Source organism: Haemorhous mexicanus, chromosome 12 (assembly GCF_027477595.1).
Source record: "Haemorhous mexicanus isolate bHaeMex1 chromosome 12, bHaeMex1.pri, whole genome shotgun sequence".
NCBI lineage: Eukaryota > Metazoa > Chordata > Aves > Passeriformes > Fringillidae > Haemorhous > Haemorhous mexicanus.
Genome location: NC_082352.1, coordinates 22579599 through 22858949, shown reverse-complemented (window position 1 = coordinate 22858949; position 279351 = coordinate 22579599). Strand labels below are relative to the sequence as shown.

At 46.3% G+C, this 279351-nt stretch overlaps 16 protein-coding genes, 1 long non-coding RNA gene and 1 other non-coding gene across 48 annotated transcripts; 7 read left to right on the top strand and 11 right to left on the bottom strand.

Moving 5' to 3' along the window:
- Positions 1-15390: 15390 nt before the first annotated feature.
- On the bottom strand, positions 15391-19908 carry LOC132332931 (N-alpha-acetyltransferase 20). The gene is made up of 6 exons (XM_059857672.1): positions 19751-19908; positions 19593-19617; positions 19414-19504; positions 18113-18248; positions 17027-17172; positions 15391-15717 (listed from the first exon to the last, which is right to left on the bottom strand). The coding sequence occupies exons 1-6, from the start codon at positions 19834-19836 to the stop codon at positions 15632-15634; spliced, it is 570 nt and encodes a 189-aa protein (XP_059713655.1). The 5' UTR covers positions 19837-19908; the 3' UTR covers positions 15391-15631.
- Positions 19909-22088: 2180 nt separating this feature from the next.
- LOC132332930 (uncharacterized) lies at positions 22089-25366 on the bottom strand. Of its 2 annotated transcripts, XR_009488009.1 has the most exons (4): positions 25181-25349; positions 24364-24484; positions 22439-23803; positions 22089-22262 (listed from the first exon to the last, which is right to left on the bottom strand). It is a non-coding gene; the product is annotated as an uncharacterized LOC132332930 (long non-coding RNA). The 2 variants fall into 2 exon arrangements; XR_009488008.1 differs by having other exon boundaries at positions 22439-24484; positions 25181-25366.
- A 34549-nt stretch (positions 25367-59915) lies between these two features.
- Positions 59916-80824, bottom strand: LOC132332925 (carbohydrate sulfotransferase 5-like). Of its 7 annotated transcripts, none has more exons than XM_059857660.1 (6): positions 80685-80824; positions 72008-74297; positions 63744-63868; positions 62945-63065; positions 61991-62384; positions 59916-61433 (listed from the first exon to the last, which is right to left on the bottom strand). In XM_059857660.1, the coding sequence occupies exon 2, from the start codon at positions 74267-74269 to the stop codon at positions 73088-73090; it is 1182 nt and encodes a 393-aa protein (XP_059713643.1). In that variant the 5' UTR covers positions 74270-74297; positions 80685-80824; the 3' UTR covers positions 59916-61433; positions 61991-62384; positions 62945-63065; positions 63744-63868; positions 72008-73087. The 7 variants fall into 7 exon arrangements, with proteins under 7 accessions (XP_059713643.1, XP_059713646.1, XP_059713647.1 ...); XM_059857663.1 differs by lacking the exons at positions 72008-74297; positions 80685-80824 and adding exons at positions 64487-64679; positions 65490-65660; XM_059857664.1 differs by lacking the exons at positions 72008-74297; positions 80685-80824 and adding exons at positions 64487-64580; positions 65490-65660.
- On the bottom strand, positions 80697-89274 carry TMEM231 (transmembrane protein 231). 3 transcript variants are annotated; one of them, XR_009488006.1, is made up of 8 exons: positions 89049-89274; positions 88806-88975; positions 87638-87766; positions 86132-86275; positions 85749-85830; positions 85516-85621; positions 84346-84630; positions 80697-80836 (listed from the first exon to the last, which is right to left on the bottom strand). XR_009488006.1 is itself a non-coding variant. In XM_059857667.1 (7 exons), exons 1-7 carry the CDS (start codon positions 89188-89190, stop codon positions 84441-84443), a joined length of 963 nt encoding a protein of 320 aa, XP_059713650.1. In that variant the 5' UTR covers positions 89191-89274; the 3' UTR covers positions 83696-84440. The 3 variants fall into 3 exon arrangements, 1 of the variants encoding a protein (XP_059713650.1); XR_009488007.1 differs by lacking the exon at positions 80697-80836 and adding an exon at positions 82541-82753; XM_059857667.1 differs by lacking the exon at positions 80697-80836 and having other exon boundaries at positions 83696-84630.
- A 289-nt stretch (positions 89275-89563) lies between these two features.
- Positions 89564-94304, top strand: GABARAPL2 (GABA type A receptor associated protein like 2). Of its 2 annotated transcripts, XM_059857670.1 has the most exons (5): positions 89567-89733; positions 90044-90099; positions 92022-92194; positions 93723-93816; positions 94025-94304. In XM_059857670.1, the coding sequence occupies exons 1-4, from the start codon at positions 89700-89702 to the stop codon at positions 93811-93813; spliced, it is 354 nt and encodes a 117-aa protein (XP_059713653.1). In that variant the 5' UTR covers positions 89567-89699; the 3' UTR covers positions 93814-93816; positions 94025-94304. The 2 variants fall into 2 exon arrangements, with proteins under 2 accessions (XP_059713654.1, XP_059713653.1); XM_059857671.1 differs by having other exon boundaries at positions 89564-89733; positions 93723-94304.
- Positions 94305-98192: 3888 nt separating this feature from the next.
- ADAT1 (adenosine deaminase tRNA specific 1) lies at positions 98193-118679 on the bottom strand. Of its 5 annotated transcripts, none has more exons than XM_059857653.1 (10): positions 118539-118679; positions 117902-118023; positions 117075-117143; positions 115357-115411; positions 114437-114564; positions 112266-112884; positions 109646-109791; positions 107323-107422; positions 103643-103729; positions 98193-99205 (listed from the first exon to the last, which is right to left on the bottom strand). In XM_059857653.1, exons 3-10 carry the CDS (start codon positions 117121-117123, stop codon positions 99073-99075), a joined length of 1317 nt encoding a protein of 438 aa, XP_059713636.1. In that variant the 5' UTR covers positions 117124-117143; positions 117902-118023; positions 118539-118679; the 3' UTR covers positions 98193-99072. The 5 variants fall into 5 exon arrangements, with proteins under 5 accessions (XP_059713636.1, XP_059713632.1, XP_059713633.1 ...); XM_059857649.1 differs by having other exon boundaries at positions 117902-118093; positions 118539-118671; XM_059857650.1 differs by lacking the exon at positions 103643-103729 and having other exon boundaries at positions 117902-118093; positions 118539-118671.
- A 33-nt stretch (positions 118680-118712) lies between these two features.
- Positions 118713-138867, bottom strand: KARS1 (lysyl-tRNA synthetase 1). 3 transcript variants are annotated; one of them, XM_059857646.1, is made up of 15 exons: positions 138644-138867; positions 134010-134306; positions 126156-126300; positions 125784-125949; positions 125303-125396; positions 124838-125024; positions 124459-124584; positions 123641-123760; positions 123283-123445; positions 123010-123183; positions 122189-122274; positions 121442-121527; positions 121005-121131; positions 119190-119333; positions 118713-118899 (listed from the first exon to the last, which is right to left on the bottom strand). In XM_059857646.1, exons 1-15 carry the CDS (start codon positions 138751-138753, stop codon positions 118822-118824), a joined length of 2103 nt encoding a protein of 700 aa, XP_059713629.1. In that variant the 5' UTR covers positions 138754-138867; the 3' UTR covers positions 118713-118821. The 3 variants fall into 3 exon arrangements, with proteins under 3 accessions (XP_059713629.1, XP_059713631.1, XP_059713630.1); XM_059857648.1 differs by lacking the exons at positions 134010-134306; positions 138644-138867 and adding an exon at positions 126996-127126; XM_059857647.1 differs by lacking the exons at positions 134010-134306; positions 138644-138867 and adding an exon at positions 126798-126955.
- TERF2IP (TERF2 interacting protein) lies at positions 127122-129278 on the top strand. Its single transcript, XM_059857666.1, has 3 exons — positions 127122-127614; positions 127720-127796; positions 128369-129278. Exons 1-3 carry the CDS (start codon positions 127122-127124, stop codon positions 128807-128809), a joined length of 1011 nt encoding a protein of 336 aa, XP_059713649.1. The 3' UTR covers positions 128810-129278.
- A 7019-nt stretch (positions 138868-145886) lies between the features above and the next one.
- Positions 145887-161693, bottom strand: TAT (tyrosine aminotransferase). 4 transcript variants are annotated; one of them, XM_059857657.1, is made up of 12 exons: positions 161581-161693; positions 154095-154337; positions 153811-153915; positions 152990-153057; positions 152456-152614; positions 152140-152278; positions 151570-151622; positions 151054-151206; positions 150022-150150; positions 149498-149581; positions 147837-147935; positions 145887-147114 (listed from the first exon to the last, which is right to left on the bottom strand). In XM_059857657.1, exons 2-12 carry the CDS (start codon positions 154327-154329, stop codon positions 146971-146973), a joined length of 1368 nt encoding a protein of 455 aa, XP_059713640.1. In that variant the 5' UTR covers positions 154330-154337; positions 161581-161693; the 3' UTR covers positions 145887-146970. The 4 variants fall into 4 exon arrangements, with proteins under 4 accessions (XP_059713640.1, XP_059713637.1, XP_059713638.1 ...); XM_059857654.1 differs by lacking the exon at positions 161581-161693 and adding an exon at positions 160881-161023; XM_059857655.1 differs by lacking the exon at positions 161581-161693 and adding an exon at positions 155930-156038.
- A 489-nt stretch (positions 161694-162182) lies between these two features.
- On the top strand, positions 162183-164098 carry MARVELD3 (MARVEL domain containing 3; the record flags this gene model as incomplete). The annotated part of the gene is made up of 2 exons (XM_059857669.1): positions 162183-162414; positions 162553-164098. Coding segments are annotated over 2 exons (1044 nt in total), but the record flags the coding sequence as incomplete, so codon positions are not given.
- A 754-nt stretch (positions 164099-164852) lies between these two features.
- Positions 164853-196781, bottom strand: PHLPP2 (PH domain and leucine rich repeat protein phosphatase 2). Of its 3 annotated transcripts, none has more exons than XM_059857642.1 (20): positions 196602-196781; positions 196160-196404; positions 193462-193569; positions 191270-191403; positions 187199-187389; positions 186654-186779; positions 185433-185587; positions 181292-181438; positions 179580-179810; positions 178636-178838; positions 178071-178131; positions 177463-177558; positions 176015-176170; positions 175156-175356; positions 174482-174644; positions 173092-173222; positions 172597-172707; positions 171948-172136; positions 171586-171817; positions 164853-170289 (listed from the first exon to the last, which is right to left on the bottom strand). In XM_059857642.1, the coding sequence occupies exons 1-20, from the start codon at positions 196743-196745 to the stop codon at positions 169150-169152; spliced, it is 4164 nt and encodes a 1387-aa protein (XP_059713625.1). In that variant the 5' UTR covers positions 196746-196781; the 3' UTR covers positions 164853-169149. The 3 variants fall into 3 exon arrangements, with proteins under 3 accessions (XP_059713625.1, XP_059713626.1, XP_059713628.1); XM_059857643.1 differs by having other exon boundaries at positions 173092-173174; XM_059857645.1 differs by lacking the exon at positions 193462-193569.
- Positions 196782-200333: 3552 nt separating this feature from the next.
- Positions 200334-235638, bottom strand: AP1G1 (adaptor related protein complex 1 subunit gamma 1). Of its 3 annotated transcripts, none has more exons than XM_059857627.1 (23): positions 235480-235638; positions 226501-226704; positions 222161-222285; positions 219906-220047; positions 218565-218661; positions 217661-217737; positions 215364-215459; positions 214821-214901; positions 214478-214576; positions 214011-214066; positions 213480-213593; positions 210266-210406; positions 209904-209958; positions 208710-208832; positions 208309-208398; positions 207678-207805; positions 207003-207107; positions 206371-206512; positions 205677-205803; positions 205147-205242; positions 204748-204908; positions 203666-203764; positions 200334-201575 (listed from the first exon to the last, which is right to left on the bottom strand). In XM_059857627.1, exons 2-23 carry the CDS (start codon positions 226699-226701, stop codon positions 201474-201476), a joined length of 2457 nt encoding a protein of 818 aa, XP_059713610.1. In that variant the 5' UTR covers positions 226702-226704; positions 235480-235638; the 3' UTR covers positions 200334-201473. The 3 variants fall into 3 exon arrangements, with proteins under 3 accessions (XP_059713610.1, XP_059713611.1, XP_059713613.1); XM_059857628.1 differs by lacking the exon at positions 235480-235638 and adding an exon at positions 235076-235241; XM_059857630.1 differs by lacking the exon at positions 235480-235638 and adding an exon at positions 234241-234335.
- Positions 211978-212064, bottom strand: LOC132333071 (small nucleolar RNA SNORD71). Its single transcript, XR_009488057.1, has one exon. It is a non-coding gene; the product is annotated as a small nucleolar RNA SNORD71 (small nucleolar RNA).
- Positions 235639-236460: 822 nt separating the features above from the next.
- ATXN1L (ataxin 1 like) lies at positions 236461-243362 on the top strand. The gene is made up of 2 exons (XM_059857631.1): positions 236461-236538; positions 236781-243362. The coding sequence occupies exon 2, from the start codon at positions 236891-236893 to the stop codon at positions 238955-238957; it is 2067 nt and encodes a 688-aa protein (XP_059713614.1). The 5' UTR covers positions 236461-236538; positions 236781-236890; the 3' UTR covers positions 238958-243362.
- A 1846-nt stretch (positions 243363-245208) lies between these two features.
- Positions 245209-257605, bottom strand: ZNF821 (zinc finger protein 821). Of its 2 annotated transcripts, XM_059857632.1 has the most exons (9): positions 257432-257605; positions 257099-257250; positions 255948-256039; positions 249270-249380; positions 249048-249173; positions 248472-248614; positions 247852-247956; positions 246813-246979; positions 245209-246131 (listed from the first exon to the last, which is right to left on the bottom strand). In XM_059857632.1, the coding sequence occupies exons 3-9, from the start codon at positions 255985-255987 to the stop codon at positions 245477-245479; spliced, it is 1347 nt and encodes a 448-aa protein (XP_059713615.1). In that variant the 5' UTR covers positions 255988-256039; positions 257099-257250; positions 257432-257605; the 3' UTR covers positions 245209-245476. The 2 variants fall into 2 exon arrangements, with proteins under 2 accessions (XP_059713615.1, XP_059713616.1); XM_059857633.1 differs by lacking the exon at positions 249270-249380 and having other exon boundaries at positions 257432-257604.
- Positions 257606-257760: 155 nt separating this feature from the next.
- Positions 257761-264843, top strand: IST1 (IST1 factor associated with ESCRT-III). Of its 3 annotated transcripts, none has more exons than XM_059857639.1 (10): positions 257761-257908; positions 258865-258964; positions 259565-259745; positions 259968-260055; positions 260326-260409; positions 260796-260906; positions 261208-261414; positions 262491-262583; positions 263726-263771; positions 263933-264843. In XM_059857639.1, exons 2-10 carry the CDS (start codon positions 258877-258879, stop codon positions 264130-264132), a joined length of 1098 nt encoding a protein of 365 aa, XP_059713622.1. In that variant the 5' UTR covers positions 257761-257908; positions 258865-258876; the 3' UTR covers positions 264133-264843. The 3 variants fall into 3 exon arrangements, with proteins under 3 accessions (XP_059713622.1, XP_059713624.1, XP_059713623.1); XM_059857640.1 differs by lacking the exon at positions 257761-257908 and adding an exon at positions 258135-258275; XM_059857641.1 differs by lacking the exons at positions 257761-257908; positions 259565-259745 and adding an exon at positions 258047-258275.
- Positions 264844-264883: 40 nt separating this feature from the next.
- On the top strand, positions 264884-268563 carry DHODH (dihydroorotate dehydrogenase (quinone)). Of its 4 annotated transcripts, none has more exons than XM_059857637.1 (9): positions 264921-264956; positions 265202-265399; positions 265653-265852; positions 266073-266155; positions 266680-266867; positions 267331-267444; positions 267746-267899; positions 267974-268133; positions 268252-268563. In XM_059857637.1, the coding sequence occupies exons 1-9, from the start codon at positions 264939-264941 to the stop codon at positions 268304-268306; spliced, it is 1170 nt and encodes a 389-aa protein (XP_059713620.1). In that variant the 5' UTR covers positions 264921-264938; the 3' UTR covers positions 268307-268563. The 4 variants fall into 4 exon arrangements, with proteins under 4 accessions (XP_059713621.1, XP_059713620.1, XP_059713619.1 ...); XM_059857636.1 differs by lacking the exon at positions 264921-264956 and having other exon boundaries at positions 265138-265399; positions 268252-268323; positions 268500-268563; XM_059857638.1 differs by lacking the exon at positions 265202-265399 and having other exon boundaries at positions 264884-264956.
- A 573-nt stretch (positions 268564-269136) lies between these two features.
- On the top strand, positions 269137-278871 carry DHX38 (DEAH-box helicase 38). Of its 2 annotated transcripts, none has more exons than XM_059857626.1 (26): positions 269137-269865; positions 270095-270282; positions 270433-270534; positions 270951-271116; positions 271228-271346; positions 271457-271533; positions 271621-271776; positions 272402-272563; positions 272648-272755; positions 273625-273737; positions 273839-273976; positions 274195-274345; positions 274471-274656; positions 275080-275220; positions 275392-275502; positions 275575-275691; positions 275927-276034; positions 276150-276262; positions 276690-276898; positions 276984-277138; positions 277218-277373; positions 277450-277584; positions 277663-277788; positions 278157-278252; positions 278396-278517; positions 278637-278871. In XM_059857626.1, the coding sequence occupies exons 1-26, from the start codon at positions 269552-269554 to the stop codon at positions 278719-278721; spliced, it is 3654 nt and encodes a 1217-aa protein (XP_059713609.1). In that variant the 5' UTR covers positions 269137-269551; the 3' UTR covers positions 278722-278871. The 2 variants fall into 2 exon arrangements, with proteins under 2 accessions (XP_059713609.1, XP_059713608.1); XM_059857625.1 differs by having other exon boundaries at positions 274195-274381.
- The last annotated feature ends 480 nt before the right edge of the window (positions 278872-279351 follow it).

Genomic DNA, 279351 nt, shown 5'->3' with positions numbered 1-279351 from the left:
GCCCTGTGGCTCCTGTGCCGTGTTCAGCCCCGATCCCAGACAAGCAATGATGAGTCCAGGCCCAGTGATTTCAGCCCTTTCAGCTGCTGACCCACAAGCTTTATTTCACTGCCAGCGCTCTTCTCCATCTTCAAAGGGCAGCATCTTGGCTTTGGCTCCAGCTCTGCAAGACTTGAGCTCCTACCCGAGGGTTTCTAAGCCCACCACAGCATCAATATGCCAGCCACCCATGCTTTTACCTCCAGCCCAACAATCCTCAGACACTGTGATAGACTGTGCCTCTTTTTGCCTCAAGGCCAAGAGCCCCATTCTGAGCATTATAAGTTCTTTTCCGTTTCCATTTAGAGCCCCAGCCCCACAATCCAATTTCCAGCCGCACAGCGATTTCCACTCGAACCTTAGAGGTGCCATCACAGACCTAGGTGATCTCCTAGCATCAGCAGGGCTTTCTGGCGCAAGGCTGCAGCCCCCTTTTGCGCTCCACACAACCTATTTTACGTTCACCATAGCACGGGCCCCACAGTGATTTTGGCGGAAAAACACTACGGTGCCTGTGGCAGCCCTGTGGTTCCTGTGCTGTGTTCAGCCCTGATGCCAGACAAGCAATGATGAGTCCAGGCCCAGTGATTTCAGCCCTTTCAGCTGCTGACCCACAAGCTTTATTTCACTGCCAGCGCTCTTCTCCATCTTCAAAGGGCAGCATCTTGTCTGTGGCTCCAGCTCTGCAAGACTTGAGCTCCTACCCGAGGGTTTCTAAGCCCAGCCCAGCATCAATATGCCAGCCCCACCATGCTTTTACCTCCAGCCCAACAATCTTGTGACACTGTGACAGACTGTGCCTCTTTTCGCCTCAAGGCCAAGAGTCCCATTCTCAGCATAATAAGATCTTTTACGTTTTCAGTTAGAGCCCCAGGCCCACAGTGATTTCCGCTCGATCCCTAGAGGTGCCATCACAGACCTAGGTGATCTCCTACCATCAGCAGGGCTTTCTGGCGCAAGGCTGCAGCCCCCTTTTGAGCTCCACACAACCTATTTTACGTTCACCATAGCACGGGCCCCACAGTGATTTCGGCGGAAAAACACTACGGTGCCTGTGGCAGCCCTGTGGTTCCTGTGCCGTGTTCAGCCCCGATCCCAGACAAGCAATGATGAGTCCAGGCCCAGTGATTTCAGCTCTTTCAGCTGCTGACCCACAAGCTTTATTTCACTGCCAGCGCTCTTCTCCATCTTCAAAGGGCAGCATCTGTCTGTGGCTCCAGCTCTGCAAGACTTGAGCTCCAGCCCAAGGGCCTGTAAGCCCAGCCCAGCATCAATATGCCAGCCCCCCCATGCTTTTACCTCCAGCCCAACAATCTTGTGACACTGTGACAGACTGTGCCTCTTTTCGCCTCAAGGCCAAGAGCCCCATTCTGAGCATTATAAGTTCTTTTCCGTTTCCATTTAGAGCCCCAGCAACACAGTACAATTTCCAGCCCCACAGTGATTTCCACTGGATACCTAGCGGTGCCATCACAGACCTTGGCGATCTCCTAGCATCAGCAGGGCTTTCTGGCGCAAGGCTGCAGCCCCCTTTTGCGCGCCACACAACCTATTTTACGTTCACCATAGCACGGGCCCCACAGTGATTTTGGCGGAAAAACACTACGGTGCCTGTGGCAGCCCTGTGGTTCCTGTGCCGTGTTCAGCCCCGATCCCAGACAAGCAATGATGAGTCCAGGCCCAGTGATTTCAGCCCTTTTAGCTGTTGACCCACAAGCTTTATTTCACTGCCAGCGCTCTTCTCCATCTTCAAAGGGCAGCACATTGGCTTTGGCTCCAGCTCTGCATGACTTGAGCTCCTACCCGAGGGTTTCTAAGCCCAGCCCAGCATCAATATGCCAGCCCCACAGCGATTTCCACTGGATCCCTAGAGGTGCCATCACAGACCTAGGTGATCTCCTAGCATCAGCAGGGCTTTCTAGCGCAAGGCTGCAGCCCCCATTTGCGCGCCACACAACCTATTTTACGTTCACCATAGCACGGGCCCCACAGTGATTTAGGCAGAAAAACACTACGGTGCCTGTGGCAGCCCTGTGGTTCCTGTGCCGTGTTCATCCCCGATCCCAGACAAGCAATGATGAGTCCAGGCCCAGTGATTTCAGCCCTTTCAGCTGCTGACCCACAAGCTTTATTTCACTGCCAGCGCTCTTCTCCATCTTCAAAGGGCATCATCTTGTCTGTGGCTCCAGCTCTGCAAGACTTGCGCTCCAGCCCAAGGGCCTGTAAGCCCAGCCCAGCATCAATATGCCAGCCCCACCATGCTTTTACCTCCAGCCCAACAATCTTGTGACACTGTGACAGACTGTGCCTCTTTTCGCCTCAAGGCCAAGAGCCCCATTCTCAGCATAATAAGATCTTTTACGTTTTCAGTTAGAGCCCCAGCCCCACAGTGATTTCCGCTCGATCCCTAGAGGTGCCATCACAGACCTAGGCGATCTCCTAGCATTAGCGGGGCTTTCTGGCGCAAGGCTGCAGCCCCCTTTTGTGCTCCACACAACCTATTTTACATTCACCATAGCACGGGCCCCACAGTGATTTTGGCGGAAAAACACTACGGTGCCTGTGGCAGCCCTGTGGTTCCTGTGCCGTGTTCAGCCCTGATCCCAGACAAGCAATGATGAGTCCAGGCCCAGTGATTTCAGCCCTTTCAGCTGCTGACCCACAAGCTTTATTTCACTGCCAGCGCTCTTCTCCATCTTCAAAGGGCATCATCTTGGCTGTGGCTCCAGCTCTGCAAGACTTGAGCTCCAGCCCAAGGGCCTGTAAGCCCAGCCCAGCATCAATATGCCAGCCCCACCATGCTTTTACCTCCAGCCCAACAATCTTGTGACACTGTGACAGACTGTGCCTCTTTTCGCCTCAAGGCCAAGAGCCCCATTCTCAGCATAATAAGATCTTTTACGTTTTCAGTTAGAGCCCCAGCCTCACAGTGATTTCCGCTCGAACCTTAGAGATGCCATCACAGACCTAGGCGATCTCCTACTATCAGCAGGGCTTTCTGGCGCAAGGCTGCAGCCCCCTTTTGCGCTCCACACAACCTATTTTACGTTCACCATAGCACGGGCCCCACAGTGATTTCGGCAGAAAAACACTACGGTGCCTGTGGCAGCCCTGTGGTTCCTGTGCCGTGTTCAGCCCCGATCCCAGACAAGCAATGATGAGTCCAGGCCCAGTGATTTCAGCCCTTTCAGCTGCTGACCCACAAGCTTTATTTCACTGCCAGCGCTCTTCTCCATCTTCAAAGGGCAGCACATTGGCTTTGGCTCCAGCTCTGCAAGACTTGAGCTCCTACCCGAGGGTTTCTAAGCCCAGCCCAGCATCAATATGCCAGCCACCCATGCTTTTACCTCCAGCCCAACAATCCTCAGACACTGTGATAGACTGTGCCTCTTTTTGCCTCAAGGCCAAGAGCCCCATTCTGAGCATTATAAGTTCTTTTCCGTTTCCATTTAGAGCCCCAGCAACACAGTACAATTTCCAGCCCCACAGTGATTTCCACTGGATACCTAGCGGTGCCATCACAGACCTAGGCGATCTCCTAGCATTAGCGGGGCTTTCTGGCGCAAGGCTGCAGCCCCCTTTTGTGCTCCACACAACCTATTTTACGTTCACCATAGCACGGGCCCCACAGTGATTTTGGCGGAAAAACACTACGGTGCCTGTGGCAGCCCTGTGGTTCCTGTGCCGTGTTCAGCCCCGATCGCAGACAAGCAATGATGAGTCCAGGCCCAGTGATTTCAGCCCTTTCAGCTGTTGACCCACAAGCTTTATTTCACTGCCAGCGCTCTTCTCCATCTTCAAAGGGCAGCACATTGGCTTTGGCTCCAGCTCTGCATGACTTGAGCTCCTACCCGAGGGTTTCTAAGCCCAGCCCAGCATCAATATGCCAGCCCCACAGCGATTTCCACTGGATCCCTAGAGGTGCAATCACAGACCTAGGTGATCTCCTAGCATCAGCGGGGCTTTCTGGCGCAAGGCTGCAGCCCCCTTTTGTGCGCCACACAACCTATTTTACGTTCACCATAGCACGGGCCCCACAGTGATTTTGGCGGAAAAACACTACGGTGCCTGTGGCAGCCCTGTGGTTCCTGTGCCGTGTTCAGCCCCGATCGCAGACAAGCAATGATGAGTCCAGGCCCAGTGATTTCAGCCCTTTCAGCTGTTGACCCACAAGCTTTATTTCACTGCCAGTGCTCTTCTCCATCTTCAAAGGGCATCATCTTGGCTTTGGCTCCAGCTCTGCAAGACTTGAGCTCCTACCCGAGGGTTTCTAAGCCCAGCCCAGCATCAATATGCCAGCCCCACAGCGATTTCCACTGGATCCCTAGAGGTGCCATCACAGACCTAGGTGATCTCCTAGCATCAGCGGGGCTTTCTGGCGCAAGGCTGCAGCCCCCTTTTGCGCTCCACACAACCTATTTTACGTTCACCATAGCACGGCCCCCCAGTGATTTCGGCAGAAAAACACTACGGTGCCTGTGGCAGCCCTGTGGTTCCTGTGCCGTGTTCAGCCCCGATCGCAGACAAGCAATGATGAGTCCAGGCCCAGTGATTTCAGCCCTTTCAGCTGTTGACCCACAAGCTTTATTTCACTGCCAGCGCTCTTCTCCATCTTCAAAGGGCAGCATCTAGGCTTTGGCTCCAGCTCTGTAAGACTTGAGCTCCTACCCGAGGGTTTCTAAGCCCAGCCCAGCATCAATATGCCAGCCCCACAGCGATTTCCACTGGATCCCTAGAGGTGCCATCACAGACCTAGGTGATCTCCTAGCATCAGCGGGGCTTTCTAGCGCAAGGCTGCAGCCCCCATTTGCGCGCCACACAACCTATTTTACGTTCACCATAGCACGGGCCCCACAGTGATTTTGGCGGAAAAACACTACGGTGCCTGTGGCAGCCCTGTGGTTCCTGTGCCGTGTTCAGCCCCGATCCCAGACAAGCAATGATGAGTCCAGGCTCAGTGATTTCAGCCCTTTCAGCTGCTGACCCACAAGCTTTATTTCACTGCCAGCACTCTTCTCCAGCTTCAAAGGGCAGCATCTTGGCTTTGGCTCCAGCTCTGCAAGACTTGCGCTCCAGCCCAAGGGCCTGTAAGCCCAGCCCAGCATCAATATGCCAGCCCCCACATGCTTTTACCTCCAGCCCAACAATCCTGTGACACTGTGACAGACTGTGCCTCTTTTCGCCTCAAGGCCAAGAGCCCCATTCTCAGCATAATAAGATCTTTTACGTTTTCAGTTAGAGCCCCAGCCCCACAGCGATTTCCACTGGATCCCTAGAGGTGCAATCACAGACTTTGGCGATCTCCTACTATCAGCGGGGCTTTCTGGCGCAAGGCTGCAGCCCCCTTTTGTGCTCCACACAACCTATTTTACGTTCACCATAGTACGGGCCCCACAGTGATTTCGGCAGAAAAACACTACGGTGCCTGTGGCAGCCCTGTGGCTCCTGTGCCGTGCTCATCCCCGATCCCAGACAAGCAATGATGAGTCCAGGCCCAGTGATTTCAGCCCTTTCAGCTGCTGACCCACAAGCTATATTTCACTGCCAGCGCTCTTCTCCATCTTCAAAGGGCAGCATCTTTGCTTTCGCTCCAGCTATGCAAGACTTGAGCTCCTACCCGAGGGTTTCTAAGCCCAGCCCAGCATCAATATGCCAGCCCCAAAGCGATTTCCACTGGTTCCCTAGAGGTGCCATCACAGACCTAGGTGATCTCCTAGCATCAGCGGGGCTTTCTGGCGCAAGGCTGCAGCCCCATTTTGCGCTCCACACAACCTATTTTACGTTCACCATAGCACGGGCCCCACAGTGATTTTGGCGGAAAAACACTACGGTGCCTGTGGCAGCCATATAGTTCCTGTGCCGTGTTCAGCCCCGATCGCAGACAAGCAATGATGAGTCCAGGCCCAGTGATTTCAGCCCTTTCAGCTGCTGACCCACAAGCTTTATTTCACTGCCAGCGCTCTTCTCCAGCTTCAAAGGGCATCATCTTGTCTGTGGCTCCAGCTCTGCAAGACTTGAGCTCCAGCCCAAGGGCCTGTAAGCCCACCACAGCATCAATATGCCAGCCCCACCATGCTTTTACCTCCAGCCCAACAATCTTGTGACACTGTGACAGACTGTGCCTCTTTTCGCCTCAAAGCCAAGAGTCCCATTCTGAGCATAATAAGATCTTTTACGTTTTCAGTTAGAGCCGCAGCCCCACAGTGATTTCCGCTCGAACCTTAGAGATGCCATCACAGACCTAGGTGATCTCCTACCATCAGCAGGGCTTTCTAGCGCAAGGCTGCAGCCCCCTTTTGTGCGCCACACAACCTATTTTACGTTCACCATAGCACGGGCCCCACAGTGATTTAGGCAGAAAAACACTACGGTGCCTGTGGCAGCCCTGTGGTTCCTGTGCCGTGTTCAGCCCTGATCCCAGACAAGCAATGATGAGTCCAGGCTCAGTGATTTCAGCCCTTTCAGCTGCTGACCCACAAGCTTTATTTCACTGCCAGCGCTCTTCTCCATCTTCAAAGGGCAGCATCTGTCTGTGGCTCCAGCTCTGCAAGACTTGAGCTCCAGCCCAAGGGCCTGTAAGCCCAGCCCAGCATCAAGATTCCAGCCCCCCCATGCTTTTACCTCCAGCCCAACAATCCTGTGACACTGTGACAGACTGTGCCTCTTTTCGCCTCAAGGCCAAGAGCCCCATTCTCAGCATAATAAGATCTTTTACGTTTTCAGTTAGAGCCCCAGCCCCACAGTGATTTCCGCTCGAACCTTAGAGATGCCATCACAGACCTAGGCGATCTCCTACTATCAGCAGGGCTTTCTGGCGCAAGGCTGCAGCTCCCTTTTGCGCTCCACACAACCTATTTTACGTTCACCATAGCACGGGCCCCACAGTGATTTTGGCGGAAAAACACTACGGTGCCTGTGGCAGCCCTGTGGTTCCTGTGCCGTGTTCAGCCCCGATCCCAGACAAGCAATGATGAGTCCAGGCCCAGTGATTTCAGCCCTTTCAGCTGCTGACCCACAAGCTTTATTTCACTGCCAGCGCTCTTCTCCATCTTCAAAGGGCATCATCTTGGCTGTGGCTCCAGCTCTGCAAGACTTGAGCTCCTACCCGAGGGTTTCTAAGCCCAGACCAGCATCAATATGCCAGCCACCCATGCTTTTACCTCCAGCCCAACAATCCTCAGACACTGTGATAGACTGTGCCTCTTTTTGCCTCAAGGCCAAGAGCCCCATTCTGAGCATTATAAGTTCTTTTCCGTTTCCATTTAGAGCCCCAGCCCCACAGTACAATTTCCAGCCCCACAGCGATTTCCACTGGATACCTAGCGGTGCCATCACAGACCTAGGTGATCTCCTAGCATCAGCAGGGCTTTCTGGCGCAAGGCTGCAGCCCCCTTTTGCGCGCCACACAACCTATTTTACGTTCACCATAGCACGGGCCCCACAGTGATTTTGGCAGAAAAACACTACGGTGCCTGTGGCAGCCCTGTGGTTCCTGTGCCGTGTTCAGCCCCGATCGCAGACAAGCAATGATGAGTCCAGGCCCAGTGATTTCAGCCCTTTCAGCTGTTGACCCACAAGCTTTATTTCACTGCCAGCGCTCTTCTCCATCTTCAAAGGGAAGCATCTTGGCTTTGGCTCCAGCTCTGCAAGACTTGAGCTCCTACCCGAGGGTTTCTAAGCCCAGCCCAGCATCAATATACCAGCCCCACAGCGATTTCCACTGGATCCCTAGAGGTGCCATCACAGACCTAGGTGATCTCCTAGCATCAGCGGGGCTTTCTGGCGCAAGGCTGCAGCCCTCTTTTGCGCTCCACACAACCTATTTTACGTTCACCATAGCACGGGCCCCACAGTGATTTTTGGCAGAAAAACACTACGGTGCCTGTGGCAGCCATATGGTTCCTGTGCCGTGTTCATCCTCGATCGCAGACAAGCAATGATGAGTCCAGGCCCAGTGATTTCAGCCCTTTCAGCTGTTGACCCACAAGCTTTATTTCACTGCCAGCGCTCTTCTCCATCTTCAAAGGGCAGCACATTGGCTTTGGCTCCAGCTCTGCAAGACTTGAGCTCCTACCCGAGGGTTTCTAAGCCCAGCCCAGCATCAATATGCCAGCCCCACAGCGATTTCCACTGGATCCCTAGAGGTGCCATCACAGACCTAGGTGATCTCCTAGCATCAGCGGGGCTTTCTAGCGCAAGGCTGCAGCCCCCATTTGCGCGCCACACAACCTATTTTACGTTCACCATAGCACGGGCCCCACAGTGATTTTGGCGGAAAAACACTACGGTGCCTGTGGCAGCCCTGTGGTTCCTGTGCCGTGTTCAGCCCCGATCCCAGACAAGCAATGATGAGTCCAGGCTCAGTGATTTCAGCCCTTTCAGCTGCTGACCCACAAGCTTTATTTCACTGCCAGCACTCTTCTCCAGCTTCCAAGGGCAGCATCTTGGCTTTGGCTCCAGGTCTGCAAGACTTGCGCTCCAGCCCAAGGGCCTGTAAGCCCAGCCCAGCATCAATATGCCAGCCCCACCATGCTTTTACCTCCAGCCCAACAATCCTGTGACACTGTGACAGACTGTGCCTCTTTTCGCCTCAAGGCCAAGAGCACCATTCTCAGCATAATAAGATCTTTTACGTTTTCAGTTAGAGCCGCAGCCCCACAGCGATTTCCACTGGATCCCTAGAGCTGCAATCACAGACCTTGGCGATCTCCTAGCATCAGCGGGGCTTTCTAGCGCAAGGCTGCAGCCCCCTTTTGCACTCCACACAACCTATTTTACGTTCACCATAGCACGGGCCCCACAGTGATTTTGGCGGAAAAACACTACGGTGCCTGTGGCAGCCCTGTGGTTCATGTGCCGTGTTCAGCCCCGATCCCAGACAAGCAATGATGAGTCCAGGCCCAGTGATTTCAGCCCTTTCAGCTGCTGACCCACAAGCTTTATTTCACTGCCAGCGCTCTTCTCCAGCTTCAAAGGGCATCATCTTGTCTGTGGCTCCAGCTCTGCAAGACTTGAGCTCCAGCCCAAGGGTCTCTAAGCCGAGCCCAGCATCAATATGCCAGCCCCACCATGCTTTTACCTCCAGCCCAACAATCTTGTGACACTGTGACAGACTGTGCCTCTTTTTGCCTCAAGGCCAAGAGCCCCATTCTGAGCATAATAAGATCTTTTACGTTTTCAGTTAGAGCCCCAGCCCCACAGAGATTTCCGCTCGATCCCTAGAGGTGCCATCACAGACCTAGGTGATTTCCTACTATCAGCAGGGCTTTCTGGCGCAAGGCTGCAGCTCCCTTTTGCGCTCCACACAACCTATTTTACGTTCACCATAGTACGGGCCCCACAGTGATTTCGGCAGAAAAACACTACGGTGCCTGTGGCAGCCCTGTGGCTCCTGTGCCGTGCTCATCCCCGATCCCAGACAAGCAATGATGAGTCCAGGCCCAGTGATTTCAGCCCTTTCAGCTGCTGACCCACAAGCTTTATTTCACTGCCAGCGCTCTTCTCCATCTTCAAAGGGAAGCATCTTGGCTTTGGCTCCAGCTCTGCAAGACTTGAGCTCCTACCCGAGGGTTTCTAAGCCAAGCCCAGCATCAATATGCCAGCCCCAAAGCGATTTCCACTGGATCCCTAGAGGTGCCATCACAGACCTAGGTGATCTCCTAGCATCAGCGGGGCTTTCTGGCGCAAGGCTGCAGCCCCCTTTTGCGCTCCACACAACCTATTTTACGTTCACCATAGCACGGGCCCCACAGTGATTTTGGCGGAAAAACACTACGGTGCCTGTGGCAGCCCTGTGGTTCCTGTGCCGTGTTCAGCCCCGATCCCAGACAAGCAATGATGAGTCCAGGCCCAGTGATTTCAGCCCTTTCAGCTGCTGACCCACAAGCTTTATTTCACTGCCAGCGCTCTTCTCCAGCTTCAAAGGGCAGCATCTTGGCTTTGGCTCCAGCTCTGCAAAGCTTGAGCCCCCGCCCAAGGGTCTCAAAGCCCACCCCAGAATCAATATGCCAGCCCCCCATGCTTTCAGCTCCAGATCATCAATTCCCAACCACGGTGCCAGCCCCTGCATATGTTCACCTCGATGGCCACAGCCCTATCTACAGGTCTAGTATCTTTTCCATTTTCATTCCAAGTCCCAGGCCCTCAGTGTTTTCTGCTCCATCCCAGGAGGTGCCATCCCTGGCCCAGGCAATATCCTGGCATCGACGGGGTTTTCAGGCGCAAGGTGTCAGCCCCCTTTTCCTCTCCACACAACCTATTCTAATTTCAGTCACAATACCCAGCCCCTTCATCCGTGACACGCGCTTAAAGGTGTTTCGAGGCAAGAAGGCTATGGTTTCTGTGCCAGCTCTACGGCTCCTGTGCCATGTTCAGCCCCGATCCCAGACAAGCAATGATGAGTCCAGGCCCAGTGATTTCAGCCCTTTCAGCTGCTGACCCACAAGCTTTATTTCACTGCCAGCGCTCTTCTCCATCTTCAAAGGGCATCATCTTGGCTGTGGCTCCAGCTCTGCAAGACTTGAGCTCCTACCCGAGGGTTTCTAAGCCCAGACCAGCATCAATATGCCAGCCCCCCATGCTTTTACCTCCAGCCCAACAATCCTCAGACACTGTGACAGACTGTGCCTCTTTTTGCCTCAAGGCCAAGAGCCCCATTCTCAGCATTATAAGATCTTTTACGTTTTCAGTTAGAGCCCCAGCCCCACAGTGATTTCCACTCGATCCCTAGAGGTGCCATCACAGATCTAGGCGATCTCCTACCATCAGCGGGGCTTTCTGGCGCAAGGCTGCAGCCCCCTTTTGCGCTCCACACAACCTATTTTATGTTCACCATAGCACGGGCCCCACAGTGATTTTGGCGGAAAAACACTACGGTGCCTGTGGCAGCCCTGTGGCTCCTGTGCCGTGTTCAGCCCCGATCCCAGACAAGCAATGATGAGTCCAGGCCCAGTGATTTCAGCCCTTTCAGCTGCTGACCCACAAGCTTTATTTCACTGCCAGCGCTCTTCTCCAGCTTCAAAGGGCAACATCTTGTCTGTGGCTCCAGCTCTGCAAGACTTGAGCTCCTACCCGAGGGTTTCTAAGCCCACCACAGCATCAATATGCCAGCCACCCATGCTTTTACCTCCAGCCCAACAATCTTGTGACACTGTGACAGACTGTGCCTCTTTTTGCCTCAAGGCCAAGAGCCCCATTCTGAGCATTATAAGTTCTTTTCCGTTTCCATTTAGAGCCCCAGCCCCACAATCCAATTTCCAGCCCCACAGCGATTTCCACTCGAACCTTAGAGGTGCAATCACAGACCTTGGCGATCTCCTAGCATCAGCGGGGCTTTCTGGCGCAAGGCTGCAGCCCCCTTTTGCGCTCCACACAACCTATTTTACGTTCACCATAGCACGGGCCCCACAGTGATTTTGGCGGAAAAACACTACGGTGCCTGTGGCAGCCCTGTGGTTCCTGTGCCGTGTTCAGCCCCGATCCCAGACAAGCAATGATGAGTCCAGGCCCAGTGATTTCAGCCCTTTCAGCTGCTGACCCACAAGCTTTATTTCACTGCCAGCGCTCTTCTCCAGCTTCAAAGGGCAGCATCTTGGCTTTGGCTCCAGCTCTGCAAAGCTTGAGCCCCCGCCCAAGGGTCTCAAAGCCCACCCCAGAATCAATATGCCAGCCCCCCATGCTTTCAGCTCCAGATCATCAATTCCCAACCACGGTGCCAGCCCCTGCATATGTTCACCTCGATGGCCACAGCCCTATCTACAGGTCTAGTATCTTTTCCATTTTCATTCCAAGTCCCAGGCCCTCAGTGTTTTCTGCTCCATCCCAGGAGGTGCCATCCCTGGCCCAGGCAATATCCTGGCATCGACGGGGTTTTCAGGCGCAAGGTGTCAGCCCCCTTTTCCTCTCCACACAACCTATTCTAATTTCAGTCACAATACCCAGCCCCTTCATCCGTGACACGGGCCTACAGTTCTTTTGGCGGAAGAACACTACGGTTTCTGTGCCAGCCCTAGGGTTCCTGTGCCATCTTCAGTCCCGGTCCCAGACACGCCATGATTTTATCTCTTGCCCCGCAATCCCTGGCAGCTTCACAGATTCTGCCTCTTTTCACACAATTCAAAGAGCCCCATTCTCTGTCTCATAGTTTCTTTTCCATTTTCATTTAAAGTCGCAGCCCCGCCATCCCCTTCCCAGCCCCACAGTGATTTCCACTAGATCTCTGCGGCGCAGTAGGGCAGTAGGTAGTATCCTGCCATCGACGGGGTATTTCGGCGCAAGGCTGTAGCCCCCTTTTCTGTTCTGCATAACCCGTTCTACCTTCAGTCACAACACCCAACACCAGCATCGGTATGAGAGGCCTACAGAGAGTTTAGCACCTAAATCCTACCATCTCCATGTTAGCCCTACAGCTCCCATCCCATGTGCAATCTCAATCCCAACCCCACAGTTCCCCTTTCCCAGCCCCAGTGATTTCAGCTGTTGACCCACAAGCTTTATTTCACCACCAGCTCTCTCCTTCCATCTCTAGCTGCCCCAGACAAATCTGCTCCGGGTTGAGACAACTGGGTTTTGGATTTGGGTGCAGTTGTGAGGTTTTACCTTCAGGTCCAGAAACACTATTCTCACCCCATTCTGGCAGACGTTATTGTATTTCCAGCTTTATCGTTTTGTATCCTAATCTATGATTACTCTCCAGATGTATAGTGAGTATCCCTTTGAGCAGTGATTGATGCTGCAGCACTGCAGTCCCCACCCCGGCCCCAGTGATTTTAGCTCCAGTCCCACAAGCTTTATTTCACTTCCAGTTCTTCTGTCCCAATTCTTCCTCAACATCTCTCCAGCAGTGCCACATAATGCTACTTGTGCTCCTCAGGGCAGGATCTTTGTTTTAGCTCTAGCTCTTTGTGGTTTGAGCTCAGATCACAGCCCTTACAGCAATTTCAGCTCCGACCATGGAGTTCACCTCCCAGCTCCACATTCCCTATCCCAGCCCCACAAAGGGTTTTACCCCAAACCCTACCATATTTCTGTCTCCTCCAGCTCTGCTGCCTCGGCTCCAGCTCCTCCGCTTTCTACTGCCTGCAGCTAAAAGCTGCTTCTGCTTCTCACTTGGGGCTGTTGATAAGGTCACAAATCAGTTCCTGCCATCATTTCAATGTCTCTAGAAGCTGTCCCACCCACCCACCCACCCACCCACCCATCCACCCTAATGGGATCCCAAGTTTGGGGACGCTTGAGGCCTGAAGCCCAACATCTACCTTCCCCCTCACCCTAGGCCTCAGCCCAGCACCTGCACTAAGACCCCCTGACCTCCCCCCAGGCAGCTTCAGGGGCTGGGAACAGCCCCTGGGCTCCTGCTCCCCCATCCCAAACGGCACCCTTGGGCTGGTTCTTGGGCCCTCAAGGCCTCTGAGCCCCCACACACTCAGCCTCTACTTGGTACCAAGGGGAACCCCCAGGCACGTCCTGCAGGCCCTGCGCTGCCGCTCCATGCCCTTCTCCCGGTGGCATTTATCCAGCCCCAGCATTCCCACTGCTCCACCCTGTTTCGGGCCTGGCTCATGCCAAAGTCCTTATTCCACACCCTGGGGCTTTATGTCCCCACTGATCTCACAACTGGTGTTTCAGCCCCAATCCCACAACTCCTACTGAATTAACATCAGGTATCTAGTAAAGAAAACACATCAAACAAAAAAAAACCAAAAAAAAAAAAAAAAAAAAAAAAACGAGCAAAATGATAAAACAACGCAATAAAGAAAGAAATCATTGTTATTACAAGTAAAAACAAAATAAAGTAATTAAAACGCAAAAAGCCAGTTTTATTCCCGGTATTCGGAACGTTACTTTAAATCCAAAAACGGCGAAATGTCTAGTTGCCGCCCAGCAGTTAACAGCAGCCGGGCCCCGCCTGCACCACTCCAGCCCCCGGCTACCCGAACCGCGCAGGGTGCGGCGGGGACAACTGGACAGCGCCAGCCCTCAGATACTGCCGCAGGCGTCCCATCCGTGCTCACCGGCGCTCCCCGGAGCAGCTGCCGCGGAGGTGCCGTCCTGGCGCAGCGTCGCTCCTCGAATCGCGCAGGCGCACCTCTCGTCGCTCCCAGCTTCACCGCCGAACTGACGCCGGTGCCGCCCCAACGCACGTTATTTATCCCCCAGGGCCGGGCCAGCCAGCCAATCACAACCCGAGGCAGCGCCGGCCCCACCAATCCCAGCCCGCCCCTTCCCTCCGCACTCGGCTCCGAGACCCCCCGCGGTCCCCTCAAGCCGGGCTCGCGCCGCCGCCATTGCCGGGGCCGAGTCCGCCCGCTCCCAGCCCTCTGCCCGCTTCCCTGGGAGAAATCCCGGCAAGGACCTCAACTGGAAGCTCCCGCCCGCCCTTCCCGGCCTCATCAGCGCCTGCCGAGACTGCGGCAGCGGGGACACAGCTCCGCCGGCTTCCAAAGCGGCGGTGGCGTGAGCGGCGCTTCAGGCGTACGGGGGAGTACGCCTGAGGCGTACGGGAGGCTGAGAGGCCTGGCCGCGACTGAGCGGGCTGTCATTGGAGGGACCGCGCCCGGATTGAAAGGGCGTCTGTCATTGGACAGGGCGGAGAAAGGCGGGCCGGGATTGGCAGGCTTGGGAGCCGTGAGGCGGCGGCCCATAGGAGCGCGGGGTGGAGCCCAGGCTGCACTTTGGTAGCGCAGATTCCATTTTGACAACGTTGCATTCTTTTGGGATTGGGAATCCTGACCACATAAGAGATCTGAAAATTGGTATTTTTCAGTTTGATATTTTGAAATGGGGTCCTTTTGTTATTTTGGAACTTGATATTCTGGTATTTTGAAATGGAATAATTTTGGTGTTTTGGAACTTGGTATTTTAGTGTTTTGAAACTGTTATTTTGATATTTCTGAACTTGCTGTTCTGGTATTCTGAAATCGGGTTACTTTTGTATTTTGGAACTTGGGTTATGTTAAAATTCTGGTATTTTAATTTGTGTGATTTCGAAACGTGGTTTTCTTTGGTATTTTGGAATTTGGTTTTCTATTATTTTGAAACTAGGGCTCAAAACTAGGGTTTTGAACAAAAATACACCTAGGGTTGTATTGTGGAACCTAGTTTTTTGTAGGGGGAGTATTTGGTATTTTTGTACCTGAGCTTCTAGTATTTTTGTAACCTAAGGTGGGGGTTTTTTGGCAACCTGTGATTGGCAGGGGTTTGGGGCATCCTAGTTAAGTGTCCTGGCTTCATTTGCCTTCTTCCACCACAATTAAGCTGGCATGGGAACTGTTAAATCACAGACTATACAATGAGATGCTTCCTGAAACAGAAATAAATTTTAGCTGCCACAAGAAAACCAAGAAAAGACCATACAGGAAGTAATTCCATTTTAATAGTCTCCAACTCTCCAACATGTGAAAGGAAAAATTGAGTAAGTGCGGCAGTATAGAGGCATTACCAAAAGAAGCAGTGTTAGTCAGCTTCTCAACATTGCTTTTAAGTATTTTATGGGAAAAACATTTGGCCTAAAACTTCTTATGCATAAGTTGTTGGGGGTTATAGAAGATGGAACCTGACCCTTGGTAAATTGCATGAGAACCACAGCTTAAAGTTACTCAATGTCTTCTGGTCTCACAGGATGAGGCAGAGGTATAACTGATTTCTTCTCTGTATCTCTGGAAAGAGCTTTTCTCATATCTATAGTAACAGGAAAAAAATGTTATTATAGTAATGCAGTCCTTGTACAAAGCCATATTAAGTGAATTCTCCGTTAAAATAAGATAATTTTTAATCAAGAAAATTTCCCAGAATCATAAGACTATCTCAAGTTTGAAAGGACCCATAAGGGTGCAACTCCCTGCTCTGCTCCACACAGTACTACTAAAATGATACCGTATGATTAGGAGCATTGTGCAGATATTCCTTGAACTCTGATGGGCTTGGTGTCATGACCCTTTCCCTGGAGAGATCATTGCAGTTACCAACCAAACTCTCGGTGAAGAGCCTTCTAACACCCACTCTGAACATTCCCTGACACAGCTTTGCTCCATCTCCTCATGTCCTGTCACTGGTCACCGGAGGGAGGAGATCAACACCCCTCTCTGAAGTCCTTGGAAGTTACAGACTGTGAAAAGTGCATGCATCAGCTTTCTCTTCTCCAAGTGGCACAAACTCATGGACATCAGCTGTTCCTCCTAAATCTTGCTCTTGAGACCTCTCATCATCTTGGTTGCTGTCCTCAGGACACACTGCTGTCCTTAATGTTGCTCAATGGCAATGATATCAACTGATATAAAACACTGCATGAAACTCAGCCAAATAGAAAGGAAATGACAAGCTAAAAGAGGCAAATATATGACTAAAGTCACATGCGGCAATGGTAGGTGTCTGTCTGAGCCCTTGTATTTCACAGCGCTCCTACGTATCAAATAAACAGTGCAAGAACAGAAATGATACACAGCCTCACCATGTAACCCTTTGGGAGGATAATTTTAAGAAGGATTTAGAAAGAGGAAGCACTTGGTAGTTCACTTTTGTTAACATAATTAAAATTAACATACTTCAATGTCCATGTTCCTTCCCTTTTAAATTGAAAATGTTACCCAATTCTTTGTCATTGCGGAATGCTGACAATTGTTAATTTATACATAGACATCTGAGAAAAACAAAGTTTCAAGTCCCTGTTCCGGGATGAAAGGAACAAAGCACTGACATTCCTTCTCATTTATTCTTGTTCTGTGTTTGATTTTGCCAGAGATGCTACAAAATGTGTAAATGGCAAGATTAAGTTTTGTAACTGATATAATCTTAATTAGGAAAAGTTACAAAAATACAAAAATCCCATTAATCAGCAACTATCTGAAATTGTTTCATATAATTGTTTCAAATTGTTTCATGGTTTTTTTATAGGTTTCATATCAAAAAATAGTAAGAGTCTTACAAACAATCCCAGCAACTTTCAACATGAGAATAGTTCTGTTCAATTTGAGACCAAACAAGAACTTACCATAAGCATCTTCATCTGGCTCCCCACTACTAGCTGAGTAGTACTCTAAGACTGTCCGGTACACACTGTAGCCTAGTTGCTTATACATATTTACAGCAACCTGATTTGATACTCTCACAAAGAGATCGACAAAAAATCCACCCTTTCTTTAGCAGGAGAGGAAAAGAAACAAACAAAGCCACATTAAGGAATAGTAAGTAAATGTATTTCGAAATAACAACCCATAAATTGTAATGAAACACAAACAAGTCCAATGTAGTATACTAATTAAACATCTTTCCCAATGTAATAACAGATACACTTGTTTACCATGGGAAAATTCAATCATAGACAAGGATTTAATTTTATTTTTATCACATGGCAATTTTTCACCAGTCAGTGGGTTCAGAAATTTGATCAGAAGGAACAAGACAAGTTAAATGCCCCCACAGGCCTAAATCCAATTTAAAAAGTATCCACATTTTAGACTGCTTGGATTAGGAGAAGTGGAATCAGTCACAAAATTCAGTTGCCTAACAGGAGATGACAGACCCTTAATTCCACACGGCAAGTTTTTCAAAACATCATACTACTTTCCAGTCTTACCAACCATAGTGGGGTTGCGCTACTATAATCAGTTAAGGACATTTCCCTGTGGGTTCATCTGACACTAAATTAAATTTTCTCAGGTACAAGTAACCAAGCACGGGATGGCAAGTAAACTAAGATAATCTCTGCAGTACAAAATTTGTTCAGGATTGTGCCTGAGGGCATTGCACAAAGCCCGCAGTAACTGAACAAGTATATTGGAGGCCCTACAGGAAACAGTGCGGACTCTGTCAAGGAATGTTCTTTTATACACTATCTCTACTGGAGTTCAGGCTATGTCCTCCTCTCTCTGGCAAGTTAGCTCACAGAGAACCCCTGGGATTTTAAACTGCTAAGCAACTTTCATAACTCTTTTTCTCCAACTAGAAGGAATTTAAGAAAATCAGAACACCACGTAAAGCAAAATTCTGCCACGTAAAACAGGGACATGTTTCTGTAGAAATACTACTTTTAAATGTTACTTTAAAAGATGAATTTAAAGATAGCCATACTACTCACTTTTCTGAAATTTCTTCCAGGAGCTCCATTAATTTAGCAGCCAAACCCAGCCGTCGAAATTCTGGTGCAACAGAGAGAGCAGTAACGTGTCCATGCCATTCTTCCCTAGCCACAGAGCCTTCGGCTTTGCCCATGACTGTGAACATACAGAGCATCAGCGCAGCAGCACCTTTGGAGTAATGCACTGCCTGCAGCCAGACAACGTCACAAGAGGAATAAGCCATGGATAAACACACGATACAATGATTGTGGTAAAGGCTAAAACAGGGATGTCTACCTTTTCACTCTAAAATTGTGATTTTAGCCACTAAAAATGTCATTTTACTCAAATATTACAGCAGTTTCTTGACTAGTGTAAAAAAACACCAAACAAGTTTGCAAATTCCTTCCTTGAGGCGACTTCTAAATGCAAATTTTAAGTAATTCTCACAAGTCTCACTGAACCAAAATTTAAAATCTGACTGAAATAAAGGAGGAACAGAGGACTGGAAACCCAAAACTACCATCCCAGCAACTATCTGAGACCTTTGGAGATTATGAGGGAATAGAGCTCGGGAAGCTTTGCCAGTCCGGCAATAGAAAGCTAAGGCCCTGCAAACACAATGTGTTTAAGGAGGGAAAAAAAAAAAAAAAGGAGGTGGGGATGGTGTTTTGGGGAGGCTTTTTTCTAGTTTCTCTCCTTTCAATCCAATGTTAGTTTATTAATGAAAATTCACACTTCCACCCTCTGCTTTTCACAGATGACACAGGCACTGCTAATAAGCAACAAGTGTGATGGATACAGAGAAATGTTCTATACAGCACACATACTTTCAGCTTAATATGTTAAATACTTTTAGTTCCTGGGTCCCTGCAAAAACCATTACTCTGCCCCACCCCGTCTCCTAGCAGTTCTCTTTGGCATGATTTCTGAAAAACACAAGTATTCCACAGCAAATTAGCAAATGACATCCAGGCCCAGAGCTTTCCCTTACAGGGCAATGCAAAAGGCAAGCCCCGCACTTTTACTGACGGTGGGTAGGGACTGTATCTTCCAGATTACAAAAATACCCATTCACCAAATACGGGTGGATGTTACGACAGCCAAGGCTCCTCGCTGCGCTAGGAACATCAAACTGGAAGCTATGGTAATGAGTCCTGCATAATACCCTAAGACATTTAAGAAACGAGAAGATGCAACGCAAGGTTCCTCTTCCATGTTGGTTATTTGGTCAACGCGAAGAGTAAGAAAAACTCCCGCGTTCTAATCCCCGAAAGAGGCAACGAAGGGAGACGTTACCGCCGGGACACCCGGCACTCACTGTAACCCATCAGCTCCCCGCCGGGAGCCTCGGCGACGATGAAATACTCGGGCCAGTGGGCGAGGTACTGCAAGTAGAAGGGAATCCCGTACTGGGCGCTTGGTTAAGGAGCAACTGCGACCGTCACGGCTGCGCCGCCCGCGCCCGACCCCGCGCCCCTGCCCCGGCGGGAAGGATACGGTCTCGGTCAGCGGGTCCAGATTGCTGTGGGGGAAGAGAGTGCGGCGCTCAGCACGGGCCCGGGCCCGCCCGGCCGGCGGGGCGCCGCGAGGACCCCGCGGGGTGGGGAAGAGCGCAGGGGCTCGGGGGCATGAAGAGGGGACAGCCCGGCGCTCACATGTTGTTGAATCGGAAGAGGTCGTCGCAGGTGAAGGCGCGGAGCGTTGTCATGATGATGGCGATCACGACGCAGACGCCGAGCATGACGGTGAAGACGCTGCCCCGGAAACGCTCGCGCGCCCAAGGGCCCCTTTCGCCACGGAAAGGCGGCAGATGGGGCGCCCCCGCCCCCTGCGCAGCCCTGCCCCGCCCCGCAGAACCGCCCCGGCCCGGCCCGCGCCTGAGACCTGCCGCCGCGGGCCGTGCTGAGAAGGGGCACGGCTGCGTATTTCTATATTTAGAAATATCAAACAATAATATCTATATTCATATTATTAAAAATAAAAGCCCTGCCTCACACCAAATAAAAAGAAAAAAAGACCTTTCTTTTAAATTATATTAACATATTTTATAGTAATATTTTTCGTATCTATTTTCCCATTTATAATTTCAATTGCCCTATAATGTTATTGATATTCTAGATTACATCTCTTCACATTACTTACATATATTTATATTTAGGTTTACATTTATAGTTTAATTATAGTTACATATCTTTATATATTTATAATATATTTCTATATTTAGATTTACATTTCTATAATACTTGCCTTGTTTAAAATAAAGCCCCTGTCTCTAACCAAATAAAAACCAAAGACACCCCTTCAGTTAAACCGTATTTAAAAGTTCAAAAATAATTTTATTTTTCATCATTATATTCACATGTACATTTCTATTTTTTACTATATTTATAGATTATCTAGTATAGAGAATGCCTTGAAGAACAGATCTGTCTTTATACTATATATTTATATTACTTATATTTATTTTGTATTAAATATTTATAGGTATCAGTAGATATATATTTGTATAGTTGGATTTATAGTTTTATATTATTTATATTTCTACTATTTATAAAAGAACCCAGCCTATAACCTAAAAAAACAAAAAAAAACCCCCAATTTCTTTTAAACTATAGTGAATATTTTTATATTTACAATCTCTACTTATATACATTTGTGTTTATATATTAGGCTCTATTTTCTATATATGATAGTATGTCACAATAACATACATTATATGATCGTTTTATATATTTATCTGTTTGCCATGTTTATGTTTACAGTTATAGTTTTAGATTTCCTTTCAAATTTATTTTTATTTCTATTTTGACCTGTCTAGTAAACCATATCAACTCACTCACCTGACCCGTCAGAACCACAGAAATCCCGACGCGCCTCGGTCAGCGCCGGCGCGCAGGGCACGCTCGTCCCATCGCAGCACATCCAAACAAAACCTATTTCTGCTACTAACAAAGAACAAAGGCCCCACTACATTTCACCCCATTAAAAACTCACAGAAACCCAACTGGAAATAAATTTTAAAACCCCTCTATAACTAGCCCAAACCCCCCCATCCATTCCAATCCTAAACTTCCTCCCAAACCAGTATCTCAGAAACCCAAAAAACCTCAAAATCACATTGAAAATGAAATAACTGCTAATAAAAACAAAAACCCATGAAAAAATAAATCAAACCGACTCACTGAACTCAAAACTGTGCAACTGACCCTAAACATTACTACAAAAAGCCCCCAAAGCTCCACCTTTATGCTAACTCACAAATAAGAACAAATAATCTATAAAAATTACCTTAAAAATTAAAAAAAACTAATTAAAAGCATACAAATAAAAAATCTAAACTATTAAAATACTAAGAATACCACTACCCAAATTTTAAAAAATGTTGCCTATAAAAACCCACCATAAAAATGCCCCTGTCCCCAAAGATAAAAACTAAACAAAACCCATCACACCAGAAATAAATCGGAACTTGGGAACGCTAAAACCGTAACACTCAAGAAGTACACCATATCCCTTCTGGTACACCAGCTACAAACAGCATAAAACAATACAATCAATTACTAAAAACCACCTTTAAACCACTACCTTTTTAAGAAAACTTTCAACAATTTAAAAACGGCTTTTAACAAAAGCCATCTAATAAATCAACACCCAAAACTCCAGCAGCCGAGCTAGCCCTACCAAATCTCTCTGTTTATACATCCAATAAACAAAACCAAAATCCCAACAATATCCCAAGTCTATTAAAGAAACCTACTGAAATTAATCCTAACTCAAATACAAACCAACCCATCCATAAAGTTAGCCTCACTCAAAAAGAAAACAATGACAGAGAGTTAATAATACCAAGAAATAAAGCAACACACCATACACCACCAACGAATATAATATTCAAGAAAAAAAAACACTTTTTTTTTTTTTTTTTTTTTTTTTTTTAAACTAACTTCTTTTATTAGCTAGAACAAAGGATTTTGCCAGGACTGTAACAACAACTTCTTCGCCTCCTTCCTCTTCTTCTGAAACGTCCCATCTCATTCCCAAATTCCTTACAACTTTTGAGCTTCAATCCAAGCAAAAAGCAAAACTCGTGCACGTGTGCGTCGGATGCTCCTGCCAGGTTCTCCATTGCACCCCACATCTTCTTACACGTTCAGTCTTCGTGCTGACCTGCCGGGATGAGTTTCAGAGAAGGATTGGCACATGTGAAGAGAGGATTTCCCTCCCTCCCTCCCTCCCTCCCCCCCCAGAGCCGGTTTCCTTAGCACATTTCAATAAATTCCAAGCCTGCAATGATGCACACTCGTCTCAAGGCTCACAGCAAGCACACAGGAGCTCAGGCTTACTTGCTTCCATGGCTCTGTGCCTGAGATAGCTGAGGAAATTTCCGATGACCCTCTGTTGCAATAAACTGGAATGCAAACTCGGCTCCATCTCAGAGCCTCAGTGGGAGGCAGGAGCACATCTGGCTGACCCACAAAAATCCTTTCTTGGGCGGCGGCACCGCGCTGGAAAGGGGAAACACGTGCTAGTGAACAGCAGCTCAGAAACCATTCTTGTCCAATGTTACCTGCTCTACTTGGCAGCTCACTAACACCAGTCTAATTTTATCACTGCAGGGAGAATTCTGTAGGAAAGTGTCTGATGAGCAGCGACAAGGGCTTCACTCCCTGCTACGCAGCCTGCAACACCCTTGAGAGAGCAGAGCAGCAAAATCACCAAACTCTTCTTCTCTTCTTGCCATGGGGCAGGGTAGAAGATCACTGTGGGAGGCACATAAAAAGAGGGGAAATGCTCTATAAATGCACAGACATTTGATTTCAGAAGCCCAGAGATAAGGATTTTCTCTAGGAAGCCAGACGTGACATGATATTTCTAAGATTTTCTTCTTCATTGAAGGAAATGTATGTGTATATATACACACTTACAAATGATTGCATGAGGTTTTTTTTTTTTTTCTTTTGAAGCTCCAAGAATGATTTCCCATCTTGAGTCACTCAGGAAGAAATGGCCCCTGTGACTCAGGACAGAAGGGCTGCCTGCTCTTTTGATCATGACAGCTTTTGGGTGTACCCGGGAAGCAGGAGCAACAGCCAGAGCTGAGGCTCAGCAGAGGCTGACCCCGGCCAGCCCCTTCCTCACTTCCCTGTGTCACAACCCTTCCAGGCAGAAGGACGCAAAGCAGGTTACGATTTCTCTCCTAGATATGTTTTTCAAAAATAATACTTCCAGGGGTGATCACAATGGGGGCACAGAAAAACACAAAGAATGAAAACTACCGTGTTTGGTGTTTTATCAAACGGTGCGTCTTCCCTACCATGTCCGGAAGCTGGATCGATGCACCAAACTTTTCACTGCACCCTTGTCCTTGCTTCTGCGCCATCTTCACCAGCTGCTCTTGGGAAGTGCTTGTATTGCCTTGGAAAGGTGATCACCCTGCACGAAACTGGAGGCTGAGCTTTCGGCCTCTGGAGGAGGGAGCTGCGCCGTGGATCCCGTCCCGATGGCGCTGCAGACGCCGACACCCGCGGGAGGACTGGGGGGACTCCGAGCTCCACCTCTCTCTGCCCAGGCCCTGGGGAAGATGGGGGAGCTATTCTCCAGAAGCATCGCCCCTGCAATCATCACCTCCATCAACATTCTGAGAGCGCTTTCGGTTTTAATAAAGAGCAACCCTGATTTGCCATTTGCAGATCACAATGGGAATGAACCTGGAAGACAAAACACAAGATCAATTCACAGCTGGACATTCAAATCTTTTTCTCCAAAACCCAATCAACGTGCAGCTTCTCCCATAAGCTGAAGTACGGACCAAAGTCATAGAATCGTTCAGGTCAGAAAGGACCTTCAGGCAGCGAAGATGAGCATTTAGGTGTGGCATGAAGCTTGGGGAGCACTGAAGAAGCTGTAAAAGTCAACTGATATTCTTTGGAAATGAAAAACAAAATGAAGTAATTAACTAACAAGGAATCCTCTGCGGAAATGACACAAGGGACGGCCTGCAGGGGAGATGCCCGAAAGCCAAAGCTGCGCTTCAGTGGCATCTAAGGTGGGAATTTTGCAGAGTGCCTGTACACAAGTTTGTTTTCACTGGGATCAGTGAGCAGTGGCCACCGCAGAGCAGGAGGTGCTGTGGCTCAGAAGACCTGGCTGTGAAAAGTACAGGTTATTGTCCCCAAGCACATGCCAGCGGTCTGGAAAAGGGTGATGCGGCTTGACACTGCTGGTGTGCTTGCTAAAGGGGGGGAGCGGCTCAGTCCTCGTCACTCACCTGATGCTCCCAGTCGGGGCGCAGTCGAACGGCACCACTTGGCCGCGCTTCACCTCCCTGGCTATTTTCTGTGCAGGGAACTGCAATGCCATTGCAACTTTTCTGTCCTCGCATCATTCTTCTAGAAAAAAAAAACAATACGTTGAAGGGGAAACTGCCTTGTCACCGTCCCAAAATCCTTTATCGCTTGTGGTAACCCACGGCACACTCCCTGCCCGTGTTATCTTCACCTTAACTCTGTTTACAAGTGCCGTGAATAAACCCAAATCCAATTGAGAAAGCTCCTCTTTGCTCACATTTCAATACAAGGCTGGAACGATCACCTTGCAAAGAACTTTCCTCTACCGGTGCTAGATGCAAAAGAAAAAAAGCCAACCTAGGAATGCCTGCCACACCAGAGTACACAAAGCTGCTGCTGCTGCTGCTTCCAATGGCTTAGGCTGAGGGCTTCTCTGTTCTTCTTTTGCCCTTCTAACGGGAAGGACTGGCTTTGACTGTCTTTGAACTAGCTACAGATACGAAAGATTTAGTAAACAAGTATTCTTTATCCCATTTCTCTTAAGAGTGTGTCCTGACAGATGTCTTCTTCCTCCTGAGGTTTAGACCCCTGTTTGATCTTTTTTTCTTTTCCCCCCGCTTTTTTCCCCCCCTTTATTCCCTGAAGCATTTCACACCATGATGGGCAAAGGCCCAGCAGTAATTAGACTGAACACTGGACACGGAGACAAAAGAAAAGGCTGGAAGTTACTCTTGTTCTCCAGGCTGGCACTGCCAGCTCCTGAGGCTCAGTCAGGACAGTCAACATTTCTGAGAGTACCTGTACACAGGCGTGTGCAGACCTTGGGTCCTGCTGCGGCTCGCAGCTGCAGGCTCAGACACGCACGCCGAGCTCCTGGATCCTCCACGACAGAGCCGCCTCTCCCTGCTGATCCCGTGCTGTGCCTGCGGAGCAGGGAGGGAAGGAGAGGCACGCAGGTTAGCACAGTGACAGTGCACAAGCTGCCAGGCCTCACCCATCGGACCTGCACCGAAGAGGAAATCTTACTTTTCAAAACTCTCCATCGTGCCATACAAAACACTGAATCCTTCCCAATCTGGAAGGGACAGCCTGGCATGATGCCCCTCAGGTCACATCTTACATAAAGGGTTCTTCTTCTCCTGCACAATGCTCTATATTCTACTTTTACTTTTTATCTTTCTATAGATATAAAAATACCTACAGAAACTATCGATATTCACTAAGCGACCTTCAATCGTAACAGCCAGGCCTCCGCATGACTGCGCTTAACTCCTGCTTAGCTCAGGGCATCTCCCTGTTCCTCAGGCTCCAGAAACCACTGAAACTCCCCTGTTTTCCTGGGGGCTGCCTGCTGGCAGCTGCCCTCCTCTCTCCAACGCGGTCACCTGCCAGGCTGTAATATTGACATTGTTGTGACTATTGAGTCATTGGAGACTCATCCACGCTTAAATAAAATAAACCCCCTACTTTTAGGTACTAAATTCCCTACCAAAGCAAGCGTTTTACTGACGCGTACACGGGCATACCGGGCAGCTTATTTTCATTCGGAAAAATAAAATAAGCTTCCCCAGTACAAAACCCCCCTCCAGCAGCAGAGGATGCCCCCTGAGTACCTCGGCGAAGAGAGGCCACCACGCCAGTGCCCGTCAGCGGCCCCCCAAAACCCGCCCGCCCGCGGCGCTGCCGAGCCCACAGCCCGCCAGCCCCGCACCGGAACCACCGCGGAAAGCCCCGACGGGCCGGCGCCGCCACGGGGGCGCCGTGCGGGCAGCGCAGCGAACGGACCGCGAGCCTCGACTGCGCCCCCCTTCGTGCCGCCATCTTGGGAAGGTCACCCGGCTCCCGGCCGAGCCTCTCCCGAGTCCCGGGACGGCGGCGGCTGCGGGTCCCCGGCAGAGAGAGGCGTCCGTGCCATTGCCTGTCGGCGCCCGCCCACCACCCGCCCGCCAGCGGCGCCACTGACCCACGGCCCGTGTGGCCGGCGCTGCATACCTCACGGAAAATCCCGCCGGGCCGGCGGGCAGGCAGTCTGGTATACAGACCGTGGTGCTCCTTTTTCCCGCCCTTTTGGCCGCCATCTTGGGAAGGTCAAGCGCGTCCCGGCCGAGCCGCCCCCCAGGGCGCGATCGCGCGCGGGCCTCGGCACGGACGCGTCCCGGCCGCTGCCCGTCCGGGGGGCGGTACCGCGCTCTGCTGCGGGCGGGGAAGGCGGGCAAAAAACCGGCTGCCATCCCCCAGAAAATCCTCTGAAATAAACGCCGAAAACCTGCCTCTTACCCAACAGGAACGAAACAAGCGCCCTTTCTTTAAAACCATATTTAAATCTATTTTAGATTTAAATGTTTCATGTTTACATTCACATGCATCTTTATACCGGACATTGATGCGTTAGGTAATTTGTATAATATATTACATCTACTCCTATGGTTTGTATTTATTTATGTTTTGCGGTTTTATACATATCTGTCTATATTGATTGTATATTTCTTTATTTAGATTTATATTTATATAATACTTCTATTATTCAAAATAAAAACCCTGTCTCTAACAAAATAAATACAACCCCCCCCCCTTATTTTAAACGACATTGAAATATTTTTATTTCTACTTCCTATAATTATATTCACATATGATTCTTTCGTTTCTTTTGATGCATTATAATAGTGATTGCATATAAGATATATAAAATTCTAAAAAAGTATTTAAATTATTATTTCTATTATGTATCATATCTACTGCTACAACTGATTTTTTCTTATATTTTTAAATTTTATATATATCTGTATGTATTTATGATATATTTCTATCCTTAGATTTCCACCTTTATATTATTTGTATCTAAAATTTTTACAATCAAAACTCTGCCTATTGACAAAAAAAACCCCCACTTTACTATTTAAAAATATTTTTATATTTATAATTTTCATATTTATATTTATAATTTGTTATATAGTATACGATAACATATTGATGTACTCTACTTATATATATCCAATACATATTTCCTATAATATATTATCATAAGATATATACAGTATTACTTGTATTATGTATTGCATCGATTTTTATTATTCTGTATTTATAATTATCTTATATTTTTATATATGTCTGCATATATTTGTCATCCATTTCTATATTTATATTTTGATTGGGGCTTTGTTTCTATTTATAATCTAGATCTTTAGATATCTATAAACATATGTAATACTCTGTATTAAAAATTATAATAGCTTATTGTAATATATAATGATTCATGTTACATGTTTCACTTTTATATATTCGGTCTATATTTAAATTTTAAGGGGTTTTATTCCCATTTTTATACATATATTTGTTTTGTTTAATTATCGTTATAGTTATAATTTTACATTTAAAATCCAATTCCTAAATAATAGGACAAAACAAACAGCATCAAATTCCCACTAATATCCTCCAAAAGCATCCAGATACCTCCACCAGCCAACCGACGGCCAGCAAAAAACCACACAACGCTCTTTGCCATAACAATTCTCATCACATCAGAAAAACGCAACGAATATAAAAGAAAACCCAATAGAAACGCACACAGCAAATCACAAAAACTACGAAGAAGAATTCAAACCACCTTACTAAACTCCAAACAGTGCCAATGACCCTGAACTTTACTAAAAAAAAAAAAAAAAAAAAAAAAAAATTCTACCTCTACACTAAGTCAAAGAATAACCAATACTCTGTAAAAATAACTTTAAAAACCGAACTAATTAACGAAACAGAAAAAAATCTCAACCACTACAAAATAAGAAAATAACTACCCAAATAAAAAAACTACTTCAAAAGACCCACCCTATAAATACCCATGTTCCAAAAAAAAAACCCCTGATAAACAACACCCAAATATATCAAAGGCCAAAAAAAAAAAAAAAAAAAAAAAGCACCACCAAAAAAACCCAACCAAAAACCCAACCGAAAACTTAAATTTAAATAAACTTAAATTTACAACAACAACAAAAAATTCCTAACTGAATAAACCCATAGTGCCTCAATCTATCAAAATAAAATGCCGCCTAGAAACGAACACAAAGCCTAAAGAGAAACGGAACCATAAACAATATCTCTCAAATGATTCGTCACAATAAAACATACGCTACAATCGAACAAACCAAATAAATGAAAGCCCTGTAAGACGATAAACACAAATGCAATTATAAATATCTTTAAAACCCCGCTGCTATTAACTACCTGACGCTACCTCAAGCCCACCAGAACAAACGCTACACACTCACGCTACTAAAAGCCACCACAACAGAATTAAACGCCTAACCTCTACTTCACGCTACGACCCATAAAAACCATCGCACATCTTTAGAAAACATCGCACACCCCGGCAAAAAAAAAAAAAAAAAAAAAAAAAATCCGACAACAAAACTCCATTCAAAACAAACCTTTATCGTCACCACCTGAACCGAGATCCACAGCATTCAGGAAAAACACCCTATCCCTCAGCATCCAGCAACTGCAAACAGAACGAACCGATGCAATCGATTCCCAAAACCCGCCTCGAAACCACGACGTCCAAGAACTTTCAGCAATCGAAGCCCGCGCTGCCGGCACGGACGGAGCGCGGCTGCCGGCAGGACAGCGGCTCCTCCGACGCGCAGGGGCGGCGCCGCCCCGGAGCCCCCCGCCCGCTCCCCCGGCCCGGCGGGGCCGGCACCGGGCCCAGGGGGCCCCGGCGGCGCCCGAGCCCCGCGCCCGGAGCGGGCAGAGCGGCCGGCACCGGCCGGGCCAGCGCAGGGCCCGGGCCGCCTCTCCCGCCCGCCGGCCCGGCACAGCCCCGCTCGGCTCCGGCACGGCTCGCACCGGCGCTGCCGCGGCAGCCCCGCCGCGCCAAATTCCCCGTCCGCCTCAGCGAGCACCCGGGCGGTGCCGGGAGGGCTCCCGAGCGGGAACGTTCGGGGCCGGGCCACGGGCAGAAGAAGCGCCCTCGAATGCAGCGGCACGGCCCGATCGCAAGCCTGCGAACGCTGCGAGAGCTGGAGGTGCCCGCAATTGTACCCCGAAACTGACGCCGCGGGCGGGGCTCACCTCGCTTCAACAAGGGCGAATAAATGTGTGCTCCCCTTCAGTTTCATCCCCTGTCATAACAGAAAATAAGGGGTTCTCCTCACATGAAAGCCTTCAACTGAGGGCAAAGAGGGATTTGGACCTCAATTCGAACCCTTGAGAAGGAGGGACAACAGGGCTGCCCCCTCAATTTAAACCTTAGGATGATGAAAATGGGGTGGCTACCTTCAAATCAAACTCACAATACGACAACGATATTTTTCCAATTGCCCTTAAAACAGAACGCAGGGATTCCCTGTCGCCCCTGTGATACCCCTAACAGCCTGGAAAAGGCAGGTTTTCCTTCAATCAACACCCTTAAAATCGCAAGTGAAGGGGGATCCCCCCCGGTTCAAACACAGACAATAATAGAAGAGTAGCTGCTTCCCTCTGTTTAATTTTCTTTTGTCCTCATAAGCTCCATTTTTGTTCCTGGGGAACCGGGGTGGGACTGGCAAGATGAAATTGAGAAGGGAAAGGACAAAAGTCCCCGCTCCGAGTCCACACGGGCTCACCTGTTCGGCTGCCGCTTCCCGGCACAAAGCTCTGTCTCTCGGCACCTCCTTTAAGCAACGCTCCGCGTATCCAAGCGCGCATCCTGGTGTTCCCCCAGAGCCCGGGAGAAGCTCTCACCGTCCTTCCATGAGACAGCCCCGGGAGCCCCCCATAAACCCCGCTACTCAGCAGCACCATGCAAAAGGGAGCTGAGGCAAACCCTCCCCCTAAAACAGACCCCGGCAGGAGCCGGCCCCTCCTCATCCTCACACTCACACTCACACCTGGGGCTGCTCGGAGCCCTCATCATCCTCACACTCACACCTGGCGCTGGTGCCACTCTCCAACAGCGCCTCTCGGTGACCAGCGCAGAGCCCGCTACTCACAGACCCAGAGCAAACAGAAATCTGCTACGGGTGTTGGCTTTTCTCAGTCCCTCTGGCTCCACAACTAAAACGCGTTCGTGCGCTGATGGCATTGAGAGAAAGCTTTCCAGGGGAGAGAACTGTCATTCAGGTAGCACACTTTGATACACCTTCAGAAAAAGCAGAATCAGCGCCAACTCCTAAGACCCCTGCTGAGGAACCCAGCCCTCCTTGGGACACCCAATGCACCTCGAAAAAGGAGGGGAAAAGTTCTTGTGCTGAACTCGGCGCGGTTCGTCTAAACTCGGTCCTATTCGGTTCTTCGGCTACACTCGGCTATTTTCGTCCACACTCAGATATTTTCGGTTCTTCGGCTCCACTCAGGTATTTTCGTCCACACTCGGCTATTTTCGGTTCTTCGGCTCCACTCGGCTATTTTCGTCCACACTCAGCTATTTTCGGTTCTTCGGCTCCACTCGGCTACTTCCGTGTACACTCGGCTATTTTCGGTTCTTCGGCTCCGCTCGGCTATTTTCGTCCACACTCAGCTATTTTCGGTTCTTCGGCTAACCTCGGCTATCGTCGGCTAACCTCGGGGGGCTGCAGTACCGCGCTCTGCCCACCAGGCGGCAAAAAAGCAAAAAAAAGTCAACAAAGAACAACCCAAGCCTTTCTTTTAAACAATATTTAAATATATTTTATTTTCAAGTTTTTCATGTTTATACCCAAATTTCGATTTATAATGTATATTGATGCATTATGTTGATTTCTATATTTATAATTTTCTATTTATATATAAATTTATATTCTATATTTAATCTATTCCTATTACTTAGATTCATTAATATACTTTACATATTGATCATATATTTCTTGTTAAGATTTTATAATTCTGTAACAATCATATTATTTCAAATAAAACCCCTGCCTCTACCCAAATAAAAGCCAAAAAGAACCCCTTTCTTTTAAACTTTAATTTTTTTTAAATGACATTTTTCATATTTATACTCCCATTTACAGTTTAAATGTATATTAATGTATAGTGTCATTTGTGTTCTATATTACATCTCTTCCTATTACTTTTATTTCTTTTTATATTTCTCTATCTATATATTTATATCCTGATTATATATTTCTATATTTAGAAATAGACAAAAATAATATCTATATTCATATTATTTAAAACAAAACCCCTGCCTCTAACCCAATAAAAACGAAAAAAAAAAAAAACCACCAACCCTTTGTTGTAAAAAATATTTAAATTTTTTTTTTAGATTTATATTCATTTCTATTTAAAATGTATATTGATGTATAACGTTTATTTGTGCATTTATGTTTATCGTTTTCTATCTGTATATAAATTTATATTCTATATTACATACATTCCTCTTATTTATATTTATTTATATATTTTTATACATATGTTTTTATATTGATTATATATGTCTGGTTAAGTTTTTTACTTCTGTAACACTTCTATTATTTAAAAAAATAAACCTGCCTCGAACCAAATAAAAGCCGAGAAGAACCACTTTTTTTAAACTGTATTTATTTTTTTTTTACTTATGGTTTTTATATTTAGACTCACATTTACATTTCAAATGTATATTAATGTATATATTAATTATTTGTGCTCTCTATTACATCTCTTCCTATTATTTCTATTGATTTATACTTTATATCTACATTTATATCCTGATTATATAGTTCTATATTTAGAAATAAAAAACAATAATATCTATATTCATATTATTTAAAATAAAAGCCCTGCCTCTAACCAAATAAAAACGAAAAGAACCCTTTCTTTTAACCTATATTTACATATCTTTATATTTACATTTTTCATATTTATATACACATTTTTATGAATTAATTATTTTGCCGTCTAATATTATTTATATTCTAAATTACACCTCTTCATATTACTTACATATATTTATATTTAAATTTAAATTTATAGTTTAGTTACAGGTGTATATCTTGATACATTTATTTTGTCTTTCTATATTTAGATATAGAAAATATTTCTAAAATATTTACATTATTTAAAATAAAACCCTTGCCTGTAACCAAATGAAAACCAGAAACACCCCTTTATTTACAACGTATTTAAAGATTTAAAAATAATTTTGTTATGCATAATTATATTTACATGTCCATTTATAATTTTTATTCGTTATATTTCTGGATGTTATATATATTCTAGAGAAAACCTTTTAATCTATCAGATATATTGTTTTTATAATAGGTATTTCTATAAGTTTAATTTATTTATATTAGATATTTACAGGTATCGGTATATATAGTATATACTTGTATAGTCGGATTTATATTTTTATATTATTTATATTTATATTATTTTTCAAAAAACCCAGCCTATAACCTAATAAAAACCAAAAAAGCCCCAATTTATTTTAAACGACATTTAAATATTTTTCTGTTTACGATCCCTATTTCTATCTCTTTGTACAGATCTCTATCCCTCTACCGCCCTTTTTGGGGTCGCTTCCAACGCCTGGGGATGGGCAGGGCGCTGGCTCGGGGGGCTGCAGTACCGATCTCTGTCCACAAGGCGGCAGACTTACCGGGAGGGGCGCGCTTCGATTTTCCCGCCCTTTATGCCGCCACCTTGAGAAGGTCAAGCGAGTCCGCGACATCCGCGACACTCCACTCCCAACATGGCGGCCAAACGAGGACCCCCCCCCCCCCGCCGTGAGGCGTTTACGCAGATGCCTGTAAGAAACGCTCCAAATGACAACCGTTCGCGACTCACCTGAGGAGGCAGCTCGTGTCCGCGGCACTTGAAACGCCACAAAAAATCCCGCCGTGGCCGCGCAGGCGTCAGGGTGCTGTGCAGGCAGTCCGGTTAGACGGACCGCGGGGCCTTCATCTCCCCGCCCTTTTGCCCGCCATTTAGAGAAGGTCAAAGAAAGTCCGCGACATTCGCGATAAGCCACTCCCAACATGGCGGCCGCAAGAAGACCCAGCAGCAGAGAGAGGCGTTTACGCAGATGCCTGTCAGAAACACGCCAAAATACGCCCGCCTGCGGCGCCGCTGAGCTCGCAGCCCGCGTCCGAGGCACTTGATACGCCGCAAAAAATCCCGCCGTGGCCGCGCAGGCGTCAGGATGCTGTGCAGGCAGTCCGGTTAGACGGACCGCGGGGCCTTCAATTTTCCCGCCCTTTTGCACCGCCATTTTGAGAAGGTCAAAGAAAGTCCGCGACATTCCCGACACGCCACTCCCAACATGGCGGCCGCAAGAAGACCCAGCAGCAGAGAGAGGCGTTTACGCAGATGCCTGTCAGAAACACGCCGAAAAGCGCCCGCCCACCGCGCCGCTGAGCCGACAGCCCGCGTCCGGGACACATGAAACGCCACAGAAAATCCTGCCGGGGCCGCCCTGGCGTCGGGGTGCTATGCAGGCAGTTCCAATAGACAGACCGCGGGTCTTTTCAACTTTCCCGCCCTTTTGGCCGCCACCTTGAGAAGGTCAAGCGGCTCCGCGACACCCGCCGCACGCCACTCCCAACATGGCGGCAGCGGTGATGCCCGCCCGTGCCGGGCTGCAGTACCGCGCTCTACCCACAAGGCGGCAGCACCGCCGCGCGCCACAGCCGGGGGCAGCCGCGCGCCTTGGGGCTGCGGGCAGGGAAGGCGGCGAGAGAGAACAGGGGCGGGCCCCGCCGAAAACTCCTCTAAAATAAATGCCAAAAAACAAACCGGGAAAAAAAAACCAAAAACCCCCGTCTCTAACACCTAAAGAACCAAAATAAAGACGCCTTTCTTCTAAAAAACATTTAAATACATTTTATATTTTTATTTTTCAAATTTATATTTATTTTTAGATTTATAATGTATATTGATGTATAATTTGATTTTTAATCTATATTAGATCTAGTCCTATTTTTATATTGATATTTCTATTTTTAGACATATCTTTATATATCGGTTATATATTTCTGTATTTAGATTTATATTTCTATAATGCTTATATTATTTAAAATAAAACCCCTCGTCCACCCAAATAAAAGCTAAAAAGAACCCCTTTCTTTTAAAAAGTATTTAATTTTTTAAATTTATATTTCTCATATTTATATTCACATCCTAAATGTATAGTGATGTATAGTGTAATTTTTATTCTATATTACATCTCTTCCTATTCATTATATTTATTCATATTTTGTGGTTTTATATATTGATTTTATATTTATATATTTATAACGATAAAAAATAACATATATATTCATATTTTTTAAATAAAACCCTTGCATCTAACCAAATAAAAACCAAAAAGGGCTCTTTCTTTTAAACCATATTGAAATATTTTCATACTTCTATTTTTCATTATTATATGCACATTTTCTTTTATAGTTTATATCGGTTTATTACAGCTATTAACTTATATAATGCACATCAGAGCGTAATAATATAATTTATTATTTATATTTATATCATATGTACCGCTAATACTTACATTATTTTAAAATTACAGTTTTATATATATATTTGTGTAGTTATGATATATTTCATGCTTAGATATCTACCTTTATTTATATTTATACTTTTATAATAAAAACTCTGCCGGTTACCATATAAAAACAAAAAATACCTTCATTTTAAACAATATTTTAATATTTTTTAGATTTATATTTTTGATATTTAATTTCTTAAGTGGTTGTATACTATATAATAATATATTCACCTTTTTTTTTACTATATTAGATTATAATATATTCAGTGTTCTAATATATGTGCTATATTTAGCTATGTAATATATATTACATATTAAATGATATATACAGTATAATTTGTATCAATTCCTAATTTTTTTGTTTATTTATATTTACATACATCGTATAGAAATGTATACATTTATACACATTGTATATATTTATATTTCTTTATATACAATATTTTTTCCCCTTCCATTTAAAACAGAACGCAGGGATTCCCTGTGGCCCCTGTGATACCCCTAACAGCCTGGAAAAGGCAGGTTTTCCTTCAATCAACACCCCTAAGACTACAAGTGAAAGGGGATCCCCACCCGGTTCAAACACAGACAATAATAGAAGAGTAGCTTCTTCCCTCTCCTTAATTTCTTTTGTCCTCATAGGCTCCATTTTTGTTGCCCTCTGGGCTTTATTCTCCGGCACCCCAAGCCCCGCGGCTGCGGGGGAAAGAAGGAAAGGGGGGACGGGAGGAGAGGAGGGATGGCAGGGGATGGGAAAGGGCAGGGAGGGAGCTCGGGCTGTGGAGGAAAGCGGGAGGGGAAGGTAAAGGCTGGGAGATAGGGACAGGCGGGGAATCCTCCCAGAGCCCTCGATCCATCCCGAGCCCGTCCCGATTCATCCCCAGCCCGCCCCGGCGCCCCGCCCTGCCCGGGATGCTGCGCTCGGCTCAGCTCGATTATTATCGGCTGCTTTCGGCTGCATTCGACTCTTCGGCGGAGTTCGGCTCGGCCGAACTCGGAGCCGCTCTCTCCGTTCCGCGCAGCTCGGTTCCTTTCGGCCGAACTCGGAGCCGCTCTCTCCGTTCGGCTCAGCTCGGTTCCTTTCGGCCGAGCTCGGAGCCGCTCTCTCCGTTCGGCTCAGCTCGGTTCCTTTCGGCCGAACTCGGAGCCGCTCTCTCCGTTCGGCGCAGCTCGGTTCCTTTCGGCTGAGCTCGGAGCCGCTCTCTCCGTTCGGCTCAGCTCGGTTCCTTTCGGCCGAACTCGGAGCCGCTCTCTCCGTTCGGCGCAGCTCGGTTCCTTTCGGCTGAGCTCGGAGCCGCTCTCTCCGTTCGGCTCAGCTCGGTTCTTTTCGGCTGAGCTCGGAGCCGCTCTCTCCGTTCGGCTCAGCTCGGTTCCTTTCGGCCGAACTCGGAGCCGCTCTCTCCGTTCGGCGCAGCTCGGTTCCTTTCGGCTGAGCTCGGAGCTGCTCTCTCCGTTCGGCTCAGCTCGGTTCCTTTCGGCTGAGCTCGGAGCCGCTCTCTCCGTTCGGCTCAGCTCGGCGCGGCTGGGCTCGGCTCGGCTCCCTGAAGAAGCCTAAACCTAAAGAAAAAGTTATGTTTCTGTTTCCTCAAAAAACAGACCACACGAGATTCCTACTCACTGTGTCAAACCTTATTTAAAACGCTACAAAAAACCCCACGATAAACAATTCCGTAACCAAAACAAAACATATAAGTAACACTAAAACCACACATCCAAAACCAGTGTTTATTGGTCACTGATCCTAAAAATCCATTTTCTACACACCGTGTTAGCATACCTCTTAATACCTAAATTTATCTCTCGCAAACTTTAAATTGTTAATCAAAACATCCTATACATAAAAAATTCTTAAAATACAATTTATGCACTCTTACACAAATTATAGTTAAACCACAATTAAAATTACTAAAATCATTACCAAAAAAACCTTGTATAATATTTAGTTACAAAAAAAAAAAAAAAAAAACCAAACAAAAACCCAAAAACCACAAAGAAGTTACCTCAGAGTATAAAAAAATACAGTTTAAAACAATTAACACCACTAAGACTCAGCATAATAATACATCAAGAAAAACCTCTGTAATCACTTGAACACAAATTTACTTCTCAGTGTCAGTTCCCATGACGAACCGGGTCTGTTGTCCAGTTGCTGATGGGGTCTCGGCATAATACCAGTGGACCGCCTGAAGCACACAAAGGAGAATGGAGGCTGAGAGATGCAGCAGAAATTGAGACCTGCGCAATAACCACTGCTTCCATCCAGGGGAATGGATGATCACCTTGCCCACTTACCTTGACTACTCATATCCAGCTTTACTTCCTAAATTTAAAGGCAAAGAGCAATGCTGTAAACACACAGTCACCATTGATGCTTCCCCTGCAAAGGCAAATGGTGACTGATCCTTTGAGCACCTCAGCATCATGTGACTTTATCTGGCCTAAGAGGTCGCCTCTTGCACATCCCCGCCTCCAAAGCTGCCACTTAAAAGGCCCTCCCAGCACCTCGCTTTTATCCCCTCTGTTTGTCATAGCGCTCGACTTATCTCTTGGATGTCAGGAGAAGAGAATCTGCATCTGGTGCCAAGGAAGGCCGCCTAGCCTGCTAGGAATTTCCTGCAGTCACCGGGCTCCGGTCCCTTGCTCAGCTACAATCAGCAACACCAAATATCATTGCATCATCTTAGGTGCACAGCGGCCAAAGCCCAGCCCAACAAGTCTGCTACTCACCCTTCTCCTAAGAACGCCCGGCTCCTCGGGCGGCACACTGCAGCTGCACGATTCTCCAGCTATAAAGTACAGCATCTTGATCTTGGCTCCAGCTCTGCAACACTTGAGCTCCCCCCTGAGGGTCTCTAAGGCCGCGCCAGCATCAATATCCCAGCCCCACTGTGATTTCAGCTCCAGCTCAACAATCCCCAGACATGGTGCCAGCCCCTGCATAAGTTCACCTCTACGGCCACAGCCCCATTGACAGCACTAGTATCTTTTCCATTTTCATACAACGTCCCAGCCGCGCAGTCCACTTCTCAGCCCCACAGTGATGTTGGCTCCATCCCAGGAAGTGCCATCACAGACCTAGGCAATATCCTGGCATCGATGGGGTTTTCAGGCGCAAGGTTGCAGCCCGCTTTTCCTCTCGATGCAACCTATTCAACTTTCAGTCACAATACACAGCTCCTTCATCCAAGTCACAGGCCTAAAGGTGTTTCGGTGCAAGAACACTACAGTGTCTGTGCCAGCCCTATGGTTCCTATGTCGTGTTCAGCCCTGATCCCAGACAGGCAATGATGAGTCCAGGCCCAGTGATTTCAGCCCTTTCAGCTGTTGACCCACAAGCTTTATTTCACTGCCAGCACTCTTCTTCCAGCTCCAGCTGCGCGATTCTCCAGCTTCAAAGGGCAGCATCTTGGCCTTGGCTCCAGCTCTGCAACACTTGAGCTCCCGCTCCAAGGTCTCTAAGGCCACGCCAGCCCCACCGTGATTTCAGGTTCAGGCCAAAAATCACCAGGCACTATGAGAGACCCTGCCTCTTTTCGCCTCATTGCCAAGAGCCCCATTCTCCGCATTATAAGTTCTTCTCCATTTTCATTCAGAATCTCAGCCCCCCCAGTCCACTTCCCAGCCCCACAGTGATTTCTGCTCGATCCCTAGCGGTGCCATCACAGGCAGTATCCTGGCATGGACGAGGTTTTCAGGTGCAAGGTTGCAGGCCATTTTTCCTCTCCATGCAACCTATTTTTACTTTCACCATAGCAAGGCCCCACAGTGATTTAGGTGGAAAAACACTACGGTGCCTGTGCCAGCCCTATGGTTCCTATGGCGTGTTCAGCCCTGATCCCAGACAGGCAATGATGAGTCCAGGCCCAGTGATTTCAGCCCTTTCAGCTGTTGACCCACAAGCTTTATTTCACTGCCAGCTCTCTTCTTCCAGCTCCAGCTGCGCGATTCTCCAGCTTCAAAGGGCAGCATCTAGGCCTTGGCTCCAGCTCTGCAACACTCATGCTCCTGCTCCAAGGTCTCTAAGACCATGCCTTATCAATATCCCATCAATATCCCAGCCCCACTGTGATTTCAGCTGCAGCTCAACAATCCCCAGACACGGTGCCAGCCCCTGCATAAGTTCACCTCTACGGCCACAGCCCCATTGACAGCACTAGTATCTTTTCCATTTTCATACAATGTCCCAGCCGCGCAGTCCACTTCTCAGCCCCACAGTGATGTTGGCTCCATCCCAGGAAGTGCCATGACAGGCCCAGGCAATATCCTGGCATCGACGGGGTTTTCAGGCGCAAGGTTGCAGCCCACTTTTCCTCTCGATGCAACCTATTCTCCTTTCAGTCACAATACACAGCCCCTTCAACCACGGGCCTAAAGGTGTTTCGGCGCAAGAACACGACGGTGTCTGTGCCAGCCCTATGGTTCCTAGAGCGTGTTCAGCCCCGATCCCAGACAGGCAATGATAATGTGTTCAGGCCCAGTGATTTCAGCCCTTTCAGCTGTTAACCCACAAGCTTTATTTCACTGGAAGTGCTCTTCTTCCAGCTGCAGCTGCACGATTCTCCAGCTTCAAAGGGCAGCATCTTGGCCTTGGCTCCAGCTCTGAAAGGCTTCAGCCACCGGCCAAGGGTCTCAAAGCCCACCGCAGCATCAATATGCCAGGCCCCCATGCTTTCAGCTCCAGATCATCAATCCCCAACCACGGTGCCAGCCCCTGCATAAGTCCACCTCGATGGCCACAGCCCCATCTACAGGTCTAGTATCTTTTCCATTTTCATTCCAAGTCCCAGGCTCACAGTGTTTTCTGCTCCATCCGAGGAGGTGCCATCCCTGGCCCAGGCAATATCCTGGCATCGACGGGGTTTTCAGGCGCAAGGTGTCAGCCCCCTTTTCCTCTCCACAAAACCTATTCTTATTTGAGTCACAATACCCAGGCCCTTCATCCGTGAAACGCGCTTAAAGGTGTTTCGAGGCAAGAAGACTATGGTTTCTGTGCCAGCTCTACGGCTCCTGTGCCATGTTCAGCCCCGATCCCAGACAAGCAATGAGTCCAGGCCCAGTGATTTCAGCCCTTTCAGCTGTTGACCCACAAGCTTTATTTCACTGCCAGCGCTCTTCTCCATCTTCAAAGGGCATCATCTTGGCTTTGGCTCCAGCTCTGCAAGACTTGAGCTCCTACCCGAGGATTTCTAAGCCCACCACAGCATCAATATGCCAGCCCCCCATGCTTTTACCTCCAGCCCAACAATCTTGTGACACTGTGACAGACTGTGCCTTTTTTCGCCTCAAGGCCAAGAGCCCCATTCTGAGCATTAAAAGTTCTTTTCCGTTTTCAGTTAGAGCCCCAGCCCCACAGTGATTTCCGCTCGATCCCTAGAGGTGCCATCACAGACCTAGGCGATCTCCTACCATCAGCAGGGCTTTCTGGCGCAAGGCTGCAGCCCCCTTTTGCGCTCCACACAACCTATTTTACGTTCACCATAGCACGAGTCCCACAGTGATTTTGGCGGAAAAACACTACGGTGCCTGTGGCAGCCCTGTGGTTCCTGTGCCGTGTTCATCCCCGATCCCAGACAAGCAATGATGAGTCCAGGCCCAGTGATTTCAGCCCTTTCAGCTGCTGACCCACAAGCTTTATTTCACTGCCAGCGCTCTTCTCCAGCTTCAAAGGGCATCATCTGTCTGTGGCTCCAGCTCTGCAAGACTTGAGCTCCAGCCCAAGGGCCTGTAAGCCCAGCCCAGCATCAATATGCCAGCCCCCCCATGCTTTTACCTCCAGCCCAACAATCTTGTGAAACTGTGACAGACTGTGCCTCTTTTCGCCTCAAGGCCAAGAGCCTCATTCTCAGCGTTATAAGATCTTTTACGTTTTCAGTTAGAGCCCCAGCCCCACAGCGATTTCCACTGGATCCCTAGAGGTGCCATCACAGACCTAGGTGATCTCCTAGCATCAGCAGGGCTTTCTGGCGCAAGGCTGCAGCCCCCTTTTGCGCGCCACACAACCTATTTTATGTTCACCATAGCACGGGCCCCACAGTGATTTTGGCGGAAAAACACTACGGTGCCTGTGGCAGCCCTGTGGTTCCTGTGCCGTGTTCAGCCCCGATCGCAGACAAGCAATGATGAGTCCAGGCCCAGTGATTTCAGCCCTTTCAGCTGCTGACCCACAAGCTTTATTTCACTGCCAGCGCTCTTCTCCAGCTTCAAAGGGCATCATCTGTCTGTGGCTCCAGCTCTGCAAGACTTGAGCTCCAGCCCAAGGGCCTCTAAGCCCAGCCCAGCATCAATATGCCAGCCCCCCCATGCTTTTACGTCCAGCCCAACAATCTTGTGACACTGTGACAGACTGTGCCTCTTTTCGCCTCAAGGCCAAGAGCCTCATTCTCAGCGTTATAAGATCTTTTAGGTTTTCAGTTAGAGCCCCAGCCCCACAGTGATTTCCACTGGATCCCTAGAGGTGCCATCACAGACCTAGGTGATCTCCTAGTATCAGCACGGCTTTCTGGCGCAAGGCTGCAGCCCCCTTTTGCGCTCCACACAACCTATTTTACGTTCACCTTACAGTGATTTTGGCAGAAAAACACTACGGTGCCTGTGGCAGCCCTGTGGTTCCTGTGCCGTGTTCATCCCCGATCCCAGACAAGCAATGATGAGTCCAGGCCCAGTGATTTCAGCCCTTTCAGCTGTTGACCCACAAGCTTTATTTCACTGCCAGCGCTCTTCTCCATCTTCAAAGGGCATCATCTTGTCTGTGGCTCCAGCTCTGCAAGACTTGAGCTCCTACCCGAGGGTTTCTAAGCCCACCACAGCATCAATATGCCAGCCCCCCATGCTTTTACCTCCAGCCCAACAATCTTGTGACACTGTGACAGACTGTGCCTCTTTTCGCCTCAAGGCCAAGAGCCCCATTCTGAGCATTAAAAGTTCTTTTCCGTTTCCATTTAGAGCCTCAGCCCCACAGTCCAATTTCCAGCCCCACAGCGATTTCAGCTCGATCCCTAGAGGTGCCATCACAGACCTAGGTGATCTCCTACCATCAGCAGGGCTTTCTGGCGCAAGGCTGCAGCCCCCTTTTGCGCTCCACACAACCTATTTTACGTTCACCATAGCACGGGCCCCACAGTGATTTTGGCGGAAAAACACTACGGTGCCTGTGGCAGCCCTGTGGTTCCTGTGCCGTGTTCAGCCCCGATCCCAGACAAGCAATGATGAGTCCAGGCCCAGTGATTTCAGCCCTTTCAGCTGTTGACCCACAAGCTTTATTTCACTGCCAGTGCTCTTCTCCATCTTCAAAGGGCAGCATCTTGGCTTTGGCTCCAGCTCTGCAAGACTTGAGCTCCTACCCAAGGGTTTCTATGCCCAGCCCAGCATCAATATGCCAGCCCCACAGTGATTTCCACTGGATCCCTAGAGGTGCCATCACAGACCTAGGTGATCTCCTACCATCAGCAGGGCTTTCTGGCGCAAGGCTGCAGCCCCCTTTTGCGCTCCACACAACCTATTTTACGTTCCCCATAACACGGGCCCCACAGTGATTTCGGCGGAAAAACACTACGGTGCCTGTGGCAGCCCTGTGGTTCCTGTGCCGTGTTCAGCCCCGATCCCAGACAAGCAATGATGAGTCCAGGCCCAGTGATTTCAGCCCTTTCAGCTGCTGACCCACAAGCTTTATTTCACTGCCAGCGCTCTTCTCCAGCTTCAAAGGGCATCATCTGTCTGTGGCTCCAGCTCTGCAAGACTTGAGCTCCAGCCCAAGGGCTTCTAAGCCCACCACAGCATCAATATGCCAGCTCCCCCATGCTTTTACGTCCAGCCCAACAATCTTGTGACACTGTGACAGACTGTGCCTCTTTTCGCCTCAAGGCCAAGAGCCCCATTCTGAGCATTAAAAGTTCTTTTCCGTTTCCATTTAGAGCCTCAGCCCCACAGTCCAATTTCCAGCCCCACAGCGATTTCCACTGGATCCCTAGAGGTGCCATCACAGACCTAGGCGATCTCCTACCATCAGCAGGGCTTTCTGGCGCAAGGCTGCAGCCCCCTTTTGCGCTCCACACAACCTATTTTACGTTCCCCATAGCACGGGCCCCACAGTGATTTTGGCGGAAAAACACAACGGTGCCTGTGGGAGCCCTGTGGTTCCTGTGCCGTGTTCAGCCCCGATCCCAGACAAGCAATGATGAGTCCAGGCCCAGTGATTTCAGCCCTTTCAGCTGTTGACCCACAAGCTTTATTTCACGGCCAGCGCTCTTCTCCATCTTCAAAGGGCAGCATCTTGGCTTTGGCTCCAGCTCTGCAAGACTTGAGCTCCTACCCGAGGGTTTCTATACCCAGCCCAGCATCAATATGCCAGCCCCACAGTGATTTCCACTGGATCCCTAGAGGTGCCATCACAGACCTAGGTGATCTCCTACCATCAACAGGGCTTTCTGGCGCAAGGCTGCAGCCCCCTTTTGCGCTCCACACAACCTATTTTATGTTCACCATAGCACGGGCCCCACAGTGATTTTGGCGGAAAAACACTACGGTGCCTGTGGCAGCCCTGTGGTTCCTGTGCCGTGTTCAGCCCCGATCCCAGACAAGCAATGATGAGTCCAGGCCCAGTGATTTCAGCCCTTTCAGCTGCTGACCCACAAGCTTTATTTCACTGCCAGCGCTCTTCTCCAGCTTCAAAGGGCATCATCTGTCTGTGGCTCCAGCTCTGCAAGACTTGAGCTCCAGCCCAAGGGCTTCTAAGCCCAGCCCAGCATCAATAGGCCAGCTCCCCCATGCTTTTACCTCCAACCCAACAATCTTGTGACACTGTGACAGACTGTGCCTCTTTTCGCCTCAAGGCCAAGAGCCTCATTCTGAGCATAATAAGATCTTTTACGTTTTCAGTTAGAGCCCCAGCCCCACAGTGATTTCCGCTCGATCCCTAGAGGTGCCATCACAGACCTAGGTGATCTCCTAGCATCAGCAGGGCTTTCTGGCGCAAGGCTGCAGCCCCCTTTTGCACTCCACACAACCTATTTTACGTTCACCATAGCACGGGCCCCACAGTGATTTTGGCGGAAAAACACTACGGTGCCTGTGGGAGCCCTGTGGTTCCTGTGCCATGTTCATCCCCGATCCCAGACAAGCAATGATGAGTCCAGGCCCAGTGATTTCAGCCCTTTCAGCTGCTGACCCACAAGCTTTATTTCACTGCCAGCGCTCTTCTCCAGCTTCAAAGGGCATCATCTGTCTGTGGCTCCAGCTCTGCAAGACTTGAGCTCCAGCCCAAGGGCCTCTAAGCCCAGCCCAGCATCAATATGCCAGCCCCCCCATGCTTTTACCTCCAGCCCAACAATCTTGTGACATTGTGACAGACTGTGCCTCTTTTCGCCTCAAGGCCAAGAGCCTCATTCTCAGCGTTATAAGATCTTTTACGTTTTCAGTTAGAGCCCCAGCCCCACAGTGATTTCCACTGGATCCCTAGAGGTGCCATCACAGACCTAGGTGATCTCCTACCATCAGCAGGGCTTTCTGGCGCAAGGCTGCAGCCCCCTTTTGCGCGCCACACAACCTATTTTACGTTCACCATAGCACGGGCCCCACAGTGATTTTGGCGGAAAAACACTACGGTGCCTGTGGCAGCCCTGTGGTTCCTGTGCCGTGTTCAGCCCCGATCCCAGACAAGCAATGATGAGTCCAGGCCCAGTGATTTCAGCCCTTTCAGCTGTTGACCCACAAGCTTTATTTCACTGCCAGCGCTCTTCTCCAGCTTCAAAGGGCATCATCTTGTCTGTGGCTCCAGCTCTGCAAGACTTGAGCTCCTACCCGAGGGTTTCTAAGCCCAGCCCAGCATCAATATGCCAGCCACCCATGCTTTTACCTCCAGCCCAACAATCTTGAGACACTGTGACAGACTGTGCCTCTTTTTGCCTCAAGGCCAAGAGCCCCATTCTGAGCATTATAAGTTCTTTTCCGTTTCCATTTAGAGCCCCAGCCCCACAGTCCAATTTCCAGCCCCACAGCGATTTCCACTGGATCCCTAGAGGTGCCATCACAGACCTAGGTGATCTCCTACCATCAGCAGGGCTTTCTGGCGCAAGGCTGCAGCCCCCTTTTGCGCTCCACACAACCTATTTTATGTTCACCATAGCACGGGTCCCACAGTGATTTTGGCGGAAAAACACTACGGTGCCTGTGGCAGCCCTGTGGTTCCTGTGCCGTGTTCAGCCCCGATCCCAGACAAGCAATGATGAGTCCAGGCCCAGTGATTTCAGCCCTTTTAGCTGTTGACCCACAAGCTTTATTTCACTGCCAGCGCTCTTCTCCATCTTCAAAGGGCAGCATCTTGGCTTTGGCTCCAGCTCTGCAAGACTTGAGCTCCTACCCGAGGGTTTCTAAGCCCACCACAGCATCTATATGCCAGCCCCACAGTGATTTCCACTGGATCCCTAGAGGTGCCATCACAGACCTAGGTGATCTCCTACCATCAGCAGGGCTTTCTGGCGCAAGGCTGCAGCCCCCTTTTGCGCGCCACACAACCTATTTTACGTTCACCATAGCACGGGCCCCACAGTGATTTTGGCGGAAAAACACTACGGTGCCTGTGGCAGCCCTGTGGTTCCTGTGCCGTGTTCAGCCCCGATCCCAGACAAGCAATGATGAGTCCAGGCCCAGTGATTTCAGCCCTTTCAGCTGTTGACCCACAAGCTTTATTTCACTGCCAGCGCTCTTCTCCATCTTCAAAGGGCATCATCTTCTCTGTGGCTCCAGCTCTGCAAGACTTGAGCTCCTACCCGAGGGTTTCTAAGCCCACCACAGCATCAATATGCCAGCCCCCCATGCTTTTACCTCCAGCCCAACAATCTTGTGACATTGTGACAGACTGTGCCTCTTTTCGCCTCAAGGCCAAGAGCCCCATTCTGAGCATTATAAGTTCTTTTCCGTTTCCATTTAGAGCCCCAGCCCCACAGTCCAATTTCCAGCAACACAGCGATTTCCACTGGATCCCTAGAGGTGCCATCACAGACCTAGGTGATCTCCTACCATCAGCAGGGCTTTCTGGCGCAAGGCTGCAGCCCCCTTTTGCGCTCCACACAACCTATTTTACGTTCACCATAGCACGGGTCCCACAGTGATTTTGGCGGAAAAACACTACGGTGCCTGTGGCAGCCCTGTGGTTCCTGTGCCGTGTTCAGCCCCGATCCCAGACAAGCAATGATGAGTCCAGGCCCAGTGATTTCAGCCCTTTCAGCTGTTGACCCACAAGCTTTATTTCACTGCCAGCGCTCTTCTCCATCTTCAAAGGGCAGCATCTTGGCTTTGGCTCCAGCTCTGCAAGACTTGAGCTCCTACCCGAGGGTTTCTAAGCCCAGCCCAGCATCAATATGCCAGCCCACCATGCTTTTACCTCCAGCCCAACAATCCTGAGACACTGTTATAGACTGTGCCTCTTTTCGCCTCAAGGCCAAGAGCCCCATTCTGAGCATTAAAAGTTCTTTTCCGTTTCCATTTAGAGCCCCAGCCCCACAGTCCAATTTCCAGCCCCACAGCGATTTCCACTGGATCCCTAGAGGTGCCATCACAGACCTAGATGATCTCCTACCATCAGCAGGGCTTTCTGGCGCAAGGCTGCAGCCCCCTTTTGCGCTCCACACAACCTATTTTACGTTCACCATAGCACGGGCCCCACAGTGATTTTGGCGGAAAAACACTACGGTGCCTGTGGCAGCCCTGTGGTTCCTGTGCCGTGTTCAGCCCCGATCCCAGACAAGCAATGATGAGTCCAGGCCCAGTGATTTCAGCCCTTTCAGCTGTTGACCCACAAGCTTTATTTCACTGCCAGCGCTCTTCTCCTGCTTCAAAGGGCAGCATCTTGGCTTTGGCTCCAGCTCTGCAAGACTTGAGCTCCTACCCGAGGGTTTCTAAGCCCAGCCCAGCATCAATATGCCAGCCCCCCATGCTTTTACCTCCAGCCCAACAATCCTGAGACACTGTTATAGACTGTGCCTCTTTTCGCCTCAAGGCCAAGAGCCCCATTCTGAGCATTAAAAGTTCTTTTCCGTTTCCATTTAGAGCCTCAGCCCCACAGTCCAATTTCCAGCCCCACAGCGATTTCCACTGGATCCCTAGAGGTGCCATCACAGACCTAGATGATCTCCTACCATCAGCAGGGCTTTCTGGCGCAAGGCTGCAGCCCCCTTTTGCGCTCCACACAACCTATTTTATGTTCACCATAGCACGGGTCCCACAGTGATTTTGGCGGAAAAACACTATGGTGCCTGTGGCAGCCCTGTGGTTCCTGTGCCGTGTTCAGCCCCGATCCCAGACAAGCAATGATGAGTCCAGGCCCAGTGATTTCAGCCCTTTCAGCAGTTGACCCACAAGCTTTATTTCACTGCCAGTGCTCTTCACCATCTTCAAAGGGCAGCATCTTGGCTTTGGCTCCAGCTCTGCAAGACTTGAGCTCCTACCCAAGGGTTTCTAAGCCCAGCCCAGCAACAATATGCCAGCCCCACAGTGATTTCCACTGGATCCCTAGAGGTGCCATCACAGACCTAGGCGATCTCCTACCATCAGCAGGGCTTTCTGGCGCAAGGCTGCAGCCCCCTTTTGCGCGCCACACAACCTATTTTACGTTCACCATAGCACGGGCCCCACAGTGATTTTGGCGGAAAAACACTACGGTGCCTGTGGCAGCCCTGTGGTTCCTGTGCCGTGTTCAGCCCCGATCCCAGACAAGCAATGATGAGTCCAGGCCCAGTGATTTCAGCCCTTTCAGCTGTTGACCCACAAGCTTTATTTCACTGCCAGCGCTCTTCTCCTGCTTCAAAGGGCATCATCTTGTCTGTGGCTCCAGCTCTGCAAGACTTGAGCTCCTACCCGAGGGTTTCTAAGCCCAGCCCAGCATCAATATGCCAGCCCCCCATACTTTTACCTCCAGCCCAACAATCTTGTGACACTGTGACAGACTGTGCCTCTTTTCGCCTCAAGGCCAAGAGCCCCATTCTGAGCATTAAAAGTTCTTTTCAGTTTCCATTTAGAGCCCCAGCCCCACAGTCCAATTTCCAGCCCCACAGCGATTTCCACTGGATCCCTAGAGGTGCCATCACAGACCTAGGTGATCTCCTACCATCAGCAGGGCTTTCTGGCGCAAGGCTGCAGCCCCCTTTTGCGCTCCACACAACCTATTTTACGTTCACCATAGCACGGGCCCCACAGTGATTTTGGCGGAAAAACACTACGGTGCCTGTGGCAGCCCTGTGGTTCCTGTGCCGTGTTCAGCCCCGATCCCAGACAAGCAATGATGAGTCCAGGCCCAGTGATTTCAGCCCTTTCAGCTGTTGACCCACAAGCTTTATTTTACTGCCAGCGCTCTTCTCCATCTTCAAAGGGCAGCATCTTGGCTTTGGCTCCAGCTCTGCAAGACTTGAGCTCCTACCCGAGGGTTTCTAAGCCCAGCCCAGCATCAATATGCCAGCCCCACAGTGATTTCCACTGGATCCCTAGAGGTGCCATCACAGACCTAGGTGATCTCCTACCATCAGCAGGGCTTTCTGGCGCAAGGCTGCAGCCCCCTTTTGCGCGCCACACAACCTATTTTACGTTCACCATAGCACGGGCCCCACAGTGATTTTGGCGGAAAAACACTACGGTGCCTGTGGCAGCCCTGTGGTTCCTGTGCCGTGTTCAGCCCCGATCCCAGACAAGCAATGATGAGTCCAGGCCCAGTGATTTCAGCCCTTTCAGCTGTTGACCCACAAGCTTTATTTCACTGCCAGCGCTCTTCTCCATCTTCAAAGGGCATCATCTGTCTGTGGCTCCAGCTCTGCAAGACTTGAGCTCCTACCCGAGGGTTTCTAAGCCCAGCCCAGCATCAATATGCCAGCCCCCCATGCTTTTACCTCCAGCCCAACAATCTTGTGACATTGTGACAGACTGTGCCTCTTTTCGCCTCAAGGCCAAGAGCCCCATTCTGAGCATTATAAGTTCTTTTCCGTTTCCATTTAGAGCCCCAGCCCCACAGTCCAATTTCCAGCCCCACAGCGATTTCCACTGGATCCCTAGAGGTGCCATCACAGACCTAGGTGATCTCCTAGCATCAGCAGGGCTTTCTGGCGCAAGGCTGCAGCCCCCTTTTGCGCGCCACACAACCTATTTTACGTTCACCATAGCACGGGCCCCACAGTGATTTTGGCGGAAAAACACTATGGTGCCTGTGGCAGCCCTGTGGTTCCTGTGCCGTGTTCAGCCCCGATCCCAGACAAGCAATGATGAGTCCAGGCCCAGTGATTTCAGCCCTTTCAGCTGTTGACCCACAAGCTTTATTTCACTGCCAGCGCTCTTCTCCATCTTCAAAGGGCAGCACATTGGCTTTGGCTCCAGCTCTGCATGACTTGAGCTCCTACCCGAGGGTTTCTAAGCCCAGCCCAGCATCAATATGCCAGCCCCACAGCGATTTCCACTGGATCCCTAGAGGTGCCATCACAGACCTAGATGATCTCCTACCATCAGCAGGGCTTTCTGGCGCAAGGCTGCAGCCCCCTTTTGCGCTCCACACAACCTATTTTATGTTCACCATAGCACGGGTCCCACAGTGATTTTGGCGGAAAAACACTATGGTGCCTGTGGCAGCCCTGTGGTTCCTGTGCCGTGTTCAGCCCCGATCCCAGACAAGCAATGATGAGTCCAGGCCCAGTGATTTCAGCCCTTTCAGCAGTTGACCCACAAGCTTTATTTCACTGCCAGTGCTCTTCACCATCTTCAAAGGGCAGCATCTTGGCTTTGGCTCCAGCTCTGCAAGACTTGAGCTCCTACCCAAGGGTTTCTAAGCCCAGCCCAGCAACAATATGCCAGCCCCACAGTGATTTCCACTGGATCCCTAGAGGTGCCATCACAGACCTAGGCGATCTCCTACCATCAGCAGGGCTTTCTGGCGCAAGGCTGCAGCCCCCTTTTGCGCGCCACACAACCTATTTTACGTTCACCATAGCACGGGCCCCACAGTGATTTTGGCGGAAAAACACTACGGTGCCTGTGGCAGCCCTGTGGTTCCTGTGCCGTGTTCAGCCCCGATCCCAGACAAGCAATGATGAGTCCAGGCCCAGTGATTTCAGCCCTTTCAGCTGTTGACCCACAAGCTTTATTTCACTGCCAGCGCTCTTCTCCTGCTTCAAAGGGCATCATCTTGTCTGTGGCTCCAGCTCTGCAAGACTTGAGCTCCTACCCGAGGGTTTCTAAGCCCAGCCCAGCATCAATATGCCAGCCCCCCATACTTTTACCTCCAGCCCAACAATCTTGTGACACTGTGACAGACTGTGCCTCTTTTCGCCTCAAGGCCAAGAGCCCCATTCTGAGCATTAAAAGTTCTTTTCAGTTTCCATTTAGAGCCCCAGCCCCACAGTCCAATTTCCAGCCCCACAGCGATTTCCACTGGATCCCTAGAGGTGCCATCACAGACCTAGGTGATCTCCTACCATCAGCAGGGCTTTCTGGCGCAAGGCTGCAGCCCCCTTTTGCGCTCCACACAACCTATTTTACGTTCACCATAGCACGGGCCCCACAGTGATTTTGGCGGAAAAACACTACGGTGCCTGTGGCAGCCCTGTGGTTCCTGTGCCGTGTTCAGCCCCGATCCCAGACAAGCAATGATGAGTCCAGGCCCAGTGATTTCAGCCCTTTCAGCTGTTGACCCACAAGCTTTATTTTACTGCCAGCGCTCTTCTCCATCTTCAAAGGGCAGCATCTTGGCTTTGGCTCCAGCTCTGCAAGACTTGAGCTCCTACCCGAGGGTTTCTAAGCCCAGCCCAGCATCAATATGCCAGCCCCCCATGCTTTTACCTCCAGCCCAACAATCTTGTGACATTGTGACAGACTGTGCCTCTTTTCGCCTCAAGGCCAAGAGCCCCATTCTGAGCATTATAAGTTCTTTTCCGTTTCCATTTAGAGCCCCAGCCCCACAGTCCAATTTCCAGCCCCACAGCGATTTCCACTGGATCCCTAGAGGTGCCATCACAGACCTAGGTGATCTCCTAGCATCAGCAGGGCTTTCTGGCGCAAGGCTGCAGCCCCCTTTTGCGCGCCACACAACCTATTTTACGTTCACCATAGCACGGGCCCCACAGTGATTTTGGCGGAAAAACACTATGGTGCCTGTGGCAGCCCTGTGGTTCCTGTGCCGTGTTCAGCCCCGATCCCAGACAAGCAATGATGAGTCCAGGCCCAGTGATTTCAGCCCTTTCAGCTGTTGACCCACAAGCTTTATTTCACTGCCAGTGCTCTTCACCATCTTCAAAGGGCAGCATCTTGGCTTTGGCTCCAGCTCTGCAAGACTTGAGCTCCTACCCAAGGGTTTCTAAGCCCAGCCCAGCAACAATATGCCAGCCCCACAGTGATTTCCACTGGATCCCTAGAGGTGCCATCACAGACCTAGGCGATCTCCTACCATCAGCAGGGCTTTCTGGCGCAAGGCTGCAGCCCCCTTTTGCGCGCCACACAACCTATTTTACGTTCACCATAGCACGGGCCCCACAGTGATTTAGGCAGAAAAACACTACGGTGCCTGTGGCAGCCCTGTGGTTCCTGTGCCGTGTTCAGCCCCGATCCCAGACAAGCAATGATGAGTCCAGGCCCAGTGATTTCAGCCCTTTCAGCTGTTGACCCACAAGCTTTATTTCACTGCCAGCGCTCTTCTCCTGCTTCAAAAGGCAGCATCTTGGCTTTGGCTCCAGCTCTGCAAGACTTGAGCTCCTACCCGAGGGTTTCTAAGCCCAGCCCAGCATCAATATGCCAGCCCCCCATGCTTTTACCTCCAGCCCAACAATCTTGTGACATTGTGACAGACTGTGCCTCTTTTCGCCTCAAGGCCAAGAGCCCCATTCTGAGCATTATAAGTTCTTTTCCGTTTCCATTTAGAGCCCCAGCCCCACAGTCCATTTTCCAGCCCCACAGCGATTTCCACTGGATCCCTAGAGGTGCCATCACAGACCTAGGTGATCTCCTACCATCAGCAGGGCTTTCTGGCGCAAGGCTGCAGCCCCCTTTTGCGCTCCACACAACCTATTTTATGTTCACCATAGCACGGGTCCCACAGTGATTTTGGCGGAAAAACACTACGGTGCCTGTGGCAGCCCTGTGGTTCCTGTGCCGTGTTCAGCCCCGATCCCAGACAAGCAATGATGAGTCCAGGCCCAGTGATTTCAGCCCTTTTAGCTGTTGACCCACAAGCTTTATTTCACTGCCAGCGCTCTTCTCCATCTTCAAAGGGCAGCATCTTGGCTTTGGCTCCAGCTCTGCAAGACTTGAGCTCCTACCCGAGGGTTTCTAAGCCCACCACAGCATCAATATGCCAGCCCCACAGTGATTTCCACTGGATCCCTAGAGGTGCCATCACAGACCTAGGTGATCTCCTACCATCAGCAGGGCTTTCTGGCGCAAGGCTGCAGCCCCCTTTTGCGCGCCACACAACCTATTTTACGTTCACCATAGCACGGGCCCCACAGTGATTTTGGCGGAAAAACACTACGGTGCCTGTGGCAGCCCTGTGGTTCCTGTGCCGTGTTCAGCCCCGATCCCAGACAAGCAATGATGAGTCCAGGCCCAGTGATTTCAGCCCTTTCAGCTGTTGACCCACAAGCTTTATTTCACTGCCAGCGCTCTTCTCCATCTTCAAAGGGCATCATCTGTCTGTGGCTCCAGCTCTGCAAGACTTGAGCTCCTACCCGAGGGTTTCTAAGCCCAGCCCAGCATCAATATGCCAGCCCCCCATGCTTTTACCTCCAGCCCAACAATCTTGTGACATTGTGACAGACTGTGCCTCTTTTCGCCTCAAGGCCAAGAGCCCCATTCTGAGCATTATAAGTTCTTTTCCGTTTCCATTTAGAGCCCCAGCCCCACAGTCCAATTTCCAGCCCCACAGCGATTTCCACTGGATCCCTAGAGGTGCCATCACAGACCTAGGTGATCTCCTAGCATCAGCAGGGCTTTCTGGCGCAAGGCTGCAGCCCCCTTTTGCGCGCCACACAACCTATTTTACGTTCACCATAGCACGGGCCCCACAGTGATTTTGGCGGAAAAACACTATGGTGCCTGTGGCAGCCCTGTGGTTCCTGTGCCGTGTTCAGCCCCGATCCCAGACAAGCAATGATGAGTCCAGGCCCAGTGATTTCAGCCCTTTCAGCTGTTGACCCACAAGCTTTATTTCACTGCCAGTGCTCTTCACCATCTTCAAAGGGCAGCATCTTGGCTTTGGCTCCAGCTCTGCAAGACTTGAGCTCCTACCCAAGGGTTTCTAAGCCCAGCCCAGCAACAATATGCCAGCCCCACAGTGATTTCCACTGGATCCCTAGAGGTGCCATCACAGACCTAGGCGATCTCCTACCATCAGCAGGGCTTTCTGGCGCAAGGCTGCAGCCCCCTTTTGCGCGCCACACAACCTATTTTACGTTCACCATAGCACGGGCCCCACAGTGATTTAGGCAGAAAAACACTACGGTGCCTGTGGCAGCCCTGTGGTTCCTGTGCCGTGTTCAGCCCCGATCCCAGACAAGCAATGATGAGTCCAGGCCCAGTGATTTCAGCCCTTTCAGCTGTTGACCCACAAGCTTTATTTCACTGCCAGCGCTCTTCTCCTGCTTCAAAGGGCATCATCTTGTCTGTGGCTCCAGCTCTGCAAGACTTGAGCTCCTACCCGAGGGTTTCTAAGCCCAGCCCAGCATCAATATGCCAGCCCCCCATACTTTTACCTCCAGCCCAACAATCTTGTGACACTGTGACAGACTGTGCCTCTTTTCGCCTCAAGGCCAAGAGCCCCATTCTGAGCATTATAAGTTCTTTTCCGTTTCCATTTAGAGCCCCAGCCCCACAGTCCAATTTCCAGCCCCACAGCGATTTCCACTGGATCCCTAGAGGTGCCATCACAGACCTAGGTGATCTCCTACCATCAGCAGGGCTTTCTGGCGCAAGGCTGCAGCCCCCTTTTGCGCTCCACACAACCTATTTTACGTTCACCACAGCTCGGGCCCCACAGTGATTTTGGCGGAAAAACACTATGGTGCCTGTGGCAGCCCTGTGGTTCCTGTGCCGTGTTCAGCCCCGATCCCAGACAAGCAATGATGAGTCCAGGCCCAGTGATTTCAGCCCTTTTAGCTGTTGACCCACAAGCTTTATTTCACTGCCAGCGCTCTTCTCCATCTTCAAAGGGCAGCATCTTGGCTTTGGCTCCAGCTCTGCAAGACTTGAGCTCCTACCCGAGGGTTTCTATGCCCAGCCCAGCATCAATATGCCAGCCCCACAGTGATTTCCACTGGATCCCTAGAGGTGCCATCACAGACCTAGGCGATCTCCTACCATCAGCAGGGCTTTCTGGCGCAAGGCTGCAGCCCCCTTTTGCGCTCCACACAACCTATTTTACGTTCACCATAGCACGGGCCCCACAGTGATTTTGGTGGAAAAACACTACGGTGCCTGTGGCAGCCCTGTGGTTCCTGTGCCGTGTTCAGCCCCGATCCCAGACAAGCAATGATGAGTCCAGGCCCAGTGATTTCAGCCCTTTCAGCTGTTGACCCACAAGCTTTATTTCACTGCCAGCGCTCTTCTCCTGCTTCAAAGGGCATCATCTGTCTGTGGCTCCAGCTCTGCAAGACTTGAGCTCCAGCCCAAGGGCTTCTAAGCCCAGCCCAGCATCAATATGCCAGCTCACCCATGCTTTTACCTCCAGCCCAACAATCTTGTGACACTGTGACAGACTGTGCCTCTTTTCGCCTCAAGGCCAAGAGCCCCATTCTGAGCATTATAAGATCTTTTACGTTTTCAGTTAGAGCCCCAGCCCCACAGTGAATTCCGCTCGATCCCTAGAGGTGCCATCACAGACCTAGGCGATCTCCTACCATCAGCAGGGCTTTCTGGTGCAAGGCTGCAGCCCCCTTTTGCACTCCACACAACCTATTTTACGTTCACCATAGCACGGGCCCCACAGTGATTTAGGCAGAAAAACACTACGGTGCCTGTGGCAGCCCTGTGGTTCCTGTGCCGTGTTCAGCCCCGATCCCAGACAAGCAATGATGAGTCCAGGCCCAGTGATTTCAGCCCTTTCAGCTGCTGACCCACAAGCTTTATTTCACTGCCAGCACTCTTCTCCAGCTTCAAAGGGCAGCATCTTGGCTTTGGCTCCAGCTCTGCAAAGCTTGAGCCCCCGCCCAAGGGTCTCAAAGCCCAGCCCAGAATCAATATGCCAGCCCCCCATGCTTTCAGCTCCAGATCCTCAATCCCCAACTACGGTGCCAGCCCCTGCATATGTTCACCTCGATGGCCACAGCCCCATCTACAGGTCTAGTATCTTTTCCATTTTCATTCCAAGTCCCAGGCCCTCAGTGTTTTCTGCTCCATGCCAGGAGGTGCCATCCCTGGCCCAGGCAATATCCTGGCATCGACGGGGCTTTCAGGCGCAACGTGTCAGCCCCCTTTTCCTCTCCACACAACCTATTCTAATTTCAGTCACAATACCCAGCCCCTTCATCCGTGACACGGGCCTACAGTTCTTTTGGCGCAAGAACACTACGGTTTCTGTGCCAGCCCTAGGGTTCCTGTGCCATCTTCAGTCCCGGTCCCAGACACGCCATGATTTTATCTCTTGCCCCGCAATCCCTGGCAGCTTCACAGATTCTGCCTCTTTTCACACAATTCAAAGAGCCCCATTCTCTGTCTCATAGTTTCTTTTCCATTTTCATTTAATGTCGCAGCCCCGCCATCCCCTTCCCAGCCCCACAGTGATTTCCACTAGATCTCTGCGGCGTAGTAGGGCAGTAGGTAGTATCCTGCCATCAACGGGGTATTTCGGCGCAAGGCTGTAGCCCCCTTTTCTGTTCTGCATAACCCGTTCTACCTTCAGTCACAACACCCAACACCAGCATCGGTATGAGAGGCCTACAGAGAGTTTAGCACCTAAATCCTACCATCTCCATGTTAGCCCTACAGCTCCCATCCCATGTGCAATCTCAATCCCAACCCCACAGTTCCCCTTTCCCAGCCCCAGTGATTTCAGCTGTTGACCCACAAGCTTTATTTCACCACCAGCTCTCTCCTTCCATCTCTAGCTGCCCCAGACAAATCTGCTCCGGGTTGAGACAACTGGGTTTTGGATTTGGGTGCAGTTGTGAGGTTTTACCTTCAGGTCCAGAAACACTATTCTCACCCCATTCTGGCAGACGTTATTGTATTTCCAGCTTTATCGTTTTGTATCCTAATCTATGATTACTCTCCAGATGTATAGTGAGTATCCCTTTGAGCAGTGATTGATGCTGCAGCACTGCAGTCCCCACCCCGGCCCCAGTGATTTTAGCTCTTGTCCCACAAGCTTTATTTCACTTCCAGTTCTTCTGTCCCAATTCTTCCTCAACATCTCTCCAGCAGTGCCACATAATGCTACTTGTGCTCCTCAGGGCAGGATCTTTGTTTTAGCTCTAGCTCTGTGTGGTTTGAGCTCAGATCACAGCCCTTACAGCAATTTCAGCTCCGACCATGGAGTTCACCTCCCAGCTCCACATTCCCTATCCCAGCCCCACAAGGGTTTTACCCCAAACCCTACCATATTTCTGTCTCCTCCAGCTCTGCTGCCTCAGCTCCAGCTCCTCCGCTTTCTACTGCCTGCAGCTAAAAGCTGCTTCTGCTTCTCACTTGGGGCTGTTGATAAGGTCACAAATCAGTTCCTGCCATCATTTCAATGTCTCTAGAAGCTGTCCCACCCACCCACCCACCCATCCACCCTAATGGGATCCCAAGTTTGGGGACGCTTGAGGCTTGAAGCCCAACATCTACCTTCCCCCTCACCCTAGGCCTCAGCCCAGCACCTGCACTAAGACCCCCTGACCTCCCCCCAGGCAGCTCCAGGGGCTGGGAATAGCCCCTGGGCTCCTGCTCCCCCATCCCAAACGGCACCCTTGGGCTGGTTCTTGGGCCCTCGAGGCCTCTGAGCCCCCACACACTCAGCCTCTACTTGGTACCAAGGGGAACCCCCAGGCACGTCCTGCAGGCCCTGCGCTGCCGCTCCATGCCCTTCTCCCGGTGGCATTTATCCAGCCCCAGCATTTCCACTGCTCCACGCTGTTTCGGGCCTGGCTCATGCCAAAGTCCTTATTCCACACCCTGGGGCTTTATGTCCCCACTGATCTCACAACTGGTGTTTCAGCCCCAATCCCACAACTCTTACTGAATTAACATCAGCTATCAAGTAAAGAAAGCACATCAAACAAACAAACAAACAAACAAACAAACAAACAAACAAACAAAAAACCCAAAAAACGAGCAAAATAATAAAACAACGCAATAAAGAAAGAAATCATTGTTATTACAAGTAAAAACAAAATAAAGTAATTAAAACGCAAAAAGCCAGTTTTATTCCCGGTATTCGGAACGTTACTTTAAATCCAAAAACGGCGAAATGTCTAGTTGCCGCCCAGCAGTAACAGCAGCCGGTCCCCGCCTGCACCACTCCAGCCCCCGGCTACCCGAACCGCGCAGGGTGCGGCGGGGAGAACTGGACAGCGCCAGCCCCCAGATACTGCCGCAGGCGTCCCATCCGTGCTCACCGGCGCTCCCCGGAGCAGCTGCCGCGGAGGTGCCGTCCTGGCGCAGCGCCGCTCCTCGAATCGCGCAAGCGCACCTCTCGTCGCTCCCACCTTCACCGCCGAACTGACGCCGGTGCCGCCCCAACGCACGTTATTTATCCCCCAGGGCCGGGCCAGCCAGCCAATCACAACCCGAGGCAGCGCCGGCCCCACCAATCCCAGCCCGCCCCTTCCCTCCGCACTCGGCTCCGAGACCCCCCGCGGTCCCCTCAAGCCGGGCTCGCGCCGCCGCCATTGCCGGGGCCGAGTCCGCCCGCTCCCAGCCCTCTGCCCGCTTCCCTGGGAGAAATCCCGGCAAGGACCTCGACTGGAAGCTCCCGCCCGCCCTTCCCGGCCCCAACAGCGCCAGCCGAGGCTGCGGCAGCGGGGACACAGCATCTTTTCCATTTTCAATGCAAGTGCCAGCCCCTCCGTGTTCTCTGCTCCATGCCAGGAGGTGCCCTCCCTGGCCCAGGCAATATCCTGGCATCGACGGGGCTTTCGGCGCAACGTGTCAGCCCCCTGTTCCTCTCCACACAACCCATTCTTATTTCAGTCACAATACCCAGCCCCTTCACCCGTGACACGGGCCGGCAGTGTTTTCGGCGCAAGGAGACTACGGTGCCTGTGCCAGCCCTGTGGTTCCTGTGCCACGTTCAGCCCCGATCCCAGGCGGGCAATGATGAGTCCAGGCCCAGTGATGTCAGCCCTTTCAGCTGTAATCCCACAAGCTTTATTTCACTGGCAGCTCTGTTCTTCCAGCTCCAGCTGGACGGTTGTCTGGCTTCGAAGGGCAGCATCTTGGCCTTGCGTCCAGCTCTGCAACAATTCAGCTCCTAGCCAAGGGTCTCAAAGCCCACCCCAGCATCAATATGCCAGCCCCCCATGATTTCAGGTCCAGATCCTCAATCCCCAGCCACGGTGCCAGCCCCTGCTTAAGTTCACCTGGATGGCCACAGCCCCAGTTACAGGCCTAGTATCTTTTCCATTTTCATTGCAAGTCCCAGCCCCTCCGTGTTCTCTGCTCCATGCCAGGAGGTGCCCTCCCTGGCCAGGCAATATCCTGGCATCGACGGGGCTTTCGGCGCAACGTGTCAGCCCCCTGTTCCTCTCCACACAACCCATTCTTATTTCAGTCACAATACCCAGCCCCTTCACCCGTGACACGGGCCGGCAGTGTTTTCGGCGCAAGGAGACTACGGTGCCTGTGCAGCTCCAGCTGCAGGGTTCTTTGGCTTCCAAGGGCAGCATCTTGGCCTTGGCTCTAGCTCTACAAGGCTTGAGCCCCCGGCCAAGGGTCTCATAGCCCACCCCAGCATCAATATGCCAACTCCCTATGATTTCAGGTCCAGATCCTCAATCCCCAGCCACAGTGCCAGCCCCTGCTTAAGTTCACCTGGATGGCCACAGCCCCAGTTACAGGCCTAACAACTTTTCCATTTCCATTGCAAGTGCCAGCCCCTCATTGTTTTCCGCTCCATGCCAGGAGGAGCCCTCCGTGGCCCAGTGGTTTTAGCTCTTGTCCCACAAGCTTTATTTCACTGCCAGTTCTTCGATTCCACTTCTTCCTCCACATCACCCCAGGAGTTCCACATAATGCTACTTGGGCTCCTCAGGGCAGGATCTTTGTTTTAGCTCTAGCTCTGTGTGGTTTGAGCTCAGATCACAGCCCTTACAGCAATTTCAGCTCCGACCATGGAGTTCACCTCCCAGCTCCACATTCCCTATCCCAGCCCCACAAGGGTTTTACCCCAAACCCTACCATATTTCTGTCTCCTCCAGCTCTGCTGCCTCAGCTCCAGCTCCTCCGCTTTCTACTGCCTGCAGCTAAAAGCTGCTTCTGCTTCTCACTTGGGGCTGTTGATAAGGTCACAAATCAGTTCCTGCCATCATTTCAATGTCTCTAGAAGCTGTCCCACCCACCCACCCACCCATCCACCCTAATGGGATCCCAAGTTTGGGGACGCTTGAGGCTTGAAGCCCAACATCTACCTTCCCCCTCACCCTAGGCCTCAGCCCAGCACCTGCACTAAGACCCCCTGACCTCCCCCCAGGCAGCTCCAGGGGCTGGGAATAGCCCCTGGGCTCCTGCTCCCCCATCCCAAACGGCACCCTTGGGCTGGTTCTTGGGCCCTCGAGGCCTCTGAGCCCCCACACACTCAGCCTCTACTTGGTACCAAGGGGAACCCCCAGGCATGTCCTGCAGGCCCTGCACTGCCGCTCCATGCCCTTCTCCCGGTGGCATTTATCCAGCCCCAGCATTTCCACTGCTCCACGCTGTTTCGGGCCTGGCTCATGCCAAAGTCCTTATTCCACACCCTGGGGCTTTATGTCCCCACTGATCTCACAACTGGTGTTTCAGCCCCAATCCCACAACTCTTACTGAATTAACATCAGCTATCAAGTAAAGAAAGCACATCAAACAAACAAACAAACAAACAAACAAACAAACAAACAAACAAACAAAAAACCCAAAAAACGAGCAAAATAATAAAACAACGCAATAAAGAAAGAAATCATTGTTATTACAAGTAAAAACAAAATAAAGTAATTAAAACGCAAAAAGCCAGTTTTATTCCCGGTATTCGGAACGTTACTTTAAATCCAAAAACGGCGAAATGTCTAGTTGCCGCCCAGCAGTAACAGCAGCCGGTCCCCGCCTGCACCACTCCAGCCCCCGGCTACCCGAACCGCGCAGGGTGCGGCGGGGAGAACTGGACAGCGCCAGCCCCCAGATACTGCCGCAGGCGTCCCATCCGTGCTCACCGGCGCTCCCCGGAGCAGCTGCCGCGGAGGTGCCGTCCTGGCGCAGCGCCGCTCCTCGAATCGCGCAAGCGCACCTCTCGTCGCTCCCACCTTCACCGCCGAACTGACGCCGGTGCCGCCCCAACGCACGTTATTTATCCCCCAGGGCCGGGCCAGCCAGCCAATCACAACCCGAGGCAGCGCCGGCCCCACCAATCCCAGCCCGCCCCTTCCCTCCGCACTCGGCTCCGAGACCCCCCGCGGTCCCCTCAAGCCGGGCTCGCGCCGCCGCCATTGCCGGGGCCGAGTCCGCCCGCTCCCAGCCCTCTGCCCGCTTCCCTGGGAGAAATCCCGGCAAGGACCTCGACTGGAAGCTCCCGCCCGCCCTTCCCGGCCCCAACAGCGCCAGCCGAGGCTGCGGCAGCGGGGACACAGCATCTTTTCCATTTTCAATGCAAGTGCCAGCCCCTCCGTGTTCTCTGCTCCATGCCAGGAGGTGCCCTCCCTGGCCCAGGCAATATCCTGGCATCGACGGGGCTTTCGGCGCAACGTGTCAGCCCCCTGTTCCTCTCCACACAACCCATTCTTATTTCAGTCACAATACCCAGCCCCTTCACCCGTGACACGGGCCGGCAGTGTTTTCGGCGCAAGGAGACTACGGTGCCTGTGCCAGCCCTGTGGTTCCTGTGCCACGTTCAGCCCCGATCCCAGGCGGGCAATGATGAGTCCAGGCCCAGTGATGTCAGCCCTTTCAGCTGTAATCCCACAAGCTTTATTTCACTGGCAGCTCTGTTCTTCCAGCTCCAGCTGGACGGTTGTCCGGCTTCGAAGGGCAGCATCTTGGCTTTGGCTCCAGCTCTGCAACAATTCAGCTCCTAGCCAAGGGTCTCAAAGCCCACCCCAGCATCAATATGCCAGCCCCCCATGATTTCAGGTCCAGATCCTCAATCCCCAGCCACAGTGCCAGCCCCTGCTTAAGTTCACCTGGATGGCCACAGCCCCAGTTACAGGTCTAGTATCTTTTCCATTTTCATTGCAAGTCCCAGCCCCTCCGTGTTCTCTGCTCCATGCCAGGAGGTGGAAAGGGGAAACACGTGCTAGTGAACAGCAGCTCAGAAACCATTCTTGTCCAATGTTACCTGCTCTACTTGGCAGCTCACTAACACCAGTCTAATTTTATCACTGCAGGGAGAATTCTGTAGGAAAGTGTCTGATGAGCAGCGACAAGGGCTTCACTCCCTGCTACGCAGCCTGCAACACCCTTGAGAGAGCAGAGCAGCAAAATCACCAAACTCTTCTTGCCGTGGGGCAGGGTAGAAGATCACTGTGGGAGGCACATTAAAAGAGGGGAAGTGGTCTATAAATGCACAGACATTTGATTTCAGAAGCCCAGAGATAAGGATTTTCTCTAGGAAGCCAGACGTGACATGATATTTCTAAGATTTTCTTCTTCATTGAAGGAAATGTATGTGTATATATACACACTTACAAATGATTGTATGAGGTTTTGTTTTTTTTTTTTCTTTTGAAGCTCCAAGAATGATTTCCCATCTTGAGTCACTCAGGAAGAAATGGCCCCTGTGACTCAGGACAGAAGGGCTGCCTGCTCTTTTGATCATGACAGCTTTTGGGTGTACCTGGGAAGCAGGAGCAGCAGCCAGAGCTGAGGCTCAGCAGAGGCTGACCCCGGCCAGCCCCTTCCTCACTTCCCTGTGTCACAACCCTTCCAGGCAGAAGGACGCAAAGCAGGTTACGATTTCTCTCCTAGATATGTTTTTCGAAAATAATACTTCCAGGGGTGATCACAATGGGGGCACAGAAAAACACAAAGAATGAAAACTACCGTGTTTGGTGTTTTATCAAACGGTGTGTCTTCCCTACCATGTCCGGAAGCTGGATCGATGCACCAAACTTTTCACTGCACTCTTGTCCTTGCTTCTGCGCCATCTTCACCAGCTGCTCTTGGGAAGTGCTTGTATTGCCTTGGAAAGGTGATTACCCTGCACGAAACTGGAGGCTGAGCTTTCGGCCTCTGGAGGAGGGAGCTGCGCCGTGGATCCCGTCCCAATGGCGCTGCAGACGCCGACACCCGCGGGAGGACTGGGGGGACTCCGAGCTCCACCTCTCTCTGCCCAGGCCCTGGGGAAGATGGGGGAGCTATTCTTCAGAAGCATCGCCCCTGCAATCATCACCTCCATCAACATTCTGAGAGCGCTTTTGGTTTTAATAAAGAACAACCCTGATTTGCCATTTGCAGATCACAATGGGAATGAACCTGGAAGACAAAACACAAGATCAATTCACAGCTGGACGTTCAAATCTTTTTCTCCAAAACCCAATCAACGTGCAGCTTCTCCCTTAAGCTGAAGTACGGACCAAAGTCATAGAATCGTTCAGGTCAGAAAGGACCTTCAGGCAGCGAAGATGAGCATTTAGGTGTGGCATGAAGCTTGGGGAGCACTGAAGAAGCTGTAAAGGTCAACTGATATTCTTTGGAAATTAGAAACAAAATGAAGTGATTAACTAACAAGGAATCCTCTGCGGAAACGACACAAGGGACGGCCTGCAGGGGAGATGCCCGAAAGCCAAAGCTGCGCTTCAGTGGCATCTAAGGTGGGAATTTTGCAGAGTGCCTGTACACAAGTTTGTTTTCACTGGGATCAGTGAGCAGTGGCCACCGCAGAGCAGGAGGTGCTGTGGCTCAGAAGACTTGGCTGTGAAAAGTACAGGTTATTGTCCCCAAGCACATGCCAGCGGTCTGGAAAAGGGTGATCCGGCTTGACACTGCTGGTGTGCTTGCTAAAGGGGGGGAGCGGCTCAGTCCTCGTCACTCACCTGATGCTCCCAGTCGGGGCGCAGTCGAACGGCACCACTTGGCCGTGCTTCACCTCCCCGGCTATTTTCTGTGCAGGGAACTGCAATGCCATTGCAACTTTTCTGTTCTCGCATAATTCTTCTAGAAAAAAACAATACGTTGAAGGGGAAACTGCCTTGTCACCGTCCCAAAATCCTTTATCGCTTGTGGTAACCCACGGCACACTCCCTGCCCGTGTTATCTTCACCTTAACTCTGTTTACAAGTGCCGTGAATAAACCCAAATCCAACTGAGAAAGCTCCTCTTTCCTCACATTTCAATACAAGGCTGGAACGATCACCTTGCAAAGAACTTTCCTCTACCAGTGCTAGATGCAAAAGAAAAAAAGCCAACCCAGGAATGCCTGCCACACCAGAGTACACAAAGCTGCTGCTGCTGCTGCTTCCAATGGCTTAGGCTGAGGGCTTCTCTGTTCTTCTTTTGCCCTTCTAACGGGAAGGACTGGCTTTGACTGTCTTTGAACTAGCTACAGATATGAAAGATTTAGTAAACAAGTATTCTTTATCCCATTTCTCTTAAGAGTGTGTCCTGACAGATGTCTTCTTCCTCCTGAGGTTTAGACCACTGTTTGATCTTTTTTTCTTTTCCCCCCTTTATTCCCTGAAGCATTTCACACCGTGATGGGCAAAGGCCCAGCAGGAATTAGACTGAACACTGGACACGGAGACAAAAGAAAAGGCTGGAAGTTACTCTTGTTCTCCAGGCTGGCACTGCCAGCTCCTGAGGCTCAGTCAGGACAGTCAACATTTCTGAGAGTACCTGTACACAGGCGTGTGCAGACCTTGGGTCCTGCTGCGGCTCGCAGCTGCAGGCTCAGACACGCACGCCGAGCTCCTGGATCCTCCAGGACAAACCCACCTCTCCCTGCTGATCCCGTGTTGTGCCTGCGGAGCAGGGAGGGAAGGAGAGGCACGCAGGTTAGCACAGTGACAGTGCACAAGCTGCCAGGCCTCGCCCATCGGACCTGCACCGAAGAGGAAATCTTACTTTTCAAAACTCTCCATCGTGCCATACAAAACACCGAATCCTTCCCAGTCTGGAAGGGACAGCCTGGCATGATGCCCCTCAGGTCACATCTTATATAAAGAGTTCTTCTTCTCCTGCACAATGCTCTATATTCTACTTTTACTTTTATCTCTTTCTATAGATATAAAAATATCTACAGAAACTATCGATATTCACTAAGCGACCTTCAGTCGTAACAGCCAGGCCTCTGCATGACTGCGCTTAACTCCTGCTTAGCTCAGGGCATCTCCCTGTTCCTCAGGCTCCAGAAACCACTGAAACTCCCCTGTTTTCCTGGGGGCTGCCTGCTGGCAGCTGCCCTCCTCTCTCCAACGGGGTCACCTGCCAGGCTCTCTAGTGCACAGGGCACAGCAGTCTCCAAGGGGAGCATTCGTCTGTTTGAGAAGTGAATAAAGGCCTGGGGGGGAAAAAAAAGCTGGGTGATACTGTGGCTCTGAAGGTGCAAGAATCATTAGCCCTGGAGATGTGAAGGTCACCTGGTTCGTGCTGAGCACGCTCTCTGGTCGCTTCACCTGAGTGCTCAGCTGGAGAGATCCATTTCCATGTGCTGGGCTGGCTCCATCTCCGTCCCTGCTGTGATAAGGTGTTCTGGGGGGATGGCACGGCCTGCTCAGCAGAGGCTGCACACACACTGCCGTCAGCAGGGGCAGCCTCTGAGGCCACAGCAGCCTGGTGGAGAGTGAGGGAGCCATTCTGACAGTGTTAACATCACCACTGACCAATCAATCCTCAACTTGAATGCAGAGCAGTTCTTCCCAAATTTTCTGCTAACAGCTGCACAGAGCAGTTCCTCTGCTCTTTCCCAGCTGCAGATATGTGCCAGCACAGGAATATCAGTGTTATTTTTTTCCTCAACATCTATCTGATTAAGACATTTTGGCTGTAATATTGACATTGTTGTGACTATTGAGTCATTGGAGACTCATCCACGCTTAAATAAAATAAACCCCCTACTTTTAGGTACTAAATTCCCTACCAAAGCAAGCGTTTTACTGACGTGTACATGGGCATACCGGGCAGCTTATTTTCATTCGGAAAAATAAAATAAGCTTCCCCAGTACAAAACCCCCCTCCAGCAGCAGAGGATGCCCCCTGAGTACCTCGGCGAAGAGAGGCCACCACGCCAGTGCCCGTCAGCGGCCCCCCAAAACCCGCCCGCCCGCGGCGCTGCCGAGCCCACAGCCCGCCAGCCCCGCACCGGAACCACCGCGGAAAGCCCCGACGGGCCGGCGCCGCCACGGGGGCGCCGTGCGGGCAGCGCAGCGAACGGACCGCGAGCCTCGACTGCGCCCCCCTTCGTGCCGCCATCTTGGGAAGGTCACCCGGCTCCCGGCCGAGCCTCTCCCGAGTCCCGGGACGGCGGCGGCTGCGGGTCCCCGGCAGAGAGAGGCGTCCGTGCCATTGCCTGTCGGCGCCCGCCCACCACCCGCCCGCCAGCGGCGCCACTGACCCACGGCCCGTGTGCCCGGCGCTGCATACCGCACGGAAAATCCCGCCGGGCCGGCGGGCAGGCAGTCTGGTATACAGACCGCGGTGCTCCTTTTTCCCGCCCTTTTGGCCGCCATCTTGGGAAGGTCAAGCGCGTCCCGGCCGAGCCGCCCCCCAGGGCGCGATCGCGCGCGGGCCTCGGCACGGACGCGTCCCGGCCGCTGCCCGTCCGGGGGGCGGGACCGCGCTCGGCTGCGGGCGGGGAAGGCGGGCAAAAAACCGGCTGCCGTCCCCCAAAAAATCCTCCGAAATAAACGCCGAAAACCTGCCTCTTACCCAACAGGAACGAAACAAGCGCCCTTTCTTTAAAACCACATTTAAATGTATTTTATATTTAAATGTTTCATGTTTACATTCACATGCATCTTTATACCGGACATTGATGTGTTAGGTAATTTATATAATATATTACATCTACTCCTTCTATGGTTTATATTTATTTATATTTGGCTTTTATATATATATCTGTCTATATTGATTGTATATTTCTTTATTTAGATTTAGATTTATATAATACTTCTATTATTCAAAATAAAAACCCTGTCTCTAACAAAATAAATACAACCCCCCCTTATTTTAGACGACATTGAAATATTTTTATTTATACTTTCTATAATTATATTCACATATAATTCTTTCGTTTCTTTTGATGCATTATAATAATGATTACACATAAGATATATAAAATTCTAAAAAAGTATTTAAATTATTATTTCTATTATGTATCACATCTACTGCTACAACTAATTTTTTCTTATATTTTAAAATTTTATATATATCTATGTATTTATGATATATTTCTATACTTAGATTTCTACCTTTATATTATTTGTATTTAAAATTTTTAGAATCAAAACCCTGCCTATTGACAAAAAAAAAAACCCGCTTTACTATTTAAAAATATTTTTATATTTATAATTTTTATATTTATAATTTGTTATATATTATACGATAACTTATTGATGTACTATACTTATATATATCCAATACGTATTTCCTATAATATATTATCATAAGATATATACAGTATTACTTTTAGTATGTATTGCATCGATTTTTATTATTCTGTATTTATAATTATCTTATATTTTTATATATGTCTGCATATATTTGTCATCCATTTCTATATTTATATTTTGATTGGGGCTTTGTTTCTATTTATAATCTATATCTTTATATATCTATAAACATATATCATACTCTGTATTAAAAATTATAATAGCCTATTGTAATATATAATGATTCATGTTACATGTTTCACTTTTATATATTCGGTCTATATTTAAATTTTAAGGGGTTTTATTCCCATTTTTATACATATATTTGTTTTGTTTCATTATCGTTATAGTTATAATTTTACATTTAAAATCCAGTTCCTAAATAATATGACAAAACAAACAGCATCAAATTCCCACCAATATCCTCCAAAAGCATCCAGATACCTCCACCAGCCAACCGACGGCCAGCAAAAAGCCACACAACGCTCTTTGCCGTAACAATTCTCATCACATCAGAAAAATGCAACGAATATAAAAGAAAACCCAATAGAAACGCACACAGCAAATCATAGAAACGACGAAGAAAAATTCAAACCACCTTACTAAACTCCAAACAGTGCCAATGACCCTGAACTTTACTAAAAAAATAACCAAAATTATACCTCTACACTAAGTCAAAGAATAACCAATACTCTGTAAAAATAACTTTAAAAACCGAACTAATTAACGAAACAGAAAGAAATCTCAACCACTACAAAATAAGAAAATAGCTACCCAAATAAAAAAACTACTTAAAAAGACCCACCCTATAAATACCCATGTTCCAAAAAAAAAACCCCTGATAAACAACACCCAAATATATCAAAGGCCAAAAAAAAAAAAAAAGCACCACCAAAAAAAAAAAAAACCCAACCGAAAACTTAAATTTAAATAAACTTAAATTTACAACAACAACAAAAAAATCCTAACTGAATAAACCCATATTGCCTCAATCTATCAAAAAAAAAAAAAAATGCCACCTAGAAATAAACACAAAGCCTAAAGAGAAACGTAGCCATAAACAATATCTCCCAAATGATCCGTAACAATAAAACATACGCTACAATCGAACAAACGAAATAAATGAAAGCCCTGTAAGACGATAAACACAAATGCAATTATCAATATCTTTAAAACCCCGCTGCTATTAACTACCTGACGCTACCTCAAGCCCACCAGAACAAACGCTACACACTCACGCTACTAAAAGCCACCACAACAGAATTAAACGCCTAACCTCTACTTCACGCTACGACCCATAAAAACCATCGCACACCTTTAGAAAACATCGCACACCCCGGCAAAAAAAAAAAAATCCGACAACAAAACTCCATTCAAAACAAACCTTTATCATCACCACCTGAACCGAGATCCACAGCATTCAGGAAAAACACCCTATCCCTTAGCATCCAGCAACTGCAAACAGAACGAACCGATGCAATCGATTCCCAAAACCCGCCTCGAAACCACGACGTCCAAGAACTTTCAGCAATCGAAGCCCGCGCTGCCGGCACGGACGGAGCGCGGCTGCCGGCAGGACAGCGGCTCCTCCGGCGCGCAGGGGCGGCGCCGCCCCGGAGCCCCCGGCCCGGCGGGGCCGGCACCGGGCCCAGGGGGCCCCGGCGGCGCCCGAGCCCCGCGCCCGGAGCGGGCAGAGCGGCCGGCACCGGCCGGGCCAGCGCAGGGCCCGGGCCGCCTCTCCCGCCCGCCGGCCCGGCACAGCCCCGCTCGGCTCCGGCACGGCTCGCACCGGCGCTGCCGCGGCAGCCCCGCCGCGCCAAATTCCCCGCCCGCCTCAGCGAGCGCCCGGGCGGTGCCGGGAGGGCTCCCGAGCGGGAACGTTCGGGGCCGGGCCACGGGCAGAAGAAGCGCCCTCGAATGCAGCGGCGCGGCCCGATCGCAAGCCTGCGAACGCTGCGAGAGCTGGAGGTGCCCGCAATTGTACCCCGAAACTGACGCCGCGGGCGGGGCTCACCTCGCTTCAACAAGGGCGAATAAATGTGTGTTCTCCCCTTCAGTTTCATCCCCTGTCATAACAGAAAATAAGGGGTTCTCCTCACATGAAAGCCTTCAACTGATGGCAAAGAGGGATTTGGACCTCAATTCGAACCCTCGAGAAGGAGGGACAACAGGGCTGCCCCCTCAATTTCAACCTTAGGATGATGAAAATGGGGTGGCTACCTTCAAATCAAGCTCACAATACGACCACGATATTTTTCCAATTCCCCTTAAAACAGAACGCAGGGATTCCCTGTCGCCCCTGTGATACCCCTAACAGCCTGGAAAAGGCAGGTTTTCCTTCAATCAACACCCTTAAAACCACAAGTGAAGGGGGATCCCCCCCCCGGTTCAAACACAGACAATAATAGAAGAGTAGCTGCTTCCCTCTCCTTAATTTCTTTTGTCCTCATAAGCTCCATTTTTGTTCCTGGGGAACCGGGGAGGGACTGGCAAGATGAAATTGAGAAGGGAAAGGACAAAAGTCCCCGCTCCGAGTCCACACGGGCTCACCTGTTCGGCTGCCGCTTCCCGGCACAAAGCTCTGTCTCTCGGCACCTCCTTTAAGCAACGCTCCACGTATCCAAGCGCGCATCCTGGTGTTCCCCCAGACCCCGTGAGAAGCTCTCACCGTCCTTCCATGAGACAGCCCCGGGAGCCCCCCATAAACCCCGCTACTCAGCAGCACCATGCAAAAGGGAGCTGAGGCAAACCCTCCCCCTAAAACAGACCCCGGCAGGAGCCGGCCCCTCCTCATCCTCACACTCACACCTGGGGCTGCTCCGAGCCCCCATCATCCTCACACTCACACCTGGGGCTGCTCCGAGCCCTCATCATCCTCACACTCACACCTGGCGCTGGTGCCACTCTCCAACAGCGCCCCTCCCTGTCCAGCACAGAGCCGGCTTCTCACAGACCCAGAGCAAACAGAAATCTGCTACGGGTGTTGGCTTTTCTCAGTCCCTCTGGTTCCACAATTAAAACGCGTTCGTGCACTGATGGCATTGAGGGAAAGCTTTTCAGTGGAGAGAACTGTCATTCTGGTAGCACACTTTGATACACCTTCAGAAAAAGCAGAATCAGCACCAACTCCTAAGACCCCTGCTGAGGAACCCAGCCCTCCTTGGGACACCCAATGCAGCAGACCTCAAAAAAGGAGGGGAAAAGTCAAGCTTGGCATGGATAAAGAGAATATAAGTACACTAGCCTTTAAAAAAAGCCTTCACAGAGCAATAGTGGGAACCAATCACATTTCTTCTTTCCTTTCTTTCTGTGATGACATAAATACGAAGTAAAAACACATTAAACACAAGGCAGAGCTAGGATTTTACAGGTCTTTGTTTTGGCAGTCTGGATGACAAATGTCTCTTCCTGCACTAACACCCAGCACAGTTTAAATCCATCCTTAGCCTGAGTCTTCCTCACCTCCCATTTCCCACCGCCCTGCTCAGGGCTTTGCACCTCACGCTCTTTCCACCCGCAGCAGCGTGGCACCGAAACACAGCACGGTTTTAGCTGGTACTCACGCTCCCACCTGAGCTCCCACCTGACCTTACCAGGAACTCTTCCGCTTTTCGCCGCACCTGCCACAACAACATTTGCTCATTAAAAGAAATCTTTTCCACGATGAACTGCAGGTGCAAGGGAACAAGTGCTGCCCAGAAACACTGTTTTTCAGCCTAAGGACTAATAAATACTTTCTAAGGTTTTAATTCTGTTTCAGTGCACCAGAACCAAATCAATCTGCTTTGGCTCTGAAAACATCTGCAAAGGAAGCATTTATACTGTTGAGTGTGTACTTACTTTATCTATGTATCCACCTTCCGTTAAGGAAAACAACTGGTGGTATAAAAACTTCATTCAGACACTGTGATGAGACATACAAAGTGATTTCAGTGCAAATGAACCGAAGTAGCTTGTGTACTAGGAATGTAAGTAGAACTTGGAAAAGTTGGGATGGGATTGAGGGAGGATGAAAAAGCCTGAAGACCATAAAACCTCATCAAATGACTAAAGCTGATAAAGGTAAGCAAGCCTTATTCTGTATCTTAAAGCAATTGAGTTTCTCACATCAAAATGGAAATCAGTCTGACACTATTAAACTGTTTCATAGTGAGTGGTATAATTCTTAAACAAAACCATAAAATTATTTATGAATTATATGAATGAACACGGGAACACGGTATGAGGACTATGCCTGCATGTTACTACAGACTTTTTTTTTTTTCTTGCAGCTGGGACATTCTTCTTGTCCAGTTGTGCAAAGATAACAAAGTACATAATGTTGACATGGATTCAGGGTAATGCTACAATCACCTTCCTGACATACAGGATACTTTTTTTGACTGTAGCTGAAAAATTACCTGTAAAAAGATTATTGCAGTCAGTAAAAGGATTTCAAAGTAGATGGTTTTGTTCTAGCAAATTTATGTTTAGCTGTCCCAAATAAAAAAATTCTAAATTAACAGCACAAAGGACGCTTACCCGTGACAGATAGCTGAATTGAGGGTGATTATATCAGAGTACATGCAATCTTTAAAGCAATGCAGTTAGAAGAGTTTAGGACTGAAATTTTCCTGCATAATTGGGATTAGTGATGCAAACCAACAAATAAAAAAAAAAAAGAGGAAATAAACGTTTTCTACTGTCATTTACTCCCCCATTTTGCCATTTAAAACCACTGTCACATCTTCTCATGCTGAGGAAAGTGTTTTCACTGGGTCAAAATGGAAGCATCCTAAATGTGCTATACTTAGATACAGAGGATGCTACAGGAGGATGCTACAACTGCAAATTAATTTCTCCATTCAAAAAGCTATATCAACCCTATTAAGGAACAAGAATAACTCATAAGCACCTAACAGTGGTATTAATTTTCAAAGGGCAAGACATGGTTTGGATTAAAAGCCCAGAATGCAATATTTGGCTCTCCATAAAACAGAAGAGCTAGGTGAGCAGAGTCCACAGTGGTAAAGGAAACCTGAGAATCTGAGGAGCTGGAAAACATCGTAGAGGTTATGATCAGGGCTTCCCGGCAGCCGAGTGATGGAAAACCACAACACCCAGCTTGCCCTGGGAACCAACACGGCCGATAGCAAGTTCCGTCCCCTGGACAGCAGCTCCTGGCGTGCGGTGAAACGCCGCCTTGCCCGCTTAGTTCCCCCGCCGAACAGCGCCGTAGCTGCCGGACAGACCGTGCCATCCGCTCCCGCCCGGCGCCGTCCTCGGCAACCCCCGCTGCCCGCTCCCGCACGGCACTGCCGCCTGCACCGCTCCATCCGTAGGCAGCCCCCGCCACTCGCTGCTCGTGACGCGGACCCCGCCAGCCCAGCCGCCCCCTACAGGCACCGTCGCCCCCTCTCGGGTCTTCCCCTGGACTCGCCACACTGTCGCCTGTTCACCGCTCACCTTCAAGTAGCAGTACCAGAGTGAGGCAGCGCGCAGCCACGGAAAGCGCCGCCACGGACTTCTTACCTGGAGTTCTGGTCAGCAGCTGGCACCGGCGGCATCTCAAAACCGCCAAGTGCGCGCTCCATGCTCAGCGGCGGGGCTGGGGACAGCGGCCGGCTGCAGGGCGCGTCCCCCGCCCGCGCTCATTCCGAGCGTCTGCGGCCGCGCGGTGCTGGAGCATCCATCACCGGCTTCTCGGGCGCGGCACCGAATATTAACCGAACACGAGCGTCTGTCTCTGCTATCAAAGTTGAACGGATCACTTCCATGCAGCAATATAATCGATACGCAAATTTTCAAGGTTTACTAAATTTCTCAGTGATCTTCATAAATTGCTTGTAGTTCTACAGAGAGGATAACGGTATGGAGTGCGGTGGCAGGAGCAACTGCGCACTTATTCTTTGTCTCAGTATTAGAACACAACAGGGACATCATTAAAACTCTACTTCCACTGTGATTCCACTGAAAGTTTCGTCATATCCTTTGGTTCTTGCACTCCAATGAAACATCGCATTCAAGTATCTGATTGTAAACATTGCCCTTCCAAGGAAACCACTATGAAATCTATCAATAAATGAAGTTTCCATTTCAGCCTTTTACAACACAGCTGCTGCAGTTGCCCCACCTTTTGGAAAACTTATATATCAAGATTTAAAACATCAAAAGAAGTCTGAAAAAAAAAATATACAACTGCAAAACAGCTTTAAAGAAGAAAGTCAAGGGAAGGAATTTAGAATATACTTTGTTCCATATATACAAATGAAGAACTGTGATTCTTAAATACTTAAAGCATGAAAAAAAAAAGTATTATCAATAAACAGACATCTTTGAGAATCCATCTTTTAATAGAAAGTGCTTTAACTGTATTCTTAAAACAATGCTGTGAGCATCACAGTAACAGGCTGACCAAGTATCTTGCTGTCTTTCTTTTTTTTAATATGTAAAAAACTCAGGGGGAAAAAAAAACTTCCTACATTAACAGAAAAGGAGCAGACGAAAAGATAAAGTAATCAGCCAAGGATTTTCCAATTACTATATGCTGTGCAGTGTAGAAATATTCAAACAACTACCCTCCCCCACCTCCCCAGATGTCTCAAAAATGTCTCAGTGCTTTGGATTAAATGATGACCAACTGAATTGATTTTGTCGTCTTGGCAACACCAAATCCAATGTCAGATCTCTTTGTTCTTTTTCTGAATCCACTAGCTGATAACCAAGAATGTTTATAGCACCTTTGCAAACTTCCTGTATTTTCTTAACTTTCTGAAAGGAAAGAGCATTTCTCCAAGCCTGTGAAACACTAACTGCATCTCGGGATGTTATTTTGAAGGCTTCTTTTTTTTTTCCTGGTCCCTGTCCATGTGTGATATTATAGACCCAGCTTTTGAGCCTGGGAGTCAAACTAAGATCTGCAAATTTATACATCTCTGAGATTTCTGATAATGGATCTCTTACCAGATCTTCAAAACGGACCATTAAATAGCGATCTTTCAGGAAATTAGGTGGTTTTAGAGTAGCTGTTTCATAAATCTGAACATGACTTCTACAAACCTCCTGCATTACTTTGTATTTGCTATCTTCCACTTTAGTGCCATTGGTACTCAAGACAATTCCATTGTCACGGGCTAATGCTTTCACCGATTGTTCCCGTGACTTAACAACTGCCCTGGGGTCACGAACCAGGTGTATAATTTTGAGATTCAGGGACGGATCAGTGAGGAGGGGGTACAGGACCTTCAAGTCAAAGAATCTAACTTCCTTGATGACAACATGGCTGTAAGTTTTACAGGCTTCCTCCACCTTGCTGAATGGATACCGTCCACAAAGAGTCTTGCATGCCAATTCACTGGTTATGTCAGTACGCTGAAAAGAGTCACAAGCAGGAGCTGAACACAGAGCCCTACTTGCTGCCCACTGGAAAAGATCGGATAAGTTTCTTTTCCAAGGCATGTAAGCATCAAACACAGACATGTCACACAGAAAGACGGACCTGACTAAGTCCCGCACTGCCATGTGTAAGACTTTGGCACTGTTCTGGTACATTGTAACCCACACGTGCCATGCAGGTTCCATCAGGTAGAAGACACTGGGGTGCTGGCTGAAAAGTTGACCAACAAAAGAAGATCCTGACCGCCAAGAGGAGAGAATAAGTATGTGGACTTGCGATGGTTTCTCCTCAGGCTGAGGCATGAAGTTACTGTACCGGGCGTACATGAAGAGTAAGAATCCAGTCTGAACTGTAACAAAAATTATAACAATTGTGCTAGGAATCCGAATCCTTGCCATTCTCACCGAGGAAGGGTAATGAAAAAAGCTGAAAAAGAGAAGGGAAATACTGGTGAACCATTGCTCCTGTGGCACAACAACAATACAACTTAGACAATACAACCTCTTGCATTATTAAAACCTTTCTTCAAATGTGCATGTACGTATGTGGCATTAACTGCTTCCTTAATCAGTTGCACTTGGGGATGATCACTGCAGGTGACAGCTGTTGGGGGAAAAAAAAGGAAGTAATGTGTGACAGTAAGACCACTGCAGAAATACAGAAATAAGTAAATTTTTGATGTTGAAGAAAACCTTGGGTTGATGCAGCTAAACCCTTGGATTAAAAAAGACCAAAACAAAACTACAAAATACACAAGGCCCTCAAATTGAACAATAGTAAACAATGCACTAAAAAAAGAAGAAAAAAAAAAGTTTCTGACTCGCTCAACTGTATTTTTGTTTCAATTTAACATTACAAGGATTTCTATCCCCTAAAAGGAGTGGATGCAAACATTGGTAGCTGTGGGTGCTGAAATAAAAATCATCTTATCTAATGTGAGTGCTGTACCCTACAGTGGCCATAGGGTGCTATACTAATTAGTGCTTGTCCCCAACCCTCTATTTTCCAAACCGCAGAAGGCAGAAGATGGATGAAAACTCACAACCTGAAGCCACACCTGGCCACAGGTGACAAAATTAATAAGCTGCTGACACATATCTTTGGTCTGGAGTGCATACACCCCAAGACTGAATACCCTGAGTTTGCATTCAAGAATTACCAGTTTGGGAGTTAGATTTGTCTGCATATAACTCCTAGAAAATCTTAGGCATGTCAACCCCAAGTGGATTTCTGCTTTACTTTGCAGTCAAAGTTCAAGACACATGCACTCCCCCCCAGCTATTTACTAGAGATTTTTGGCACCTACCCTTTTGTGCTCTCACTCATGCAGACTCCACTTGCAAGCAGGCAATAAATGTTAGCAGGCAAGGTTTTAAGGAAAGTAAGACTCCTCATGCATGCAGATCATCTCAGAAGTTCCACATATACCTACTTGTTATCTAGCTGCATTTACAATTTGCAATTACAATTTTTTTCTTGTTACAGTGAAAGACACATTTTTCAACACACTCTGAACTCTTGAAAGAAAATCATGCAGACTAGTAAACATACATATTCATTTGATTTAATAAATTGAATTAAATGATCAACCATTACAAAACCTTTATGTACACTGCATATTAAAAATGTGAAACTCTGCTTCAAAATTCTGTACCAGCAAAAGTATACAGGAGTTCAACAAATAATTACATTGATTTAAAGTAAGTAAGGGAAGAAAAGCCTTCCAAGGACTGTTAAAAGCAAAAATGAGGCAACAGCCCATGGCTTAGCAATTCCCTAAACCATGGATAGCCCATGGTATATGCCTGTATTGCGGTGATGCTACAAGAAACAAGGCTTAATGTATTACTTCCTCCTTAGCAGTCACACTACTTGCTACTCTCAGGCACAAGAGCAGATAGATAAATCCTTAGTTTAATTCAGCTTGGCCATTTTTCATAGATAAAATCTGCCTTGTTCAAATACTGAATTTTTTGCATATCACATCTCCAGAAGCATCTATAAGTTTCTCTGTGCTGTGAGGATCACCAGCAATCCAGCAGCCTGCATTGACACTTCACCAAACAGAGGGGATGAAAGAATCTAAGCTGAAGTCAAAGCTGAAGTTGCATTTGCTAATTGAAAGATTTTTCTTGAAACAGCCTGAAAGTCAGCCAGACACAACTATCTCGGATCTTTTTCTTGAGTGCAAAATGTGAGTCATTATCTACACTAAGACTGCATTCTGCACCTCCTTGCAGTCTCACTTATTATGTAGCTTTCAAGAGACTAAATTATGCTTTTTAAAGAATAAATGTTTTTCTACTCTAACTACACAGAACTGTTGCTCCACTCTAATCATGCTGCAGAGCTGCAACACTAACTGCTCTTTACATGTTATTAGCAGAGTGTGGGAGACTGAGGAATAAAAGCCAAAAGCTGTTTTTTACATTCACTTTTGTCTTGACTCTCTAAGACCTCTCCTTGCTCCAGTTCCCACGCATGTAGTGTTGCAGACAACACTGTGCCAATGAAAAAACAGATAACGTGAGTACTAGTCCACAATATGTGTCTGAACTAATCAGACTCAAGCACTACAAATAACATCAAATGACTAGAGCTAAAGTATTTCCCTACACTTCATTATGATAGAAACTGCAAGAAAAAGGTGCGATACCAAAGTAAAACACTAGGTAGGTACCAGTTTTCTATATTTAAGATTAATTTTCTATCCTTTTAGAAAAGTTGGAGTGTTTCTAAGGAATATACACACATGTAGACACCATCAAAGAAAAAGCATAATTACACAACAAAAAACAGCATCTGTACAAGTATTCTCTTGTGTGGGTTCCAGTGCATAAGGCCAAATACATCACTTTCTCTGTAAACAGTGCTCTTTATTTCTGCACTTCTCTTGTTGGCATGTGCAATTCTATTTTCATGTAAACAAACATTTACCATTTCCAATTGCATTCTGCAGTTAAGGTGATTTTAGCCCAGGTTAAACTCACATTCCCTTAAAGAACAATTTTTTTAATCCAACAAAGTCTTCTGTGATTTTTGATGAACTTTAGCTGAGGCAGAAAGCAGCTGTTGAAAAGCCCATAGAATAACCTTCTCATAGAGTTGCTGAAGATCTATATATGTATACACATATTTATAAATCTCCTGAATAGATAACATTATATCATTGCCTTAGTTGCGGACTTGGTATTGTTGAATTAACAGCTGGACTTCGTGATCTTAAAGGTCTTTTCCAACCTAAATGATTGTACAATTCCAAATGTGAGGAACAGGACCTCGCGATACAGGCTACTTCTGATCCTCTAGCTATTCCATTGCAGGACTCGCCAGATGGTGCTGTTAGGCAAGCTTGCTCTTTCAGCACAGAAAGGCAGTATGCCAAAACTGCACACTGAAGCTGCATGCTGAAAGTAATGTGTGACAGTAAGACCACTGCAGGTCACTAGTCTGTGACTTGCTTTGCATTGCCTCTTTCTGCTAGTGCCCTCCTCCTCCACCAACAGCTCAGTGGCACTACCTGCTCACCCCAAGCTCCTCTCCAGAAAGCAAAATTGGGGTTTGTTACACCTCCTTTTATCCTGCTTTGTTCCACATAAGTGCTTCCTTGTAGTGCACCTGCCTGACTATAGCATGCCTGCAAACTGCAAACACAGGGGGGAAAAGGAGAAGCAGCAGAGGGGCCAGATGTTCTAGCATTATCACCACTTCAGCTGCCATCTCAGTGACAAAATCAGACTGACCCCAGGCGGTAAGGGAGCTACAACAAGCAGAAAAACAGGCTGTAGTGGGCCTCAAGTTGCAGCAGACAGCACTCCAATGTTGTATTGCACTAAATAGTTTATTTAGTTGTTGTTGTTGCAGTGGTGATGGGCAATTTTTACTGGGCATGTTGGGTCAAGTAGATGGGTTTTCCCCCTCCCTCATTCCATGGTCTCCCCCTCACATCCCCCCTGTTATACACACCTGGCCTGTCCCATAGGTAATTCGCCCCTCCCCAATGGCATCCCATTGGCTCCAGTCCTCTCTCCCCCGCCCCCATCCCCGAGGGTATAAAACCTCCTGTGTGAGAGTTCCCTGCCCTCTTTTCTACCTGGGTGGCCCCATCACCTGAGTGTCTTGCACCAAGCCAATAAACAAGATACTTGCACCCACGTGGAGAAGAGCGCCTCTCGTCTTTTCCCTTTGTCTATGCGGGTCCGTGTGGGCTAGAGTCTTAGCTAGCCGGATTGGACTCATATAAGGCCCAGGAAAAACACGGATTACCGCACTCCAACACCTCCCACATCTCTCAGCTGAGACTCACAAAGTATGGCAACATTCAGTAGCATCACAATACGTGTTTCTGTAAATAATGAATACTCCTTAATGTAAGTTATTTTACTAACAGTTACACTGTCATTACTTTTCTGTGATAGTAGTAGTACTTCTTTGGTGATACCATTTCTTCAAGAAGAGCTCTGGTAAAGAGAATAATCAGAAGTCTCTCAAATTCTTGAGGCATAATCATGTCTTCACAGGGCAATGCAAATTTTCAAAATGTGATCTGAAAAGCATTAGCTTATATGGTTTAGCTGCTAGTCCTGAATCAAGCACTGTTCCTGGGCATCCCTGCTAACAGCTACTAATAGAAACAAGATCCTAGACTAGATGAGCCCTGGGACAGTTCCACAATAACTATTCTTACGTATTGTCCAAAGGAAATTAACTATACAAACTGGCCAACAGAGCAATCACTTTCTTCATGACTTAGACTGCTGAGCTGCAGGGCCACTAGTATCTGCTTGCCAAGAAACTAGAGACATTACAGAAAGCTATCCAGTTTTACCAAGCAGGGTAAAAATACAGTCAGTGATAGTACTGATCCCAAAAAGATCTCATTTCTAAGATGCGTACTCTTCAGACCCAGAAAGGCAGAAAAGAAAGAAATTGTCCACTGGATGATTTAACTCTTGCTCATTTAACTCTTGCTTCCAGGGAATTTTATTAGTTTGTCACGTAAGACATATAACGTTGGAATCAAGTAATCAGATCTTTTCAGGTCAGCTCTGAAAGGGGTACAGTTTCTTAGTAACTTCCTTTCAGCACAGAATTCAACCCAAAGAGACTTAATCAAGTAGCAAAAACTAACTTTATAGCTAAAAAGTCCCTCCTATTAAACTGCTAATTTTTTTTCTGGGAAATTAAAAAGACTGCAGGAAGATAGAAAGAGTGCCTCATGTTAGAGCTGCAAAACCATGCTCTGTCTTTGAGCTTTGGACAAAAGGCTGGAACGAAACACTCCCTTAGAACAAACAATTCTGGGTCTGTTGTGGGAAGACTGAAAAATCAGTCTGGATTAAAGCAAAAGTATTTCAGCGAAGAATTACAAATACCTGCTCCCCTACAATGACTTCTGAGCAAATGAATCTTAGCTGTCTTTGTCAAAGTCTTCCCTGGCCATTTTCTGTCTGAGAAAATTTCCAGCATACTTTCATTTTAAACAGTCTGTGCAGCATTTTTTAAGTCAAAGAACTTACAGATTACACAGAAATTACTTCACATAACGTACTCAGTTGTGGGTCCCTTCCAGCTCAGAATACTCCGTGATTTTGCTGATTTCCCAGATTGATTTCTTCCACTGAAAAATGAACACCTAATGCTGGATTATGTGCACAACCTTTTGTTACCCAAAAATGACTGTCCTGTATGCTGATCTTTCAGAGCAATCATACAAAATGAATGTAATTCTCTCTTATGTACTTAAAATTCACCAAATGCAGCAGTACTGACTGTAAAAAGAATGATAACAGTGAATGCCATCATGCATTTCATAGAATTAATAAACGTTTGTTCAAGGCATGATAAATAAAGAAAAGATCACCTGAAGGTCTACCTCTCCTCATCAAATTTACTCACTGCATTCTTCACCTACAAGACATTACACCAATGCAATCACCACCAAAATTGCATCTGTGAGCTAAAGTTAGAAACATAGTTTGCTACTCAAAATAGTAAAATGCTGGAACACAACAAAGCTGGTCAAAGAATAACACACAACAATACTACTAGTAATTCTTGCAGTAAATCACCCCACAGACAAAATATCACTTTCCGATATTCTTCTGCAGCTAGAAATCACACATCTTCATAAGGCAGAAGCTTACTGTATCAACAATATGCAGATTGGTATTTGAATGGGTACAGAAAAAGTTCGTTTGGAGGGTGTGTTCTAGGATCACTGGTAGTCCTAAAAGTTAAAAGACTTTCCAATACTAAGTAGGTGAAATTCATAAGCCCACCTAATTTTTTTTTTAATAGAATAGCAATGTTACAACTAAAATAATAAAATATAGTAAATGTACTATAGTAATTCTGAATTATAACATTATATTACCATTTCAGGTGATACTGCTAATTCAGCTTTTGGAAATATACTTTTTTTTAGAATCTAGTGCTAAATGAGATTTGAAGAATTGTTTCCAGGAAATCATCACAATTAAAGACTTTATAATACAATGAAACATACCATCCATTTAATTATATGATCATTAAAGTTATTTTTCTAAAAGGTACTGTTTCCTTTGGAAGGTTTAAAAATATTTTTTAGAGTTAGATGAAGTCGTCCAGCTGAAGCAGTGTCAAAGCACAGCCCTATAATACCTATTTCTCTATGCATTGCAGCTGAAGATCACAAAAAGTGTTTTCGGCTACTAGAATTACTGGTGTTCAAGAAATGAGGTCTGCTTAGTGCAGCTTTTGTTAGGAATTTTTACGATGGCAAAACTGGTGTGACAAAGAGACACCCACAGTGACTGAATGCTATTCACTTACTTGAGACTCTGTCGGCACTGGTACAATAGCGTCCTCAAATTCAAACAGTCCGAGGACGATTGGACTGAGGTGCGCCCTGTGTGCCTCACTTGAAGCAACTGTTGCAGCTAAGAAATACTGACAAATGCTTCCGATCAGCATGTCACCTTCACCTAGAAAGAGGCAGGACACAACAAAAAATGGGAAGGCATTTCCTAAAATGATGGGAAGGGTTCTCTAAACTCTCTCATCTCCAACAAACGAAACCACCTTAACCTGAATCAGCCACGTTCCCTACGAAAAAGGAAGAAAAATTAAAATTAAAAAAAAAAAAAGAAAAAAAAAAAAGGGGGGGGGGGAGGGGGAGGCGCAGAGGAAAAGAGGGAGAGGTGAAAAAATAAAACCAACCCCCCAAAAAACCCACCTAAAATAACCAGGCTGATTTTCGCCAGCTTTACCTCTGTCGGTGCGACATCGGCTCCGCCGCAACTGGTATTACCGCTAGTCCGCCGCCACAGGCAGGGGCGTGCGTAACCCGCTAAAAACATCTCCTTTAAAGTACCGTTGTTTAAGACGGGAAAAAAAATGGTCTGACCGGGACTTCCAAACCTGGCAGTGGCATAACCGCACCCCCACCCGCATCAGCCTGCCCGTACCTTGTCGCCGCCTGCCGCCACCGCCGCGGCTCCGAGCTACCGACAGAGACAATGAGCCGCTTTCAGACGTGGCCGAGGCGCCGGGGCAGCGGGAGGAGCCCGAGAAGGCGATCCGCCCCGCCCCCGGAGCATCCCCGGGCAAAGGCGCAGCCCTTAGGCAGCCGCTGTCCGCTGGCCTGCCCCGCCCAGCACGAGTGGGACCGGCGCGGCGGGGCAGTGCTGCCCGCCCCGCAGGGTCCCGGCTGGCTCGCCGAAACCGGCTCGTGGCAATGCCGCCTGGCCGCCGCAGCAGCCAGAGCCCCGCCATCTGTCCTCCGCGGGATCCCGCGTGCCTTGGGCCTTTCCGTCGCAGCAACCCCCTCCTCCCGGCCCCCGCCTTCTCCCTCCATCCTGGCCCAGCACCCCCAGGCGAACAGAGCTCGGCGCGGCCGCGTCCCCCTCGCCTCTTGCGAGTAGAACGAGAGGATAATGCCCCCTCCAAAACGAGCTGCTTGGTGAGTTAAAAGGCAGCGAGGTGGTTTCTTTTCTCCTAGTTCTACCTCTTATAACACTCCCGAAGCATGGCTCTTATACGGCCATGTTTCCACGTCAGTTTATGCATAGGACTTTAAACTTAAAGCTGCTTTCTTTTTCCTTTTTACAGAACCTTGATTAATCCTAGCAAGCCACCATGTCCTTGAGCCACCATGTCCTTTCTCAATGACGAGCATTTAGATTGTTCTATCATATGTATACAGAGAAGATCTGTGTGGCTGAACTGTGGTGTGTGGTTTTGAATTTTTTGTTGCTTAGCAAGCTAAAGGAAGAGTCCTTGCAGATAGCTTTCTGAGAAAGGCTCTTCCTTCCTAAACCTCTTCTAATGCTGGTTGCAGTGGATCCTCAGGTATACATTTTTCCCATGTAGTTCAGTTTGTTAAGCTATAAAATCTTGCTTTTTCTCTATTGCTTGGTTACTTAAAAAAGTAGAATGTCTCTTCAAACTCGAGAAAGGAATCAGAACTGTGAACCAAGAACTATGGTCAGTATAAAAAGTCATCTAGGAAGTGACCACAGCAGAGGTATCACAGGTTTTTGTCCCTGCTATGGTAACATCTGCCTTTATGGCTCCTTTTATCCTGCATTCAGTTATTAGTCCCGGTTATGAAACACCTCTTTGACAAGAAATGGAGGGATGGCTTCAGGTCATATTAAACAATTACATGCCACCTGCAAGTAAATAACTCTTTTGATTGCCTCCTTTTAATGTATATAGTTCCTTGCTTACATTACTGTAGAGGATTTTTTCCAGTTTTCGCCATCTAAAGGAAAAGAGAAACTTAAGGATATTGTTCTCTGTATTTCTGGAACTAGGCCTGATCTCCATTTCTTATTTCACATGCATTCACTGAACTGTTGCTCTCAGCAGCATCACTTGTTTTAACTTAATGTGAAAGGCTACAACAGGAGAAAAAAGTGAGAGAGGGATTAATGGAGTCTCCCAGTACTGTGGCTTTCGAGCATTAGTCTCTACCGTGTTTCTGTGGCTGCCTCAACAGGCTTCTGTTCATATTGGAGGAAGATTCTTATGCATTCCATTTTTGTGGCAGTAGAACATTCAAACCCTTAAAAATTGCGGTCCTGTGGTCTCTCCAGAGATTTCTACCCCTTGTTCATGTCCACCTTAATGCTTGTGCAGATACATACCAAGTTCAGCCAGGGAACTGACTTGTCTGAAAAAGTGATTATATATTTGGTAAAGATCATCACCATAATTAACTCCCTGAATTAACTCATGCAGTCACACAAGCACCATTACTGCTGCAAGGGAGAGCACACCATATGTACACCAGCAGGAGATATGGGGGAAACAAGCTCACAGCCCCCTTCTTTCATGCTGTGCAGTGGCTAGAAGCACAAAAAAGCAGTGGACAGTTGCTTTGACTCTGGAGATGTTGATACAAAGCCAATTATCGGTAGCTCTACGCTGCCACGTAGAGACTTCAAAGATCCAAGAGCAAACTGGAGATTTCTGGAAAAGGTAGCTCTCCCAGCTGCCAGGATGTTCAATTCTAGAGGATGATGGCCAAAAGGTGGCATACTGCTCAGCTGCTCTTTCATATTTCATAGCTGCACCGTGTTTTAACAGTTCAAGAGAACCAAAGACACTTGGAATTTTTTACAGAATTCTAGCATCTAGATTTGTTTTAAATTCTAGATTTAAATGTCCTGCCATAACACTGCTTTGCTAGAATTAATTCTTTAATACAAAACTGAAAATATAATGGAAATTTTGTTGTTTTCTCTTGTAATCTTGTCTAGCATAAAAAGTAAGCCCAGAAAAAGAAGATAAAAAAATCTTCCCTATGACCAGCACCATCAAGAATGAAGGACATAGTCTTTCAATGTCTACCAGGTGATTATAATTTTTTATCTGTTCTAAACAATTTAAGCCCTGAAGGTAATTATTCACTTGCTTTGAAACTCTGAGTCTTCCCCGGTATAATTTTTTGCTAGTTTTCTTTCAATAGATAAAAGGATTCTCTGTTTTACTATTCACAATTCACGGTCAGGTGCTACAGTAATAATACCAGTAGTAAATGGTTGTGCAAATTTTGCACACACTATCACCCAAAACCTGATTTTTCACATCAACCTTGAATTTATTCATCATCCAATTTAATAATTAAATTGCTGAGTATGTATAGTCACAGAAGTGCATCTCTGACCTCAATTCATCCCTGCAGTTTTTCACTTCATAGTGCACATACATAAATGCATGTACAAATAACTCTTGACAACTCTAAGACTGCAGTGAATTGATTTACAAGAAGTAAAATCAGTTAATGTTGTTACTTTTAGCATATTATTTTCAGTTTTCAAAATGGTTTTTGAGGCATGTTCCAATTGCAATAAAATAACTAGGCTCTTTTTTACTGTCAAAAATATAAACTTTTCCAGCTCCAAAGCAGTGTTCCTAAAGAAATTAGATGAATGAACATGTATTTTAAAAAGGATGCACAAACAGAGCATACTTGAAATATACTTACAAAATTCTGATCTTCTGCAGTAAGAAGTGTATAGAGAATAAAATCAGGTAACTATTTTTGAATGGCATTTCTACAAAGTCTTCTCATGCATCTCTTCAGGACTGGTGCTGTTTGTAGGATAGTACTGGAGATACAGGCAGAACAGGTGATACTGGAATTGTAGTCAACACCTGATTCTGGAACAAAAATGTCTTAATCCTACCAAACACCCAAAGAAAGATAAGGAGGATGCTGACATACTGAATCCAGGCAAATTTAATAATTTCCCAAAATCCTGGCTGATATTTAAGGAAAGTCAAGGAGTCTAATAGAGAACCTTCTGATGCTACCATTGTAATATCTAAACAAGGAAACTCACAGACAGAAAGGCACAAACCTTATTAAGACATCGTTTTATGTCACAAATGCTAAGCCTCTGAACCATAGAAATACCTAAAAGCCTTCTACCACGGTAGGTAACAAAAGCTGGAGAGAATGTCTGTCCTAGAAGACATTTAAACCAATTCTGGGTAAAGTACCTACTTTGTGCCTGAGTCATCAGGAAGTACTTATTGTTAATATTCAGGCGGGTAAACAAATCTTGTAAGAAGTGTGCTCCATACAGATTCTTCTAAATGCAGACTTGTTCTTGTCTCAGAAAAAGAACGAAGAACATAACGAATGAAGAATTACTTTTTCAAAAGAAAAAAATTCTGTTTGCACATGAACAGATATAACAACCTCCCACTGCAGGAGTTATTATTTGGTGAGATGATCTTGCATACAGATTTCTAATAATTTGCTTTAGGTCACAGACTACAGTATCATGCTTTGTGAGTGGCATCTGTGACAGATTGGGACAGCAGGTACTACAGAACCAAAGCAAGATGTACTATGAATATTCCCTGACAATAGCTAATAAACTGCTTTAAAGGCCCTTTTAGCAAAGCTGAAAAGCAACACGTGTTACCAATAAAGAAAGGCAAACATTGGTTATGAAGGCACAACCATCTGAAGGAATGGACAAATAGGTATTTCATCAACTACAGAACTGTAACATTTGCTTAGCTAACAAAAAAAAGAGTTTAGCAACACATCTGAGAGAAAACATTTTCATTTGGCCTGCATGTGGTGGAGGCTCAAATAATATAACCCTGTTATGTCGCAGTTTGTGCAGTTTTTGAAGGATATAAGATAACTTCCACTGGGTAACGAATGGTGGCATTAATGATAAATGGTGTATCCATTGCTCTTCCAGTCATCCAAAGAGGGCTGGGATCTGAAAAGACTGTTGTCACTATAATGGAGAAGGGAAATGTCCAGGTTAAGGGGCTTTTAGGTATTCATACAGAAGTCATATACCTCAAAAAACAGCTGCCAATATGCTAACTACTACTGTCCTGTAGCTACACATTCAGGCTTACCATTTCTATCCCAATATGCTGCAATGATGTTTGCCAGATCATAGTCACTTGCAAAAGGACTTGTGCCATTGACCACAGACACCTGTTACAACAAGGAGACACTTTAATTATTTGTCCAGTCTTCAAGAAGTAATTCTACTGAGTTTCTTACACAAAGTCACCATGCCCTTCAAGGAATGAACATAAACATCAGACTGAACATCTTGGCTGAAAAACCTCTTTCTTCTTGTAGTATAACAAGAAGACACCAGTTCAAAAGTCTTACAGTTCACTCTGTGCAGTAGTACAAATAATAAGGGTGTCACCTAGGATACTAGGAGGATTAAGAGATCGGGGGGGAGGGGGGGTTTGAACTGATGGGGAAGGGAAAAACATTTTCTCACATTGTATCTGGTATCCAGTCCACAGTGGTTAAGTAATTGCCTCTGGTTTAATTTCAAGTCTCCATTCACATAGAGCTGAGACCCTGGCACAGGAGAAAAAAACTGAAGAAAAGCCATGCTCTGCATCACAAATGTTGACATTCTCTGAAACAGTGAACACAAAAAAGGAAAATTTAGTGGGGAGGAGGAGGGACACAACGTACTTTTCTACCTCTTGGTATTTACATATTTTTCTACACGGATTTGATTTTTCTAGGACTCCCAAGTTTCAGATCATCACCTTAGTCTATACAAGAGACCACCAAATAAAAAATACCGCTTTTTTTAAAAAAGTGAACTACCTTAGTTAATAGTTAACTAATTTTATTATCTCAACAAAGTTACACAGGAGATTCAGTGAAGTGCAATGTCTGTGGCCAATGACAGAATAGCCATAACATGTAAAAAGCAGCAAGGTGACTAAACACATTCATTGGAGACACACTTTAAAAAACGCAGCAGTCAAAATCAAGGACTTGTACTCTACAACAAGAACCAAATAAAGAAGGGAGGTCCTTAGTTCTTATCAACCACTCAGTCTGAAGGAAAATTTCCACATTTACGGTGGGATAAAAAAAAGTGTTGTGAATATCGTAACTCTCTGTGATGCTAATACCTGACCAAACACTTCAGCCCAAAATCAGGACTGTTGGGCCTTTATTCTGGGCCTCACGCTTAAGAATGTTTTCTACACCACAAAGCTATGCTTGCTAAGCTTGTCCATTTGCAATCAGCAAGACTCTCTAAAGAAACAGCCTAATCTCCCTAGGTAAACAACTTTTTGTCAGTGTGGCTGCACCCAACGCAGCTCTGTATTATTGCTCTTTTCAGATGTATCCCTGGGTTCTCTGTGTGCTGGTGGTTTACTCTTTGCTTTAAGGTATTAACTGTGCTGCCATTTGAGGTACAATGGCAGCAGAACTGCATTGTCTCGTCTTCCTGTAATACTTCCTCATCCCACTTACAAGATAGAGAAGATCCTGGCGGATGATTATTGATGCTTCATGAGCTGTTAAGCAAAATCTAAGGAGTTTTAGGCTGCTGCAACAGCCTGACTCTCCACCTCAGAAAATGAACTGGTTATGTCAAGACGCAGCAGTCTGTAGGAATGTACATCCTTCTGCCTATTGCAAGACTCTCAGTTATTTTCAGGTGCCACTCACACTGATACTCACTGTTGTACATTTCTGTCCTGTATAGTGAGTGCACTACAGCCCAAGAGAATATAGAGCTTAAAAATATTAAAAAAACAAAAAAAAAACCCTAACAAAGCATATCAAAATACACAAGAGAGTTAGACTAGGAATGACACAGCAGAGGAGGAGAAAATTCAATATTTTTCAGTGAAATACATATTTTGGATAGGAATTTCAAATGTGGAAGGTTTCTTTTCATCTTTTGTATAACCACTACTGGAATTTTACAATGGCTTTATACATCACAACAAACAAAACTAAAAATGCTCACATAAAGTTGGTAGGAAAAGAGTAGAATTAGCTGAACACCAACTACGTGCTCTGTTGGTTGTAATGGAAGTTCCAGTTTAAAATGCAACTGATCCACTTTGCCATCTTGATTCTTGTCTTCTTCTCTCGTCTAAATAAAATTTTTTTAAAGACAGGAATTTCTGTTAGAAAGAAAAACAAAAAAAGTAAAACCCCCAGGTGACCCTACAACAGCAGCACGCACATACCAAAGAAGGAAATAACCTGCATAGTTAGGAATGTAATAAAAAGCTACCTGGCTATTTACACACAGAGGACTAGAGACAAACAAAAAGCCAACAACACTGTTGTCTGTTATACAAGGTCTCATACACCCCTCCAGGGAGGAAAAGTTTACTTGAAGGTCTTTTCTGCCCTAGACCATTTCAACCACCTCCCTTGCATGCCACAAAGCATGCCTTGGTGCTGGATATTCTGTGTAAGACACAGTGCAAATATATGACTGGTGATCAGGCTTGTGCCTCCCGCTATTGTAGCATGCCTCTTAAATGGTCTCCGTAGGCTGATTCCTGGCTGTAAGCCAAGGCTTGCTATGCTTGTATGCCAGTGTCCAGTACTTCAGCTACTTGCAAAATATAGCAGGGTTCATAAAGAGGCAGACAGAAAAATAACTGCCACTGTGAAATCCCAGAAAGAAAAGTGACTGCAAGGCAGAGATGATGTGCTTCTGAAGGCACATATCTACTTCCAAATCTAGGGGTACCCTGCAAACTTCACATCATGACAAGCCATGTGGCCAGGGTAGAGGGGCACAACTAATTTGATGAACGTAAACCGATGTGTTTACACAAACCACCAGCGGTGCTTATGGACATGGTTTAGTGGCAAAATTGTTAGGGTTTGATTAATGACTGGACTTGGTCTCAAGGGCTTTTTCCAACTTAAGTAATGCTACGATTCAGCAACACTGAGAGGGAGTGAAACGGGACTCATTAAAATTCCAGCAAATCCCGATGTGAGGCAGAAGGTTATACATAAAGCTACTGCTACCTGAAGGCAGCAGTGCCTGACGGGCCACCCGCTCAAAAGCGCCATCAGCACTCGTGCCCTGAGCTGGCTGCCGGCCCACTGGCCCCACTCTGCAGCCTCGCTTCTCGCCAGTGTTGCCGGGCCGCCCCAGGCAGGCCTACCGACAGGAGCGGGACTCGGAGCCGGTCCTCCTGGAGCCTGTTGAACGTTGGGAATGTGCTCCACGCCAAGAAGCTGCCCGGGCCGGACCCGATGGTGGCGACGAAGAGAGCCTCGTACTGGAAACGAACAGTGGGCTGCTCCAAGTACGCGCTCTGCTTCAGCCAGAAACCTGAGGGCAGAAACAGAAGATTTCAGGACTGCGCCAGGCCCGGCCGGGTCGCGTGGGGTCCAGTGGCGCTCACCGTGGCTCCGGTAGGCCACCAGCAGCGGCGGCACATAGGTGAGCGCCGTGATGAGCAAGAGGGACAGTGCAGCGGCGGAACAGAACCCAGCCCGGTAGCGCGTGTACAGCGCGGGATGCGAGTACAGCTCCACGCCAGCCATGGCGAGCGGCCCTCAGTGCCCGCAAGCACTCGCGCCGGCCGCCCGCGCCCGCGCCTTCAGCGCTGCACGGGGCGGAGCGTCGGACTGATGAGACACCGCGCCAGTCAGCGCCGAGGGGACGGGCGCATCAGCCAATGAACGCGCACCGCTGCCTCCCGAGGCTGTCGGCGAGATAGCGCCCGGCAGCGGGATGGGGACACACGCATGGGGACACCTGCCGGGGCGATGAAGTCTGTGGAGCGGCTTCGAGTGCCCCAGGAGCCCTGCGGACGGCTTCGCGCCCAGCAGGTGACTCCGTGTCCAGATGCCACTGCCCCGCCCCGCGATCCCCGGCCGGAAGCGCTGCTGCTCAAGCCGTTGCCGGGGAACAGGCAAGCCGGAAGTCCCGCCTGCCGAGCCGCGGCTGTTGTTGTGACAAGAACCGTGACAGCGACAGGGCCCGGCACGAGCCCCCGCCCCCCGCACACGGGCCTCGCCGCCTCTGGCTTCGCTCCTTGCCCGCCTGCACCATGAAGTGGATGTTCAAAGAGGACCACGCGCTGGGTAAGGGTGGGTCTGGGCCAGGCGCTGCCTGGCAGCGGCCCCGCTGCCCTCCGTGTCCCGTGTCGCCATCTGTCGCGGTCGGCTTTCCCAGGCGGTCGTCTTGTCTGTGGGCGGACAGCCGCTGGCGGCCCTTGCCGAAGGGTAGTGCGATGCCCGGGGACGGTCTCTCCGAAAAATTAGAGACCCGCTCTGAGACGGGAATGTGATCGCGATCCCCGCAGGCTCACGGCCCTGCCGGCGCTGCCCTCTCGGCCTAGGACACCAGCAATATAATTACTATGCAATGACTAATTACGAGTTTTGTTCACAGAGCACAGATGTGTCGAGTCCGCAAAAATCCGAGCCAAATACCCCGACCGTGTCCCGGTGAGTAGCCAAGCCAGCTTTAACAGAGTACTTACAGGCAAAGGTGGATACAATGTTTCCATCCTGCCCACTCTGATGAGTTCCTGCTAAGAAAATTTCATTTTCCTTTTTGTGTGCTTAGATGTTTCAAAGAAGCCCCAAACACATATAACTAGTCGAACATTTCCTCCTCTGCCCCAGTGCATTTTGACAAATAAGCTTTCTAAAATCTTTCCAGGGATTTTTATGATATATCATGGTCCTGCTTTCTTCTAATGGCAATTATATCCCAGCAAATACCTTAATTGTCATGAAGATTGTGCCTGATCCTTGGAAAGATTATAAAGACTATTGAAACCTTGACCATCTTCCATCCTGGCTAAATTAGTTAGATGATAATCCCTCATGTATTCCATGCCTATAACCAGTCATCATAGTGAATTTCCCCATGCGAACCCTGTTTGAAGAGCCAATGTGAGTGGTGACTCCTCCTTTCTTGGAGGAGCATTAATACCTGCTAAATAGTGAATGAGCTCTCTTCTTCTCTCCGCAATCCCTTTTACCATGTTTCAGTCTCTGAAAAGACCACAGTTCACATCCTTATGTAACAGCTAGCAACATGTCCACATTCTCAACTGACTTGCTTGAGTGTAAAATTTCCCACATCCTATGTGCCAGTTAGTGACCACTCCTGCCTCGCACCTTTGGGTAAGTAACTTTTCTGTTAGCACGGCCCAGGGAAGAATCTTCATTCCCACTGACTTCTTCTGTTGCTCAGTTGCACCTAGTCACAAGATTTTCTCCAGTTGCAATCTGGTGAGCTGATATGATCCTTGCTATTCTCTCTTGACTAACTATTCCCTCACACATAAACTGCAGCATCCTTAATGACTGTATATCTTCACAGTATCCATGTATTCATTTCAAAAATATCCTTGATAACCTATGGCGAAAAGAAACATAGAAACTCATATGTCAGTCAGAATGACATGCTGCTGTATCAGGGATGGACAGCAAGGTGTAGACAGATACAGGAATTGAATCTCAAATTGTAGCAATCCTTTGTCTGGACCAGTATGTGTTTTCTGTTTGATGATTCAAATTGAGCCGCATACCATTGATACCAAATAGTTGGTGTCAATTTAACAGTGTTTTTCAAACTTAATGTTTCAAGTGGAATGTAGAGCTAAGGTATGGAGACCCTGGAACCTCCTGTAAACCCCATTTCCTGACCTGCTGTATTTTTCCTTCATGAATCAGTCTGTGTAGTACAATGAGCATCGGGTCTTTTTCACTAGCAATACTTAATTATCCTTCCCCCTGCACCTGTCGCTTTCTGTTTGGTTGGTTTATTTTTGCTTGGTTTTGTTTGTGGCCATCTTGCTATCTTTCCTTTCTGTAGTCAATTTCTGATTTCTGAAGCAATGATGGAATACTCCAAATGTCAGTTCAGCAGAACACAAAGGTAGCCTCACCAGTGCCAGTACAGAGGAAGGATCACCTCCCAACCCTTTGCCTAATGCAGTCCAGGACACTATTAACCTTACTTGTGTCTAGGGTTCACTGTTGTCTAGGGTTCATTTTCAGCTTTGGGTCCACATTGCAGTAATTTCATATCATCCGTGTACAAAAGGTTAAGTGATGTGCATACTTTCCTGTCACAGGTGTCTTTAAGGCATAATGTGCCTTTTTACCCCATGCCTGCCAAAGACGGGCACAGGAAGTTTCAAGCCACTGTGTATGTAAACGTAGGTTTCTGTGCAGCTGTAAAATTAGGTTTTACAATGCTGAGCCAGTTCTACCTCTGATTTGGTTGTGATCAGGAAACCTTTTTGTTCATCCCCTCTGTTCATCACTGTAAGCCTGTATGAGCAAGCAATCTACCAAAGCTGTCTGTTCATACCAATCCTGAACAGCCTGACCTTCGCACCTGCACTTTACAGGTCATAGTGGAGAAGGTCTCAGGATCTCAGATTGTTGATATTGACAAGAGGAAGTACTTAGTTCCATCTGACATCACCGTGGCCCAGTTCATGTGGATCATCAGGAAGAGGATTCAACTGCCATCTGAGAAGGCAATATTCCTCTTTGTAGACAAGACTGTCCCACAATCCAGGTGAGAGACTATTCACTTGGTATTCAGAATCATTACAAGCAAGTCTGTGCATGTTAGAGGGTCAGTAACAAAGCTCTTCAAGGCTTATTTGGTGATTTTAGGAGATGTCTGTCATATCTTAATCTCACTAAAAGTTTTTTTTTCCTCGTGAATTTGACCTTGAGCTAGGCTGAAAAGAAAGGTGACTGAAAAATATATTATGATTTACTTCCATAGCAAAAGGCCGAGCTTTGCAGTTACAATGTTGTTGCATTTGGTTGAGTGCAAAAACATGTACATTACCAATATCAAGAAAACAATGATTTTCAGTATGACAAAAAAGGTTCCACATTAAATACTCAACAGCAAATGCCATGAATTATTCTGAAAAAAACCATTGTAACATTACAAACTAGTTGCTGGTTCTTTTAAAATTATTTCCTTCTATGAAAAAAAGAATAATTGCAGTAGAAGGGTTTTTCACATTGCTTTTATATAGGAATAAGTTTCAATGTTTTCTGCTACATACAGAATATAGCAGAAGCAGCAACTACAACTTTCTACACTAGATACTTTAGTAGCACTTAAGGAAATAGTATGTCATTACATGCCTTAGATGTGATATTTTTCTTAATACTTAATAGTAAAAGAAAGAGTCCTTCCAGGTGATCCGATCCAAAATAGGGATCCGTGAGAACCATCCTTTTCTGCTTGTTTTCTTCTAAAAGTACTGAGAATGCCTCTATGTCGTCTTTATTACAGTACTAAAGAATTGTGAGCAGGAAAGAGAGATCCCTTGTCTCTTCTCACATGTTCATAATGAGATGTCACATCTCAGCTAGAAAAACAGGGCTCTTATCATTCAATATTAATGTAAAAATGGTAACTTAACCAATAAACAAAACCACAATCTGTTCATGGCTCTGCTCATCTCACAGGCTTCAGTTTATTATATATACTTCTGTATGAAGAGAGAAGGATGTCAAGGATTGCTGATCTATCTACTACTCACCAATTCTCTTCCAATTCAAGTACTGCTTACAAATCTTCCCAGCTTCTCTCTTGGGCAGAATGACATCATTGTTTTCCCTGTCACTCACATCCATCTCCATCTTTCAGTTCATTAGCCTTTTCTCAGTTTTGGGAAGTCAGAGAAAGGTGAGCTGAGGAGGCTTCATTTGTGCACCCGACTGATGTCTACTGCTCCAGCCATCTGTAGATAGAGGGTTGGAGCAGTTGACCAGCCAAGTAATTACTACGGTTTCTTTTTGTTTTCAAAATAGAGACCAATTTCCAACAAAATAAGGAAGCATTCTGACAAAGGCATTTGTGAAAAAATACAAAAAATTTACTCTGCAGAGAGTCCAGGATCATTTCTCTAACTTAGGAGTCAACTACTTTTCATTTACTCTCTTTTGTTATATTCTAACCTATACACAGACTTACAAGTTTTAGCTTTTATAAATCCTTGTTTATATGAAGTTCTAACTGTTACCACTGACAACTTGCATGAGCCATGCAAACCATTTCTCTTTTTCTCCCTTTCAAGCTTAACTATGGGACAACTTTATGAGAAGGAAAAGGATGAGGATGGATTCTTGTACGTTGCCTACAGTGGAGAGAACACATTTGGTTTCTGAATGGTGGGTCTTGGCTACTGTACCATCCTGCTGTGTATCTTGTAAATAGCTGATCATTTTCTGTTCTGACATCCTCAGAAGTTCCTTCTATATACATGCATTTGTAACTGGATTTATTTCTTAATATATTGCTAGGTCTTGTTTTATTAGACTGTTAAATTATAAAAAGAAAGTTTTGTTAGTTTTGTGCATTTTTTTTTTTTTCTCACAGCTATGAATTCCCAGAGCCTCAGTTCTTTGGGGGGATACATTTGATGACATTGGTTAAATAAAGCAAAGTAGTTGGGCTACTAAAACATGAAAAGAAGAACACACATTTATTCTGTTTTGAGATGTCAGTTTAAGAAAAATAAAAAGAATAGATTAGTATTGAAAACACTGGATTTGCTAGCTTATGCAAAGCCAGGAGCAAGATGCTGATCGTGTTGAATTGAGCTGGTATGTTCCTTTCTCAATTAACAAACAAGTACAATAAAAATTCCTGTCACAAACAGGCAGTGCTGTAATTTCTTTACCTTCATTTCGGCCAGAAAGTTACTCATCACATTTACTAGATGCTACACAGCTGCTTCTGTTACTTACTAGACATTGTACAGCTTCTCAAACTTCAGTGTGTGGCTGCTGATACCAGGAAGAAACAAGGAGCTCTTTGTAGGTTTCAAAACAAATAGTGTCAGAGCTACTATATCTCACAGTTACATCTATTTACAGGCAAAGAGGCAAATCCTTGGTTTGTGTGGGAGAGGGTAGAAAAACCAGCTAATTGACCTAATTGCACATTGCTGGAGTTCGCACTCTGATATTAAAGGACAACACTGTGTTGAAGAAGTAGCATCACTTTGACCTTCCTAAGTCAGCAAGGAAATGCTAAATACAGTTTAGATTCCTGTTAAAAATTTTGAATTCATTTTCACACTATGTGGTGCCTAAGAATCTAGTTTTTAAAATGCTTCCAGTTACAGTGGAAATTTACCACTTTCCAAACTTAAATCAAATTCATACTAACTCAAACCCCCACGTAGATACATTACGCCTAGAATTGTTTAGCTCTGCAGTCATTCACAAGTATTGGCAGAAGGACTCAAAAACGTGAACGTAGGAGCCTGTGAAAGGTTGACACTACCCTATTACTGTGGGTTGACACAGTAACTGTGATGCATGTGCTTACTGCATCTGAAAATGTGCTCTTGATCTCGGTAAGCCTTTCATTAGTCAGAAGAGCGCTGCATTGTAAACCACTGCTTTAGGAAACATTCTGTCAGTGCTTCCATCCTGAATTGACTTGTAGCTCCCTTTTCACACATTAATGTTTACTCTTAACAGAATTTTTGATTTGGAATGAAGAAAAGTGGTTTCACCTGTCATTTTTTGAATTACCTTTTTTTACTGGAAAATGTTCTGTTTCCTTTATGCTGAAACATTACCATTTTTCTAAATTTACCAAGTAATATTTTTTCTTAGCTGTTAACAGAGGAGTAAGAAACACTTAAAAATGCTAAAGTTAGTTACATGCTAGCAAACAGATGTATCTAAAACCAAGGGAAGATGTTATGCTTGAGGTAACTTTTGTATTACCCTTCATAAACCCCTAAAACCCCCACATAACTGCTCTCTCTAACATCTCTGTATTTATTAGTTTAGATTTAGGAGCCCAGACACGCCCAGACACAGCAGTAACTTCACTTTTCATCTGCAGGTACACATTAAATGGCAATAAAACATCAAGAGGTTTCCTTTGGGAATGCAGAGGTGAAATGCATCCCTTTAGATAAAGCACTCCTGCAAAATTCTACAAAGCATTTGAGCCCATATGATCTTTATTTTCTGTTAACCCTTCAACTGATGCACTGAACAAAAAATGAAGACAGCGACACCTCTATGTCACTTATCTTTAAGCTAAATTGAAATGTCATCTCCAATATAACTTAACCAGTACTGGATGAATTTAGTATTCAGTCAATATTTAATATATTATTATAGACCATTATTACATTATAGACATTATTATAGACCAAATTTAGACCATTTAGACGGTCTTTCTTCAAAAAATATCTTGCTTCTACATGTATATATGTTAGTTGCATATATTACATACCTGTTACTGCAGCCCCCTTTGTTTTTCTACAAATACAGTAATTTAAATAGTCTTTAGTTTACTCACAATGTACTGAGCTCAGTAAGCCTTCCAGTCTGTGTTGGAAACACACTGTGAAGATCAGAACCTTGCTTTTCCAAAGACAGTGGGATGCTAGCATCTGGTCTTGTGGAACTGCAGCCTCAAGGTCAAACATGATTACTCCTACCCTTGGAGAAAACCACTTGTTTCTGTGCTCTGGTTTTGACTTCCTTAAAGATAAGCAGAGAGTCTGTCCTGCCTTCTTACTACGACTAAAAACAGAATGACACCTCTAATAGTGGTGCTGTTAAAGACATTCCATTCAATGATTACAGTTTCTTTGTCCTGGCAATTAGGAGCCATTGGTCTCCAAACAAGTTTGGGACAGGAAAGGCCCTATCTGGGTAATACAGATGTGCTCAATTTACACATATGGTGGGAATCTTTAACCATGCACTGTGGGCATTTCATTCCTGCTGCTTCTCTCCCTGCCAACTCTGCTCTCCTGTGGCAGAGTCTCTGCATTCTGCTGTCCTCCCTGTGCTTCCCTATCTTTGTTTTTCAGGGTGTCAGCTATCCCAGCGCAAAGGAGTGATACAGGCTTGGAACATGTCAACTGTTCCTTTCCAGGAGCAATTCTTCCAAAGACCTGCTGACAATGATCCAAGTTTAGTTTGCTACCAATTACAAAAGCAGAGACTGTTCTTTCCTATCTCTGCATTTTTCCCTTCTGATTTTTAGAGCAGTTTCATGGTACTACCAACAGCATTTCCTGACATTTTCAAATGAAACAAATGCAACATTTAAATACTGATTCTCCATAACAGAAATGCCATCCAATTGAAGATGAGATCCCACAGGCTTAGCCCCTCAGCCTTTTAAATGCTGTTCTGTTTCAGCTCCTTCCTTTACTCTGCATATTCACTGACTTGCTCTAGGCTTAAATATGTCCTTAACTCCATCCAAGAAGTGAGGTTAGCATCAGTGTTCAGCATCTCAAAAAGTACTTTTAAACCTGACAGGTAGCAGAACAGCAACAGTCTACAGTACACAAGTATTTTAGCTACTCACAAAAAAATCTTACCAGGAACTATCCTAACAGCCAGGTTCAAATTGTAGAAAAGAGTTAAAAGAATTTAAACCATATAACTGCTTATGTGAAAACCGATGCATGACTACAGAACTAGTCTTACATAACCCATTTTAATATTGCAGCTGAATAGGAAATGGGAACATTCCAGTCTGGTCAGCAGGTTCACTGCAGACATTGTTGATTAACTATGCGAAACTAGGCATGATAAGTTAATAGTTTCTGCAAGATTTCAGCGAAGAACAAAGGCAAATTTCAGGAACCTGGAAATCTACTGATAGCTTTTTAGGTACACTATACAACTCTGTCCTTGCAATACTACTTGCTCCATTACAGGAACAGCTACCATTTATTTTCAGCAGCTCACCCTGTAACCCATGTGAAATGGCATCAGGCCATTTTTTTATCCTCTGATGACTACTGCAAGTCCCTAATCTCTATAATCCCTTGCCCTCTACAAACACATAAAATTACTTCCCCCTCACCAGTACAACTGGTATTTCTGCATGTTAGTGCCGGATTTGAGAGAATGGGCATATAAGCACAGAATTCAAGTTGTTACTTTTTCAACAAGAAAACTATTCTTACTTGACAAGTCAACCTAAGTGCAAAGTAACAAGGATTTGCTGCTATCACTTCTCATACTGTAATGTTATGTGTACTGTCTGGTCCTATATGTAGCTCAGTAGGTTGACAACAAAGGCTGTGTGGAGAACTGCTGTGCCCATTTCTCAAATCCAAAACTATAAGACACCAAAGAACAAAAAAAAATTCAAATCACTAAGGAATTTTTAAGTTCTAAATTATCCACTTCTTTCCTCCTGACATTGCCTTGTCCAAATATTTTATGAATTGTGGTTTACAAGAGGAAAATACAAAAGGGGAATGTGCTCAGGTGCAGTTACACAGTCCTGAAATTGCTCACAAAAGGTAATAACTGGGACAGAAGGTTTAAGGAGGATTACAGACAGCTTCCCCCACAACGGCTCACAGTGTTGACTGTCTTGTCATGCAGATGTTGGTTCATAATAAAGCATAATGACAAGAGAATAGAAGATATTCTCTTGAAATAGAGAAATAGAAATAGACGGGACATGCCAGGGACTACTTTCAAGAGTCCCCAAACCATCTCCACTTTTGCCAGGCTATTAATGAACACAAGGACCAGTGACATAAATGGCTGAAGCATTTCTACTTTTAATTGACCATTTCCCACAAGGGAGCATGGAGATGGACAGTGCTTGAAACACTGAAAAGTAGGTAAATGTTTGCCTGTAATTACACAGGATTGGCCAATTTGAACCAAGTCATTCAGGAGTTTTCTTTCCTGCCTACAGAAGCAAAGCAGTTGAAATGTTATCTGGTAAAGTTCTGAAACTGAGATGCGCAGAATATCATAAGTAGTATTATTTGACACAGACTCCTTCCCGGTGCTTTTGCTTCTGCTGTGGCAATATCTGTGGCTATGTTCAGTAAACAGCAGCATATATGAAGGATTCCCAAAAAAAAAGAGATACTTTAACAGAACTAGTTTTTCCAGTTAGAAGCAATGAGGCTGAGGGACATAGAAAATTCTTCCAGGCACTAGACAAGAAGAGCTCAGAGTTATGAAAATATTACTTATTATACATGAGGGTTGTCCCAGCAACAGAAAAACAATCACAACATTATGAGAAGTGGAAGAAAAAAGTGGCACTAGAATTTTCCATAGTAATGCTTGAATTTCAGTTGACATTTCTTTCATTGCAATGACTGTGGCTGGTAGGCCATACCCTCAGATACTAGGATAGCACAGCACTGCTTCCTTTCTTTTGGAGGCATATTGTTTCAAGTAGCTCAGAATTTTAAGTCAGCAATGATCCTTTTCTATATTTCAATAAAAAGGGGGCTTCAACTCAGTAAAAATATAAGTATTCTCTAAATTGCTTTCCTTTTCATTTCTGTCTCTTTACAGCACATAAACTAGAGGGTGTCTTTTTCAGGCTCTTGACCTGGAGAGGTATCTGCTGTGGACCAGAGCTTATTCCTGGGTTCACATAGTCACATAAGATTCTCATGTGAAGTGCAGGTATTCCTTGGCATTCTTGACCCAACCCAGCAGAGCTTGGCTACGCAGCACTCTCCAGGCTTCTTGATAATTTAATGCAGCTTCCTTGTAGTCCCAGTAGGTTTTTAGCGTCTTCATCCTGACAGAAAATACACAAAAATGAAAACAATTCTATGATCCTATTGAATATGAGGTCACAAAATGAAAAAAGAAATCCAACATCTAAGGACCTGACGATCTCCTATGAACTCTTCCATACTACTTAGTAAAATTCTCTTCTAGGGAGACTTGGAGACGCCCAGGCTTTAAAGCTAGACATTGTCATCAGTCTTACAAAAGGAAGCAAAACAACTCTTCTAGCACTAGAAATGTTTGCATTTGACTGTGTGACCACAGAAAACTTCCATGACAGCAAAAACCACTGAAAAGCAAAGCTGAAAAGGTAGCTAGGGTGCTTTGAATTGGGTGGAAGTAGCCTTAGCATGCTAGAAAACAGGCTGGAAGGGAAAAGGACAGAATGAACTGGACAGTTTTTCTTTTCCAACAAAAAACTAACAGGGAAGAATGAGACAAAGGAGAAAATACTCTCTTTTCTTTCCCTAAAGCAAAAGAGACACGTCAGTTTTGGTGTTGCTCCCCTTCCTCAAGTAGCAACCATGCCCCACAATCTCAGCAGAACAATTGGTCACTCTGCTGAGTACATTACACCAATGATTTTCAAAACAGGGAAATTCAGGTCTAGACTATCTGAACACAAGTGCCTGTAAGACAATTTCATCAAGATTTTTTTTCCTTTCCTTGCATTCCTTTCCCAACCTCTTTTATCTTCCTTTGCCAAAACATCTGCCAGCCACATGTGATAGGGAATGTTTATACATTAAATCCAATATGAAGGGAAGATCATAGGCAAGATGACCTTCACCAAGAAAGAGAAAGAGCCAAACTACTACAGGAATCCTAATTTGTGAGGTCTGAGAACTACTGCACTAACTTCTAAAACAGGCTTTCAAGCTCAAAGGCAATTATGATCACCCCCAAAGAAAACCCACAGCTCTACCGTAACAGCAGACCATCAGAAGCTGTGTTTGAGGCACTCAGCATTCTGCCATGAATTTATTTCTAAAATACCATGACATGCAAAGCAAGCCATATCATCTATCCTTCAAACCTTGTATTCAGAAGGGTGCAAGAGTGGAGAACCTGGCTATGCCGGGAGATATATTCTCTATTAAAAAACCTGCCCTGTGCTCTTATCACAGCCAATCCATTTTGCTTTCTCCACCTCTTTCACATTACTCATACTCTGTGAAACTAACCTGTCAGCTGCTCTCAAAAGTCCCATGTAAGGGCCCCACTAGAACTCTCCCCCACCTGGCCAGTGGAATGGTCACGGAGCCCTATTATCTGTACTGGAACTGGAATCCTCCATATTGTGAACTGAGCAGGAAGGAAGAATAATAATACAATCTTAATTGTGATGGCTCCTGAGTAAAATTTAAGAGAAAAGAGGACTAGTGTTTCATTTAATAAGCCCAGCAAGAAAGTCAGGGCAGGTTTATTTTACAAAGTCTCCCTTAGATTCAAACAAAGGGCCATACAGCCAGCCACACCTTGTACAAACAGCAATGCCTGCAGACTCTCTATGGTGGATGCCACTGTATGACAAGAAAAGATTTTCACTTCCCCAGGTGGTCACTAAGGCATGGTTTTTTTCCTAACAGCAGGGGAAAAAAAAATCCCAGTAATGCAAAAAAATCTCCTTTTCCACATTACCATCAAGTGATCTGCAAACGATACTGCAGAAGATTTTATGTAACAATTCAGATTAGCAATAGCACAACACTGTCCAATGGTGTGTCACCATTCCTCTGACAGTGAGCATGGAAAACGTGAAAAGAAAAGAAAAAAAAGATGGACCAGTAATTTCAAAATGATAACGTGAGAGGGAATCAACAGAAGAAAATTAGGTATGATAGATGGCGGTAACAGGCAATAAATAAACATTAGTCTACCTAGTGAGAGGAGTGAGAATTTAAGTAAGGCACAGAAGACAGATCATAAGAATTACTGCAAAGGAAGAAAGAAGGTGGGATAGCATTATACAGTAGTATCTGGTTCTTGGTGAAGTAGCTCGTACCAGCCGAACACCACCTCCTTCTCAGTCTCATCTGAAAGCAGATAAACTAAATCCTGAAAAAACCCAAATTGATGAATGTCATGCTTAACATCTTAGATAAGTGATACTACTATAAATACCTAAATTTGCCTCTTAAAAGAGCCAGTAAAGTTCTGGCCCCAGTAGGCTGTCTACCTGTTCCAATTTAACAGCACCCACACAGATCCTCTGTGTGAAGAATGAATAAGAAAGTCACAAAAAGCAGGAGAAGCAGATTTAGATACACACACACCAAAAAAAAAAAAAACCCAAAACAAAACAAAAAAAAACCCAAAAACCCCAGAAAAACCACCACCAAACCAAACAAAAAAACACACAAAAAAAAACCCCCAAAACCCAAAAAAACCCCAAAAACCAAAACCACATCAGAATATCATCAGTTCCATGTAAAGCTTTAAATTCCCAGTTCCCAAGTTTGACAGTGGACAACAGTAAACGAAGGCAGCATTACACGAAGAACAACCCTTGTCCTAATATACCCTACAACTACAAAACAAGCTGTTCAGCAAATTTGAAAGTATTATAGAATGAGCATTCCTTGATGGTTCAGAAAAGATGGGAGGCAAGAAAACTGGACTAGAAGAGTCAGGGAAGGAACTTAGGGTCAAAGTGGAAAAAGGAAACTGCGAGATATCACAGCTTTAGAGTCAATCATTTGTGGGAAGAGATATCACAAGATACATTTGAATGCGAAGAAAATACAAACCTGGTAACAGTTAAATACACAGAAGTTTAAAGAAACAATTTGGGAGTGTAGGATTTCTTATCTGAAGTTCACTCAGACTTCAAGGGTGAAAGAAAAATCAAAACATCAGAATACCATGTAGAGAAAAAAAGGGAAGATGAAGGAAACAGCAACACAAAGACACTTTTTAATTTTGATTTTTAAGTGAGAAGGAGGAAAAACAAAAGACTTCCAAGGCAACCAGCTGCACAAGCTGACTGGTGAGCTAGCACCTCCTCTGTATAGATAAGAGTTTGTGCAGTGAAAAAACAATGTCACATCTGTGAATCAGCTGGACTTTGTCAGGAGAAGTCCAGACAGACAAACAATAGAGGACAAAAAAGTCAAAGGAAACATCAAGGCCAGTGGTCTAGAAAAGCCCTGAGGTGAAGTGACTTTATGTAAGCAGCATGTGATCAGCATAAAGAGTCACCTATCCAACAATGCACAAGTTCACAGTTAGTTTTGAGGTAATTATGATGGCTAAACAAGTGAGGACAAACCCCCATGCAAAAGAGGCTAAAAATTTTATATTTCAAACTGATTTAAGGACAAAGTATCTCTACTTATAGAATCAGTTGAAAGCATCTCAGCAATAGCATGGTCCATATTGACATTGAAACTTTGAGACAGTTACAAGACACTTCCATAGACACAGAAGGTAAATGCAATCTTTAATTCAGCAAAACTCAAAAGCAAGCAAGACCCATTAATCAAAGATCCAGGGTGCACTTTGGCAAAATTTGTTGCATCTACTGTCTTAGTACCATGAAGGGCTGAAATGGCCTATCTCCCCTACTTTCAGTTACATGTGCCTCCTACTTCCTCGGCATGGGTTTTATCTGTTTCAGATTTCCATTAGGTTCATTAGTCTGAGAGAAAACACAGAAGCAAGGAAATTGTTTTCGGCCACATTATCTAGTTGAACTATCTAACTAATGTCTCATCATGAGACTGGAGAAGTGCTACTGATACAACAGAGAAAACAGGAATCAACAGCCAGTAGCAGCCTTGAACTGCTGTGGGACCACCTCAGCAGCAGCTACAAGCAGTTAAACTGGCTCAAGAGTTGGGATAACTGCATCCTAAAGCTGGTGAAATTATATCTGGAAGTAAGTCTAAAATAAAATAAACTTTCCATAGCAATGGATTTGGAATCCTCTACATCTCCCAGAGTCTCTAAAACAAAGAGAACTAGGTTTCTGTATATGTGAAACTGTGCTTTACTTTATAGTACACCACCAAATACATAATGCACCTAATGCTATGCCATACTGGATGATTACTGGAAGTAATTAACTCCAGTCTGATAAACCAAATTTGTTCTTAATAATGCAACGGAAAATTCAAATTTTGGTGTCCTCAGACATAAGCTGCTTTATTTTCTTCCAAGAAGGTCTCTGTTTATGCAACATATGCACTGCAGAAAGAGCCCAATCTATCCTTACCAACCATATGAGAGAAAAGTGCAGAAAGAGCACTATCTCACTTTACTAGCTCTTACTCCACTCATACACTAAGATGAAAACTGATTTTACCCAAACCTTAAAAAAAAAAAGAAAAAAGGAAAAAAAGGGTTTTTTTAGTCCAACTCTTCCTTCTTATGAATCAAAGAGGTGAAATTTGACAGAATTACTCAATACCATCTAGATATCAATAACTCCATGGCAATTTACCGTAGAGTGTCTGGTAGATCCTCTTGTGATATACTTGTCACCAGCTTTTGGAATTTATGGAAGAGTTCCACTTTACAGATTTTGGATCTGATATAAAAAAAATATAAAAATTAGGAATTCTGATGGAAAAAGAAAATCATAAATTCACTCCACCTTACAGCAGAACATCCCAGCTAAACATTTTTGATAGAAAGCATTATGTTCACTTCTTAGAGAATGTAAAAACTTTTCTATCATTTAACTTTTTCTACCCTATCCAAGCTGCCCGCATGCCTTTTCCCTTAGTTTTTAAATGCCGTATTGACAAAAAGCTGCATTACACTATTCTCCCAGCCAGCACTCACCAGTTTGCAGAATGAACACTTTAATATCACACTGTTATCTGCATGAAACTGCACTGTCATCAGTTCACAGCTGCAGTAAGGTTTAGCCAGAAGGACTAGTCCCAGAACAGATCAAACAAATGCACGAAAGGCTTTTTCAAACGGTTAAAATTTGTATTATTCAAAACAAATAAAACAAGGAGCAGAAATATCTGGAACAATGCTGATATTTTCACAATGGTGATAAGGACACATTCAGCAACAGCTGCAGGGCAGTTAAATACAAAGAGGCTCATCAAAAAATAAAGTGAGACAAAGTTTTAAAGATCTTTATAAGATACTATATACATCCATCGGCTTTGAGCCCTTCTACTTCCCCAAAGAGATGGCAACCAGAATCCAATCACTGTTTATAAAGTATAGTTTTGTTTTGAATGGCCCAGCTAAATTAAATGTTTTCCACTATTTAATTATCTTTGCATACTTGTCTTAACAATGACAGATTCAGTTCTCCAACAAATGCAAGGTGAATCTTCACAAGCACTGAAAACAAAATCAATTAAAAAAAAAAATCTTTCTATGTTGCTAGCATGTGTTTTAAGAACATCAAAAATGGCATAGTATCATAGAATCTCCACAAGGATCATCAAGTCCCACTCCTGGCTCAGGAAAACCCCAATAATCCCAGCACGTGCCTGAGAGCATTATCCAAATGCCCCTTGAACGTGGACCACTGTGACCACTGCCCTGGGGAGCCTGTTCCAGCACCTGACCACCCTCTGGGTGAAGAACCTTTTCCTAATATTCAGCATAAACCTCTCCTGACAGAGCTCCAGCCATTCCTCGGAATGGTGCCACTGGTCATCAGCGAGCAGAGAACAGTGCCTGCACCTTTGTGTCACCCCACAAGGAAGGTGTAGCCTGCTGTGAGGCCTGCCCCTTCTCCAGGCTGAACAAACCAAGTGACCTCAGCTGCTCCTTGCAGGGCTTCCCCTCCAAACCCTTCATCATCCTGATGGCCCCCCCTTTGGACGCTTAGAGCTTTATCTTCTTATATTCCTGTGCCCAAAATTGCCCACAAGAGGTGAGGCTGCACCAGAGCACCGCAGAGCAGGACAGTTCCCTCCTTCACTTAGCCACCAGTGCTGGGCCTGATGCCCCCCAGGATGAGAGTGGCCCTCCTGGTTGCCAGGACACTGCTGACTCATATCCAACTTGCCATTAACCACAACCCCTAGGTCCCCTTCCATGGCCCTGCATTCCAGCCTCTCATTCCCCAGTCTGTCCATACATGCATGTTACCCCATGCCATGTGCAGAAACTAGCATTTGTCTTTGTTAAACTTCACATGGTTGGTGATTGCCCAACCCTGTTATTTGTCAAGGTCTTTCTGCAGGGCCTGTCTTCTTTCAAGAGAGTCAACAGCTTCTCCCAATTTAGCGTCACTGGCAAACTTAGTGTACCTTTGAGTCCTGCATCCAAGTCATTTATTAGGATGCTGAAAAGCACTGGCCTTAAAACAGAGCCCTGCTGAACCCCACTGGTGATGACAGCATGCAAAGATGCTCTAAAATTTAATATTCAATTTAATCTGTCAAAGTTTCATCTTGTAGTTTTTGGTGGTTTAGTTAATTAAGCATTAACAAAAGCACATACCAGACATTTACCTACAAATTCCTTTTAGTCAGTCAGCCTTACCATCCGTGGTATTTAATGTTATCTAGTATATTGAAAGGGGGAAAAAAACCTCAAACAACACTTCCCAGCAATCACCCTGAGATTCCTTGAGAGGAAAAAGAATGTTGAAATACAAGTCTTGTTTATTATTAAGCACCACCAGTCCCAATAAGGCTGTAAATTCCTTATTTTCATTTTAGAAGTTCCTTTGTGGCTGTTTACCTCAAAAGCGTAAATAGTTTACTTGTTCATTGACATTGTTTTTAATTCTGATTTCCTATGGAAACGAGATGTTTGTAATCACACAGTCTTGTAGGCTCTAATAACTTTTGAAAGTTGTAGTGAATTTCAAGCACATGTTGAGAAGAGTATCTTTCAACAATAATTGAGTTCTTACACTTTTGAGCTAATTGCCAGCTAGGAGATGGCTCTCAACTTTTAGAGCTGATGCACAAATGCTATCTTACAAATTTAATCCTACTGAGAAAAAGGAGTTTGCTGGTTTGTTTGATCTTTCACACGTCTTCTGGAATACTTACATATCGCATATTGAAAATAAATATTCTACAGTGCACATGGAGCTCGTCTTAAAAGATGCACTAAGTCACCAAGATCACCTATGTTAGCAATACCCCAGACACCAATACTGGTCACAAACCACAAAGTTCCTGGTCCTCTTCTTTCCACTGCAAATTTGGAAATAATAGGATATACCAGGATAAACTTCAGCCAAATCAGGCCTAACTTTAAGAAGCTCAGGATTTGCAACTTGAAGGCAAATGAATAAATTCTCCACAAGAATTGTCTGAGCTGTATTTACTATGCTATTCACCCCTTGTCAGGATTGTCATCATCCTTCCAAAATGTCTGGGAACATGAACAATATGACCATTGATAATTTGGTAGTATAATCAGCCAACAGCTAAATCATGAACACAAATCCTTCAGCTGAATTTCCACAAAACAATGATAATTTTGGCCACCTCACCTAAAATTAAGATAATATAGAGATGGAGAAATTTGTCTGCAGTTAGCTTATAAGTAATTTCTCTCAACCTCAAAAAAAGTAACTATTTCTTTAGGAAATCCTCTATCAACAATCATAGTTTAAAGAGCCAAGTGACAAGTTGTCTGAACCAAGTGCCAAGATGACAGTTGGAAAGGTGACATGTTCATGTTAGGAGTGTGCTGCCATCATTTCAACACATTTTCAAATTTTAAGGCAGAAAGTCATGTTTTAAAGCTACACTTTTAATGATCATACATCATTAAAAGGATGGACATTAAATGGAGGACAGCTGGCTTGGCTATTCAAGTAAAAGAAACCTCTAGAAAGAGAAAATGCAATGGACGCGTTTCCGTCCTAATCAAAACAAGAAAGCAAAAATTCTGTTTCCTTCAAGAGTAAACATCCTTTTAATAAAAACTGATCACAGTTCCTCACCACCATTATCTACAATGTTCTCAACAGGGATAAAGAAATAGGATAAACTTGTTAATTCTCATGTTATTCCAATTGCCCTTTCTCCCTTATACAGCGACTCTTCCTTTTCCCCTGCTCTCCACCCTCCTCCTTCTTCACCACTCTCTAGATTTCCTCCTGCTCTGACATCACATGAGCAGACAAAGGCATGTTAGCTAACAAATGAAACATGTCTAGATATTACAACACTCTCACACCTGCTCTGATGGCTCCCAATCCCCTTCTTTGTTGTTCCCTGGCGGAAGCCGTCTGAGGTGACATCCAGAGGCTGTTCAGGGACTGCACTCCAACTGATAGCTGTAGAAGACATTGTTATGAACAAGGGAGACGCTCTTGTCACAAAAGCAAAACCTAACAGTTACTTTAATTCTATTTGTTCATGTGTTGCTTCCCAAAATAATTCAAACTAGAAAGAGTACCATGATTTTCTAGGGCCAGAAGTCCAGTATGTAAAAGAAGGTTTACTTTAAAAAAATGAAAATAAACACACACAGAGCTTTCATCGTAGTTAGATGATTTAACAATCCATGCCTCTAAATATCGGGCCTTCAGCTTTGTAATCCTCCATTTCTTAGGGGGATTCTACTTTTGTGCATCCTGTCCAGACAATGCATGAAGAAATTTCCAAGTTAGATAGCTTATTTTCACATCAGGCTGTGAAATACTGCCCTAAACTACTTGGGCCAGTCACTCTGTTTTCCTTCTTAATTTGTCTGCTATTATTTTATTGTGTACTCTAAGCAGTTTCATGTTTGATAACTGACATACACCAAATATTTGTAGACTGTACTTGAAAAACATTATTAGGTAGTAGTCAAATAAAAGTAATTTGTTGAAAGAGATAGCAAGTGCCAACAGCCTTAAACTCTACCCTAAGTCTGAGAACTTTGTAATTTTCTCAGACTGTAAACTTCTTAACGCTGAAACTCTGCATACAATACATTACAATTTCTAAGTAATGAGCAAAGCATCAGCAGCATGTCAATAGAAACTGACATGTCCAATCTGTCCCTCCATAGCATAACAGCAGATTCTTCAACTTCTACTACCATGAGACAGCTTCTGTTTCCTAAATTCTCCCTCTACTCTGTGTTCCTAACAGGCAAAATAGTTGCACATGCACTCACTCCTAAGACCCTCTTGTTACTCAAGATGCTCAAAGACTGCTTATGTTATTCACCCTTGTATTACAATTCAGCTGTATGCTGTCAATTGTACTTACACAGTGATTCAAGTACAATGCTGTATCACTCTACTAAATTACAGTCCTGTGTAACATGAAATAACATTAGATGCATATGACTGGTATTAAATCATCCACATGTGAAATATCTAAAAATCACCTGGTTAGATGATATCAGTTTCTGATAAGCAGATACAAAGTTACTTTGTAAAAATGTTAATTAAAACATTTTCCATTCTTTCACTTTTTCACCATTATCTCCAACTTCAAAGCACTAAACTGAAAAGATACTTTCTTAAAATAACAGCTGAAATGTTCCTATCAAGCATCTTTCAATACTCTGTGTAACTGCCCTAAATTTAGAGCTTATTCAGATTTTTACTCCTCCAAGAAAAGAAACCACCTGCCATAAAAAAAGTGTGCTAAGGCACTGTTCATCGTTATTTAACAGAATGACTTGAGAAGTGTACAGCAAGAAAGACATACACTGAATTTAGTCACAGCTCCTTTCAGGCCTTTTTTTGGTAACTCAACTGGAACTACTTTTCAATGACTAAATTTGTTTCCTATCTCACAAAATTAAAGTATTTTACTTCCTGACACTTGTAAATAACTCCAATTTAATGAATGTAAATTCCATTAACGAACTCTTTGTCTCCATTCTATTTTATCATTAGCTCTATTGTAATAGAAAACTTCCAATTCTCATTCAGACAGAAAAGTCTGAGGAGAAGCAGAAGGCAGGCATGTCCAAGTTAAAGAAACTGCTTAGCCATGCACACAGAGTGGCAGTTCCATTTTTTTTTTTTCTCCGAATGAGACCATGTTGCAAAATCACATTGAGAATTAAGCATTCATTCATCACCATAGCAAAAAACTGCCATGCCTAAAATATCTATCAATATAACTTTTACACTACACTACTCTGTATTCTTTCTTCATTCACAGATTTTTGGAGCAATTACAAACATAACTCAGCACGGCAAGTCTTTTGTTCACTACCAAAAAGAATGCAAAACTAACTGAAACAAGAAGTCTTTTGTTTTCTTCTTGTACTCAACTTTTGTTTCCCCTGGCTATTTTCTGTCTGTGTTTAATTATAAACTCTTCATCACATCAACCAAGTGTTTATTCAGCCTGAAAACTTCCTACTGGAAACTAGAGGCTGAGACAAATATTATTAACAATTAAGTCATGACCTGAAAATAATTTCTTGCTTTTTGTACTTTGCCGCTAGCATATTGGCAAGGAATGATGTTCATTCCAAACAACCAGACCCATCTCATTTCTATTTGGACTTTTGCACACAGTTACGCAACTAGCCCAAATTAACTCACCTGCACTACAAGGAACAAGTTTTGTTTTGCTGTTGCTTTGAACTTCCTGAATTGCCTGTCGGCTGTGTTCAAACTGAAGATCTGATTGCAGGAGCTGAATCTCCTGAGTGAGAAAACCATCCGGTAAAGATGAGATGTGCTGACACCTACAGTAAACACAGAAAAATACAAGTGATTTTCAGTATCCTCTTCCCAAGCAAGACCATTTTGCACCATTTCTCTTCATTATCTAAAATACATTTCTTTTATATTAAAACTGAATTGAACATGAGTTATACAGGTGAGAAAAGGAGTTTTGGAGGCATTTTTCCCTTCAGAAAACTATTTATGAAATAAAATCCCGAAGTCACATTAGTTTATTAGGACCCTGTCCATCCTAAAAATTATATAAATTGTCTTTTAAAAAGGTCAAGTTAAAAGCTATTATAATCAATTAAGTATGCAGGACAAAAACTGCAATATACTCCTGCAATCACAAAGAAAAATAAAAATCATAAGGTATTTACATAGTCAACCACATTACATTGGGAATTGTTTTATGAGGCTAAAGGTTTATAATCAAAGCCTAAAAACCACAAGAAGTACACCTACATACAAGTTCCATGTATAATCTTGTTACCTTAAATTATGGTCGCATCCTGAATGACATTAGGATCATATAAGGAAGAAACAGCATGTTTAATCACTACAACATTTACACAGAGCAGGAATTAAGACTGAGATTCATACTGTCAGATTCAATAGTCTGAAAAAGTGCCTGACTGCACTAGGACTAACAAGGCTAGGCAAATTCTTGTTACGTGTCACAGAATGAGGAAAGGATTATTCAGAAAGCTCCACCAGGCACGTCACTGGAGTTTCTCCATTAACAGACTTATGACAACTTTTATAATCATTCTAGAAGGATGGAGGGGTATAGAGAAAAGTAGTTACTAAACAAAGTCAAACCTTTCATATGAACTGTAGTCCAGTAACTACCACTTAAAAAGAATGGTTCAGGTCCCTGCTTTTTTCCTTGCTCTTCTTTCCCTTCACTCTGCCCAAATCCATTTACCATTCTCTGCTGCTGTACTCTATTCATTTAGCCTCCCAAGTAAGAAAAATATTTACTTCCTATCCTTGTTGCTGGGATAGTTTTCATCAACTGAAGGCTCTGAGTAGAAAGAAGGCCAGTGCACAATAGATAACCTTCCTCATTTTGCAGCAGTGTAGTTCATCTCTCATATAGATCTCCCTAAGGTGACACTTACGAGAGCTCCACTACTCACAGCAAGGAAAAAGATCAGCTCTTGGATGTAACTGAGATTAAAGAAGCAGACAATTTTTACAACCATGAAAATGCATATAAGCTTTGCCTCTCCAGTGTAACACAACTGTCATCTTCCAACTGAGCCAGTACAATCTGTCACATACTATGTGTCCTGAACCACTATAGTAAATCAGAGAACAGCTGAGGTGGGAGGGGACTTCTTGTAGGTCATCTAGTCCAACCACCCCTCCTCCAGACAAGCAACCTACAGCCACCTGCTCAGGACAGTGTCCAGATCACTTTTGAGCACCTCAAAGACGGTAGACTCCACAACCTCTCAGGGCGACCTCTGGCAGTGCTCCATCACCCTCAAAGTAAACAAGTGCTTCCCGATGTTCCAAGGGAAGCGCCAACGCTTCGGTTTGTGCCCATTACCTCTGTCCTTTCACCAACACCGGTGCAAATAGCCTGGCTCAATTTTCTCTGCCACCTCCCTTCACGCATGTATACAAAGTGACAGGATGCCCACAAGCCTTCTCTTCTCCAGGCTGAGTAGTCCCAGCTTTTCTCGTATGAGAGATGAAAAAAACCATTATGCATCTTCGAGGCCCTCTGCTGGCCTCTCTCCTGTATGTCCACATCCCTCTTGTACTGAGAGGCCCAGAACTAGACACAGCCTTCCAAATGTGGCCTCACCACATTTGAAGGGGAAGGATCATCTCCCTGGACCTGCTGAGATACTCTGCCTAAAGTGGCGCAGGACACCATTAGCCTTCTTTGTTGCTAGAGCACACTACTGGCTCATTTTCAACTTCACACCTAGCAGGAACCCCTAGTCCTTTTCTGTGAAGCTGCTTTCCAACCGGGCAGCCCTCAGCATATATTGGTGCATGGGACTATTTCTTTCCCAGGCGCGGCTTTTTACTTCCCCTTGCTGAACTTCATGAAGTTCCCACTTCACTCCAGCCTACTGAGGTTGCTGTGGATGGAAGCACAATGCCCTGGTCTATCAGCCACTCCTTAGTCTTGAGTCTTCAGCAAACTGTCTGGGCATAGAGTCTGCACCATCATCCAGATGACTGACTAATGAAGATATTAAGTAAGTTTGGACCTAGTATTGATCCCTGGGGTACATGGCTACTTACACCTTTAACTACACTTAGCCCAATGATCACTACCTTCTGGGCCCAGTCATTCAGATAGTTTTTAATCCACATGTCTGCTCATCCAGATCACACTTTTAACAGATCCTGTATCAGGATTTTACAAGACACATTTTCGAAAGCTTACTAAAGTTCTAATATTTGTATGACACACATTGTCTTCCAAAGTTCCCTGTCTCCATATGCACCATCTGAGGAGAGCACTTACCTTTCAATAACTGCTCTCCGCATAGCTTCTTGGCTATACGGACACTTCCCCACTATAACTGCTGACAGATACACTGGATGCTGCAGAAAATGCATCAGAAGAGCTCCTTGACACCCTAACACATTCCACCGAGCCAGTTTATCACTGCAGGACATAGAGCATGTTCTGTCTCCTCGACCTGGCTTCACTCGTAATAATCCCACACAGTGGTACCCCAGCCCAGGTATTCGGGCATCATCCAGCTCTCCAGGTACACATTTTGCTCCAGTTCTATGAACATCTACTACCTTCGGTTTCACTAGGCCAGTCTCCTTATTAGCTGTTTGCATCTCTGCAGAACATTCAGAGCTATTCTGATTTGCGTTATCTTCTCGTTTCACAGATTCATGCTGAACAGCCAGGTCTTCAGTGATTACAGAAAAACAACCACCATCATCAGTTTTCATTCTCTTGATTATACAATTCCTTGCCATGTTCTCTGATTTTCTTTTATCTTCTGGACATAAGTGATTATGGTTACTTCTACATTCTGCTGATTGTTCAGCTGCATAACCTTCAGTCACTGTCTTAGGAAGCTGGTTCTCTGGTTCACTGATTGGAAAAATAGAAGCATCTCCACCTGGAACAAAAGAAATAACATAAAAGTGGCCAAAAACCTATCTTGTGACTGGAACACATCATACCAGGAATATTACAACTACTAGTAGCTTTCACAGATCTGCACTCAGGAAAACTTAACTATGAGAACACATTCTTGAAACAACATTGTCCTGTGCCACGCTGAATCAAATCTCACTGAAATTTGAGCCAATATATGCTTCATTTCAAGTTCTGCATTCTATGTAAGAGATAATCGAGAGAACAAAATTTACAACCTATAAAGTAAAAGGTAACAAAGGCATTTGACAGATGACAAGAAGCACAGAACACTAACAGGAAAACCAGCCTGATCTAACCAAACAATATGAACCTCAAAAGAATAATCTGTCAAGTAAGGGTGAAAACTTTAACCTGTATCACTGAAACAAGCTCAGAACCAAAATTCTGAAACTCTGTTCAAAGCTAAGCAAACCTGACAGGCCTGCTGATTTATGTGAGAAATGTCTCGCAATATGTGAAAAAGAAGGCGATGAAATTATTCTCACTAATAAATTTGGAGACATAATTTCTATTCTCAAATGCACTAATGAAGAAAAATAATATTGCATATTCCAGCAATGCACTCAAAATAATGAAAATGTATGAGCAACTAACTCACTCTGAAGTACTGATGAAGCATACTTTGAGAGTTCTTAAAACTCCTTTGCTCCGTAACAGACCAGCAGTTGAAGAACACACCAGTGAGAAAGCATGGTAACATCAAGATGCCTGATATGTTGGTAGACCATGAGGCCACATTCCATCGTTCTATCAATAGATCTTCATCTTTGTGGTGCTGGTTTTTTTAGACACACAAAGAATGTTTTCTATGACAGAAGTTTCATTACATTCCCAAAGAAGTTTTGTGTTGGAGAGCTAGTGATGTTTCATGAATGAGGCTTTTTTCCCTGTTTTTCAGGAGCGTGGTTTTGGTTTGTTGGGGGGTTTTGTATGAGTCAGTGTTGGCTCTTCTCCCTTGTTTTTCTTTTTGCTTGGTTTTGGGTTTTTTGTTTGCTTGTTGGTTGGGGGGATTTTTGGTGTTCGTTTGGGTTGTTTTTTTTTTGTTTGTTTGGTTTTTGCTTCATGGTGTTAGGGGTAGTTGTTGGCCAGGTGTGGGGTATCTTTCATTTGGTTGTTTTTACGAATGGTGATAAATGTCAGTAGTTTTTGTTAAAATTTTAATCCAAGGAGATAATGTTTGAAGCAAAGCAACTAGGCAATATGGCAGGACCTCTGACAAGTATGTTATTTTCTGGAAAGAAAAATAATAGCTACTGTTTAAAGTGAAACATTCCACTATATAATGAACAGTACATCAGACTTACTCAGGTCTCCTGAATCACATCCAGTGAGATAGATTTATCTGGGTGTTTTATCTGTGGAGTCAAATACATCTTCGGGCACTTCGTATAAGTAAACATGAATTACTGCCTCACTCTCAATCCAGACCAAAGACAGCCAAAAGAAAGACATGGGGCAGAAAATATTCTATAAGTGGGAGCAAAGTACTTGGTTCACTCCAGCATACTCACATGGGGTATGACTGCAGAAGAAAATAAATATGATATTTGGTTTCAGTTTCCATTTCCCAGTTTCAGTTCCTGGACTAAAGATACATTGCTGATGGGAAGCTGCAAGCCACAACTGATGGAGAAGATACCTGTTAGGCAGAAAGTTTTCATGAAACACTGACTTCCTTTTTGATGCACAAGAAAAAAACAAAACTTAAATGCCCTCTAAGTGTCTGTCTCTAAGTGTCTGTTCTTTCCTGATGGGAGTCTGTCAGGACCCAATCAGTTCTTCTACAGAGAGATGGCATCCAACATAATAAATGTAGACTCATCATTGGAACTTCAACAACAGACCTCAAAGAATTGGGTCCAGTGGAGTTAACGTTAACCATCTCGAACTGTACAGATAAGATCCTCTTCCCCCACTGTGTGTGTTTTTATCAACTCTACAATTCATCTTATTCTACAAGACTCAGTTTAGTAACATGGAATTGCAAGAAATGTACTCATTTCTGCACAATTACTGTACCCCTGGCTCAGTTCCCTGAACCAGTTTATCCCATGTAAACAAGAGGACTGGCATTTGGGAAAGAGCAAAAATTCTATCCTTGAATAATAGTATCTGGATCTGCATTGATGTCACATGAAATCAGATCCTAATTCTTCATACAGAGGCTCCAGAAGAACAAGGAAGAAGCAAGCTTTGTGAAAAGGCCTTATACTACCTAGAAGTATAAAAATTAGGCTGACATCCTACTGACAACAGGAAAAAGAGTGTTGCCCGCACAGAAGTAATGCAGTCTTCCACCACAATCTCATATGTGAAGCTACAAAATTTGGCTACTTCAGCAACAGGTCAAAACAACTTTTTATGACAACCTCAGGTGGCACTCAATAACAGCACTGTTACAGCACTGAGCAAAACTTCATTCATGCCTCACCTCTGGAAGCTCCTCTTGGCCACAATTTCAGCATGGCTGTCATTCAGAATGTCTCCTAAACCAAAACCCAAATGCAAATACCAAATCACTACTAAAAAAAAAGACAATCCAAATGGAATTCAACATAGGACAGTTCTCCATATTTATTAGTATATGATGGTTTCCCATTGGTTTTAGAGTACTGCAAGATATTTAAACTTCCAATCACAACAAAAGGAGGTCAACAGCCTACACAAGTGAAGGATAAAAGTACTCAGTCTGCAGTAAGTCAGAGACTTCTTTGAATACCAAATTTTAACTATTCTGATACTGGAAACCCTTTGAGTTGAATAAACACTACCATCCTTCAAAATCTTCCTGACTTTTGTTTTCAGAGATATTCTCAAAACACATTCCACCAGAAAATTTCAAGTGCTTGTTAAGCTTTGGGTTAAAGATTCTTTTTGAACTATGTCCTACAATTTAAACTATTTTTCCTGCAAATAATTCTGATACTTACTAAGTATGCACATCTCATCTTCAGCATTCCTGAACAGTATGTGCCTGTTATGCTATGTAAAGGAACCAGAGCTGTAGATCATCTTCTACTTCAGTGGTAAAAGGCCAAGCGACAGAAATACTCCTTAACAGTTTTAAAAGTTTAGAAGTGATCTAACAGATAACCATTAACATGACCTACCACCAAGTTAAAAATGTTATCATAAGAGAATATTTTCTAAATTTGAGATCACTGAAGACAACGATGGCAAAACAAACTAGCGTTACTTTTTCCTAGTCAATTTTCTACTTAGACCCTTAATATCTAGATTGTAAATGGTACAACAGTTTGATCGTAATTTTCCAAAATCAGTCAGAAAAATGTCTGTATCAAAACTCTTCTGAGATGGCCAAATCACAAGAAACACGCAAAAAATCTAAGATACAAAATATAGTTTCTTCTCTTTTGCTCCACTAATTAATTTCAAAATGAAGGACACTATAGAGAACATGAAGTAGCCTAAACCAGATTCAGGGAAAACCCTTTCTCATATCTCAGTCTAGTCTTCCTCAGAAGTCTAAAGAGGGTAGAAAGCCCTGTACCTACACATGCATGAACACCTTGCCCCCTTCGCCACTCTTCAGCATACATCATTACTACAGCTTCTTCCCTGTCCTAGCAGAGGAGAGAAATACAGCATGAATTAAAAAATGGACACAGAGAGCAAGGGAAGTCTCCTCCAATACACAGTAAGAAATGACAGTTGCGAGAAGCCATGTATCTATCCCATACATTTACTGTACAACACTTAAAACTATCTAGCAGTAATATGCAGTAAGTAACCTTCCTGCTGGTTAGTACCAGCAGTGGTAACCTCTTGCATCACACCCCAACAAAACTACAGTGCAACAGGTAACCAAAGCACAATTATTTTGCTTATGTTTTGTTTTGCTTTTCGTTATGAAGTCTTTGAGTATCGAGACTCAGGGCCTAAACTACACATTTCCAAATATAAAAAGTTCATTCACCTTTGAGGCAGCAAGTGCAGCAAACCTTCGTGGCAGCCATTGTGGCTGCCTAAGCTCCTTTCTCATTGATGAAGGAAGGTTGCCTTACACTTCTGGCTTCAATCCAGAACAAGTCTGAGCAGTATGCCTTGGACATTTTCATTGATTCTATGACACCAGCAAGAAAGAAGGTAGCATAGGTAGTCTGTTTTTGAATTTAATACCATACCTACCAGTTTTTCGCATTTTGCTTTGGCCAATACATTTTGTTCCAGTTCCCATAGCAACAACTTCCTTAGTTACTGAAAGAGAGACAACATTAACTGAAAAAACTATCGCCTCTAACTATTGCCAGAAGCATTGCTCTCATACAGTCATTCTAGTAAGACAACACACAGAATACTGAGTAGAAGAAAATATACAGAGAGGCAGATCATGCAACCTTACAGAAAGGAAACAGATTGAGAACTGAATACAGCAGGCAAAAGCACTAGTGCTAGGAAAAGTCTATGACCGCATAGGAGGAATGCTAATACAGGCTTGATATGCTAGACAGTACACAGCAGACACTGACACAGAATTCCTCAGGCACATAAAAACCAATAAATACAGGATACAATTTGCCTAACAACACTGAAGTGCCACTAAGGGAAAAGAAGATGATGACAAACTAACACAAACACAGGATGTAGCAACCCGTTATAGGAGAGCAAACCTTTCTCGGATTCTATCAAAATAAACATGTTTTTTCAAGAGTTTGTATTAGGAATTCAGGTCCTGCCTAGACTTTCACCACATATTGAACAGCCAAATGAAGGCTTTCATTGTCTTGTTTACAGTCTGGGAAGAAGAGCATTTCACGAAAACCACCTCTTTCCAGACAGAAGTTGTGAATCACAACAATCGCAAGGAGTAAAGAATTTGGATGGAGACCGATGGAATAGGAAGGGATGTATGTTTTTTTAAAGGCATCTTAAAAAAAGGAAATCTAAAGAAAGCATCAAGAACCTTCTCTGCCCCTCCCTTCTCTCCCACCCCCATCCCTGAAACTCATTCTTACCCTGCAAGTTTCCTGGACTATCAAGAGCCTCTCTTTGGGCTGCAGATTCCACTTTGATAACAGCTGCCAGGGAAGTCCATTCCCTATTTGGATCTGGTTTTCCCTGCTTAGGAAGTCTGGTCCTGTAATGCAGGTAACATAACCCAGCGACTTCATCAGCTGACCACATGGCTCTTGATTCGACTGCAGGTTCTACACAGAATTGGGTTCCATCACAACACTTGAATAACAACCCCCATCTCTTCAAATGCTACCATCTCGTTCTGCATGACACTTCCCTGCACCACATTTCAATAACGAAGACCTAACTGCATCATCCCTTTCAGGACTACTTATAGGAAATAAGTTCTTCTAAATCACAAGAAATAAAAAGCAACGCTAGAACCCTTAAGTGCAACAGCACGTGGGTCTGCTGGGTTCCCAAAGCTCCCACTATGCAGCAATCAACCGCATGCATCACGCCGCCACTCCAGTGAGGTCTCTGCAGCACACTTGAGGCGCCTGCCACCACCAGCCTCCTTTCGAGGCCTCCCCCTTGCCGAGAGACCCGAGGCAGGCCATGCTCTGAGGCTGCTACCTCCGCGCTCGGGCACACCTCCCGCCACCCCGGCTGCAATCCCTACAGGCCCCTCCCTACCAGCCGGGACACCAGTGCCGCTGCTCCTCGCCAGGACGGGCAGCGACAACCGAACCTCCGGGGCCGCGCCGCTCGCAGAGCGCCCCAGGGCCCACGCACGCGCAGCCGCTTCCGCGCGCGGCTGCCGCCGCTCCCGGCGGCTCTTGCGCAAGCGCACAAAGACTCAGAGACGGGTGCAGAGAAAGCTGCCTTTATTAAAGGTATACGCCACTCCGAAGCTCAAGCGGAGGTGCCCTCTCCGCGCTCGGGCTTCACGCGGAGGTGACCGCGGCGGTCTGGAGGCTCACACAGAGGTGCCCTCGCCGGGCTGCGCATCTTTCTTGCTGTCCTCCGGTTTCATGGCGGGGAAGAGCAGCACCTCCTGCAGCGATAGAGTCAGCGGTCGAGCCGACCAGCAACACCACATCCCGTGCGCAGTTCTCGCGAGAGCTGCCCTAGCACAGGCTCCGCAGCTCAACCGCGGGCCTCAGACGGCTGAGCAAGTGCACCAAGAGGCTTTGCCCAGGTGTGATTCCACGGCTTAAAAAGATCTCACACACCTCCATTGTTGGGCACTGCTTCCATCGATGAGATGGCCAGTTTTGCCGAATCCCACTCCCTCTTCCCTGACAAAACCAACAGTAGGAAGGCACTACTACTGCTTATGCTTACCTTGATATTATTGGAATCTGTAAGGAACATGGTCAAGCGATCAATTCCCATGCCCCAGCCAGCTGTAGGAGGAAGACCGTACTCCAGTGCGGTGCAGAAGTTTTCATCAATAAACATGGCTTCATCATCACCTGCAGCTTTTGCCTAAATGAGGAAATTAATAGTAAAACGTGAGTTTTACAGAGCTAGGCACTCCTGCTAACCCCTACCAAAGAGGAGGAATACTGCTATTTGTATCAGCCATGTCACTGAGGAAACCAAAGCCCAAAAGAGCTGCACAAATGAGTAACAGATGAAGAAATGAAGGCACAGAGAACTCTGTAGGTCCTTGGTATAGGTGCTCCCAAAATAGCTCTAGACTCAATTCCTTTCTGACAGCTAAGTTTTCTATCTTGGCAAAGGCCCAGGCTCTTTACATCAGTAAAAGCCATCTTTCAGAGCCATATGGCAGCAGATGACAGCAGAATGAATTGCTTTCAAAGGCTTATGAGGTTCTTTATTGGTAGCAACACTCAATGTTTGCAGAAACAACAAAGCAGCATGATTGGTGGAATCATCAATAGCTGCTCCACAAATAGGGCCTGTTTTTTTTCTCTCAAGTAGGAAGACTAAAAAACCCTACACTGAGATGTTAACTAATATACTTGACCCTGACAGCCTCCAAGTGACAAAAGTCGTAATAACAAAAATACAGATTAGCTAACCATTTCAAATTGAGAAAAAAAGCCAAACATAAGTGTCAAAACAACAGCAAACATTTTTGCTCTCAAGTTCAAGGAAGACTTTGCAAAGACTGTTACAGCAAATTTTTCTCCTTGAAATTCTGAAATTTGAAAACCTGAAATGAAAATCCTACAGCAAACTGTCATCCTTCATCTCAATCTCCACTTTTACATTAAATTTTGAGGCTAATTTTCATTCAATACATATAATCATATGTCTGGAAAGTCTGGCTATAATTATGAGGGAACTGCAGCAAGCATAAATACAACAGACCAAAAATTAAAGTATCTGTAATATTATTCATTCTGACTACACATTTTGAAATTTACTATCAAGTTCGTTAGTTAACATCTATTTTCCTGCCTTTGACAATTGTTTAAACCTCTCAGGCACTGTGAAGCCATTAGAAAGAATATGAAGATCAGGACCTCTGTTTCTGCAGACCACATCATTTGACCTCAGTCATGTGTGGCCAAGCATGCATTCATGGATGTGCATAGCAAATTAATAACAAAATTAGTTTCAGTCAATCCTTTTGGAATAGAGGAATCTACTATTATAAATCTGCAAGCCTAGTAGTTCCCAATGTGCACCTCTATCCTGCGAGTCAACCTAATATATTAATACTCTGCTCAAGAAAATTAAGATATTTCTTAGAAGCATTCAAAGTCTTTTGGGACATGAAAATTTATTTAAGAACCTAGAAGTATGATGTTGTATGACTATATGAATACTTAACTAGGGAAAAAAAACCCAAACCTTTCAACCCAGGAAAGGCACATGGAACTTTTTGCAGGTTTGTGTTTTCCCAGATTAGTACTTTGGGTGGAATAAAAGGGAAGACATTCCAAAACAAAGTTGCACTAAAAAAAAACCTAATCAACAGCAGCATTTCACCTTGTTTACCTTAAAGAGCAAGGTTCCTATAAAAGGAATTGCACTTTAATGACAGGCTTTTACTTGAGTGACAAACACTCAAAGTAGTAACAACTCTTTTCAGCAGTAGGTACTAATGACAGATTTGGGACAGACATAGGAAATACTCTTTGCTTACATGCCTGTATTACATTCACTATCAGCAAGACACCATACCTTGGCCTGATCCTCAAAAAGCTGACGCTGTCGGAAAGGATCATTAAGTTCTGTGTATGCATTGCACACTTCCTTCTTCATTACAAAGAGTTCAAAGCGTTCTGTTAATCCCGGAAGAGAGCGATGCCTATTTGAAGTAGACAAAACAGACATACCTTAAAATGATCTTAGTTATAGAAGCAAACAGCACATACATTACTTAGGGGCCTTGCTCACACTTAGCACTAACAGCTGTCAAAATTTCAAAGTACTAAGCATTGACACACCTCTTCCCTGGATGATGGGTTTCACAGCTCAGGAACCAGTGTCTATCTTGGTTTGTGTTAGAATTCCCAAACTAGTACACCACATCAAAGTCTGTTTTACATGTGCAACTTTTTTTTTTTTAATTAAGTAGAAGATTTGAGTTACACACTGACCATGTGTCATACTCTTACCATTTGGCAAGTGGACTCATGACCTGTGGGTGATCACAGATGAACGTAGGGTTGATACAGGTGACTTCCAGGAATTCACCAACTAACTGGGAAAACAAAAGTGAAACAATTATGCAGTGTACAATTATGCACATTCCTAGCACTGCCTTCACCAAGCACCCTAATTTGCTCTCTTTTGCTACTGAAGAAGGTACCAAAAATCTGAAGAGTTTCCAAAGTATTTCTGGTTACGGTAATGTCTTCATCAACAGAGAGTGCATCCTAGTCAGGTAAGGAAAAATGACACAGCAAAAGCTGTAAAATAATTTAATTTGCACACTACAGTAAGGGCCAATAGGAAAAGCATCAAAAGAACAGCTATCAGACAATATCTGGGTACAAAGAAATACTGCTGATAGAATGATACTGTACTCCTACCCTTTTGGTTAGCTACATACAGATGCACACATCTCACAGACAGAACTGACCTACAATAAAGCAAATCTGTTTTAAACACAAGCGACCAGTTATCCAACTAAAATCCCCTAGTGCTCAAGTTAAGCAGACATAAGTAAACTACACTTTGGTGTAGACAACATGAAAGAAGATTGTGACACTGTAAGTTTTCTCACTGTAATATAACAACAGCTGAAGTGCATTGCAGCATGCTTTTCCTGGTGCAGCTAAATCTTTTCTTCTAAAAGACTTCTGTTGACACAGCATGATCCTCAAAGACATTAGGATTATAAAAATAGCACCTTTACTTACTTTGTCAAGAAGCCTGGCTGTTGTCCTGGGAGGTGGACATTCAACATTTCTCTCCACACAAAGGTTATCAAAGAACCTGCGAGTTTCTGAATTTGCAGACGAAAATTAGAACAGCCATCTCAACACTCATTTTCTGTTCTTACTAGATCCTTCAACGTTTCTTAGAGTGACTTGTAAGATCTCAGTGGTAGACATCATGGAAAACATGAGCTTAAATATCAATCTACAGAAATGGTGTTTGGTTTTAATTGTTTACAGTAAAATAGTAGTTATTTTATACCTCAGAAATTTGACAAGGGTAAAGCACACACCACATAATTGCTGGACATTATTATTTGGGGGCTGGGGGGGGAGAGAGGAGGGAACAATCACTATAAATTATATGAACTTGTTTCCTTATGGCTCTCAATTCCAGGAATAAAACAGCACAGAATTCCATTTTTAAAAAGGCCCCACATAATCATACACCCAAGCTGCAATTCCAGGCGTGGAAACTCAACTGCACATGAGATAAGAAATAAGAAGCAAAAAACTGGATCTCTTCAACAAATCAAGAACTCCATACATCAAGCTTCTTGAGTATATCCTTTCACATATACTCAACAAAGAAAAGAGCCAAAAGAGTCAGATCCTGCCAAAGATGGCAAGGAATGAAGGCTCCTTTCTGGACTCACATAAACCAACAAAACCAGAGGAAAGAAATCCTCTGTGTTAGTCTACTTCAAAAAAAGCAGTTAACAGACTGCAGCCTGAGAAATGGCAACCTTTTGGCCACTTTCTGTTAATGAAGAATTACAGGACATTCATACTCAGCATCTAACCTTCAGTTTCAAAACACTCAGTTGATGGAAACTTCACTCCCAGGACCTTTTCCAGATCATACACCATGCTAATTCGCCGGAAGGGAGGAGTAAAATCTATCTCATAGGCCTGTCCATCTTGACCATCTGGATGGTAGGTGATCTTGTAAGTCCCAGTAATATGTTTCACCATCCCTACAAAAGGAACATGAAGTTTAGAAAGGGAGCATGCTACATAATAACTGATTATTCCAGTGATTCTTACTCTTTTTAAAATAATATTGTATACTTCACCTGAAAGCAACTTCTCTGTAATTTCCATTAAGTCATGGTAGTCCGCGTAAGCCATATAAAATTCACAAGTTGTAAACTCAGGGTTGTGAGTCAAATCAATTCCTTCATTCCGGAACTGACGCCCAATTTCATATACTCTGTCCAGACCACCAACCACCAACATCTAAACGAAATGAAATACAAGTTCTCAAAAGATCCTAAGAGAGCCCAAACACATGCAACTGCAACACAACCTTACAAAACTCACTCATGAGACAAGTCCATCTTTCTTCAAAAATAATCATGGTTTTAGCTACATCTGCTTTTCTTAATACAGTTTTAAAAATATAAGCATAGCTATGAGAGGCTTGCATTTTACCTTATGGTAAAGTTCTGGAGCAATTCTCATATATAAATTCATATCCAGTTCATTATGGTATGTGATAAATGGCTTTGCCACAGCTCCACCTGGAATTACATTCATCATAGGAGTTTCAACCTGTAACAACAAAAAAAAATTCCCCTGTTTTCACAAAATCTGTTTCCAAACCAGAAACGCAGAGATCAAACAAACAAAAAAGCCCAAAACAGCTAGTTTTGATAAAAAATGTCTATTTCACTTACAGTTCAGCATTTCAGTGTATGGAAAAAATTCTGAACTAAAGTCCACTGAACAAAACTGCACTTTTTTCATGCAGTCACTAATAACAAATTCATCTGTTGCTCTGAAGAGTCACTCATATTTACTACAAATGTGAACCTGTTGGATTCATGTTATCAAAGCCAGGAACAGTGCTGTGGCATTATCACAAAATCCTCTCTCTACACTACAGAAAATTGAACTCAACAAGGCCAAGTGCAATTTCCTGCACCTGGGTCAACACAATCCAATTCTGCCTACGGGATGTAGAACTGGCTTTTATATCCAGAGGCAAAACAATATTTCAAAGATGTTTTCTTCACCGTAATTTATTGAAATATGGAAAAGACAGCAGTAGTTTGGAGTATTACCTTCATAAAAGGTTCCCGAGCCATAACCTCACCAACTGATAAATAATCTTAATGTCACAAAGAGAGGAAAGGAATTGCTCCCATTACATTAAGCTGATAAAATACACCATGCTGAGGCAATTATTTGAAGCTAAAAAACTGTAAACACATTCAGTATGCAGAGAGAAAAAAACACTGATGCCTTACCTCAAGAAAGCCCAACTCATCTAGAAAGCTACGAAGGTAAGTGATGATCTTTGCACGGGTTATAAATTTCTGCCTCACATAATCATTAAGAATTAAATCCAAGTATCTCTGACGATATCTGGTTTCCTGAAAAGAACACGTATCTTTAGAACAAGCCAGATAAAATGTCATGCCAAAGGAAAAAATACCAAAACAAAACTAATATTCCTTTGTTGACTGATAATATCAGCAGTTAACAAACATCATCCATTCAGACCTATCTGTGGCATTCTTGCCCATGGCAGGGACGTTGAACGAAATGATCGCGAAGGTCCCTTCCAACCCAAACCATTCCATGATCTTTCAAATTTCTTCCAAGACTGATAGGTATGACAAATACCTTATCTTTGAGGCCAAAATGAAGATGAGGCAACATGTGCAGGCATGGAGACAAGAGAGTGATTTCATAAGGAATAATACTCAGTTCCCCTTTCCTTGTTTTCCCAGGATTCCCCTCTACACCAATAATGTCCCCACGACGCAGCTTGCTGTTAACACGGAAATATTCTTCCTCGGATTTGTAGAGGCTGTAATTGCAAAACAAATGTAAGCACGTTTTGTTTAAAATTCAATACTTAAAACTCTCCCCAAGTGTCTCACAAAACAAAATCCATTTAAAAAATATCTATTTATAAGTTTTTTTAACAGAAAGTCAACCACAACATCCGAAGCAAAACATTACTTGGCTGCCTAAGCCAAAGCACAGATGAAATAGAATATTTAATCTCAAAATACAGATATCTAGACCCCAGAATGCAGTGCAGTTTAGAATGCTAAATTGAATGCTGAGAATAACTCTAATTACCTGGAATTTGCCATGACCTGCAGCTTGACTCCTTCACCACGAAGATCATAGAAAATCAGTTTCCCTCCAGCAGCACGCTTTGCGTGGATTCGACCTAAATATCAAAAGTATACTAGACATCAGGAAAAGAGTCCCTACCAGAAAGGATACAGGGGCAAAAGCCACAGTACTATCACTTAGAATCATCAGCTCTGAACTATTTAACTGTGAAAGAGAAGCAGTTAAGTCTCAAAATGAAATCTAGCGCAAATAAGACTGTAAAAACTTTGGGTCCTAGAACCCATGTTACATACAACCTGATCTTATAGTTGTACGGGAGGTTGCACAGGTCCACTCAGTCTGATGGGTATGTCCTGAATAGTATAACACTGCTACAAGACTTCATGACTGAGCAAGAGATCAGCAAAATTCAAAAAAGACCAACTCATCAATAAAAGCAGCTAAGACTTTTCATTTTTCTGTATCCCAGGTAAACTTTTACCTGCCACTCTCACGGTAATGTTTGTCAGGTGATCTCCTGGCTGCAGGTGACTGTACTTGTCTATAAAATCTGACAGAGATAAGTCAACGTGGAACTTGTGGGGATAGGGATCTTCACTGGAGCCCTTAAGCTGTTGGACTGCATGGCTACGGATCTTGTAGTATTGCTGTCACCAGACACAAACAAAATCAAATTATTTTATTAGAATCTGAAAATATGTTACAGGCTGTGAATTTAAATGTAGCTGCCCTAATGTAGGAATATACATCTCTCCCCTTTTAACCTTTTAATTACCCATGAATAAAAAAATTAAATGCAAGCCAGTAAGATTGATTCACAGAACATCTAATAAGCGTGGGACCAGATGCTCACATTTGGATCCAAGCTCTCCTCATCAGTACCAACATTATCCTCAGAAGTCAAGGAAGGCTTATTTGAATGCTTTTCACTTTGCTCTTTCTGCTTTGCTTCTTTTTCAGCTGTTTTTCTCTCAGCCTTTAAACGCCTCTTCAGCTCACTACAAAAGAGAAGGAAACCGGATGCAGCAAGTCCTCTAATACTTCTACAGGGAAACGACTGGCAGGATTCTGCCAAAACTTAACTGTACAAATCACCCCACCGCTTATCTTACTTTTTCCAAGAGCCAAAATAATTCTTAATTCTTAAACAGGTTAAAATATTTTCTACTTTGAACTCCTTCAGTTCATCCCCTACGATACACTCACAGAAAGTGAAAGCGAAATTAAACAAAGTTTAGACAGACCTTGACGCGCGCGTGCCTATGTGCTCAAGGACTTGACGCACTCCATTTTATCCATAGGAGCCTATCAGCCCTACGCAGCATCTAAGTGAAAGAAGACACCCCCCCCACCCCAAGTAACGTAGGGTTCCCGAAGCCACCTTCGCGGTCCAGCCTATTCCCCCACGGCCCTCAGGCTCCTGTCGTGCTCCTGACCCCACCTTCCACGACTCCATAAGGAAAGAAGCGGGCCAAGCCAGACGCAAAGCACCGACCTGCTTTGGTCGTGAAGCGCCTGCTGCCGTCGGAGCGCGGGCGCGGCCCTCCAGACCCAGCCGCGGAGCCGCGCAGCGCCGGAGCTCAACATAGCGCTCCGACGGGCGCCTTGACGGAGACAACGCACCGGGTCAGCTGGACACACTTCACTTTCACCTCCCCGGCCCGGCCCCACCTGATCACCCGCCCACCCTCACTTTTTGCTGAGGTGCGACTCAGTCTCCTCCACGTTGCACTCGCGCGCTGCCGCCGCCGCCATCATCATCGCCCCGCAGCTGCCGCCGCCTCCGCCCTTCCGCTCTTGCACGCCTGCGCTGGCGGTGATGGCGGCGGGCGGAGCCGCGGCGGCAATGGCGGGCGGCCCGGCCGGAGCAGCGCGCTCCCGATCGCTGTTCTTATGGGATGACGGGCATCCTATGCGGTTCTACCTGCGGCCCGGCCTGGCCAAGCTGCGCCTGGCGCCTCTAGTGCTGGCGGGCGGCGGGCGCCTGTGTCGGGTGCAGGAGCCGGGGGCCGTGCTCCTGGCGCAGCCCGGCGAGGTGGCTCCCGACGGGGCCGTCTCAACCGAGTACGTGGCGGAGTGCGTGAAGCGCAACCAGCGGCTGCCGCTGGAGCCCTTCCTGCTGACAGCCCGCGGCCGCCTGGTTTTCACGGAGGCGGAGGATGCGGCGCTGCTCCAGGCGGTGCGCGGCCAGGGCATGGTGCGGGTGAGCGGCCGTGCGCTGTGGATAGAGCTGGAGCGGAGCGGCCTGACGAGGCACAGCTGGCAGGCCATGCGTGACCGCTACCTGCGGCACCTGCTGCCGCGGCTCTGGGGTGAGCGGGGGCCACAGCGGCGGGACAGGGTTGCGAGGGGGCGTGGTGGCGGCGACCGGCGTGGGTCGCTGTGGCCTGGCAGATGATCTCCGCGTGTTTCCGCAGAGCCCCCGCAGACGGAGGATCCCACGAAGATCAGGGGTCTGTTCGCGGCAGCTAATCGGGAGTTCGAGAGCACGGAGGTGAGCGACCGGGGCCAGCCTTGGGAGCAGCAGCCTCCGCTGCGCGCAGTGCTCGGGGCAGGCCTTCCCCGGTGTCACAGACGGCACGATAGAAACGCATGATTAACACATGAAATGAGTTTGCACCGCGATATCCCTTCTGCTGTGGCTAAACTGTGAGCTGTTATCTCTGTGGTTTGCGATAAATGGTGCCTGGCTGGTGCATTTTTTCTTCCCTGTGCAGGTTAGCATGAGGAGGTTTATGTGATGGGGGTTGTGACTTTAAAAGCTGTATTAGCAAATGGAAGTCATCCTTTCACCTCAGGCAAAAAATGTTCCTGCCGTTGCAGCAACACTTACTTTTGCCTTTTATGCTTTAGTTTGTTCAAATTCTCCCTTATAGTTTATGGATTTCTGTGATCACGTGCAGCCTCATTAACACATACAGCTTTGCTTCAGTACTAGCTTTTACTATGCTTAGTAATTTCTGAGGTTTTAATACACTGTAGAGTCAAAGGTGGTTGGTTGCAGTGGTAAAGGATTTGCCAGAAAATACCATCTCTAATTGGTGATTCCACTTCTCTTACTGTTAGTCAGAAAGTGATTCTTCAGATGGTGCAGAACTTTCCACACAAGATGGAGTGAGAAGGTCCGCAGGAGAAACAGCATCTGAGCTGAAAACGCGGCCAGAGGACTCTGCTTTCCCTGACATTCATTTACAACGGCAAGAAAGACCAAAAAGCACTTGTTCTTCTTCCAGTGTGGTGGGACAAGTAGTAAAAACTATGGAGCACTTCATGGAGAAGTTTGCTGTGGACCTGCTCACTGTTACACAGGCCTTTCTGAAAAACAGTGGCGACATGGAAGCTACTTCATACTTTCTGCAGACAGGGCAGCGCTTGGATGGGTACCCTGTATGGAGCAGAGAGGATGATTTAGAATTGCAAAAGGATGATGAACATGTCAGAAATAAATTGATAGCCAAATTTGGAGCTGAAAATGTAGCAAAACGGATAGTGTTTAGAGAGAGTTAGCAAGAGGACATTACTAATCTAGAACAGTTATATAAATGTAATAGTCATTTCAGAAACACAGTGGAAAATTTGATCAAAGTTTTGAAGTTTCAGAAATGCTTTAATTTTTTTTATTTGAAAAGGTCTGTTTTGCATCTCTCCAGATCTAAGATGCAGCTGCTTTAATCAAAGGAACACTTGTACCAGGCTGTATATTCTACTTAGGAAAAATATACCAGCTTTTAGGGCTATGAGTAATAGTTGAAGTAGGAAATGAAAGTTAAGAGGGAATGGTCAGAGGTTATGTGTCTATGACCTAAGCTGCATTTGAGAGAGGACACTATTACTAGGATAAAGTCATAGTCTGAAAAGCTCAGTACTTTTAGCCTGAAATTGTGCTCTGGTTACTTATTTTAATACTATTTCATATGAGTCCTAAAAATCTGGAATTCGCTCTTTTGGTGAAATAAAATGGGCTGGCAAAGGCGAAGTTTTGGTTTTGGGTTTTTTTAACCTCTCTAAAGAACTAACATTTTGGATTTTTAGCATATTGCACTGTGGCACTCAGAAAATTAGGGTGAGTTGTGAAATGGCTGATGTTAAGCCAAATTAAAATTATACTGAAAATAAAAAAAAAGCTATATAATGAGACTGCAGTTGTTTCCTGAAACAGCAACACCAACTGCTTATTCAAGGAGTTAATCAATGTAACCAAATAAATACTGAAACAGCACTACACAGTGTTTCACTGGACTGAAAAAGTGAGAATTATTTGGCAGAGTTGTGCTATTCAGACTTCGAACAGTTATTTGAGATTCATGTGGAAGCCAGACGAGCACTTAATGAGGGAGTGCAAGGCAACATAGTTAATGAAGTTTTTTTTTTGGTGTTTTTTTTTTGCTTGTTTGTTTGTTTTTTGTTTTGTTTTGTTTTTTTTTTTTACATTAAGAATGTTACCAGCTTGGTTTGAAATCCAAGTTTTGCTAAGGACCAGGTTCATGAACAGGAGACCTGTCAGCTTTTGTAGCTGAAAGCTCCCATTCTAGCTTGGGCTGTGTACACGTGTCAGCAGCACCATAGTGTTGCAATGGTCTTGTTTAACAAAACTGCTCTAGAATTCAAAGTGAGAGGTAGAATACATTAAATAGCTGCAATATAAAATGGTCAGATTTACTCTGTCTTTTTATTATTCTAAGGGGCACTTACTTTAAGAGTGAGTTTGTCTTATTGGAGCAATTAGCCTAAGGTGCAGTGCAAACTTCTGAGTAGATATACAGTGTTTTTCTCTTTGCTGAGCCTTATGGACACATTGTCTAATGCTGAGAATCTTTCCATGTGTGCTTGTGCACTCAGTAGGACTAGGAACTAAGATACAAAGACCACCGTTCAGTCAGTTGCCCTCTTTCTTCTGTTATGAACTCCTGAAAGGCACTGCTTGTCCACAGATGCTCTTGCTTGTGCATGCACGTGGTCTAGGTCTCTTTTACCAGGTTAGAACCTGGAGGACCCAGAGATGACACCATGCTGTATGGTTCTCCTTCTGGTTCTGTCTTCCCATGATAAAAATCCTTGTTTTCTGTGCTTTATCTTGCCCACAACACAGTTATTCTCCTTTCAACATGCTGGAGATAGTTTGGTTTTCTGTATTCCTATCAGGTTCCCCTACTATCACAAAAGGTCAGGAAAGTTCTTTTTGTGGCTCAAAGAAGTTTCTTTCTATTATTGCCTGGAGCAGAAATATTTGTATACCTGGAAAAGTGAGCAAAGTGGCAATGCACATACAAGAACTTTGAGTTAAAGAGAATTCTACAGCCAGAAATTCTGGGTCTACAAACTATTATCTGCAATTTGGGTATTTCCTATTCGCTTCCTTTTAGAGTTATCCAGCATTCACCAAAGTGAATTAATTTCTCTACTTTCATAACTTGAGTTACCAATGAAAAACTGATTGTATGCACCAGTTTGAAGAGCAACAGGCAGGAATACCACAGAGGCAGCTTTTAAATGTCCTTTTGACTGGAGAATTCTCCATCTTACATTTCACTGGTATAAAAACAGAGTTTACTCTTTTAAACTTGTACAATATAAACTTAATGTTTGCTTCTAAACAGACTATGTCCTTTGGCATATGCATTTTTATTGCGTATGCCAAAGGACGTAGTCATAATTTTACACGTCATCATCAGCATCTTGAGATTTTTGGGCATTTTTGTTGAGTTTTCTTTTCCTCCTCCAAAAAGTATTTGGAGTTATCTTTGCTCGAATCAAGACAACTTTACATTTTCACATGACCAGACTGGCAGCAGACTTTGCTGTTCCCAGAAAAAAAGAAAATCCTATAAATTGTTGTATTGAGGAAACATACCTAAAGGACTGTAATAAAAACACACTAAAATCAACAATTCTGCATTTTCTCCGATTAAGCTTAGGAAGCAGAAGTTTAAGTAATTTTCAAAACAATACATTCGGGAAATGCATCATATGTTACTTTTTACCCCATTTTTTTACTGACTGGAAACACTCTGGAGGTTTTTATTCAAGTAAACACGGATACACAGAATTGACTGCATCCACTGAAAACAAGTATTCATAATAAAAGTTAAGCCGCTCAAGCTGACATTGGTTAATGTAGAGATAAGTAGCAACGTACCAAAAAGAATCTATTTTTGCTCAAAATCCAGCTTCTTGGCACTTACAGGAAGAAGCTCTTTACCCTAACTTCAGTAAGAACAGGATTTTAGCTGCTTTTACCTGAATATGTTAAGGTCTATTTTAAAGGGATTATAAGGAAAAACAGTGGCTCTGCTCCTGTGGCTCAGCACAACTCCCACTTCTCTATGTCAGCCTGCCCTAAATTTGCATAAACACAGAGTAAAGGAGGTTACTTTGCTTTCAGTGAACTTGCTACCATGAGGCCAATGCTGCCTGCTCAGCATGGATTTTGTCCTTCAACACGATCCCTAGTAATAAGACTATTATTTCCATAATACAATATCCCACCCTTTTCAGGGATTAGGGGTTTAGCTCTAGGAACACAGATAACCATATTGCTAAGGTAGAGAGTGTTCTGTGTTAAAGGGACTCTGCAGTTTACACATGAAAAAGGATATTCAGAAATAGGTATCTGTAGGCATTTCACTCCTCCCCAAATCTGGTAGCAAGTTTTTCTCCTTGTCTTCTGCAACATTTAAAACCAGGTGAAAACAATTCTGTTGTTCAGGTTAGAACTATATATTTGCATTGGAGGTGGGAGAATGGCATCTCCAATGGAGACAGTGGAGAATGGCATAGTCCGTTAAATTTATTTTTTTATGCTCCAAGACTAGAAATACTCTCACCAAATATTTCAATAGGAGAACTTCGTGATCTTCTCTTGGTTTCTTCAACCCACTCCCATTAACCTGTCTTCTCAGTTTTGTTATTTATGCCAATGAAATCTATGTCTTTACCTTGTCTTTAGGATCTCAACCTTAGCATAAATCTTCTGCTGCCCATGTGGACTGTGGGAATTCCCAGGAAAACAACTGTTCTTGGGTTTGAAAGCAAAAAGACAGAATTATTTCAGCTAAAAAAGAAATGGATTCACATAATCACAGAAACTGTTTCCCACACAAAAACCCAGGAGTTTTATTTTCAGCAATAGCTGGTTTGTTCCATTTTCCCATTACACAGTAAGTAAACACAAACATTTCCCCACCTTTGCCACCAAGGCTGGATACTCAGGCATACAAATGGAGCAAAAGGAAAACTGGACTTGAAAAAGCAACCATTAAAAAAAAAAAAACAAAAAAAAAAACCAAACCCACAAATACAACCAAAACCCCAAAACCCACAAAACAAAAAACCCAACACAAACCAAAGCCCAACATCTTTCCAGAAACCAAATGTCTGGTCATCCTTGCATCTTTTCTGGCACGACATATCACATGCATGGCAGCATGTGAAGCAACATTTTCTTTACTCAGCTTCCTTTTATATTTCCTCTTCCTTGGCAGTGCAACTGCTCCACGTGGTTTCCCTAGTCTACAGCTGCGGTCTGTGGGGGGTTTGAGCTTCTGCCATCTGGTCCTACTCCTTTGGCATTCTCTGTGCTCCAACCGAAACATAATTCATTTGGAAAACCAACTTGCATTACTTTAGCCTCCATTGTGGCTGCATCTCTTGGATACTCTCTCCATCTTGGAGAGTGGCCCTGTGCTGCTGAGAGCTCTCCTGAATGTAGTCAGGGTTCTTGTACCACTTGTTCTTGCATCTATCCATGCTCCTACTCTTCTATGCCTGCACCTCTGTCCTCTTTGGCTCTAGTGAATAGTTCAGCACCCTGTAGCCTTCAGAAAGATGCAGAGACCAGCTTTTCTGCCTTCAAAATTTGATATCAGAGGAGTTCTGGGCAAACAAAAGATCCAGAGACATATTTTTCTGCTCTTCTTCAGACTGAACAAGCCGGTAGCCCAGCAAATCCATTGCAGCTTTGCACACGTTTTGGACTTTTTCTATTTTCTGGAAGGGAAGTGTCTTTCTCCAGGCCTGGGATACTCTCACTGCATCTCTCGACCCAATCTCAAAGGCCTGTGCTCCATGACCTTTTCCATGAGTGATGTTATGGACCCACTTCTGAAGCTCTGGTGTGAAATGGAGTTCTGCAAACCTGTACATCTGAGCAGCCCTTGCTAGAGGATCTCTGACAATGTCTTCATAGCGAACCAGCAGATACCGGTCTTTCAGGAAGCTTGGAGCAGCCTGACTTCCTGCCTTGTATATCTCAACATGGCTTTTGCAGATTACCTGCATTGTGTTGTAGGGCCCCATTTCTCCCTTTGTCTTCTGAGACCCCACAACAATGTTACTGTCACGTTTCAGGTCTGCCATTGTATTCTCTCGGGACCTGAACACAGCCCGAGGATCACGTACCAAGTGAATGATTTTGAGGTTCAGGGACGGATCGGTGAGAAGGGGATAGAGAACTTTCAGGTCAAAGAACCTAACTTCCTTGATGACAACATGGCTATAGGTTTTACAAGCTTCCTCCACCTTGCTGAATGGGTACTTGCCACAGATGGTTTTGCAATTGCCTGCCGTGATTATGTCACTGCGACTGAATGAGTCACAAGCAGGTGGGGAGCACAAGGCTCGGCTTGTCTCCCACTGAAATAAATCAGACTTTTTCTTCTGGCTAGACATGTAAGCATCAAACACAGACATGTCACACAGAAAGACCGACCTGACTAAGTCCCGCACTGCCATGTGTAAGACTTTGGCACTGTTCTGGTACATCTTAACCCACACATGCCATGCAGGTTCCATCAGGTAGAAGACACTGGGGTGCTGGCTGAAGATTTGTCCAGTGAAGGAAGATCCTGACCGCCAGGAGGAGAGAATGAGGATGTGGACAGGAGAAGGCTTTTCTTCCAAATGGGCATTGTTGCTGCAGGGTAGGAAGTGGATAAGAAGGAAGGACAGAACTACCAGAATCAGAAGCACCTGCACTCTTCTAGGCTTCACCATGACTCCAAGGAACCTGCAAAGAGAGAGGAAGCTCAGCATCACAAGATGATGAAAAAGGCAAGATGTGGTGCATCAGGCTCTTGTGCATCCCTCTGCAGGCACAAGAGTTTGGAAAGCTGCCACACTACTAGTGACACTGTGGCAACCACTACACAAGGTGTCTTTGCAAAGGACATAAGTACTGCAGGGCTGGAGGTTTTCTGCAGCAAAACCACCGTCTGTCAGGAAGCCATTCTACAATAGTCTTAGAAGATTGATAAAAGTGCAGACAAGCTTTTCACTAAGTTTAAGAGCTAGTTGAGTGCACTGAAGTAAGTCGGTACAGACAAATGTGTACTTCATGTGCACAATCACTGCAAACAATCCTGGCAATTTTTATGAAGGAAAAATGCAAACCCTCCCTTTTTGCTGAGGTGTTCAGAATTCAGCAGTTCCACATTTTACTTTTAAACACCTTGCTCTAACCAATATTTACAATTATTTTTATGCCAAAATGCTGTAAACATACAATGTAGGTTTCCTTTTGTTTTGATTATTCTCCTTTTGAAATTTCAGGAAACATTTATTGTCACCACACATTTATTGTTACCAAAGGAAGAAGCTTGGCGCTGTAATAAATCCAAGAACAGTATCTCCTCCAGACAGAGCTTTGTAGGCAATTTTGCTAGAAAGACCCATCTTTGTGTAGGCAGGCTTAACTGCTTACCTGTCCCAATAACCCCCTTCTTAGCCTAACTCCTTTTTAAAGACTGTCACTTGTTATCCCTCCCTCCAAGCCCACTCATCCTTGGGTTTGGAGGGAGGGATATTGGTCTTTTATGAGAAGACATACAATAGAATGTGCTAATTGAACTCAAAGGTCTGCCCAAAGATAGGTCCTTGTTTCATACACTAAACCTCTCTTCTGCCTATGGAGGATGACTGAATTATTGGAAAATGTCTAAGAACTTTCATGCCATTGGGTACATGGCATGAAAATACCACAGAAAGAATTCATAGCCTGAATACCAGCTGGCACAGTAATCTGCAAGAAATACACCACTGAAGATGGGATCTGAGGCAGAAACAACACATTAATTTTTTAAAAAATACATTAAAGGACACTTTGCCAATTATTCCTGTCTTGTGTGCTCTCCTTCTGTCCCCCAGCAGTGCCTGACTGTGCCTCAAGTACAGGCTGGGTATCTGCAGCACGGGCTGCCCCTGGGGACAGGCTCCTTGTGCAGCACTGAAGCCCAGGCAACACGGAGTGCTCCCCATTGCCATCTGCCAGGTTTGTCAGTTTAGCTGTGCCACAGTGGAGACAGACCTCTCTTGCTAGTGCAGCTGCTTTGTATTTTCCAAGGTGAACTAAAACTGGAAAAACTTTTCTGGCTCCTAGTCATGGTCAAACCTTCCAGAGGGATGCACAGCAAGACAGGACAGAGAGAGCAGGGCTTTTAAGGCAAGATGTTAATCCCATACAGAGCAGCATCCAAGCCCAGGCCCTTACAGCTTTGTACACTGCTTTTGTGTAGTCCACAATTGCATGAGACTCAAGCAGCTATTCCCATGCCGAGCAGCAGCCCCCCTACTCAAGCAGCAGAGGTATAATGCAATATTCCGTGGTTTTCCTGGGCCTTATATGAGTCCAAATCCGGCTAGCTCAGACTCTAGCCCACTTGGACTTGCATAGACGAAAGTAAAAGACGAGAAGTGCTCTTCTCCATATGGGTACAAGTATCTTGGTTATTAGCTTGGTGGCAGGACACTGGTACAGGGCCCCCCAGGTAGAAAAGAGCACGTGGAGCTCTCCCAAGGAAGTTTTATACCCTAGGGATGGGGACGGGGGAGAGAGGATGCCATTGGGGAGGGGCGAGGGGAGGGGTACCCATGGGACAGACCACCAGGTGTGTATAACAGGGTGGGGGGGTGTGTGAGGGGGAGACCATGTGATGGGGGAGGGGAAAAAACCCATCCACGTGACCTAACACGTTCAGTAAAAATTTCCTATCGCCCAGTGCAACAACAACTAAATAAACTATTTAGTGCAATACAACAGTATAAAATGATTCAACTCAGCTGCAATGCAGATATTGCCTCCCTACTACACGCTTGCCGTGCCATCTGTGTCCACAGTAATTTTGAACGTTCCCAAAGTTTCCCTAACCTCCTCCTTATCTCCTGCCTCAATTTTCCTCTGCAGCAAAGCTTTCAGACTAATTTGCACAGGGGTGCCTCCTCCCACGATTTCAGTTCGCCTAGTACTGATGTTTTAGATTTTCACATACAGTCACTGCTGCTAACCAACAAGGAACAGTACTGATCCGTGCCTCCAACATACATGCGTAAAGTGGCTTTTTTATCTTAGTAACCTGCTGTGCATTTGTGTTGAGCTTAGGGTTTATAAGGCAGCAATTATAATTTCGCAGAGTAAGGAAAATACCCAGCCTGATGGGTAAGTCTGGTTGTTGCCAACAGGTGCTACCACAATATGAATTTTACTTTAGTAATGTCTGGCAAGGACAGGGCTGTGCATTTAGAGAGGGACCACATCATTCCTGTTTCCTGGACAAGAAGCCCTCTGATTTTTTTTTTTTTTTTTTTTTTTTTGGTTACACAAATGGCCTGTAGTGTACAGGTCTGACAAGGAGCTGGATCAGGTTGCTATTTGGACCAACCCTAGGAAGAGCTGCAAACAAAGACTATTGTAAAAATAAGTGATATATCAGCTTCTTCCTTGCAAATGAATACAAGCAGTGTTTACCAAAAGTCCTGGCTTCCAAATGAACTTTGATGATATCACTTCCATCTGGCACCATTAATATTGTTATTCTAACTCCTGACAGAGTTCCTGGAATATAGCCAGAAGCTATTACTTGAGAAAAATTCTGTTGAGAAGACATGAACAATGGCATGAAGGTAGATACCCAGGCAGATTTAAAAGCACAAAAAGAGTTGTTTCTTTGGAAACCTACATGCGAATTTCTTGAGTATGAGAATGAAATCAGGTTTTTTTCAGGCAACAAGAGTATACTTTTATCCCAGGGTGGGATAGCTGGATGTTTTAGATATTTCACAGAGTGACTGCTTTTGATAGAAATGATCGCATGTGAGACCACAGTTTCAACAGCTTCTTCACTCATATAAGAAGTAGTGATAATTGTTGCCATCACAAGTCTGTTCCACAGAGAGTAAAAGAACTGAAATGAATTGTGTGCCTGATGAAGAGGAATGAAAGAGCAACAACATATTATACTATCTGTCATACATTCCCTAATATGAGAGAAATACTAATTATATAACCTTATTTTTCACCACTACTTTTCTCAGTCATCCGTGCTGGGGTGTTTCTAAACTAAAGTCTTAAGTTTAACCACATTTTCTCTACAGCAAACATCCAGAGTCACCAGTGATGGAATCCATTTCATATTGCAAAAGTGAAAATATGAAGTTCTCACAGAGCTGACAAGTAAAGATCAGCCCAGAATAATTGAGACAATCTCAGCTGCAGAACACAAAAAGCAGACTGTTAGCAGTGTGTGTGCTAACAGAGAAGAGTCAAGATTTGGCTGAGAGCAGAAAGAACTGGAAGAATCTCAGGGCACAAAGGATGCAAATAGAAACTACCAAAAAATACAACAATCCAGCGTCAACATGTTAGTGTCTCCCACAGCAAAGGCATGAAAATACTGCCTGAGCACCTTGTTACAAAAAAAAAAAAAAAAAAAAAAAAAAAAAAAAAAAAAATCAGAGTCTTAGGCTTTTCTAGAAAAGCGCAGGGATCTTGGAAAAGCTTGATCCTGGCAAAGAGCGTTACAGAAAGCAGCAAGAAGCCCAAGGGAAATGTACCCATGAAAAGCACTCAGCACTGGGTGCCATATGCTCAGATTACAGCTTTATTGAACACGTGTATGTCTCTGGCAGGTGTGAGACGGTTACGGCCCAAAACCACCTTGTGCTGTGCAAACTAATGCTGAGTGCTCTGCCAGTCTGAGGGAGTTCTCCAGACATGTACGGGTTCCCCACTGCTGTAACGGGAGCAGTATAGCAAAGATGACCTGGCACCAGAGAAGCTCCTGTTGCTGGTCTTTGATGGCACTGATGGCTGCTCACAGTTTTTTCAAATGCTGCTTCAATTTGGCCTGGTCCATTTTTGCAGAATTAGAAGTCATCTGCCCATTCAGGGGTGAGCAGCTGGCATGACTGTCACTAGTGGGAGAAGCTGAGCAAGGGCACTGAGAAGACTGTCTAGAGAAGCAGGAACTACCCTCTAAGCCAGACCCACAGCTTGTCTGCAGAAAACTGCCACAATTTGCTGGCATCAAGAGCATCTACGCTAGATACCAAGAAATGGTTGAAAAATCTCACCTTAAGTCCTTGTGAAGCGTCACCAGACCTGATTCAGGCAAAGTTGCCCTCACACACGTTGGCTGCTGTGGTACACACGTCTCCAGGCAGTCACACGGACAACAGTGCATTCATGCACAGGCACTCTGTCTTCATGCTGGGGACTCAGCTACACCTGTACTTCGCTCCTACCGACACCTGTGCCTGACCCTTCCTGTCCTCCTCATGTACATCCCAGCTCTAAGCCTGACTGCTCTACACTGCCCGCCTACTTTGACCAGCCTTAAACTAGGAAACTCCACCCTGCACTAAGCAAAAGGTACAGAAATGGCAGTTTCTGGCAGGGGTGTGAATGACCAGGTGCTGCTAGTAAAGGAACAGGGCCAGGAAGTTCATGAAGGAGACTGAGAGATACTTTAAACTCCTATTACAAGCCCCGAAAAAGACTGTTGCCTGTAAGAGCAGGAACAGGGATGTCTGTAGAATGTCAGAGCAAAGGACAAACAAGTTGCAAAGAGGACCAGCTTGCCCACCATGAGTGCAGAGATAGGGCATACTTTCCTACTATTGCTCTGGCTGCTTGTCATGTCAGTAGATGCAGATTCACATAAAATCTTTTTTACTCTTCTCTGTCTGTACCTTGCTTGAATTAAACATTTGGGGGCTGGGAAGGAAAACTGTGTGAAAGGACAAGCTGTGAAAGGAGCAGGTGGACTTGGCCTGTTAATGATTCACAAGGGTGCTGGAGTTGCAGTGGGACTGTGCCAGGTAAGGTAGTGAGACAGGGCAGCACTGGGCTCAAGAGAAATACTTACACACAGAGACAGTTGCTTTGGGTCATTCCTATTCCAGATCTCATAGATTCTGTCACACAGTCTGGAGAGATATAGACCTCTTAATGGTGTCCTCTTTGTGTTCCCATGACCTCACTGCTGCTCTCAGGGCAAGTGGAGTATAGGAGACATCAAAAGAAAAAAATCTGGGCAAGGCTGGTGCTTCCAGCAGGAGGGACAACCTGAATGGGGCAGGTCATGTTCCCTTTCACTTGCTGCATTGCAAACACAGATGGTCAAGCCCTGGTAACCCTGGGCTGGGAAACAAGGTGAGAAGTTGGCAGTGGTCCAGGTAGGGCCCTGTGGAGGACCATGCAATGTTCGGTGCAATCTGGACTTCTGATATGTGTTTCCATGCCCTGCACTGGCACACATGATTTACCTGTCCATCATTAGGTGTTAGAAAACCTTTGTAAAGGCCCCACCACTTGAGTGGCTTTTCCTGAAAGATTATTCCTCCCTGGCTAACAGCTGCATGAACAAAGATGGATCAAAACTTCTGTTCCAGCTGTATGTAGTTTGCCCAAGATATGCTGATCCCTTGGCATCAATTTGTAGGCTTTATGACAGCACTGAATACTACTGGGCAGTCATCTTGTCAAAGGGTTGAGTAGATTTTTCTACTTGTATATACACCATATCCCAGTTTTACTTGTCTGAGCTTTCCACAGGGCATCCTCTGTAGTATGAGCAGTTGCACAGAGGAAGAGAATATGCTCTTCCTTGGATCTGAGATTTGGGAGGACAAACTAGTCTGGCACGCTGTTTTTCCTGAGACCTGCACATTGTGACACTTGAAGGAGGAAACCTCTGGCTCCTGAAAACAAACAGCATGCTCCCCATATGTCTGACTCAGAAGCTTTATGATGCAAAGCAGAAGCGTATTGGGTCGGAGTAATCCCAAGCACAAATATAGGCCATGTGGAAAATGGACTGATATCAGCTCTAAGAAGAAGGACCCTGGGGGTGTTGGTGGACAAGAAGCTTCACATGAGCCAGCCATGTGAGCTAACATCCCAGAAACCAGTCACGTTCTGGGCTGTGTGTCACCAAAAGCATGGGCTGCAGGATGAAGGAGGAGATTCTTCCCCTCTACTCTGTTCTGGCAAGACCCCACCTGGAATACAGCATCCAGCTCTGGGGTCTTCAGCACAGGAAGAACAAAGGCCTGTTGCAGTATGTCCAGGGAATGACACGTTTCTATTTTCTACCCTCTCTCTGTGGACTCAGAGACTAGTGATCTCTGTGAACTGCCCATGCAATCACACTTTGTATTTCTTACACCCTGGAGAAGTAAGCAGTATGTACTGTGCTCCCAAGCATGAATAAACAGATCACACCTGACCCAGTGCAGAAGCAACAGAAGTAGGCTGAGGAATAATGCAAATGGTATAGACTAGAGTTTAACTCCACAGTGCTTACACTGGAGACGCCTCCCTACCTGAAAGCATGCTTTTGACAGCTGATAAGAGAACCAGGCATACCTATAGCAGTGAAACCTGATCAGCTGTAAGGTTTGACTAACCCCATGCCCTGTCTTGTGCCATCATCTAGAGGAGATGCCTAGAGAAGAGAACAAGAAAAACATTTCCTCCCTGAAGCCAGGGATCTGGAGTACACGAGTCACCTCTCTAAATGCAGATGTTAGAAATAAGCTAGCAAGTGATGCCCTGGAAGATCCTGTTTCTTTCTGTTGGCTGTGACAAGAGTGGAGAGTGATGTCTGTGAGTAGACACAGAAGCTGTGTAAAATCTGTTCAGATCAAGCTTGTCTTTACATTTTATATCACCTAGACATTTTTCTATTCACTTTTCCAGTCTTGTTTTGAACTTAAGATACTTTTGGCAGCAACAGGATTTCCTGGCAATATGGGTATGTTTAGCTGCATGTTGTGGGAACTACTTGCCTCTGCCATGAACCTACAATAAAAACTGTATATGGAATAATCACAATTTTTAAAATCAAGACACAGGAGTAATTTCTCCCTATTTGCAGTCTTCAACCTACACAAGTTTTTGATATCTGCTCTTGTATGCCCTGAAGAACAAAACTCATACCAGGCTGATAAGTAAAGCAGCTCATGGTAATCATGCTGCCAAAATCTCTATCACTTTCAGGTGTGTGATGGGATAGTTCACATTTTCTGCATCTCAAAGGTATGATGCTGGGGAGCTGCTCTAAGAGTCAATGCTGTGATTATGCTCTGGCGAATGTTTCCCTTTCAAAGGAGAGGGTTTTCAGCTGTTTTCTAGCTTACACTTCTGAAGCTGTAGAGGAAAATGAAAATGTATGACCCTGCAATGTAACTGAGCATGACACAAAGCTGCAATGTCACTGTTCACACAAGGGCCATGCATGGTCTCCCATGCTGATCAGTGGATTTGAGTACAGCTATATTGTGTTTTGAAATGCACAGGAAAAACCCTGTTCCTTGCAGTAAACAAACTTGACAGTAATCTACAAAAAAAAAAAAGTCTTTATGTCAATTGCTCATTACTTATAATGGGAAGAAGGCAACAGAAGGGAATTCTGCTTTCAGAAAAGAGTCTCTTTCGGTAGGGATGCTGTATACAGTCACCCTGGTTGCTTTAGAAGTCATCATTCATAGGGGATGGAAAGAATGCAGCAGTGAGGGAAGCTCCGGAATGCACAGGAGCAGAGGTGCAATGCCTATGTTAAGTTCCAGTCAGAGCAAGTTCTTCCTGAGCTAGAGCAGATGTTGCCCCATATGCCTTCCAGAAAGAGGAGAAATGAGACAAATGATTGATATGGTGCCCTATATGGCAGCATCTCTCCAAGGACAAGCTGATGCGCCTGTGGCTTTTTTTCTTGTGTTTGAAGTAAGTTTTAAAGTTATATTTTTATCTAGAGGCACCTTGAGATAAATAGACTTGTCTGAATTGGCACATAAGAACCCAAAGTTGTGTCAGGCAAGAGCAAGGATACTGGCTGACCTTCTCCCTCTCTCACACTTACACAGTTGCAGTATCATTTCTTGCCTTCATTGTAATACAGCACTCTAATATCAAGTGGTGGGGGAACAGGAAAATGAGAAAACACGAGAGAAAGAAGGAGGTCACATAATACTTTACCAACACATTACAGAAATGGGAAAAATAGTAAGAAAAAAATATATATTCAACTTTTTAATTAATTTCACTGGTCATCTTCTGCCTTCTTTATGTGCATAGGCAGTGTAAAACTGGAAATCAGCACAGGAACTGAAGAGGGAGCAGAACACCTAGTTTAGAGTGGAGAGAAACAAAAGCAACAAGCAGACCTGAAGCATGCCCAGCCCATGCAATGCGCTGGAGTGCAGAAGACCCTGTGCTAGCATCAATTATTTCTGTCAGGTATCCAGGAAATAAGTCATTCAGACATATTGACAACACCCCTTTGCTTTGGCAAAGCTTCAGGGAACACTGACCCAAGACAAATAAGGAAAACAAAGACAATATATGACAAAGTAAAGGGCTGGTATTGATCTGGGCTCCCAGCACTGTAAGAGCCCATGCCAGACAGCCAAACCATGAGGAAGATTCAAGCGCTTCTGCCCTTCAGAAGGCTCTCCCCAGTGCTGGGGACCGAGGCTGAAGGCTAGTGTAGAACACACAACCTCAACCTTGTTCTGACTGGTTAAGCTTAGCTAGGGGCCTTCTAGCTACTGGAACCCTGCTGAAGATGTGTCTTGCACAGTTGTCGTGTCAATGGCATGACTTTGACTATGCTAAGCCTTCTTTCTCCTGCAGAGCTCCTCTACACTGTCACAGTCTGGTTTACAAAATCCCTCCCATTCACCTCGAGTAAGTACCGTCTCCCAGCCCACTGCTACACCTCCTCTTACATCCACGGTCTCTTCCTGGCCACTTCTCATGCTTGTGGAAACCTATATGTGCCTGTGGTAGGCAATGCCACCAGAGCAGGTCAGCTCCTTTGGCCCCTGACAAAGCAGCATGCCCCAGGAGAACAAGGTTATGTGCTAGGCCTCACATAAAAAGTTTTTCAGGCACACCTCCCCTTGGGGTTCCACTGCCATGCACTGCTCAGGCCTTACCTGAGCTCCTGGAAAGGCTGGGCTCTGGTTCAGCAGGGCCTAGATGATCATCCCCCAGACTGTTTCCTTGCAACCATCCTGGGTCCAAATCAGTGAAAACCACACCTTCCCACTGCAGGTGTACCGCATGGCTACATGATGGTAGAGAGCAGACTAGCGTAGACAGGCTCTTGCAGCCAAAGGCCAGGGCCCCAGGGCAGGAAGACCCTCAGGGACCTCCCCTTTGGTCTACAGACCAGCTGAAGGTAATCAGGGCTACTGGAAAAGGGAGTGGGTGAGGCCAGCACCAGCAGCCAGGCTACACTGAGGTTCCTAAAACACCTGGGGGAACTGATAATCTCACTGCTGGCAGGTGCAACTTATCCCAGTTTACCTGCAGTGCCAGTTCCCTGTCAGGGTTGAACCTACTGCCAGCCCCTTTGGAAGCTGAGAACTAGAACACTTCAAGCTGAGAAGTTCCTCCATTTCCCAAAGAGAGCCCTAGGCATGAGGCTGCCTCCTTGCCTAGGTCCCCATATCTGAAGTAAATCACCCTAATCCGAAACATGGCCAGCCCAGACAGCACAGAAAAGGGCAGACACACAAGGCAAGCCTGTGCCAGGGTATAGCACTGCTGCTCCCCAGCTAAGACAGGGAGGATGGCTGTGTGAGCCGGCACAAGGCAGGATGCAGTAACAAACACAAAAACACAGATGAAATGCAGAGTAAATTCATTTCCGTTACCTCACCAACTAGGCAATCCTCAAAGCAGGACCCAGGCAGAGGCACTCAAACAGGAATGCCGGCACTGTGGAGTCTAGGCCATGCTCAAGGATCACCAAACCTGCTGTTTTCCCATGTATATCAGGGATTATTGCAGGCACAGTTTACCATTGAGATTTTAACTTTACCACAGCAAAGCAGGAATGTCAAGCATTTTCAAGAGGGTGGTTCTAAGTCTAGCACAGACCTATGTTATATAAAGACAGATGTACCACTTACAAAACACACAAGACTAAACAACAATTAGTATAATATATGTGTTTTTCTACACTTCACCTGCAGGACACTTGAGTGTATTTACAATCCTCCTTGCCAATCTTCCCTTATTTTCCTACAATCAGTTATAAGGGCACTGGGACAGCTCTGCTAAAGCTCTGCAGATCTTGTCTGAGCATCTCCGAAGAGCAGCTTCAGATCTGTGTCTTTACTCCTTCCTTGGTCTCGATGCTGCAGGGGTTTCCTCTGGCACAGAGTACCTCCAAACTCCAACTTAGGCTAGTTTGTCTGGCTGGCAGGGTGCTCTAACCTACGCCCCCACCATGACGCAAAGCATCTGTGAGTATAATACCTGAAAAATGATACATTTGTGGTTTAATGCTAGTTTGCTATTGCATCAGGGAAAACCTAGGTGTGGTCAAAAGGATATGTTTACAAAAGATGACAATGGAGGATGTGGCTTTGAGAAATCAAAATATCCTAAGATTTAAGAGATATATGCCTATGTTTCTGGCTCTCTCAGCCTTCTCAGTTAAATGTGGCTGGGTCAAAAAGAAACAGGATTGTGTTAATTATTGCAGAATATTTGCATGTTAACAGACATCTCTGAGGGGATTCTGAAAGAAAATGGGTTCCCGAAGGAAGAGTGATCTCAAAAGATCAGCTTTCTCTAAAACCAGGATCTGTTTATTAGTAATGGGGATTAAAGCCACAGAACCTAAGGTACATGGAGAAGAGTTGAAGGAAGCAGATGGTACATGAAAACTGTAGTAGGTTCAAGATGGCACAACAATGCTGTAAAGCACAGCAACATCATGCTGTAAAGGTCTCCTGGTCCAACAGACCCTTCATACACCACCCTGCTTGTTACTTGTCAATGTCTTTTCTTAAGCAGTTCTGGTAATTCAGCTCTATTTGAAGGTCTAATGGCATGAAATCTCTGAAGCTGTGTATCATTCACTCAAAGCCCCAGCTTCCCTCTCTTTTTATTCTGGGATTGCTTTCTGTAAAAGGATAAGATGTAGCATGGACACTCAGCTGACTTGTCAAAGACCTTTCCATACACTGCTATCTTTCTCATTTAGCCCTCCCCTCTAATGGAGTACTGGTACCCAGATTTTGTATTGGGCAAGGTAAGAGGAGACAATTAGACCATTATAGAACCTGGCAGGACTGGCCAGGGGTAATCTAGAGCTGGCTCTTGTCACTGGGGAGGCAGGGTTGACCTGCGGATCCCAACCCTGTGGGAGGACACGTGAACAGAGCTGCAGGTGGCAATGTAAGGCACTCCACAAGCTGCCCCTCTGACAGTTCCAGAAACAGAACATCTCACCAGAACACGTGTTGCAATGGGCATTATCATCTCCTCCCATTTCCACTGAATAAACAGACAACAGGCCACCAGTTCCTTATTACTTTATGGAGCTGACGTATTCAGCAATCAGTAACCCTGGTACCACTGGCATGTCACAAACACCTCATATAGTATGAGCCATGGGTGCCACCCCATGATTCACCACTACAGCAGGAAAGGCATGCCAAGCCTTGAGTATTCAGGCATGGTTGGCTCCACTCCTGGAGACAGTTGCCTCCCTGCAGCAGCAAACACAGCACCCACTGCTCTGCTGGGGTCCACAGTGGGGGAGGCTTTGAGGGCCAAGGAGAAGGCGCAGACATGACTGTTCTGTGGGGAGCGGACGGGCTGCCACAGCAAGCTGCCAACATCAGCAGGGCAGGAGGGTCTGGCTCCAGTCTGTGTCAAGCTTTCAGGGCCCATCCTGCTCTCAGGGTTGGTGGGTTTCTTTGGGGGCCTGAATGGCTCTCACCATATCCCCGCTGGCACACAGGATGGCCCTGGGCATGCAGGGACATGCCTGGTGCACTGCAATACCATGAGGTGAGCAAAGGTGACCCACACAGTGACCAAGCCTAACCTAGCGCAACAGTAGGACAGTGCAGGACTGCCATGTCAGAATTTTTATTAATAAAAAAGTTACAATAACTTACTCCCTTTATCATGCAAAGGGCTTGGTATAAAGAGCTCTGACCTCCTAAGGTAACACATGGAGGTGGGTACTTTTATCCTCCAAGACAGCAGCCTTCTCCTGTCCCCAAGGGGAAGTGTGGCCCAAACGAGCCACAGGCCAACGAGCCCTTGCCACAGGGCCCAACCCAAGAACAACCTTCTGCCCCTGCTTGCAGCTGGTTCACAGTAGCACAGACCAACGCAGGGCACAGATGCTGAGTCTACAGAGACATGGGGGACTGGAAGCAAGAGGATGTGCAAGCTCTAGTGGAGGAGGAGAGAGAAGTGTCTTCCTCTTTGTATAATGCTGAGGAGCCTGTGGAGCACAAAAAGTGAAGCAGCAGGACAGTGGCTGCTTACAGGCAGGGAGAGGTGGGGCTGGCTGGAAGCAGCCTTGCCTGCCCAGCTGCTGCCTCATACAAGGTCTAGCCTGACAGAGGCAGGGGGCCAGCTGTAGCTACTTGTCACACTCCAGATCCTGGGCCCCCTCAGCACCCTGGTAGTGCATCTCACAGAACTCCTGAATGCGACTGCAGGCCTCCAAGATCATCTCCTCAGGCACGGTGGTCACTACACGGAAGAAGTTTGGGTACTCAAAGCACTGAAATGAGAAAAGATGAAGCTGGCAGATTACCTGGGATAGTGTCAGTTTTAGAGCCCTGCCTTGGCCCCACGAGCTGCATCAGCACATGAATACAGTCAGTGTAGAACAGGAGGGCTTGGTTCTTGCTGCCTTAGACCATTTTTCCTGTTCCAAGCAAATGTCCCATCTCCATCTGTGTGGACATGATGCTGTGAGGGGGACAGGCCAGAGGACTTTGTGTGAACTGTGCAGGGAATGGGCTGAAAGGAGTTAGCAAAGGAGAGGGCTGGAGAATATTTAAGGTCCTGTCCATATTCAATGTTGGAAGTGAATGCAAGGCACAGATGTTCTCAGCCTTCCCTATGTCTGGAGGGGTGGGGGACTGGAAACAGACTGACAAAAGGAACACAGGTGGGAGCACTTCTCTGAGGGAGCACCTTCAGCAAGGAAGTGTGGGGTATATGGATTTCAGGGATACAGCTCTGCCAGGTTGAGAAATACTGGGCAAGTCTGGAGTTGGGAAGATCCTGACTGCCTGACTGAGGGCTGTTAGTGAGCCAGAGACTGCCACACACAGCACGGGGAGCTGACAGCCAGCTCCTACACACTATTACATTACTATGGACACTTGCATACACAACTCCCAGCATGTCCTCAGAGCTCAGGGATGCAAACCCCTACAGTTTCTCCCACCCTGCTTTTGCCTTGCAGCTCCTTGGGGCTCTCAGTGTTAGGCTCACCGTGGCTGGCAAGCAGAACACAGACTGCTCCGAGATGAGTCGCTCAGTGAACTCCACATCATTTTCAAACTCCGGAAAATGCTCCATCTCTATCTCAACCTGCAGCAGAGGGATGAAACATGGCAATCAAGGGCACCAAAACTATCTACAGTGTCCTCGTTTACACACATGGCCCAATGACTTCCCAATCAAGAGCAACTGTCTGCCCTCAATTTTTGCTTATGATTTGGGCTGCCTAGGATGCAAGAGAGAAACATATAAAAAAAACCCAAAACCCCAGGCTTCTGAAAAAGCCTTCATTAACTACCTAAAGATGGAATTTCAATTAAATGCTGCTTCAATAAACAAACACCTGATAGAAAAGACACAGTAACCAATTAGAAATGAAAAGGAATAAATAAGATATTGAGACAGAGCTTGGTAGAGAACTCAATATGTATTAATAGCCCTGTCATGAAAAAAAAAAACCAAACCCAATGCTTTGGTTTAAAATAAAAAGAAATATAGCAAGGTCTAGAATATTATGAACAAAATAAATCCTTGTAGGATGATGTAATTGGTAAAATGACATGAAAATGGTAAAATCTCCAATAAATATTTCTTTTTTGTATTTGGAAAGAAGGTAGCTGTCCATCTCTCACATAAAGACAGTGCTAGTCTGGCCATTTGTTTATAGAATCCCAGAATGGTTTGGATTTGAAGGGACCTTAAAGCTCATTTAGTTCCAATGCCTCCACTATGGGCACAGCTGCCACCCACTAGATCAGCTTGTTCAGGGCCTTATCCAGACTGACCTTTATAACCAAAGAATATTTTAAACATCTCATGAAAATATTCTTAAACAGGTAATTTGAGAGATAGTTTGCATACATAAGTTCTGAAAGAGCTAGCAGAAAACAAAAATAAACACATGATTTGATTTGAAATAGACAGCCAGCTACTGCAGAAATACAAGTGTGAAAGAATCTCAGAGCTGTGCCTCTACATAAAAAGCATAAGCAAAATTACCAGTGTAGCTCCGAGTAAAATTTGAAACAGGGTCAAGTGACAAGGATTTTTCTATAGAAGACAGATACTGCAGTATTGTCCAGTTCTGAGTCCACATTTTAAAAGTGAATGAAAAACAGAAGACATTATGAAATGGAACAAAATAAAAGGAAAAAAAAAATTCAAATATGTCAAAGTGTCGTAAATTTCTCAGTTGAGCTTGATGAGATGAAAAAGGAAATTTCAGCACATTATAAACTTTAAAGCAAACAGGCATGGGAAAAGGCAGAAGAAATGGCAACACCACAGGCAGAAGACAGGCATGCTAGTATGAAGAAGGCTTAATTTTCTACAGGAGGTATGATATTCTGCCTTGTTTTGTAATAGGGGCTTCCAGTTGCCAGCAGGCTTCATATCCAGGTGAAACAGCCTTGTCCTGAAATGTCATGGAGTTCCGTGCAGAAGCAAGTGGGTTAAGTGTACTGGCCTCTGCTCTGTGAGCAGTTAACAGCATATCTTGGCCTTCTAAGGTGACCAAGGGATGCATTTACCGCACAGGGCAATTTGAAAATGCACAGTAATGGAGACCTGGTGGCAAGGTCTCCGTACCAATCTGAAACACTGACTAGCTCTGGCAACCAGACCTAGTGTGAGTGCTGGCAATCCTCACTTACCATCAGGTACATGGCTCCAGCAGGCCTGACAGGCTGAAGGCCAGGGATAGCTGATAAGGCAGCATAACAAAGGTCAGCATTAGACTGAAAAGCAAGAAAGAGAAATTTCAAAACAGGAGAAATTCCAGAAAACAGCTCAGTGACTGGAAGCCAAACTCTGGACTGGGACTATGAACAGGTTTGCCTACTGCAAATAAAGGGACACAAATGCAAACAGTATGGGAGATCATGGCCTTGAGTGCAGCACGTGTTACTGAACTGAGCTCAGAAAGCCAGTGCCAAACTCCATCCCCTGAGTCAGCAGCTACAGCTGCAGAGATAGGCTGCCTGAATGTCATCACAGTCATTACTTCTGCCCATTACAATGTCTCCTGCTGGAATTTGATCTGTTGCATCCTCCTAATCACAGACAAAACTGCACCTCCAAGTGGGGAGGAGGAGAGGAAGAATGATGAACTAGAGAGAAAGGACTCCCTCCAAACAATTTGTGAACAGCCCTTCTTGATCTATAACAGCCTGTTTACCTTGAGGATGCTTAGGGTGTTGTGGTAGAACTCAGGTGGTGTTCTGTGCAAGATACGCTCCAGTGCTCCTTGGACAATTGTACAGGGTCCTAGGATCCTCTGACTCAGTCTTTGAAGGCCGTCCCTGATCTGAGAAAACATAGTATTTGCAGCTTAGATGATGCTTCCCTGAAGGAAAGGAACAGCTCCAAGGCTCACTTCCTGTATTTCTAGAGCTGTTCAAACCCTCGTCTTCAGTGAGCATACAAAGCACTAAAGAACATTTGTTTGACTATATGCCAGGTTTAGCAGACTATATACAGTGTCATTCTCTGTTCCTCCATCGCAGATTGAAATGCCAACAGACACAACTTTTGGAACTTTCCAATCTGACTCAAACAAGGCTGGAATATAGATAATACAAATAAAGCCAGAGCTGTTCCAAATACAAGTTTGCATTTCCCTTTGGTTTGTGCCCACAATCCACACTTTCAAAGCCAGGTAAGGACAATCAATATTAGCTTTTCTGCTCACTCATTTGGTCCTCTCTTCTCCCTCTTCCTCTGCAGAGAGCCTTCTAGGTGGAAAGGTCACTGCAGTAGATGGTTGTCCTTGTAACACAGCTGAAAAATAGCCAGATAAAGTACTGGCAGCACTGCAAGGTGCTTTGTTCTTACTTTTAAGAGAAACCATGTAAGAGCACATAGACACCACACATGGACTCCACATGCCTGATAAGCCATGCAATACTTTCAGTGCACACTGGAGCTCTCTGAGAAGTTAGAAGCACAGAAAAAGTACAAGGCATATATTAGTGAGTAGCAGAAACACGGAGTGAGTTACAGTGTAGATGTGAGTAGAAGACCATGTCTGGGAGCAGATGGAGTAAGGAAGGGACATGAAAGAAGGGCAGAAAAACAGGTAAGCACAATTGGGTGACACCCACGTGAGAGCAAAAGAGCAGTACCTGCCTGTATCAGTTAAAGACCTGGTGATCCACATACTGAAGACTCTGCAAGTGTGTTGCCATAACAGCAACACAGCGGTTCTCACCTCATTACCAAAGATGTCTCTCCTGTCATGAATTAGGATCCAGCCCATCCGCCAGCCGGGGACTAGCCATCGCTTTGCCAAGCCACCACAGGACAAGACTGGCACATTGGTGCTGAGAGTTGCAATGGGCTCATACTTGCAGTCAGCGAATACCTATGACCAGAGACTGTGTTAGGGCTGTCCCTGCCTCTTACTGTGAGCATGGGTGTGAGCATTAGGCTTAGCAAGAAGGGATGCAGGGAAGCAATGGGGAACCGATGGTGAAAACTCACAGCTTCAAAGTATGAACATGGTAAGTGCACAGACATAAAAGCAAGCTGTTTGGAAGTGCAAGGGAGCTGGACATGAGAGGTTCTCCTAGGACTGTGCCCCAAAGGGAGCTCCAGGCATGGACCCAGGCCCAGGAAAGTGGAGCTGCGCCTCACCTCTAGAGACCTGGCTGCCAAGGCCAAGGATTAGGTACATCAAAAAGGACAAGCAGCATTGTAAATGCAAAGGACTGCGAGGGGTGCTCACCATGTCTCCGTAGATCTCATCAGCCAGGATGGGCACACACTGTCTTGATGCCACTGTGGAAGAGAGGGCATTCAGCCTGGCCACCTGCATCCTCCATGGGAACAGACTTGCCCTTTGCTGCAGAGCCTGGCAGAGCTCTGAGGGAAGCTCTGTCTCAGGGCACAGGGTCCCTATCTTCCTCCTACAGAGTGTTCATTTGGAGAGCCTGACCACTGGGGATCCCTGCCCTGACTGAGCCTAGTTGTGCTCCAATTGGTGGGGACTGGCAGCACAGCCTTCCCTGTCAGGACAAGGAAGCACAGGGCTCCTGTGAACACTCCCAGTGCAGAGCCAGAGGGGAGAAATGAGCAGTCCAAGTCACACAGAGCTCTTGAGGAAGACACATGGTCTGCATGTTCTTGCCTAGATAAGACAGCACCTCCACACTGAGCAAGCCCTCTTTCCTGAGGTGGAGTCAGTCAGAAGCAAAGCCTTTGGCCATGGTGCTGCAGTGATTGAGACACGAGCAATGGGGGCAGACACTAGACTGCAACCATGCCCCAGGCCCCAGAAACACACAGGCAAGCTCACCTGCCAGGATCTCCTGGAGGTGGCTCTTGCTGAACACAGAGCCACAGGGGTTCGATGGGTTGTTCACAATGAGGCAAGCTGTTTTCTCATCCACCAAAGACTCCAAGTGCTCCAAATCAATTTCCCAGGCCTTCTCTGGCTAGTGAAGTAAAGAGAAAGGGAAGTAAAAGCTGAGGAAGTGGACTTGCCAAACAAGGTCAGGTTGCCAGGGCACCCAGAATTACTCATGTTGCCTTCACCCACTTCCCAGGCAGGGCATGCTATTTCTGAGAGGAGAAATGTCAGGGCTGCCCCTTCCAGGCCTGCCACTACTTACCAAGAGATTATAGAGTTTGACCTCTATCCCCAAAGACAATGCCAGAGTCTTGTAGAGGGAGAAGCCAGGCCGTGGCACCAGGATGTTCTGGCCTGGGTTGGCCAGCACTGCCAAGGCAAGCTCTATGGCCTGGCTGCAGCCACTTGTCAAGATGACATCCTGCAAAGAGCACAAAGAGGTCAGTGGGAAGCACAATCACTCTGAAGTACTCCGGACACACAGGAGTGACATAACATCCAGGCTCAGCTCTGCCAGGGAGAGCTTCTCAGCCAAAAAAAGACAGTGCCAGGGCCTGACTGAAAGCAGGGAAACTTCAGCTGGTGGAAAGCAAAACCTCCTCCTGGGGAGGGTGGAGGTGAAGGGCCCAGGGAAGGGATGAGAGCAGCAGGAGGCCACCTTGGGACAAGGTGATTTGACTAGCCTTTAGTCCTGTAACTGGGCAGGGAGGGAGAGATGGGGTGGGGCCCCCATGGTCTGCGGGCAGCAGCACCCTGTCTGCACTGCAGTGGGAGTGCCTTGGCTGGGCACCAGTACCTGGGCCTTCAGTGGTGCCTCCGGGCAGTTGTAGTATGCAGCCACAGCTTCCCGGCAGGACTGGTAGCCTGAAGAAAGATGAGTCAGACGTGGAAAGGAGGTTTTTACAGATTCTTCTTGTTACCAGTACTGTTTCTTTCCTCTTACCAGTACAAGGCTCCCAGCTGCTGCTCAGCTGGGGAGAGCCCATTTGGTGACAGAGACTGTCCTACCTCAGGCCAAGCACCATGCAGACCCAAGGCTGGATGGCCAAGAGCAGGGACAAACCTTGGGCAGGGAGGCAAACTCTGGCCCTAGTATGTCCCAGGGACAGAACTGACAGGAGCAGAGTGGAAGGTAGCCAGGGAATTTTCTGAACCAGAAGGAAGCCAAGACTTTCATTGTTTAGTGATGCCACTCTGTGCCATATCTATGCTCTGTGCATGCTTTTGGCACTAACTGCAAACAAGGCTCATGGTGTTAGTGAAGTTAGAGAGCCCAAGGGAACTCCTGGTTAAAGCAGATCAGAAAGGAGCTTGGCTATAACCCATGGCAGGGACACACAGTACCCAAGGTCGTCTAGGTTCTTGACATCCTGTCTGCCCCAATGGCTGGGGCAGCAAACAGTTTCTGCAGGATCTCAGGGCTCAAACAGCCCACACAGGAGGGAGCACACAGGTACATCTGGGGGATACACATACTTGTGTGTTCATGTGACTGTTGGTGAGGACAGCTGTAGGGCACTAATGGAAAGATGTCTGTGGGCTCCATATACCTGCTGTGCAGTAGGACCTGGCATATGACTTCATCCAACTCTCACAGGATGAGCTTTGTCAACTTACCAACAGAAGGAGCATAACCATTGTACTGTCCTGAGTCCAAAACCTCCTTCACAGCCTGTGTGACCTCATCATTTGTGGGAAGGTTTCCAAACACCGTCGGGTCTCCTTTTCAAAGATCAAAAAAACAGTAAAGTTCTCACTGATCTGTGACAGGCACAAAGCTGTGTGGTTGTCTGACCTATCCCTTGATGTTTGCACAAACTTTGTGCTTCAGAGCCCTGCAATCTGTCATCCACACAGCAGATCCAGACACCTGGAGGCTTCAACCACAGGACTATGCTCACCTAAGGACAAGGAGATCATGGCTTTCTTTGGGTTGGGTTCCACCTTCATGCTGTCTACAATGGCTCGGATGGGATTGAAAGTCTTCTTTGACATTTCAGAAGCCCTGACAGCCCATCTTGGCTTCCGACCCTTCACCTTCCCTGGTGATATGGTGTTCCCAGTGCTCTTGAGATGAACATCTAGCACAGGGGCATGATCTCCATGGCCATTCACTTGGATCAGGTACGAGTCCATCCTGAGAGCTGTCAGTGCAAAGTGAATTTCCTGGGCTTAGTTAACACATGTCAAACAAGGAATCTTGTTTGGGGATGCAGCCCATAAGTAAAACTTCCAAAAGCTGTAGACACTACTTACTGCCTATGGACAAAGCAGCAGCAGCAAGTAGGGCTGTATTTGGTGCCAGGATGTCGTGAAACCCGATGCATAAGTGAGAGAGCAATACAGTGGGAAAGATTAAGGCACTTCTGTGTGTTAGCTGCAGCCCTGCCTAGCATGGACCTCCTGCACTGAGGAGGAAAAACCCCCGCTAAAGCCAGAAGCCAAGAATTAGCAGCATGTTGTAGTCACTGTTTGACTGCAGATTCAATGTTCCACTAACAGAAGGACCAGGTCACCCACTTTCTCCCCCCAGCTATCAACTTGTACACCTCAACCTGCAAACACAAGGGCTGGCCCACTATGTGTGTTCATATGCAGTATGTTCCTACAGACAGAAATGCAGCACTATAAATCAAATATCAGGTGCCAAGAAGGGAGCTCTTCTTCAATGTTATCAGGATGCACTGGGCAGTGACAGGATAGAGATTAGACACTTCTGTCAGCAGAGAACAGCCCAGCCCAGAGAGCCTAGAGCAAAAGGCAATGCTTAGAAAATGGAGCAAGACTGGTATGGCCAAGAGGGAAATCCAGGAGGCAGCAGTGCCCCAAACAAAGGGCCTGTATTTCAACTTGAAACTGAGTAAAAAGCGAGGCACAACAGAGGAACAGCTGCCTCCAAGACCCAAAAATGGACACAAAACTGACTTACACATCCCAGCATGTTATACCCAGAACATGAGCTAGATCAGGCAGAAAAAGCCTAACTTACAAACTGATGATGACTCAGGGATTTCCACCTGCAGCTTAGGGATAGGGCACAGAAGAGGCAGACCTCCTGAGCCACAGTCTGTTCTTGTTAATACTGGCACTACCTTATAATCCTGCCACAAACTGCTTATGCTTTCTATTCTGTCCTATTTCTCTGCTCCACTGAAAAGCAACTCAGTAAACAGTGGCCCTTTCCTGATGGTAGTTGCATAGCCCCACACTCGCAGATACAGCACAGCTTCTCCTTCCTTGATGCAGAGACTGAGCCAGAAGGGCTGTAGTGTTACCTGGTTCAGACAGGATTTGCTATCTGAACAAATTTCTCACTGTTTCAGTGAAGTTTGCACCTAGAGATGCCTCATACTGCTGCAGTTACTTTACCAGCAGTGCATTTTTAGGCCATTTATAGCAACCCAGGCTGATCCAACAGGGTCACAAAGCAAGACTTCAGCTTTTCTGCTGAAACCTTCCGCGTTTCCTTTCCACCAGAAGAAAGTCAGCTGAAGAAATATTCAGCAGGGCTGCACAAAAAACTGAGCCTAGAAATGAGCCACGTATCTCAACAGCTGGGCTGTGGCCCAAATACACAGTCTATCCTAGCAGAGCCCTTACACCACCCTGCAACATGGCTCTTCTGAAAAGGGGAGCTGTAGACACAGGCACAATGGATACTTTCAGTGTAGGCGACCAGGGAAGAACTCCCCACTACCCACCTGAAAGAAGCAAGGCACCACATCACGCACCTTACCTTCTACAGCACAGACAGGGAGACACCAACAAGCCTGGGGGTCCAGTCCCTAGTTTTCATCCAGGACAAATCCCCTTGAGAGGAAAGTCCTGTGAATTTTTGCCCATGAAATAATCCCCAAAACTGGGCGTTGAGACTAAATCATTTAGCCATTGGCCCACAGAAAGGGCTGCTCTCCCCACCCAAAAATGACCTCTCCTCCCCTTTGCAATTGTAGTCACTTCAAACACCTGGAACACGGCTCTGCATTAACTCTTTCTGGGGGCAGCCTAAGGACACAGCTTGGCTTCCTGGCATGCCAAGGAAGGCTGCCATCCTTTGTCACCACTTTCCTTGGTTTGCAAACACTGGTGGGGGCAAATCTGCAGAGTCCAGGTATTCCAGCACTAGCACCTTGTAATTCACTGAGAGTGGACTGATGGACCAGAAAGCTTAAGGACATCATCAGTCTGTCCTGACGTAAGAGTTTCTGGGATCCCAATGCACCAGCTGACAAACACCAGTTTGTGGCTTCATTACAATTGGGAGGCATCTTCCTCAACAAACTAAAGGGAGGAAAGCACTTCCGTAGCAAGTGCTTTGGAGGCACCAGGACTTAAAGGATTAAAGTAAGCTCAAGTTGTCATTGGTTTGGAGAGATTTTTTTTCTTTTTCTTTTCCTTTTTTTTTTTTTTTTTTTTTTTGTGTTTGGTTTTTTTGGTCTTTTTTTGGTTGCTGCAAGACCCAAGTAAACTCATAATTCTGGCAGCCAGCAGAAATTATGCAATTCTTTCCTCTTTGATAGTATTGCAAACCACAGATGAGACCATTCTCAGAAGGCCATTTTTTTGCTAAGTGATGTGAACCTATGGCTTTCTGCCTTTTAATCCCTGCATGGCTAGGATAAATGAGAGATATCTGCACTCTTCCTGCCTTCCACCGGCTACTCCAAGTCTTCCCTTATTGCCATGGCAGCAAATGGCCAGAGACTGAAGAGTTGCTCAGGGACAAGAGGGACTTGCCAATCTTTGAACAAGGCATCAGAGTGAAGGCATCAGAGACTGCTGATGCCTTCACTGCAGAGGCCAGTGGTCACTGTGAATTTTACCTGTTTATACCTGCACCCGAGTTGGAGGACAAAGGACCTTGCATTCAACCCATGCTCACTACACAACCATCAGTAAGGCTGCACCTCCCCCAGTGACATGAGTGGCCCCTTTCCTCAGTGCTGTGGCTGAGCTGACACTGCTGGGGAGCCATGACCAGCTGTTGACCCCAGTATTGCAATGGACACTTCTGAGGCCATAACGGGGACCAAGGATTCAGGGCTGGAGGCAGGTTGGAAGGCAGTGGAGTGCAGACAGCAGGTCTAGCCAGGATCCTTAGTCCTAGACTGGAGGGCAGACTTCTCATTTCAACTAGCTCCCAGGCCTTTGGAAAAGGAATAGCACCTTTCAAAACCCTTTCACAGAGCAACATCTTGTACTGAAGCTGTCTGGACTGTTTTCTGCTAAGGGCTGCCCAATTTCTCTCTTCTTTTGACTGAAACCTGACATGAGTAACCTTTGGAAGTTTATGTAGGCCCTCTCCAAGCACCTAAGGGTTATTTTCTCACTTCCTTCAGCTGGCCCCATCTCTTGCCATGCTGCAGCCCTGGCAGGGTTAAACAGGGCATTGGGAGGCCTCAAGGACGATGCTGTATGTTCTGCCTAGCAACAATCCCCAAAGTTACGCAACTGGAGCCCTACCCGTCATACTGCACACAGCAGTGGGGTTCAGGGAAGGCCACAGTGGAAGTCTGTTTGCCAAGGTGGGGAAAAGTGTGGCTCTGGAGACATAGGAGACTCAGTTACATAAGGCTGAGAACCTGGTGAGAAGCAGGGTGAGGACAGAAGTGTACAACAGCATCAGTGGGTTTCTCCTGCTATCACAATGCCCTTCTCCTCTCACTGAATGACTCCAGGCCTCCTCCAGATGCTTTCACATGGGGCACACAGCGCCCCTGTCCTCCCACCTCTGGTTGTGCAGTGTTTCACAGGACAAAAGCACGAACACACAACTCAGCAGTTAGTGTTCTAGAAATATGGCCAAGCCATCCTTCTATGGTGCGGTGAAAGAGGCAGCCATACCCTGTAGGATGCATTTTTGCCAGCAAGGCTGCTGTCTCTCTGGACTGTCAGGCCCTATGCTCCCCACTAACACCCCATCCCACTGACTTGCCTCCACCCTCTGTAGTTTGCTTCTCTGTCCCAGCAGGTCAACACCACAGGTATCTTGTGCATACCTCTTCAGCTCCCTCTTTCTTGTGTAGCTTGCGCAATTGATTTTTATCTCTTCCCACTGGAAGGAGAAACTAGTGATAACTTCAGCATTTTTATGGTACTGCCTTTCTCTGGTACCAAGGCTCCCAGAGTCCCATTTCTGTGAGCAGAGGTGAAGCCAGTAAGACCAAGCCATTCGGCTTCCAGACTGAGCTGCAGACACAAAGCAGGACTGACAAACAGCTGCTTGAGGAGAGCACAGGTGCAGGCATTGCTGCCCTGACAAACCTGTCTCTGTGAGACTACAGGTAGGTCATACACAAGGACAGTTTTGCCAATTCAGGGTGCACTGGGAGGTGCAGGGACAGACACCCAACTAGTGCTCTGCATAAAAATCCACCAGGGTTGGTAACAATTCACTTGTTACCTCCCAAAAAAAAAAAAAAAAAAAAAAAAAAAAATTTGCTTTTATTTCCAGCAATTGATGGTCCTTTCAGCAGACTGCACTCCCCAGCCACTGACCACTGTGGTGCTGGGAGGGGACAGAGTCCAGCAGGTAAAGGAGCCTTTGCTTGCTCAGCCTGGGCACTAAGTCCATAGCCAGCACATTCAGAGACACAGAGTGCACTCCAGGTTTGTGGGGAGTTGGAAGCACCAGTGAGCTACAGGCCCAACAGCCATGATGGAAGACTTGCAATTCCTGTTACAAATGCTGAGAGGAATGTTCCACAAGGTGTGAGTGTTACTGGTTCTTGAGTACAGGCACAGTGAAAGAAAACATCTTGTCCAGACTTGTGTCTGTTTACATCAAGGTAAATATTATCCAGGTAAGTGCATATCCTGTGTTTGACTTACAACTTCAGAGACTTGAGCTGTTGCATGATATGTCATAGCAGCTGTCCTCCAACGGCCTTGCAGCCACTGGGACAGTGACCAGCTAATGGGGGTGGTGTGGAAAGGGGCACTGTGGCTTTCTGGGGTGAGATGACACTGTGAGCTTATAGTGGGTGGTGTGGACAGCACCAGCACTTCCTTCTCACAAGAACACAGACAGGCCAGCCTTCTCATGACTGAATTACAGCCCCAGTGATGGAAACCTACCATCTTCTGACCAATCCACTCCTGCAATAACTGTTCATCTCCTCATAAAATGGTGGAGTTGGAGTGTGTGTGAGAAACAGTGGAGGTGCCTAAAATAAATCCCTTTTGTTCAAGCTAAGCTCTCTGTTTTCTGACCGTGCCAACAGCAAATAGAGTGAACAAAATATTTCCCTGCTCTTGACAAGAGTTTTTTACAAGACTGCAAGTTGTCTAGACACCTCTCTTTTAACAAGCTTGCAAACTGTTAACAGATATTTGTTATTTCAAATGAGATGTCTGTGATCAATCTTTTTCTCACAGGTTGTATTTCTAGATATTTCTTTTGCTTTCTTCTGAATCCCCTCCAGCTGATCCACTCACCTCTGGAAACACAGTGTGCAAGACTGAGGCCAAAGCAGTGCTGAAGTGGGAGCAGAAGAATTTCTTCACACGTCCTACATGTGACACTCCTGTTCATACACCCTAGAAATGTTAGTTTTTTCGCAACAGGATGACATTGTGGACTTGAGTTCAGTTTGTCATTCACAGTAACCTCCAGTTCTTTTCTACAGTACTGCTCTATCGTCATCATGCTGCACTCATTGTCCCTGTGATTATTTATTTATGTGGGACAGTCAATAAATCTGGCTGTGGCGTTCAGCAGTGATTGTGCTGCAGCTCCCAGCTGCCTCAAACTGGAGACATACGAGGCAGTTCATGACTTGCTCCTACCACTTTACCCTCCAAGTTCCCAGGGAGGGCACTGAACCAGGTCAGAGCTCTTGGTCCGTGGCAAGCCAAACCACATCCCTCCCTCCCTTAGCACAGCAATGATATCAGAAGTAGCCAGACACAAAGAAGCCAATAATAATAATAACAAATAATTACAAAGAGAAGCCAAAACAGTGGTGAAGATTAATATTAGCATCCTCAACTTCCTATTGCTCTGTTCTGCTGACTGGTATTTGTTGCAGTGAGAACAGGAACCCAGAAGATGATACTGACCAAGTTCAGCTACAGTACTTTGAGCAGGAGTGAAGTGACACAAAGTATGTTTTAAAGATTTCTCATTATAGCAAAAGAAATTAAATAAGACTGACTCACTTCTACAGTATCTTGAAGCTCGTACTCACAAACACTCTAGTAAAACACTGAACACAACTCCAACAGAGCAATACTTCCTGTCTCTGTCTTCGAACACATAAATCACACACAAATCCAAAGAAAGCTTTATCTCAGTTTGTTGGATGACCAGCAGCAACACTCTGCATAAGAAACACTTATTTCATCCCTTCTTGTGACTCATGATTATTCAACTTAGTTCTTCATGTCCCTTTTAGTTAAAAGCTCTACTAAGAAAAATGGCACTGTGCATGACCCTAAAAGTTCACAAAGGGTTGCTGAAATTTTTAAACCCATCCAGCAAGGAGGTCTGCTTTCTGGCACGTCAACATGAGTGATGCAACCTATGCTGATGTGTGCAACAGCCTCACTGCTGAGCACCTGCACTATCTCCAGACTCCTCGTCTTAAGCTCCCTATGGATTCTCCATTTTCTAACTTCGCACACAATTTCTGTCCCCTCTGTCTGAACAGGGCATTGAAACAATGGTTGTTTACCTTCTCTCTTACCCCAACCTAAGTAAATTTTAAGATGCATTTTCAGATCTCCAGTCCTTTGTGGAATCAGGTGAAGTGTTGAGGAGAGTGTTTTCCCACAGTGCTGAGGGGCAGTTTTTAGGCTTTTCACCGTGTAAGTCTATAGGATTATTGCTTTTGCTCCTGTAGACAGAAGGGTGAAACAGTATGTTGCCACCAGTCTTGCAGATGGAAGAAATGTATTTCTGCATCTTAGAGACAAATTTGGAATGAGTTCCTCTCAGGGCACATATTCAGGTACTGTGTCTGAGACCTTACAGGGTAACTGTTTTCCCAAAAATGTGTTTTCCTAAATGTAATGAAAGTATTTCATTGCAAATTTTTTTGCTGTAAAAGCAAAGAGCTTTTACAGACAGTGTTTGGTCAAACTCTTGAATTAAAGCATTTGTTCTGAATGTGGAATTTTCTGTATTTCCAAATTGTCATGCTGTTTACTTTTCTCCCTTTCCTGAATCAGCTCTGCCCTTACCAGTCCTGAGAAATGTTGACACTTGTACATGGGTGAGATCCTGGACACTTGCCTTCACTCAGAGGACAGACTGGCAGCAGGACATTATAGTCAGTAAACAGGTCCCCTCATACAGTCTGAAGTGGCCTCCAGCAAAAAGACACAAAATGGGTCTATTTGGTTCTGTGTGGCTAAATATAAGGTAACATATCTAAAGAAAATTACCTGAAGATGGTCTGCCAAGGGCTGAACTGGAACCTCACAGCTGCACTGCAGGACAGATCCCACGGTGTTGGTGACTGTACCTAGATACGCAGGCTCTGTGCTGGGACAGCTGGAGAAGCAACAAAATGCTGTGTATTGCCAGGACAAGACAGACAGTTGTTCTGCTGATGCAAACTGCCAGTGCACTTTTATCCTGTGCTACATAGAGGAGCAATCACTGCATCACAGGACGGGTTTAGGGGAGTTAGGGCAGGCCCAGGGAGGCTGGGAGAGGGGTTGCATAAGGGAACAGAGAGGCACGGATGAAGTTTACAGAGGCACGAGGTGGCAGAAAAACTGAATTAAGAACACTGACCACAACTCACAGCACAGGAAAAGGCAGAACTTGTACAATTGTGAAAATTTAGTTAGTTAAATTTAGTCAGTTTCCAGCGGGTTCTAACAAGCGTGGTCTGTGGCAAGTGAGAAACCTCGAGACGTTATCGCCACAAGGGGCTGCGGGGACCGTGTCCGTGGAAGCGAAGGGGAGCGGGCACACACGCCAGCAGCTGGTGAACCGTGCGCAGGTGCCGGAAGACCGCGCACCTGCGCCGGGCAGCTGAGCACCTTCCGACGGGGCAGGGCCTAGCCCGGTCGGAGCTTCCACCGCTTTAGAGAAGCGCCGGCGGGGCGGAGGCGAGCGGACGAGACGGAGTTCACCGCGCCGGCGGTACCCCGGGGCGGCCCGGCCCGGCCCCCCGGCCCCAGCGCCGGCGGAGCGGGGCCGCGCCGGACCATGGCGGAGCGGGGCTGCCCCCGTGCCGCGCGAGGGGAACGCGCCGGGGCGGGCAGGCGGTGAGGGCAGCGGGCCGTGAGGGCAGCGGGCGGGTGGCTGCGAGGGGTCTGGGTCGCCGCCGGGGCTGAGCGGACCGGACTGGCGGCGGCGAGGGGGCTGGACGGGTCACTGCCATCCCTGCCATCATCTCTCCTTAGCGCCGTACCCGCACCAGAGGCAGAGGGGCCGCGGGGAAGCCGCACCGTGCCGGGGTCGCTGGAGCGCCGCCGCTGCCTGTACCTGCACACGGGCCGGGGTGAGCGCGCCCGGCGGGAGCCGCTCCCTCTGTCCTTCGGAGCGCAGCGGCTGGGCCCGCTCCCTCCCGGGCGCTCCTCTGTGGCCGCAGCTCACCTCGGCCTCCCCTGCAGCCTGCTGCCAGATGGTGGAGGTCCTGCTCGCTGTCCTGATCCTGGTCTGCAGCTCCGTGTCCTGTGGCTCGGCCGGAGGATACACCGGCCTCCCCGCCCTGGGGGGCATCTACTACTACCAGTACGGCGGGGCCTACAGCGGCTTCGGCGGAGCGGATGGGGAGCGAGCCCAGCAGCTTGACCAACGTTTCTACCTACTGAAGCTGCCCATTGCAAGGGCAGCGATGGTCGTGGGAGGGTGTCTCCTGGTCTTCCCTTGTGTTCTAATTTTGGTTAGTGCTCTGCAGGTCCCGTGGCACTTCCCAGCATGGCTGCTAATTGAATGCACCTTGTACATAGTGATTGCGGTTGGCACAGTGCCTGCTCTGTACTATTTCCTCCATTCTCTGCTGAGCGTTTATAATTCATCACTGTGCAAAGAGAGAGAGCAGCTTTATCAAAGCAAAGGCTATCAGGGCTTCTGGTGCAGCCTGCATGGGGCAGAGATTGCTGCTGGCCTATTGGGCTGCATGGCTGCCATGGCATTCCTGCTCAGTGCAGGCCTAGCTGTCAGAGATTACAGGACAGTTCATGAACAGAAACAGAAGCCACTGCAATTATAAGAATTTTCAAATGATTCCTCCACTCCAGTAATGGTCTTGATTTTTGCCAGTCTCCTTACTGAGATGAAGCAGTATGCTTTCCTTTCCTCGGGACAGTACAGCCTTAATGCTACAGAACACTCACCAAGCTGGCATAGCTCTAAATATGGTAGGGATAACCTGACTCTAACTTGAATTTGCATTATCAAGTTATTAATGGCTCAGAGCTGAGGCAATGGATTGTCTCTGCTTCACAGGCAGCCCTTCCATCCCACTCCCAGCTGTCCCCTTCTCCAGTGAGGCCTTGCTACAAGTACTGCCACTGTAAGCTTCTGTCAATGAACAGCTTTTTGTAGCTGAAACTGTCTCTACAAAAGGCACGTGAGTCCACTGAGAAAAGAGCTCTTAAAAACAAGTGACTGAGGCCCATGGTTGTGACAATTAAATATTGCTTCCTTGTAGGTCTCTTGGAATTAACAGACCAGTGTGAACATGACATTTATAAGGCCATGAAAAAGTCCTGAAAAAACCTCTCAAACTCAGTCAAACTTGTGATACAATGCCTTTTCAAACTCCTGGAGGGGGTGCATTTATGTATGAAATGGTCTTTTTATATGACTTGCATACAAGAGTTTTGCTTAAAAAGATGCCCTGGCTTGGGATAATCAGACAAAAGCTTTATGAGATCAAATGGGTGATTGAATATAGAAGTATATTGTTTTCAAAATACATTTTCAATGTACAAGTTGGAGAAATGCTGCTCTTAAATTTTTTTTTTTTTTTAGAAAAACTTTTATAGGAAATTTAACTGGGAAAAGTAGCACTAGAATCACCAACTCATGTCTTAAAATGAAATGCCACTTCAGAGCAGTGTCCGCTGTGTGCATTGTTCCTAAGAGGATGGAACTATCACAGTCTCACAGATGAGTTCTTCCCATATTAAAAAAAAACTAAACATACCAGAAACATGCTTTGCCTTGGAGAGAGCTCTTCTTTCACTGGCACCAGTGACTAAATCCTCACAATTACCAAAACCTTGGAACACTATTAGAACTAGAGACACTGAAGTAAAACAGATGCCAAATAGGAACACACTAGGTGCTTTGGGGTTTGTTTGATTTAGTTTGTTTTTAGTTTGGGGTTTTTTGCCTTTTAACATCAAGTGTCTCAGCACAGGGATTTATGTGGACAGTCCATTGTTGTCCTGTTTCTGTGAACATTGCTCTATTTTCTCTTGTTGCAGCTACTGCTAGAGCTGTATAGCTGAACTTGCTATTGAGAGCAAGTTCACAGGGCAGCATTTCTCTAGCAGGAAACAGAAAGCTGCCTTAATAATTGGTAAGCCTAATTCTACCCTCACAGTGTTCTGAAAGAAGTTTTTGTATGGAAGGCTGATGAGTGAAGTAGCACATAGAGCTCAGTGAATAACCTGCTGCTAGACACAGCTACCTTTGACTGGGATATTGCAGAGATTTTTTTCCAGCACAGTAACAAAATCAGAATAAGCTGTTAGATGAAAGTAAAAATATTTATTGCTAAGTCAGCTGAAAATTCAATGCAAAAATACTCTTCCTTCCTGAACCTCTCTATACATCTGAATAAAGAATCAGTGGACTAGTGTTTTCCAACAATCTTACGTTATTTGCCTTTTCAAAGCAATACATAGGCCACAGTGCTGAGGGCACATTCATTAGACAACCTACTCCCATACGCAATAAAAACAGGGATTGTTATAGGTGCATGCTAGAGTGGGATACAGAAAATACTCTCCTTTTTAAAAACAAAAAAAGCATGAAAAAGGATTATTTAGTAAACACTTGGTACACTGCAATATTTAACATGCGCCAGATCATATGAATAATTTTAAAAAGGTAACATTTTAAAATGTGAAAAAAGAGAAAAAATACAGTGGAGTCTTTAGAGAGCAATAGAACAGCAGACAATGATTGCACAAGACCAGAGGTGATCTGCCTGAAGAAAGGCCTTTGGCAAGTGACACAAAAGCCACCAGCATCTATCTGGAAGGAGTGCAGAAACCGCACAGGTCCAAAGCCTTAGGTGTGGCTGAAGGTCCTATGTACTACCGGGAAGATTTCAGACTTCACAGCAGCTTATCCCTGAGACAGGGAAATACTTCCTCCTCCTTGGAACAGGATGTTACCCTCCCGTCTAACTGAAGATTCCATTCTGGTATAAACAGTCTGTGATGCTGCCTCCACTGGGGCCTGTTCCTTGTTCTGGGGGCTACTTGGAGGCTATTTCTTACCTTTAACACCTGGGCCCCTGCTACCCACTACTCAATAGAACCTTTATGGGTTCCTTTTACAGAAGCCTTTCAGGACAGGAGAGGACAGGACAGGACAGAGCAGTGCCTTCAGAGTACCTGTCTCAGCAAGCATGCTTATCAGCAGAGCGAGAATTACTGAAGAGATGGACCAGCAACCTCCTCAGCCTCACTTGGCTGTGGCTACGTGCAGTGTGGGAGGGCTTGCATTGCTCAGCAGGGACAAAATAGCCTGAGGACCTCAAGGTGAGAACCCCTCTCTAACAGCAAGTCTGCAAATGAGTGGGACATTCTCAGTGATATGGTTATGTGATGATCACATAGTGTCTCTGCAAACTCCAAAACCAAAAATCAGGGAAGGGACTGGAGAACAGAAAGATAACTGGGAAGACACTTTCTATGCCCTGCCGTGTGTCCTTCAGTAGACTCACCCCTTCATACCTGTTCCACCTACAGCAGTGCTCTTGGGAGCTTGAAATCTAAGGTAGCGTTAATAAATAAAGTAGGGGAGACACACAGGGAGGAAGGGAAACAAAAGGTAGTGGAGGGAAGCACTCTGTTCTGTGAGTTGTCGTCACCAGACAGATGAGGATAACCCAGCCACACCACTGTCTGACCAATGTCAGAAAAAACCCCATTTCTTTGGATGACAGTGACCTTGAAGCGTATCTCAGCAGCTGGACTCTTGTGTTAGAAAATCCAAGACATTTGCATGAAAAAATTATGCCAGTGTCTGCTGACACCCAAAACTGGCCTAGGAAAAAGTAGCACTTTTTGTGATGAACAGGCACTATTTTTAATGCATGAAAAAGATTTTGGATGACTGGAGAAAAAGCATCACAATGAAATAGAAAAGGAAAAGCTTAATCCTTGGAAGAAGCACATGGAAAATACGCAAAAGCTGCTTGAGGACACCAGCACTTGTCTTAGTCAAATAGAGAAAGACTATTTGGAACAGGTAAAGTCAACTCAGCCTGTGCTGTCTGGAGTCCATAATACCAGCTTCACAGAAATCTGTGGATTCTGCCTGGAATGTAAGAAAGATAACAAGCCATGTCTTCCATGACCGTTCATACCCATAGAAAATAGGAGCTGGCTGTATTTAAACTCCCTTTCTGCTTCAAAACCAGAAATAGCACTGGAGAAAAAGTTCAAGTAGGAATTCCTTCTGTTCTATTCTGCCACTATGTCTAAGAGGTGCAGTTCAGCTCTATTGCAGAGCTGTGTTTTCCTTATTCCTTCAACACTAAGCTAGGTAGACCCATTCATTACCAACTCCCTGTGGCAATTCTGCATGCAATACTACTGATTCAGACTGGCAAGGACACACTGGACTTTCCATATCAGTGCAAGAAATAGAGAACTGATTTGCATTCATACGTGCTACTCAAAATGCAGGGCTTGTCAGAGTCTTACTCAGAAATAAGGGTTTCTGCATCAGTCCCATACTGAATGGAGGCTGTCCTACAGCCCTTTCAGGTATCAGAAACTGTGAGGCTAGGCACAGATATTTGGTAAAATTATCACCAGTGACAGAATCAAGTTGCAGTTGAAAACATTGGGATGAACTTATCCTGCATACTTATATGATGATAACATGAAAGAGTTTTGGGGTTTAGCATTTGAATATTTTCTGCTGTTTTTCCTCTGCCTAAAGGATTCAAATGCTGTTGCTTCTGTGATTTTAAGAATTAGCTTCAACCTCCAGTTCCAAACAAAGTAGGCATTTAAACAACCAAAAATTGTGAGAGTTTAAACTTTGCAAAAAGTTTGTTTCATGATTAAACTACAACTAGCACAAAGTATATCCTAAAATATTGTTCCTCATGCATGATAGAAATACCTTTTTTTCCTAGTGAGAAGCAATTAAAGGTGCTCTGAAATCTCAGTAAACTCCATTAGATTTTGTGAAAAGATCTATATTGACAGAATTCCACAAATAGTCTGCACAGTTCTTCCTTCTGAGAAAGGCCCAAATTTGATCCAAAAAGAGACAACTCAAGCCCCTGAGATCTCTTCAGAAGAAATGTTTAAGTTTTCTTCATAAATATGTACTTAATGAAGAAAAGGCACTAGCCCACATCACAGTCAGGATTATTGCACCACTGACATGACAGGGACAACTGCTATCCAGCTCTGTCAGAAAGGAAGACAGATCTGCATGCTACAGAGGCCGTGATCTCCACAACCCTTATACAAGATGACGACATGGGCAGCCAACTTACACCCTGCACCAAAAATCCTAATGGAAACACAAGGCATCTGAGTGCAGACTAGGCAGTTCATCATTAGTGGGACTGTTTTAAACGTCTTTTTCAGTGCGGATAAAAATGTTAATAAGATGAAAAGTTTAATTTTTGCTTTTGTGCTGAAGGCTAAGCAGGAACAAGTACACTTTCACCTTGTTTGTGGCCAAATTGGGCACATACTATGAAATGCTGGTTGCTGTGTATTTGGAATATGACTCCTGCTTCCAGAGGCAAGCAAAGATGCTGTAGCTGACAATGCAGAGGTTTATGTTGATGGAAAAGAGCACTGGATGCTTCTGCTAGTCTTAGAGCAGCACATCACTGTTTACAGCTTGGCTCTTCTGACTGACCACTGAGACAAGCACAAGCTCCTGGCTTTATCCCATGTCTTCTGCAGAGGAAGCCTCTACTGTGAAGCATCCATGATGAAGGCAGCCAGGTGGGGCTGCTGCTGAGGTGGGTCTGTGCTCTGCAGCTAGAACTACTAGATCTACACATAGCCTTAATCAACCAATCCTGAGCTGATCTTTCCTATGCTCCATATAAAATGCATTGGTTGGCACCTGCTTATCACTCAGCTATGTATTTTCTCATCCTGCACAGAATGATCCCACCATAACCTTCATTCTCCCCTATGCCAGTGGTCACCAGAACACTGGTACCCTGAGTTCTCCACTGTCCTAAGAACATCCATTGGGAAAAGTCCACAGCATACCTGCTGCGGAGTGCTTTCTCCCCGAACCCTAAATAATAAAGTGCTGGGCTGAAAGGGAAAAGAACAGCTTAAGTGCAATAAATAAAAGTGCTTGCAATTAATATAGGAAACCATTCTCAGGTCAGCTTCATTGCAGCTGTCTATATTCTTTCAAGGAATAACAAAGTCAGGTGCTGGGGGGGAGGGTGGGACACTGCATCAGAAATATTCACAGAACTCTCAACACTGAGCATTTCTCTCTCAGCAGCCTCCTCACCCCACATACACATACAGCAGTCCCTTTCTGGCAGAGCTGGCAGAACCTCAGGGTTCAAGGACTTACCAGACAGTCCCTAACACAGAGCTCAGCTGCTGATCTGTGTGCTCATAGAACAACTGAGACGCTACAGTGGTTAAGTGGGCAGCCCAGAAGTTAGCCTTCCTGATTCTTCCTCAACTCCATTAAGGAAGCAGCAGGTGTCTGTACTCCTTGCAGATCCCAGCTCCCTCAGAGGGCATGACAGCCCTTATTAAACAGAGTTTCCTGGGACAGATAATGTGGGAATGGTACTTGTAGGGTTACAAAGCTGTGTCAAACTCCTCTGGCAGGGATGCTGCATGTTCTTCTTTTAGCTCCTGATCTGCTCTGTCCTCCTGGTGCTGCTTCATTTGTTCCTTCACTTCCTCTTCCAGATCAGGTGGCACCACAAATTGATCCTCTGGCTCCATCTGGGATGGAGCAGCAAAATAGCCTGTCTTCTTCTTGGGTGCCTCTGTCGCTACTTCGATGAGGTTGAGGCTCTCCTCCAAGGGCACTATGGAGCCATTGGAAAGCTTCTTTCCATAAAGACAACATGTGGAAAGAGATTTTTGGAGTTCACACTTCTCTTTAACCCCTCTCTGCACAGTGTTGCTGTTTACACTGTTCTGCCTCCGAATGATGAGTACAAGCCCAGAGTCATCCTCTGGCCCTGGAGCAGAAGAGCTGTACTCTGCAGCAGGATGTTCTAACTCTAGACCCTTTCCTTTACAGCAATGGATGTCCACCTCTACCTCCACTTTACTGCCATTTGTCATCACACCTTCCACAGGCTGCTCATCATCACTATCTAGACCATTGTCAGACTGGTTGCTAGAAAAGGTGGCACTGGAAGGTTGGCGCTGAAAGATGCTTGAGGGGGGCACAGGATGTAGGCTGCAACGTCGTTCTTGTCGTGGTAGCAAGCTGCCATCGAGACCAACAGCACTGTGTTCATCTGATGCAGTAGAGCCCACCTCACTGCTCACCTCAGAAGCAGACAGTTCACTGCTGAACTCTGAAGCAATTCCACTGCTACATGAAGGTGTTGCTGGTTTGGTGGTGGTAGAACTAAATCCCCCAGGGCCTGTCAGAGTGAGGCCGTGCATCTCACACGTGCAGTTGTCCTCACTGATGTTCAGACATACCACCATTGCACCAACATTGTCTTGGCAACCATAGCTTTGGGCTAAAGTGCAGAGTTTCTTTGCAGCAGCTAGTGGGTCGTGTAGGTGCCGCACAGCTGAGACAGCTTCTGCATAAGAAAGGTGTTCCCAGAGAGCTTTGTTCCCTAGAAGTAGCAACTCATCTTGCACAGTCAGTGGAATGGAATTGACATGTGGTTTGGGCAGGATCCAAGGATGCAGGTACGTGCAGCCCAGCATCCGAGTACAGCAAGTCACACCATTGACTTTATTGTCCTGCAGACAAGAGAAATAAGGCAGTAGCATTGGATATGCTATTAGATCACTTAGAAAGCAAACTTTCCCCTGCTCATATGCTGGTTTGGAGCCTCGAGAAGTGCCAGTTACACAGCTGCAGCACTGGAGAAAGGGATCTAGGCGCAGGTACTACAGCGCAAACATTCACTATACCTGATGTCCAGGTACAATCACCCATGCCGTCAATAACATACTTTTATCCCACAAGACTTTCTGTTGCACTCTGAAGAATTGTAGCAGACAATTCTGAAGTGTGCAGCTAGACTACCTGCAGTACACTGATCAGAGAGTCTCACTGATTAGTTTTATGTGAAATTTATTTTTTTAGTACGAGTGAGACAGTAACTTTTGACTTTCTCGGTGCAAGACAGGTTACCCACACATTAAACTATTTTTGTGTATTATCTGAACTATTACCCTCTTTATTAATATATAACTGCATTCCAAAGTGTGGACACTACTACCCAAGGATAAAAAGAACAGGTAGGTATCTCAAACTGTTTCTGTAACCAGGATGTATTACCCCCTTCTGCAAGATGGTCCCTTGGCCAGCCTGGCAGTTGTCTCCCATAAAGAGAAGTGCCCACAACCCTCAGTCCGTTTTCCAAGTCAGTGTTTTAAGTTTAATTTCAGTGTTCTTAATTTCTATATCCTCTGGGTGTCAGCACCGCTGCTGCCGCCAAGTATTAAAACCCAGCAGATGAAATGCACAGGGAAGTCTCTTATACAGTAATTTAACTTTTCTTTTTCAGAATCCATTAATGAGCCAGCTTTTAAACTATTTAATGTGCTACATTAATCCCATAGTTATTTTCAGTCAGTAGCCGCAGTGCTACGCCTTGAAGAGCTGTAACACAGTGACACATTATGCTTATGAAAAATATTTCTATCCAGCAACTTAAAAAGACCCACTGAACGTACAACTACATTGATTGGCACTCATTTCTCAAGATCTTTATAGACATATTTTTTCCCACTCTTTGGAACTTCCCTGTTATTTCCAAGTGTTTAGAAAGTTAACCTTTACAGAGTTCTGTAGAAATCATTTTAATACTTTTGCATACTACAAGTCATCCTGTGCCCATAGTTCTTAGGCCAAAGAGTTTTAGGAACATGCAATTTTGGACAGCGAAATGAAACAGAGCAGGAAGCACTAGATCAGAACCTTCATGTCACCCCTCTCTCCTGTAATGTTATGCAGACAGCCGAGCTCATGTATTTGTACCAAGCTTTTATGTGAGTGTGGAAGCTGAAGTGATAAGGGTCCAAACCAACCTCTGTTATAATGGCTTTTTGTTCCTTGATTCTCCTGGCTTCTTCTGAACATTGTTCAAGACTGAAGACTTTGGAGAGAGGCAGTGCTTTTCCACTTCGGCACAGAACGGCTTGGCACGTCCCCACATTGGCCACCGTCAGAGAAAAGTTGCTGGCTGGATCAGCCACCTCATTACGAATATAGCAAAGGACAGCAGAGGAACCCAGCTTCTGCCCAGCCGTGCCCAGCTTCCTGTTGGAGGAGAAGGTGTAGGAGGCTCCAGACTCTACTGACAGGCATTCTGGAGGGCTGCCTCACCCCACCTAACATATTGATATACCTTATGCAAGTCCCACCAGGACCAGCCTGCTCACTGTCCTACCTGTGGGAGACCAAGAAGGTGTTGGACATGAACATGGTGTCAGACTGCTGTACCTCCTCCAGGAGCACATCGGCCATGGTGCACTGCAGCAAACGTGGCAGCTCTTCATTCTTGTCACCATCAAACATGCCATACACAGCCTCCACCCCCTCTGCAAAGCTCCCCAGTGCCAGGGATGACACACACAGCCTGTCAGAAAAGCATACAAGCTAAGTTAATATATCTAAAAAAATTATCTTGTTCTCAAAACCACAGCCATCAGGCACCTTGCTGTGCGTGCCATTCTCACTGGGCAGCAAATCCACTATCCCTACATTCACTAGCCTGCGAGATGTACAGCTGTATTTTATTACTGGAACTCCCAAACTCTCCTAGACCACATTCAGGTGAGGGCAACAGGCACAGCTGGCAAGAGAAAAAGCATCCTTGCTGGAGAGGGAAGAGGAGTCCAAGTGTACTGGGAGAAGCGTGAAAATTGAGGCGAAAGGTAATGTGGAAACATGAGCTACCAAGACTTAGTAAGAGATCCAGAGACAAAAAGGGAAGGATGAGCTCTTGGGCAAAACAGGTCTGCTTGGGTGCTTAGCAGTGCACTCTGCCCAGCATCCTGAGAAGACAGTGTCAGTGTTCAGCAGACCATAATACTCACTTATTTCTTTGGCCTGCCATCTCAGCTACTCCGTGACTCCAGAAGACAGAAGTGAGTGCTGAGTCTGCCGTGAGGGAGGGCTTAGCATCAATCTTCAGTGTGGTAATGTGACTACAGAGAGAACAGAAGTTACGCTTTTCTCAAACCTGCTGAACAGGCCTTAGGACCTTGTCCAGTCTAGTTTTAGACAGCAGTCTGTGGAAAGAACTGCATCAAGGAAAGGAGTTTAAGGTCTAGGTCTTCTGGAGATGTCTGGCTGCTTATGCCAGAGACACCTGGGAAAACCTCATACCACCTGAAAAATTCCTTGCTCTGATGTTTCAGACCCAGACTCTTCCCTTCCCAAAGACAGTAAGTCTTAGCTGCCTCAGGCAGGGAACATTATACCACCATGCAGTGATAAAGTGCTTTTGCTTTACTATCCCATTTCCTCTCCTTGCAAGGGTTACCCTTCCCTGTGCAGGTCACTACTGGGTTGACATGTCAATGGCTCACCTGAAGATATCCAGTGTCTTGTGTTCTAACACCAGGTTTGTGTTTCCACTCAGATCCAGCTCTTGCAAGGTACCTGGCAGTGCCTCAGGGATTAGGATTTCAGTTAACTCATTGCAGCTCAAATCCACAAACTGCAGTAGCAACAAACAGCATGACAAAGAAAATACTCTGTTGTGTCGTGTCATCAGTTACTCCAGTGCTCCTTACAAACATCATACAACCCTGCTACTTATTGTATCTCACACACAGGTTATGGAAAAGGATCTGACTTGTCAGAAGAAGAATGATTTATAAGCAACCTGCAATAGCCATGACTCCAATACTGAAAGACTAGGTCACACCAAAGATAAAGGAAAGCCTCTATAGGCAAACCTGCCTTGCTATTTAACACTGCCCACTGTCTCAAATGCAAGAAACCAGAAATGTCAGAGACAGGGGGTAAAGGTGAATGACATGATCTTTGATCAACTCAGAAAGGTGAGAGAGAGATCTAGAATGCACATTCTGTAGCCTCTTCTCGGGTTGATCAAGCAAAGTTATAGAACCACAGAATGGTCTGTGCTGGAAGGGACCTTAGAGCTCATTTTTTTCAACACATCTGCCATGGGCAGGGACACCTTCCACTACAAGAGGTTGCTTCAAGACCTGTCCAGCCTGGCCTTGAAAGTTCCAGGGATGGGGCAGCCACAGCTCCTCTGGGCAACCTGTGCCACGGCCTCCCCACCCTGACAGGGAAGAGTTTCTTCCTAATATCCAACCTACACCGACTCTCTTTCACTTTAAAGCCATTCCCCCTAATGCTGTCACTTCATGACTTTGTCCAAAGTCCCTCTCAAGCTCTCTTTTAGTCACTTTAGGTAATGCAAGGTTGCAATAAGGTCACTCCAGACCCCTTTCTTCTCCAAGCTGAACAACCCCAAACCACTCAGCCCATGGCCACAGCAGACGTGCTCCAGCCTTCTGATCATCTTCATGGGCTCCTCTGGACCCACTCCAACAGGTCTCAGTCCTTCTTGTGCTGAGGACTCAAGAGATGAGTGCAGCCCTCCAGGTGGGATCTCATCTGAGCAGGGCAGGGGGACAGAATCCCCTCCTTACCTACTGTCCATGCCACTGGGGATGAGCCCAGGATGTGTTAGGGGTTTCTGGGCGCCAGTGCATACGGCCGGGGCATGTCCAGCCTCTCACCCAGCAGCATCCCCAAGCCCTTCTCAGCAGGGCTGCCCTTGACCATTCATCCCCCAGTCTGGATTGATACGAGGGGCAGCCCTGACCCAGGTACAGCACCTTGCACTTGGCCTTGCTGGGACCTCCTGTTCTCTCCTAGCAGTTACTCATTCTACAGCCCAAACTTTACCCGGATATCTCTTTATCTTCTCCATACAAATACCTGAATACGGGGCAAATGCAGGATTTCTGGAAAAATGCTGATTTCATTAGAGTGTGCATTAAGTGTATGAAGTAGCTTGCAGTTTGCAACCGTTGTAGGAATTGTTTTCAGTTTGTTTCCACTCAGATTCAGTTCTTCCAAGTGCTCCAGCTTACTAAGTTTACTGAAAGGGAAACAAAAAAAAATACTGTATCTTACAGACATGAACTTGTCACTTTCTGAAGTTGCAGATGAGGTATCCATAGACACTGCCCTTTATGAGCTACTTTTCTGATTTACTGATAGGAGACCCAAAGTCCTAAGAGATGCTCTAGTAAGATGCAGAGTCCCCCAGCCTGGCTTGGATTTGTACAACAGACAGACCCTTCACCATCAGTGCTGAAGTTGCAAAGAAATATCACCCCATCCCTACACACATGCAACACAACAAGTTACATCCCTTGGTCCCCCTGGATGGCACCTGAACTAGGACAGGAAAACCTACAGCCAACACTACCCTGTGCCAATCCCCCCTAACATGCTTCTCCTCCCTTTGTTTGTAGAAAGTCAGGTTTTTGTCTTCAAGCCACAGTGAGAGCATCTCACTGGGACTACTTTGACTCATGTACAATCATGGGGAGGTGGCAGGTTCCTCCCAGAGAGCACTGTCTTGCCCAACAGCCTTACTGACTTACCTTGCAGGGAAAGTCTGCAGGTTGTTGTTTGCCAGATGCAGGATCCGTAGGTTTGGGTGTCCCACCAAGACAGGGATGCACTGATCTGTGAGGTTGTTATTAGTCAAGTATAGCAGCTGCAGCATGCTCAAACTCTCCTCCCCCGGACATGTGGAGGGCAAGGACTCCAGGCTGTTTGCAGATGCGTTCAGGTACCTGAGGCTAACCACAGCAAGTGCAAGAATCAGACTTTGCATCATCCAAACCACTCCATTAACAAGGAAAAGGAGCTGTACAAATGCCAGCATAGACAGCAGTATCAGACAGGAGGCCAGACAATGCTGTAACATCCCTACTCACATTAAGATTTGTGAGTCTACTAATGACTTACTAGCTATATACACTGTGGATGCACACAGCATTTTTACAGTAAACAGTGAGTACAGAAAAGCCCATGGGTAATATTGGTGGAAGCAGACAATATAAAACTTTACATAAAGAAGGGCTTCTTTAAAGGGCTAACTCCTGTGTGAATACAGTTAGGAGAGACTGTTCATTTGTAAAGGGTCTCTCTTGCTGCTCTCGAATGAACTGAATCTGACTGGCTTCTTTTCTTTGCACTTGAACTTATGACTACTTTTAAAGACAAAGTCCTCCAGGCAGCTTCTGTTTTCCTGTAGTTATACAGTAACATGGACTGATTCCTTCAAATCAGCTTGATGGGCTTCCATTACGGCACCTGAATAACCTCCGCATAAAGGGCACACCTTGTTATCTCTTATGCAAATGGCACCTGCAAGGACAGTCACACAGGTGCCGCTTTCAGCCCTTACACTCCAAAGGATAATGCAGACAAAAGATGTTTGATACTGACACTCACTTCAGAGCTTTGACAAAGAGTGTCTCTGGGAGTTTAGTCAACAGATTGTGCTGAAGGTCCAGCACCTCCAGTGGAATGTGTTCTTGAAGAGGTGGAAGGCTCTGCAAATGATTGTGCCCCACCATCAACTTCCGAAGACTCAAGCTTCTGAGGATCCTAGAAAGACACAGGGTTTTCTATTTAACTTGGTTCATTCCTCTTGACATCCCCAGAGTGGGAAAGGTAGTATTTAATCCACTTAATCTGCTTGTACAGCAGGGAAAAATTAAAACACACCGATCCATAAAATGTAAACAATTACAAAACAGAACAAGACACAGGGTAAGATGACTCAAGTCTCTCTGAATGCTTGAATGTGTATCTTCATTTCCCTCTACACTACTACTGTTTGGTATCTTGTGATCCTCGTTGGTGTGCACGTGCCCAGCATTCTTTCAGGCAGACAAAGAAAGAAGTCACAAAGGAAGGCTTTAAATGCCTGTTGTCACTTGTAGGTAGAAAGAAGTGCTTTCACAGTGCCAACATAAATTCAAAGCTTTAACTAGTGGCTTCGCACTCCTGTATTTTTTCTGAGGCAGTAGATTATTCTTTGAATAATATACTTAAAATTTAGTCCCTTTAATCCATTGGATTGGCTAAAATTCTCTTCTAAGTTCTCATTATCACATCCTCGTTATGTCCTTTTCTTGCTTTTGATGCATATTGTTTTTCTGTGACAATCACTGGAATGTCACTGCTGTTCACCTCCTATGTCTCTTGCTTCAACTTCTCCCATCCATGTTTTGCCTTTTTTCCCTGTTAACCTCTTCTCCATTCAATTTTAGTACAACTTACCCTAGGCACTATGTCATTCATCAAATCACACCCCCACCAAACACCCTTATTAGGCTGAGAATGTTTATGCTTTGCTTCTTCCTAGGATAAATAACTGGAAATTTGTATTAGTTCTTGGCTCTCATTCACTGCATTCTGCAGAAACTGAAAGGGAAATAGGGAGAAAGGAGCTGGCTGATGGCGTATTGTGAAAGCTACATTTGAGATCAGCTGAATTGTCCCTTTGTGATAACTCTCTGTCAAAGGTAACAGAAAAAATTTCTGAGGCATGATGCAAAATGTATTAGGGTCTCATCTATGACCTGTGTTTACAGACAGTATGATAACACATATAAATCACAGCAGCATGTTCTATGTCAGGTGCAAATAGCTGCAGTAGCAGCCAAAAGCACGGGATGGAATTACCTAGCCCCTACTGTTCAAAAGGCTGACCTAGAAACTGGCTCTTTCTAACATTTGAATACAGAGCATTTTTGATGCTACATAGATAAAATAGGTGAGAGTAAATATCTCAACATAAGAAAGAATTAAGCAACGGGAATAGCACCGCTTTTCTCTTTCCAGACAGCCCATAGTAGAAGAAAGCTCAGCTCTGTTTACAAAGGTTCTCTGACCTTGATGGAAGCTCCAAGAGTAGGTTGTAGCTCACATCCAAAACTTCCAGTTTCTTTGCTTCACAGGCCCAGTCTGGGACACACTGCAGTTGATTGCTGAGAAAAGCAAGTGGGAAAAGCTAGAAACCAGCACTCCATATGGAAAAGACTCTGAATGCTGCATGATTTTAGTGACAGCCAAACCAAAAGCAACAGGCAAAAAATTAATAGCATCTGAGTTAGTCACGGATAATGCAAACTGAACTGGTTCATGACTCAGCAGGGCATCCTATCTTACAGGTCTCACAATGCTGCTCCAAGGGCAGACTTAGGCAATGAAACCAACAGCAGAGACAACTGGGAGCTACTCTAAATATCCACAGATCGCCCCCATTCAGTTCAGTAAGCTGCCAAAGTTCAGTGGTCCTTGCTTGAATATTTTTTTCTGATCACAGCCTACAGCTGAAGGACAACAAAGTAACCTGTAAAGGTCATACTGGTTCAGAAGGGCTTCTGGTCTGGGACACTTTCATCATTGTTTAGTGCTGGGCTTTGAAGTTCTATTGTGTTTAATTGCTCTCAAGATGTCCAGATTCTTGCTTTAAATTCTGTTGTGTATTATCACTTACCGAGAGAGTTCTAGACATGTCAGTAGACCAGGAACCGGATAAATATTGACAGCTGTCAGACCTGATGAAGTAAAGTAAGTAAGTATGATTGCAGAGCTTCGGAGAGGAAACAGCACAGAGATGCAGCTTAGTTATTAAATGAGACTCACAGTCTTTCTTTATGGAGACTCAGGGTCCCCATTGATACTTCCCACCACAAAGTTCACACTTCTTACATCTGCCATATGACACACTGTAGTATCTCACTATCCATTTCTCCATCTGTCATGTGGAGCACCAGAACAAGAGAGAACTGTACTTTTGTTTGTGGCCTCCCAAACAGATCTCAATGGAGCATGAATTCCTTGGACATAACACCACAACCTCCACACTGTTACACAGCCTGTGTACACCCATGCATATGTGATCCGTAGGGGCTAACCTCAGAGGACCCACTGCATATGGTTTCACCACAATAACATCAACGTAAGTATTTTTTTAACACGTGAGAGAAAGCAAAAGGCTGTTTTCCTTTGCTCTCAGGGCTTAAAGGGAAAAGGCAGGGGAAGAAGACAAAGAGACATACAGTTGCTGTTGGCATACAGGGCCCGAAGGGAGAAGCCACTCAGCGTCAGCTCTCTCAGCTTATTTCGCTCGCAGTGCAGCTGCTCCAGGCTGACCAAGGAGCTCAGATCCAGATCTGTCATCTGATTGTCTCGTAAATCCATGTAAGCCACAGATTTGTTACCCTCCAGAGTGTCAGCTGCTGCTCTCTTCAGGTTGTTCAGCCTAAACATTCAGAGATGAGTTAAAAAGTCAGAAAATAAGACACTGAACACTGGACATTGGTAAGAGAGAAGAAAGAAGAGGAAAGGAAGAATTCTGGTGAAGACTAACACCAAAGGTGAGCACAGTGAATGAAATGCGTGACAAGCAATGGTGAATTTCAGGCAGTGAATACAAACAAAAATATTTCCTTTGTCTACACTGCTACACATAATCATTTTAATGATTCCCAAATTCTTAAGAGATTCTAAAAAAAGATCCAGTCTAGAAAACAGAAACCAGGTCAAGGGGCAGCTACTCTGCACGGACAGAGGAAGCTAATGCAGAGAACAGATACTAGACTGCCTTGCCACACACAAAAAGACCGTTGTCCCTTTCTGAGAGATCTGCAGTTGGCAGCCTGGAGAATCAGGATCTCATCTCTAGGGCAGGGAGGCAAAGAAGGGAAGAAGAGATCAAAGTTTTGGTACCTTGAGCTACCAAAGCTCAAGGTAACAGCAAATCACAAGAGGAAACTAGAGGGCTGGGTCACATTCAGCATCTGGCACTGCTCAATTAAGCTTGCTTTTCCAAGTTGATTCTGCACACCCTCAGAAACAGAACTCCATAAAAGCTAATGAATCAGTAAGAGAAAAAACTGAACCTACTTATTATTGCAAAATGTACCAGAAGTTGCACAGATCCTCTGCTGTAAATGGAAAGTACCAATCTGTTTTACAGACACCTGCCAGTTTCACCCCTTACCTCAGGTCCACACTTTTGATGTGACCCATACGGTTCAGCACTGTAAGGTCCAGGGTCTCTATCAAGTTCCCTGCCAAGGCCAGTTTGTCTAAGGTGACAAGTTTCTCACAAATTGCTGGCAGTTCACAGAAGTTATTGAAGGAAAGCCCAAGACAGTTGAGCTGCTGCAGGTTTCCCATCTCTTCTGGTAAGGATGTGAGGAAATTGCCATCAAGCCAGAAGGTCTGGAGACTGCAACAGTGATAAAGAGAAAGAAAATAATTCCACAAAGAGTAGTAAACATCACATTTCGTATTTCCAGTGAATTTTCTCATATAGTTAGCTGGTCTCGATGTGGTTATTTTTAAAGGTACCTAACCACTAATTTTATTCTTAAACACGTAAAGTTACTGAAGTACTTTTATCACACATGTAATAGGCTCAGAACTTCCAGCTGTGCCAAAGACTGTAAGTTAACACAAGCAAAATACAAACCAGTACTTATGTTGTAAATGAAAGATATTTACTTAATTTCTTGATTTTCTACAAATGGCACAGTTTAATCACACCTCCTACCACACTAATGCACTAGTAGAAGATTTTTACACTCTAGTTGTCCATTCCAACATACACTCAGAAAAGAATTAGGTAGCTTTCTGTTGTATGATGAATTGTTTCAAAGGTTGTAAGGCTTTTGAGACTCAGATACCAAATATAGAATTCCCTTACTATGATTATGTTCCAACAGAGACCTTTCTGTGTTTAGTGGTGGTAGAGATGAAATCTGAGGCCATAAAAAGTTCTTCTGAATAAGGGCTCAAGGAGACATGAAGATAACTGGACCCATACCTAAGCCGTAAACATCCAGGAAGTGTAAGCCTACATATAACTTTTTCCTCACAGTTTGCATATGGCTAAAAGATCGTTCTGGAAATTACTTGCTCACATCCAGTGCGGCTGCAGACACTCCTTTTTTAAAGATACAAGTTGGAGGAAAAGCAGACCACAATAAATCAACAGTTCAACATTGATGCTTATCTATATGCACATTTAGATAAACATCAATAGACTGATGTTTATCTAAATGTACTAATAATCTTGCAATTAAATTTACCTAAGCTTAAGATCTTTTGCATTTGGGGCAGCTACCGGGGAAAATGGACAAGGCTCCAGCAAACACTTTAAGACAAAATTTTCAGAGGGGATTGCTCAAGTATTTTCATGTTAAAATCCTCTAACACAAAAGCAGCCAATTCTATAGAACACAATCAAACATACCAGTGCTGACAAAAATCACTAGACCCCTGTGAGAAGTTACCACAGAAAAGTTTTCTACAATAAATTAAAACTTCAATAGAAATTACATCAGTACTGAAAATATTAAATTCAAATAATAAATGCAGAAAGTCAGACAACTCCGAAGCTGCAGAAAAATGCACATAGATTTATTTGAGAAACAATGCAATTGCCTTCAGTGCTTTATCTGCATCAAGTTTCCTCACATCTTCTGCACTAGCAGTTGTGATGTTTTCCTAGTAGTGATTAAGGAATTGCACATCTTAGTTCTTGACCTTCTGCTGGAGTCAAATTAATCATTCAACCTTCGTGGGCAAAACAGGCTGCCCTAGTTTTTTTTTTTTTTTTCACACTTTCAGAAACAGTACCTGCACATCAGTAGTGCTCAGTTGAGGCACCAAGGGTACTACGATCACAGATGTAAAGAACATACTCACTTCAACAGTTTGCCAATCTGACTTGGCAAGTAATGAAGTCCATTACAGGAAATATTAAGCTCTGTCAGAGTAGAGATCTCACACAGTGATTCAGGAAACTCTCCCAGTCTATTATGAGACAAGTTCAGACTCTTCAACTGAGAAAACCTATTAGCAAGAACATGAGTTAATTCACAAACCTACATGTCTAAAAGCAAAAATACACAAAACAGTCATAAAGAATTCTTAAGTCTTTGTACACCGGTGATACAGTCAGCTAACTCATTACAGGAGTTTCTGCATAAATTTGGGTTTAGGTCGTTGATATTCTTCTCAACTGTCATGCTGAAAGTGATCAAATACCATGGGTTTACTGCAGGAACTGATAACGACCTTCTACACCAACTTGACAAGCTTCGTCCTCGTGACTGCTACTAAGATTAAGGTGACTAAAATGCTCAGTTAAAAAAAATTACCTTAAAAGAATTAACTACAGTAAGAGTCCACAATTACAAAGCTTGGGAAAACAGGAGCTGAAAACATTCACTAGGACTATTCTGAGAATAAAACAGAAAGCCAAGCCATAGAAGGGAAAACTAGGAAAGCACTTGCTTCATGCTGGGAAAACCCAAGAACTGCATCCAGAGGTCCTTGAACAAGATTGCACAGCTACAGTGCTCCTTGCTCAGCAGACTGCATGGCATGCACTGCCCCAAGGACACACAGCCCCACAGCCACCACAGCCCCTCCAGTGCCTGAGAAATGGTTACCTACTTCTAGCTTCTTCAGTCACCATGCTAGGCCCAAAGACAGAGAAGCAACTTCACATGGCTGGGGTAACATACAGCAGGGTTCTCCTCCAAGAGTTCCTGCCTTCTTCTACAGGAAGCAAAAGTATTGTTGCCCAAGTATTGCTCCCTCTTCATCCCAAACTGGAACCACCAAAAATTAACTCAGTGGGGAAATTAATATCTCACTTAAATGAGATAACTGCAAATTTCATGTACCAGAGAACTACTTCTTGGAAACATGCAGTTACTCATCTGCCTCCCTTACCAGACTTTTCTCAGGCATTGGTGAGTAGCTCTTATTTTGAAGCAAATGTTCTAATATTGGTAACAAAACCAAGGTTAATTAGCTTGAGGGAGAATATTACTTCTAGCTTGAGATGTCTTGAAATATAGGACTGAAAGGTTTTGAAGTTTTCTTCTTTATAGTGATGTTTTTTGAATTCAAAATACTTATAATGATCTGTGTGGGAACTATGCATAATATTTCTCCATTTTGCTTTATAACCTTGGGGGGTGTTGTTCTTTTGAAAGAGGGAGCATAGCTGAAACTTGGACATGAGTTGTTTGCTTTGACTACCCCATCATATGAATAAGGGCACAGGCATTTTTGTTTGCTACAGCCACAGACTCTTTTGTACTGCAACTGAAAACCAAAGAGAAAAAGATGCTATGTTGGTAAAAGCCTTCCTCAAAGGAAGGATAATGCAAAGACCTAACAATGATATAAAAATTAGAAATTTGCACATAGAACTCCACCACAGTATTGGAAAAGAAGGAAACAATGATGATGAACCCAAAGATTTGAACAATCTCATTAGCTGATTCAACTTAAAGAGATTTAGGACAGGTTATGGCTCTCAGGGTTTGAAATCAGCAAATGCTTTAATACAACTGCTTTCTCAGAAGTTCTGCAATGGCATTTGCTGCACCTGTTCTTAGTGCCAAGCAGCGTTCCTCCGTCTAACAGCGTAGTGAGCAGCTGCTCTGAGAGACGCAGCATTAAACACAACAGCACAACTAATGTTTAGAATTCATTCCTCTGCAAAAATATCAAAGAAAGCACAAGAGGGGCATTACAGTTTCCAAAAGCTGAAGGGAAACTGCTATATGACACAGCTTGGTCTGAGATTCCTCAAACAGACTTCCATACTCAGTGGGGAGGACAATACTCAAAAGCCTTTTGAGCTCTCCTCCTGCTCTTTCTTCTTGCCTCAGTAAGCTCATGTAGTGATGTAGGAGTGCAGTGGAATGGAAATGCAACTCTCATTCAAGCTGTATATATGAACCAGGTATTATAGGCAATAAAGATTCCAAAATCGTTGTGGCTCCTCAGGTTATAGTTTGTGCTCTCACAAGGCATACTGAGACAACAAAGAAGTATGGAAACACAGCAGTGAATCTTCCATAGGATGACCATCCTCTGTTTAGCAGCCCAAACTGGTGCTGTCCTGAAATATTCCAAGTTTAACACATCCTGTTCTGCCACCAAAGCACACCAGCACAAATATGTATCAACTAGCGAGAATGCTGACAAGAGACATGCAGATGTATTCATGTAAGTGCACACACACGTATCAATGGAGACCAGATCTCAGTGCTTTTCAGATAAGGGAGATGCTTGAAAGGCACTATAATACATAAAAAAATAAGCTAGGAGATGTAACAAAGCAGGTAGGGCTGTTTAATGCCCTTTGCTTAACATTTTCCCTTTAGCCAATTATTTTTGCTCCATTATTATAGTTACAGGTAATTAAACTCCTAGAGCTTGAAAGTTGCTCAGAGGAAGAGATCTGATCATTGTGAAAAATTCTGCTGTTGGGAATCGACAGTCTCAAGGCACTGAGAGCACCTACTGCAAGTGAGCAAGGGTCTTCTTGTGGTGCTGTAATCTTAAAAGCATCCTAAAAACCTCAGATAGAAAATCTCTTCAAAAGGCAATGAGCAGCCTTATGTGGGCAACCTAATGCTATTTGTTTATTCAAGATTGTGTGAAGTGAGAGCATCTTTTATGGCTTTTGTTTGTTTGCAGATTTCAGCTTCATCAGACATAGTCACTGCCAGGAAAAGAGTTGAGTTTCTGATGTGCCAGATTTCTTGTTGACTACATGCAAGGTCAAAAGAAATTTCAAGCCCCTTTGCTGATCCTGTGAACCATGGATACTCCATTTTAGAAAATAAAGCTCTGATGTGCTTTTCAAAATCTTACAATGTATTTGAAGAGACAAGTAGAAAGCAAAATCTTCAATTATTTTAAGCAGCTTCTCCAGTAACAGAATCTATTAAAATTCAGCATTAGCAAACTTTTAAACAAGTTTGGAAAACCAGACTAGACTCTGGCTTGCAAGGAAACTGCAAAGAATTCCCAAAAGTGAGCAATTTTTTTCATTGTATATTCTCATAGATACCTGGGCATCTCATTACCCTAGAGGAAGAAAAGTGAAATAGCAGAGCAGTAGGCCCCTAGAGACAAAGAAAACAAAAATAAAGCCTTCTCCACCCCACCCCGCCTTGCAAAAAACCCCCCCAACAAACCAAAATGACAAAAACAACCAAATCTCAAAACCACAACAGCAACAAACCAAAACAAACAAAAAACCAAGTAGAAGTTTTGCAAAATTTCTCCAAATGCATTTTCCTTAGGGAAATATGCTCCAAACAGAGCCATTGGACAATATTATTATAAGCTTCTTAACAGTTTTTAAAACTCATAGAGCAACTCCTTGAATTCTATTTAGCATGGCTGGTATACATATCAACACACTAATCTCCCCCTAGATTTTTATGATTTTGGGAAATTAATTTAAAAATATTTTTGTAAGACTCCTTCACTTACCTAGATGACTACATCATGCTTCCATACCATCACACAACTGCTACTCTCTTAAAAGCAGATCATCACAAGTTTCCAAAGCAAAGCTGGAGTCTCACAGGCCCTCTGCCAATTCCAAATACACATTAAGAACTTGCCGAAACAGGGTTTTTCAGACCTAAACTTCTTCCTACAAACTTATTCACAGCAGCAGCAGCATTATGCTTTTCCTTGTTTTTTTATTTTATACCCCAAGATGTTCTCTGCTTAGCAAGCAGCCTAATATTACTATTGCATCTTGTCCATACAAATGGCATGTCATCCCACAAGGCTTATCTCACATCAGAGTTAGCACAGAATCTGTGGAAAGGAGCTCATGAATACTATAAACTGTTGTAAGTTTATTCCTGCTTGTGCTGCTCACTTGTGCTTCCAACCCCCTCACTTGTTAGCTTCCTGAAGATCAATTTTTTTACCATCCCCAACAGAACAGGCAATACTTCATTCCTGTATCCACATGTCAAGGACTCCAAATGTAGGAGAAAAATGATTCTTTGCAGACCTGCAAAGAGAGTCAAGACTCCCTGCTCCACTCGTTCTCATAAAATTGTGGCGTAAGTTGAGGTAGGTGATATCTTGACTGTAGAAGAGGTGCTCTGGTACTTCCTCAAGGCTGTAGCAGGAAAGATCAACCATGCTAAATCGCATAGACACAATCTGAAAAGAAAGAGAAAAAGCTGCAGCTGTGCAGCTAATTTTCTCTGGAAGTCTAATGGAAGACCAAAGAATACAAGTAATAAACAATTTGCAAGAACATGAAAGAACCTCTTGTACCTACCAGGCAGAGTCCATGCAAGAAATGCGAGTCCATGAAGTACAAGCCTATGCCCTTTGCTACATCCCTGACAAGGATGCAGAGCTGGATACCAGCCAGGATTCACACAAAACCCTGCTCTGTATGTGCACTGGGTACACTGCCTAAAGGCTAGGCTGTAAGAGAGACAGTGTAATAGAGGAAAATAGATATTTCAGGAAACTCTATTGAGAAAGCATAATCTCAAGTGCCTTCCAAAGGTGCAAGAAGCAACAGGAAGCAGTTGATTTTCCAGTTCAGTTCTATGAGGTTTACAGAAACTCTGCCTAGTACAGCTGCTTCTTCTGTACTTTTAGCTACTTCTTTCTTTTATTAGATTGTTGAGAGTATAAAATTTGAAATATAACTTGTTATAAAAAGGCTTCATAAATTATGGTTTTGCCGCATTTCATAAAGTCTCTGCAAATCTCATGTCCTTTCATAAAGTATGTTTTGTTTTGAGGTCTTCGGTGATTAATTTGACATTTTATGACCTGCTTTACCCTGAACTCATTTTGTATTTCATAATATCCTTGCTGACCTATGATGTCACTGTATCTCAAACCTCAGGGCAGACCTGTGTCCAGGTCATACTTCAAGTACATTCAAGTATGGCAACAAATGCAATCTGTAGGTTTCTATGGCTGTAAAGTCAGCCAGTCCCTGAGGTTTGCTCTAGGGACCTGTGATTCAGTTAGTCTTGTTGGTGCAGCAGGGGTTAAAAGAGCACAGAACTACTGCTCGACAATGTTGCACAGAGAAAAAGAGAAGGCAAAGAGAAAAATCTCTGTAGCCCAGAGCATGAAGGGAATAAAGCTGGAAAATGTCCTGGGTACTTTCCCTGACTGCAGATCAAGCTTGTATCATAATAGCCTTCCTGTGGTGTACCCTGCACCCACCATCCAAAGCACAGTGTCCCCATGGCCTCACCGTGGATGCCTGCCGGTGCCACCGCTGGCACTCTGCCAGCGTGTCAAAGGAAACATGGTATGTCTGAGCTTGTGCTCCAGCAGATGTGAAAGCAAGGGTGTACTGCCGACGCTTCATCTCTTCCACCTGCAGAGGGAGAATTGACAACAACAGTCTGCCTAAGGGCCAGCAATTACAACTGACCTGAAGTCTAAGGTGAAGTATTACTGACCACCAGTAACATTGCATTTTGCTGAAAATAGAGCTGCAGTCACTGGAGAAAAACAAAGAAGTAAATCCTGCTTAACATCTTTCTGCTGAAATGGACACAAGAAGTAGTAATTTCCAGAGTGCCCATGCACATGGGCTAAAGCTGAACTAGTGTTTCTTCATTTTATTAGCCTTCAGACTACTACCTAAGCAGAGCAAGTAGAAAGAGGTTGGGCACATTAATGCAGTAATCTGTTAAAAAAGCCTACATTAATCTCTTGTGGGCAATTCCCACCACTACTACATTTCTTCTTCCTTCCCGGGCTACAGGGAACTAACAAAAAAACCAGCCTTACCTTCCCTCCAACGAGAGGCAAGATGTGCATCTTCCCTGCATGGCTGTCCTTCACTGAGGACACAATGAGGCACGTGCCACAGAGGCTGACGGAGCGCTCTGCCCACTTGTGCAGCTGGGTCTTTCCTTTGCGCACGTTATAGACTCCAGAGAGCAGGATGCGATCCAACTGCTCCACCTGACATGGCTTTTCTGAAGAAAAGGGACATTAGCATTTACTGTCCATATATTCTTCATTCTCATCTGTTAGTACAAATAACATGGCTCTAACATGCAAAACCAGTTGTTGTAAAGAACAAGGAGACAAACTGCACTTTTAAAAAAAAGTCTCATGCAGAGGACAAGCAACATCCTCAGTCAGTGCAGGAACAGCGGCTGACCAGCACCATTTGTGCCTCCCAGAACAACGCTAGAATGGTTGCCATGCAGCGTGTTTTTAACCCACAGGTAGTTACAGACCTTAGCAAAACCACTCGCTTGCCAAATAGCCTTCATTCAAATGCAACAGAAAAGCAATTTTAAACTCCCGTTGAGTCAGTTAAAGTAACTGAAATCCTTAAATAAGTGGCTTCTACTGGACTTTAAAGGAAGGCCTGGAAAATCAACTACAAAGGAACTTCTTTCCCTGAAGACGACTGCACTGGCTTTGCCTGAGCTAGAATTCATTTTCTTCCCGGCAGATGGTACAAGGCTGTGTTTTGGCTTCGGTGTGAGAATAATGTTGATAACATAAAAAAAAATAACACTAAAAAAACTGCTGTTTCGGTTGGTTCAGTAGTGTTCACCCAAGTCAAGGACTTTACAATGTCCCATTCTCTGCAGCAACCAGGTGCACAGGAAACGGCAAAGGAGCATGGTTGGACCAGGTAATCCAAACTAGCAAAGGGGATCTTGTGTTTTATTCCTCTCTCTTTATTATTTCCCTTTTCATTAATATTATTTTTATTTTACTTTATTTCAATTATTAAACTGTTTTCAGTCCACAGGTATCACCTTTTTCCCATTCTCCTTCCCATCCCATGGGGGAAGCAGCGTGTGAGTGAGCAGATGAGTGGTGCTAATTGGGTGGCTGAGGTTAAACCACAACAGTCCTTTTAGGTGCCAAACCTGGTGCACTAAGGGCAGAGACAGATCTGACCAGAGTGTGTTAAACAGATTTGCTATAAGCATTTATTGTATTGGTTTAACAGTGGCTGGTCACAATATTGATTGGTTTGCTCAATTTTCTTGCACTTGTTCTCAAAGCTGCATTATGTAACACCTTATCTGCTGTAAAGGCTGGGTTATGGTGTTGTATTTTGTAATCTGGTCTGTGTGCTCAGCATGGCCCCCACCTTTGTGCTCTGGTGCCATTTAGTGGAAAATATCAATAATGACACCATTTGCCTTTTCTCCTCAGAGAGCCCACCTAGGGAGTGGACACTTCCTACATCCTCCTTTTCTCCTCCAGGTTAATTACAATAGCATTTGGGATTTTTTAATATCCTAGGGATGTTGAAACCAGTGTGGCTCCCTATTGCTAGGCACCATGCATGTGGTTCTGGTCTTGTTTAGGGAGAAGCAACTATTTGTGGCTACTCCAACCCCGTGACAAGCCACTGCAACTACTCTGACTGGAAGGGAGTCAGACTGCTGCCAATTGCTGCTGTTTTGGAGCCCACAATATTGGGCTGAACTGAAAGAGATACTGGTAGCATATGAAGGGGTTGGAGCTGTTTCAGAGCTGATTGGCACTAAGGTCCAGCTGCTCCTGGCACCCTACTGGGGTGCTGGGCTGGATGTTCAAAAAGATGCTATGTGGAATAATCAGATCACACTGATCACACAGCAGGCTTGAATAAGAAAACCATACTCCAAACATTTATCAGGAGCAAACAGTTAACTACTAACTCAAGCTGTAACATTGTTTCTCAGCTAGCAGGATCTTCAGCTTGCCAAATCTAAAGTACTGTCGTGTTGTCCATGTCTGGCTGAATTTAGCTGAAACATGTAGCTGTTTGTTTACAACAACAGTTTTGTTTTACACACATGAAGTTTGACATAAGATGTCCTTTACTGGTGAGAAACTGTAAGAATCCACAGAAAAAACTGCTTTGATTTCACCAAGCTGAAATACCAGCCCCACACTTTTAAGAAAACATTATTATGGGAGTAAAAGTGGTATCCTATTACTAACTGCCACAGCAGCACTGCTCCAAGCATTACTATGCAGCTGCACCTCTGCTCCAGTTTCCCTCTCTGCTCCAAAACCATGACACCTGTCCTAGAATGGGTCAGGGGCAGCCGTGGACACAGCCAGGTGGGCAGAACACCTCTCCTATGGAGACAGGCTGAGAGCGCTGGGGTTGTTCAGCCTGGAGCAGAGAAGGCTCTGGGAAGGCCTTCTTGCAGCTTTTCTACATATAAAGGCAGCTTATAAGAAAGGCACAGAGAGACATTTTATGAAGGCCTATAGTGGCAGAACAATGGGCCATGTTTCTAAAATGAAAGAGGGCAAATTTACACTGGACATAAGGAAGAAATGTTTTATGGGGAGGGTGGGGAGGCCCTAGCACAGGTTGCCCAGAGAAGCTGTGGCTGCTCCATCTCTGGAACTATCCAAGGCCAGGCTGGGTGGGGCTTGGAGAAACCTGATCTAGTGGAAAGTATCCCGGCACATGACAGGAGGGTGGAACTAGATGATCTTTAAGGTTCCTTTCAACCCAAACCAGTCTTTGATGCCACAATCCTAAGTAAAGTTTTTCTGTGTAAAATCCATTACTTCCTCCCTTATGTTCTCAGGTGCAGACTTTGCAAAATTATTGTATCATTCTCCATATCACCCCCTCTAATTCCTCCCCTACCCTTCAGAATCACTCTGTCAGCACATGCTTGTACTTCCTTAAAACAGGTCTCCTGAACACACTTCAACCCTTATACTTCTTCCTTCATCACTTTCTTCTAAGCAGACCAGCCACCCATGCTGACTGAAACTATTCAATTACATTTTCTATCTACTTGGTTGCATGAAGTTGAGTTGCTGTTCGTGAAACCTATCCTTGATGCCTCTACTCCTTCCAGCTGAAGTAACTTCTGACTCCCTCTTCCTCGCTCCATAAATCCAGACTATGCACATCAGACTTCTTTCCATCTGTTACCCTCCATGTTTTGCATATATATATATATATATGTGGTGTATACAGTATCTACACTCCTGTTCTTACACACAGCTCCCGGACAGAAGGGGTTTGTCTCATCAGGGTAAAAAAGCTGGTTTCTTATAAATGCATTTTTTTGACACTGAATAACCAAAAGATGGCTAGCAGCTTAGCCTGACTGCCCAGATCCACAATGCGAGAACAATTTTCCATTAAAAGTATCTTGATTTTTTTTTTCTGAAATGCAAAAATTACACAGGTGAAGTACTTTCAGGTAAGGAAATAATTTCCTTGTTATCTTTCCTCACCCTCATTTCTTTTATATTTCCTGTTAACTTCAGTGAATTCTCTTTCTGACTGCTAATACCACATGCTCACAGGCCTATGCTTGTTATCTGTGGCTCCTTGTGTAAACTGTCTCCTGCCCAAACCAATTCAGCAGGCCACACTCCAAAGTCTTGCTTCTGCAATGCAGTGCCCTAGGGTTCTGATGGCAGCCTGCATTATTATTAACCAGCTGGCACCTTCACTCTTCGCTATTAAAAGGCTGTGGAGGTATTTGACCAGGAGCTTCCTTGCCCATATCCACAAACTTTTTGTAAATACAATCCTCACGCACATCTAAACAGAACTCCCAGTGGGAGCTCCAAGTCATCAGTTGCAATATTTGAATTTAAAGACAACAGAGCAATCTTGTGCCCTCCTGCAGACCTGTCTTTTCTCAAGTCTTGGACAGGATCAAGAAAACTACAGAAGTGTGATTTTTTTTCTATTAATCTTTAAAATGCTTTATTTTAAGAAATGCTTACTGATACTGCAGTTGCTTTATGTAGCCCTCAACAAACCCAACAGTTTGATGACTCAGGCTTTAGCTAAGCTCCAGCTCGTAGTTACAGCTGCAGAAACAGTGACAGAGCACACACACAATTTCTTACCACTGTAAAAGCGAATCATACAGCTGAGATCAGAGTTTGCTGCCTCTTCCTGCATTCTGAAAGGATCATCAAAACCCAACTGAGCCAAGTAGTCATACACAATCTGAAGGGGTTTTTCTGTGGGCTCCAGCCTCCTGTCAAAACATACAAGAAAGAAGTTTGAGAATGCAAAACAGATTAAACAAGTCTCAGTACAGCTAAAGCGCGAGGAATACTGACACACTGTCTGTTCTGCTCCTCTGAAAAGGTCTGGCAAGCACAGACTCTTGGGTCTCTGCTCCCTGCTTGACAAGCAGCACTTAAGAACCGCAGTACTTGTAAATTACATTGCAGAAGAGAAACACAGAGAAACAGCAATTGGCATAAGCCACACAATTCACGATATTTCTATTTCATGATTTAAGGAGCATCAGGAAGAATCCATGACAAGACACAAAATCAGAAATATCAAAAAAGCATATGCCAAGTAGTTAAAAAACCCTATGTATAATGCCTCAAAAATAGAAAAGAACTCTTAAATTTTTCTTCCGAATGCAGCTTAGAGCAAAGCATTTGAAGAATCCTCATGAAGAATCATTAAAAACCCCAAAGCAAACATAAGACAAATTTCCTACTCTCTTTAGCTCACATCAGTGTCTAGATTCTTATGCTTTGGCAAGTTAACTCAACCAGTATATTTAAAAGGACATTTTACAACTATGGCAGAACAAAGGAAGGACTCAGTGGCTAGCTTGAATTAACAGCAATAAGAGAAAGTTCTTGTGAAACATCAGATTTAGTATATTCAGAATGGAAAACATGTTTTCTGATCCTCTCTTCTCACTTTTTCCGGGGACCCTGTATTGTGATTTTCTTCAATAAAAACAACAGAATTCCCTGCTAAATTACAAGTTTTATTTTAGGAAAAAAAAAAATTAGTGTAAAAGATTAAGCACTGAAAATGTTAGGTAGGAGTTAAAATATATTGTTCCAATGGTCTACTCATTATCCAACATTAAAAATCCCCATTTTTAATCTAAAAGTGCCTAGCTTCAGATTACAGTCACTGGATCTTAATGGTCTTCTCTTCTTTAAACAGGAGATTATAAACCATGTCACTAAACATTTCAAACTTCCTCTTCAATATAAGGCGCAAGGTACTTTTAAAACTATTCTTGTAGTAGAGGAGTCTACTTTTATTAAAAAGAACTTTTACCAGCAATTTTTTTTTTAGTTTATCCCTACTCGGTAAGCACTAACGTTATTGTTCCCTGTATCCATGCACTGACTTCACAAAACCGCATGTACACATAGGTTCAACTCAAACACAATTCTGTTCTTGGACCAAACCTGCTCTAGACTCAGATCCCTCCAGCGCACAAGTGCTACTGAAATGCATCTTTTGGCAACTTATAGCCTCCTTCCTCTCCTTTGCAGTATTTAGCACACTCGTCTTTTACATAAATCTACCTAGTGATCCTGAAAAGCAGTGTTTTCCAGGAAATACTGCATGCTAAACCATCTAGAGCAACCTGCTGCACTGACTTCTCAGTGCCTATCACTCCCTCCATTCATGCCCTTCTGAGCTCTTACCTTTTAGCCATGGGTTAACAGGGAAAACTGAACAATGCAAGTTTACATTTCTTCCTTCAAACAGCTCCTCACCCAAAACAAGATGCTTACACTGAATAACAGTTTCCAGTTTGTAAGATATTAGCCAATGAGTTTTACTGGTTTGTGCATTGCTTTTCTCCCCATGACATCAGAACACAGAACCTCAGGCATTTTGGGTAGGAAGGGCCTTTAAAGGTCATCTACTCCAACTATCCCACCATGGACAGGGACATCTTAGACTTGAACAGGCTGCTCAGAGCCCAGTCTAACATCTCACTGCAATGAATGACTAATACCTTTGGCAACCAAGCTCGAAATTTCAAAGCATCAAGATAGAATTTGCTAGTTAGGACCTGTTTTCCACTAAACTTTGTTGACTCGCATACATTATTTATACTGTGTGTCTTAATGGGAAACATTTCATTGCTGTATGTACCAAACCTTTCCACGTCTTCTCATCTCTTCTTAAGAATAAGAACATTTCTGATTGCTTTTAATTATTATATCAGAGTATTTCCACTATTACTGACAGCTTTACAAATGTCATCAAATAATTAAGGCAGGACTGATTTCATAAAATATGCACCATTTACAAGTACCTAGTCATCCAGGCTTCTTTTGGAGTCACCAAGACACTTCTCAAGAAGTAAAATGACTCAGGTATTTCAAGGAGATACATTGCAGCTCTCACTTCACATACAGGACCTCTGGATCAGAAGAAGGATTACTCTCAAACAAATTTTATAGCCTGAAAAGGCAATGTGGTTGATAGTTGAAGAGAAAGCAATGTGGTGTGAAATCCAAACTGGCATTAGCTCACATTAGAACTGCACAAACTCATCCTGTACCCGACACAATGAGCTCTGAACACTGGCACACGCGAGAACACACGGCTGTCACAGCAGCTGCGAGCTGGCACCAACAGCCCATGACATCCTCAGCAGTATCACACATCAGGGATCGAATACTTCGGCTGCCCACAGCAGCTCTCAGGAGCACAGGTGCAAAGGCTTAAGGAGACAGAAAAGCCAAAAAGAAGGATCAACAGTTTCAGTTTCATTCCTGTTGCAACTGTAGCTCTCCGTAACTAAGGGTAAAGTTTTTGAATCTGGGAAGCTTAAATTTTTGTTGTGAGCAATATCCAGAGCAAAGAAGGTATCCGTGCAATTCCTGTTTAACCCTTCCCTCTGCAGGAAGATATAATTTATGGATATGAAGGGATACAAGCACAAAGAAAGATTCTGGCTAGGAGAAAGCTAAAGATCCTTGAGGTGCATCGTGGAGAAGAAAAAGTTCTTACAGAAACTGACTTGAATTCACAGAATTGAAAAGGAAACAGAATGATCACAAGAACATTGCTGAATATTTAGACTGATTACTAAAAGAGCTTCTGCTATTCTTCCATACAGCTTTCAGTCTTCCAAGTCAGGTGCCAAACCAACATCTGCCATGCTCTGGAAAGAAAGTCACCTGCTGATATTAAAAGGGCAAAGAATTCAGAAGCTGCCTGGGAGAAGCACATAGATGGTGAGATGTGATCAGATATTTAAGGAAGCAATTTGTATAGTGAACATGTTATTAAAGTAATTGGTAAAGTTTGTTCGAGGAAGGAATTATCTCAACAGGGTATGAGGATAATCTTGAGCACTCTGTCATCTTCCTGAGGACATGCAAGCAGATACCACTCAGGTCTGCTTCCTGCTACTAACACAGGTGCTACTGAAGCAATACTGGTAACTCCTGCTTCCCTACCAAGAACCACTCCAGTGGGAAGTATTTCAAGGATCTCTCCTGTGACAAACACCCTCTGAGAATTACAAAGAATAGACACATCATAACCAAGAACTCTTTATAAAATTTATGACAAATCTTGGCCAAGTCCTAGACATAGCAAGAGGCAAAAGGAGTGGGAAGTAATAATTTACAGCTCAGTACTTGCTTCCAAAAGACTGGCAGCAATTTGCTGACAATTTGCTAATTCAGTGCAAAATCTGCTACAAATCAAAGACAGGCACAGCTAGCTAGCAGGAAAAAAGAGAGAGTGAAAAGAATTCAAATCCAAAAGCCACTTCAAAAGTTAAATAAAGTCAAAATGTATCTCTCTGTACGCATCTACAAGCTTTACCTAAGCGGTTTCATGATCTACACGACTGGCTCTGCTCTTCTGTAAAAATGATGGAAAATCTGCTCGCTATTAGGGTACAAAACATGCCAACTTCCTTACAAATTTTTCAAGCAACAAACAGAGGTTTTCAGCTGCCTCAGTGGCAGTGTTCAAGTGTCCATCTGTTCTCATACAGTGTTTCTTACTAATCCATCATTAATTCCTGTAACTCTGACCAGGGTAAGGCAAATGGTTCTAAATAACCTTTTCCGACCGTTTCAAACACATCCTGCTCTCTCTGCATCTCCCACCACCAGCGTTCCCACCCCATTACAGAGCAAACATACATCAGAGTTTTAAGATTTGGACACATGCAACCTGTAACCTTCATTTCACATCAAAAATCCAGCTACTAGCTCTGTCCAAAATGCATTGTATCTACTGCTTAACCTTTAAGTAAGGAGACCACAGCAATTACTTGCCCCTGAGAACAGGAGTGGCAATTTTGCAACTGAATCTTAAGACCAGAAGAATCAGTGCAAAGTTTAAATCCTAACAAACTGAATGGGAGCTTCTAAACCTAGAGGACTCCATAACACACAGCATAAAGTTCACACACATTAAACCCTGAGCCACCTATTTTCAGCCCAAACTGACTTCTAGCCTAAAACACAGCATCTGATGCTTAAGCTTTCTTTATATAACCCTTGCTACAATTTCTGTCTGCCTTTAATTATTTAGCTGGTAACTCTTCTCAGCAAAAAAAATTACCCACGTGTAAATATTAAATGACATAATTGCGAAAGCACCTTACTTCTTTTGCTGACTCAAAGTAACTGTTTACAGCCTCTTAAATAGATCAGGCTGTCCAGATGCTAAAATCTCCATAACAGAGAACATAACAAAGGAATATATGAACAGGTGTCTCTACTCAGAAAAAGAGGACATATTTCTGGCTGGAACAACAGTCAAACCCTCCCTGTTAAAGACATAACTACGAGGTGTGTAACCTCTATTTCACCATTATCTAATTTTTATGAAGTGCATGACTCAAGGCTGTACCTGACCGCCAGCTACTACCTCTGCCTGTTCCCTACCTGCCCTGCCAACAGGCATAGGGACACGGTGAACAAGAGCCTCGCAAACCTGTACAAAACATCTCTCAGTCAGGTTTAGCCTTTCTCGGCCCTCACCTGACCAGGTCTCCATGAAGCTGCAAAAAGAGGTTTTTCCTCCCTTCTCTGTCACAGATCTCCGAGGCTTGGGTGTCCACTGTACAGAGGACCAGGCGCAAGTCCGAGGGAGCCGCAGCTGCTGAGTCTCCTCCATAAACATACACGCAGCCTCGTCCGACGTCCCCTTTCAGCCAGGTCCTCTCACGGGAACCAACCCGACTCCTGCTCTGGCAGCTCCTGCTCCCGGTGCGCTTCGCGTTCCTCTGCAAGGCAGCCCAGAGCCGAGCGTCAGCACCGCCCGCGGCCGCGCTCCGGCCCGGCCAGCACCGGCCCGCTCCGCCCAGGCAGCGGCCACTGCCATGGGAAAGACCGAGATCGCAGCGGGCAGGTGTCCCGCAGCCGACTCCCCTCCACCCCACCGAGTCGCCCGGAGCGGCGAAGGCCTCGGTCCCCTCCTCACCTTCAGCACCCGGATGCCGCCGCGGGATCCGGCCCGGCATCCCCGTGGGGCGCCCGGCGCCGCCGCCTCATCCTCCTCGGGCTCCTGCGCCTCCCTGGGCCCCAGCCCGGCAGCCAGCCCCGCACCCGGCCCGGCCTCCCCCATGGCCGGCCGGACCCACAGCCGGGCCTCCGCGGCACCGCCCCGGAAGCGCACGGGTCGTCCGGCCCAGGCCCCGCCCCGGGCGGCGGCTCCGACGGGAGCTGCGGGACGCGCCAGAGCCGCTCCGGCCCGGGCGCCCCGAGCTCCGTGCCTGCCACCAGCGAGGGGTGCCGAGTGCGAGCCGCTCGCCAGCCGGGCGGGGAAGAGGCCAAGCTCACGGGAACGCTGCAAACGCACCTGTCACCGCTCGCCCTTCACAGACCTCCAGGACCTGTCACCGTCAGCGCCCCGCAGCTGGAGGGACGCTGCTCAACAGCCCAGCATCACCATACTCCTGCTGCCCTGCACGTCCATCACGAAAGCTCTGCCAGTCTTAACTAGTGGCTGCTACTAATAATGTCAATAACTACTAGTGACATCATAATCTACAACTGACATCATCATGACAGTTTGCAAGAATTTGAGTATGTTTTAGGGCAGCCGCTGTTTCTGCCTCAACAGGATCAAGAACATTAAAAAAAAAGCATCCACCTTCCCCACAGTGAAATTACACATTTGAAAATACATGAAAGGTCATCTAGTGAAATGTGACTGTGACTAGAAAACACAAAACAGGCGTGGGGACAGAGCTATGGTGACAATCCTTGTCCAAGAGTCACATGGAGTATGAAAGGGGTCTTTTAACAGGCTCCCAGAGCAGGCTCCAAACACATTTCTTCTGTTCAGATCCCACCACACCTTTCTAGCATCTGGACAAGCATTGCTGCTCGTAACTAGCATACTCTCTCTCAGGCTGGTATTCCACAGGACCTGCTCAAGTGTTTTGCAACTGTCCACCCATCTTGATCTCCAAAATTTACAGGAAAGTTTTTTCAAAACATGGCCTTACTATTTTGTGTCATCTGATGTTGCCATGGCCAAACATTAAGAATCAAAACACGCTATCCCACTGTATTGGTAGAAAGTAACAAGGCAATTTTTAAATCATTGAATATTGACTCATTTTATTAGTCACTTCATAATTTGTTTCAACCAAAAGACAATACACACAGCAGAAGTCTAATGCATCCCATGTAAATGTTTACATCTGTTAAGCTCCTCACTCACCTATGACTCAGCATTTACCTACATTTTTCACATGTCAAAAATAGGTCTCCAGATTTTCAAGTGCCAACAGGTGCCCTGCCTCGAATGGCATACTTTTCACTTTAAATTTGCTGGGTTTGTATTTTAGTAGTTTTTTGTTTGCCTTTTTTTTCTCTATACTGTCAAAGAGGTGGGGTGGGGCTCTGTGTAAAATTTAAATTACAACATCATGAAAGAAAAAGGAATATACAGGAGTAGAGTGAAAGTTAAAAGGGAAGCAGTCCAGCAGCTCCTTCCCTCACAGCCTCCAAGTAGAAAATGAACACATAAAAGTGCACCAGCGTCACTGCTGCTGTGGCTCACAGCTAGTACCAGCCTTAGGCAAGGCACTGGTACTTTCCCAGCTGCTTCAGTATCTTCTGAGTTATAGATCCAAGGTACTGTAAAGACAGTCCCCTCACTGCTATTGCTTCAATAAGTTGTTCAAGGCCATATTTTGTGCCACCAAGACCTGGACAAAGTCCACTTTTAGGACCTTTCCATGTCTCCTCCCCCTTCAGGCCCATTATGGCCACTATTGTTTCTGTCATTTTTTGACTGAAAATACATTCACTTGGAAAAACAGACAGCCAGTGTCTCCCAGTTCCAAAGCCTCCCATGCAGATACTAGTAAGATTAGCCATGAAGTCCATATCTTGCTGCCTTTATATCCCCCTTACACTGAAGCAAGGAAAACGTTGACCAGGCCTGTAAATTGTTGCATTCAACCGGTGGGAAGAGGACTCAGCGTGTGCTCGGAGTGCCTCAGACGTGCGAGTACTCTCCAGAGGAAAAACACAGCAGCAGCACAGAGCTCGGAATGCACATGGGGTCAAGGAGCAAGCAGCATTATCTATTCCAGATGGGGGAAGGTGTGAAGCCTGGCCTTCCTTCTTGTGCAATGTCAGCATCCATCCCTTAGCGAGGAGGGGAGAGCTCCAAGGACAAATGGAATGTTTGGCTGCTACAAAGGAGTACTTCATAGCCAAGGGATGGCTTCCTGCAAAGCGTATTTTGGGTACACGTATCGCCTCCTCCAGCTTGACTCAAATACAGGACGAAATGCCCATTTCCCCACAGACACAGTGCAAGGGTGGCTGAAGGAGCCAAGAACACAGAAAGAATTCACCCCACAAGCTTACCAGAGACGGACAGCTGCTCTAGGGGACAGAAAACAAGCATGACAAGAGGGACAACATACACTGTTCCCAACTCTGCTGCAACAAACTGGCCAGGTGAGAGACCATATTCTTCTTCCTTCCCATCTAATTTCCTGTCCCAGTGCTCTTTCCCAGCAAAACCAAAGGGAGAGCGAGGCATGCTGGCTTTCAGTACGAGTGATCATGTACAACTCTGTGAAGAGAATGGTAGAGCTTATGAGGAGTTCAGGAACCAAGGCAAAGACTTCCCGTTAGCTTTTTATCTGGGACGCTCTCAGAGCTCACTGGAGTATCGATGTAACGTGCTCAGTCTTCAACAGCGAGTTTGAGCTGGTGGGGCAATGAACAACAACATAGGCAGTGAAAACGATTAAGCTAAATGCTCAGCACCAGATACAGACCCTGATTCAGCCATTTCCTGCAAAACTGCCTGTTTCATGATGCTTCCAGCTAAGCACAGGATAGATCTCTCCACTGATAGCCAAGGCATGACCCTACCACAACCCAAAGTTCACTTTAAGGAAATCATACATTGTTCTTCTAGATTTTATGGCCCTACTGATGCCAGTTCCAGGAAAAAAAAAAAGCTCTTTGCTAATCCAAAGGCCCAAACCAGTTCAATCAGTAAGGTAGCAAAAATACCCTTCAAGAGAAGATAAATTTACTCCACTACACATGGACCAGCACTTAAATTAGTGTCAGTCCTACATTATATTGCTTAATGCAGTCAAGACCAGACCAGACCGAACAACCCTCAGTGGCCTCCTGCTCCCAATTCAAGGGCAGAACAGGTCTTCAGTTTTCCCTAAGTATACTGAAGATCACTCTTGCAACATTTTTGGCAAGTTCTGGAGCCCAGTGTCAGCACTCCTGTGGACACAAGAAACTATGTCTACGCTTGTGCTCAGAGCACTCAATGATTTGGAAAGCCCTAGAACAGAACTGAAGCAGAAGTGCCCAACCTTCAGCTTACCAGCACACTCAAAAATGAAGACCTACGATATATCCTAAAGAGCACTGAACATCTGGAGTTTATCACACTGTGCTTTTGTCTGTCTTACAAATCACCTCTTAGAGACTGCCCAGAACTGCACCACCTCCCGGGAGTTCCTGCAGGGACATCCCTGAATACAGCCTTCTGTGAGCTCAGAGGGCAACCAGACCTTGCATCTTTGGATCCAAATACTCAAACAACTGGCTTCCGTTCAAAACACAGTTTAGTTACTTTCAGTCTGAATGTGAACTGGCACATTAATTCTGAAAGGGGAGCAAGGATCAACTAAGTAAAAAAATGGGAAAAGATCTCTTTAAACTGCATGGTCTTTATTTCAGTGCCAATATTACAGATACAACACAAATATCCCAGTCAGAAGTAACTCAAGTGGAACCCAGGGAGTCTACAACAGGCTCTGGAAATAAAATTGGGGAGAAGTTCTGGAATAACCAGGAAGAGCAACTTTGCAGCATAGTCTCTGATGAGTCTCCCAGCAGGAGCAAAGCCCTTGCCCAAAAACTGATCTACAAAATTGAATGTGTCTTTTCTACCCATAAACCACAACTGACAGGTTCAAAGACTTTGAAACTGTATGTGGTAGAAAACCAGCTGCTCCTTTTATCTCTATGTCTCTCATAACTCACTTCACTTTCTGGGGAAGCTACAGAAGACTCTGAATCTGCATGGCTGTGCCTACTGATGGAAGGAAAGAAAATTCAGGTGTAAGGGCTTCATTTTCAAGTACAGCACCGAAGCAATTTTACCAACTCTTACCAGCACCTCTTCTGCACTGTTCCAGGTTTGCAGATGAACTCCAAAGGCCTCACTTGCTCTTGGTATGCAGCACATAACTAAGAAGTGTGTGTATACAATAATGCACTGAGTAGGTCATAAGAAGCCTCCAGCCCCTTAAGACCTAGGGGATACAAGAAGAAAGACTAAGGGCAGCCTGGCATTCCCCAAGACCCCATCTGAGTCCCAGATGAAAATGCCTGAAGGAATCCAGCTAGAAATGAATGACAGCACGCCTTACCCACCCCAGGGAAAAAAAAGACAGCAGAAAGAAGGAGCAACTGCTCACTTGCTGCAGAGAGAAGAAAGTTTCCCTGCTAGAAATTCCAGACTTCTCTTCCAACCAGACTGTGTTTCTTTTTGAGGGGGAAGGAGGGTGGGGAAGGGGAGAAGGGAATGTTGCTTCTGGCTGTGAATGCATGTGTGAGGGAGTGCACAGTAGCCTCCACAAGCCACCAGCCTCATCAGCAGAGGAGAGGAGATTAATCTTAACAGATATGCTTCAAAGTCAGCAATCACTTCAGGAAAATTCCTCCTCATCAGCATGTCTCTTTTGTTCCCCATGCCCATGGTGCAGTTTGGGGGATTGCCAAGGATCACAACCTTCTTCCCAGAGTTCTTTTGATTGAGTGGGATGAGAATAAGAATGGTGCCAGAGCCTCATTGCCAAGACTGAGGGGGGAAGTTGTTGACTTCTGCTAGATCCTGCATTGCTGAGCCCTTGTGATTATATGTCAACTTGATCCGCATACGTAGTTGTTGCTACAAGAGAAAAGGGGGAAACAAACAAACACAAAACAAATTCAGGTCTTCATTAAAGGTCAGAGACTTCCCACCTCATCCAATTCCCCTCCCCCACCCCAGGAATACTCAAAACAGACTCCTCCTGAACGCAAGAGCTTGCTGGGAGTATGTGCAGGGTGAGCTATGACACTGCAGATAAATGCTTCATCTGGTGAGACATTAATTGGTCACTGTAGTTCTCAGATCAGGTACAAGCTCTTAGAAAAGTTACAGCACAGCTTCTACCCATGTTTGTGTCTGCACTGGCCCTGCTCTTGCAAGCACCGAAGTCCTTAAATACAAAATTAACCACCTTCAAATTCCAGTTAACAACAGAAGAAAGCAGGTGGCAGATCTGTACTCTGCTGCACTGCACTTGGGCCTGCCGGGAGAGATGGGCCGTCCATTCAACGCAGCAGTCTGGCAGCTTCAAGTACTGCACAGCTCAGCAGCACTGTGAAGGAAATAGCCTACGAAAGACTGGAAACAGACTCTCCAAGAACATTCCCTTCTGCTCTAACTAAATGATGTAATAGCTCAGAGATCACTTTACACTATCATTTGGCTGTCACCCAGATACTAGGTGGCCCTTAAAAACAGCTAGAATACAGCACGCTCCAGTCAGGTTCCCTATTCCCTCTCAAAAAAAATCCAAAAATAAAAAGCCAAAAGTTGACCATTTCTGTCTCTTTTCTCCATACCTACAGGCAAATACACAAAAGGGATAGCAGAGGGGAAAAAAGGAAGACCATGACTGCTTCAATGAGGCTTAGGATAAAGAAGTTATGCTGTATGACTAATAGATCAACATCATCAGTGTCACTTTTGGGTTTATTTGTAATTTTGGAAAACTAGCCATTAGTTTCAATAAAGCATGACGGCTTTATTTTGCACCTCTGTACTCTGAAGTGTTCCTAGGAGTTGTGGCATTCCTACAAGAAAGCATGCCACTACCCTAGGTGTGCTTCACCTTGCAGGTCCCATTCTGGGACATTACAGGAAAACACCTAAACCCTCCAAAGTTCAGAAAGTAACTTTCAAGGTGATCTTTGAAAGGTGCTCTACAGCATCACAGAGAAACTGGTATCAGATGTATAGAAGGCACAGAATAATTAGCCTTGTGGCTTAATATAGGCAGAACCCAGCAGAGTACATGGAAATAGAGGGAGATGCACGGAAACCACAAAAACTATGCACTAGAAGACTGACATTCAGTGAAACTTGGGCTGAAATTTGTGATTTTTTTTTTTTCTCACTTGCACATCAATCTAGCAGAAACACTTTATGTCTAGAACAGTACATCAGTTTTAACCTCTGAAAAGCTTCAGATGTTTTAAATTCCGAGAGTCATTTAGGATCTTACGGCTGTTTCAAAGGAAAAAGTATGATCTCAATTTTATTTTTCTTTCTGATGCCATCAGAGCACTTGCAAACCCTCTTAAGGAGGAAATGTGGGCCACATCCCTCCCTCCCCTCAAGTCTGTTGTGTCCCAGTCTTGAAGACTGTCTCTGAAGGCTGTAAAACAAATGGAATTACAATTACATCACTCCTAAAGATTCTTTCCATCAACTATTTAAAACTACACTCATCACATTAAAAACAAATGAGAGCACTTAACAGACAATTTTAAGAATATGGATCAAGCTGCTTTTTTGTGTAAAAAGACTTCAATAACACCACCACAGACAGCAAGAACAACTGCTGAATATCTTTATGTGTCGAGATGCTTGCCTTCCAAACATCACTTTTACAACCCATAGAAACACCTTGTTTATGTTCCTCTGGCCATTTGAAAACTTATACACTGCAATGCAAGGCATGAATGACTTCAAGATAGCAAAGCTATTAAACTGCTTTAGCAGTATAACCAAAGAGAAGAGCAAACCTGTGTCCAGAACCTCCTGTGTTTTTCATAAATTTTTCCTAACTCTAAATGAAGTGACTGCCATGAAAAACATATCATTCACTACCATCACTCCCTACCTCTCATCAGAGATGCATCCCTGACTGGCATTAAATGAATGATTACAAGACAGTATCTTCAACAATTCTTCTTGGAATCACTCACCTTCTGTGGATTCAGGACTTTAATGACCTGTGTGATGGTCCCAGAATTAAATGCAGGGATGACACTGCTGCTGGGAGACAGAAGCTGCAGCTGGAATGTCTGAAAACAGGGCAAAACCAAAACAATTTGATGTGTAATCAAGTAAGAAGTGACTTGTTTGCACTGAAAGAAAGCAAGGAAAATTAAAAGTTCGGTTTCTGGTCCTGAATAATCAGTTCTTGAATTCCCCATCTTGCTGCTCCTTAAGAACAACACACTCACTTGTCCACCTGCTTTCTCTGCAAGTAGGATGCGGGTAAAACAAATAATAGGAGGTGAGGGCTTACTGCAGTGTATCAAGATCAGCAGCAATACTTGCTTCCATGTGTTGCACTCAGAGGAACAGTCAGCACACCTCTAACTTCAGGAGGACTGTCTTTCCCTGACTGCTTCCTATGGTAGGTGTAAAACCTACTTGAATCCAAGTTAGAGGAATAATAGTTCCTAGAAGTGAATGTACTGTTCCAAATTTGGAGAGCATTCCAGTAACATGCTGCTTCAATAGTCTGCTCTGCTATAAACTCGGCAATATCCGTCACTCGCATTTCGTGCTGCAGCTGAGTGCAAGGGGAAACAATTCACTTCCTTAAATGAGGAATGCCATTAATCACAATATTGTGACTCATTTTAATTTTTATAAGCAACTAATAGCTCCAAAAGATTTTTTTCTTTCATGTATTCATAGCTCTAAAAAACACAGTATATTTCTTAGAAATTAAGAATAAAGGGTATGATTAGTGTCTCCAAAATACTGATTTTGACCCAAATGTTTTTTTTTTTTCCCTCAGGTTTAGCCATTTTTCTAGAAAGTGGTGACTTCAAAACACAATTTTGTCCAATTTGATTGGAATCTGTGTTCTACTGCATTTACAACATGTACTTTCAGACTGGAAAGAGATGACCTAACTGTGCACTAAGAGAAACCTGGAATAGTTCTCAGCCTTGTTTACCTTGCAAGTTTCCATCTACATGAAAGAACCAATTAGCAAGCATTTGCAACTGGCCCTTGAACTTCTCACTGTAGCTGCCCTAAGTGGCTCTACCTTTGGTACTGCAGCTTGGAAAACAAAATCTGTCATCTCCAGCTCTGTGCTGTTGGAGGCCTGTATCGTGATTACAGTGACACTAGGGTTGGTGTTCGACCTCTCAAAGGTGAAGTCAATCTTCAGCCCATTTTTGTTGTATGCAGTAATGGAGGGGATTCCTGTAGGAAACAAAAAAGCAGATGACCTACAGAATCTGGAGATCATTCTCAACATCATAGTATGCACTTACTTTACCCCAGACTCTTCTGAAAATCAAACACACCCCCATGCGCTGAAGTATCTATGGCACACTTTCAAACTGCCTCCCTTTTATTTTTTTTTTTCCTACTATTCCTTATTTCCTCTTCTAGTTAGGTTTTGGGGCACTTCAGGCAAAGGATTTTCAATGTCCCTAACCTGCAGCAATATCATTGAAGAGAGGCTGAGTTGTAAGTCCATCAAGCAGGAACGGAGGCTGCGCTATCTGCGGTGCAGGGGCAGATACTGGAGAACCTACAAGAAATGTTGAAGGATTAATACTTTGCTGTCAGGAAATGAAGACTAATTACTCCTTTACCAAAGAATGAATGCTGCATTTTGTATTTCTTTACATGAAGCTCTATAAATCACCAGTGTTGTTATCCTCCCCTTCTTTGCTTTCAAGAACTAGCAAGTATTCAAATGGAATTAATTCCTCACATCCCATAGTCCTCTCTGGAAAGGCTCACAGCACTACCAGACTCAGGTGTGAAAATGCTCAAGTCTCACCAGCTAATCATGCAGAATCAACCTGTGACTTCGTTCCCTGACTCCCACCTGTATGCTAATATGGATCTTGGTAACAGTAAATGTAAAAACTAGGACCTAAAAGACAATGAAGAAGCAGCCCACCCTCATCCCATCCCAGGGATGAGAATGTAGACTTCTAAGAAATGCAGCCTGCTCACCTGTTAGGTTGAGGTCTCCCAGGAGGTCAAGCAGCTCCCCACCAGCAGTGGCTGGCTTGCTTGTAGGTGCAGTGGGAATTACAGGTGTTATATCACTTCCCCCCAACAAGTCCAATAAATCATTTGCCTAATGAGAGAGTGGATGTAATACTTACATATATTCAACATTCTGCTACTTTTCTTTGCAAATGCAGTGTGCTCTATTTGTTCTCAAACTAAAGACCACCAGAGCTGATGGCCAGTTAGAGGGGTTCTTAGTTTCATTGTGATCCCATGCCCCACAAAAAATCTAGTTTCCATGCTTGAGGGACTGAAGAGATAGGGAAGGACTGGGTTCACGCACACTAAGTTTGAGGAATCACAAAATATTCTGAGTTGGAAGGTACCCACAAGAATCATTGAGTCCAACTCTAAAGTGAATGGCCCATAAGGGGATCAAACACACAACCTTGGCATTATTAGCACCACAACCAACTGGTACAACTCCACCCTGCTCCTCAGCCTACAATGACCTGTCCCACACACCTGTTCTGGACATTAGAGCCATCAGAGCAGAGCAATGATACAATCATCACCAGTCAGAAACAGCTAAGAAGCAGAGAGGGCGAGGGAGATGGTCTCAGCTTGCCGCTGGCACAGGCTGGAACATGGTCTGACAGGCAGTGGAAATTTATCCTGGGTCAGTTTCTGTTACCTGGTTAGCAGGCTGCAATCCAGAGGGTGGAGGTTTGGTTTCCAGTACTGCTGTCTCTGTCTCTCCATTGGTCTGTACAATCTCAGCAGGGCCATTTGTGGTGACTTTCTCCATTACTGGCATTCTCTCAAGCAGCGCTGGCCTGAAAGAAGCTGACATAGTTACACTGTGCCATCTTCCTGCATCCCAATCTAAATACTTAGACATTCAAGAGCTGATATATATGGAAGAACCTGCCTTTTCACTTGAGCTCCAACACAGGGGAACTGCAAGACTGCATGACAGTTGGAGGTGGTCAGAAGCAATCCTTGGCATTCTGTGCCAGTGCAAATACACTAGTTGACAGCTAAAAGACAAACAAGCCCTCCTGTCTCCTGCTTCCCCCCAGCACTTGACAAGCTCAGGCTCAAAGCAGAACAAATGCTTTGGCAGAGACAATCTCTGATCACAGAACAGTAACACAGGATGCATTAAGTCCTTAAAACACTTGCTAACCCTGTAGAAGGGGAGGGATTCTAGGTCCTCTGTAACCTTAACAAAAATCACCAAAGTTCTCCCAACACATTGTCATCCACAGGAGATCAGAGCAGACAATGATCCTTTTCAAACACCAAATCTCTATCAGCACTTACCTCATGTGATCATATTTCTTGAAAAGTGCATTATATTCCACAGCTCTCTGTTGTAGCTCCACATCAATGCTGCTTCCGTAGATGGAAACGACCTTCTTAATTCGACTATTGGGGGGAAGGGAAAACAAACACACCATGGAATTAGCAGCAATAAGCAAGAGATTAGCATGTGTCATCCTGAAGATGCTAGTGAGTTTCTGTTCAACAGGAGTCCACATAACTCACGTAAAACAGCAGTAACCATGTAACATCCATATATGAACTGTCCCTTCACAAAAGCATCAGCAGGTGATTCATACACCACCTTAGGATATACCATAAAAAAGCTCAACTACACACACTGAGAAGTGTCCAACAGGAAACAAGGCTATTTTTCTCTCCATCATCCAAAAAAGGAATGAGAAAGAACAGTCCACTGAAATAAAGGAGTTTTCAAGAAACAGCAACATGGATCAAGTCCCCACACAGCAGAGGGCATCCCTAGAGAAAACAGTACCCACAGCTGACATCTTCCATCCTGTGAGCAAAGGAGGACTGTAAAAGCCAACAAGTAACATGATGACTCTTGCAAATCACAGAAGGAGAACATGTTCAAGGAATACTCCTACTGAAGACAACTGACATCAGTGTATTTGCAACAAAGCCCTATGCAGTGTACCACCAAAGGGAACTCACTTGACAGTGCAGCTGAACCTTGTGGAAAGCTTCATGATGGCAGTGAGAGCATAGCCTCGTGTCACAGATGCAGACATATTAGATATCAGGACGCTTTCTAAAATATCAAGAACTTCATCCTCTGTTACCTGAAAAGGTACAGTGAGGTTAGGCTAAGACAGAGAGGAGCTTACAGCAAGCCTTCCAGCCCATACTGTAAAAACCTGTCTCTTGCTTAATGGCCATGTCACACTCTTCTGCAACTCTGAGCCTGTAACATTATGTTCAGAGTGTAAGAGACATGCATCCAGGTGGAGATCTTATGGTATGAGTTTTAAAATACAGTTCCTGTTTCAGACATTGAAGAGCAGGTTTATCACTGAAATACACTAAGACCCTAGCAGATTTCTTCCAAATCAGTTGGCTCTGAAACCAACCAGACACTATTCTGCCAAGTTGTAGCAACACTCCACACATCCAGTATTTACACAGTCCATGCCTGCAGCGGGGAAAGGAGATTCCTGTCCAGGGTCCATTACCATCATGGACATCGGCGTTAGGGAACTGCTGAAAGCACTCCCTTCACCTAGCAAGCATCAAGTGGGTCCAGCCTCAGACAGGTGTCCAGTTGCAGTTCACTCCCAAGGTATACCTGTATTGGTTCCTCCTCTTCACACTGACCGGACACCAGAAGATCTCCATACTCTCCTATGCACCAGGAGGCAACTTGTACCAGTGGTTGCTGTTGGAAGAAAAACCAGAGAAGGCTAAGAGATAAATGGCTGGCTGCATGATAAATTAAACCATCCACATTTCCAGGAGCAAGCTTAGCCTTCCAAAGCAGAAGAAAGAGGAATATCTGATTCGATCAAGAATTCTGTAAGAGAATTGGAGAAACTAAAAAGAACATGAACTTATAGAAGACATGCCTGCTCAGCAGCCTCTCCCTTGGAGCCAGACAATGTGATGTTGGCTTTCCCTGAGATGCTAAGTAAACGTGCATAATTATTGCAGTACAACAAAGAAATTGAAGTCAGCTGCATTTGGTTTTACCTGGGAATAATCTCCGAGGATGGCTTTGTAGAGTCTCTGCACAGTGTAGGCATGCATCTCCACACTATTAGTTATTAACTGGATCAGATTGGGAACAGCATCATCACGAACATAACTTCCTGCCTGCAAGAACAATTGTTAGGTTTTACTATGGACCTTCTTAAGTTACACTCAGCAGCTGTGATACCCTTCACAAAACCACCTGATGCATCTGGAAATAAAAAAATCAACCCTTTCATCCATGAGCACTTTGAGCTCACTTTGAGCACCCTCAGGGGGGCAGAAGTACAGGACAGCACATTTACCAACAAATGAAACTACACTCGGTGAAATCCACACTACAGATACCCTGAAACTGCAAGAGGATAGAGTGCAGAAATGAATACAACCTTATGAGTGGTTTATCTAGCAGACAAGAAAAGGCAATTACTTTACTGGAGAAAGTAATCTGAGAGCAATTCTCACAGCCAACCTTCCAACAGAAATTAATCCTCACTTCAGACAAATCTACTCTCTGTTTCAAGGTGACAAAAGAGCATCCCAGCCAGACCAACTTTTTGCTGAACTTCTCAAATTTGAGAACTCATACTGATAAATCTCTTCCCACTCCCTTGCCTCACAGAACACACAGCCTACCCAAGTCACCAAGATCTCTTCTCTCATTGCCAAAGCACTGCTCCAGCTCCACCTCAGCTGTGATGTTTATAGATACATTCAAATAGATAAAGAGTAATAATTAAACCCAAAGAAGGTGAACTAGAAGGCTGTTGACACAGTTTCATTAACAAGTTTTGATAAACTCAACTTGGAGTAATTCCAAGAAAATCTTTCACCCCCTTTCTCTTTGCAAGTCACTTCAGGCTGTATTCACTCTCCTCTGAAAGGACTGCATATTGGAATCAGACAGCCCAAGAGCTGTCCTTAGAAGCTAGTGTGATTACTGCAGTAGAAACACTGCTACACACTGTTACTCTTGTGTGTTTGTGAAATAGTACAGCTCTTCTAAAAAAATCACTCAGTGATCCCAGGCAGCCAGTCAGAAATATGCAAACTCAGTAAATGTCACTATCATCTCCATGTATTTTAGCACTTGTTACCTGCCAGCCTTTAGAACCATCTCTAACTTGATGGTAACTTCCTCCAGAATTAAGAAAATTTTATGTAGTCACACACAAGAGAGGCAATTTCACTTACCGTTGTTAAGACTCTCATAATTGTGTCTATGTGCCAGCGCTTGGAAGGAGCATATCTGACAAAATTAAGAAAACAAGTTATTGCTCTAACTGCCAGCAGGAAACACATCTTCAACACCAGCAGGAAACCCAGCATCATCAGAACTCCCCCTTTCAGTTACTTCCTAGCCCACTGCTTCGTGAGGAGGGACATCAATACTGAGGGAGGGCTACAACTGACAAACCACACATAAATCAGCGAACGGAGAAGAAATGAATCAACACATTCTCTCTTGGGAACAAGCTGGGAGAGAAACAACACACAAGGTGCTCACAATCCCGAGGATGTACCAAAAATTATTAGCAAGTAAAACAATGCCATACTTTTCAGCTGCAAGAAATATTCCAGATGCACAGTCTGCCTTGAACTCCGGTTCACAAGAATCTAGGAAATACAGCAACTCCTTCATCATTCCACGGACATTGTTCCCATTAACAAGAGCGAAACTCAGTTCCATTGCACGCCTAGGGCAAGAGACAGAAAACCAATCAAGTAACTCCACCTAGTGAAGGAAGTAAAAACACCTGAAATCCAGCGACAAAAATGCAGTTAATTTTTAATTAAGTAGAGATCAATCCTGTGAGAACAGCCTTCCACATTTAATGTGTAGTATTTTTTTGTTCATAGGCAGACCAATATCCACTCTCCAAAAAATTAAGGGAGAGTGGGGCTATGGGGTGCTCTAGAAACATCAATCCATATGTTAAAGATAGCTTAAGGCTAGCAATATCTTTTAGCAGCCTGAGTCCAACAGGATTAAAGTCTGACTGTCCAAGTGTAATTGAATACTGGTCATTTCTGACACACAACTGTAACAATGAAAGCATGCCACAGTATATTTTCTCCACCTTCAGGGATCCAGAACAGACCTGTTTCCAGTTCCATATATTAGAGATTCAAACACAGTAGAGATTTAATATATTAACTGAGAAGCTTTACTGTATCCAGTTGGATAAACTGGATATAGTAAAGCTTCTTATAGAGTAGCATAAGATTTCTAGAACCCAAAGTTACCCTAGTATTGTTCATTCCTCCTCACCACAGACGTGCTGACACCACAACTAGTCAGAGTACTAGCTCCTTGCTATTCCTTTTTGTGCTCATTGAGAGCTCAGAGGCTACTCCCAGACCCTTCTACTTGAAGCTTCTGTAGTTGACTTTAGCACAGATCTCCCATTCTCCTGCTATTTTTTTGAAGACTACTAACTTGAGATGTGATTGATTTCTGCACAACTTTGCAACAGCTGTATTGAAATGCATTAAAACAGGCTCGCTAAATAACCCTGAGTGAATTTTAATATGGTATTGGGCATACACTGTTTCTTCTCAAGAATCTGAGAACATCTGGACAGCACTACTTCTCTACATTTTCCTAGTTATTATTGTAATAAGGATTTTTACAGAATGGTGAATTGTAAATGTGTTACTGGGCTTCTTACCCAGCAAGTAGCCAGGAACTGAAAAAATACAGAGACGTTCAGAATTAGGTTGGACATACCAAACTAAACTGTGACCTTTTAACATTTAAATCTGTGTTTAGCTGATGACCTACACCATTATTAGAATTGTTTCCATCCTTCCAACTAGTTCCCAACTCCCTTACACCTGTCCCTCCTGGGTTACAAGCTTTCCATGCTTATGTTTAAAATTTCAGTCACTTTATAGCAGATATATCAATACTGCAGCTGTGCAGGAATACAATGTTGTCTTCATACCAGGCATTTATCTCAGCGCATATTGCTTACCTTCAGTCATAATACATGCTTCATTTCTGTCACAAAGCTCTTAATCATGTAGTTTAATCAAATCAAGCAGAAAAAAAGACTTTAAATGGCAAAGCCATTCTGAATTACACTACATATATGAACACTACATATTACACTACAAATATGAACAGCACCAGTTACAAGATGATGAGCAGAGGCCATGCTTCAGATAACCAAAAGCAGATATCATGTCTTTCCCTCAAGTCCTTGAAGCTTGCTGCCTGGGGACTCTAACATACATCCAGTCAATATAATGCTTCAATGAAGACAGTGCATTGTCAGCAGCACGAGTGTCAGCATGGCAACATTGTGCTCTGCTGATGGATCACTCAAAGGCTTCATCCTCCAACAGCACTCAGACATGAAGCTCAGCTGTTTGTAGCATACCTGTGTTTTCCTAGCAGGCGCCAATAAAATGTTTTTGTTGCCTTCCACCCAAAATCTAGATAAGGCTCTGCTGTTCCACAACCAAGCCCCATGCTGCCTCTGACACCAAACAGCAATGGCAGCCTGACTTGCTCAGCATTTAAGATACAAATTTGTGGTTTGGGATAGATTGCAACTGTAAAAAGAGATTACATGATACCCAGTACATGCCCAGTACAAGAGATTACATGATACCCAGCAGTTAAAAGTAAGTTTCAGAAGCAAGACAAATCCGATTTCTTTCCTGTTTTACACATATTAGTCTGAGAAGAGCTGTTAAAAAAATCTACAGCTGATTTAAAGATGACTATCAGAAGGAGGATCTATAGTGTATCTAATCAGTTTGAGTAGATGGAAAAGAAGAGATTGAACAATTCTGAAGGTATATTCCCATGATGAGTGCTCAGTGGAATTCTGGCCCGTAGCAGAGAGATTCTATGAAATGCAACAGGAAAAATGCTGCTGTCCCCAACACTGCATGCTGTATACTGCACTGAGCCCAGACCTCTCTTTGCAACCCAGTTACAGAAAGAATAATGAGGAGGAGGACAGTTCTGAAACAAAGAACAAGGAATCAAGAGGCTGAAAGACTCAAGTTTAGAAGAGCAGCCTTCCACATATGCTGGGCAAAGTGAGACCAAATAGCTCAAGAATTTCCGTAAGTGACAGAAACAGGAAGGAGTTACTATTATGAGCAAAAGGAACATAACTGAAGTAATGAGAATAATCTGGAAGAAATGAAGCCAGAGTACAAGACAAAGTATTTCTTTGGTGAGAAGTAAGGTTGCAAGCTTTCCCAATGCCCAGAGAAGCAGCAACATGCCACTATTTAAATGACAAATGAACACCAAGAATGATAAAAGGATGTGGTTTGTACACAAATTGTTTGAGCAATCAAGTTAAGTCTGAATTCAACTACTCCATAATACCTCTAAGAATACATTATTTGGATGACTTAACACTGCTCCAAGACAACATGGCACTGCCAGTTCATCTGGGAAAGAAAATCAATGTGGAGCACATCTGAGTAGCTTTGATCATAATCATAGTGCACAGAAGCTTTCCATCTTGCTGAGAGCACACAAATCTCATCTCCACTGATTAATCTCCATTCTGGAAAAATTCAGGCAAACAGAATTTTTTTTTCCCCATGAAACGTAACAGGAGCTTTCCAAAGAAGGTGGAAGTACATCTTCATGATCTTGTTTGAATTATGGAACCATATTATACCTTCATAGTAGTCTCACTTACAGTTCCCCAGGATTATTGTCATTTTCCCATATGCTCCGCTTGCTTTTCACAGACTGTCAACCTCAAGAGCCTGTTTCACTGATAATCTGATTACCTTTTAATGGAGACATCCAGATCCTTCAGGCAGTCCACAATGGTGCTTCGGTGCCGCTGTACTGCATTATGGTCTGTCTGCACAGTTTTCAACAATGATGTCAAAGCTACATATCTGCAAACAGGATGTAAGGTCATCAGCAGCTGACAGCAGCCATTTAATTTCTACTCATAGACACTGTCCCCTTGCCCCAAACCTAGTCTTATCTCGCAACAGAATAGGATTCTCTTGCACTCGGTAATGAATGGAAATCCTGTAGGGGACTTCCTGACCTATCTTCACAGGTGAACTACCACACTAAATTGCAGCATGCCTCCAATTTATCAACTAAGAAGGGCAGGGCCACAGATAAGATTTGCATAGAGAAAAGAATGCACCAAGAAAAAAAGCAAGCTCAACAGCCACACTAACCCCAAGAGCAGTGATCCCAACATGGTCTCCTGGAAAGCTTTACTTCAGCGTCATCTTTGTGTAATTGCTTCTCGCACATTTTAAACTGGGTGTTGTCAAAACACACTTTGTACAACTTACCTAATATTTTTGTCGTTGTTTAATAAGAAACGGCCTAGGATGTTAATGGCTAAGACCTGCAGAAAGAGTTAGGGAAGATCAATGATCTAAAAGGGCTGCTGGTTATCTTCATCATTTCATGATGACTTCAAAGGCAACATGTCAAAACTAGCATTGCAGTTCTGAGCCAAAAAGAGTGCTAGAAGCTGCCTAAGCAGAGGAAATGCTAAGGGATGCATCATAGGGTCTCACTTGCACTCAGGACACGCACTCTACAAGAAATTTTTCCTTTTAATTTTTATTATTTTAAAAAACCCAAGCACCCTTTGTCTCCCAAAACAAGCACCCTTTCTGCAAAGGTTACAGACTTATCTAGAGTCAGACGCAGAGCTGTGTTACGGTGAAACAACCTTGCTTCATGTCCTCCACACAAATTACTCTAATACTATCCTAGGAAAAAAACAAAGGCCATAGCAAAGGCAACTTACTCTCAGGCCACTCTCAGATTTTATATCCATAATAGTCAGCACAGTTTCATAGAGAATGGCATTTCCCACATTTTTACTTGTTTCTGTATTAGTGGCAACCTGGAGAAAGGAAACAAAATAACTTCAATGCATTCAAAGCAGATACCCTTTGTGCTGCTCTGCAGAACAGGCAGCAAAAATAACCAACCCCTACAAAACAGCATCACACTCGTGAATATGCATCTCTTTCAACAAAATTTCACTCAGCATGGCAAGCAGCTGTATCCCCACTAGTGCTGCAGAACCTAAATTATTATGAAACTAAGAGAAAGTTTAAACCAATCATCAACCTTGCAGACCTTACCTGTGCAAGTATATCATTCATTGCTTCACTAGAATCATCATCATTTCTCCCTAAAATTCTTAGTAACCGCAGGATTCGTACCTATTTTATAAAACAAAGCAAAGAAAAGCTTGGATGGCAGTGTTTGACATGGGGTCGTAGAGGCAGAAAAGCAAAAGAAGCTGCTGATTTCCACTCTTAAGCAAAATGCTTATGCCAGGTAAGAACTTTATCAACAAGAACAGGTTTCTGCTGTGCTAATTTTCTTCCCACTAGCCAGAACTGTTGAGAGTCCCCTCTCTAATAGGCACAGCCTTCCAAAATCAATACTTGCTGCTTCTCTCTTTTGTCACATAACTTGATAAAGCACTACAACCGCTGGTTAAACTAAGGCAGGTGTCTTTCACTAGGGCAGATGAGCAGCATTTGCACAATCAGCTCAAAGGAAGACCAAAGAAGCCTTAAAATCAACACAGGTGTGGCAGTAACCACCTCATCACACCAAAGGCTCAAAATACAGTCCTAGAATTAAAGCTATCAGTCACTGTTTGCATCAGTTCTTACCTGCAAAAAGGGGTCACTGATCCCAGACACATCATGCTCTGGTGAATATCCAGACATGATAAGGTTCTTCAGAATACGAACTAATTGGGGAACAAGCTGTGAAGAAGAGAGTTGTCCTATTAGGGTACTATTGTTTCCCTGATCCCAGCTTTGAAGCACAGGTCCAAGAACAAATCTTGTATTTGAAAGAAAGTCAGTCTCTGGATTCTTCCACAAAGTTCAACCTGCACACCTAGAGCTGATGCTGTATGAATACTTACAGCTTGGCTAAGACACAACTAGAAACAGTTAAGCTGGGACCAGAGCACCCTATTGTGTCTGCAAAGTAATAAATCTACATTTGTGATATAGTGTAAGAAGAAAACCACCCTAGCTTCTCTGTCATCTCCTTTTGTCCCTACCTTTGCTCTTCAGGAACTACAAACTCCTCTGAAAACATGCATTTCATAAAACACACAAAATTAACCCTGAACTTCCTGTGTCTGCCTTAAAGAAGAAATGAATGGTGCTGCAACATCTTCCCTCCAGACATAGTAACAGACAAGTGAAGCATTCCTGGAATCCTTATTCATGTTTGCTTTGCCTTCCAACATGCATGAATTATCAGGACTGAGGACAGAACAAAGGGAAACATTACAGCCATGTGGATTGGTTGAGGGCCACCCCCCCCCCCCCATCTTCTGGAAAACAAATTACACCCATGAAGACTAACAGCACTGCAGCAGGACTGGGGAGCTCCTTGCAGCACAGAAAGCCTTTACAGCCTCTTACAGGCACTTAACTGTTTGTCCTGCTCCCTGCTCCTTTCTGGGAATCACCCAAAGTTGCCCCATGATTCAGACAAAACACAAAGTTCAGTTTGTGGTAAGAAGAAAGCCCAGGGCTACAACTTGCACAGGCACAAAAAAAAAAAAAAAAAAAATCTCTCAAGTATTCCTCAAATGAGGGAAGGCTTGAGGAAAGCAGGCTGATGTTCGCACCAGGCCACAAATGAGATTCAGGGCTGCCATGGACTAGAGGTTTAGTGACAAGACCAGCACACAAAGAGCATTAGACAAGTACAGATGATCTAAGCATGTGGCATCAATCACAACTGTGTCATTCAGAGGCACTGCTTCACAAGGGACAAACATCTATAGATTCAAGGCAAACATGCATCATCTAGAAAAATTAACTCTTACCTTTTCATTCTAACTCAGCAGGATTCCAAACAGACAAAAGGGACAAAACAGACGAAGCAAGCATTAGGGAAAGGTCCATGTTATACCAGTCACAGCAAAACAACTATAAGAAATAGCTAGAAAGAATGCCCCTAGTAACAAAATTTTGTGCACTCAGCTCCTCTCTTTTCCCACAATTATCACATTAACCAAACAATTAGTAGGTAGCAGGGATAGTACCTACAAAATGAACCTCATCTGACTTTTTTTCCCTGCATTGACATTTACAATCAAGGCAAGGGAAGATGCATGCCAAAATGCTAAGATGCACCAAAGAATGTACAGCTTTAAATCCCTAATGATATAGATTTCACTCAGCATGGCAAGGAAGAAAGTAAATGGACATGCAAATAAACAAACACCTTTAGGACTTCAGAGGAGCAAATGGCTTGCTCTGTTTTACCAGCTTTGTTCAATTTCTCTTTCTTTGATCAAGAATTTAAAATGACAAGGCAATTTTCAGGTGCTCTTCTATTGGTAGTCTTTTACATGGCAATAATACAGCAACTTATAGCAAAACAACATAAGGAAGTCAGGAGGATGACTGGAAGCAAACATACCTAACCAGAGGAGGAAGAGTGACATTGACTCTCAAACCCTTAAATTAAAATGGAAAATTGTGTAGCATAGTATGCATCAGGCATGAGGTATCTATACAACTAGAACTTGGATCGGTTTTTGAACTGAGTGCATATAACTGTGTGGCTGTGGTTCAGGCAGTCAGGTGTTGGTATAAGCTTCAGTTTTTCACCTTACACTCTATGCTTACTTCATTTGTGATTCCAGTGTCATCATGCAATTAGATAGAAGCAGTGAGGAAAAACCTAAGGGACCATCAAAGACAACTTTAACTCTAGGATGACTTTTATACTGCACAATCTTAAGACTGATTGTTTGCAACTTAACCACTCACTGAAGGGGATTAGGCCTGGATACACATGAAATTCCCACATTTATGATTTTTTAAAAAAATTTAGCAAACAGACAATATCATTAAATTCCTCACCCAAACAATTGTAAGGATTTTACTAGAAGGCCATGAATATTAACTTTGCAATATTACCAGTTCACACTTACCTTTCTAAAGTGTGCAAGCATGTCTGGGCTTCTCTCACACATCTCTGTAAGGAGGACAACTGATGTGTGAAGAACACCTAAAGGTGAGGGAGGGGGAAAAGAAAAATGTATCTCCATTTAACATCATTCCACTGGCTCCAGACATTTCATAAACATCACAAGAAAACAACAGGAAATCATTTAAAAATATTCTTGAATTCAACATATCTTATCTAGCACTAAAGATACTTGTGCTTGCAGCTGTGTCCAAGGAAAAGCAGATAGCAATGTGCTCCTGTCTTAAAGCTGCAATTAAAGGCCAAGGCAGGAGATAAATTGGATTTGGTCTGCAGAAACTCGCATACTAAACATACAGTAATGGCCACAGTTGGGCTACTGACCTCTAAGATCTCTTCTAAATCCAGTTCTATGATTATATACAAATGTAAGACTCCAGAAGGACAGCATGTGTTAATTGCATTGTGGGTGTCAAGTTCCTCACACTTCCTGATTTTCGTTGCCTAGCTGACCTTATGTCACCTTCCTCACAACACCTCAGAACTCCATTTAAAGAAAGACTACACAAAACTAATACCTCCAAACCTAAGAAGCCACTTCCTCAGAGTCACTTTAGGCAGTGCACAGGATAAAAATTAAACTTTCCCATTTTACCCACTCTGAAGTGTATCAAAACACAATGAAAGAGTTCCCTTTGTCACCTATGCCATGTTAAAGTCCTGTTGACTACCAGAGTCATACACATCTCTTCCTTCTAAATGACATTTGCATTCACTGTGTAGAAATGGAAAGAACCCAATCATACAAATAGACCTCTCAAGTGCCCTCCAAATAAAAGGCTTAGGTAGCAAGTGCAGTATCCTCTAGAGAATGGGCTAGCCTTGTTAAGTACAGTCTCAGCGATTACCGTGGTTCTTCTCGTTCAGCAAGTTTTTGGTGGCCGGCAGGAACATCTCCATAAGTTCAGGCACCTTTCTGATGACATGAACAGCGCACAGTGCTGCCTGGATAGGAAAAACACTTTTTAGTACACACTGCAATGACAACAATACCTGTTTTGGGAATATCTAGCACAGTGGGAGCTACAACAATCTTCATGATAAACAAAGGCCTGGCACATTTTTCCACCTCTCTATTAAAAATGTTACTCAACAGCATTCCAGAAGAGAATTCAATAATGGGGGAGCACTGAAGTACAAACTAATACTCCCCCTAGCAATGGTTCATTTTTATGTTATTCACATAAAAAGTGCTATTATCTGCAAAGCAGCTCTGCCTTTAATAGGGCTACTTCAGCCTCTCTTCCTCTTGCTGGGAAGGAGATAATGCATTGGAAACAAATAATTAAACTTACTGTAAAATTATGGCTTATTTACTTTCCTTCCTTCCCGAAAAAACAACTTCTTCCTGCAGGTGATGGGTGCTATGAGAAACAAAACTACATTTCCAGGGTTTTTTGAAAAAACACATGCTTATTTCTTCTAGGATGGAGAAGCAACAGAAGACACTATTCCTTGCAACTGCCTGAAAATCAAGTGCCTCTTTCCAAAACACAGCAAGACGTCTTTGCATTGCTTTCTCTCCAAACTCTCTCTAGATCCAGTACTAGACAAAGAAGTAACAATGCATCTCTTCCTAAATCTTACTGCTTCACACACTCACCAAGACTTATCAATAAATAAACCTAAAAGAATAGGGGCAATCACACTTCACTGATGCTACGGTACATTTGCTGCAGAAATGAGACAATTTATAAGTGCTTGTCCATTTCAAGACCTTAACCCTTCTAGTTCTCTACCCTTCTACTACCCTTCTAGTTCTCTACCCTTCTACTACTGTTACCATCATCAACAGAAGACATCCAATAGATTCAAGTATTCTGATACCAGCCTGCACTGTTAATAACCAGAGTCTTCCCTTATCTGAGAAGGTAAATTAAACTGGTGACCAGAATTTTGAGGCTAATGTCCATGAGGGGGCAAGCACTCACACTACCACCAATAACATTATGGGAGAAGAGTGCAATAGTAGAAGCAACTGCCTCGCCAATTGGACGCTTGCTTATCTTTCAGAGGCTTACATACATTCCTGCTATTAACAGCCAGGGAGTTATGAGCTCTGTCTTGCACACTGGGGAAATATTCACTCAGTGTGATCTCAGTCATCTAGTATTCCAGATATTAGCAAGGTGTTCAATTAATCTCGCCTTTTAATCCATAACAAAGTATTCAAAAGTTTCCTGAAGTACCTTCTTCCTAAGATAGGAATTGGAAGTTTTGAGGAGCTTTTCCACCTCTCCTGCAAGGTCTCTGCACATTTCTGAGGAGCCCATGCAGCCAAGAGTACAAAGTGCCAGCCCCTGCACATACTGCGTGCTGTGATTAAGGTCACTGTAAAGGAGAACAAAAAAGTCAATCAGCATGCACACACAGAAATTGAACACACAAAAAAAGGGCATCTACAGCTAGAGTCATCTATCCAGCAACACATGGCCCAAAAGAACTTTCTGGATTCACAACTCTGTGGGAGCAGTGGAAGCTTTGAGTGCATGTACCACAGGGTTTGCTACTAATTCTACTTTGAATCCTCAATTAAAAAGATAAAATACTTGGTTCAACTATCAGGTTGACCTGTCAGGGTATCCAGGGATTGAGCTGAGAAGAGGGAAGACTATACAGAATTCCTTTTAAAATGGTTTTAGCTTTGGAACTTGCATGCAAAGTACAGACCAGCAGTGACACTGTGGGCTGTCCCAGTTTAAAGATATTCTACAACAGACTTTAGCTTCTGCATTTACAAATCAAACAGTATAGAAAAATCTATGTAAAAATATTCTCTACCTTGACCAAAACCCACAAACACCACCACTCACACACCTTAAAAAAAATTCATACAAGATTTCTGTTTAGCAATTTTTCCTATTCATATGCCTAAGGAAGTTGTGAAAAGTGGTCACTAAGAAGCTTAACTACCTAACAGGAGATGTTATTCGTGAGGCTAGCTACAACGTCACACTAAGCACAAGACAACATAGCTTCTACGAGGCAATCCCAACAGCCTTGAAAATTAAATTCTACACCACCTTTCCGCCTGTGTTTGGTACTAAGGTTGCAATAGCACCCAGGATTCAATGCTGAAGAAAGTAAAAAATACAGTTCCTGGCTTGGGAGGCAACGGGAACTGGGGCCTGCAAGATGGAAGAGCTGGAGAAGGAAGTGGTTCTGAACCAAACATGCAAGAGGTGCAGAATGGAAAGACAGTATCCTGGTTGTAACATGAAGCAGTTATGGCAACATGCAGAGGAAGGAACAGATAGCACATGCTACTAAAAAGGTTGGTTTTTTGTTTTCTTCCTTTAACAACTCTTTGGCAGCTATATAAAGCTGTGTGTATCACAAGCACGTGCTTCAAGAGGTTGCTTTCCCTTTCATCTCAAAAATCTGGGTCTTGCTATGAAACAGTGAAAAACAATGCCATAAATAAAGCCCTTAATGTCTAGATAAAAGCAAGACATAATGGCAGATATAGAAGCTGAAGGAGAAAGCAATACACAACCCAGGAGATGGTGGGAAGCTGTCCACCATTTTTACTCAGCTTCAGTTTGACCCATTTCCAGTTCAAACTCACTACAGCCTTACCAAATTCACTGTAGCACAAACAATCAAAAGAGGTGTTAACCTGCACCCTGGTTCTAATGGAAGCACCTCACAGGTACTGAATTTCAATGAAAAGATCTTTAGACAAAAATCTTGTTTCCTGGACGCTAGGTGCAAAGTCAGCAGATCCTCAGGCCCACAGTTTTGTCAAGTTTCTTTTAAAGCACTTTGAGGCCACAGTCTAACTGAAGATCAATACTTTACTTGCTAGTATCTGAGAGACTTATGTGCTAATAGTACAGGTACACCACACACAACCTTTGGGTAGGTCAACCAGAACCCAGCTGTTCCATACCTGCTCCAATCCATCTTGAAAAGAAAACACACTCATCGTCACCCACTAAACTATGATGTAAGAAAGTCCCACTTTACCATTGCTTTGCTGAGGGAAGTATTAAAAAAAGTCATTCCCATCCCCTCTTGTCTGATTTCAGCAAAATGACAGCACATCCCAAGCCGCTGCCTTGCTTCTAATGAAAACCATTCATCAGGACCATTAGATCTTAAAAAGAAAGCAAGATACATAGCCTTGTTCCTTGACAACTCTTCAGAGATTGTCAGCAGAAGCAAACAAACACACACAGGACATGTGTTGCTTGTTACATATGCCTCTTCAAAACCAATGAAATTTTATATTCTGCTCCCACCAAAGAAGCTAGACAGGATGGCTGAATACAGAGCACTACTACGACAGCCTTATTATGGTCAACAGCATACAACAATTTCAAGGCACCAGTTTTCTAACACAAAGGAAAGACCCTAAAGTACTCTAAGTATCACTGTCAGAAGGATACTTTCTGATACTGAAATCTCAAATCATGGTTTGATGGAGAGGTAGTACCCTTACTTCTTGATGCAATTGGTCATAAGAAGATGAACATCCTGTCTCTCATCCAGCAGCAACATGGCACCTAAATACCCAATGCGCTTGTCTGTGAATTTCTGAGACGCAATAAGCTTGAGGCACTCCAACTGGAAAAAAAAAGGAAAAAAAAAAAGAAATAAAAGACATAATTAGCTTGAAAACTACTTCTTAGCTAGAGAAGAAACAGTTTGAATTTTGATGCGTAGCAACATATGTATCTCAGAGTGCACCTTTAAAGGTCTAGTCGGTTTCCATTTGGTGATGTGGAAAACCAAGAAAGATTAAATGACCTGCCCAAAGTTCCAACAAGCCAGCGGGAAGGTCATTAGCAGCTCTGGTGCCTTGAAGTGGCCAGACACTGCTGGTCTTCCATGACCTCAGATATACCAGATATGCTGGTTAATGTCAGACCATTTACAAAAGTAAATGATAGCACATTGATAGAGAGGAAAGATACATCAGCAAACACAAAATAGTAAAGATCTGGAAATCTAGATCATGTGTCATGTTTGATATGCACATGAAACTTTTTAACTAAACTTAAAAGGTTCCATTTATCTACTAGGAAGAGGATCAATGCTCTGTAAGCTGCCAAAATAAGAACATGCAGTGATAGGACAAGGGGTCATGACTTCAAATGGAAAAAGGGGCAAGTTTAGGTCTGATATTAGGAAGAAATTCTTGGCTGTGAGCATGGTGAGGCCCTGGCACAGTCTGCCCAGAGAAGCTGTGGCTGCCCCTGGATCCCTCAAAGTGTTCAAGGCTAGGCTGGACCAGCGTTGCAACAACCTGGACTAGCAGGTGTCCTTGCCCATGGCAGTTGGAATTAGATGACCTTTCAACCCAAACCATTCTAGGATTCTACGACTCTAAAACCAGGTTGTGTTTATTATGATCTGTAACTAACTTGCTATCTAGGCAAAAAGTAGATTGTCAGAGATAGTTACGTTTTTGCGCTTCTCTGTAATCTCTGGAACACCAGACGTTTACTAAAATCATGTGCATTCCAGTCACTACAAGTTTCCCTTTCCCCCGTAGAAATGGCAACTGTGATCAATAGCACAGAAGAGATTCCCAAGACAACACACATAGTTTCCACCTGCACTCAGCTATTCTAAAATTTAATTGCCAGCTCATTTTTACATATGACACTTTGAAAAACAAATACCATCCACCACAGAGATATTCTAACATTACAATGCACTAAAATAGTTTTCTGTAATAGATAATTAATCAACTATAATCTATGTCTACTTTCTTGACAGGGAAGTAGAGATCTATCCCTAACAAACTATTTCTGTTAAGTCTCCTTTACTAGCTGGGGCAGCAAATAAGCATACACAATAGTCTGAGGAGGGGTCAGACAGAGCTGGCAACAGATCCATAGCAAAGGGAGCACACACAGGCAAAGATACAAGGTGTCAGGAAAAGGCACTCATGGCTCCAGCTAGACAGAAGCTTGAACAGGGCAACAGACACAGGTGAGATGCAAGAAATGCACACATCAACAAGAGTAAAGCTACACAGTATATTAGTAAGAAAATTAAAGTTGAAGTGCCAGAGAAAGAAAGTGCTATGGCCTAGTCCCAGTCCTGCAAGCTCTCATGACCATGTGGCATTAGAACACACGCTCAGCTGTTGATGCTGCTGTCATATGTGAAAGCCCAGCTAGTGCAAGGAGGACAAATCAGTAAGAAAAGGCTTGAAAGAGATTGACTTCAGTCTACAAGGTTAAATGGGATGAAAATCTCGAATAAACACCTTGAACAATAAGGCTAGTCCTCTGCAAAGATAACTGCATTTGCCCAAATGCCTGAGATCAGCCACAGATGACATACAGAACACTAGATATCAAGCTCTCGTGTTTCCAGTGCTTTCTGTAAGAGAATAATGCACCTCTGAAACAACCTTCTTTCATGGGTTTACAAGATACTTATACAATCATATGCAAAAACGCAACATAAAATTGATGACACCTAAGCTACAGAGTAAGAGCCAATGAAGGAAGAAGCTGAATGACTGAGGAAGAGCATAAGAAAACTGATGACTGCAACAGATACTCTAAGAGACATTTCTAGTACTTCTGAATTTAAAATATGTTAGTGAAATTTACCCCATGAAAGGCTGATGAGTTCTTGCTTCACTTGTATAGAAGCACATGCAAACTAGATTCAGGCACAGCAATACTAAGAAACATGATCAGCTGAAGCTGATCACTAGGTGTAATTAGTAAAAAAAATCTTGATACTGTTAAATCCATTTCATTCAGAGGAACAATTAAAATCTGCTACATCACTACTGTAACAGATACTACCGGCATGTAACCAGACTACAACTGACCCAACTTTTACTGACATAGCCACTCTTCCAACTGGAATTTTTTCTCAAATAGAAACAATGACAATAATAAAGTTATCTGACCATTTGTCCAGGCTGTCCGATGACTTCTAAACTTGCAAAAACAGCCTCTGCACATGCTCAGAAGACATCATGCCATCCAGTGCATTTCAGCATGCACTGGCTAAAGACAGCGCTCATTCTCATACTTGTGTACAAGGTATCCCAGGTCAAAGTTGAGGAGCCCCGGGTTGGATAGAAGTACATCAACCACTCACTCCTGGTTACCCACACTGTTAGCTGCAGTCTGCTTACAGCTTTAAGAGAGACTGTAACACCACTTGTGGCTCTCCTGCTTTTCAGCAAAACATCTTCCCTGCATATTTATCCTATCACTCTCAGAAGCTTACCATCTACATTGCAGGACTATCTATCTGCAAGACTCCACTGTTGGTAGAGCCTGTGTCCTCAACAGGTCCCCAGCTCACACAAACTATACTCCTATACAACAGTAGCACCTTGAAAGATTCCCTCCAGTGATAAGTGTTAAGGACATGCAAAGGTCTCTAACTCACTCTCTTGCAGAATACTTGTTAAAACCCTTTTCAGCATTAGGCCCTATGCCCTCCTGAAAATGCAGCTGATAAATTACAAGAGAACTAAGGGCACTGAATGAATAAGGGCACATTCTGACTATTCTCTAAATAGTCAGAATAGATGCTTCTTTTCAAGATGTAGGAAGCCTGGCAATAACAGATACTAAACAATCTGCTTTAGCTTTCTTTCACTAACGGTGAATTTACCATTACTAACCAAAGCAGAAACTGAAAATTTCTGCTTTAGTTAGTAATGGTAAATCAGTAAATTTACTTAGTAATGGTAAATTAAATCATTAAACTGAATGGCAAATTATAATCTTCCTTGGATGGGATTAAGTACTTGACCATCAAGATAGAAGAATGAAATTTAAATCATGCTCTTAACATAGGCCAAACATTGAAATTCTAGATGACACTTTTGTAACACTTCTCATTATTCTTAAGGCTCCAACATAATTAAATTTTGTGACAATAAGTTTCCCTCTTGGACCAGAGAGCCTGGCTAGGGAAAGCATTAAGAACAGAATAATACACAACTTCACTTACTCTTTTTCAAAACTTTATCCGTGGAGAAGAATCCAATAATATAGAAGTAAGATGAGGCACTTCATATGCTATAGCAGAGCCCAAACTCACTAATCCTAACTATCTGCAATGTGATTTCACTGGTTTGAGCTTACTGTTTCAGTGAGACATATCATGGCTGGTAAATTCAATCACAAATGGACAGACACATAAGACATGAAGCTACTTGAAGGGATACAACAATTTGACTGATTTAAGCTTTACTGAAGACCTAGGTTAGATTACTACTAACAGGACACTTACTGACTTCTGAGCAAAACTGACTATGCCATAAAGACTAAACAAAGCTAACCTGAGGGACACCTTGTAGATCAAGAGCTTCCATCTTCCTGTCTCCCTTTCCTAAAATTTCCGTCAAAAATAGCACATCAAAAATAAGCCAAGAGATGGAAAACTTGCACCTGCATTCTCCATGTCATCTCACTAAGATGGGGATAAGGAATATGGTATTTTTCAGAGACAGAACTCCAAAGTGCTATTTTGATCCAATCTAAAAACATCCCTATGTCTTGGACTGTGGTTTAAGCACTACTCCTCTGCAGAAACATGGATGGTGAGGAGGAGACAGTATGGCAAAAGCGGATTAACCTCAAGTTTCAAAACAAAATATGTTAGCCCCAAACACCAAATCTCACTAACGAAGTCTAAACTAACATAGGTTCAGAACATACGTGAAAACAGACCTCAAAACATCCTGAAGGACAGCAGAACTGCACCTAGGAATGCTCTGAACAAGTTAATGTGCCCAAAACACAGAAGACAAACTGGCTTATGCACAGAAGGCACCAAATTTTAACCTACCTGTCCAAAATGTGCAGGATATCCCAGCATGTGCATATACAGCAGCTTTGCCACGTTTCTGCATCGGTACGTGTTATCTTCCTCTCGGAAGGATGACCGGATAGCAGCACATTCTTTTTGGATCATCTCACGCTCTTCTGCCTGGGTTCTTGCTGTCCGGATCGTCCGGATCAACTCCCGCAGTCTGATGGGGGCTGGCATCCTCTGAGAGAAGAAAGAGGTCTGTAAAACTTTTACTGTCTCTAAAGGCTTCATAATAGTCTCACACTTCCATGTATTCTTTTTTCTTTCTTACTCTACAATTATGGAAGTAAAAGAATGAAGAAAATGTAGGCTACCTCAGTAGCATGGCTAAGAGTAAACTTGGACTTCACTGTACCCCACATCTGCTCTTCCAGAACATCAGAAATGGGAATTACTCCAATTTGAGCCAGCCGTCAAATGAACATAACATGGCTCCCTACCTGAAAGAGGCAGAAACAGCACTCTGCAAGGTACTCTCATATTCACATCATCTACCTCTCTCCAGAAAAGCTAGGCTCCAAAGAGAAATTATTTCAGAATCGTGAGAGCTTGGGACAGAAATCCTCTACAAAACACAACTCTGTTTAACAACTTGCACAAGTTTTCATCTAAGTGTTTCAGATGGCCACACTTCAAAAATCCTGCTAACTTGTGCCATACACACCTCCTTCTTAGAAGTGTGGAAGTCAGCAGAAAAGCAAACAGAAGAGCAGTCTTAGGTGTGTGGATATTTCAGAGAATCCTGCTTCAAATATAAATAATCAGGTTTACATCATCCTTTTATTACACCCCAATTAGAACAACCTTTTCTGAAACAAACAAGCCTGTGACATTACTGTCTGGCGGTACGGGTATGAAAGGTGTATACAAGAACACTCAGAGTTGTTTCACCTCATCAGATGGAATACCCATGGAGCTATCTGACTCACAGAGCAATTTAGTCTGCCAAGTTCCTGTTAAGAGGAAAGTTGCTGTCAAACAGAATCCAAACTTCAGGATTTATGTTCAACAGTTGAACTTTTTAGTTCATGTTCACCAAAGCAGACTTCCGACTTTCGGGGAGCTCAGACTATGCAAACATCTTTACAGCCATCTTTCATCCATGCCAGCTTGGGAACAGAACTGAGCCCTTCTGATAAGGTATTAGACCAACTTGTAAGAAGTTGCCATGTCAGTCTGCTACAGATTTTGTCTGGGTCACCATTCTCCCTGAATACTGTGTCATACAGTTTAAGCACTGCCATATCAGAAAAAGACGTGCATTCAGGTGCTGCACAAATTGGCCTACATGATGCCTCCGAACGGAGAGGCTGGGACACAGAGCTAACAGGGGACTTCTTTGCTTGCAGAAAAGCAGAGAAAGGTGCATGTACAAGTAAAGGTGGCCTTACAGTAAGCCAGACAAAGGCAGCTCCGAATCTTGATTACAAACTCATACATACACTAGGCCTCTTCAGCCAAACCATGTAGATTCCTCATATTTAAGTTCCCCACCTTCATACTTTAAAAAGCTTGAATTTACAGAGACACAAAGCATTCCGTTTTGAAAGTGAAAGAGTAGAGATATTCTTCCTGCATAAGGAAACTCTGTCCCAAAATACTGACATGTGTAGGATCAAGACTATTGGACACATTAATCTTTACTCTTGCCCTGCCTCTCCATGTGAATTCACAACGCTTCCTCACATTAGTGTGAGATGAATAAATTAACGGTTGCTATGCACTCATGCTGCACTAACAAGCATAACAGAAATAGTGACAGAGAAGTAAGAAATCCATCTCCAGAACAAGCCCTTCCATGACCACTACATTTGCTGCCATGCCTGCATGTAATACAGTTCTACATCCTCTCTCAAGGGGAAGAAAAGCAATATGCTGTATGTAGCACTTAAGGGGTAGATGTAATATTGATGTGTTTGTATAAAATGCCTTCTATTTTTTTACCTCACTATTATTTTCCTGAAATTTGGTAACACTCTGTAAAGCTTTGATTGCGGCAAAGTGCTCAGCTTGTGTTTTTCACAACAGTATTGAAAACGCAAAAATCTCTTTCCTGGGTGGCAACTGTCCACGTTATGTGCAGAATTTTTAAGCCTAGACTCATCTACTACACACACATACCACATAATTCTAAACTGATTTTGATAAGCCATGTTCTTGTTGGAAAATTGGGCAGAAGTTACAAAGATAAAAGTGCTACTGCAGAAATATTCCTCTGCAGCCCATAGGCAATAATTTCATAATCACTAAGATCCCTCATGTGCAGGCTCACGCTGAAAAAGGTGAGTCCAGTCCTTCTACTGTGTTCACACTGGCATTCCAGGCACAGTGCACCAACCCGTGCATGCAAAAAATAGCTTGCCCCCTTCCTCCCGAAAGCAGTCCCCAGACACATCAGTCTGCCTTGTGCACAGACAGGCAGCAGTAAGAACATGTGGGTTTGGGAGATCTCAGATGGACTGAAAAAGAGGTGAAAGATGAATGAATCCACACTTATGCTACGGTTCTGCACCCTAATTAAGCTTATCTACAACACTGCTGTTCCTGAGAAGATAAGCAGTGGCTACTACCAGTCTAGCTATTACAACCATGACCGACTCCTTTATTTTAAAGGAAGTGTTCTTCACAAAGTTTTTGAAACACTAATACATAACCTGCAAACAAACTGAGGTTTGCCAACAAATTGTTTTGATACCATAAGCTGTTTTGTTCTCACTCTATATTTGAAGGTTTATAAACTGCTGAACACTGATCTCTGCAGCCTGTGACTTGTACAAGCCCACTCCTTTCCTTGCCAGTGGACCAAAAACTTTCCGTACATATGCCCAAGGAAGGCTTCAGCATCTTAAGTTTGGCCCCGGACAACAGAAAACAAAAGGAAATACTGCATAAATAGTTCTGGTCAATGGAAAAACAGAATTCAACAACGTTACTATTTATGTGAAGTACAGCTTTTTATGAATACTTTTTTTTCATCCTTCTCCAGTGTTTAGGCAGGATTTCCTGTCTCACCAAGAAGGCAGGTATAATGACAACAAACTGAAGATCTAACATCATTCAGATATTGAAAAAAGTGAATAGTCAGTATTTACAAATGCCGTTGCATAAATAAAAAATTAGCAAGGCACACTGTAAAGGTTATTTTTTCTCCTCACTTCACAATCATAGGAAAGCAAGCAGAACCAGCACTTCAGAAAGCAAGGATTGATGAGTAAGACCAATTTCTGAGGTTTCCTGCCGTTCTCACTTGTGTAACAACTAACACAGTTACACAGACAGTCTAACCAGAAGGACTAAGAGCAACTGTATCTCACACACACACTCCCTGCCTGATGAGAACTGAAAAATTCAGACCTGCCCTGAGGGAGGACTACAAAAGGACAAAAGACAGAGCTGTGATTTATTTTCCAATATTCAGAAAAGAGACTCCTAGCCTTGTGCTGCAACTACATATTTTTTTTTAGTCAATATCAAATCTTTCAGCTTCTAATATACCTTTGAATCCATCCCATACAAAAGGTTTTGCACCCATTTATGTAAAATAGCATCTTCCCCTCACAAATCCCCTTACATGTTTATCCTTGAGGCTTGAGCTCTTCTCGTGTATACTCCTCCAGTATTTCAATACAATGTAATTACCATGCAATTAGCACACTGTGTTTTCTTCCCCTCCACAAGAAAATGCTCTCTTAACATCAAAAATTCTTGCATCAAGTACCTGTTCTTTGCCTTCAGTGACTTTAAGATTCTTCTGCATGCTAATACATTGGAAATCTCATCAGTTTTGAGTTTCAGACATTTCACGTATGCGTAAGCAGTAGTTACTGCAGATGAGAAGAAACTTTGGACATGAGAACACTTAAATTCAGAAACATTACCGAAGAGATTAACATTTACCTAGTCTCAGCAATTCCGAAGCCTATTTTAATGCCAACAGACCTTTACTGCAAGAGTGGGAGGATAACTGTATCATCTAGTAACAGCAGACAGCGGAGCTTCACTTTAGCTGGCGCCTAAGTGCTTCTCAGAACTTCCTCCAAAGTAGCCAGTCTTGTTCTTCAGGATTAGCTAACATTTTCCACCAGTACAGACACATTCTTTTACTCTTTGCACATCAACATAAATGACAAGGCAGTTTGTAGAAGTTATCTATTTCCTCTTTGGGTTGAAAACAGGAGTTTCCTGCAGCCATCTCTTTGCTAACTACAAGTTCCAAAAATCAGGGATGATTTCTGAATACTTGAAAAGAACCTACTAGTTAATATTTACAATACCTGGTAGTGTTGCACACAGAATTCTTCAACCTTATCAGATCTCTTTTCCTCTTCTAATTTCAAAAGCCTTGCTCCTTAGAAGAACATACTATCAAGATGAAAACTTCTGAGAGAGTTGGAGACCTAATTCAGATTAGTTCAAGTGGTATAGGTGGCTGGTGTTTAAGTTCCTTAGAAAACAGAATTCTAGCTTCTTTCCTGATACCCAGAGATAGGAAAGGTGTTTCCTCAGTGATCCTCCTCCTTCTACTATTCAGGAATCCTTCCCATGAACTAATAAAAAGGCATTCTCTCTTTTTGTGTAACTCATTCCTACTATACAAAAGTGAAAAGAAAAGAAAAAAAAAAAAAAAAAACCCAAACCAAAAAAAAAAATCTTCATGTATTACACCATTTAGTTTTCATTTAAATTGTACTGATAAATCACTGTTTTCTCCTTTTTATGGTCTATTACTAGTAAAGCTTGTCAAATTTTAAAGTTAAAGATTTTATTAAACAGACCAAAAATATCCGAGTATAGAACTTTACCAGAAGTCTCTCTTAGACTACAGTCTCATTCAAAAATGATGGGTCACCTTTTATATTTACAACACACACCTAATATTATCAAAACGCACCTTGAAAATGCTCAGGTGCTTTAGTTAAGCTTTATTCCTCCATCAGGAATTGCAGAGTAAAGACAAAGGATAGTCCTTAAACACCGAGTTGATAACATATCCTCTGGAAACTATTTCAGAAACTAAAATATCCTATGTGTTTCTCAGACAATGAAACTTTAAAAATTAACAGTTGTTTTAAAACTTCTTTACGGTAAATTATCAGACATTTAACATTTTAACATTTCATTATTATTTAGCCTTGAATTCTGGAAACATTAAGACATAAGGGCCATCAAAATTAATGAAATTATTTATAGAAGAGATCTACTCTTTGGGGAAATGGTCTGAATTTTCTGTTGTGGTGATATACACACCAAGTTACAGCTTTTCATGTAAATAGCATTTCTGAACTTGGTTCTGTCTAGAAAACACCCCAAGCCTAAAGCAGCATAGCTTTCAAACACATCTAAAACACACAACTGCAGCTGCTCCACCCCAACACATGCATAGGCAATCACACTCCTCAAGCAACCCCAGCTTTTGGGAAGTTACACAACTAGACCAAACTCCCAACTGAAATCAATAGCAGAACTCCCCTACTTGCTTAGGTGCAACTGAATCCAGCCTAGCACACACAAGAGCAGAGGATCTGTCCAGACTCCAGGAAAGGAGTAACTGCAGTGCTGACACCCAACACTGATGGCTTCAACTCCACATTGCTATCAGTAGGCTTCCCACTTCTATCAGACACTTAAAAAGAAAAATATATTAGCAGTAAAACCAAAAACATACTCTCCAAGTAGAGATGAGAGTGTCAACAAAGGCAGAGATATTAGGATATGGCCTAGTACTATCAGTATTTATACAGCTAACGGTAAATATTAAATTATTGTAACTATTTATACAATAAACACCAAAGCAAGGAGGACCATCATCATCAAGAAGGGCAAAGGCAACACAAAGCTGAGAGAAAGAGCAACCAACCATGCAACATGCTAAGTGGGACAATATCTCCTGCGGAAAAACCTACTGAATTCAACAGAGAACTAGAAAGCAATATCAGAAAATCAGAGAGCAATTAAGTCAGCAGGGGGCTTCAAAATACATTCTCCTAAAAAAAGGCATCAGAGTTACACTTTGCTTTATGCGGAGACAGCTGGGGGATAGCAGGGGAGGTCAAATGAGAAAAAAAAGTATCCCAAAACAAGTGCTAAAAAATAGTCTTGGAAGAAGAGATGGTCCCACTTCCAGTTACATTGAAAAAAACAAAACCAACCACCAAGAAATGCGGCACAACAGTATTCAAGAAGCAAGGCTCAAGAGCTGAGAGGAAGAGGAGAGGCAGCATAGAGACTGAGGACATTGCACAGATCCCACCCAATCCCACTGTCAAACAACTGCAGACCCCTTCCCACTCCCTGCTGACTGAGGCAAGGTCCCAGAGCACAAGTCAGCACTTTGGATGAGGTATGCCATTCCTGCACAACTGTGCATATATGCCAAATGCAGCAACTCCTGAACTGCCTTCAAAAGACACACTGAGCTCCCAATCAGTACAAACATTAACCTCAACAACTGCCAAAAAAAGAAAATAAATATCTCTCTATTTTTTTTAGAAGCTAAAGAATGTAGGAAGAAGAATTAGCACAGCTATTTAGCTGATCACCATGACGGATACAAGCAGAATTCCAGATTTTCTGGCTTCTGTTTCAATACTTCAATCATCACTGACCTACATTATCTTATCACCTGCTTCTAATTTCCTCACTATTTTAATCTATGAGGCACTCTGGCTATTTTACTTCCTGTTCACTTTACTGCAGATTTAAACTTTAAATAATAATAACAAAGCCACTGTTTTGTCACAAAAAAAACCCCTACATCCTTCTATGTCCTAGCTAATGCCAGAGGAAGACAAGATGCCACATTTTTACATTTATTAATACAAATTTTACAACAGGCCACGTAACTGCAGCAATGCCCTAGGAAGTTCTAATCTTTGATTGCACTTGTAGCATTTCTGCCAAACAGCAGATATAGGCTGCACTAACACCTGTAACATCAGATTCACTTGTACTCACATTACTGTAGCTCTGTTTTTTGAGTTACAGACTCATCATGTATTCACTTCTTAAGTCCAAAACTCTCCTGCAGTGAAGTAATGCTCCTACCATGTCAGAACAGACCCTTTCCCTAAAGAACAGCTGAGTATCATCTAGAACAAATTAGCATCACCTGCATTCAGAAGGAATTGCTCAATCATTAAAAAATGCTATGAGCTCAAACGACCCATCCCCTGCAGTTATACAGGGCCAGCTCACAAATACAAATATTCACGCTGGAGAGGCACAAGCAGCTTTACTGAGTGCCATCACTTTTAGCAGCAGTAAAGATTTGTACGAACCCGCACACTTGGAAAGCTGACGTTCCACACCTGGACTGCACCCACCAGGGTGGGCTCTGCGTGCCTGACAACAGCCAGCTTGGACTCCTGTGCCACTGCCCAGCCTTCTCACACCATGGCCTGACACACTCACTGATCTCACTGTACTGCAAAGCGCTGCACGCCAAAAATCAGAACATTTCTGTTATCCCTTAATCTCTCACAGGACACCACAAAGGTACTACAGGATCTTTCTATCTCTACCATGCCACCTTCAGGAAAACAGATCAGCAGTTACAGGAACAGAAAAGAAAAATCACAAAAAAAGGAAGAAAATGCCTTTTTTTAAATCATAAAAGGAGGAAATCTGAAAGTTATCTTACGCACTAGAAACACAAAATCCCTTCACTAAACAATTACCCAAGACTTTTCCCTTCTCAAGAAATACAAATTTAAATACCTTTCCTCCCCTTCTCCCAGCACAGAAGAATAGAAGGGTTCACACCAGCCTCCTCAGAAAAAAACCCACAAAATCTCCTGTCTTCATTCAGCTCTCGAGTACCCAGCAAGTTTTCAAATCCTGTGCCAAACACCAGGGAGTACATGAGTAAACAGAAGAAAGAATTTGGCAACAGAATATGATATGCAAACAAACAAAGGAAAAAATACCAAGTGTAGTTTAGAGGAGCAGTAGCAGGGAAACGGGTACAAAAAGCTGTTGTGCTCTACCACAGAGAAAGGAATCTCCCCAAAAAAGAAATGGGGGAACAAAACAGTACAAATTTCTCTGCCATTTTAAATGTAAGATGCTAGGAGCATCCCTAAAGGATTCCCCTGCATTTACAGGAGAAAACACACATATATTTTACTGTTTAAGCCACTATGGACCAAACACCTTTTGGCCACACATGTGACTCCTATCCTTTCAAAGATGTTCCACTGGCATCCCTGTGCTGTCCCGTTAATATTTCAAGCATCAGAAACCGAAATTTGTCACTCAACATTTTTACACATTACTTTCAACACAATAAAACACACACCTGTTCCATCTGTTAACTTTAAAAACAATGTCTACAAAAAAATAAATTACAATTTATCTTACAGCTCCTGCGAGAACTCATGCAGCCTTGAAGGGACTTGAAGGCGCCCTTACAGACCGGCCGTCAGACGGCAGCTCACTGCAAATAACCTTTAGCCAGAGCGAACATTCCCTGCTGCCATTAAAACCCGTGAACGGTAAGTAATGCGGACGCTGTAATACTCGGAGCGCTTGGGCAGCCTAGGCAATAAGATACCGAGGGAAGGACGAGCACCAGTCGCGGCTTCTCCCCAGACGGCACCGGGCCACAGCATGAACCAGAGCTCCCGAGGTACGCGCTCCGCTTCCGCTGCCCCCGAGCTCCGGGAACGGCGGCCGAGGCAGAACCCGCACCGCCGTCTTCCCGGCAAAGAACGGCCAGGGCAGGCACGGACCGCTCCTGGCGCCCGAGAAGGAGGCCCCGGGGCGGAGGGCAGAGTTCGAAGCGGGCCGGACCGCCGGGCAGAGGCAGCGAGAGGACAGGGGACGGCCTCGCGGACAGAGAGGCCGAGGCCCAGCCGCGGAGTTCGGCCCTAAGAATCGCCGGGCCCTAGGCGGCGGGAGCTGGAGGTCAGGGGAGGCCCGGCCTGGGCAGCGGAGGCCCGAACCGGTCCCACTCACCAGGCCGGTCCCTGCAGCAGCAGCGGCGGACAGAGCCGGGCATTCAAAATGGCGGCGGCGCGGCCGCAGCACCGATACCGCAGGCGGAGGGATCCGCGCGCCGGTTCGTCTCCCGCGACCCCGCAGGCTCTCCCGACCGCGGGTGAGAGTGCGGCCGCGCCGGGTTGGGCGGGAACGGGGCGGGGATGGCGAGAGCGCGGTGCAGCACCGCCGGTGGCGGGGCGGAAAATGCCGCTTGCACTACTTTTCTTGGCGGAAGCACCCTTGAGGCTGTTCTTACACGAAAAGATGCGTCTGCACCGTGGCAGTACCTGATGACGTCACGCGCGGGGAGGTCCCGTCAGCGCGCTACCTACGGCGGGGCCGGGCGGGACCCGTCCCCGTGTCCACGGTTCCGGGATCGAGGGGTTCCGAGGCCGGAGGGGCCAGACCGCTTCGAGCGCGCCGAATCTCTCACTGTTTAAACGTCCACCGGGGGAACGCAGTGTGCCGCAGTAAACGAGGCGTCTCTGGAAGAGGGCACAGAGCCACCTCCGCCCCAGGCAGCTATTCTGTTCCCGCTTACAGAACCTTATGTCACATTAACGATCACCGAATGACCAGGAGCCCGGTCAGCAGCACGGGGCCGGCCGCACACTGCGGAAGTGCGAGACAGGGCACGGGGACGTTCAGACCGAAGGCTCCCGCAGGGGAGCCGGGCTACGCTGCCGCCGGGCCCGCGCTGCCGGCCAACCGCCGACAGAGCCCTCTGGGGCGCGGGACCAACAACAGCCGCGCGGCGCTGCCGCCAAGTGACCCGCGCTGGGCGGCGGGGCCCCAGGCGCGTCCCGCAGGCCGTGCCGCTCTGAGCCCCGGGCGGACGCAGCTGGTTGCCACGGCAACGGCGCTGCGGGTGCCCCGTGACGCCATCCGGGTGCAGCGGAGCCACGACCCCTGAGCGGTTCCGGCGGTCGGTGTGCGCGTCGTTGACATGCGACGCGTCATCGCCGTGCGCCACGGGTGGGGAGGAGCCGGTCCGGGCGCCGGGCGGGCCCGCGGGGCCGGTCCGGGCCATGGCGGGTGAGCCGCGGGCACCGGGCGAGCACCGGGCGGGCCCACGGGACGCGACGGGGCGGGGCGCGCGGCAGCGCGGCAGGGTTTTGGGGCCGGGGTTGGGGGTGGCGACCGGGCTCGGGCGTCTTCCGTCCCCGCGTTCCGACCCCGGCCCAGGGGCCGTCGCCGTGCCCGTTCCCGGAGCTGGGGCGTGGGCCGCCCCCCGTTCCCGAGGCGAGGACTCATGGCTCCCTCTGTTCCTGGCACAGGTGAGGCGGCGGCCGGCGGCGCGGATCCAGGAGCCCGCGCGTGGCAGCCCCAGTGGGTGCCCCCATGAACGAGCGTCGCGGCCGGGGCTGCCGGGACACCGCGGGGCGCCATGAGAGCGGGCCACGAGCGGAGCCAGGAGTGTCTCCCGCCCAAGAAGCGGGAACTTGCCGCCGCCAACACTGGCACCGAGGCGGGACGGGCGGGGGGAGCCCAGGGCTCGGGCGAGGGCCCCGAGTGGGCCCGCACGGCTCGGCCGGCTCCCGCCACGCCGCGCTACGGTCCTAGCGAGGCCCCCGAGGCGGCCGCGGGGCTGACGGTGGACCAGTACGGAATGCTCTACAAAGTGGCAGCACCGCCTGCCACCTTCTCTCCCACGGGCCTCCACCCCGTGGTGAACGTGAGCCCCCTGCCCCCCGCCTTCAACGTGACCTCGCCCATCATCCAGCACCCGGCGGTGCCCTTCCCCTCCATCCACTATGCACAGATCCCTTCGGCTTCCCTGCAGCTCATCGGTTCCCACTACACAGTGCCCTATGCCGTCCCTCCTGCCTTCATGCCTAGTCCTCTCCTGTCTCCTTCCACCAACCTCACTGCCCCCCATGTCCCCCACTTTGTGCCATATGCCTCCCTGTTCACAGAAGAAGCTGCTCCTTCCCCCCAGACTACCTCTCCCACCCACAGCTTCAACAAATCCACCTCTGCAGCCTCTCCTGGGCAGATGCAGCACCACACTGCGCCCCAACCAGTGGACATGGCACCGGGGAGAATTCCTGTTTATTATCAGATGTCCCGCCTCCCACCAGGCTATTCAGCCTATGAGGCACCTGTGGCAGGTGGGAGCCCAGAGTCTCCTCAGCAAGACAGCCAGCTGAGCTCAGAGGTGGCTGCGGCCAATGGTGGGCAGAGACCCCTGAAGCAAAGTGTGGCCAGGAGGCCCAGCGAGGCTGTGGACTCTGCCAGCAGTGCAGCTGAGGACTGTCTGCCCCCAGGGGCTGCAGCAGGGTGTGTGGGTGATGGACAGTTCCTTCCAGGTTACCAGATGCTGGGAAGAGAGATCTCTGTGCCTACTCACAGGAGCACCCCAGACGCTGATTTGGAGGTTCAGAGGGTGGTGGGGGTGTTGGCATCTCAGGATTATCATGTTCTGGCAGCCCAGAGGAAAGATGACACAAGCCCTTTGAACCTTTGCCATAATACCCCTGATGGGCAGGGAGACATGCTGAGGAACACCACAGATAGGGCTGCAGCTGGGAACAGCCAGTCCCGGAGCCCATGTGGAATGTCCCCCGAAGAGACTGTTAGGCAGAGACAGTTAGCCAAAGGAATGGTGATAGCCAATGGCAAGCCAGTACTTGTTCCCATTGGATCTGAGCCTGTCAGGTCTTCCACTTCAGAAGCCCTGCTGAGGGAGAGCCCAGATGTCCAGGCTCGAGGAAATGTGCTTGAAAAGGAGCTGGCCCAGTGTCAGCCAACCAGCTCCTCACAGCTGCCCTCTCACTTCATGAAAGGAGCCATCATCCAGCTGGCAACGGGGGAGCTGAAGCGGGTGGAGGAGCTGCAGACTCAAGACTTTGTTCGCAGTGCGGAGGTGAGCGGAGGCCTGAAGATCGACTCCAGCACTGTGGTGGATATTCAGGAAAGCCAGTGGCCTGGGCTCGTCACACTGCATTTTGTGGTTGGGGAGCAACAAAGTAAAGTGAGCATTGATGTGCCCCCGGAGCATCCCTTCTTTGTGTATGGCCAGGGCTGGTCCTCCTGCAGCCCCGCAAGGACTGCTCAGCTCTTTGCTTTGCCCTGTCACAGGCTGCAAGTGGGGGATGTCTGCATATCAATCAGTTTACAGAACGTGAATGGCAACTCTGCTTCTCAGGCCAACTCCCCTCTCGGGGATCAGCTGGTATCTGCTCGGGAGAGATCGGAACGAACAGCTCAGGGGCCCAGAGAGCCATCTGACAGAGCTGCTGAAAGGAAGAGCCACAGAGATAGACCCAGCACGGCCCAGAGCTCCCGTGCAGAATCTTCTCAGTCTGAGGCTGGCAGTCTGTACAGTTTGGCCCCAGGCTTCCAAAGATACAGTGTGCAGGCAGAGGAGGCTCGGCCGTCTCTGCTCCGTCCCTCTTTCATTCCCCAGGAGGTCAAGCTGTCTATTGAAGGGCGTTCGAATGCAGGGAAATGATCCCTTAGAGGTGTGAGCTAGGGCAGCCACAGCAGGTGACCCTCACCATCAGGTGGAGGAATTGCACAGACTCTGTCATAGGCTCACCAACAAAGGCTGCTCTCTGCCTTGCAGGAATGGCTCCATTCCAGTTCCATGGCTGACCAGTTCCTCTTGGGGAGTCAGGAGGCCTCCAGTGCCTCAGGGAGCAGCGACAGGCTAGCTGGGGTGGGGAGCAGGGATGTGGTCGTGAGTGTGTGATGAGAGCATTCCAGAGGCTGCTGGAGGCTGAGGCTTTCTCCCACCTCTAGGATAACTGACTCCCTGCGGGGCAGGGGCCGAGCATTCGGGGCAGGTAGGGAGATGAGGAGGGCAGACTTGGCTTAAGGTAGCCAATAAAATTGCTGAAGATTTTATTTCTCCTTTCTCATGATAGGGAGAGATGGGTCCCCACTGGAGTTTGGGGGCTCTACTCCCAGTATCCCCTTTCTTCACACATGCACTTTAAAAGGACCGTTCACCAATGGAGCTCTCATGGGCAGGATGGAGGTGCTTCTCTGGTGGTTCTGATTAATGTCTCTTCCACTGAATCCAACTGCTCTTTCTTGCAAAGAATGTACAGATTTGAATGAATCACAGAAATTCAAGAGGAAGGACCAAAAGGATGGGCTTGGGTGAATAGGGAACTTGAGCACTTGAGATGGGACACAAGTTGGGATGGGAGATGTTGTTTCCTACTATAAAGTCTACTTAGTTGTTTTGCCACCAAATCAAATCTTTCCTCCCATATTAATAACTTTCAAAAAACCCTCCTGGGCTCATAGCTTTTGCAGAGGCTTAACCTGGAGATTAATGGGGTTGGATTTTTTTTTTGTTTGGTTGAATTTTGGTTTTGGATATTTTATTGGTTTGGGGTTTTTTTAAATGTGGAGCAAAATACATTCAGCATTCTCTAGGGAAGGGTGAAAACATCCTTCTGTGAGAAGACCAATACTATTTTGTAATTAAGTCAGAAAAATGTTCCAAATGGCTAATTCTTCCCTGCAGGCAGTTTCCTGAATAAGCTCTAGACAAGAGACAAGTGTTAGTACACGTGCAGGCAAGGTACAAAGTTTGTGCTAAGTACAATTCCATGATTAATGTAGGGACTCTAAAAATATCATAGTGTCACAGGGCATTTTGGGGTCATTTTGTGTTAATTTTTCTGATGCTTCATTTCACAGTTCCTCTGTAGAAGAGTGTGGTCAAACCAAGAGTAGTCTTTTTCATGGTGAGATTTAATACAATTGTGTATGAGCAGCTGATTGTGGTGGTAACACTATTGAGTGAAGTCTCCTGTAGTTACACTAACCTGCTCTCTCTGATGGTGCGTTATGACACCGTTGCTCAGCTAGGATAAAAAATAGTCACTGTTCTGGTGAAAAAAACTGTTTTCACTGACTTAACCTGGACTGGGTATTCCTTATGTTCAGGTGCCCATCTCTGTGCTAGGACCAGGCTTTGGAGGGGGCCTTCCTTAATGTGCAGAGTCCTGATGTTTAGCATGCTGTTTCTGTCTCCCTGCTCTCATCTGCCTGAAATTTGTCAAGTGTGCCTGACTCTTGGGGTGCCACTCCTCTCTGTCACAGAATGGTATGTGTCAGCACCTCTCCTTGCAGTGGTGCTGTCTCAGGGCTGTTCTGCACTCCCCAGGAGTGTGTCCTGTAACTGGTTGGCTTCTGCTGACTGTGCAATGGATGCATGCTCTGCCTGTGTATTAGGCAAATTAGTCTCCAGAATGTCCCTTCGATCCCGGCCTCAGTCCTGTTTTCCTAACACACTGCTAGCCATTTCTGTTGCCTTGAAAATGCCTGCACCAGGACAGGCCTTGGTGAGATATGTGCTGAACATGCCCTCAGTGTTTGTGCCTCACAGGGTTCTCCAGAATGAGGATGCTGCCTCATGTAGCTGCTCCCAAATGACACACTACTTCTGGTTTCATCAGCTGCATTTGGGATGTTTGAAGTCACAGTGATGCTGTTGTGTGAAGATTCTGCCTTCTCAGGTGCAGCAGCTGTGGGAACAGATGCTGTTTTCACAATCCCATTTGTCAGTTAAGTGTCCACCTGGGCCCCTTTGTCACCAGGGGTGTCACAGCTCCTGCTGACTGGACTCTCCTATGTAAAACTCCATTAGTGTTGGTAATTAGTACTTAATGCTGAGGATATCTGAGATGTCCATGGCCAAAGTCAAGAGGCAGAGGAGGTTGGGTTCTCATGCCTGTTCTATGCCTGTGCATGCAGAGGAATTCAGGGCTGCGACAGGCACTTGAGAAAGGGATCTCGCATACATATGGCACATGAATGTAGAAGGGCTGGTTACACCATGGAAGCAATGTCTCAGCAACTGATGGTGCAGAGCCCCTTGAGTGTCTCTGAACCCCAAAGTCTGTCTTAGAGTGAGGGTTTGGAGAGCTTGCCTTAACACCACGTGTGTTACTGTAACTCCTCGATCTCAGCCACACTGTGCAGTGGTCTGAGTGGGCAGTACTGACAAATGAGGCAAGATGCTGTGACTTAAATAGCTTTGTACTGTAGGCAGGTGAAGGACTGTGAAGGTGCTTGCCCTGCTGTTGATCTGGCTGCTGACCTGGACTTTGGCTTGCTGCACCTCTGTTGGGTGCAGTCCTGAGCTCTGTGGAACAGGCCATGCTGAACTGGACCTTGGTGCTTTTATCCAGACTCCTGTCAGTCCCACTGTTGTGCATGTTTCACCTGCCAGCTCTTCCCTGGAAGCAGTGGTTTGAAGCACAGCTCATGATGGGGGACTGAGATGAAGGATCTGTGTGTCTGGCTGTTTGCTCCAAAGGGTGGGCAGGGGGGGCCACTGGCAACTCATCAGCCCAGCTCAGCAGTACTGGTATCACAGGAACCTGTCCTTACTGGACAGGGCTGTATGGCTTAGCACCATAGTGGAGGTTGTGCTGAGCACTGAGGCCCTCCTGATACAGGGAGTGTGTGGGACAGGGAGTGTGTGACAGCAGCTCTGCTGCAGTGAGAAAGGCTGTGAATGAGCCCATGGAGAAGGCTTTTATTTCTCGGGTTTACAGAGAAAGGAGGAGATAAAGCCAGGAAGACATTGCAGAGTGGGATGGTTACCTGGGCTTTTCTGCTGGCAGAGATGTGACAGACTTCTCAGAGAAATATATCATGTTCCTGCTGCTATTGTCTAGGGTAGGAGAGCTGTGGTCTGTCCTGCCTGGAAGAGGCCCTTATGTTATCCAGCTCACACTCTGTAACAGGAGTCCGTGGGATGCAATAATGGGTGTCTGTAGCCATCTGTCCCATTCCATGGAATATGCTTTGGGTTGGCTGCACAGCAGAGCCAAGCCTATCTCTGGGCTGTGCATTCACAGCAATGAGCGCTCATCACTACCGACTATGCAGAGGAAGCTCTGTCTGGAAGGGAAGGAAGCTGCAGAGGCCCCTCTGCCTTCCCCTTCCAGCTGCTGAGCAGCTTTTTATATTGCACTTTTCACATTGTGTCCCTGTCCCCACCCCACACTTCAAGTCACTTTGTTCCATAGAGAACTAACAATCCTTGTTACTCAGAAAATATTGTAAAAGAAACTACAGCAGCTGGAGTAGCCCAGATGCTAGTTCCTGCCCACAGCAGCACACGTGCCTTCCCCAGCATCACTCACAACTGCTCCCTGTCTTTCAAGCTGTGCTAGAGCCTGACACTTGTCAGAAGCTGCTAAGATGGCTACAAATACACATCCTGTTCAGTTTGGCCCAGGGTGTTCCATATAGAGTTTAAAATGCTGATGGTCCAGGCCCTCACACGGCCTTCACACTGTCTGTTAAGGACAGAATAGCCCCGTAGGTCCAGGGGTGCTGCCGCCAACCCTGCCAACACGCCCCTGGCACACTCGAGTTGTTTTCGGCTTTCATGGCACCTTAGCGCCGGGGAGGGTGTGCTCAGAGAGAGAGAGACATGGGGGAGCTGGCTGGGCTGCCCTGAGGCAGAAAGATGTTTGTAGATAAGTGCTGACCCCTCACTATAACCCCCAGTATATGGCTGTATTAACATGTAACCGATGCAGTGTATCTAAAGCCTTAGAACTAGTCAGGTGCTCCCCTCCAACTTTGTCCCTGCCCCTTTCCTCCTACCTGATCTTTAACAAAGCATTAATAATTCTAAGGATAATCTCTATTTTGTTGTGCTTTTTTTGTAACTGTTTTAAATAAATCAATTTGTACTGTATATTTGTACTTTGGTGAGATCCTTTTTCCTGTTTTACCATTTTAAGTCTGTACTTGCCTACAAACAGATTGTATTTTTATTGTTAATGCTTTTATGAATATTGCATTTAACTTGTTGACTCTGTAAACACAGTATATATCTATATACATATATATATCTATATATAAACCAATAGCTTTTCCTTTGGTGTTTGAGACTTTTTGCTTGTCTACAGTATCAGTGGTCGTTAGCATGTGGCTTTTCTGGATTTACACAGTGATCTGGAGACTCATGTCAAGGGCAAGATACAGGGTGATGGATTATAAGTCATAATTCTGTGTTTTCAGATACTTTTGTGTTATGTGTTTTCTCCTGAACCCCCTGGAATAAAGATAAGGTGTCAGTGACGCTACGGGGAAAGTTCCGGCTGCAGGTTGCAGAGTAGAGGTACATCTCTGCTGGGCCAGCAAAACATGAGGCAGAGCAAAAGCATACTGCCAGAAGCAAACTCGGGGTTTGAGTATGAAAACGAACACAAGTAAGGATAAAAGTAGGGGACCAGAGAACAAAGGATATGAACAAAGGAACATGGAACTCAACAGCTCCTTTACAGTGCCTTTTCCCAAAGAGAGAGAAGCAGGGATGGCTCCTGGGTGTCAGTTCTACATGATGAATGAACATCATGTTAAACCAGCTTCTGTACAGGGAGGAAACTAGAAGTTAGAGTGGCAGGAGGAGAAAACTTGCACTGAAAAGATTCAATGCTGTTTCCTAGCAGCATCCCCAGGGCTGACTGTGAGAGTGGTCCATTATTGCCAGAAAAATGCAACATTATGCATTTTGAAGGTAACTATTTTAACTAGAGCTTTAAGGGACTACAATCAAATGTTTTTCAAACTGAAAAATGAGGAGGAAATGAGGGTTTTAAGTAGTCTGCTCAAAAGGTTTTGTTTCTTGTTTTAACTTTTCTGATCGCAAGCAGCAGTCTTGTGGTCACCATTTCTGACTTCAAGAGAAACAGCCATCAGAGAGAAGACAGTACTTCCCAAAGTGTTTGATCCACTGTATGACTCTAGACCTTAACTGGAAATGCTATGGAGGTAATAGGGGTTTTTAGGCTACAAAACAGAGAAGTGTGGCACACTGGCTTTTGGTGGGCTGATGTCTCAAAACCACAAAGCGAACACCATGCATTTTCAGGTGCTCATTCTTAAAGAAGCCACATAATGGAGAGCGTACCCCTTCTTTGCTCTGCCACGAGTCCTTCTGTACCACTGCTTTGCCTTTTGCAGTTTAAGATGCCTAGATATCATTTCCATATTTGCATAGTTTTAATAGTGATTTCTATTAGCAACGGGAACCTTTTTCTGTAGGCACAGGCTACGATGACATTTTGCCTCCAGTACATCTATGTTGCTCTTGCACTGGGGACTCCAGCACTGGACACAGGTCTCCAGATGTGGCCTCACCAGGGCTGAATAAAGGGAAAAGCAAACCCATCAAGTCCTAGAAACTGACATACTCTTATTATTTACCAGATCAGGTAAATAATAATAATAATAATAATCAGGTTCAATCAGCTCTTTGACTTGCAAACCTGAAATGCTGTTAAAGTGAAAATAACTTGTGAGTAAAGCAGCAAACTTGTTGCTATTTGTTTACCTTGGCCACTTTCTTTCACTGTTTTTACAGGGCATCTTAAAACAGGACCTCAGGTTCCTTAGTTTTTCCATGGATGCCACTGCAAAATATGTAAATATGTAATAACAATGTTTAAAAAAAGGGTGTGCACAGGCATTTCCAAAGGACATCCTCCTTTCTCTCCTTCTTATGGGCACAAATTGCAAAGGATTTACTCCTGGAGGAGTTTGTGGACTATCTGTCTTCAGCTCTGCAATTCATGCTGCAGTAAACAAGATCCTTTTTTACTGAGGTGGATTTCACCTACAGCAGAACTGCAGTAGCCTAGACTCATTTGTGGGGCAAGGGCCCAAAACCAGGACAAAGGACAAAAGGTAAAGAAGGGGACTAATACATGTGAACATTAATTAATGTTAATTAATACATTAATTTATTTTTGTTCTGTCACTGGCTGTGACTTGGCCCCCAGAGCAGACTGTATCCTCAGAATCTGCTCCCACCAGAGCTGCTTTGGCAGGCATCTCTCAGCTCTGTTCTCCTCCTGGGTTCAGAGGAAAACCAGATCCACCTGTCAGGGAGAGTCAGGCAGGGACCCACAGCAGCCTCCTGAGTGCAGAAGCCTGCTAGTGCACATGTGGCAGGTGCAGCAAAGGCAGTGCAGTTCTTGGCTGTGGTTTAGTGCAACGCGCTGTTGCTCTGCTCCTCAAAGGTCATTTTGCCCAGCAGCTGGCTCTCCAGCTCCACATTGCTCACTGGCAGCTGAAAGAAGTTCATCTCAGCTGCCAAAGCGGCCATGGCAGAGGGGTCCTGGCCGAACTGTGCCCGGAGCATCATATCCATTTTCTCCAGGCGCCGCTTGAGCCTCTTGGCTTCGCGCTCGCGGATGAGCCGGGCCTGTCGCTTCTCGGGGGTCTCGTTGGCGCGTTTCAGCCGCATGGCCTCCCGGTCCCTCTGCAGCCGCCGCGCCCGCTGCTCATCTGTCTCCTGCATGCGCTGCAGCCGCTTGGCTTCCCGGTCCCGCATGCGCCTCACCTCGCGCTCCTCAGGCGTCTCATTGTCCCGCCGGCTCTTCTTGGCTGTGCGCTCCCGCTCCAGGCGCTGCAGCCGCACCTCCAGGGGCTCGTTCTGGCGCCGCAGGGCCCACTTGCGCATGCCGGGGCTCTGTGCCTCCAGCAGCTTGCGGTACGCGGCGCAGTTGTTGCACACCAGGAGGATGCCCGCGGGATACACCGGGGTGCAGAAGGCAACATCCTTACCCTCAGTGCTGGAGGGGCCCTGGCTCTGTGGTGCCGGCAGCCGATTCGCACTGAGCACCTCTGGCAGCTTCTCACTGCAAAGCAGGAGGAACGGAGTCAGAGGCTTGGTGCTGTGGGCAGAGTCCCCGTGGGCTGCCATGAACCATGCTCCCACTACAGCCCATGGCAGAGCCCTCTGCTAAATCATCTGCCCACAGATATGTCTAACTATCTAAAATAAAGCACAGTCCTATCCAGGACAAGGAAGTGGATTAGCCCAGAGCAGTATCTGGGTTGGAAGAGTGCAAGAGTGGGAATAAACCAGCAAGCTGCTTCTTCCCATCATCTCTGAATTTCTCTTTTTAGCCCCACTCCACTGGTCAGTGGATAATCTCCCACTAGGCAGGACACAAAGAAAGAACATTTTGGTCTCTGCCTGTAGTACTGCTCTGGACATGATGAACACATCTGGATAGTGCAGCCTAACTCCAGTGGATTGCTGGGCAAGGGAAGGGGTGGATTGTTCTCCAGTGACTGGAGCCCACAGCACTTTCTCTAGCTCTGCACAGCGCTAAGAAAGATCCTTTTACCAGCACAGCCTGCAGACGTCTTGGCAGGGGATGCAGAGCTGCAGACAGGAAGGGATCAAGAGAATCTCACTCACTGGGGGCATTTAGCACAGTCCTACAGGCCTCAGTGAGTCCAGAGCCACAACTTCCGAGTCATTCAAGGCAACCCACCTAATCTTTAATGTGCTACCTAGCCCACTCATTGACCTGTTGAAGGTGGCGTGGCTGGTGAAGCGTGCTCCACAAACTGCACAGTTGGACAGCTGGTCCTCTGAGTGGATCAGGAGATGTCTCCCAAGGGATCCTGGGGAGCTGAGGGCTCTGCCACACACAGGACACAGGTAGCTCTTGGCACTCACCACCGCTCCAGTGTGCTGCAAAACAACCACTCAGGTGGTAGTTACATATTTCCCAGCTCCCTGCCCAGTCCAAGGCACGCTCAAACCATTCTGTTCAGCCTCTTGGAATGGGAACCCTTTACCACTAAACCTCTATCTGCCAGCTTTTAGACCAGGCTCAAGACAAGTAATTCATTGTGTCACAGGTAAAACAAGGAGAAAACCCCTTTACAGCTCAACTCCAGTGCAGGAGAAAAAATTAAGGCCAAACCACTTGGACTGTAAGACCTGACCCATGTTTTCAGGAACACACTTTCAGGAACTGCTGGTGCAGGACAAAGCATGACTCAATTAAAGCAAGGCTGGATGCTGGTAAAGAAGCCCTTACATGGAGACAACTGCTACGGGTAAGTTCTGTTTCATTCCTTCTGCTACAGACTTTGATGTGCTATGAAGAAGGCACTGACAACAACACCTAACATTTCACCACAGATTTCTTGCAAAACTGGAATAATTTTGAGGAAGAACAGCTATTCTCATGGATAATTACAGGAACTGTAATGAAGTATAACATAAATGATCAGGAGGAAGGTTTCTTATCTTACTGAATGATATAAAAATTGCTTCCATGTTTAGTTTGAAGGAACTGCCTGGTTTTAGCCTGAAACACTTGCAGAGACTGCCTTGGCACAGAGTTATGTTTTCCAGATCTGTAGGCCAGGGCCTTGCTAATTTTTTCCCTAAGACACCCTCTAGACACAGTTTACAGCTGTAAACTTCAGTCACATCCTAGCTAGAAACTCAGTTCTGTGGTTGCAAAGGCCAGAACAAAGTTACCCTGTGCTTTGAGCTGTTTCTGGATTTGAGGCTTCAGGCCAGAGACACTTCACAGTTGGAACTATCCCTACCTGGTAGACGTGTGCAATGAGTTGATCTCTGCTTCCACACTCGAGCTGGCAGAGGGGGCATTGTGACAGTCCCAGTATGGGCTCAGCATTCACACTCTCAGGCACCTACGGGCAGGAACAGCCATTGGGTGTAGGGCACACAGATCCCCCACAGGCACCCAGTCCTTCCTCGGCTCCTCCCAGTCCTGCCAGGGCTGCCTTGGGTGCTCGACATCTGAAAGAAACCTCCTTCATGTAGCCTCTGAGCAAAAGCCCTGCATCTCACGGAGAGGGGGCAGAGGCCTCACGGCCTCACTTGCACCCAGGTTCTTGCCAGCACAGTGACTCTAGAAGGCAGGGCCTTTTCTGTGGCAAGGGGAAACCAATCAGAGAATGGCACCAGAACCAAGGGAAGGGGACACACTCTGCAAACATCTTGGCCAGTTTGCGCCTGCTGTCTCCTGTTCCAGGCAGCCAAAAAGCTTTGCAAACCCTTTCCTCCTGCCAGGAGACATTGTTTGGAGGAGGTAGGAGGGAGAGAAAGATAAAGAAACATGATGGAGAGAGAAGTGTTTAGACAGTACCCAGTACCCTTCTCTCTCCCTGGAGGCATGGTGAGTGCAGAGGCAGTACACACTTGCCTCATTTTCTCTTATCAATGGGGTTCCAGCCACAGGTCGTTCTGCATTTTCTAATTCCTTCTTCACTTTCACCATTGAGCCATCTTCCTCAGACGTATGGGAAGAAACTTCATCCTGAGTGGTTTCCTCATCATCGCTGCCACCTGAAATGTGCAGAACAGTTTTACCAAGTGTGAGGACGGTGATGGCACTCAACTGTCCTGACCAGCATTACAAGGGGCCTCCGCCCACTCCCTCCAACTACAGCTTCCATGTAAACTCAGTCTAGGGCACTTCAGTCCTGGGCATGGCCTCTTACACTGCCTTGCTCAACGATTGCCAGATCTTCAGCCAGAGCTGCTGCTGTTCCCACCCTGCTCTGGTGAAATGGCACTGGTCCCATGGCATTGCCCAGTCTGTGCTGTGCTGGTCTGGTCCTTAGGACAAAGTCCTGCACTGGAGCAAAGAGTTAACCCAGAGGAGGAGCTGGTAAGACGGTCCTCAGAGGACTCACACACACTGTGCAGCCCTCAGCCTCACCCTTTTCCAGTCTCCCCAGTCTACTACCTTGGTGTTACTGGAAGGGGAAGAACTCACTGCTGCTGGAGTCAGGGTCTTGCAGTGGACGAATTGTTGGCCTTTGGTCCCCAAGAGTTCCAGGAAAGTTATTTTTCATCATGGCTTGGCGGGCTTGCTCCTCCAGCCCTGCAAAGACTTGCTCCCCTAGCAGCCACAAAGACAAAGAGTCAGACTGGTGCTGTTCCACTGCTTCCCACCACCAAGGCTTGCCAAAAATACAACAGGCATGGGATTGCTCACCTGCACTGTGCAGAACCTCTGGAGTCACCTCTTGGAAAGCACTTAGGTCACTTCTCTGCTTGCCTACCCTGCCACACCAGCCTCTGGCACCTGCTGATGTGAGTCCAGTGCCTGGATGTAGAAGAGTCTCACTAGTGGCAATGTGCAGCACTAGGCTGCCCTCTGCACACTATGTGTATGCCACTCCAGCCACAAAATGCCTGTGACCCCATACATCTGCCATAAATAGCCAGGTGGCTCTTGCTGCTGCCAAGCTATTCACCAATATCCTACAGCACAGCTCAGGGTGGAGGGAAGCCCCTGGGGACTGTGACAGTATCACAGACCAGGGATAGTAATGTATAGCTCTTCTAAATTATTAACTCTTATTCCTGGCTATAGCAGGCATTTTGCACAAAAATAGCACCTCCCTAAGTGCCCGGGACCTCACCTGCCCTCCACAGTGATATGAAAACTAGGGGTAGTCCTTGGCATGCTCTGTCACTTTCTTCTGTCTCAGGAGGGATAAGGACAAGCTGCCTCTACAGAAGGTGTCTATGCTTGGAGCTGGTGTTCTCCTGTGTATATGATGAATAGAAAACTACCCTGCCTTGCCCAGGAATGGCTCTCGCTAAAATGAATCTCATTGGTACTTCATGTGCTCAAAACAGAAACCTAAGGGAATGACCCCAGAGAGCTGAGATGCATGCTTAGGACAAAACAATTTGTTTAATTGAAAACAATGACCACTAGTACCTCAGCTCAATAGGACATGGCAAACACCTTGAAAGAAAGTATTTATTTGTACTCTGAATAAAAACTTCTTACAGCAATCCCTGCTCAAAGAAGTTTTGGTTCCAGAGAATAACAGTAAAAGGCAACCATTAATTTTCATATTAAAGCAAACAAATTACATTGTTCCAGGTGTAGTCGGGATTTACCTCTTCCAGTGGATGAGCTGGGGGGCTTGGGAAAGGGGCTGAAGTTCCCAGCAGGCTGGCTTTTGGGTTGCATTTATCAACTGATTTGTAAGTACTCAAGAATAATTCAAAGCACAAATGTGAAAATGCCAAGGAAAACGCAGTGCATTTTTCACATAAAATCAAAACATAGCTTTCAGAAGACAAAGTTACCTTTTACTACAGGGCCACAGCTGGCACCAGTATAACGAGGAAATTGAACTCCTGAGAGAGAGCACCAGTCCTGTTACAAGGACATGTACATTCCCACGTGCTGAACTGTTCCAGCCAGTGCTGCTCCACGTTCCCACTCACACTGCCTTCCTTGGAGCTCAGCTTGCAATTTTGGTAGGGCTTTGAAAAGCTGTGATTTATGGAAGATTTCAAAGACCTTCAGAAGCTTCACTGAGACTGTGGGAGAAGAATTTTAGGTCCCAATGTCCCCATGTAGGTTTCCGAAAGCATTTGAAGGCTTTTATCATTCTCTTTCAGAAATGTGAGAAAGAGTGCTGTAGAGAAGATTTGAGAGCACAATCCATGTGCCTGAGGAGAGGTGCTGAGGAGCACCAAGTCTATTTGTCATTGAAAGCAGCAGGGGCCATCATGACTGCTGTGACACCCTTTCAGAAGCCATTCCAGCACTGAATGGTTTTCATGACCTGGAGTGCTGTTTTTATATTGGGACCACAGCCTCACATTGGTGGGACTGAGATACAGACTGTACAAGCAGCAGACACCACAGAATTCCAGTGCCTCTCCAAGAAGCAGAAACCCACAAACCACCTGGATAAAAGTCCATAGACCAAAAAAGCATTGCAAGATAAAGAGAAAGCATGGTGAAATGAGGAAACCTGCAGAACACAGGACAGATATAAAACTACAATGGGAGATGTGCTGCTGCCTTTGACAGAGTTCCAAAACAGAATTCCCAAATGACACAGGCTGCTCGTGGAAGCAATTACTTGTTTGTTTTCTTCCCCCTATTCCCTTTCAGACAGATTACACTCCCACTGAGCAGCAGCCTCGAGTCCAAAGGCAGGGGAGGTTCCTGCTCAGCTATACAAACCATGCAGACAATCTGCAGGATTTAAGAGCTGGGATCTTTAGGTGATAGAAGAAGGAACTCCTCGCATAAAGAACACTGGCATCAGTCACAGCTACTGAGCAACTGTGTGTGCCTCTAACCTCTGTGCAACACCCCCAGAGCCCAGTGAGTACTGACTCGGCCCAGTGCAGAGAACAACCAGCTTACAGCCAGCAATGCAAGCTGTTAACCATACCCGTGCTGTTAGCAGGCCATGTCCTGTGCATCCACCCCAGCCTCTATCTAAAAGCATCATGGGACTTGGAAAGACAAACATGGAAAAATACTGTCTTCCACTTGTACAAAGTTTCTTATGTATTATAGTAATAGCGTACAAAAGAACTTAGGAAAGAGTGTCCTGTTCATCTACTGACAGACTTAAGTCCTCCTTTGATAAAACTTTACAGCTTTAATGTTGGATAGGTCCAGGGTTATACTTTTGATGTTTCTGCACAGACATGCTCATAAACAGACATACCCCCACCTCCACCCCACTTTGAGTACACTTCCATTCACTTGGAAGAGGAGTTGGACAGGCAACAGCTTTAGGATCACTGCTGTAAGTAAAGGATGTTATGCTCAACAGTGAATTCACAGACTCTTCTCCAGAAGTTTCTTTATTAAATACAAACAGGGCTGCAGGCTGACCACAACACCAAAACAAGTCACTGTAGTTGTTTACAAACAGCTAGAGATGAAGAACAAGAGAGATGACACAAATGCCTCTGCTTTGTATTCCATTCTCCTCTCCATACTGCTGGGAATGAGAGGGATGCCAAGTCAGCAGTGACAGCCCTGTGGTACTGTGTAACATGGGCAGGCATGACTGCTAGGGTATCAGCCCTGAGCCCTTCCCTTCTTGAACTGTATAAATGCAGGGTAACTCTCAGGTGTTCTGGAAAATAAACACAGAAACAAACAACCCCACCCCAAAATCCACAAAACAAAATCCAAAGGGACTACATCATTCTCCTGCCTTCCTTCCTAAACAGAATGGTCTCTCAGAGATGAGTCAGTTTATTCCCTCCTTGTACATTAAATTTAAAGTCCCTGTTCATGTAGGTCTTCTCTGTGTTCCTGGACCTGAAATTTGCAAGTCTTTCCACCACTGTGGATCTATTCCACCTGCCCCATGGCTATTCTGGGTTGTCCACACTGCTGTAGTGGTTACTGAAATGAAAAACAACACAATTGAAACAGTTAACAATGGCAGTCCACGGAGCCCTTCAGAACCAAGGGATTTGATGCAAGTAACATTTCTGCTCGGTTGTGAATGCTGGGTTCTATTTCTTGCAAGATACTTTCCCTTCAAAATGGGACTATTATAGACAGGAGAATCCAAGGAACACCCAAGAGCACAGAACATGTGTGCGTTAGAGAGAGAGAGGGAAGGAAATAGAGGATTAATGGGATATTGGAGCCATGATAGAGCTCGGAAGCAGGAATTAATCTGACTAACAAAAGCTCTTATCCAGAGTTCTAAAATCATCTAAGCATCAGCTGCAGAGGACACAGGCAATAGAAAGCAAAGCAGCTTGTGGACAGCAGGGAGAGAGAAGTGCATGCTGATACCTGCAACAAATTTTGGCAAGCACGAAGACAGCAAGTGGTCCATGAAGTGGGGTGACAGCACAGTAACAGATGAATGCAAGAACAGATGAATTGCTTAGTTTTTATACTTTTATACTGCATACTCTGGGAGAAAATAAAGACCAAATTGAATCAATTCAGGTATCTCCCCACAAACAATCTAACTGCATTTTATTTTTCAACAAGCATATTCCACTATTACTGCTCGGTTTGTTAGCACTTTGTCAGGTACGTTCTTCATGCACCACATGGCAAAATAAAATTATATTCTTAAGAGCCATTTATGTGCTGCATGGGGGATGACTAAATTAAAATTGTGGGACTGGCCATCATGCACAGAAGGACTTTTGTGATAAATTTTACCACAATTTTTATCATTGTTTCAGTATTATTTTGAATTTCCTTACATATCAACTTCTATTTAAAACTGTTTTGATTTGTAGCCATACAATCTCCTAGCTGGTTTGCTCTGCTTGCCAAGCAAGGTGATTCTGTCCTAAGTGAGGACAGAAAACCATGGTGTTGTGAGAGCAAGGTGAAATGAGGGCCATGCCAAGCCTGCAAAGTAATCCTGGAAAGAGGAGACACCAAGCAAGCCAACGAGAGGAAATCGGCAGCTGTCACTTGCCCTAGTCAGTCCAAGAAGGAAGAGAAGATGGAGTGGCCATGCAAGGAAGAAGTAGGCATCATCCTCCCATCAAATTTGTCCAGTCATTTACGCACAGTCGTATTTATGCAAATCCAAAAGGCAGTCCCCCAGCCCCATAGCCTGCCAAATCAGACCCCAGCTGCAGTCAACTGCGTAAAAAGCTGCATACCTGCTGTCCCTTTCATTCCTCTCCTCCCAACCACTGCAGTCCCTGTGAAGAAGTCCCAGTAACGTGTCTGCTATGCCTCAGCCTGACTCCTCATTCTGCTGGCTCACCCCGTTCTTGGAGCCGGTGTTTTCTCCGATTATCCTCGTCAGGGCACTGCACGGCATTTCTGGGCCCTCCAGACACACAGCAGGCTAGGTAGACAGAGAAGTCCCAACGATTTCGTGGTGTTCATCATAAGACAGACAAGATTTTCCATCCCAAGGTGAAGACATCATCATTGACAAGTTTCTGGTATCTCTCGGTCCCCTTATTTTCTTGTGGTCCTACTTGCTGCTCTTGATGGCTCCTGCTGAATAGTTGCTCTGTAGCAACGTACTGCATGTAAAGGAGATGAACAGGTCCCAGAACTCCACTCCGTGGCACACCTGATGCTATAAACCTCCTGCCCCCTGGTAGCGTGTTTGCCAGACAGCTTCCTCCAAAACCAGGACTGGAGATAGAATCATTTGTATTGTAGATAAAAAAGCAATGTCCACTGTGAAAACAGTGCACCACTGAATTTTGTGACATGCAGAGTTTTGTATAGGATAGTACAAGCTTCTGAAGAACACAGCCCTTTTGCAGTGCAGAAAAGTACCCAGCTAAACACCATGGAAACCCTATCTGCACAATTAGAGCTGCTGTAGTGCTTGGTTTCCTTACTCAGGAGATCCCGACTCCAGCCCAGGGAAGAAAGCTTAAGTGCATACATGACATAAACTTGATCTCAATAACAGCAGTAATACCTGGGCACTCTAAGAAGCAGAAGTGTGTGGACACAATGCATGTTACTGGCATCACAGGATAAAATACCGGACATACCAAATTTCCCTAAGAACAACAACTCCAAAGTCATTAATGTACTATCAGACAAATTAAACCTATATTCTGCCCACAGTAGAACCCAACAACCAGAAAAAGGAATCAGAGAGCACAAGGCAATGCAGGTGCCACAAGCCACACTCCTTGAGAACCTCACTCTGGCCAACAAGGACAGCTCGGTTGGCTCTGCCGAGCTGCCCAGCCAGTGGGGCTGCGAGTCCCAGGCAGACAGCTCTTCCCAGTGCACTCACCAAGTGTGCAAGGTGTCAGCTCCAGCTCCATGTCTTCCCTTGCACAGAGAGCAGCATGCACAGATGCTGTTGCATACCTGTGCACAGAGGCAGCACACATACACACAGACATGCAAGCCAGCAGCACCAACAATGAGGCAGTGTTAGGGCTGCAGCACTCAGCTCTGTCTTGCACTCCTGACAGCTACTGCAGCCAAAAAAACCACAGGGCCTTCTCAGCAGCCTTGCTCTCACAGATCTACAGAAATGGAAACTTGTTTTCCTAATTCCAGCCCAAATTCCAAGCATGTTTCCAGCCACAAACCTGAGTATGAACAAGGGCATAATTTCAGGCCCCTCAAATTCCCTCTGCTGCCAAACAAAAGCTGTACACGTGCGGTTTCTCCTCTGCAGCCAAACCTCCACCTCTGCCTCCCAGCTCCACTGGTACCTGGCTGTAGTCTGCCCACAAGAAGTGCTCATGCACAGCACCTTCAACCCTTTCACTGTCAAACAAATGCTAAGGTCTTGGCAGTGATGGAGAAACAGAGATCCATCTTACCACCTCAGCTCAAGAATGATCTGGCAGACAGCAGTTATTTGTCCTGTAATTAACTCGGCCACTGCCCATTCCTTGACAGGAAAGAGCAAATGGCTTTATTTCATCATCTGGTAGAAACTGAGGTACAGTGAGCTTAAGTAACATGCCCAAGGCCAGTCAGCTGAGTCTGTGGTAGGATGAAGATCAAAATCCAGGACTTGCTGGCTTTTAGCCAGCATGGTCCAACCACCTTGCCTAGAACTTCTTTTGCTATGGAAGAGACCAGAGCCCCAAGTCACATTTTCTAGTGTTCTAGCTTGTACTTTTGACAGTGTGGATGCAAAGCCCAGCTACAGGCCCTGCATATACACACCTATGCTCACAGCATTAGCTGTTTGTTCAAGCCTATCCCTGTCCTGCTATGCCAGGACACAGGCAGCTTCCCTGATGCACAGAGCTCAGTTTCTCTTCTTTTACACCCTAAGACAAAAGATGAGTAACTACCATTCCCCACAAGCTGTCCCTTCCCATCACTCCCATTATTCCACTCCTCCCCACCTCACTCCACACCCAGCCAGAGCAAGGGTCCCACAATGCTGCATAACATCATACTCACAGTGAACTTTGTTAGGAGTGGTCTGTTTCCGACGGGACATGTTTCCCTGACCTGGGAGCAGACAGTGTTCCTCCCCTTTGCAGAGGGCTCATCTGAGAAGAGAAGAGTCTGTCACACACTTCACTGAAACCCTTCAAGTCCCTGGCCAAGCTCTGCTGGCTGTCCCAGGGTCATTCCCCACCCCTCTGCCTACAGGGCTCATTTCTGCATCACCACAGCTGGATTCCAGGCCAGCATCCAACACAATCCACAAGCATGTCATAAAGCATTCTGCATGGGCAGTCCTACCCAGTTCTCAGGTAAAGATTTAAGTAATCCTGACCCCCTCAAAAAATGAGTGCTTCCTTCAAAAATTACTGCAACCTCAGTCCAAACACCCTTCTCTCTCCTGCCTATTCCTGCACCCTAATAGTTATCCTTATCGTTGAACTGACAGAGGAAGGTGGCATTTCCAACAGTCTTCTCAGAGAGACAGACAAAAGGAGGAGCTGAACCCATTTCCCACAAGACACACGGACACAGAGATCCCCTCAGCCTCCTCAGAGGGACAAACACCCGGATTTCATCAGCCTCTTGCTGACAGAGAGATGAACATCCCATCAGCTTTCTCAGACAGACGGACAAAAGGATCCTGTCAGCCTCGCACTGCCAGACAGACACAGGGATAGCATCAGCCTTCTCAGACAGATGGACACGAAGATCTCGGACACCTCCCCAGAGAGCGGAATCCATCCGGCAGTCCCAACGCACGGGAGACGTCAGGAAGGACCGGGCCCGCAAGCGGCCGGACATACAGACAAAGGGATGCGGCTCCTCTGGCATCGGGACGGACGCGGGAACCCTGCCCAGGCCCCCGACGTCCCGACCGGGCAGCCCTGACAGACAGACCGGCTCTGGCAGCGGAGGTCCCGCCGCAGGGCCCGTTTCACCCCTCGCGGGCGGCAACCCCAACCAGACCCGGCTTACCCGGTCCCGCCGCAGGCGCCGGGAGCCGCGGACAGACAAAGGGCAGCGGACAGACGGACGGGCAAGATGGCGGAGGGCAACGCCGGGCTGCGCGACGCGAGCGCGGGGGCCACGGCAGGCACCGGTAGGCCACGGCTCGTCCACAGAGCTCAGATGCCGGCTTTTCGTTACCTGAAGCGTCTCACCTGTTATCCATGGATCCAGCCCAGCGCGTGACTCCCGACCACCCGAGGGAGCTCATCCGTGCCTGCGACGGGGCTCGCTTGCCCCGGCCGCCTCCGCCGGCAGCGTACCGGGAGCCCTCGTGCCACCCCGGCTCCCCAGAATCTCGCGTACCCTGCAAGGCCAAAACGCAGGGTGTAGTATTAACTTAGACCCACCGCGCGCGTTACGAGCTCGCGCACCTGCTGAAGAGAACCGCCCCGCCCCGGGGGCTCGGGGCTGCCTCCCCTCACAGGCCACTGAGCGCCGCCGCGGGAGCAGCGGGCCCGCTCGGAACGCCCGCTAGGCCCGCATACCGGGGGGTGCGGCACCGGGCCCAGGCCCGGGCTGGACTTCGGTCCGACTCTCCTTCACGGTGGTGCCAGCGCCGTGCGACCCTCAGAGAGCCGAGGACCCCGCGGCCCGGTCACAGCACCCGGCGGAACGCCGCGTTGCCGGAACCGCCGCGCCGGGGGCGGGCATCGGCGGGCGCCTATCAGGCGTGGTACCTATACGGTGCGCGTAGGATTCCTCCGCCGGGCCATGTAGTCCCTCTGCGCCGCTCTCCCAGACCGTGCTCCTCTCTCCCTGGTCGCCGTTGCGCCAGGGCCGCATTTGCGGACGCGAGTCGGGACAGCGCCCGCCGCGGCAGCTCGACTGTGCCCCGGACTGCGTGCGGGCAGTGCCGGAGACTGGGTACGGAGAGTGCCGGCTATGAGGATCACTCCGCACGCGATGAAGGCTTGCGGCCGCCGCGCGCCATTTTGGGTGACAGAGCTGCGAAGCGGCGGGTGGTGAGTCGGGCCGTGGGACGGGTGAGCGGGGCTGTGGGGAGCGCTCGGCCTCCGAGAAGCTGACGGGGAGCCTTCTCTGAGGGTCTCCCGCAGCCCTGGGACTCGCCCCTGGGACCTTCTCCGCTTGTGCTGTGGGATGGTCTCTCGGTGCCGCCTAGTTGGGGAAGGAGAGGGATTTCTCCCCTCAGATGCAGCTGCGCCGGTGGAGCTCATGCAAGGCCTCCTGCGCATTGTCCTTGGGCATTAGGCCAGACGCGGCGAGTCTCGCCGAGCGGCTGGTGTGGCTGGCGGCCGTCCCGGCAGCCGGATCAGGTCATGGCTCGCTCCGCTCTGGGCGGTGGAGCCGTCGGCAGAGAGGGATGGGGAGGTGAGATGCAAACCGAGGTCTTTCTGTGTGCTGTCTTTTAAGGACGTGTTTCCTTGATGAACGGTTTTTGATAAACAGAATGCTATAATTAAATAATGTTGGAGTTTGCTTTCTGTAGGGTTAATAAGTTGAACTGGGTCCTGGGAGACTAAGCCTGTGTTCAGCAGGCAGGAAGAGCGTGGGGAATGTGAAACGGCAATTTCTTCCTTCTGATGACGAGATTGTTACAACCTTAGTTTCTAATAGTCCTCTAGTTAATTATATAGCTGGTTTATAACTTGTGTTTCGATAGTACAGAGGTGGGCTTGGCTCTTCAGTTGACTTTTCCATTTATAAAAAAATGTCCAATAAGTTTCCTTGAAGTTCTAAGGCCAAGCCTGTTGGTCTTGGTGAGGTGCAGGGTTATGAAGTGGGAAAGGTAATATAAGGACTTGAGGTTCAGTCACTTATATATAACTAGATTCAGGATTGGCAGACCAGGGCTTGTTTATTTGGGGAATTTCTTGGCCTCCCCCGCAGTAAAACAGTGTCTGGTGACAGACACTGACTGACAGTTCCTGGTTCCAGTGACCATCTCTCTTCTCCACAGAAAGTGTTTATCATGTTGGGCTCTGGGTTCAAGGCAGAGCGCTTGCGAGTCAACCTGCGCCTCGTCATCAATCGTCTCAAACTACTGGAGAAAAAAAAGAGTGAGTGTTAAGGGGGTAGGTGGGACCCAGGATACTTTTGGGGCTCAGGAAGCTTAAGAAGGTATTTCAGAAGTGGGAGTACTTTCATGGGCTAAGTACGGAGTAGCTTTTTGCTCTTCCTTGCTGGACCCGGGCCTTACAACCTGCCCTGGTGCACAAGGAGCTGGAAGAGCAGGCTGGCCACAGTGTGGCCTCCGCCCACCTTCCTGGCAGCTGTTGGAGTGCAGTTTGTGGAGTGGTAGCTAACAGCAAACATTTGCGGGCTATGTGTGCTAACAGCACAGTGGAGAACTCCCTGGGTGCTGTGGGAGATCCTCCCCACCTGCCCTGCCCTGACACAGGTCAGGTGTGTGATCCTGGTTAACTCTGTAGGGAGGTTGTAGGTACAGGAGCATTTCCAGCAGCCTAAAGTCCATGAGTTAAATGTGCTCAGACCTAAACATGAGGGCTCTGCCAAGCCGTGCCCGAGTGTCTCATGCTGCAGAGGTTAGATAGAGGAGAGAAGCTGGTGGTGGCTTTATGTGTGATGGGGGCTTGTGGGCGGTCTGGAGGCAACAGCCTAGGCCAGCACAGTGACCGGGCTCGGGATGTGTGCTGCAGCTGAGTTGGCCCAGAAGGCAAGGAAGGAGATTGCAGATTACCTGGCAGCTGGAAAAGATGAGCGTGCCAGGATTCGTGTGGAGCACATCATCCGTGAAGATTACCTTGTGGAGGCCATGGAGATCCTGGAGCTGTACTGTGATCTGCTGCTTGCCCGCTTTGGCTTGATCCAGTCCATGAAGTAAGCTCTGACTGAGAGGGTCCTGGACTCAGGGGCACTGCTGGGGGCAGGTCTGGGGTACAGAAGGGCATCCGTGTTTGTCTCTCCAGAGACCTTTTCTTCCCCACGTACGGGAGACTGTGGAGCCCAGTGCATAGGATGGGAGCTTAAAGGCTGAGCAGATTGAGGGCAGCAAAGGCTGGGTGCTTAGGGTAAAGAGAGAATTGTTTTCTTTGGTTGTAGGGAGCTGGATTCTGGCCTGGCAGAGGCAGTATCGACACTGATTTGGGCTGCACCACGCCTCCAGTCAGAAGTGGCCGAGTTGAAGATTGTGAGTAGGGTTGCTTGAGGCATGCTGCACACGCAGGGTGGGGGTGATGCTTCCTGATGCTGATGGAAGCCCTTGTCTTAGACTTAATATCAGAGGATTTTATGGGCTCTGCAGATGGAAGTCAGATGTCCTTGGAGCATCTGGGGTGGCTGCAGCTGCTGAACTGGAGTGCTCAGTGGGGAAGAATAAGGGAGGGAGCTGAGTGGATGTGAGGTTTGAGGTGGGAGAAGGCAGGGGTGTGCATGTTCTAGAGTTTCTCTCCTGCTGCAGGTTGCCGATCAGTTGTGTGCTAAGTACAGCAAGGAGTATGGGAAGCTGTGCCGGACAAACCAGATTGGGACTGTCAACGACAGGGTAAGGAACTGGTAGAACTGGCAGAGCAGCCACACCTGCCGAGGCTCGCTGCCGCTTGGGCCCATGGCTGATGCTTGTAGTCACTCTGGAGCACAGCAGGTGCTGTGCAGCCAAGGCCCACCTGCATTGGAACATGGTGCTTAGGCCCCAGGCAGGGAGGCCGTGCTCTGCTGGTTTTGGATGGGGAAGGTAGAGCAAATAGAGCCCTGGCTTATGGCTGCCTGCAGCATGTTGTACTGGGTGGAGGGGCCTCCCCAGGTCTACCTGCTTCTCCTCCCTGGCTGGGATGGCACTGGTACAGAGCTGTTGGGTGGATGGCACTGGTACAGAGCTGTTGGGTGCTGCATTGCCCTGGCCCACTAAGTCTCTCCACCCTTGTGTTCCAGCTGATGCACAAGCTGAGTGTGGAAGCACCACCCAAGATCCTGGTGGAGAGATACCTCATTGAGATCGCAAAGAACTACAATGTGCCCTATGAGCCTGACTCAGTGGTGATGGTGAGTCAGCCCCAGGATGTGGCATTGCAGTGAACTGGGTAGTCCTTGTGCTTTGGTGTCTTCTAGACAGCCCTAGCATAGCATGATCCTTCTTCCTTCAGGCACTCCTGTGGTATGTGGCAGTAGTTACACATGCTACAGCCTGGTTCCCATTCTGTTTCCCATTAATACCAGTGTATAGCTGCTTCTGTTCTGTTGTGTATTCCCATCTTGTCCATTGACAAATGCTGCATCTAATATGTACAGAGGGCAGTGAACATAAGCGATGTCTTGGTGAGCAGAATTCTTCCACCCTTTCCAGGCTGAAGCCCCGCCAGGTGGAGAAGCAGATCTAATTGATGTGGGCTTCACGGATGATGTGAAGAAGGGTGGCCATGGAGGGGGCGGAGGTGGTGGATTTACAGCCCCAATGATAGGTCATGATGGGTTAGTACCCATGCCCGTGATGATGCCTATGCCCATGCCAACAACAAATCCACCCTTCTCTTATCCACCTCCCAAGGGACCGGTAAGTTCCTGGGCTTTTTGTTTTTCCTTTTCCTGTGAAAGACTCCTATTGTGGTGCTTAGCCCTGTGCCCGCCAACTGTACCTGTTAGCTCAGTGTGTCAGAAGGCCATGTTCTCTGTGTGAGACTGCATGGGATGGAGGCTGTTGGCAGTGCAGCTGAAGCTTCATGTTGCATCTTGACTGTGGAGGTTTCTACCCCTGTTCTCCAGCCAGCCCTCTTTGCCTTCAGGGAACAGAGGAGTCCAGACTTAAATCCTCAGGCAGTCTTCTGACTGCCAGACTTTTGTCCAGGAGTTGGAGCTGCCCTTTGAAGTTGGTAGGCTGGTAGTGTGCCAGGATTCAGTCAGGGAAATCAGGTGAGTGTTGTGGGGTGGGAATAGCACAGAAAAATGTGGAAGAGCTCTGCCTGCAGACCTGCAAGGGGAGAAGACTGAGCCAACGGCTCTTGCAGATGATTTGTTGTAAGGGTGGAAGGTGGGAGCTGAAAAGAACTCCTCCATTCTCTGAATTAAGTAATTTACAGGAAATCTGTGTAGACTGGAGAGCAGAATAATGAGATGGCTTTGAGTCTTAATGTGGTCCCAGTAGTGCTGAAGTACTTTTTGTGGAAAATCTGGGCCAGGTATCATCAGCTGGCTGTTGGCCCAGACATAAACATGCTCAGGGCTTGTGCCAGGTCTGGGTCCTTGAGGTGCTGTTGTGTGACAAATGAGGGCAACTCAAAGCCTTGTGTGAGCCAGAAACCTCTTTCCTATTCTGCAGTACTGCACACAGGACCAGAAATGGCAGAGTATTTCCTTTATTGGCCTGATACTTCTTGTCCCTTGAAAGATGAAATGTTTACCTTTGCTGGTTCTTTAGAATTACCCACAGTCCAGTTAGCTGGGTCTGCCTGCTCCAGGTGACTACATCTGTCTTAATACTTGAGAATCTCTTCCTTGTAAGCATAAACTCTTACCCACTTGAATACGTGCCTGCATTTATCTAAGAACCTGCTTCCCGTGACTCCTGTGGCAGCTGTAGGCGTGTGGTGTCTCAGATGGGTAGTGTGCTGCATGACTGATCTCTCTGTACAGGAGAACTTCAGTGGCCTGCCAGTGGGGACCTACCAGCCTTTCACTAACATCCACCCACCACCAATTCCGGCAAACCCACCCACATACGAGTCCGTAAGTGCCTGAGATGAATGGCCATTGCAGGCAGCAGAAGGATCCTCAGAGTGCAGTGGTAGCCACAGAGAAGGGAAATGTTTGTAAAGGATACTGCTGCTAAGCTTTTGAGCTTTTGGGGTGGAGCTGGCATTGCTTGCTGCTGTAGTGAATCACTGAGTGCACATGATGGAAGGATGACTTGTGAAGAGAAGTTCCTCATTCAGCTCTGTGCTTTGGCTGCAAAGGAAAGCCAAGATTTCCCTTGCTGCATTGTTAAAGTGGTGTTAAACAGTTAATAAGCAAAATCCACAAATTCTGGTTTTTGCAGTGTGAAGGGTTTATCACCTTGAGTCTGTTTAATTACGGCTTTTGAGCTAATTAACAGCCTGGATTACAATTTTGGCTGACCCAGATGCTGTATGTTTAAAGACTCTTCCTTTCATAGACTTTCCTCAGTCCTTGGGGACAACAAAGCAGAGGCTGGAGACTTGCCTTTCCACGCTTGTCTCTGGTTTTGTTGCTGCAGTTTGTCATCATGCCTGCCACTCTGCTTTTGGTGACATGCTGTTTGTTTTTGCATTATCCTGAGTAGGGAGGAGCACAGTTGAGCATTGTGGGTGCTGACACTTTTGTGTTCTCTCAGGTGCAGCAGTGCAGGTGAACTGGGTAGGAATGGACGTTGAGGGCTGCAGCATGCAGGGAATAAGAAATTTTTCTGGCACAGCTGCATGTGCCATGAGCCTTTTTCCCAGACAGACCAAGACCTGAGATGGGTCATTTCATACCCTGCTGCTAGTCACAAGGGCCTGTCAGTGGTTTATGAAGACAGCAAGGAGCTGTGAAGACATGGATGAAGGGGGCGGTGTTTTCTCACCGGTGGCCTTTTTAAATGCTTCAGACCTGATAGTGGATGTGCTTGATTGATCCAGTTCAGAATATGGTCAGTGAAGCTACTTCGGTTGACAAGGAGGGAGAGAAAAGCTGAATAACTGCCTCTGTTTGTGGGAAGAGAGGCACATTGTTGCAAAGCCATGGCTGCCTGCTAGGGGTGGGGAGGAGTGTGCACTGATCTGCTGGAGCTGTGCTTCTGAGCTCTGCTTGTGTGCTGGTGTGACTGTGCCTGGTGGGACAGAGCTGCAGTAACTGAGAGTCTTTTTCAGATTGACGAGCCTAATGCTGACAAGGATGCTGCTGCACTAATGCCTGGTGAGTATGTTGAGGTTTGGAAAACCTTGGATATTGGGGTCTGTTCAGAAAAACCCACTGGTACTGCCTGTTGCTGGAATCTGTTCCTTTGTGGGGCTCCGTGGCATCGTGAGTGAGTGTGTGCTGATGGGGAGGTGCAGTGATACTTCTCTTATAAACAGGGCCTGAGCCCAAGCCAGAAGCTTCTCCTAAACCAAGAGCTGGAGCTCCTAATACCTTTGATAACTTTGTACTGCCTGAATTGCCGTCTGTGCCAGACACACTGCCAACAGCATCTGCTGGCGCCAACTCTTCTGCCTCAGAAGACATTGACTTTGATGATCTTTCACGGAGATTTGAGGAGCTGAAGAAGAAAACGTAAAACTTCCTGGGCTGCAGGAAGGAGGGGAAGGAGCTGTGACATCTCTCTGAAACAGACTCCCTTTGAAATTAGTTTCCCGTATTAACCTCCAATGAACATGCTCTTCTTTTTGAGCTCTCTTCCTGCTGTACTTACATCAAGTGCTGCCACCTTCCTGATCTTTGCCACTCCAGGAAATGAACTGTGAGGAACGTTGTGAGAGTGAGGCAAGGAAGAACCCCTGTCAGTCTGGGTAGCTGTGTGGGGAAGCTCCGCATGATGTTATGGGCACTGTTCCTGGCTGCCTCCATGGTGGCTCTATGCCTGCCAGCAGAGGCTTTCTCTTGGGGAGCCCTCACTGCTCTTCATGGCGTTCTCGGTGGAGTCCATTTGCAGTTTGCAGAAGGGTAGCAGTATCTGCCTGGGCCTATTGGGTATGCGACTAGCCCCACAGAGGGCAGAAGCTAGAGCAGGCTCTGCTGCTGCCTCGGGGTTTTGATGCGGGTGCTGAGCAGCTATGGCCCATTGAGGGCTGGGGGCGAGGCACGGAGGGTGGTCTGATGGGATACGCAGCAGCACCTTGTTTACCCTAACCGAGTCGCGGGCGAGGCATCCCGGGACTGTAACGTACCTGCTGTGCCCGCGGCCGTACCCTCCGGTCCCTGTCCTGTCCGTGTCCGCTTCTCGGTGATCGCGACTCTGCCCCTCCTTCAATAAAGCGCGGGCTGGGCCCTCGTCGCCTCCTCTGCTGCGCCGCTACTGGCTGGAGCGGTACGGCCTCCGCCAATCACAGAGGAGTCCCCCGGAAGCGTGTTGGGCTGAGCGTGATGGCGGCGCCGCTGCGCGTGAGCGGCCGGGGGTCCGGGGTGCTGTGGGGAGCCGGAGCCGTAGCCGTCCTGGCGGGGCCGCTGATGGGACCCTGGGGACCGCTGGCCTTGGCTGGTGGCGGCTGCGGCGGGCAGTGCCGGGGCGGGACGGAAAGGGACGGGGTGGTGTGGGATCGGGGCCGGCGTGGGAAAGGGAGGGGATGGGCCGAGTACGGTTGCCGGTGGGGGATCGTTGCTGGTGCAGTGCTGACGACCTGGCACAGGGACGGCTGCGGGCGCTGGCGCTGGGAGGCTGCGGGCTACTCCTGGGATCGGCGCTGGCTGCAGGCGACGAGCGGCTGTACGCGGCGGCGGTGATGCCCGCGCTCCGGGCGCTGCCTCCTGAGGCCGCCCATGGCCTGGCTTTACGCGCCGCCGCCCTCGGGCTGCTGCCCTCCAGCCGTCCCGACGGCCCCGCACTGGTGCGTCTCGAGGGCGGAGGAGGAGGGGGGAACGCGACGGAGCGCGAAGAGGGCGGTCAGAACACAGGGGTAGGGGGTCGTGCGCAGGCGGCTGGGTCCTGCCGCAGTCCGTGGCGGGCGACGAGGGACCCTCGGGCACCCCATAAGGACACCCCAAAGGGCAGAGGAGGCGGCCAGCTCTGTCGGGAGGGGGGCTGGAGTGAGGCCTTGGACGCGGTTCCTTGAGTCTGTGGGCTCTGCCCCAGCCCCGCAGGAGGTGCGAGTCCTCGGGCAGCGATTCCGCAACCCATTGGGCCTGGCTGCTGGCTTCGACAAGCAGTGTGAGGCTGTGGACGGGCTGTACAAAATGGGCTTTGGCTTTGTGGAAGTGGGGACTGTCACGCCCAAGCCCCAGGAAGGGAACCCGAAGCCCAGGGTCTTCCGGCTGGCAGAGGACGAGGCGGTCATCAACAGGTGGGATCTCAGGGCAGCTGCTCTGCAATGTCCTACAGTCTGCCCACCATAAGGGAGGGTGAATATTTGGGTGGCCCCACATCTTGGGAGCTGTGGTGGCTTTTGGTTGGATGTGCTGAGGAAAGCTGGGGAGACCACACATCTGCCTCATGTTTCTCACATGTCCTATTCAGGGCTTGCAGACATAACCCAGCCTTGAACCCCCTCTGTCCTGGTGCAGGTATGGATTCAACAGCCACGGCCACGTCGTGGTGGAGCGCAGGCTGCGAGCCCGCCAGGAGACACAGATCAGGCTTACTGCTGGTGAGACAAGCTTGTAAGCCTTTGCTCTTGGGGTCTGCAGGGTAGGTTTGGGCATCTCCCAGGTATCTGTAGGCCAGGTGTGTAATGCCAGTATCCAGGCACATGAGCATCTTGGCTGGAGCACGGAAAACCTGGACAGCAGGACTCTCTTGGTGCTGTAGTCTCACCTGTGGCCTTGTGACTAGGTACATTTCTCCTGCTGTTTTCTCTGAGATCAAGCTCCACTTGCTGCTTTGGGCAGGATGTGTCTGCTAGCATAGCCAAAGCCAAGAGGAGCCCAGTGGAGCAGGTCCTGAGGCAACCTCTGCCAGGCCTGAAGGCTGTGGTGCTGGGAGGTGCTGACTGGAGTGGCTGTGGCAATGCTCCTGTGGTTGCAGGACAGTCCCAGGCCCATCCTCATGAAATATATGGGATATATATCCTTATCTTAACTTTAGCTGGTCCTGGGATGACCTTTTTTGGGTGTTCTGGCCGTTGGGTGGTGGTTGGTCCTGCTGCCTGGTTTACCTATGTCTGGGTTCCAGCTGGGATGCCTCTTGGAGTCAACCTGGGCAAGAACAAGAGCTCTACTGATGCTGCAGCTGATTATGTGGCTGGGGTCCGGACACTGGGCCCTTTGGCTGACTACCTTGTTGTGAACGTGTCCAGCCCGAACACCCCAGGGCTGCGGGACCTGCAGGGCAAGGCTGAACTGCGGGACCTGCTAAGCAAGGTAGGTGCCTCCCCCCAGCCAGCCCAAAGCACAGCTAGAGCACTGGATGCATCCCATCTCCTGGCAGTAGCTGCATTGCTGTAGTCAGTGGATTTGCCCAAGCACAGGGAGGAATGGGGGTGGCTTTCTTGCGTGGTGGGCAGGACCACTGAGATGTCCCTGTAAGCTGCCGTGGGCTGTACTAGGGCACTGTATCCCAGCAAAGGGCTCAGGAGCAGTGAGGTGTTGCTCTCTTCTTGCTCCTGCAAGAGGCAGCGAGCCATCCACCCCACAACTTCAGGCATCACTGGGGTCCTGTGCCTTCAGTGTGCTCCAGGCCCTGTGCCAAGGGTGCCTTTCCTGTTTTTGATGCCATGCAGAGGAGCAGGGCCTGTCCCTGTACTGCCTGTGGTAGTGAGTGTCCGTAGCTCCTAGCTGGGGCAGGAGGCCTCTCCCTGCCATGCGTTGCCATGTGCACCAACAGGTGCTGGTGGAGAGGGACCTGCTGCCCTGCAAGCGTAAGCCAGCCGTGCTGGTGAAGATTGCCCCTGACCTCACTGCACAGGACAAGCAGGACATCGCCAGCGTTGTCTGTGAGGTGAGGAAGTAGGAAGGGGGGGCCACCGGAGGCAGGACCATGGTGGTCCTGGCAAGTCACGTCTCAGAAGGACACATGTGCCTGCAGCTCTGGCTGCTATAGGGATGGTGTCCTGGGTTGGTCAGAGTCTGTGAAGGCCCATGTGTGCCACCCGGGCATTGGGTCACCCAGGCAGTGAGGGGCAGCTTTGTCCCCTCAGGCAAGCTTTGGGTTATGTGCTGGGTGGTCCTGACCTGACAGGAGAGGAAAGGAAGGTTGGGCTGCTTGTGGAAGCTGTGTTCTCACACTACTGCCCCTGCAGCTAGGTGTGGATGGGCTGATAGTGAGCAACACCACGGTGAGCCGGCCCAGCAGCCTCCGGAGCAGGCAGCGCACGGAGCCCGGGGGCCTCAGCGGGAAGCCCCTGCGGGAGCTCTCCACACAGACCATCAGGGACATGTACGCTCTCACTCAAGGTCAGGGCACAACAGGGCTTGGGGGCCCGTGCTGGCATTGCCTCTGCCAGCCTGACCCTGCGCCCTGCCCACAGGCCAGGTGCCCATTATTGGTGTGGGTGGGGTGAGCAGTGGGCAGGATGCCCTGGAGAAGATCCGTGCCGGAGCCTCGCTTGTGCAGCTGTACACAGCACTTGTGTACCGCGGGCCACCAGTGGTGGGGGCAGTGAAGCGGGAACTGGAGGAGCTGCTGAGGTGAGTAGAGGCTAGGCATGTCCCCAGAGAGCCCTTGGTCCTAGCACAGCTCAGGACAGATGTGTGCTGGTGCCCAAGCAGTGGCAGCCCAGTCCTATCACGCACTATCCCTGGCTAGGGAGCAGGGCTTCAAGAACGTCATGGAGGCAGTTGGAGCAGATCACCGTTGCTGACAGGCTGCAGAATGAAGGTCTAGCTGGGATGAGCCATGGCAGAGAGGCATGGGTGTGACAATTCCAGTGCTGGGCAGACTGGGACTGAGATGAGGTCCTGGTTCCAGCCCCTGGAAGGGGTCTGCTGGGTGAAGCAGGGGCTGCAGTGGTGGGGAGCAGGGACAGGATGTTCATGACAGTACTGCTTTTTCAGGGCTGTGTTTTGGCTTCCCTGTGGACAGCAGAACTGAGTGTCAATAAACATTTGGCTCACCTGGTCCTGTGTGCTGCTCTTGGGACACCCCATGGGCTGGATGGATGCAGCTTAGCTCTCCTCATCTCAGCTCTCCATGTTGCTCTCACTTTTCTTGGTGGGAGAAGCCACCAGGGTAGCTGAGCTCTGGAAAGGACTGACAAGTGTATCCGGCCTCCCCTGGCAGAGACTGCTGCCTGAGGCCAGGCCCTTGGGCTGGAGGGAAGGCAGTGATGGTGCTGGGTGCCAGGACACAGCTGTTTTGGAGATGGCTGCAGTCATGTCCTGTCACGTGTGGAAAGGGCCCGATCAAAGGTGCTTCTCTCTGTTGGTTTTGTCTCTGGGATCTCTGGTGCTGACTTTTCCTCCACCCCGAGCTCACTGCAGTCATCTCGGGCTTCTCTGAGCAACAGTTCGCCCTGCACAAAGCATTCCCTCAGCACCCTTTCACACTCCACCCTGCAGAGCAAGATTGCACGACAGCACCTCACTAAAATTGTTTACGACTGCTGGGAAACTCGGCGCACTGGCTTCCTGTCACGGCTCGGCAGCTTCCCGGGAGCCTCTGCCAGGCTGGTGCGAAGCAAGGTGGGGCTTTTTGTGCTCTTCCTGCTGGGAACCGTGCTGGCTGCAGGCACCAGGGGCAGGAGATCTGGGGGCCAAGGAGGTGGTAAGAAAAGGGGTGCGGAGGCAGCTCCAAGCAGAAATGACCTGCAGGAGGAGACTGTTATGAGCCGTCCGTCCTGCTGTCCGTCCCGGCCGCCCGGGACTCAGGCCCGCTCCCACGTAACCACGCGGAGGCTGCGTAGACGGAAGTCCGCCCCGGCAGGGGGCGTGGCTTTTCTGGCCTCTATGGTGGCGGCTCTGTCATAGGCTCTGGCCGGCGTCTCTATGGTGCGCGGGGCTAGAGCGGCTCCTTCCGCCGAGCACTGTGGTGCGGCTATGGCGGTGCTCCGGGAGCCGGGTGACTGTCGTTGAGGGAGCTGCGGGGCCCGCGCAGCGCTGCGGCCACGATGGAGGCAAGCGAGGCGTCGCTGCATCGGCTGTCGGGGACGGGCCCGAGCGGCGAGGCGGGCGGGCTGGTACTGCGGGCGCGGGGCGCCGAGCAGCACGTCTTTAAGGCGCCGGCCCCGCGCGTCTCCCTGCTGGGACTGGACGTGCTGGCGGCGCAGAAGCGGCGGGAGCGGCAGGAGGAGGCGGCCGGGGGGAAGCGATCCCGTGTCGCATCCTATAAGGACTGGGAAGAGGGCCGTGACGAGGCGGGCAGCGCCGAGGAAGAGGAAGAGGACGAGGCCAGCCGGAGTGACCGCAGAGCTCGCAGGAGCAGGTGGCGTTTGCAGGGGGGCTCCGGGTGCCGGCGGTGGCCGCGTCCGACCGGGCAGGCAGCGCAGGGTGGGCACAGTCGGTGACAGGCGAGGCTGCGGCCGCCGGTGTGGAGAGAGGGGGACTGCGGGGCGATATGGCACAGGCTGCAACTGTAGCTGTACGGGACCAGCCGAAGGGAGGCTGTTGCTCAGCGCTTCTGAGCATTTCTTCTCTCTGCTCTGCCTGTCTAGACATTACCGCTCTGTCCACGTAGAGACACCTTCCTACACAGGTGGTGTAAGCGAGGAGTTCTTGGAACGCAGCCGGCAGCGGGAGAGGGAGCGGCGGGAACATGGAGTCTTTGCCTCCTCCAAGGAGGAGAAGGACCGGAAGAAAGAACGCAGTAGGGATCGGGACCACGATCGTAAACGAGACCGTGGTAATTGCTCAGAGGCCTTTGTGGTGCTTCTTGGTTTGGGTCTGGGCTTGTTCTTTGCCCTGTTTGTAGCCTTTACTAATGTTTGTGGTGATTTTTGCAACAGACTTGGGAAGCCTGTTTGTGCAATAGGCACCTGTTTTGTTTTTGCAGAGGAGCGGGACAGGAGTCATCACAGCAGATCAGAGAGGGATGGCTCGTCAGAACGGAGCAGCAGGAGGGGTGAACCTGAGAGCCCCCGACATCGGCCCAAAGGTAGGAGTGGGACCCGGTAAAGCTCTTGCATGAGATCTAACAGGGAGGGGCTTGGAGTTTTTTATGCTTCCTGCTGTTTTTGCAGAACAGGGGTGATAGAAAAGCTTGTACCTTGTAATGTTGGTGGTTTAGGCAAGCATAAAACTCCCAGCTCAGCTTGGATCTGGGAGCAATGTGCTAGCTGTGCATGTTTCAAACTCAGGCAGATCACGGCACAGTGGATTCTGTTTTGGGCCTGTGTGATTTAAATGTGATCCTTTGAAATTCCTTGGAATCACTAGGTCAGCCTCTTCTCTTAGAGGGAAGGCCAGTGGGTACCCTCTCTCCGTGCTCCTTTCTTAAAAGATGTTAGGTGGTTCCAGGTGCCCAGGGCCGCTGCTTGAACAACTGGTGTCAAACCCCATCTCTTCTACCAGATGCAGCCACACCGTCTCGCTCCAGCTGGGAGGAGGATGATGGTGGCTACAGCAGTGCCCATCGCTCACAGTGGGAGTCTCCGTCTCCCAGCCCTTCCTACAGAGACTCAGAACGTAGCCACCGGCTGCCATCGCTGCGGGACACAGACCGGCGGGAGCGGGACAGGTACCGGTGCCTGAGGCTGTGCCGTGAGCTGTGGGGCTGCAGAGGGGACTCTGTGTGTGTGAGAAGGGTCTATCTGTGGGCACCCGTCCCTCCCATCTGCTGCATTTTCAGGTCTGTGAGGAGCCGGTACTCTGACAAGACGCCATTGCCGACCCCGTCATACAAGTACAACGAATGGGCTGATGACCGGAGGCACCTGGGGGCCACGCCACGCCTGTCCCGAGGGAGAGGTGAGCAATCTGGCCTGCGCTGCCCAGGGTGGGCAGTGTGAAATCCTCTTTCCTGTGGCACAGAGTTGAGGTTTCCTTGGGAACATTCTGGACTGTCTGGTTCACCCCAGGGCGGCGCACGGAAGGGGAGGAGGGCATCGCCTTTGAGACAGAAGAGGAGCGGCAGCAGTGGGAGGATGACCAGCGGGTGAGTCTGGGACGGGCCGGGGGCTTGGGGCTGCCAGGCTGTGCATGGGGATGGGCAGAACTCAGTGCTGCACCTCTCTCTTCCCAGCAAGCTGACCGGGACTGGTACATGATGGATGAGGGCTATGATGAGTTTCACAACCCTTTGGCTTACTCCTCTGAGGAGTATGTGAAGAAGCGTGAGCAGCACTTGCACAAGCAGAGGCAGAAGCGGATCTCGGCACAGCGGCGGCAGATCAATGAGGTAAGGCCAAGACGCAGGGCTGGCTGCTCTGAACATGTGGGTTTGCTGCCTCTTGAAAGATCCGCTTGTTGAGCCCTTGCTCTCAGGTGGAGAAGGTCACTCTTGGGCCAGGCTGAAGGAGTGCTCGCAGGGAAACTGTGGTTGAGTTCCCCTGGAAAACCCAGCCCTGCAACTCCTGCATGGGCAGAATTGCCAATTGGAGTGGCTGGTGGATTGCAGTGTCCAGGGCAGCAGAAGTGCAGAGGACCATGCTCCTGCTGTTCTAAGTGCAAGATACATTACTGGGGCTGTCCGCTCTTGGCCCAGTGGATGCTGGGGACAGTTGGTCTCTTCACATGAGCAGGATGGCGTCCAGGCTTCCTGATGTATTCTGACTGCCTTGCAGGCGGTGTCTATCCTGCATTTCCTTGGGGACAAACCTGTTGACCATGTGTTTCGTGTGGGTAGTTTCCTGTACTCTACTCCTTCCAATTACTGTTCCTTCACTTGTGCTTACTTTCAGGCTCGCTAGGTTTGAACCATCGTATTGCCAGTGCAGAGCCCAGGCCCAAGCTTGGTGTTCTGGTGTCATCTCTATGGCTTTCTGTGGGGCTTCATTGAGTTTCTGATACGTTGTTTCCTGCAGGATAACGAGCGCTGGGAGACAAATCGCATGCTGACCAGTGGTGTGGTCCATCGGATTGAGGTGGATGAGGATTTTGAGGAGGATAACTCTGCTAAAGTGCATTTGTTGGTGCACAATCTAGTGCCTCCTTTCCTAGATGGAAGGATTGTCTTCACCAAGCAGGTAGAGACTGTGGCTGAAGGCACTGATGGCAGGGAGCCCTGTATATGTGAGGCCTTTTTAGTAAAGCAATGCCTTTTCTTGCAGCCAGAGCCAGTCATCCCTGTGAAGGATGCCACCTCGGATTTGGCCATCATAGCTCGGAAAGGCAGCCAGCTGGTGCGCAAGCACAGGGAGCAAAAGGAGCGTAAGAGGGTATGCTGCAGCCCTGTGGCTTACTGCCTGCTGTACACTCTATGTAGTTCCTTAGAGCCTTGTTTGGACTCTGCAGCATTCAGGCTTTGGCAGCAGTGATGATAAGGAGGTCATATTTTTGTGACCTGGGACATCTTAGCAGCCCAGCTTACTGCATTGCCTCATAGCAGCTGCTGTGGTGTGATTTTCTTCTGCGTTGCCTTGGGACATGAATCACCATGCATTTGAACATCTGGATTATGGGAGAAGGAAGCAGGTGGAACAATGCCAGGTAGCTTAGGGACTGTCAGCAGGCAGTATGACAGCAGGATTTACCTTGTCATGTCTCAGCAGAAGAGTTATGAGGAGAAGTATGGTGTAAGGTAGCAGATTAGTTTTTGGGGGTGTTTTCTAGGGACTTTTTCTAAAGCTCACACAATAGCTGTCGAGAAATTACAGGTGTGTTCCTTGTACATTGAAACTGGGCTGGATTTGACCTACTTAAATTATGAATGGAATGGTGGTGGTAGCTAAACTGGTAGCAGAGGTGGGAGAAAAGCCTATTAGCGCTTGGCAAGGGCAGGAAGGTTATCTCTGGTTCACATCTGTTTAGGTTTAAGTTCAAATTTAATGGAAGGGTCAGCAGCTGGAGCTATTTTATTAGGAGGCAGTTGGTAATTCTTTGCCTGAAGTCTCTGTATCCATCTCAGTGCCTTAAAATTCTGCTTCAGTTCATTTGGAAGAGGGGAACCTGCTGTAGGAGTGGAGTGTGCATTCTGCACTGGGGAGCTGGGGTACTAATATCCTTTTCTTAGTCTTAGGAGTAGGATTGGGGAAGAATTTTGTCTGTGCTTGCTGTGGCAAAGTTATGCTGTTCTCTCTCCTTCTAGGCTCAGCACAAGCACTGGGAGCTAGCAGGCACCAAACTGGGAGACATTATGGGGATCAAGAAAGAGGAGGAGAAGGACGAGATGGTGACAGAAGATGGCAAAGTGGATTACAAGTAGGGCTTTCTCTGAATTACCCTGCTCAGCTGGTAACAGGGGCTATGGGCATAGCAAAGTGTGTGGAGAGGCAGTTTCAGGACTTGCGGTGTTTCCTTAGAACAGAGCAGAAGTTTGCTGAACACATGAAAGAAAAAAGTGAAGCCAGCAGCGAGTTTGCCAAGAAGAAATCAATCCTGGAGCAGAGACAATACCTACCCATCTTTGCTGTACAGCAGGAACTGCTCTCCATCCTCAGGTATGGCTGCCAGGGCATCCCCAGGGCATTGGCCTATGTTTGGGAGCTCAGTTGAGGATCCGTAGAATCGTGACCATTGAGAAGCTGTACTCTAAGGAAACAAAACCCATTTCTATGTGTTTGCTAGCTCTCCCACCTGAGTAGGATGATGCTTAGCTAGAGAACACAAAAGCCCTTCTTTGAAGGTGTATGAAGAAATACCTTTTCCTTTTCCTCAGAGACAACAGCATTGTGATCGTGGTGGGGGAGACAGGGAGTGGGAAGACAACTCAGCTGACACAGTATCTCCATGAGGATGGCTACACTGATTATGGCATGATCGGCTGCACACAGCCTCGCAGAGTGGCTGCCATGTCGGTGGCCAAGCGGGTCAGTGAGGAGATGGGGGTGCGTCTGGGGGAGGAGGTGAGTCTGGAAGAGAGTGCAGGGGTGCCAAGCCATGACAGAGAGTGCATGGGACTGTTGGAAGAGCGCTGGTATCTCCACCCTGCCAGGTGGGCTATGCCATCCGCTTTGAGGACTGCACATCTGAGAACACAGTGATCAAGTACATGACAGATGGGATCCTGCTCCGTGAGTCGCTGCGGGAGGCTGACCTGGACAACTACAGTGCCATCATCATGGACGAGGCACACGAGCGCTCGCTCAACACTGATGTGCTGTTTGGGCTGCTCCGGGAGGTGGGTGTGATCCTGGGCTGTGACAGCAGCATGGGCCACGTCATCTGGGACAGCCCTTCTCTGCCAGGACTAGGAGAGGGAAGCAGAGCTGCCACATCTCTGTCTGCACTTAACCGCTCTGGCATCCTGGTCCTTGATCTGGGGGGGGGGTTAAGTTTTCTGTAATGCTACCAGAGTCGTGCTGGCTGAATGTCAGAACTGCCCATACAGAGGATTTTGCTGGATTAAGGTTTCCTGGACCGAGGGTGGCGGGTCTTTTTAACTGCACTGAGCGTAGAGCATCAGTGTTCCCTGGCATGCACCACCAGTGCCTCTGGATTACAACAGAAGCTCTGTCCTGTGCCATTGTCTCAGTAAGAATGAAAACAGCCCACAGCCATGCATAGTTGTGCCTTCCATGTTGTTCCTTTCATTGCTTCCTAGGTGGTTGCCCGACGCTCGGATCTGAAGCTTGTTGTTACTTCGGCCACCATGGATGCAGATAAGTTTGCCTCCTTCTTTGGGAACGTTCCTATTTTCCACATTCCTGGGCGCACTTTTCCTGTGGATATTCTTTTCAGCAAGGTATAGTTACTTTTGTGGATGGACATGATGTTGGCAGGAGGGGATTGTGACCTAGCTGTGCTGTACTCTGAGGGGGACAGGGTAGGAGTGGCTCTGGTGTGCTACAGTCTTGCACGTAGGACAGGGCAGGTAAGGATATTGGTCCATATTAACCTGGGCTGTGCTGTTCAGACCCCACAGGAGGATTATGTGGAGGCTGCAGTGAAACAAGCCTTGCAGGTCCACTTGTCTGGTGCTCCTGGAGACATCCTCGTCTTCATGCCTGGCCAGGAGGATATCGAGGTGAGTTGAAAGAACAGGCACTATCCTACCCACTCATTTCAATCTGATGTTTTCACTCCTCTTTGTGTCTAGGTGACCTCAGAGCAGATTGTGGAGCACCTTGAGGAGCTGGAGAAGGCACCTGCTCTTGCTGTACTGCCAATCTACTCTCAGCTGCCCTCGGACTTGCAGGCCAAGATCTTCCAAAAGGTGTTGATGTGTGCTTTGTGATTGGGGTGGGGACAGGGAAAACTGGAGCAGGAGACGGTACAGAGCAGGAGTGAGCAGTGTAGATATATGTTAGTATTGCATGTGGAGGGTGAGAGAAAGCATGTACTCCACCCCACTTCCCAAGAGTCACCCCCGTCCATCTGCCACTCTGCACTCCTCCTCAGTGGAGCAGAGCCATGCCCAGGGGTGTGACTGACGTGCAGCGTGCTTGCAGGCTCCTGATGGGGTCAGGAAGTGCATCGTTGCCACTAACATTGCAGAGACCTCACTGACAGTGGATGGTATCATGTTTGTGATTGACTCTGGCTACTGCAAATTGAAGGTGAGCCAGGGTTTTCTATACTGTCTGTCTCTGGTTTCTGGGGTAGGTTGAGGGAGTTCTGAGGTCACGATCCAGCCTTCCTCTTACTTCTGTGTGACTTTCTTGTGCCTTGAAGGTTTTCAACCCCCGTATAGGCATGGATGCGCTGCAGATCTACCCCATCAGTCAGGCCAATGCCAATCAGAGGGCTGGCCGAGCTGGCCGGACAGGCCCCGGCCACTGTTTCAGGTAGGCACGTCACTGGTGTTCCTGTTGAATCCTCAGCTTGGCATCAGGTTATGTAGATCTTTATCTCACTGGAGCTGTTCATTATCTTGAATTTTGGTGGGGATGTGGGCAGTAGGCAGGCCTGAAAGCCTTCTTTGGACCCAGTCCTTCTGCAGAGAAAAGGATGTGCTCCACTTTCTTCCTGTGCGCATCATCACTTGTGGCTGGTCTGCCCTGGATGCCACTGGGATAAGAACAAAGCCAAAGGCCTTTCCCAGGCTGTGCTGTGAGACCAGGGAAGGGCTGTGCTTGGTCATGTGCTGTGCTGCAGCCCAAACACCCTGATGGGTGCCCTGTGCCGTGCTGGGCTGGCCTAGGCAGATGCTGGCAGTCCGTAAGGAGTGCAGTGGCCGAACAGGGGGAGCATGGTCTTGGCCTCTCTTCCCAGGCTCTACACCCAGAGTGCCTACAAGAATGAGCTGCTGACGACCACGGTGCCTGAGATCCAGCGCACCAACCTTGCCAATGTAGTGCTCTTGCTCAAGTCCCTGGGTGTGCAAGACCTGCTGCAGTTCCACTTCATGGATCCGCCCCCTGAAGACAATATGCTGAACTCCATGTACCAGCTGTGGATCCTGGGGGCCCTGGATAACACAGGTATTGGCAGCTGGGGTAGGCTGCCAGTCCATGGAACTGGGGCCTGCCCAGCTGCTGATCAGTGATCCCTATTCTGTTCCTGCAGGTGGTCTGACCTCTACAGGACGCCTCATGGTGGAGTTCCCACTGGACCCTGCACTCTCCAAAATGCTTATTGTCTCCTGTGACATGGGTTGCAGCTCTGAGATCTTGCTTGTTGTCTCCATGTTGTCTGTGCCTGCCATCTTTTACCGGCCTAAGGTACGAGATGCTGCTGTTCCAGCAGCTCAGGACCCTGCCCTGCCCTTTGACTAACTCATGTTCTTTGCTTACCCTTCAGGGCCGAGAGGAGGAGAGTGACCAAGTGCGGGAGAAATTTGCTGTTCCAGAGAGTGATCACTTGACTTACCTGAATGTTTACCTGCAGTGGAAAAACAACAGCTATTCTACCCTGTGGTGCAATCAGCACTTCATCCATGCCAAGGCCATGCGGAAGGTGAGGCTGTGGCTGTAAGGCTTGGGGGAGACAGCCTTGTGCAGAAGAGGGATCTGACCAGCACACACCTTTACAGGTGCGGGAGGTGCGTGCCCAGCTCAAGGACATTATGGTGCAGCAGCGAATGAGCCTGGCATCCTGTGGTACAGACTGGGATGTTGTCAGGAAGTGCATCTGTGCTGCATATTTCCATCAGGCTGCAAAGCTGAAGGTGAGAGGTGTCTGAGCTGCCTGGGGGCTGCAAGACCCTACCTGGGAACGGGTGGACTAAGCACACTTGTCTTTGCAGGGCATAGGGGAGTATGTGAACATCCGCACAGGCATGCCCTGCCACCTGCACCCCACGAGCTCTCTGTTTGGCATGGGCTACACACCAGACTACATTGTGTACCACGAATTGGTTATGACTACCAAGGTGAGCTTGAGCTGAGGACTAGCAGGAAGGGTGATGAGTGCTCCAGGGGAGATGGGAGGGCTTTGCTGTGAGACTGAGATCTGTCTGAGTGGCAGATATCAGCCTTTTCCGTCTAGAGCAATTAGACATGTTTGTGTCATCTGTTTGTCCCTTCCCACATTATTTTTCTCTGGCTTCTGTGGGATATGTTTGATCCTCCTTGAGGTCAAATCTGACCTGTAGCAGCTTCTGAGGCAAGGAGGAATTGTGTGGAAGGGGTATGGTCCCAGCCTGAGAAGTGGGGGAGGAATGGAGCTGCTATGGCTCTGGGAATGGTGCCTAGGCCCCAAGGATGCCATCCTGCTATCCTTGTCTTTTTGTCCCTGCAGGAGTACATGCAGTGTGTCACTGCTGTGGATGGTGAGTGGCTGGCAGAGCTGGGCCCTATGTTCTACAGTATCAAACATGCTGGCAAGTCACGCCAAGTAAGTATTCTATCCTGGATGAGCTGGCAAACTGCAGGCTCTCTGCATTCTGCTGCTGTGTGTGTGTGTTTTGACATGAAGGGAGCAAGCCTGTGGGCCTGCAAGGAGTCTGCTGTCCCTGACCTGCTCCTGCCTTGCTCCAGGAGAACCGGCGCCGTGCCAAGGAGGAGGTGTCTGCCATGGAGGAAGAAATGGCTTTGGCAGAGGAGCAGCTGCGTGCCCGCCGGGAGGAGCAGGAGCGCCGTAACCCGCTGGGCAGTGCAAGGTGCGTGATAGCCCTGCCTGCCCGTGGCTTGCCTCTGTGGAGTATCCCAGCTTCCCTATGGGAGTTCTGGTGCAGGAAAAGGTTGCATTTTCATTAATTGCCCTTGTCCTCTTTGACAGATCTACTAAAATCTATACCCCTGGGCGAAAGGAGCAGGGGGAGGCCCTGACGCCACGACGCACCCCAGCCCGCTTTGGTCTCTAAGAAGGCACAACCTGTTGCTTTGAGGCTTAAGGTGGCGCCCACCTACCCTAATCAATGTATTCTGAGGTCTCTACAGCTTGTGGCCCTGGAAGGCCTTGGTGCTTGGCACTAATTTTATTACAGAACAGAAAGAATTTTATTTGTTTTAAAGGTTGTCAGTCTAATCCTTGCTTTGTTTTGCACTGCTTCTTGCCCTGGAAGAGGTAGCTCTGGTAGCTCTACCTCCTGGTGGAGGTAGCTCTGCAGAATCATGCAGGGCTGGTGCTGTCAGGTTGTTGCCCTATAGAACCTGGAACAGGGCACAAAATTAAAGTGACCTGGAGGACAAACACAGCCTGTCCCTGTTTTGAGCTGGCCCATACCCCTGCAAAGGCAATTCTCCCACAGCCCATGCCCTGGACAGGCAGCTAGTGCCCAGCTGTTGTTGCACAGCTGGGACCATCGGCCCAGCCCTGTTTCAAGCCAGGCTGTGCCAGGAATTCTGCTCACTTTTTCAGCTGCTTACACTTGGGCTGCTCAGGTGTTCTGAACATTAGATATGGGTTCTCCTCCTACATCCTGCATAGTGCGTCTTGAATGCCTGTTTGTATCCTGCACCTGCTCTGTCACCTTGCTGAGCTCTTCCTTAAG

Coding starts and splice junctions, on each gene's coding strand:
- TMEM231 (XM_059857667.1), bottom strand. CDS start 89,190: ATGGCTGGCGTGGAGCTGTACTCGCATCCCGCGCTGTACACGCGCTAC. Junction 86,276..87,637: donor TCTTTTCCTACCAACTTTAT/GTGAGCATTTTT, acceptor TCACTGTTTCAG/AGAATGTCAACATTTGTGAT. Junction 85,622..85,748: donor AGCATATTGGGATAGAAATG/GTAAGCCTGAAT, acceptor TCTCCATTATAG/TGACAACAGTCTTTTCAGAT.
- DHX38 (XM_059857625.1), top strand. CDS start 269,552: ATGGAGGCAAGCGAGGCGTCGCTGCATCGGCTGTCGGGGACGGGCCCG. Junction 269,866..270,094: donor CGCAGAGCTCGCAGGAGCAG/GTGGCGTTTGCA, acceptor CTGCCTGTCTAG/ACATTACCGCTCTGTCCACG. Junction 277,585..277,662: donor ATCAGGCTGCAAAGCTGAAG/GTGAGAGGTGTC, acceptor TTGTCTTTGCAG/GGCATAGGGGAGTATGTGAA.
- TAT (XM_059857654.1), bottom strand. CDS start 160,908: ATGCATCTTAAAATTTACTTAGGTTGGG. Junction 153,916..154,094: donor CATGATCTCCTTGTCCTTAG/GTGAGCATAGTC, acceptor ATCTTTGAAAAG/GAGACCCGACGGTGTTTGGA. Junction 147,936..149,497: donor CTGGAGCCATGTACCTGATG/GTAAGTGAGGAT, acceptor CCTCTGCTGCAG/GTTGAGATAGAGATGGAGCA.
- LOC132332925 (XM_059857660.1), bottom strand. CDS start 74,269: ATGGCAAGGATTCGGATTCCTAGCACAATTGTTATAATTTTTGTTACA.
- PHLPP2 (XM_059857642.1), bottom strand. CDS start 196,745: ATGGGGGAGGCCGGGCCGGGTGCGGGGCTGGCTGCCGGGCTGGGGCCC. Junction 176,171..177,462: donor CTCTTGGAGCTTCCATCAAG/GTCAGAGAACCT, acceptor GTGTCTTTCTAG/GATCCTCAGAAGCTTGAGTC. Junction 171,818..171,947: donor ACCTTCTTGGTCTCCCACAG/GTAGGACAGTGA, acceptor CTCCTCCAACAG/GAAGCTGGGCACGGCTGGGC.
- DHODH (XM_059857636.1), top strand. CDS start 265,139: ATGGGCCGAGTACGGTTGCCGGTGGGGGATCGTTGCTGGTGCAGTGCT. Junction 266,868..267,330: donor TGCGGGACCTGCTAAGCAAG/GTAGGTGCCTCC, acceptor GTGCACCAACAG/GTGCTGGTGGAGAGGGACCT. Junction 268,134..268,251: donor GAACTGGAGGAGCTGCTGAG/GTGAGTAGAGGC, acceptor ATCCCTGGCTAG/GGAGCAGGGCTTCAAGAACG.
- AP1G1 (XM_059857627.1), bottom strand. CDS start 226,701: ATGCCAGCCCCCATCAGACTGCGGGAGTTGATCCGGACGATCCGGACA. Junction 214,577..214,820: donor TGAATGATATACTTGCACAG/GTAAGGTCTGCA, acceptor TCCTTTCTCCAG/GTTGCCACTAATACAGAAAC. Junction 213,594..214,010: donor AACAACGACAAAAATATTAG/GTAAGTTGTACA, acceptor TCCTGTTTGCAG/ATATGTAGCTTTGACATCAT.
- ZNF821 (XM_059857632.1), bottom strand. CDS start 255,987: ATGTCCCGTCGGAAACAGACCACTCCTAACAAAGTTCACT. Junction 249,381..255,947: donor CACTCCTAACAAAGTTCACT/GTGAGTATGATG, acceptor TTCTACATCCAG/GCACTGGACTCACATCAGCA. Junction 246,980..247,851: donor TCATTGCACACGTCTACCAG/GTAGGGATAGTT, acceptor GTTGTTTTGCAG/CACACTGGAGCGGTGGTGAG.
- KARS1 (XM_059857646.1), bottom strand. CDS start 138,753: ATGCACTGTTGTCCGTGTGACTGCCTGGAGACGTGTGTACCACAGCAG. Junction 134,307..138,643: donor ACGCTTCACAAGGACTTAAG/GTGAGATTTTTC, acceptor CTCTCTTTGCAG/GTTCCTTGGAGTCATGGTGA. Junction 126,301..134,009: donor GCAGTGCGGGACTTAGTCAG/GTCGGTCTTTCT, acceptor TCTCTTTTGTAG/TGAGCTGAAGAGGCGTTTAA.
- ADAT1 (XM_059857649.1), bottom strand. CDS start 118,070: ATGTGGTCAGCTGATGAAGTCGCTGGGTTATGTTACCTGCATTACAGG. Junction 115,412..117,074: donor AAGCAAAATGCGAAAAACTG/GTAGGTATGGTA, acceptor GTTTTGGTTTAG/GAGACATTCTGAATGACAGC. Junction 114,565..115,356: donor GCCAAGAGGAGCTTCCAGAG/GTGAGGCATGAA, acceptor TCTGCCTAACAG/GTATCTTCTCCATCAGTTGT.
- LOC132332931 (XM_059857672.1), bottom strand. CDS start 19,836: ATGCTCGGCGTCTGCGTCGTGATCGCCATCATCATGACAACGCTCCGC. Junction 18,249..19,413: donor CGGGGAGCTGATGGGTTACA/GTGAGTGCCGGG, acceptor GTATGTTCACAG/TCATGGGCAAAGCCGAAGGC. Junction 15,718..17,026: donor GCCAGATGAAGATGCTTATG/GTAAGTTCTTGT, acceptor CTGTTACTATAG/ATATGAGAAAAGCTCTTTCC.
- TERF2IP (XM_059857666.1), top strand. CDS start 127,122: ATGGCGGCGGGCGGAGCCGCGGCGGCAATGGCGGGCGGCCCGGCCGGA. Junction 127,615..127,719: donor CCTGCTGCCGCGGCTCTGGG/GTGAGCGGGGGC, acceptor GTGTTTCCGCAG/AGCCCCCGCAGACGGAGGAT. Junction 127,797..128,368: donor GGGAGTTCGAGAGCACGGAG/GTGAGCGACCGG, acceptor TCTTACTGTTAG/TCAGAAAGTGATTCTTCAGA.
- IST1 (XM_059857639.1), top strand. CDS start 258,877: ATGTTGGGCTCTGGGTTCAAGGCAGAGCGCTTGCGAGTCAACCTGCGC. Junction 260,056..260,325: donor AAGTGGCCGAGTTGAAGATT/GTGAGTAGGGTT, acceptor CTCCTGCTGCAG/GTTGCCGATCAGTTGTGTGC. Junction 260,410..260,795: donor TTGGGACTGTCAACGACAGG/GTAAGGAACTGG, acceptor CTTGTGTTCCAG/CTGATGCACAAGCTGAGTGT.
- ATXN1L (XM_059857631.1), top strand. CDS start 236,891: ATGAGAGCGGGCCACGAGCGGAGCCAGGAGTGTCTCCCGCCCAAGAAG.
- GABARAPL2 (XM_059857671.1), top strand. CDS start 89,700: ATGAAGTGGATGTTCAAAGAGGACCACGCGCTGG. Junction 90,100..92,021: donor AATACCCCGACCGTGTCCCG/GTGAGTAGCCAA, acceptor TGCACTTTACAG/GTCATAGTGGAGAAGGTCTC. Junction 92,195..93,722: donor AAGACTGTCCCACAATCCAG/GTGAGAGACTAT, acceptor CTCCCTTTCAAG/CTTAACTATGGGACAACTTT.